The sequence below is a fragment of the Pteronotus mesoamericanus genome, unplaced genomic scaffold (assembly GCF_021234165.1).
Source record: "Pteronotus mesoamericanus isolate MK-2021 breed Mesoamerican mustached bat unplaced genomic scaffold, CSHL_Meso_final contig_20, whole genome shotgun sequence".
Classification (NCBI taxonomy): domain Eukaryota; kingdom Metazoa; phylum Chordata; class Mammalia; order Chiroptera; family Mormoopidae; genus Pteronotus; species Pteronotus mesoamericanus.
Genome location: NW_026555085.1, coordinates 68,850,995 through 69,139,352, shown reverse-complemented (window position 1 = coordinate 69,139,352; position 288,358 = coordinate 68,850,995). Strand labels below are relative to the sequence as shown.

Here is a 288,358-nt window from a genome sequence, read left to right as displayed (position 1 = left end):
ACCAAAGGGGAAGAGCTGAGGGAGGGAAGGTGGGAGGGGGCAAGGGAAAGAGGTGGGGGGAAGGCAGAGACAAATGTATTTAAAAAGTAAATAAATTAATTTAAAAAATAAATAAATAAATAAATAAATAAAAGCTCATACTGATATCGTTTGCATTAGGCAACAATGGATTTTTTTAAATCAAAGAACAAATATTCAGCAATAGCAGACAAGATAAACTGTGAAATATTCAAGCAAGAGACTACCACACACAAATGAAAATAAATGAATACTGCCACAACAACAAGCAATAACAAGGATGAGTTTTAAAACAAGTTTGAGTAATGGAAATCAAACACAAAGAATATTCAGTATGACACTGTTTGTAACATATTGAGAAATAGTCAAAACCAAACTTTATTTTCTTTGGATGTACACAAGTACATAAGCAATAAAACCATAAAAGAAGACCAAACACTGATTAAGGATACAAAGACAGTGGGCTTTAACTGGATTATGATTTGGGCAGGGAGGAGGAGCGGTGTACTCCCAATGCTATATTTCTATACCAGGGCGAAGGTCATGGAAGTGTTTGCTTTATAATTATGTTTTGTACAGTATATTTGTCTTAGTAGTTTTCTGACTATCAGTTATATTTCTCAACTTTTAAGGCAGGAAAAGAAAGAAAACAAATTGCATTATTTTCCATTTGAAAATCCCTTGTGCTCCCGGTTGTCAAGAGGACAACTTCCACAGTCCCTACGTTGGCACAGAAGCCCCTCCTAGTCTTGTTCCATCCATTTCAGCCCCATTCCATCCCATGCACACCACTTTCCAACAACACTGACCCCCTTAACAGTACCTGAGCCTATGTATCACGGTCCTCCTCAATTCCATGGCTGCCTTGAATGACATTTCTCTGTTCTTCACCTGGGAAACTGCTCTCCTCCTTTAATACTTTGTTCTATGTCATCTCTTCATTGAAGCCTTTCTCAAAACCTCTAGGCGGAGTTGATGGTTGGGTTTCGTTTCTCCCATACCATTAAACAAATAACAGTGCTGAAATAGTTCTTAATGTGCCTATTGCAACATTCCTCTTCAGAATTCTGTTTACCTTGCTAATCTGAGCACTCCCAGAGGGCCAGGCCTTCTTACTCGTCAATGCATTCCTCCATAACGCCAGTTTTCACACCTTTCACACCTCCAGGAGCCCTCACCACATTGCCTATTAGCTTTATCTCCTTTAAAAAACTGTTTCACAGGAGGTCATAAGATTTTTGTGAGAATTAAAGTGAGGTAATATAAAGAATCCAGCGCAGTATTTAGCAGAACATTTTAGCTTCACATTTACATTTGTAAGACTTTTTTAAACAGCATTGACTCAGACATGTGCTAGAGGGTGCTAATTCACCACCATAATAGGCTATTGTGCTCTGTGGGCTGTTAATACTTGTTCATTCATCTAAGCAGGAACCAAAGGGAGAATCAGATGTTTGGTAATTAAAATATCATCCATCTTTGTTCAATAAAATAAGTTAATATAGTTCAAACATTTAAGTCTATAACTTACTCAAAAGTATTTTGGTAAAAAAAACAATCCAACAGCCAGACTGATGGCATCGTTTATTTATTTTCCTGTTTGTTTATACCCCAACCTAGGGTTGGTCCAACTGGAAATGGAAAAGTCAAACAAAGTAGGTGATGTTGACCTTGGCCATACCCTCACATGCCCTCAAGTGAAGAGATGCCAAGCAAGGCGTTTCCTCAACTTAGAACAGGAGGGATGGACAAGCCCATCCTCTCTGTCCCCTTCAACTACAGCATTCTATAATATACAATACTAGTTCTAGAAAAGGACAGTCATGATCTCAAAAGATATAAACTCTCAAGCAACAAGTGAAAAAATTCAGTCAAAACTGAAAAACAAAGAATTTAAAAAATCTGCCCTAGCTGGTGTGGCTCAGTTGATGGAGGGCCCATCTTGTGAATCAAAGGGTCCCCAATTTGATTCCCAGTCTAGGGCACATGCGTGGGTTGAGGGCCAGGTCCCCAGTAGGAGGCTGGCGAGAAGCAACCACACACTGATGTTTCTCTCCCTTTCTCCCTCCCTTCTCCTCTCCAAAAATAAATAAATAAAATATTTTTTTTAAAAAAAGAATTTTTAAATTTTAAAATCTGCCAAAACAGAAAAAAACCCCTGAGGATCCCTTCTTTTCCTTCCATGTAGTGCTGGGATTTAAAATGCAATGTGACTCTCTGACACGCGCATTAATTCTCCACAATGCTAATTATTATTGCCTTCTTTAGGAGACAATAATAATCTCCTTTAGGAGAGGTTGATAAGGTAGGCTCATTTTATATAAAGTGTCAGCCGGCCAATTGAAAGCATTGTAGTTTTACAATGACTTCATTCATTTCAACTACCTGAGAAACCACAAACATTTATGACTAAGGGCAAAGTCCAGAGAACAACACTATTTTAAGAGATAGAAATAAAGAAATTAGTAAATAATTTGTTTTTATGTTTATGAAGATTTTCTACAATGAAACATCCAAAGTTCGGGTTCTAGTTTCAAAGATGAAACTAGAAACAGAAAGCAGAAGTCTGACTTTGCACTGATGGTATGACTTCTGCTCTCTGTAAGCCATGCTGCAGGATTCTAAACTGTGACAAAAAGTTGCAGTAACTTCTAAAATATGAATATACCCTTTAATCTATCTTATTTTTAGAAATCTACTTTGACGAAAGTTTTTTCTTGCTCTTTTCAGTTTTGTAGAATTAAAGGGAGAATGTTATAGTGAGACGCAGTTTCTATAAAATTATGCTTGTAAATTAATAGTTTAAACTATTATAATATAGCATGCTGAAAGTTCCAAGCAATTAAAAACAAACATTAAAACATTGTTTTATTTTGAGCTTCATGCAAAAGCCCTTGATAATAATAGCTGGCTGTGTGTTTCTGGTCTCATTTCTTAACCTCTCTGGGCCTAGCTTCCTAATTTATAAGATGAAGATATAGATAGTATCCTCCTTACAGAATCATGTGCCGATGTGTGCAAAGTTCTTAAAATCTATGAGCCTCAGTAAGATGGCTATTATTATCATTGCTCATGAGTATGCTTTAATATAATAATGGTATAAATATGGACTGAGCAATATTTTCATGAACTTCAGCATACTCTATAAAATAAGCCTAGCACCTACATAGTGGGCTCCCTATATCCTAGTTTTACATCAAAACCTATCTGACAGAATTATCAAATATACTTTCATTCTCTATTTCTTCCTCCAGCATCCTAATTTTTTTTAAAAAAAGAAATGCCCTCTCTTCAGCAGTGAAATCACAAAGGTCCTCTCATCATCTATAAGGATCTTAACACTAAGCAACACAGACGCTCTGTTTAGAAGTGGAGAAAACATGCAGTAACTTATATGTGATACTCCCCTTGCCAGAGTCTTTTTCAGAAAGCCTGGTGACCTCTGAGGTGCCAAGGTGTGACTCTCCATGTGTGTAGGTGTGGCTGCAAAGCCAGCTGAATAAGCAGCGCTCCCAGCCTCCCAGTCTGCTCACCCACATGCCCTGCACCCACACCACACTGCCCTGTTTTCTCTAGGGAGTCTGGTGAGTCCTTGCTTGTTGGATTGTACAACGTCATGAACTACAGGGCATTCTCACGGGCAACTGCTGAAGCTTAGCAACAATCTGGTGATGACTTGTGGTTTGAGCATCCCACACAAATGGAATGTTATTTTAAGTTCTGCAGTGGCACCTGGGCTTTCTACCCCAGTATAACAGCTGTATAGCAACTGCAGGTGTAGCTTGTTTACATTTGTCTTTCTGATGTGCCCTGTCTAAGGGGTTGAATTTTAGGTCTACCACAGCCCAGAGGTGACAATGTTGAAACAGCTCCAGGATCTAGCTGGAGCATCTCTCAGGGCCAAAGTTCACAGCTATGTGGGAGGTTAGTGATGTTAGCTCATTGTAAGACCTGGATCTTTATACGTAAGATTTCTTGGGGACCACAGTCTCCTGTGCTCTACTTATTTATTGTCAATTGTCAAGTATTTTTTGAACATCACGTTTCTGCAGGCACTGTGTAAGAACCAAACATGAGGAGAGATCCAAAATAACCTGGAAATTATTTATAAAACATTATGTATTTATTCTTACATATTTAAACTTCAGCCACCTTTCAACTAGTCTCCATTTGATGCAATACACCCACCAAGACTTTTTTTTTCCACTGCTCAAAACAGTTTTTGAATTCATTGATCTTGATGCCTTGTAGTGCCTCTGCCGTTTTTTGTTTCACCTTCTCCACATCCGCAAAACATTTCCCTTTGAGGACTTTCTAACGCAGAGAAACAGAAAAAGAGTCACATGGGGCAACATCAGGTGAACAGGGAGGATGGAGCATGGGGGTCATTATGTTTGAAGGAAAAACCTGCTGAACACAGCGAGGTGTGGTCAGGAGTGCTCATACATCACCCATCATGCACTGGGCAAACGGGTTGAAAGAGCCTTCAAAAAAAATTCCCCAAAGCCGAACACATCCTCTCACAGTGACACCACTTGGTGCACTGCTACAAGGGAGTTCCTAGAACACTCACCTAACGGGGGAAGCCTGTACTACAAGAGGCCTGCCCTCCAGAAGATAATGCCGGTTTTGGGGGGTTCCCCTCGTATACGTAATGAGCAGGAGACTCACTCTCTACCCTTGAGTGGTGTAGTCTGTTGGAGAAGACAGCTGCAGCAGTGATTTTCATGATCTCTTTATGTCGCCTAAGTGTGAGCTACCCAAGCACAGCGTTTGTTAATAGCTATGTATTTATTTTTAAAGTGCAGAAACTTTACTCTTTTATCAAGGAATAAAGAAGGGTGAGCTCATGCTCTAACAGCACCTCCTCAAGAGTGATGTTTTAATACGCGATTACAACTTATATTTCAGCTTTGATTTTTAAAAAGTTCTGTGAAATCACGTTTCAAAGGAATCACATTTTCCTTTCTTCAGTTTTTATGTCAAGAACAGATACAATATGCACAGTACTCTAAGACATCCTCCTCAGAACTCTCAGTGACATAGATCCATTCTTCTGTCTGTGAAACAGTTCCTTAGTGGGTGAGGTGAAGGAGTGAAGGGATCAAGGTTATCTGTTATGAGGAGCAAATAAAGGGGATTTTCTTTCTTTTACCAGTTAGCTGCCTCTTATCCTGGACAAAAGCGGTAAACAGCAAAGGCTGGGAAGTGGAAGGCAGGGAAAACTGGCTAGATGTTTCCCTCATAGAGAAAAGGGGAAGAGCTGTTGTTATTATTTCCTTGGGGGAAGAAAAGGAAGGCGCCTAAACTACTGAAAACATGTTCAGAAAATAATTCCTTAAATATATACTAACATCACTTTTCATTGTTTTATTTGGAAAGTTCCGGCTGCCTGAAATGTTTTTAGAAGCTATTGCTGGAAGAAATTTTACTTTAAATCAAAGCTTCAAAGACCCATCCCAAGTCCTGAGTGTTGTCTTTGGGACTCACCAATCAAATCATGTGATCTTTTCATGACAAAGACTTCCCAGTAAGTAATTTATAGGGACATGCAGAAAGAGCGGCATTTTTACTCCACTCATTTAGAAGTTACTCCACCTGCCTGAGTTCATAAAAATGCTCCTACGAATGGCACCGTTTTCAAAAAGTTAAATGGAGAGGATAAGGGGGGATATCCCCTGCACTTCACTGTCTACCTTTCCAGGCTTGTTTTCTACCACCCCCCCAATACACACCCTAGCCTCCTGCCACGCCAGTCTAGGTGAGGGCCCTATGGAAGCAGACAGGCTGACAATAGAGATGGCAGGAAGACTTGCCCAACTTCCTACATTTATTAAGGGAAATTCTGGGCAACTGGGACAGACATGGTAGGCAACCACGTTCTTCTATAGTAAGTGGGACACAGAGACACACACATCCCGAAGGTCCCTAGGTTTATCATCTTTGGACCAATACTCCCACAAAATATACATTCCTTTGGTTATGTTTTACTGTGGGTTAAGCCATAAATATTCCGTCTTTAGATTTAGTAAAGAAGTTGGTTATCTCTTGCTTAGATTATGAAAATAGCCTCCTAATCTCTGCCCTGCCCTCTATGCTGAAGCTGAAACTGTCCTTCTAAAATGAAAATCTGATTATTTACAAATCCTGCAGGAGGCAGGTTGGGGAGCTGGCTGAAAAAGTGGAGGGATTAAGCAAAAATAAATAAATAGATAGATAGATAGACAGATAGATAAATAAAAATAAAATCCTCAAAACTCATAGACACAGACAGCAATATGGTGATTACCAGAGGGAAGGGGGAGGGATGGAAGTTAGGAGAGGGTAAAGAGGAGGTAAATCGCGATGGAAGGAGACTTGGCTTTGGGTGGTGAACACACAATACAGTACACAAATGATGTATTATTATGGAATTGTACACCTGAAACCTATATACTTTTATTAACCAATTTCACTGCAGTAAATTCAATGAAAAAAAGAAAAAGAAAAAATAGAATGAAAATCCTTCCATGGCTTCCCACTGCTTGCGGTGATCTTCAACTAAAGGGAAACCATCGCCTACAGTGAATGTATGGAAAATGGGGGCATATTAGCACCACCTCGATTTTTCAAACACACACACATACACACACACGCACACGTACACGCACGCACTCACATGAGGATGTGCCATCATCACCTCCCTTCACCCAAGTTCTTCGTGCCGCCCATCCACCTACCTCACCTGGTGAAAAGTGCTGCCATTCTGGCTCAGTAATGGGTGACTGTTGTGCTCCTCAGTTATGCTGAGGCACAGAAAAGGCACTCACTACAGAATAAATCCAAATTCCTTAGCATGCCATACAAGGTCCTGCACAAAATCCTCCTGCTTTTCCGGTCTCATCTCCAACCATTTCCCATTCTATACCCTTGAGCCAGCCACATCAGTCTGGGTGAATTCTTGAACAAGAACTGTTTTTCCATACTTTTTTTTTTTATGCTATTCCATTTACCCAGAATGCATTTTTCCTCTTACACAGCCAGTGCTTTTCCATTTAGCCCCTAAGAAGACACCAATAATTTTATCTCTGGCCAGATCCATGTGTGGATTCCAGGCGTGCGGATCTCCTCTTGGATGTTCAGAAAACGCACAAGGTCTGGAACCCACCTCCCCATACTTGTTCCTCCTAACGGCCTGCCACACCTAACTGCAACTCCATTCTTTGAGCAGACTTCCCACCTCAAAATCCAAGTCTTTGCTACAACCTGTGAGGACATGTATGACCAAATATTGCTCCCCACCATTTTTTTCTTACCCATCTGCTCCAATGACACTGGCCTCCTATTCCTGAAATATATGAAACACATATTGACTTCAAGGCCTTCCTAATGGCTGTACTCTCTGCCTGCAATATTCTTCTTCTCCAAATATCCCTGTGGATTCACACTCTCACTTCTTTCAAGTGTCTGTTCACTTATCATCCCACCTGAAAGTACTTTTTATAGAATAGCAGCAGCTCAAAAGCCCTTCCCCCTGTTTTTTTCTCCATAGTACTTATCACTACTTGACACAGTGTATTTTTGTTCCTGTTTTCCCCCTCGCAAATCAGAATGTAAACGTAAAGACCAGGTTTTATTTTGTGATTGTTCTCTGCCAAATCTCCAGTTCCTAAAACAGTATTTGCCACATAGTAGGTGCTCAGTACAGGTGTTACTGTCATTCTTTTTTTATTTGTCAACCTACCTGAAACAAGGCTTGGGGCTTCCACTTAAACACATTAGGTTTGGTATAAGAACTTTATTTCTGTTCCTTCCAGAAGCCCCATTAAATTGACAGTAAGAGGATTTCAAAACCAAAGAGAATGGGAGTGGGGACATGGGGGCATCAGCAGAGCCGACCCTCACCACCCTAGTTAAATCACACCCTCCCCTCTCAGTCTGCTCATCCTGCCTTTCCTCCCTATAGCACCTACTATCGATCGATTATATAACTTACTTATAGATTGTGCTAATTTGTCAAACCTATTCCTAGAATGTCAGTGCCAAGAAGGCAGGATCTTAATTTTATTCACTAATGCAGTATTCTAGGCACCAGAAAAGTGCCTAGCTCTTAGTAGGGGCTCAAACAATATTTGGAAAATGAATGAATGGGCTATCGAACAAGACTATAGAATCTGAGAGAAGATGGGTGAATGGAAACTAAATAGGAGGCTGAAATCCAAACCGGCAAGAGAATGGGGCTGTAGTTGACAGAAAAAAGCCTGCTGGCTCTGTAGGTACCTCTGAAAGTGCAAATGCACCTGAGTGGAAAATGGAACCACAGCAGGCAGAGTGCACTTGGATTACAGCAGATAACTCCCTATAGAGACAGAGAAGAGGGATTCTGGTTTAAAGACATGGCACAGCTGAATGCAGACACTGTCCTTACTCAGAGGATATGTGTCTACTCACCAGCGATCTCTAGCCCCCCTTTCTCCACTTGACTTGGAGAACACAAGCAATTAGGCCTGTTAATCAACTCCTCCCTCCAGCATCCCTCTGCTGAACTAACTACAAAGAAGATTGGAGTTTCTCTCTGCTTAAAATTGCTTTGTCTGAGTGAAAGCTCTGTAACAGACTCTTCAACATCAGATTTGCACTAATCTGAGGACAAGCTACTTCCAACCTAGAATTGTTGGCCAAGTGAAGGAAAGAATAAAGATATATTCAGAAATGAAAGGAGGCAAAATATTTACTACCCATGGAATCTCAGGCAGACTATGTTCCACCAAAATGAAGCACTGATGAAGAAAAATGAAAGCATGGGATTCACGGAACACCTTTACACAGAAAAGAGGCACAGAGAACCCTCGAAATGAGGGAGGAGATCTGAGGGCAACCAACATGCAAGGAGGACTGGCCCTAAGAACAAAAAGAACTGTCAGTTACATAGGTGTGATTGAACTAACAGTGAGGAGATTTACACTTAAATTGGAAAGTTTGGGAATAAAATGAGATTGCTTGACAACTAAGCAAATGCAAAAAAAGAAAAATCAGTAAAAGGAAGTCAAAGTTGTATATGAAAGGAAGATAGTACTCTACATGGCTAACCTGTGAGTCTATATTTACATAGTTATAACATAAATACTGACTACTAACTTAACCAAAAATTATGATAGCTCTCTTAGAAGACTGAGGATGAATGCAGCAGGTATGAAGAGGGGGAGATGGATATAAAAGCTAATCCTCTTCCTCATGGGTAACAAGTTTTAGACCTTATCATAAACATGGACATAAGAAATATAACAGATATTTAGAAATTGGTTATTTATGGGAAGCTCAAATCAAGAGTGAGGTGCTACCAGACTGAAGGGGTCCATTTTCCTGCACACTTCAAAGCCCAACAACACACACACAGGAGCTTGCAGCCAAGCAAGTTAAGGATTTATTAAGGATGGCACCATGCCAGGAGTCACAGGTAGCTCATCCTCAAAGACCTGGCTCCCGGACGGCTTGCAGGGAATGGATTATATAAGGAAAAACAAAAACAAAAACACACATTAATCACGGTGATTAAGGGTTGTGGTCCCTATTGATTGGCTGGAGCTAGGGTATGGGGTAACTGATCATTGCATTTGGTCCTGATATCAGCCATGGAGTTGTTCTGTCCAATTCCACAAGGATTTGTCCTGTGGGATCGTTCCACTTTCCTGGGTCCAGAGCTAAAAGCACAGTTGAGGCCAAGATACTATGTTTAACTTTGTCTCAGTAGTAAATAGACTGAGGACCTTTTCCTTAAAACTATTGGATGCTGACCACAACATCGTTGTCCTGAGGGCTATGGTTAAACAAGGGAGAAGGCGGTGGGTGAGTCTGGTGCCAGGTGAGGCTGGTTTGAATCAAAGGAAAACATAAATAAAGATAAGAGGCCAGGCGAAAGATAATAAGGTTTCTACAAGGTTACAAAGAGAGTGGGCAGATTTTTAAAGATACAAGCCTGCTAGTATGATTTTTCAATCATGTATATTTATAACTGATACAAAAAATAGCTAAGAAAAATAACAGAAAAGTTAAAATGCAACTTTGACTTCTACTCTTCACATTGTAATGTCTTAACAGCATTTGGAGTTAGCTATTAAAATAAATGACCTATGAGTCCCCATAAGGCTATCAGGCTATCAGCTGACTTCTTAAAAGAAACCTTGCAGGCAAGAAGGGGCTGGAAAGAAGTATTCAAAGTTATGAATGGCAAGGACCTACAACCTAGATTACTCTATTCAGCAAAACTATCATTTAGAATGGAAGGGCAGAGAAAGTGCTTCCCAGAGAAGGTAAAATTAAAGGAGTTCATCACCACCAAGCCCTTATTTTATGAAATGTTGAAGGGGCTTACCTAAGAAAAAGATCAAACCTATGAACAGTAAAATGACAACAAACTGACAACTATCAACAACTGAACCTAAAAAACAAAAATAAAAACTAAGCAAACAACTAGAATAGGAACAGAATCACAGATGTGGAGATCACATGGAGGGTTATCAGTGGGGAGGGGTTGGGGGGAGAGTAGGAGAAAAGGTACACAGAATAAGAAGCATAAATGTTAAGTACAAGATAGACAGGGGGAGGTTAAGAACAGTATAGGAAATGGAGAAGCCAAAGAACTTATATGTACAACCCATGGACATGAGCTAAGGCGGGGGTAATGCTGGAGGGAGGGGGGTGCAGGCCGGAGGGGGATAAGGGGAGGAAAAAGAATGGGACAACTGTAATAACATAAACAATAAAATATACTTGAAAATAAAAAAAATTAAATGAATGACCCAGAATTAAACATTTAGGCCATGTTGTGAAATGCATGCTTTCTCTTGTCATTTCCTGAAAACTTGCCACTACTTCATTCACTGATGTTATATAGCATAAGGCAGGTATCTAGCTGAAATAGGTTTGTAAATATTGTCTTTGCCAATAAGCTAAACAAAGCAGAAACTGACCTCTTTTCAACCTGAACATAAAGAGGAGAGAATCAAGTCAATGGGCTTTGCCAACAGAAATGAAACAAGACAGGGATATACACAGGAGGGGGCGGGGAGAGAGGATTGCACCTTTGCTCAAGCCTCAGTTTCCTACCTAAGCAGATTTTGGAGGTTCGATCAGATCACCTCAAGTTTGTTCTGAAGCACTCAACTTCAAGTTAGACCTTCACACATCTCCCTAACCCCATTTATTTCTTGAATTAATCTCTGACACAGATGACTATATCCTCTAGTTTTCCTACAAGTCTTAGTTTACATCTGTTGTTTGCTGCTCTTGTATTACTTTTTATTAATTATTGTACTATTTATGATTATTAACCTACTTTTGCCCACACTGTACATTTCATAACGTGCATTCTCTTAAAAATTTGGAGAAATTTGATTTCTTTGTGGGTGGTTTATGAACCATGAAGAATCCTTTAAAAACAAATTAAAAATATAAACTTTTCTTTTAAAAAATGTATTAACTGTGTGCATATTGTTAAAATTATTTTTAATAACCTTAGAACATTGTTACTCTTAAAAAATTAGGACAGATATTGTGGAAGAATTAATTTAATATTCTAGGCAATGCAATAAATTTTAATTATTAGAAGTCACAGAAAAAGGTCTCCCTTCTGACTTTATTACCAATTATGACAAGGATCTCAAGAAAATGTTCTCTCAGGAGATAACAGGTCTTATCCATCATCACAGCTGTTAATTACTTAATTAGTTACCAAAAGGGGAATATGTCCCTTCCATGGCACAGACAAGCTCTGTATGCTAATGATTCCAAAATTTTCTTTAAGGCTAGGACAAAAAGTCCTGCCAGTCCCCTGAACTACAGCTCACATATTATCCCATTAACTTGAAACACTCCTTTCATAGTGAGCAGCACTGACACAGATTCCATAATTGATTACTGGGTAACAAGGGAGATTTAACATTGCTTGGTTTTCTGAAAGACACAAAGAGTTTCTTAGTTTTCATCAAATATGCACTAGCCCTGATACAAAACATGTCTCTGTATGAAGAGCAGGGATTTGTTTCAGCATTATTATTATTATCATTTTTTTTCACTCAACCACTGCCCATGGAAATTTCTTTTTAAGTGAAGTAGATATGAGGTCCACTAGATGGAAAAAAATTAATTAATTTGGTTTTAAAGATACATGATTACCATATTTAAAAAACACTCTGAAAATAAATAAATAAACTCTTTAAAATTACTTTGAAACTGATTTATCATCTGTCCCTAAACAAATGAAAACAAGAGGAAAGCAGGATTTGGCACTTGCTAACACTTTTCATCTCTATTAGTTAAGTATGTCTCAGTGTTTGGATCTGAGATCAGGTTTGCTTGGTAGCCTCAAAGGGCAATTTTCCCTTCTTTTTCAAAATTTGCTTTTGATCATTTCAGACAATTCACCTTTTTGAATGAGAAAGAGTAGAAGAGAGGAATGTCGAATGGGGTTAAGTAAACGGAGAATCTGTCACATAAAGCAATTTTAAATCCCAGTAACAGCATCCATGCAGGACAAACGGAAGCATTCTTCTTTTGAAAACATTATTCTTTTAAACAGTGTGTAATGACATCCTCCCTAGAGACTTTTTCCATGAAAGAAAAGAAAATACTTCCCCAGAAGTCATGTTCTAGATTCCAAGTATAATGAGTGAAGCACAGTTAAAAGTCAAACTTGTGTTTTATTTATGTAAGAAGATTCAGAATGAGAACTGCAAGAGGCCCTAATAAAAGTTTCTCCGCGGCCTTGTTTTCTGTTACATGCTGCTATTTCCACAAACAAAAAGGGAAGTAAAAGGGAAATATCGCCATTATGACTTCAGACCTACAAATCAGTGAACGTGTCTTTACTGTAAAATTGGAGCCAAACATGTTTTCAAGGGAGAAATATAGAAGACTCAAATGTGCTGAATATAAGATAATTTACTCTTCAGTTACTCTGAAGTATATAATTTTCGTACACTGAAGTGTAAACCATGGAATACGTTTCCAGTACTCTGTGCTGCTGTTAACCTCCAGAGGCTTTGAGTGCAAATAAATGAGAACATTTTATGTTTTTAAAACCATGGCATTGTGCAAATATCAGAAGTTGGCTTTTGTTTTAAATATTTAAATTGTTTAAACAATTAAAGGGAAGTAAGCAGAGAAATTCTTTCAATTCAAACACTATTTTATAAATTTAATTAATGCATGCCCAAATAAACATTTCTCTTCAAAGATTTCAAAATTGCTGCATATGTACTGAATATAATGGAATAAAGAAGAAAGTCACTGTTGAAAGTCACAATTATAATGTTTATTTAACAAAATAAATTTAAAGAAAATTTTCTATTAAAAAACATAAGAATCATACCCAAATTTTAGCTTCCCCATTTTCTTTGGTACTGAAGTCAACATTCAGGGTATAACATATTTTATTCTGAAGTTTAGTCATTGGGTCTTCAACAGTTTTCCATATAAATAGGAAATCAAGTTACCTGTAATTGTCTTCTTTGTTGAATAACCAATGGATGCATAAAAGTAAAATTAGTTATGTCTGTACAGAGACTGACATCACCAAGCAAATAGTCATTCATAGATACATGTGTTCTACTGGAAATATATTTTACGTTTTTGCTGATTTTCTGCCATCACTTTACTATGTTACCTGAATAGTAATCCACTATGTAGGTGTTATTCGCTTAACTAATAAACTACTCTCCCAGGAAGTTGACACCACCATACCTGACTTAGCAATATGTATTTCTCAGAATTGTGTTTCACTCTTTTTATAAAATAGAATCTGAAGACTGCTAATAGCATTAAATTAATATTAATAAAAATCCAATTCTACATCTTTTTTGTTTCTTAAATATTACTTAAAACCGGACTTTTTGTTTCTTCTAAGAGTAGTATTATATGGAGTGCTAAATTAGTCAAGCCAAACACTTCAGAAACACCTTGTGACAACCAAGCTACTTCTACTCCTTTGACATATTCTTTGCCTGTTCCAATTCTGATTTCTCCAAGACCTTGCCTTCTTGTATGAAAATATCTTCCCCTTAATTTGTTAAAACGAATCTGAGCAGGAGAAATCCAGTAACAAACTAAGGTGATAATTATTTTTTTTGCATAGATTTGTGACCACAAATGATCAAGCAATTGACAGCATCAGTGCTAACACTGTGATTGGGAACAAGAGGAGTACAACCATAATAAAATACAGCTATCTATCAGAAGGACTGCATAAAGACATCTTTGGCTATGTAGGCTCTGGGCCCTCTGGAAATAAGTCAGTTGCATTGCTAACATGACAAAGAATATAGCAATGTTCAGAATCAGGAACAGTCTGGTGTAAGAAGCAGACAGTGACGGAGCTTTGCTGTGAGTAGTTGTTGCCATCCGCACCTGTCCAAACCGGCCTTTCATCAAGCCGTTATTTTTGTGTTTCTCATATGTTACATCTGCAAAATCTAAAAGGTCTTTCATTTCTTCATCTTCATCTATGGGCTGTTCTTTCTGTGCCAAAATCTGAGCTTTCTGTCGGATCTTTTTTTCGTTGACTTCAATCTGTGCAAAAATATCAGGGACAGCATCCACAAACTTATAGCGTTTGCCTGCCCTTCGGTTTTTCTTTGACTTGCTTTGCTGCTGCTGCTGCTGCTGCTGTGATATGGCAAAAATCCTGTCGATGGCTTCCTCAGTTTGTCTCTTGTCTGAAAACCTCAGCAGGCGCTCAGCAGTCTTCCTGAAGCTCGCTGTGTTCCGCACACGGGACAGGATCTGCTTCTCCAGCAGTTGGAACACTGGCTTAAAATGCTGCAGGTTGTGCTCCACAATAGCAGCATAATCCTTAACCTCAGGGACAACGATGCTCCTGATGGCTGAACTCCGGTCAAACAGAATTTTCTGATGATCTGCAATGACCTGTGCAAAGGCATACTGTCCTGTGGCCTCACCTGTCCAAAGGTAAACGGCATAGGCATGCTCTCTGGTGGCTATGAACACATCCAGTTGCTGAGGGTCTCCATGGATGCTGAAGCTCTGAACATCCACAGATGGACCTATGAAGAGGTAAGCTGCCCTGGTGATGGGACTTCGGAGGTGCATGGTGACATTCACATAGTTTGTTCCATTGTAGGGATAGCCCCGAGGGTATGTCACTGAAGCAAAAGTTGCTTTTTCACTGTAGCCAGTATCATCCATCCAGTACATTTTATAGAGACCATCTCGCTGCCTGATGAAAGCCCCATGGACCCCATCGACCACTGTCTCCTCAAAAGGGAAGTCCACATTGTGGAAGAAGCTTGTTGCCGTCTCCAAGGGGCTGTCCTCTCCCAGATGTATTTCATCCACGAGGAGGAGAAGCTGTGGATGTAGGAGGATGAGATTCCTCTGAACATTCTTCAGGTTAAGCTGGGGGTTATAAGCTCCCACACCTTCTCCCCGGATGAAAACCATTCCGTTTTTCTCCACGGCTGCAACCACTCTCCCTTGACAGCTCGCTGCCAGGTCATGCTTATATTTAGACCATTTTGATGAACAGTCTTCTGTGACCTGACCCTCCCAGGGATAAAAGCAGCTCTTTGATACAGCTGGGGAAAACATCAAGACGTTGTTGAAAAAGGTATACTTTGGCCCGTAGAGAGCCTCAGTAATGAAAGGAACACCATTGGGAGCAAAAGTAAATGAGTTTTGATCCGGGTGTTCATGTCCTGCATTAAAATTTCTCCATCCTTTGATCCAATCTTTGTATTTGTTTCTGTGGACAATGTCATATATTGCACGTCCCCCAAGTTTCCCCGACTTGAAGGAAAGAAAAGATTTGTTGATTTCCACAGGCAGTGCACTTCCGTAAGTCACAACACCCCAGTCTTCAAAATAATGCAATGTCGGAGTGCCAAAATCTGGAGGAGGAACAGATTTCAAGCTGGCATCATACCTGAAATAATTAATTTTTAAAATTAACTGGTTTTCTGGTGGAAGTGAAAATAACACAAGAGCACCGTGATGCCACATGGTAATGCAGCTGGAGGAAACAATACACAAATGCTACCCAAGCACAGGCAGTGCAGACTGTATCTGGGACTATCTGAGAACACCCACGGATGATCAGATTGCGCAGGGGAACTAACACTCAATGGTGAAAGGGAGAGGAGAATCTATAACCTGTGATCCTTCGATCGGAGCCTGAAATAATTACTGCTGCTAATCACTATATGAACCTTTTTCACTTAATGATGTCAGTTATTCAAATGACTGGGGCTCACAGATCATAGAATTAAGCCCTTCATCCAAATCTCCAGCTTGAAGGGCTCTTTCTTCTGGAGAACCCTGTGTTTGGATCTAGAATTTAACAAGCCTTGAGTTGTAATGAAATACAGTTCTATAGCTCTGGTTGGTGTGGCTTAGCGGATTGAGTGCTGGCCTGTGAACCAAAGGGTCGTCAATTCGATTCCCAGTCAGGGTACATGCCTGAGCCAGGTGCCCAGACGGGGATGTACAAGAGGCAACCACACACTGATGTTTCTCTCCTTCTCTTTCTCCCTCCTTCTCCTCAAAAAAAAAAAAATAAATAAATAAAATCTTAGAAAAGAAATATTGTTCTACAATAAATGGTATTATTAAAATTTGGCAGAGTACTTTTGACCCTCTAAAATTAATTTAAATAGAGTTGAACTTTACATATTAGATAAAATTTACTGTGAACACCAAGTCTAAGAAAAAAATGGATGAAATTCAGAAACCTGTTAATACTGGAGGATTTCTAAAGGGCTTCCACTGCCTAGCCCAGATCTAAAGGCTTTGTTTTAATCTGCAGATGAATGTTATGCACTTTGGACAATAAATGGCACCTTATTTTTATTTAGAATAAATGTTTTTTATCAAAGTAATAAAAAATTAACATAAAACTTCCAAGTGATTCAGAACACAGGTTTTTGATTCAGAAAGGCCACAAGAATAATAATAAACATGACTGTTTGCTTTTGATGATTTGAAGTAATGTCCTTGACAGGTTCATATAATTTCCTTCTCAAGGGAAGAAAGGCAGACCTGTATTATTAGGTCTTAGATACTTTTTTCTAAAGTGAATCAAATACCTATGATAGAGTTAATCGTAGTGGTGTCTGAATGTGGCCATCTCATCAGTTGTTCTAGAGTCTCAGTTTCAGAACATCAGAAAACATGTCTCTACTTAGGTCTAGTATAATAATGATGGCTTCAGTTTGTGATTTAACAAATCCAGATATAAGCTGAATTTTCCATCCTTCTCTCAGTTTTTGGTCAGTCTGCATATCCCTATAAGGCAGATTTTAAGCCAACTTAGGCTTACCATTAATCTGACTCCTATAGTCAGCTTTGTAGGACCTTTTTGGTTGCTTATTTATGGGTAAGTGAAAACACAAGTAAATAACTACTTTATACCCCTAAAAGGAGTCAAGAATGGTTGCATATTAATATATTTTGTTCACCTGTGAATATAACTTTTAAAAATGCTGGTTAAACTATAGACAGTTACCTCTTTTCTACTGTTATTTTCCTCTTCACTGCTTAAATTTTTAAAATATCATGAAGAGAAACAATTAAACCACAGAAGATTACTTTGGAATTGAATGCAAATGTCAAAAGCTTGAAAAGACATCAGGGATTAATTACTAACTACTTTCTTGTAATTTTTATTTTAATTTATTGGATGCCAACGATATATTTGGCAGTACTTTAAAAAGGAGACTGGCTTCTCTTTCTGGGCTTAAAAGATTAAGGCAAAAAAAATTACATGGTTCTTTTACTATCAAAGTGAAACTGTCAAATACTTTCAAATACTTTTGAAAATTTAGTAACAGCGTTGTTATTAGAAGATTATAATGCTCCATTTACCAAAACAAAATATTTTACTACCTTTCTTTGGTGTGATTTTCAGAATAACCCAGTCTAAAGTTTGTAGTTTTCTCTTTATACAGTTTCAAAAATGATGTAAATCAAAATATGCACATTTATGAAATAGTGTGAGCCTAGGACAGCTCTAATATTTTAAAAAACCCTGCAAACTGTAATTAGATTTAAATATAAGGAAACGTTTCTAACAGTTTCAAACACTGTGATATGAATTGAAGTTGCAAGTAGTTAGTTTTTGGTTTCTTTTTTTAAGGCAAAAAACTAGCACTTTGTAACCCTGGGTACAATTTCTTTTGCAAGCCAGTGCAGCATGTCATACCAGAGAAATTCCGTGTGAAGCGTACACCAGCGCTGCCCTTTGGATGGTGTCCCTGGGCCTTCCACCACACGGTTCTTTCTGATCTGGTCAGCCAGCCAGTTACCACTGCCATTACGCATGACAAATTTATCCAGGAACACTAATTGGCTTTCGGGACCATAAAACCAGTTGTAATTTGAATCTGCAATGGCCACAGTTCTTTGAAACCCTGGGGAAAGAAGTTCGACAGAACTAAGATGAGTTTAAAATTGCATACTCTCAGAAATGTCTAAACAATGATTTTCAATCATACTTGCAAATTAGAATCAATTTTGTATTTTGGATAAAAACAACAAACAAAACCACAATGCCCATACTCCTCCCCAGAACAATTAATCAGAATCCTTCTGAAGGTCTTCCACAAACCTTGTGTGCAAGTTTGTATTTATGTGGCATCTTGTGATTGGTGATGAAAATGCCACAGTGACTTGCGACATACGCTGCCCACCTTTCTCGTTTTCCCATGTCCATGCTATGTGCATTACATTTGTATAGATACATCCGCTATCCTCTTGTGCATGGTGAGTTCCTGAACCCCAAATGAGCACGAACTCTCCTACCAACTCAACCCACTCAACCTATGCCGAGATAATAACGTAAATGCTTTACTTTGGCCTCCAATAAACTGGAAGTTATAAGGTTTGGGGGAGAAACTGAGTGTCTACAGGAAGAAAACTTAACAATTCCCACAGAAGAGTCTGCCAGTATGTATTGCTGGAAGTTAAAGAAAAGAGGGAGAGATCATACTGAAATGGGTCAGAAAAATAAAAGCAGGTAAGGCAGGATAAGCTCCAGGCATTCTTGAAAAAGAATGGGAGAAAACTCTGTGTCCAACAGGACTAATCGCTATTAGAATAGCCACTGTAGAGAAAAGAGAAATGCTGTTGCAACAGACTGACTTAACAGATTCCCTTCTAAATGTGACCATGACCGTATTTCCATCATTCACAGCTAATGTTTTTGCTTGTAGCAGTCTCGTAAATGCTCTTCTAAATAAACCTTATAAAATGTGATTTTCTGAATCTCCTACCAATCTGTGTGTTCCCTAAAAGCAGATGATATGTTTTATTCCACTTTGAATCACCTGCCCGGCTCATAGTGTTCAAGAAAAGTTTGTTGAATTAATTGACAAATATTTGAACCCTATTCTTAGAGGTGTTCACACTGTCTTTTCCAGCTTAAGAAATAGCCATACACACAGCTCGCAGCACACTCCAGCCGTTCTGTGCTTGGCTGTGTTAGATCTCAGCTAAATCACAACACTGAGATCATTAAAAATGCCTCACTATAGATGGCCTTTGGTTATCAAGATAAACTACAAAACAGGTTTCTCCTGTTTGTCTAATAAGCAATAAAACAAATAGAGTGTCTAAACTACATCTTAATATGGTTCTTTTGTTCTGTAGTATTTTTTTTGAAAACTAGTCCAATAATGGAGATTCTAGCCAATCCATGTGTAGACAACAGCAAAAAGATTTAAATACTAAATTCTTTAAGTCTAGAATCATCATCTAAATGTTGCATTTCACTAGGAGGGGAAAGAACCCACCCTGATGAAAAAATACCTCCTTAACTTTTTCTAACATCTTAGTCCTGTTTCGAAGTAAGGAGAGTTACAAGGCTCTCCTAGAAGTAAATAAGTTCTTAAATCATACATAACTTTTCTTGGAGCCAGTTCTCTTAGAAGACTAAGCTATACAGCAACAAGTGATGAGGTTGATAGAGATTCATTTTTTTTGGTTATATTTCTATATTTTATACTATTTACCTCAATAAAATATTTAAAGATAATACTAAAGCTACAACTTAAATATGTAGGTGTAATCTTTCATTTTTGAATCACATCTGTATAGTTTGGAAGAAAAATATTATAAAGTAAAAACGAAAATAGGATCAATCAGGGATCACACATAAAAGAAAATTAACATGTAATCATAAAATACTTATATTCTGTTTAGATTCAAGAAAATGAATTTGTATATGTATGCAAGTTTTATACATACAAAAATAAGTTTCTGTGGAGGCTGTAAATTATATTTGATCCGTTATACTCCAAGCTTTATAATACCTAAATCACAAATCTTTTACGTTAACTCCCAAGATGTTCTGGCTATATAACTCTTACATTGAATTCCACTTTGCTTTTTAAAAAATCCTTTTAATCACAATATAGCTCAAACCCCACATTCCTCTAGCTCACTTTCATAATCTGAATAAATGACAATAGTTAACATTGACCCACTTGTGATTCCTCACCATACCTGGCAGGATGGTTCTATACATAAATGCAAAGTGTTGCTTAAGCCACGGATGGCCAAAGTGGTTGATGTCAAAGTGCCTCTGAACGAGAAACATATACTGGAAGAGTGATCTAGTGGTGTAGCTGCCATATGCAACCCCTTCATAGAGCGAGCCGTCGGTCACCTCTCGGAGCAAGACCAGAGACTTCTCCATGATGGTCAGAACTTGTTTGGTCCATAAGTAGGCTTCTTGAAGATACCCTGAAGGATGAAAACGTGGAAACAATGACAAGGGCTGTAACAAAGCATAAATAAAAATATGACCAAAAATAATCCCTCTCAGTTATCTGACTAGTTTATATTACAAACTGCATTTTGTAAAACTCTCACATCAAAGTTATAAAGAACATCCTGCTAGTCCAGGTTTGTGATGGGTATATGACGTAAGTTAGGGAGTTCTTGAATACAGGCCATTTATTAATTAAATGAAGATAAACCTTTAAATGAGTATCCATCATTTTCCAGTCTTTAATAAACTGAAACTATATCACATCTAAGATCACAAATTGCATATAACTTTATGTTTGCAGGAAAAGATCTGTATACTGAGACTTTTAATTCAATTTTTCTGAGAACTACTTGACACTATATATATTTTACTAACTGATTTCTTTTTAATTTTAAGTGTTTTTGTTGTTCCATTTATTTTTTTTTCTTTAAAATTTCTATTCTCTTTATTCCCCTCCACCCTACACTGCCGCACCCCCGAGCATCTCCCCCACTTAGTTCATGTCCATGCGTTGTACATGTAAGTTCTTTGGCTTCTCCATTTCCAGTACTATTCTTAACCTCTCTGTGCCTATTTTGTGCCTACTATTTATGCTACTTATTCCCTGTACCTTTCCCCCCATTCTTCCCCCTCCCCCTCCCCTCTCTTTTACTGTTCATAGGTTTTGATCTTCTTTTTCTTAGATAAGTCCCTTTAACATTTCATATAATAAGGGCTTGGTGATGATGAATTCCTTTAATTTTACCTTCTCTGGGAAGCACTTTCTCTGCCCTTCCGTTCTAAATGATAGCTTTGCTGGGTAGAGTAATCTTGGATGTAGGTCCTTGTCTTTAATGACTTTGAATACTTCTTGCCAGCCCCTTCTTGCCTGCAACATTTCTATTGAGAAATCAGCTGATAGTCTTCTGGGAACTCTTTGTAGGTAACTGTCTCATTTTCTCTTGCTGCTTTTAAGATTCTCTACTTATCTTTAATCTTGAGTAATGTAATTATGATGTCCCTTGGTGTGTGCTTCCTTGGGTCCCACTTCTTTGGGACTCTCTGAGCTTCCTGGATCTCCTGCAAGTCTATTTCCTTGGCCAGATTGCGGAAGTTCTCCTTCATTATTTTTTCAAATAAGTTTTCAGTTTCTTGCTCTTCCTCTTCTCCTTCTGGCACCCTTATGATTCTAATGTTGGATACGTTAAAGTTGTCCCAGAGGTTCCTAAGCCTCTCGTCTCATTGTTTTGAATTCTTGTTTCTTCATTCTGTTCTGGTTGAATGTTTATCTCTTCCTTCTGCTCCCAGTCATTGATTTGAGTCCCGATTTTCTTCCATTTCCCTGTATATTTTTCTTTATTTCACTTTGCATAGCCTTTGTTTTTTCCTCTATTTTGTGACCATACTTAACCAATTCAGTGAGCATCCACATTACCAGTGTTTTGAACTGTGAATCTGATAGGCTGGCTATCTCGTCATTGCTTAGTTCTATTTTGGGAGCTTTGATCTGTTCTTTCATTTGGGCCATATTTCTTCGTCTCAGCACGCGTGTTCGGTTGGGACGGGTGGAGCCTTAGGTAATCACCAGGGCAGGGCAACCCAGGTCTTTGAGTTGTGAAGCTGTATGTAGGGGAGGGGTCTGAGAGGGAACAATGCCGCTTGCTCGGCTCTTGGAGGCTTTCAGTCACTTTCCCCACTACCCACAAGCAAATCTGGCCCTTCTAATGCTGATTCTCAGGTGGGTGAGAATCTACGTTCCAAGACCTCTAGATCTCTCCAACGGACTCTCCTGTGAGGCTGTGCGTTTCTTCTTCCGTCACCACCCTCACAAGTTTTTACCTCCAGAGGTTTTGAGACTTTCTTTTCCCGCACTGGAACCCTGGATTGCACGGTCTTTCTCACTCCACAGCTGTTCCTCTGGTTTATCCTCAAGCAAATGTGGGACTACCCGGTCTGGCAGCCACTGCCTCACCCACCTGGTCTACTAGCCACCGCCACCTTGCTACGTGCTTCTAGGCCCTGGCTGCCTACCTCAGCCCCTCCTACCAGTCTGGATGGATGCTTCTTTAGCTCCTTGGTTGTCAGACTTCCATACAGTTCGATTTTCTGGCAGTTCTGGTTGATTTTTGTTTTTAAATTTGTTGTCCTTCTTTTGGTTGTGCTAGAAGGCAAAGTGTCTACCTGCGCCTCCATCTTGGCCAGAAGTTGAAAATATTTTTTGAAGTTTATTACTTTACAAAACCTTCACCATTATTTTATAGGATTTGTAATAAGCTAAAAATACTATAAAGACTCATTGGACAGTCTTCAATTTGTTCTATCATTAGAAAACAATTTCTCATTTTTTGTGTGTGCTTCTGGACTCCTTACGATTTGAAAAGGCAGCACAATGGAGTGAAGAGACAATTGGAATAGCAATTTAAGGGCAAGAGAAAAAAAATCAGCTGGAAGTCCAGAATCTGTCGTAAATGAGCTACATAATTTTGTTCTAGCATTTTTTGAACCTGCCACCTTCTTCCATCTCCCCAACTGAAAATTAAAAGTCTCAAAACTGCTTAAAAATCCTTACAACTCAGAAATGCCGGCTTTCTATAATTCTTGTGAGACTAGCATTTAAGTAACAATAACAAGTGCTCACATTTTTATAACATTTGTAATTTACACAGCACTGAACATAATCTTACTTAATCCTTTTAACAACTCAGTTATGCATTATTACCCCCAAATTACTGAAAGGCTGACTTGTTCAAGACCTCTGGCACATGACTAAAAATGAATAGAACTTTGACCTGAACCCAGGTCTTCAAATTCAAGGTTTGTTTTGTTTTCTTGCATTTAAAACATGCAATCCCTGAGGATAAAATTAAGCTCATTGCCTCCTAACTTGGGTGGAGTCTTCTGGTTCACACCTACATGTGTGTGTGTGTGTGTGTGTGTGTGTGTGTGTGTGTGTGTGAGAGAGAGAGAGAGAGAGAGAGACCATCAGTGCTGAACACTCCATCATGGTCCACTGGGTCTGCTGGGTGTGGGGCTGCCAGAGGCTCAGGTACCACAGTTCCCAGCCTAAATCCAGGGTCTCAGGCTAAGTCCCTCTCTCATCTCATGAGGCAACACCGTTTTCAGGCTAATCTGGGCAGAGGTGACTGCTAACTGTACCCTGGATCTGTCTCCCGTCCAGCTCCACACCTGACAGGCCAGTCTTTCGTACACTTTTCAGTTTCTGTTCTCTAATCATTTAGATTTAAAATTCCAATCGTCTTCATCTTTTCCCTCTCTTTAGTCTCCATCTGCAACCAGACACCATGGCAACTGATGCCTAAAATCAGGCCTGTTACTCACTGCTCCCTGGATATCACATTACCTGATTTTCTATAATTTTTCCTTATAACAACCTTGTTCAGGAGATATAAGGCAATGTCCACAAAGATACTTCGTAAACTTCAAATCTGTCATATGGCGTACCAGTGTTGCTATTGATGTTATTTTTCTACCATCCACATACCTTTTCTAGAATGTTCTTCATATTTCCACTTAATATATTCTAGCCATCCTTCAAGGTTCCATGAACCTTATCAAACTTACCTAAAGAACATTGTTCTTTTGAATTCAAATTTAATACACTTGATTGATATATAACCATAACTCCATGATACCTCTTTATTTCATTCCCTGGTGCCATTATAATTATTGGGTAATCATTTAAACATTTCACATCTCTCTTCTTTCCAAATTATTTGTAAACTACTTACATGTGATCCTGTGGTCTCTGTGCATCAAGCCTTAGCAGAACAGACAGAAAATTCTAACTCTCCCACTTGTGAGGTTTTATGTGAGTCCAGTCAGAACTACAGGTGTGCTCTAAGCTACCTCAGTCAGTACCTATTGTATAAAGCTGATCTAAAGAACCAAGAATATTGAGAGAGCTAGGCCAAAGTAGCTCCTAAAGTTGGAGTGATAATGCCAAAAAAAGTGAAGACTCTGAGCCTAAATATTAACTGAGATGTGCAGAAACAGAGATTTCACCCCTTATTCTACTCAGTCTTCTTATAAGTGTGTGCGTGCTGCTTATGCAGGGGCTCTGGAGGAGTGTATCCCAGGCCAACCGATAACTTTAATCAGAAAATAAATGCATATGACAATGCCTGCCAGGGAAGCACAAATTTTGCTCCAGTCTGAATCAGTCACAGACCTTGACATTAAATTTTGTTTTTGTGAGAGCAGGGGACAAAGGAAGCTCAGATGAAAATTCACCCTGAGGATACAAAATACATATCCAGAAATGAGTTGCATTTCTATACACCAATAAAGAACTATCACAAAGGGAAACTAAGAAAACAATGCATTCACATTTGCTTTAAAAAAAAAACAAAACCCTAGGGATAAATTTAACCAAGGATGTAAAAGACCTGTGCTCAGAAAATTATAAGACACTGAAGAGAGAAATTGAAGAATATAAAAAAGCATTTACTGTGTTTGTGGACAGGAGGAATTAGCATCATTAAAATGTTCATGCTACAGGACCTAGAGATTACTCAGCTAAGTGAAATAAGCCAGTCAGTGGAAGACAAATATTACATGATTTCACTTATATGTGGAAACTAATGAACAAAATAAATTGACGAACTAAATAGGAACAGGGGCATAGATACATGGAACAGACTGACAGCTGTCAAAGGGGAGGGGAGAGGGGGAACTCGATGAAAGGTGAACGGATCAGCCAAAGAACATGCACGCATTTCACATGGAGATGGACAATAGTGTGGTGATGGCCTGAGGACGGGGCACTGAACAGAGGCTGGCAAAGGGGGGGAAAGTGGAGACAACTATAATAGCATAAACAATGACAATTTTAAAAAGTTTAAAAACTTAAAAATAAAAAGTCTATACTACCCAAAGCAATCTATAGATTCAATACAGTTCCTACCAATGACTATTTCACAGAGCTTTAACAAATATCCCAAAAATGTATGTGGAACCACCAAAGACCCCAAATAGACACAGCAATCTTGAGAAAGAAGAACAAAGTTGGAGGAATCACACTACCCGATATCAAACTATTCTATAACCATAGTATAATAATCAAAACAGCATGGTACTGTCATAAAAATAGACATATAAATTAATGGAACAGAATAAAGAGCCCAGAAATATACCCACATCTTTATTGCCAATTCATATTTGACAGAGAAGGCAAAAATTTAAAATAGGGTAAAGACAGTTTATTCTTCCTTGGTGTTGGGAAAACTGGACAGCTATGTGCAAGAAAATGAAACTATACCACTTTCTTACCCTCTGCACAAAAGTGAACTCAAAATGCATTAAAGACTTAAATGTTAAACTTGAAACCATAATAATCCTAGAAGAAAACATAAGCAGTAAAATCTTGGACATTTCTTGTAGCAATATTTTTCTAATATATCTCCCCAGGGAAGGGAAACAAAAGGAAAAATAAACAAATGAGACTACATCAAACTAAAAAGTTTTTGAATAGCAAAGAAACCATCAACAAAATAAAAAGGCAACCCACTGAATGGGAGAACGTATCCGCCAATAATATTTCTGATAAAGGGTTAATATCCAACATTTATAAGGAACATATAAAGCTTATCACTAAAAAAATAAACAATCCAATTAAAAAATGGGCAAAGACTTGAATGAACACATCTCCAAAGAGAACATACAGATGGCCAATAGACATATGAAAAGATATTCAATGTCACTAATCATCAGAGAAATGCAAATTAAAACCACAATGAGATGTTACCTCATGCATGTCAGAATAAATCAACAAACACCAAGTATCTGCAAGGATGTGGAGAAAAAGGAACCTTTTTGCATTGTTGGTGAAAATACAGATTGGTGCAGCCACTGTGGAAAACAATATGGTGTTAACTCTAAAAATGGGACTGCCTTTTGACCCAGCAATTCCACTTCTGGGAATATATCCGAAGAAACCCAAAATGAAACACTAATTTCAAAGAATATATGTACCCCTATGTTCATTGCAGCATTATTTACAACAGCCAAGATTTGGAAGCAGCCTGGGTGTATAACAGTGGATGAGTGTATAAAAAAGCTGTGGTATGTTTACACAATGGAAAACTACTTGGCTATAAAAAGGAATGAAATCTTACCCTTTGCAACAGCGTGGATGGACCTGGAGAACATTATGCTAAGTGAAACAAGCCAATCAAAGAAAGACAAGTACCATATTAATTTCATTCATGTGTGGAATATGATGAATCAAAAAAACAAACAAAATAGAAACAGTCTCATAGAGAACAGGCTGACAACTGTCAGGGGAGGAGAGAGGAATAAAAAAAGTTAAGGGATTAAAAAAATCCTCATAGACACAGGCAATAACATGGTGATTACCAGAGGGAAAGGGAGATGGGGGAGACAGAAGAGAGTTAAGGGGAATAAATGGTGATGGAAGGAGACTTGACTTTGGGTGGTGAACACACAGTACAAAATACAGACGATGCATTACAGAAGTGCACACCTGAAACCTTTCTAATTTTTATTAACCAATGTAACCCAAATATACTCAATAAAAAACAAAGTTCACCCTCTTAACTAAACAGCTTTCCTGATTACTATAAATTAAATTTCTATTCCCAGAAAAGCAATCATGTATAGTGAAAAGAAAATGAACTTTGAATTTGACCAGAACAAAGTCCAAATCCCAGCTACCTTATATGGTTGATGTGAGAATTAGATGAAATATGGACAAGAATCAGCATATGATATATGCTCAACTGATGTTACTTTTCCTCTAAGATCTAATTAAAAGTGATGGTTGGCTAATGTGACAAGAGAGAAAGCTAGACTTGAGGCAAGTCTAATGCTGGATAATCTACAAAATGCTTATTTATTCTTATGAGGAATATAATCAAGAGTTAAATTCTTTTAGATTTGCCAGCTCCAAATATATATTTAATGTCTTCATAATTCACTGTGCTGCTTTTCTTAAATAGAATCTTATTTAGTAATCTATAGATTTCCACAGAACTTGCAATTAAGTCAGAACTGTAAGAACAGAGCAATTACGTTATATGTTAGATAAACATAGCTATACAGTCCACAAAAGTCACTTCCAAATTTGAATTAAATGAGCTACATTGGTTGTGTTAAGTCTTTAGAGAATAAAAGAGTACTGCAGTAATGATGCACATCTGTGCAAGGAATATTCACTTCAAATAATAAACCACCTATTTAGATTTTAAAATTCCATTGATCCAAACTGGCGGACTTCACTGTCAAAATCAATATTTACCAATGATCCTGTGCTCTAACAGTGTGGCTTGGGACAATCAAAAAGCCATAGTTAAATAACTTTCATGCTAATGTAACTAGCAGAAATGAGGAAAGTAATGTGTCTCGATTCTCTCAGAGATGCCCTTCATATTACTGCATCTCAGAGGCTTAGTTAGGATCAAGTATGAACATGTACTAAGACTAGTTACAAAAAGGCTTTGCTCACAACATGGCAACCACCACTCACGTCAGCCTGGACGTCCCTCTGCTGTGTCCACGTACCTTGGTTCATCAGAACTAGGCTTCCGGTGAGCAAAGCCATGCAGTTGGTGGGCTGATGATTGTGCAGGTATTGAAATCCCCATCCTCTCCTGTACGAGGTTTCATACATATATCCTGAAGCATTAGCAATCACTTCAAGAAACCTCTCCTGCTGGGTCTTGCTCAGGTAGTTGTACAAGAAGTCATAGGCAGTGGCGAAACCAACCAGGGAGTGAGCGAGCGGGACTTCATCCCAGGGAGCATCTTTCACCAACCTGTAAAGGAACATAAGCCAGGCAAATGAGTGCAACAGGGCTCCCAGCTGCCATCATATTTTTTAAGTGTCTATTACTCATAACTCAAGGATACAACTGAATATATGACCCAGGAGGTTTAATGACACAGAATCAGCTTCCCTCTATGTTAGACACAAGCATAAAGTTTATCTAATGTGAAAATTACAGACTTAACATTTCTCTCTCCCAGGCTTCTGGCAACATCAGGATGTTGAGAAGTTTTACTTTTGATTTTTCCTCTTGGTGAGAGGTAGCAGAATACATCCAAAGAGATCTGAAGCCCATAACATGTAGGAGCAAAGCAAAATTCTCTGGCATACCCATTTAACTAGTGCTCACCCTTGCCTTTTTAACCAGCATAAGAGACTCTGTTCCTGCAGCTGCCTTGCTAAAACCGTCAGATATGAATATCCCATCTTATTTCCCACAGGCTGGTCAAGGTGAAGGCAGCATGCACTGTGGTTTATGACCTCTCAGTCCGGACAGACCCCCTTGGTCAACACCACGATGGGGACAGTGGCTACGAACCTGATGTAAATGAGCAAAATGAACTGATTCTAACTATTTCTACATCTCATTCTTCTCAGAAAATAAACTGCACTGCTTTTCAGGTCCTTGAATATCTTTCGGAGAAGTTTAAAAGCTGATCTGTGAAGTATTAAACTGTCATTTTTCTGGGAAGCCAAATTTCTGCTTGACTTGCTACGTTATTCGGCAAGTATTTTAATAGTGTGTGGTCTGCATTAAACAGGAAGCTAAAAAGAATCTTTCACAATCACAATTCTATGGAATTATCCAGAAAACCCTCCCCATCTGTTCAGGACGTACTTGAGTAATCTCCAAGAGAAGAAAACAAATGAAGAGTGTGCTGTTCTTGTGGGAGGTAGAAGAAAGCTCTCAGGGATTAAACTAAAGCTTAACATTTCTATGCCATCAGTCCCTTTTGGCAATTTAATAAAGCCTTAGCCTCTTTCTCAGTGTTTTAAAATTCGTAAGCTAAAATACATAGGGCTACAAGGAAATCCATTACTTTGAAATGTATTAATACAGAGTTTTTTAAAAAGTGTGTTATGTGCAAGGGAGGACACACCACAAAACCAGAATTAGCTTCTGGAGGGCAGGCCCCTTGTACTACAGGCTTCCCCTGTTAGCCGAGTGTTCTAGGAACTCATCTGTAACAGTGCACCAACTGGCATTGTTGTGAGAGGCTGCATTCAGCTTCAATGAATTTTTTTTGAAGACTCAATGCATTTGCCCGTTTCATGATGGGGGATTTATGAGCACACCTGCCCACACCACATTGTGTTCATCAGTTTTTTCCCCCAAACAGCATGGCCCCCGTGCTCAACCCTCCCTACACCTGATCTGGCCCCAAGTGACTTTTATTTTGTTTCCCTGGGTGAAAAAAGTCCTCAAAGAGAAACATTTTGCCCATGTGGAAGAGGTGAATCCAAAAACAGCAGAAGCACTAAAAGGCATCAAAATTGATGAGTTGAAAACTTTTTGAACAGTGGAAAAAACATCTTGATCGGTGTATTACATCAAATGGAGAGTACTCTGAAGGTGACTGAAATTTAAGTATGTGAGCATAATATACAATTTTTTGTAAGTAAATTCCATTTTTGGGTCCCCCAGTACCTCTTTGTTAAATAACAAGATTTAGCAGCAGGGATAGTAACTACCATAATTTAAAAGCAGTGATGAGCACAACAATATTTTGAGATATCTATAATAACTGTAATGTGGTATGAAAATATCTGTGATTTCCATCCATGACAATGTTACAGGTTCTCCCAATATTACTCTAGTTGGTCATCTATATTCATGATTTGGAAGACATGATACATTTCAGTTAGACTTAGTAAAAATTAAAATGCACTATTTCCCCCATACAAACCCCACAGACCCAAAGTTAGAATACTTAAAATGCCTGAGAGACTACTTCTAGACTGTGTTCTTCTTTTAGGAGTTCATATTAAAGAACTAATCTTAATGAGGCCTTCTCTGGTCACCCTGTTAGAATTTTTCCATCGGCCCTGCCAACCAACAATCTCTCATTCCCCTTTGTCACTTTTTGGTCCTCTTAGCATAGATATATGTATATGTATATGTATATGTATATGTATATGTATAGGTATAGGTATAGGTATAGGTATATGTATACAGCATGTGTATGTATACCTTACTGGAACTTAAGTTCCACAACAGCAGGGTTTTTTCCCCTCTCTGTTATACTCACTGTTGAATCCCCAATCCCACAACAGTGCCTAGCACATAGTAGACGCTCAATAAATATTTTTGTTAAAAGAAAAAAATGAAGGAACAAGTTTTATAAAACTAGGCCACACTGTTGACAATAAATACGCAATCATTATGAAATCAGAAATCTGGAGGAATCCCTTAGTATTTCAGAATAATATCACTGTTTGGTTAGCTGTGCTGGTGATACAGACTGGTGCTAAAGTGACCAAGGTTGACGAGTTTCTTAACTCTTTGGTCATAGACAAAGCCGCCTTGCCAGTCAGCGAGCGTACGTCCTCGTTGTAAACAGACTGTGAAGAGTATGAATTAATTCCCTGCAGTATGAAGAGGAGAGGCACTTCATACTGCAGGCTCACTGCCAGGAGCTAAGGACACAGTCTCCACTGACTCACAGTGACTGGAGAGCCAGGCAGAGTTCAGGTCATTTGTTTCCCAGCTCTGTCTTTATACCGTGTCAGACTGCGTCTATAAATGACAGCATATGCACCTAGCCGTGATAAAGCTGGCATCAATGAACTATGACCATCTACCAAACCTTGACACATCTGATTAACCAATAAGCTTATTTTTATAGATAAAAGGACATTTAATATTATTCTTATTCTTCACGAAATATTATGCAATTTTCTGTGAAAATTTCTGAGCTCCACATGCAATTACTCCTTCCAAGCAATTTTCAATTCAATAAAATACTAGCACACTGATATAAAAATGGTTCATGGTAGCATTGGGTTCATCACTACTAAGTCATTATGAAATCTGGCCTGTATTAGCTGTATTTCTAAAAGGTTATCTAAATCCTTTATCAATAAAACCTTACCTGGCCTCAGATACAAACTGCAATAACGGAAGGAAGAGAGCATATTTTACTGTCATGGAAACCAAAGGAAACTTGCTTCTAGCTCATGGATGGCAGCAAGGAAACTGTCTTACGTAATGTGATTCTGACCAGTGGTTAATCAATTTACTGGAAAGGATGGTTAAGTGGGGAACCATTAAAAAATGAGATAAGTATTAATTTATGAATTTTGTTTTGGCTTAAAATACCTACATGTACCCAGATTCACCATTATTTTGAAAGTGAGCTAAATGCCTTTCTTTGAATATAACTGGTTATCTAACTATTGGAGTTTCGTTGTTCCTTCCTGCAGAAAATACATCATCACAATTTCTAGTTTTGTTTTCTCTATAATATAGGAAGAAGTTACAAATACTCGTGAAAGACTGTAGAATCCTTCCAAGTTTTTATGTATTTTCCCCTAACCTTTTACAAATCTCATCCACACTGAATGATGACAGGAATATTTTACAGTCAGTCATTCCAAAGCATTGAGGTTGGTTTTTCAAACATTAATTCTTTTTATTTTTAAACACATCTTTATTCTATTTACATAATAGTATTAACATTGTATAATTACAGGTATTAGTGAAACAGGCATCAACTGGGTTAAGAACAAATACAACTGCTATTTGCTAAGCAGGTAACTCTACTGGTAGAAACAGAAATGAATGGACACAGCAGAGAATGTTCTGCCAGCCTGGACGCCTCCCAGCACTCTGTGAGAGTTGCTGCTAAAGGCCCATGAAGAATGGAGGTTAATTTCACTGGCAAGTCAATTAAGAGGAAGCTAGTAAGGAAAACTTTTACTGTATTCTTCTTCTTATGAGCTACACTATCTCCTCTTAGAAAGATGTTCTTAAAGTAAGGTCCATGGATCTCCAGGGTCTCCAAGACTCTTTTAGGGGATCCCCAAGTAAAAAATTTTTCATAATAATATAAAGATGTCATATGTCAACATATGCACTGATGGTGCAAACACACTAATGTCTAAAAATGCTGGCACCTTAGGAAAACTCCAGGCAGGGGGACCAAAGTGCTCTAGTAATCCTTATATGATTCTTTACTGCTGCCATGCACTCTAATAAAAAAAAAAAAGTTTCACTTAAAGTGGTACAACGATTAATTTTATAAAATCTTAGCCCTTTGAGTATATTTTTTCAATGTTCTGTATGATGAAATGGTAAATATGTAAAAAGCAAAATGGATACCAAGGTGCAGTAACTGTCACAAGGAAGAGAAACTATGCACTGAGTTGAGAGCTGAACTGACTGCTTTTTTTCATGAAACATCATTTTTATTTGAGAAAAATGACCAATTAACAAATTATAGTCATCTAGACTTGGGTATTTAAGAGGAATTTTTTTTTTAAATGAACAAGGAAGCTTTTCAGCTCAAGGAAAACTGAAAGTTTTGGTTGCCAATGACAAAATTTAAGCTTTCAAATAAAAATAAGTATTTTGGAAAACTTATACCCCTACCATGATCCTAAGAGCTTCCTAATATATCATATAGTTATATAAAAGCAACGTACTTTTAAATAACTCATGGGTCAAAGAAGAAATCATAAGCACAATTATAAATTATTGCAAATGATAATGAAAACACATGTCTAAATTTGTGGAATACAGCTAACGCAATCCTTGGAGGAAATTTTATGGTACTACAAGTCTTACATCACAAAATAAAAAGGTATAAAATTAATGATCTAAGCTTCCAGCTTAAGAAGTTAAAAAAGGAAAAGCAAATTAGATCTAGTGTTAATAGTACAAAACAAATAATACAGGTAAGACAAAAATATATGTAATACAAAACAGATAATGAGAGAAAATCAACAAAAGCAAAACTGGATCTCTGAAAAGACAAATAATAACTGAATCCAGGTATTGAGTATATAAGTAACATCAACTGCATAATCTTTAATTTCTATGCATTAGAAATTTTTCAAATTAAAAAGTTCAGAAAAGTGACAATTTATAAATGTTGACTCTGACAGTAACTGATCAGTTATAATGCTATGTATTTTTATATATTTATCTTCTAAACTTCAATGTAAATTTCCTAATATGCCACACTAAAAATATGCCATCTAGTTCAAACATAACATGATACATAAATAGTAAGTAACTACTCTAGGACCGAGAATAAAGATCTAAAGATTGTGACATCAAGAGTTTCCCAAGGAAAAGGTTTAGCCAAATTGTTGTCAAACTTAGTGTTTTGAACTCCCTACCCCACCCCTCACAATACAGCCAGAGAGTGGACAACCAGCTGTTTAGAACCTGTGGAAGGCAGAATAATCCACTCAAGATGTCTATATCCCGATTCCCAGAATCTATGACTATATTGCCTTCCATGGCAAAAGGAACTTTGCAGAGGTGATTAGAAGAAGGACTTTGTAGTGAGGGATTGTCCCAGATTACCTGGGTAAACCCAATTTCATCACAGGGGTCCTTAAAAGCAAAGAACCTTTCCTGGCTGTGGTCAAAGGGAAATGGAACCAAAGTGGAAAAATCAGAGGTGCAGCATTGCTTTCTTGGGAGATGGATGAAGGGAGACAATAGCAAAGGAATGTTTGCGGCCTCTCAAAGCTAGAAAAAGTCAAGGAAATAAACTCTGCCCTAGAGCTTTCAGAAAGTAATGCAATCCTACTAACACCTTAATTTTAGTCCAGTGAGAGAGCACATTAAACTTCTAAGTTACAGAAACAATAGGAAACATACAATACTCACTCTAATATTTGAGTAGGCAGTCAATGACTACCAGAAATTTAAGGAAATCCCATAATAGAAGAGGTCTGAATGAACAAAATGATAAATGCGGCAAATTAACAAAATGATACAATTAAATCATTCAGGTAGGAAAAAATTTCAAAACAAAAAGGAACTCCTGAAAATGAAAAATAAAATAACAGAAAGACAAACTCAATAGTAGGGCTGTAGGAAAGCTGAGGAAATATCAAGAAAGCAGGAAAATAAGACCAAAAGAAAATGAAAGGATCGGCCCCAGAGATTGACATCTGAAAAGAAGAGAACCCCCCAAAACAAACAAGAAATAGGAAAAACAAAGGGGAAAACATCAATTGTTTTGATGTTATATCAAAACAATTTCCCAGAACTACAGGGCATAAGTTTCCAAACTGAAATAGTCCATCAAGTTCATAGGACACGAATGGTAACAGGCTCATCCCAAACCAAAACACATGATCCCACAATTTCATAACACTGGTGACACAGAAAAGACCCTGAAAGCTTCAGAAAGAAAAATCAGAATTCATTCCAAGTATCATGAATCAAAGCAGGATCACATATCTCAATAGCACACTAGAAACTAGAAGACCACAAAACAATACCTCCAAAAACTCGAAAAGACAATTTCCAGACTATAATTCCATACCCAGACAAGCTTCCATTTAAGCACTAGAGCAGAATGAACACACGCAGGCATTCGAGGTTGCAAAAATTTATTCTCTTCAGTACTTCCTCTGGAAACCAGTGGAGAATTTCTTCACCAAAATTAGGACATATGCCGAAAAAGAACACACATGAGATCATAACCAGAGGATCCAACACCAGATGGGGCTGGAGAGTAAGTCCGCAGCTGTACAGAGATCTAGATCACAGCAAGCCAAGAGGCCCTGGCAGTTACTTCTTTAAGATGACTTGTTACGAATAATGTCTTAAAAACAATGTCTTGTATAAAATGATCGAGTGAAGATTTACCTGAGAGTGACTGGTAATTAGTAATAAATGCATATGAAACTAAGCAAATAAAACAAGAAAGCTGTGCCCTGAAAGGTCAAAGTTTTGATTCCCGGTCAGGGCACATGCCTCGGTTGAGGTTTCGGTTCCTAGCTAGGGTGTTTGCAAAGGACAACCCATCGATGTTTCTCTCATATTCATATTTCTCTCACATTCCTGTTTCTCTCCTCTCTCTTCCTCCCTTTCTCTCTAAAATAAGTGAGCTTGTCCTTGGGAGAGAAGGAAGGAAGGAAGGAAGGAAGGAAGGAAGGAAGGAAGGAAGGAAGGAAGGAAGGAAGGAAGGAAGGAAGGAAGGAAGGAAGGAAGGAAGGAAGGAAGGAAGGGATTAACAATCTCAGAGAAAACAAAAAGTGTGTGCAAACTGAAAAGTGATCATTAAATACATGATATGGTTCAGTTGTCAATAGTTTTTGCTTTTTCAAATATGCACACACAATATTCATCTAGTTAAAATTACAACATTTCGATGGAGAGACAAGAGTATACATGTGTTGGTGGTGGATGGTATGTATGAGAGACAGATGAGTGATACATCTATAAGCCCAAGAACGTCAAGGGCTGCCTACAACCACCCAAAGTTAGGACAATGACATGGGACTATCATGGGACAGTTTCTCCTAGGAGCCTCCAGAAAGACCCAATCCTGCTAAGCCTCCATTTTTGACTTCTAGCCTCCAGAACTGTGAGAGAAGTAATTTGTTTTAAGCCACCCAGTCTGTGGTCCTGTGTTACGGCTGTCCTCGCCATGGACACACGGACCTTACAGAATCGGACCTGCCGTCACTGTCGCCGTGTACCCACCATCTTCCTGCTCTGCTCGGACCATCACTCTCACCTATTTCAAAGAGCAATCCTCTTGTATTCTGACGCACAACGTGGAAAAGGGCGAAGAATTCCATGCAATATAAAGTTTAAAAAGTGAGAGGCACTTCAACAGTGGCAAAAACTGTACTCAAATTGCTAAATCTTGGCATCTTAATGGTAGGAAAATATAAAAACCAAAATGAGGTGGATCTTGAGGTGCTAAGGATACGTGAAATGACATTTTACGCTCCCTTTCAGTTTCCTTGGTAAAGTTAGTATTTACTCAAGATGTCCACTTTCTAATGCTTTATCAATTTTTTTTCTTTTACAATATAACTTTAAAAGGTTTTATTGAAGTTGCCTTTTTAACACAGTGAATTAACTGTGGCTGATTTTACACTGAGCACCAATAGGAAATAACATACTGAAGAATTTATTCCACTCGGCCCTGGAAACCTGCAATGCAGTCATTAATCATAGACTTGCACTGTTTCCTAATGAAAAAAAGATGCTTCCTAATATATTTGAGGAATAAGTACTCTAAACACTAGAAATATGGAATAAAGCGGCCACCTCAAAGAATAAAGCGGTCCGCCCTCTGGAGATATTCAAGAACAGACATATATTAAGAAGTCATTCTCTGAAAACAAGTCGTGTTTATCAGAATGTTAGGCAGAGTTTCCAAACTATAAACTACAAGCTATTAATAAATTATGAAAGTAACATAATGGGTTATGACCAGTATATTTTTAGTATAATTTAACAGAGTGGAATAGAATAGAAAATAGTAGACTACAAAGCATGATTTAAATGCAAGGGCTCATTTGTTCAATTTTTACTATTTATACATGTGGAGTTCAAGTTATGTATACACTGGGATGTCAACTTTAATTCTTACTGTCACAGTGAAAAGTAGTTTGAAAACCAGTCTTAGAAGGTAAAGGTGACACCAAACAAGCAGCTCCTCAAATGCCTCTGGCCGGCAGAGGACCCGGGCCCAGGTTCTGTGTGTGGAACTGGGCTGAGTCCCGGGCTTCCCAGAGAACTTTCCGGCAAAGGATCTGGGGCCAGCACTGAGGGAAAGTCCCACTGTGAGATCATCAGGAAGGAACCCAGACACCAAAGAAGTTCAAAATGCTCCAAGTAGAGGGCAGAAGGTGTTGTATGATGAAGGGCAGATATGAAACACCAAATGCGTCTCGGCAGCCAATGCAGGAACAAAAGAATAATTCATCACTGTGTGGAAAAACAACAATAAAACATCTCTCATCCCCCAAAACAATTCTGCTGGGCTTTGAGGCCATTTCTACTCCAGAGGGATAATGAAATGCCTATGAACAGCACCTTACACCAATACTCTTTATTTTATTTCATGTCCTGGGGATACAGTTTCAAAGAGTACTTCTTTAAAAAGTATTTGGCAATACAGTAGAAAAAAGTCAGTTTAGGATTGTTCTTTGTGAATCATAAAAAATTTGGAGATGTGCTATCTCATACGTTGCCATAAAAGAGAATTAATGAATAAATTAAATTTAAATTAAATTATGAGCCACACTTGTGGTCCATCTTCAACATGTCATGGTCATTAAACAGTTTCCCAAATTTCAGATCTAGAGTTATTTGTCATATTAAAAATAAAAACTGACCCCGTCCCAAGAGACAGGCCATGGCAGAAAGGCAAAGAGTAAAAGATTCAAACTGGCTCCAGTAATACTTTAAAATCTTTCCCAAGTTAACAAACTCTCCAAAGAAGGGAAAATAGTAAACTCCATGTGGTTTTTCATAGTATGGCTAAAAGTTTAGGGAGAGAAGATAAAGGTTTCGTATTATGTGTAAATTTATTCTTATCACTTCCTTCCCCAAATTTTGTATCATGGTGAATTCACTGGAAAGGAATCACAGAAACTAAACTAATCACATGAACTAAAATTGCTCACTAAATTGTGACAAACCCAAATCACTATCTGTGCTTCATCAAGAATTTTTTTTTTTCCTAACTTCAGAAAAAACAGCACTACTCACTCAAGCTGATGCTTTCCTCTTGAAGAGCCACCACGCAATGTTTCATTTTGGTTTCACCTCCAGAAAATGATTTCAGGACACCCATGTGGCTGGAACCTTGCTTTTTCTTATGCTCCTGGCTGTTATTCATTCATGTATAGTGGGAGGCCCACTTTAATTAAATTTCACCTTCTTTGAATTTTCCTCCTACTTTTTTTTATCATTGACAGAAACTGTTTGTTGTACATGAAAGCATATTTCACACTGAATTAAATCTCTTTTTTTCTGGTGGCAACTTTTTTTAAGTAGTGTTTTTAATATACCACTGGCAAACAGGAAATAGCTAAAAATAATGCTTGAGAGATGTGAACTTGATATCTCTTCTTCCGTCCACAAGCACTTCAAACTCAGTAAACCCAAAGCCAAACACTTTATTAGCCTCCCCCCACAGCTCCAAGTTTTACAATCTAACTGAAAGATCCCATCATCCTCTTCGTATCCCATAAAGTTATTTCTCTGTTCTCCTTGTCCTCAAATACAATTGTATACAAGTATACGTGTATACAAGCCTTATACATGCTAACTCTTAAACCTTTCTGGAAACCATTACTTCCATTCTCAGAGTCCCTAGTCCAGGCTTTCGTCTGGATAAACACAAAAGGACTAGCTGGTCTTCCTGGCTTGACCTCTGCAATCTACTCTCCACATGTGGTCAGAGATTCTTCCTTCCTAAAACACAAATCTGTCACATGAAGAAACCAGCAGCCATTTTATATCTCCTGATGGGAGCACAGCCACCACCCTTGCTTGTATCGAAGTGATCAAAACGGAGTTGGAGCGAGCCTTGGCATCCAGGGATCAGTTTGCAGGAAATACCAAGGGTGGAGGGACGCACAGAGCTACGCCTTGACTGTATGCGCAGCAACATCCAGACTGTGGGATGCCGCTCAGGTCTTCAAAGGGCCCCAGGTCCTTCCATAGATAATTGTAACAAAAGTAAAGGGGCAGAGGGAAAACTGCTGATAAAAGCAACTTTTAAAGGACAATTTTTAAAAATAAGCGAGACTAAACTTGTGCCTAGGGATGCACCCTTGAGTGAACTATAAAGAAACTCGGGGACATGATGAGTACAGAAGTCAGGGTGGTCTTTGTGGGGACAGAGGGAGCTGTGACTGGAATGGGGCCCACGAAGGGGCTTCTCTGGGTGGCTGGCAAGTTCTTTTTTTTGATCTGTGCTGCGGTTACCACGGCACTTGCGTTAGTTGCTTTATTAAGCTACACATGTCTGTATGGTGTTCTATTTTATTTTGCAATGAAAGGTTAAAAAATATCCTGTCACGCACAAATCTGATTGTGTCACTGCCCTGTGAAAATCCTGCACTGGCCTCACAGTGCTTTTAAGGAAAAGTTCAAGTGCCCTCACATGGTGGGCAAGGCCTTGCAGCATCTGGTTCCCCACTCAAAGCTTGCTCGTCTCCTCCCTCCACTAAATTTTCAGTTCCTCAAAAGCACTCTGCTTTCTTTTTATTTAACTTTTTTAATATAATGGCTTTATTGATATATTATTTACACACCACACAACAATAGAGCCATTTAAAATGTATGATTCAATAGTTTTTAGTATTTTCACAGACAAGGGCGACCATCACCACCGTCAACTTGAGGACATATTCATCACCTCAGGCAGAAACCCAATACCCTTTAGTTATAACCTGTCTAGGCTGCAATTCCTAACCTGCTGGGCCCTAAACTGCCACTAATCTGCATTCTGTCCCCAAAGATGTCCCTATTCGGAACATTTCATATAAATGGAGCCATATAATATGTGGACTTTCGCTCTCTTGGCTTTTAGTCCCATTTTGCTTTAAGTCATACATTGTACTTCGATAACTTTATTATCACTGCCTTTTCTCCTTACATGGCTTATGCTCTCCCTGAATCAGGGACACTCAGCATACTCTCAATTAGTATTTGTGAATTTTTGAACCAATTTCTGGTTTTTTCTCCTCATACCAAGATAAGTAGTCTGCCATGGTTCTCTAAAAAGGGTCACATTGCTTCACTCCCACATAATGGAGAAGTCTGTTCTCTTTCTCTCTCCCCACCAGTACGGATAACATGTTGTAACAGATACGGCACATGTATGGCACGTGCTGTAACATGGTACAAACTCAGATCTTCTGCCCTGAATCTTTACTATACTAATCTCCGTCTGCTCCTATCTCTATTTCATCCAATTTCCAGGAAAGCTCCCTACCAGCCCTCTTGCTTCCTGGTTAAAAAAAAAAAAAAAATGTAAGCAGCTACATTGCCAAATGGGCACTGTGGTACTAGCAAAGGGATGGATTCAGTCTCTGAACATCAGTCACTTCTGCTTGGAACATTCAAACATGCCCTCTTCCCCCTTCACTTGTCTGACTTCTGAATGTCCCTCAGACCCAGAAGCAAAGCCTTCCCCCATGCTTCAATTTGGGTGAAGTCTTCCCACTACACACTGTGCTTTCCCCTATCACAACATTAACATCTGCATTCACAGTGTCTATTAGTTTATATCTTCCAGAGGTCATCAAATTAAGGCAAGAGGTTTAACTTTTCCTCAAATTTTTGTGTGCCCAGTATCTAGCATAATGCCTAAAACAGAATAAGTACACAATAAAGTTACATAAAATGGGTATGTGCATACATTATTATAAATTAAAATTGCCTTTGGTGGCATTAGTTTATAAGAACACAAAATATGAACAAAGTAATAGTTAAAGCTGACATATTATGCCAGGTACTGCTTTCATGAACTCTTTTAATCCTCTAAACAACACTATGAGGTAAATATTATAAGTGAGCCATGGAGAAGTCAAGTAACATGCTCCAAGTCATATAGCTCATAAAAGGGATTAGAAGACAGGCAGTCTGGCTCCACAATTCTAGCCCTTAATTCCAATGAAGAAACCACCTTCCACCACTTAATGTCACTAACATTCATTTCAAAGATTGAAACAGGTCACTCTAAACTAAAAAAACAAAACAAAAAAACCCCAAACCAATTATTGGGTTTATCTGGTAGGAAACATTCTTGGATATCATATATACGTTTAGATGCTAGATGACAAAATTCAAGGGATAGGGAGGAGAAAATATCAAGTGTTAGAGAAGCACTTCAAAGGGCAACTAATCCAAGACTCTCTGGTAAACTAGGCACCAAGTTGTCAAATTGTGACATACCTCCTACCAACCTCCAAGTAGGCCAAAGATACAATACCTCTGTGATTACAGGCAGGCAACAGGCAGGTCTTTGGAGAAGAAGTGAGGCCAGGCAAATAGCACCAACAATATACAAGGCACCAAATCAGATTCAAAGTTGTATACAGATCCAGAATTTCTGCTCTTGGGAAGCTTAAATTCTCAATCAAAATAAGATAATTTATTCAATCACTCACTACATCTTATTAGTGCCTTTGTGGGCAATATAACATATTTGGCTCTCAGGACTCAATGGCAAAAATGCAATGATAGTGCTACCCTCAATAAGCTTATGTGTCAGTGGAGGAGGCAACAAATAAACCAAGAATTGGAGGACAGGAGAAGCATCCTCTAAGAGTTTTGCATGGGTTCCTTAACATATCTCAATCACATTGGCAAAGGTATGAGTAGAAGCTGTTTTGATGTTTCACCAAAAAAATTACTTATGAGACACGATGTATGAGTGGTCTTGTAGTTATGATGAAGCTGCCAATAACCAGTTGCCCAGAGCGGTGGTAATTTCTGTTATATTGCATCTCTCAACCAACAAAGAACATCGAGGTAATACTCCTTTATTAATTGTTTGTCCTTGAGGGGCATACTTGTGATGGACAACACCTTCCCAATCAAAAAACACAGTTAACATGGTTTGATCTTGCTGCAACTTTGCTGCGCCTTCTTCAGCCGTGGAGAACCAGACAACTTCCATTGGGACAACTGGGCCTTCGCTTCTGGATCATAGCCATAGACCCACCATTCATCTCCGGTTATGACCTTCTTGAGGAAACCTGGTTCATTGGTAGCAGTTTGAATCAAATCATTAGTAACTGCAGCACGATGTTTCTTCTGCTCTGGTAGCAGAAGTGTGGAGTAAATTTTGTCAAGATGCATTTCATGCTGAGATCTTGGGTCAAAATCTCAGACATGGTAGTTTTTAGAATTCCCAGATCAGCTTCTAGTTCTCACACTGTCAGTCACCTATCCTTGTTGATTGCAGCCTGTACATGTTCAACATTCTCAGGTGTTCTGCTTGTTGCAGACTTTCCAGAACATGGATCACTTTCAACAGATTCTCAACCGTCTTTGAAGTGTTTGTGCCACACTTTTTTTGCACCACACTCACTGCAGTCCCCAAAAGCCTTCTGAATCAACCAAATAGTTTCTGTGGAGGAATGTTCAAGCTTAACACAAAATTTGATGCCGATTCATTGATCTCCTCACTAGTCATTTGGAATGTGACGACCGCACAGTACACATGCTCACTCAATGGGTCTATTGCATCCACTGACTAGTACAGTGAAGTTGTCATTGTTCACACATGCACATTTCCGTCCACTGTCCTTGGTTGCTAGGTTCAAACCATTCTCATTATATTAACAATGGCTGGACTTTTTCTGGAAAGACCTCATACATGTAGCACTTGCCAGCTAACATTTTCCCTCAATATAAGGGGCAAGGAATGCACAAAATTTAAATAAACATCATTACCAGCAAGTTTTTATTAAGAAAAATTTAAGAGCCAAATTTAAAGACTATGTTGAACTTAATATATCCATGTCTTTGCATATATGGGGCATTGATTTAGAACCCCACCAAAAGGAGGAAAATTCCCCTGGCGTTAGGCACGGCCCCCTCAGGCAACCCTGAAAGCCCACATTGTATTTTAAAAGGCAACATGTGGCACTGCAAGGGCAGGAAGCAGGAGAGAGCAAGTCACCCATCACAGAGACACACTGAAGGTCAGACCAATCCTGAACCTTAGAGTCAAACAACAAGCAGATCCACGAAGGAAATTAACTTTGGATTTCTTTTTAATTGTGTTATTATTATCCCCTCTTAAACAGTATCTTCAATTAGTTGTTAGAAAGAAGCCTTATTAAAACTACTTTATCCTCACTTGCATTTGAAATAGATGGAGCACAATTTGCCTGATTATGTATTGAACAGTCACACTGAGATGCTCAGTTAATCTGCACAGCTGACTTCACCTCTCCCTTAGCAACTCTTGGAACACATGCTTCCTCCTGCCACAGGTCACCTGACCTCGATCTTTGCCCCATGTCTTCACTTGGAATGATGCTGACAATAACCTGCTTTTTGAAAGAGGGACACTCCAATGACGAGTTCCTAAAACATGTGTTTCTATAACTTTTAAAGAATCTGATCATCATTAAAAGCCTCACAGTCATCAGTTTTAGCCTTTTATTTCCAAGGGGATAACTGTCTTTAGATCACACAATGAAAGGAACAGAGGAAACAAGAGGCAGAAAGAGAGAGGAGGAAGAGTAAAAGGATGGAAAAACATGATTGAGAACAAGCCAAGAGAGCGGGGGGGCTAGACTTTCTGAGAGACCAGCATTTGTTTCCTTGAATGCAATGGATTCCAAGTGCATTCCGGGATCAGCCTCCCATTTTCACTACTCTAAGGTCAGGAGAGGAAACCCTGATTCATGATACTGTAGTTCCACATGTTGGGGGCCCAGCTACATCCTCCCCCGCTTTGATTCCCAGCCTTAGTGTGCAAATTAGAAAAGTAAAAAGCCTGCAAAACCAGTCGCAGGGAACTACATTTGGAGCCCAGCAGGGCATGCTGAGCAAGACAGGCACACTCATCACTTTGGAATGTGCAGAAATGAAACTGATGGGTTCATTTCAATGTGCCAGGGGCTGTCCTTCTTTTCCTCTGTTGTCTTTAGCATTTTATTTTATTTTGCAAATACATCTTCAGATGTCACTCTCTAGAAACTTGTAGTTCACAGGTAAGGATTTAATACACAGTCTGTTGCAAATAAAAATATAATTACTTCTCTGTCCTAAAGTTCCACTTCCTTTGTTTCCCTCACCAGTTCTGGTTTCCTTAGCTGACTGGCTGCAATGCAAGAGTGAAGTAATTTCTTTCCTCTGTGATTTATTTTCTGACGATAAGTAAGCAAAAATGCCATAAAGAAAGGGGGAAAGAATGATTTACAATGAATATTTCTCAAACACACAACACCAGAGTGACCAGGTAGGTAAAGTACTGTGTATTGAGAAGCTTAACAAGAATAAAGCTACATGTCCATGTGTATTTCAGTGTAGTAACAGTAAACTTTTTACTAAAACTATGTGCCAGGCACATAATGCTCAGGCTTTACACTCATTATCTTATTTAATCCTTGGAACAATTATTGCTACATAGGAAGAATCATCCACATTCTATAGATGAAGAAACTGAGGTTTAAAGAAGTTAAGGAACCTGCCAAACGATGCCTGGCTAATAAAGTGGCAGTCAAAAGGCAAATGCACCTTTCCCTCCAAAGGCCACTAGGCTAGACCTGTTCCCCACGATCGACAATGCTTACACAAAACTCCCCAAAGCCTATAGATTGGAAGTGCATACCCGATGACTATACACTATCAACTAGAGCTTGAACAAAAAGTCCTTCCTGTTACAATCCTATCTCCAATCTCCTTTAAATGCATTCATCTCTTCATATTATTAAGTAAAATACAGTCAACTTAACTGCCGTTTTAAGTGATTCAGGATCTGCAGGGTTTTCCAATAATTGTTTGGGTTTCTTGTTTGCTTTCAGCTGTAGAAGATTAATTACTGTAAGAACTTGCTGAGGACTGTAATGCCAAGCTCACCACAACTCATCTATCAAGAACTAGGCTGAGATATACAATGTATACGGAGGCTGCCTGATAGATATGCAGTCATTTCATTTCTCTACATATACAAAATCCTACTGAAAGATTAGGCTAGACTCGGGAGGAAATCGTGGCTTGTGGTTTAACAGTATACTCTTCTCCAGCTCATTTTAGGGAACTTTAGTTTGGAGATCCTCCATCCAGGGATGGTACAGTATTCATTAATTCATTCGACAGAAATAAACCTGATGATGAAGGTACACATGAGCAAAAAAGACACAGCCCCACCCTCAGTCTAGTCTGGTGTAAAGACAACAGTACTGTACGACTCATCACGTATCGCACAAGGATATTTCTGAGACTCCTGTGAAGGTTCTTCATGAAAACCCCAGGAGAAATTTCTGTCTGATCCTTGGGTCCAAAAAAGCATTTCCACAGAGTAATTGATCAGTTTTTAATCCCAAGGGCACTATATACTGAAAACTAACTGAGCCTACTTTCTCTGCCGCTAAAAATCTCAAGCCCACCTGCAGCCCACTCATGGTATATAAGATAAATTTCAGCAACTATCTCATTCTTAGTCCAACCGATTGCCCTAATCTTTTTCTCCCCTCTTTTCTTTCCCAGTTACTTCTAATTTGAATCTTGTATTTTATGTTTCCTTACTCATCTAAGGGAAAAGCACAGTTGAAAAAAGTATAAATACATACATACATACATAAATGTTATAAAAATTTTAGGACAGTAGAATAATATGTGCTAACTCCAAAAACTCATCATAGAAACTGACTTTATGGACATTGCTTTTAAATCTCCACCAAGAACTGCTTTTATTTTTTCGCTACCTTAAAATTCAAGGCCTTGAGGGGGGGAAAATGAGATTTTTAATTATTTAGAGTTCAATTGTGCTCTTTTTCTTAACTATGTCAGAACTGAATGCACAAAGCAACCATTTATAAATGAGAATATCCCCACATGCCAACTGGCATACACAGGGCTTCTTCTAGTGACTAGGTGATATTATATAAAAAATGAATTCATTTTAAGTGCAATAAAATGCATTTTCTATTGTTATTTGCCCTAGGTTGATGATCCTAGCTTGTTAAGCAGACTTAAAATGGTAGCATATTAAATTCTAGCCACACTTTTACCTAACACAAAGACAACTACAGCCCAAATCTCATTCAGAAGAAAAGATCTATAGAGGAAAAAAGGCTTAATTCAGAAGTCAAAGACATTATTCGTTGTGCAAAAATAACTTGCCATTATATATACACGTTAAGATATCTTTTTTAAAATTTGATTTTTAGAACTAAGAGCAAGCTTAAATTACTGTATTTTGCCGTGCGTAATGTGCACCCACGTTTTTGGCCCAAACATTCAGGAAAAAAAGTCTTTTAAGTTTTTAATTCATTTTCTTATATTTGTATTTAGATACTTGTTTTTTGTATTATAAAAGAATTTTAGCACTTATTTTTGAACATATTATGGTACAAGAGATTTTATCTAACAAACAATTACAAAACACAAGAACAAATACAAGATATTTCAGGTACTACCCATGTATAATCCACATCCTTATTTTTCCCTCAAAAACTTGGTCAAAAAAAGTGTGCATTATAAACAGCAAAATACTGTGCTTTTATTGTTATGAAGACTATGAGCATCAGCAGAAGGGAGAACAAAGGAGAGAGAGCTCCTGCTACAGGATGTGCATATCTCTGCAAAGGCAGGCACAGCACAGAGTCTCCTCTTTCTGTGGTGGCAAATCACCACCACATCATTGTCAGTCTAACAGGTTTCCTTTCAACTTCATGGTACATTATACCAGATGGGCACATGATGAGATTAGTAGAATTACAGAACATTTTCCATTTTACTTTTCTTTTACAAGGCCCCAAGATTCATAAATAAGTGAATCTACAGATGCGATCTTTCAGATCTTTATTTACAAAATACAGAAATGAAATGGACCACATTAATAATGTTATTCATGCTTATCTCAGATACGGGTTTTTCTAATACCACTCAAAAGATACCACGTTATTGTGTCTTTCCCCTAAGCCCTCTTTGCTGGAGTTACCATCAGATTCTTAGATGCACAAAGAAAGGCCCATGGGAGTATTGCTGAAAGTTTTATTTATTTATTCATTTTATAAGAGATTTTATTATTACCGTGGCTGGTGTGGCTCAGGAGTGCAAGCCTGTGGAACAAAGGGCCACCAGTTCGATTCCCAGTCAGGGCACATGCCTAGTTTGTGGGCTGGATCCCCAGTAGGGGATGCTTGAGAGGCAACCACACATTGATGTTTCCCTCTCTCCCTCACTTCCCCTCTCTAAAAGTAAATAAATAAAATCTTTAAAAGTATATATATATATATATATTTATTTATTTATTTATTTATTTATTTACTTTAGAAAGGAAGGGAGAAAGTGAGGTAGAGAAACATCAGTGTGTGAGAGACAATCAACTGGTTGCGATGTCCTTAGCTGGGGATCTGTCCCACAACCCAGGCATGTGTCCTGCCTGGGAATCAAACCAGTGACCTTTTGGTTCGCAGGCCAGCACTCAGTCCACTGAGCCACAGCAGCCAGGGCATCATCGCTGAAAGGTTTAATGGAACAAAGCCAAAAGGAAAATTTTATGAGTTTTGAGAGCAATCTGAACAAAAATGAGTAAAATCTCCAAATAAATCCCAAATAAATACTATTTCTGTAGAGCCTACATATACCAAATTATAAACTAAACAGGGTCTAGTGCTAAGTGAGTAACAGCAACAATAATTATTATTGTGATGTTCTTATTTATTGGAGGCTTACTAGGTGACAGAAATTGTGCCAAGTACTTTACATTATCTCATTTAGTCTTAATAACCCTATGAAGCGGATACTGCTGTTATTGTCACTGTATACATCAGACCACTAAGACTCAGACAAATTAAGTAAACTAGTCCAAAGTAACACAGCTGAAGATTGGGGAGCTGGGATTCCAATCCAGGCAGCATGACTCCAGAACATGTACTGCACTGGAGTGCAGCATGATACAGACCTTTTAAGTACATCATGAATGTACTCATTTCTGAGAACAGGATATAGCTCTAGCTTCGGTTTCATCCATTACCCCATTTTTAGCCAACGTTTAGCCAATGTTTGCACCCATTACCCCAGGTGCAAATTACAAAGTCATTGGGCTATTTCTTCATCTTTGAATCCCCAGACCCCAATACAGTACATGACACACTGATGTTCAATAAATATTTGTCGATTAAGTCAATGAACACAATTTAGTTACTGGCTTTCTAAAGAGTGGGAATGTTCTTCAATGAAAAAGGCAAATGCATTCAGTCTGATGAAGCTACTCTAAAAAGTTTTTTTATTCCAAAATATTAATTATTGATTATTTATCTTTTGTAAATAAGAGCTAGTCTCTTTTCCCTCTGAAACCAAATGTAGGTGAACTATCCTAAGACAATGAGCACCTCTGGAATATACTTCCTTGTGCATAGTGGGGACATACGATTTAGTTGATTTAAACAGAGATAGTTAAACTATAATAACATTTAACAGTATTTTAAGCTGTCACAAAGTGATTATGTTCTACTACAAATTTAAATGAAAATTTAAGGGTCTAGGGATTAGATGTGATAGCTTTTAGAAAGTTAAAATTTCCATAAAATCATTAAAAAGCACAGCCTGGTAATAGTACTTGCCAAGACAAAGTGTTCCAGTAGCTCAAATTTTTATGCTAGGATCACTTCTGGAGCTAAAAACTATATGTAAAGATAAATTCTCAATTTCTGGCCTTCAGCTTTTAGGAGGGCAAGCAAAAGAAGTTGATTGTTCAGACTGGCTCTTAGATTATTGGATAATGGCAGAGTTATACCTATTTTTATCAATACTAACATGAATAAAGTGCTAGTCCTCCAGTAAATTTCTACACATTTCCAATAACCAGTAAATCTAAGCCTGAAGAAACTATGTAAAAATTGTCATTTTTATTGGAAATCACTTATTCTCCTTTTGTAATAGGAGTATAATCCTCTCTAATAACAGTATTCATTCAAACTGATATTTATGTGCCCGAATGTCTAATATTATAATAAACAAAACTACACTAGTTGTGCAATTCTCTAAATATTATTTTATTTGTGCTAAGAAAAAACCTCCGCTAAAAAAAAATGCTACTTCACAGTCATCTACTATTTTATGAGGTCAAATATAGATGGCTTTGTACAGTAACTATCTCTCTGGAACATTTCACCAGTATCTTAATCTGTCAAATTTCACTATGTATCTAAAAAAAGTGTGTGTGTGTTGGGGGGAGGGGGAGCTTTAAAAGAAAAAGTGCCCTTGTAAAACAAAGGATTTCCTAGGTTTGTGTTTTTTTTTAATTTATTGACTTGAGAGAGAGAGAAACATCAGTTTGTTGTCCCACTTATTTATGCATTCATTGGTTGACTCTTGTATGTTCCCTGACCCAGGATAAACCCACAACCTTGGTGTATGGGAACGACTCTTTAACCAACTGAGCTAGTGAGCCAGGGCCAACAAGGGTTTTTTTCCTAAATAAATATATATGCTTGTCATTTTTAACTACACAATGTCAAGTAATTATAACATGATAATATAATCTTATAGTTCAAATATCAAATACACTTTCATACACCTTTTTTTTTCTTTGCTGGTGTCACCAGAATAAGATCAGTAAATGAGTACCAAAGTCAGAAACTATTGTATACATGGCTTGGAAATGAAACAAAATTTTAAAAAAGGTTCTTTCAATCACAAATATTGTAAAATCTTCAAAATGATTATTATACATACTTCGGAAGTCTTAAAAATCAGTTCTGATATGGATTTAATGCCAATTCTTCCATAATCTTTTTCATTAAGAAATTCTAGAAAATCCTTCAAACTCTATGGCAAACAACAGCCTTTACCATATTGCCAGAAATTTAGGAAGAATTAAATTTCTTCACCCTGTAAGAAAAACTCAGGAAGCCTGCAAACTACTATTCCTCACGCCTATGAAAAGCAAGATTTAACTCATGGGAGATGTAACTCATCACAGCATTAAATACATTCACTGATTTTCCTAAGCATTTAACAATGAATTCTCTCTAGCCCTATGACAAGTAGCAGTTTATATAATTTTAAAAGGATATTTCACATAGTTTGTAAACTTTTTAGCGCAACTGAACCATGAATAGGTATTAAAACATAGTTTAAGTAAGAATACCCACTGAATCTCTAAATTAATCAATTTATCCATATCTTTTTGGAAGTAGACACATTAACTATAAATAAATATAGTTAAACTAATCAAAAAGAGACATGAAGTTTGTCCTCAAATCTGGATTTCTGAACATAAAGTATTACATAATAAGAATTCCTCACACAATTATTCTACAACACTGGTTTTCCTACAGGTTTGGATAATTTGCTGGTAATTGAATAAGATCTTGTTTATAAGCTGCAAGTTAATCCCATCACAGTTACTTTTAGCTCCTAATTATCATAAAAATAAATGTTATCACACAAATAAATTTTAATTGGCTGAAATTTCTTGCTGAATAAAGGTTTTAACCATTTGGCAGGGGCGAGGGGGGCGTCAATCAGAACCTAAGGACAGATGACAGTAATATAAACGTATATTGTGTACTTTTTTAAACAAGATGGAGAAAATTCTCAACAATCAAAATGTTACTGTTTATAGTTGGTCCGAAGGCTGTGGGTTATTGTTAAGCTGTTTAGTCAATTAAACAAATTATTTTTTCTTTGGTTAGGTCGTATCTAAATATTTTCCTTCTAACTTTAAACATGGAAGTTACTAGATCTTTTGGAACTACAGACCTTTGAGAAGCCACTGGTAACACAAATAACAAGTAACTCCTCCCTGCGCGCGCCCCGCGCGCGCGCGCGCACGCACACACACGCACACACACACAAGTATGTGAAACTCTGGCCTCTTGAGATTTTCATTTGACTATAAATTCATTTCTTTAAATTGCAGAATTAATACAGTAAGAATAAAAAGACAAAAATCTACCAACTAGGCTGAGCTGCCATCCTCTCCATGTAGTCTTTGGCCATGTCTCGGGCTTCAATGTTCTCAGGATACAGCACACAGAACATTGCCAAAGCACCCAAGTTATTGCCATATATTTCATTCCAGCGGGCGCTGTAGTCCTTGGGATCCCAGGGAGGCAGGTACTCCAAGGGGCTGGACAGCATGGTATGCACGGCTTCTGTGAGCCGGGAAGCAATGTGCGCATGCGAGCTGGTGGCCCTGAGCTGGAGCTCTGCCACCTCCGCCCTGGAAAAGTACAGCATTGGGTGGCTGTCATAGTTGGCATTGGTGAAGGGAATCATGACTTCTGGGTTCTCGTCACTGACGTAGGCTGACACAAAGCAGAATAAAGATATGAAAAACACACTGGGAGCCCCCCGTGTGTGAGTCCTCATCGTGGCATCAGATCTCCAAACCTCCAAGGCAGCCAAACCATCTTCGAAAGATACTACAGGAGGAAAAAAAAGAAAAGAAAAACGTTAATCAAGGAAACATTTCAAAGTAGAAAGCTGGTAGGTAGTCACCCACTTACTAGGTATCCAGCCACGTAATATGAAAAATAGAGGCACTTATTGAGGAACATACAAGGTACAAGAAACACTGTACATAGGACAATGACGCTTCAGTCCCCTTCAAGGTAGGCACCTTGGGACCTCACACAGTTCTCCCAATCGCCATCAGCTGCCCTGTTATATTTTCCTGAATCTCATCGATGGCCTGAAATCTCTTCCCTTTCAAAGGTGATTTTAGTTTTCAGAAAAGCCAGAAATCACAGGGCACCGAATCTGGGCTATAGTGGGGCTGAGTCACCTGGGTGATTTGATGTTTTGCCAAAAAACCCTGCATGAGATGTGATGCACAGTGGGTGTGTTGTCCTGATGAAGCTGCCAATCACCAGTTGCCCACAGCTGCAGCCTTCTGAAAATTGTGAATAGCTTCTGCAGAGGAATGCTCAGGCATAACGCAAAATTTGATGCAGCTTCATTGCTCTACTCATTCAATCATTTTGAACGTGATGGCCACACAAGTTCCTATGCTCACTCAACAGCATCTACCACCTCCACCGACTAGTACAGTGAAGTCATCATTGTTCATGCATGCGCATTCCAGCCCACTCTCCATGGCTGACAGGCTACATCCATGTCACACAAACTGTTATTATATTAACAATGGTTAGACTTCTTCCAGACAGGCCTCACATTGAAAAATAAAGCATATGAATTTATATTTTTTCTTTTTAAACCATGCATATGTTTGATTTTTAAAAAATTTATTGGGGTGACATTGGTTAAAATTATATAGGTTTCAGGTATACAATTCTGTAGTACATCATCTGTATACTGTATTGTGTTTTTACCACCCCAAGTCAAGTCTCCTTCTATCACCATTTATACGACCTTTTACCTTCTTATACCTCCCCCAACCCACAACAAAATTTAAACTAGAAAGAAACTTACTGAACATAATAATTTAAAATGAATTAATTAGGCATGATACATCAGGCATGTACTTATTGTGGAAAACAGAACTTTGGACTTGGGGACACAGTATAATATTAGGTTGGCCAAAGAGTTCATATGGTTTTTTCCGTAAAATAAAAGACAGGTAGTTTCATTTTCACCAATAACTTTATTGATTTGGATATTTTGAGTATGTCAGCTATCTCCCACATGGTATACACTGATTGTTCTCAATTAATGCCTTGATCTGATTGCTAGCAATTTCAACCGGTCTACCTGACTGTGGAGCATCCATCATCCAGCAAGAATTCTCCAGCACAAAACTTCACAAACCACATTTGACACATACGATCACTCATAGCACCTTCTCCATACACTGATCAAAATCTTATTTTGCGCTTCAGTTTGTGTCTTTCACCTTTCTTGAAATAATAAAACATAATATGCCAAAAATGTTGCATATTTTCTTCCATCTTCAATATTAAAATGGCTACACAAAAATTCACCAATTTTGACCAGTTTTTTCCAATGCGCATTGATAATGACAGCCATTACAACACAATCCAACAAAATTGTTTCAAATGAAGTTAAAGACAACTAAGCGCTACTAGAGCCATCTTATGGAAAAAAGAGAATTTTTTGTTCAACCCAATACTTGCATGAGTAGGCATTCTTCTCATATTTATCAAACAAAGAGTTTAGATTTTATGGTTATTTTTTTAGCCACTAATATGAAAACCACAATAACCAAAAGCTGGTGGTGAAATGTGGTCTGGGAATCTGAATGGACATTAGGGAAAAATAGAAAATCCTGTCTTTCTTAACATAGCTGCTTTCACTCTAATCTCCCTGCTTCCTAACATTCTAAATTTTGAACTGGGGATTAGGATCAATACACCTCTAAGAATGTAAGCAGACAAAATATTACGAGTAAGGCTTAATATCCTTTTTGTGCCAGCAAAAGGTGGGGACAGAGAAGACAAAACCAGAGTAAATATCGGCCAGGCCCGGGCATTCCCTAGTCAGACATCAGCAAGCCCGCAGGGAAAGACCAGACACGGGCTTGCTGGGACTAGAAACGGACATGCCTTCATTCAGGAAATAAAATCCCAGAATTAAAAGGCTAAAATAACACGTGCGCATTTCCCCCTTATTATTTGAAACTACTGTCTACTTTTTCATTGTGCATATGGGATTTTGGTGTCATTCAGTCAGTCAGACATTTAAACCAAGCTCACATATTTTCTTAACTACTTAACTTTCTTAAAAGTCTTTTTTTCAGTGGCAGCTTTGCTCACAGGTTAAAAGAACGTCTTTCAAATGTAGGAACATTAAAAAAAAGAAGAAAAAAAAGAAACCCTCAGCCTAGTCGTCTATGTCTCACATCTGGGATAAAGCATGCATAAAACCCCTAGAGGAAAGTAAAGGAATTCTTAAAATTCTTCAGAGGGGAAAGGTTATAGAAAGCAGACCAGAAAAAGACAGCTTTTATGTAAATAATGAACAGTAGTTTTCAATTATTAAAGGGAGAAACTGATGGAGAAAAATCAACCTCCCCAGCTGAACACAAACTATTTTTCTAAGGAAAAACTGCCTCATCACATTCAGAAAAAAGAAAACTAAGGATTTAACATACATTAGAGATCAATCCACATTCTCAGCTTGATGAATCTCCAAGAGAGAGGCAATGTGGCATCGCTTGTGGATACCACTATTAATTCTAGTATTCTTTATATTTCTCAACGTGTTTTAGACTATACATACAGTATAAGAAGTCAATGGAAGTGGTTTTGCAAAGCATTTTAGATTTACTTCAAGAGTAGAATTGGTGGTGAATAAAAAAGATCAATATAGCCATGCTAAATAAAATATATAAAATAGAAATAACTCTTGGACTCTGCCTATATTATGTCTAGCACCCCAAGCTTCAAGGCAGCTGGCTGGATCCTTCAAGGTCAGAGACCTGGCCAAAAGAAATAACCCTTCATGGTTGTGTCTGAGAAGGGGTGTGGTCTCTGGCAACACAAAGATGTGGCTGGAAGTGAAGTAATGCTCAGTCCTCACTGCACCCCTCCACCAATCCCAGGTTTATTTCTTGCTTTTTCCAGAGAATAATTGTGCTAAGAATTTTTTTTGAAGCCAGTATGTATTAAATTCCCCAAAGCCTATGATTGAATGCAGCCATCAATACAATTAACACTGTGGGGGGGGTTGGTACCCAGAGTGAGGATGGGCTGGAAGTTTCTCCTTTAATTGACCCCACATGCATAGAATTAAAGATCTCTCCACTGCTTTTTTTGAACTGATTTTTAGAGAGAGACAGAAACATCAATTTGTTGTTCCACTTATTTATGCATTCATTGGTTGATACTTGGGGATCAAACCTGCAACCTTGGCATATCAGGGTGACCTTCTAATGTTTAGAGGGTCTAACGGTTAGAACCTAACCTACTGAGTTACCTGGCCAGGGCCTGGTTTTTGAATGTGCAGCACACATTCTAGGTGGGTAGGGGGTGGCTTGGGTTATGGATAAGAAACTATTTGAAGATTAGAAATTCTCTATTTCAGATTCTGTACAAACATTCCCTCAAGGTGTTTAAGGCTTATTTGTTTTATTCTTTTCTCTTTCCTTATACATAACATTCTCCTACCTAGATACAGAGTCACTGAGAAAGTCAGGGTTGCTCCACAGAGTCCCTCACAATTCGGACTCACACTATGAGCCCAGCCACTTCTGCCACATTGCTTCCCGTTAGGTAGGACGTGCCCGAGTATATTTAAACAAGAAGAGTTGCTCCTGAAGCACAGAACCTCATTAAGATGTTGTTTTGGGAATGATGCCATCTCAATATGCCAACTGTTACTGAAGGTTCCCTAGTTATTACTTGAAATTCATGTGAGGGTGTCAGGGCAGCAGGGCTGTGAGTTACCGCACATATAAAACAGTAATTCTTGTTGGAACACCATGTGGGCTAGCACAGAACCCACAGAAATTCTGCATAACTATCAGCAAAGACTGCCTGGGGAGAAAAACCCACAGCCTTCACGGAGGCACAAATTGTGGGTTGCCTCCCTTATATCACACTCCACGTGCCCAGCCCCCAGTGCTCTCCCAGCTTCTAAGGCCTTTGTCGGTCCACCCAAAGAGTGACTTTTCCCTGTATCTGGCCTTATTACCTTGGGTTGTTTTGGCTGTTTATGTGCCAGGCCTCACAGAAGGCAGGACCGTAGCTTTCTCTTTGCATCACAGGGCTCAGTACTGTGCCTGACACAGAAAAGACGGCTCATAAACTCTGGCTGAACTGAACTAACTCCTGGGCTTAGGAGCTGACAGAGTAGATATCATCGCTAAAGTGAGTAAGGAGAAACTTTATTCCTTCTTATTTGAAGTCAATGCCAAGCTTAGAATTTTTCAGAAAAAGCATCTGCTAGGAAACTAATGGAGGGAAACACTCACAAGGCCTAGAAACTCCTTAGCCTAAAAAGTATTTAGTAGCTTTCCCAAAAAGAGAGAAAGAAAGAAAGAAACTAAACTTAACTAAAGTCTAACCCAAACTTACTTTAGGCCAATAACCCACAGGGAAACCTAATTCCCATCTACCATCTTAAGTCTGTCTAGAAAATTCCACCAAAAGCCCCTATTTCCAGTCTTTGGGTTTCCCTTTTAACCTCTCCCCTGGCATTCTGTGGACCCGCTCTGTACAGAGGAGAGCTAAAATTAAATGAAAGGAGCTTTTCTCAACATAATTTTAGGTGAACCACAGAGGGACAGGTGTTACGCTACATACTTACTTCAATAAAATTAGGAAAAACTATAACTAGCACAACAAACCTGAGATTTCAACAGATACATTAAGTTCCTGTTTCAATACATTTAAGTTTAAAAGTTTGTTTGTTTGTTTTTAAGTAAATGGATAAGGCAAAATTTGTTGAAGGTGGTGCCTGAATGACTAAACTTTGGGAGGTGCTAAGAATGCCAAGTGAAATAATGGCCCTTAAAGGTTAATGAGTTTAACAGAACGGCCAACTCTCCCTACCATGAAACACATACACACACACCCCTTGGACAAATCATTCTGTTCTTTCAGATGTCTGTGGATGATCTCTCAAGCCATTTTCTACCTTGTTCATTGTATTGCAGATCCAGCAGAGCCAACTCACTTAAGTCTTTACGTTGTGCTTGGCCCAGCTCAAAAGCATGGCATTTTCAATATGGGAAATCACAGGCCACCCTCCACAGCTGATTCTAATAATGCAGTTTACCCTAAGTCAAGAAACATCCTGAGAGACTTTGTTAGGCCTCATTTCCCCTAAAAGTCTTTTCTCTTCCACTATAATATGCTGGCATTCCTAATCCAGGTTTCTTTTCCATTCTTTTGTCTCCTTCTACACAGCTCAGAGAGCAAAACATTCTCCAATTTACAACGAATTAATGACTACAATATAGTCCTTAAGAATTAACCTGTCACCACCAGACAATTCAGATAGCAGTTTGACCATCTCTCTGTCTGCATGCCCTACGCGTATCCGCAGCAGTCCTAGTCTGGCATTTTGCTTAGGCCAAGCCAAAGGATACAAAAAGTATTTAACAAGGTGTCCAAATTCTAAGCACCTTAAGCAGGTCCTCATACAACAACAGTAAGCCTGAAATTATTTTGCTTTAGCTCTGGTTCCAACTGTCCACTGCAGCTATTTCGATTCCTGACACACAGAGAAATTTTGTGTGAAATGCTTTCCACATATTTGACCTTTTACTTACAATAAGTTAACGTGGCAAAACAGTATTGAGAGTTACTGTTACTCTAACAGAATAAACTTAAGAGGCAGAACTAGAACTCAAATTTCTTAAATGCTAAGCCAAGGTTCTTTTCTGTAACCAAATTTTTAACAATTTAACAACATTTCTGCCATCGTTCCACAAGGAGAGCACAGAAAGAGTATGAAAGTGAAAAAGACTGAAAACTAGATTAAGTCCATCAAGTTTCCAAAATGAAGTGGGTTCCCCAGTGGTCTGGGATTGTTTAAAAATGACACGCATGGTGGTACAAAAGTTCTTTCAACTCCTCTGGCTTTACAAAATATAAAAAGGATTAAAAAATAATTTAAAAAATTTTAAAACATAAAATGTATAAGAATGGAAGAGAGAAATCACCCTGTAAAAAGTAAAACAAATCCCAAATTAAGATGGATTAAAAGCCCTTCTATAATATGTGCCAAGTCTAAGGAGGACGGCACTAGGACTAACATAATATGTGTCATACGGGGCAGACATGAATATATAATTGCAGCTGCCCTGTCTACTAGTTTTGATCAACTGACTTCTGGCCCCAAAGCCTCCATTCTCTCATTCATAAAATGGCCCCAACTTCATGGAGAGATTAAATACTATGTAATGCACTTATCAAAGAACCTGATATGAAGTAAGAGCTCAATAAATATTTGTAATTTTTAAAAAGAAGTTTTAGACATGTACAATTATATTATCCTACCCATAAAATATTTTATATGAAAGAAACTGACTATTATAGCAAAAAAGTGAGAACCACAGATGTCAACTGACGAGGGCAGGATCATACCACCTGATAGAGATAGCTGAAACTCCAACCAATGCTCTTGACTCTTCAACACACCAATTGCAGTAAGCTCAACACTCAGTAGGAAAGAAAGCATATAACCTTTGAGAATTTCAAGAATTTGTTGGGGATTTTGCCCCCAAAGAGAACAACAACAAAATGAACTATTATCTGAGTTTGATTACTTCCCAAGGCCAGTAATTCTTGACGTACAAAAGGTGACACTTCTTACTGTATTCTTTCAAAAGAAAGGCCAAGTGATAGAATAAGGACTGGGAAACACTAACTATCTCTGGCTGGGGAGCTGTTTCCTAGTAACAAATTTCTATTACGAAAGGGGTACCTGAGTACTCATGGGACATCTGCTGCCCTTGTCAGCACTGATGTGCTAACCTCAGTCCACAGTCTGGGCTAGGCTCAGTCAATGTCATCAGTATCCCAGCTGATCAGGAGATGCTCTCCAATGTTAATAAAACTAAAACTCTCCTCCCCCAACATGAAGGAAACCAGAATGTCTGCATTCATTTATAAGGAATACAACAATTAAGCACACTGGGAATGATTTCTGGCTTCACCAAAAAACTACACAGGAAGTAAAATTATTAGATAAGTGTCCAGTGAACGAAGAGTCAGAACACAAGCAATGGGAGGGGCCCGAGGCTTAGGGTGACTCAGCCAGTCAAGATCACCGCCATAACTGCACTTGAAAGGGGGCTCTATTGTCAGCATCTGGGATGTCATTAAAAACAAAATTTTAAAAATTGAATTGTAATGACATTTAGGAAAGAAGAGCAAAATGTACGTTCCCCCACCGCTCCTGCCACCACCCCCACCAGGCCCACACTCGCCCAAGAGATACCGTTCCAGTTTGCCCAACCGAATGGATGGGCCCAGTAGTTAGTTACATGATTAGGAGAGTCAAATACCTCCCAAACTAAGACTGGATAAACAATAAAGGCCTAAAACGATCCAGCAGACCAGACAACTGAAGGCTGCTGACGTCATACCCTCTCCCCTGCAAAATATGTAGACACTGCTCAAGTTAGCATCTACGACTCTTCCTTATCCGTGCTTCCATTAAAACCCAAGTTCCCTCCCTCTTTAGGCCTCCATTCTGGTTTTTGGCAAACTCTGGTGGCCTGAGTGCGCTCATATATCCTAACAGAGCTGCACATTTCCTTCTCTGATCTAATCTAGGATTTAACTTTCAGAGAAACCCTATTTCTAAATACCTGAGAAACATCTTACCATGGCCTCACTGTTTCCACATATTTTAATTTGCAGAATGTATACATTTTAAAAAGTTCTCCTTACTTTTCTATTTCCATTTTATTAAATGTATATTTAGAATATTTTTTTGAAAAATAATTTTTCTTAAATAGCAAAATAAACCTTATGTGTTCTTGGTAAATTTCTGTAGTGAAATAAATCTAACATTATTCTTAAAAATGTCAAATCCTAAGAAAACATATGGTTTGGGTACTATACAATCATTCCCTAAAATTATACTCCCTGATGTGTAAAGTCTGCAGACTCAGCCAAAAAAGAAAATTTTAAAAACCAAGGGCTCTTAATCAAAATGAAAGTTCCTTTTACTGAGGGCTTATTGTTTCCTTATTTAAGGGTGAAATGAAATATATCTCCCTAAAAAGTCATTTCCAAACAAAAATCCACAATATGAAATTATACCATATGGAACCCCCAAGAATTTACACAAACTACTGAGGGAGTAATTATAACCCTGAACCCACACAGCAAAACCACACTGTGTATAATAATGGTGTTCACAACCTCCACACTCAACACTGGAGAAACTTCAGGTTAGGTTTGTAAGTTAAGTGAAGCTCTGTGCAGGCCAAGAACTTTCCTATGTTGTCCCCAGGAAAGTTTCTCTGCATACCACATTTTCTCATGATATATCTGACGCTCACTTCTTTTCTACATCAACAATGACAGTTGTGCAACTTCCTTTTATGAAAACAATAATTAATCTAAATTATGTTTAAAATGGCTATACATATTTTCTGGTGTCAAGTCTGAAGGTTCCATCTTCCATTCACCAGAGACTACTTGAATGAGTAATTTAGTGACTATCTAACTGAAGGCATTAATTTAGTAGTAGAGTTTTTGCCTGCTGAACATTATTACAAAACTAAGAACCACTAAGATCCAGCCTTTGAGAAAGTGGTTGTCTTATGAGATGTAGAAAGAAGTTAATTAAATTTGCATCATTTTAATGGAGCAAAGAGAAAGCAGGGTAGAGGTGGGGGGTCTGCAAAGCCACCGAAGCAACTGCTTGGAGCGCTTAACTTGGTTTTAAAAAGGCTAAACGAGAGAGTAAAATGGTTAGACTTTCTGAGTTATGCTGTAACTAAATTCTAGTTTATCTAGCAGTTTAACAGTTGGACATCTGATTGGTACTTCTTTATTACACTTTTAATTAATTTTCTTAATGACTGTGTTGGAATACAATATCTTAAAATATTTTCATAATTTTTTATTCTGATATTACTTTCAGAATAATGTTGAGTATAAATGTTGAGTGTATTTCTTTTCGGTATTCTGAATCTTTTAAAAAGTAGTACTTTATACATATGTATTGTTTTCCAATGTACTGTTTTCCAGAATTGGAATATCAAATCCCTATCCATGTTGGGGGGTCAGAATTCCTTATATATATTAATGAATTCAGGTATGTCCTGAGCAGCTGTTAAATCCAGGAAATGTGCACGGCAAGTAAACAAGAAAAAACTATGTTCTGCCCTAAATACTATAGGATTAAAAAAAAAAAAAAATCTAAGAAACTGGTGTTTCTGAGCCTTTTTTTTTAACTGCAGTATTTATATTACTCTGTTTGCCATTAAAGTTAAATAGGAATTTCTTAGTCCAAAGCAATTTATTTAAATTACTGTGCCCAACTCCAAATGAAAATTAACAATCTTTGTTTTCAAATTTTTTCTGAACAGTAAATAAGCAAAGGTTTTCTGGAAGGGTCTGAGAAACCACCCATAGCTTTCTCAGCAATAGCTTTAAGCATGAAAACACTCTTTTCTGGCACTACTGGCTAAAAAAAATAAAGCAGAGAAAAGAAGATGAACAGAGATAATGAAGCCAATAGCTAAATATAACAATATACAGTTTCAAATAACATTAAACTAACCCATGAAATGCTCATGAAAACTAAAGCAAAAATTCTCTCCCTGCGGTAAAGTCATGAGGGGAGACCAACAGGGTAGCCAAGAGGACTGCCACGGGCGGTGGACGGGCTTTTTGCACCACTGTATGGCTTCAGACAAGCCAACCATCTAAACCTAGTCCCTCATTTAAAGTGAAGATAAAAATGGCATTTCTCTCATAGACTGGTTGGGAGATTAAATGAGATAACGCCTATAAAACACTTCCCACTTTCTGGTTAAGGGTCCCTTCAAAATACTAGTTAACTATCATTCACCTCAGAACATGGTTAGTAGGTGAGGGCACAAGCGGGAGCCAGACTTCCCCAGGGTTTGAATCCCTGCATCACCACATTCTTAGCTATGCTCGTTTTCTCCTCTGTAAAATGGACGAAATAATAATATCTTCCTCACAGGGTTTCTGTGATCTTAAATTAGCTAATGCACTTCAAGCAATAAAAGGGTGCCAAGGATTTACAAGGTGTTCAATAAAGGCTTGCAGAAGCATCATCACCATGTTAAGGAGAAGACCAACATCATTCCAACCCAGAGGAAGTGTGCCATATGCCAGGAGGAAGTGCTCATAAAAACTAGATACAGCATATTGTATATTCATAACCTTGGGGACCCTCAAGACACTAAAAATAGCAAATAATTTGACCAATACAAAGTATCTGATGCCAAGAGGTTTTCCATCTTCCTGCTCAACTGCACATCACTTTCAAGGTACATATTCCAAGTAACTGAACACAACCAAGAAGAAAAAAAGTCTTTGAATTTAGTCTACCTCTTCATCAACAAAATTATATAGAGATAAAGCTTACTGACATACCATACTAACATATACATACAGACGTACACATACTTACACAGACAGACATTCTCCCTCTCTCCCTCACTCTCCCCGCCCCCACGCTTGTTCCTCCCTCCCTTCCTTCCTGAGCTGGGGTATCAGTCTTCTCCTGCCTATGGACTGGAACTTACACCACGACTTCTCAGACTCCACAGTCACATGAGGTAACTCCTCTACCATAACATCAGCTTTCAGGCTACATAACCTCTTTTCTACCTCTTTCCTGATTCCAGTTAGTACACACATCCTTCTGCTCTTCTAGACCAGTACCAGGAAACTTCTTTGGGATGAGTCATGACATCAATTATAGGTTTTTAGGCAAAGTACCACAAAATATGTTTAACCTCTTGTATGTAATCTACTCTGGTTCACTCATTTATAAAGTTAGCTAGAACTGTGCATATTTTGGGTATGTCCCTATCCCATCTCCTCCAGAATCAGGTCCTTTAAGTTTACCCCTAATAATAATGACTCTACGAAGCACTAATACCATGTTCAAGGCCCTACCATACTATGCAGAAAAGAATTAACTCGGCAAGCCTGTTGCTCAAACACCACACTTTCTAAGAAAGGCCTGTCTTCAGTGCTGGCCCTAGTCTAGCTCAGGGTAGACAAGCTTGGAGCCCTTGTAATATTCTGCCTGGTAAGAGATTTTTGTATGCCTGAGGCCTTGAGCCATGTGGCACCAGTGTGATCAGAGAGTTTATACTAAATGTGATTTATGATAAACTGCTGGCTTTGCTCTGGGAGGCTACAGTCTGTCTACTTGACTGAATCCCAATAAAAGCCCTGGACACCAAGGCTGGGGTGAGCTCTCCTGGCTGGCAACACTTGGCACATGTGGTCGCATATTGTTGCTGGAAGTGTAACCCCACTAGGGAGGAACACATGGAAGCCTGTGCTTGGTTTCTCTAGGACTTTGCTTGGCCTATGCACCTTTTCCCTTTGCTGATTTTCATCTGTGTCCTTTGGCTGTATTAAACCCCGACTGTAACAGCTTTATGTGAGTCCTTCTAGTGACTCACTGAGCCCAAAAGTGGTCTTGGGGATACCAATCTTCATTTTTAGTCTGATCATCTAAATTCCTGTTAGAATTATGAGTCTTGCCATAACACTTCATCCCATTAGAATAAAAAATGTTGTGATACTTTTCACCAAATCCTTCTCTTTACTCAACTTTTGTTATTGTTTTCTGACTTACACCCAGAAAAAGGATGTTACTACTGGAACACAGTACACAGCCGAATATACTGGACTTACAAATAGCTTAAGAGCTTTAGATATCGTCTAAAAATGAAATACACAGATGTCAGGCAAAAAGGCTTTAAAGAATTTCATGGGAAAGTAATTTGCTGGCATTAAACCTATATTTCCAGTGTATTTAATTTGAAATAAAAACTTCATTTATTGGATGGGTACAGATGGAGTGATACTTTTAGCACTATATGTAAAGCTCTTTTTTATTTCTTACTTCTATTCAAGCATTCTTCCATTTTTCAATCTTCAGATACTGACCAATGATAATTTGTTTTGTGGCCTTTCACATACTCAAACATTTCTGTATATACTTTTTTGTCATTTTTGTCTCACAAATCATAGTTTGTTAGCATCAAAATCTGAGTAGTTTCCAAATGTCCTCTTATGAATCATAACCAAATCCCGGAATACCACAGATTTGGTTTGTAAGACAATGACACAGATGTGATTAACCGAAAGATGCAGGCACTGCCTTCTCAGACTTCCTCATTTCAGTCACTGGCAACAAATCCTGCCAGCACTTCAGGCCCAAATCTCCCCTCCATTCCTTCCCCCTTCCGCATCCATATCCAAACCATCAGCAAAATCTGTTGACTCCATCCTCAAAATATAGCCATTATCCAGCCACTTTTGCCACCCCCGTAACGGCCTAAGCCACACCATGTCTTGCCTGAATTGCTGCAAAAGCCTCCAAACTAGGCTCTCAGCCTCACCCTCGCCTCCCACTGGCCATTCTCAACACCAGGGCCAGAGCCATCCTGTCCAATCATAATTCAGATTATGTCGCCGCTCTGCTTAAAACCCTGCGATGGCTCCACATCACTTTCAGAGTAAGAATCAAAGTGCTGACAATAGCTCTCAAGGCTCTACATGGTCTACAAGGCCCTGCTGCTTCTCTGCCTTCACATCCTACAACTCTACCCTGTCTTTCCCAGTTCTCACCATGTGGTCTTGTTGCTATTCCTTTTTTTTTTTTTTAAAGATATTATTTATTTATTTTTAGAGAGAGGAAAGGAGGGAGAAGATCAGGAGAGAAACATCAATGTGTGGTTGCCTCTTGTACATCCCCACCTGGGGACCTGGCCTGAAACCCAGGCATGTGCCCTGACTGGGTATCAAAATGGTGACCTTTCAGTTCACAGGCCGGCTGGCACTCAGTCCACTGAGCCACCCTAGCCAGGGCTACTCGTTGCTATTCTTGTACACGTCAGGAGTCCTCCCTCTTCAGGGCCTGTGTGCTTGTCCCCACAGGGATCCACGGGGCTTGCTCCCTCACCCCCTTTAAGTATTTGCTCAAATGACACTTTCTCAGTGAGGCTGTCCACGACGATCTTATTTAAATTACGCCCTTACGATACACAACCACCACCATTCCCTAACTCCCTCCTTGAGTTAGTTGAGTTCTCTGCCCATGCAACCCTTACAGATCTCTTCCGCCTGTGATTCTACTGCATGCATTTAATTGTTCTCACAAAGATTCATGCTCAGTTATTTCTCCAACCAAGTTTTATAGCTCCCTGAGGCTGGAAACTATGTTATTTCTTGTTTTTTCTTCATTGTACTTATAACCTTCTAATCTATTATATAATTTACCCACTTTTATGCATCTGGTTCTGCCATCTAGACTGTAAACTCCATGAGGGATTTAGCTTTCTGTCATATCCCTAACACCTAGAAGGGTGCCTGACACTTAATAAACCCTCAGAGTTTATTTATTAAATAGATTAATTAATGTGTCAAGATGTAAACTTTTAAAAGCTCAGAGATAACCATTCATAAAATTACATAGCTGTAAAATACAATTACATAAATAGAAGCAATAAGAATCTTTGGGTACCAAGACAAGCCATTTGGAGGTACAATGTACTACAGCGCTTATAGATGCTTCACTCCACTCTACCTTTATCTTCACATGACATTCTTCCTGTGTGTGTCCGAATGAGCTGTCCTTGGCTCTTCTATCTCCTGTCTGCCTTAGATCCGAACCATTCCCAGAATAGCCACAGCAATGGACGTTTCACAGCAGGCCTTGCGATGCTGCTGTGCTCCCTGCCTCCTGGAAGGATCTATTTTTTGCCTTTTTTCTTTCCAGTATGGCACTCTCTGTGACTTCTTCCGTTTGGTATTGGAGATAAGAGTATTAAGGTTCAGGGACATTGTACTTACACTGGTGAAGTTCAGTCCTCTATAACTTTGGGTGATATATCACTGTCCCAAATTACAGGATAAAGGAAGAACTGAATGCTTTCGGAAAGGGGCAAAAATCTAATGTATCAATGGTGAGGATTTTACTGAGGAAGGGAAGGAAGAGAGAATGTCATTAAGTGAACTTCCACATTTTTCTAAGTTCTCCTTGACCTGGCAGCCACTCCATTTTGCTGCTCACTCCTCTTCCTGTGCATTTGCCCTCCTTACAGTGTTTTTCCCCCCTCCCTTTTTGGCATGAAATGCTCTGAGACCCAGTTCATTCACCCCTCCTAGCTGAGTATTCTCTGCCCATGCAACCCTTACAGATCTCTTCAGCCTGTGATTCTACTGCATGCATTTAATTGTTCTCACAAAGATTCATGCTCAGTTATTTCTCCAACCAAGTTTTATAGCTCCCTGAGGCTGGAAACTATGTTATATTTATTTTGTGTGCCTCCCTTCTTCACCTCCACCCAGATATCCCCTCAAACACAACCTGGCAAATACTTGCTGAATGACTAAATCCTTTCAGTATTTCTATCGCTAAAGTATAACATTCCTTCATCTGACTCTCCAGGTTCAAAAGTACATTGGAAAAAGTTATATATCAAAGTATTCATTGCCAAGTAACACAGATTTATCTTTTCTAAAACTTGCAATCACTGAACCCAACTTCAGTGGCTTCACCAACGAGAAAAAAGGTGTAAGCACACAAAGAGGGATCTGTTATGTAACCGCCTAATGCTGCTAGCTCAGTTCAACTTTTTTAGGCACAGGATTTATCATTTTATGGCAATTTAGTAGAATAAATATTGCCACACATTTCTTCCTTAAGAAAGAGGCACTGGAAGTGGTCCAACTTAACCTAAAACTTGCAACATGAAATGTAAAAAGGAGAGGGAAAATTGAATTTTAAAAGTTCCCAAGTTCCCACAGTACTCAAATCCATTTATTAATTTGAATTTTATATAGAATTTTATGCAAGTCCCAAAAGTCTAAAAATTTAAATATGCCTGGCTAGGTAGCTCAGTTGGTTAGAGCACCATCTCAATACACCAAGGCTGCAGGATCAATCCCTAGTCAGGGCACATATACGAATCAACCAATGACTGCATAAACAAGTGAAACAACAAATTATTGTTTCTCTTTCTCTCCCTCTCCCACTCACCCCTTCCTTTCTCTCTAAAAATCAATAAATTTTTAAAAAATTAACAGTGAAAATCTTAGAACCCTCTCATAGCACATGGATAACTAATCTGAACAATATTGGTTTCTTTAGGAAAAAAGGTGGATCTTAAAATTTCACACCCGTGTTTAGGAAAGGTAAACTGAACTACTGCACAAAAGCAACAGACGGATTCTTATTTCACTCTCCAGTTATCCTGGGTTCTCATTAGAACCAACATAGTCTAACTTGTTGATGATTTTACAGTAAAGAAAGAGAAAGAAAAGAAGTTAACCTCATAAGGGGCCAGCAAAAGACACGCTTACCTAAGATAACTCTGCAGCTCTTTTAGTACTCCCAAGAATCAGTTTTCTTTGAGAAAGGTAATTGTGAAAAGCATTTCAAAACCGCTTTACAACTACGGGCTGTAAAACTAAGTTGAAACACTTGATTCCAACCGCCTAAGACAGTGTCTTTGTTGGGCTTAATTCTTTAGCAACCCCCCGCCCCGCCCCAGACCACTGACCCAATACCGGCTGAGAGTGTATTTGCAAACACTTTCTGCTCATCAAAATGAACCCTCATTTAAGATCATTACATCTTAAATACTGCCTAATTTTAATATTGAGAAAAACAGAACCACTGGCCTGAAACCACAGTATCGATTCTATAGGAGGTTCTATCTTCCTAAACAAAAATGAAATGAATCTACATCCTCAACAGGCTAGAGCTTGCCTAGATAGGCACATATAAACAATGCAATTGGTAAACAAAGCACACATTGTTTCTATAAATACCATTACTATTTTTAACCATAAATACTTCTACAAGAAATCTAGTGTATGAGAGAAGACTCTTTCTGATAGGCTCAACCTGTGTATTTTGACTCCTGCCTGATGAACGCCCGGGACGTCCATGCGGTCGCTGGTGCCGGTCTAGTTCTACTGGAAAATGCGGAGCAGAGAAATGTAAAACTCATTACTGAAAATCCAAATGGAACACTGTAGTCTGGTGCCAAAACCTTTTTTTCAAGATTTTCTAGAATAAAAAAGAAATGTGAAGTGACCTATTTGAGGGAAAAACAGATGGACCATAGAGGACTTTCATCTACTGTAATGTGTACCTAAATGGAAAGTTAAAGGAATCTTATATATGATCAATATTTAACCAGTTAGACACTACTTTGTACTAACAAATAAAAATGCTAAGTAGAAACTATAAAGGCAACTTGTATTTCAGACACTAAAACAGACCATTTCTTCTACATTCACAACACAGTTGATCCTTGTGCAATGGACACCAACCCCCAGCTCTGCATATAGCTGTTGAAAATCTGCACAGAGCTGTTGATTCTACAAAAACTTAACTACTGATAGCCAACTGTTGACTAGGAAGCCTTACTGAAAATATAAACAGTTGATTAATACATATTTTGCATGTAAATTATATGCTGTATTCTTACAATAAAGCAAGCTAGAGGAAAATGTTATCTTAAAAATCATAAAACAGCTACATTTACGGGCCGTATTTATTGAAAAAAATCTGCATATACGTGGACCCACGCAACTCAAACCTGTGTTGTTAAGAGTCAATCATAATTAAATAATCTTTAATTTCTATGATTTTCTACTCCAGATGAACGGAAGTCATAAAGTTGGACTTCAGAAGACAAATGCTAATATTCCCTCAAGACAACCTCCCTTAAACCTTTCTAAACAGAGACCTCAAAGGCCTCCATCAGAAATCTATTCTAGAGGTTAAAAATTCCAAAGAACTTCCCTGTATTTAGCATAAATCCCTCTTGATGCTAGCTATAAGTCTACTTCCTCTCCTTTTCCTTCAGGGAAGATGGAAAACAGCTGTTCAACATCCCCTTTCAGGCGACTTTTTCTTTCCTGCCGGGCCCATTCCCCCCATGGGAGAAGGGTAAACACTGCAGGTGACTCCGAAATCCAGCTGGCCCAGGCCTGATTATCCACGGGGCTGGCGAGCCTGGACCCACTTGTGCCCCCTGGAATGACATCACTGAACTGCCAAGTCCCCAGGAAAAGTTCTTTACCAGAATTTGTGAAATTCTAGAAACACACTGCTTGCACTCTGTCCTCAGATACAGTCAAACAACAAACATAGCCCAGCTTCGAGAAGTTTTCATTCAGAGCTGTAAGGAAGGTAAGCAGCATTGTCCCGTAGCCCAGCCATCCTGGTCTTTACTGCTGCTCTACTCAGTGTGCCAGGATGTTGAGTGCACATTGGCATGAAACATGTTTAAACTACTTACAGTGATTTTTATCATGCAGTTCTTGAGCTTCTTGTCACTGACACAACTTTCTGGATGTAAGCTAACTTTAGAAATGCAATAACTCAATACTGCAGTCTAAAGGACTACTCTAAATGAAAGTGTCAATTTGTAGTCCATGATTTCTTTAAATGAACTATCTCTACTAGATTCACAGCATAATCTGCAGATCACATTTTACACCAGAATTTATATAAGTAACCTAATGTTGTTACCTTCCACTCCGGGAAGCTAACAATTCTCATTTTTCTTGCAATTGCCCTTAGACTCCAACAGTAAAGTCAGTATATTGCCTGCCTACTTCATCAATAAAAATATTATAGACCCACAAGCTTGGTGAGCCGATTTCCTTTACAAATCTCTTTTAAGAGTTATGAAATGCTGACTCAACTTTGTTGTGGTATCACATCTGCATGTATTAAATGCCTGTCACTTAGTAGCTAAGTTTAACACAAAAGTCTTGATTTAATCAACAGACACACATTTACAACTCTACGGCATGTGGGTGCAACAAATATTTCAGATTTAAATGGCAGCCTTTTTAACGGACTGTGAACCTATTCAATCTCTTCGAAAAGTGCCTGCACATTAATTAAACACACACAAGGAGTTTTGTTATTATTGTCCTCCTATTTTTCACATTAACTGGGGAGGAAAGAGGCATTATTAATTATATCAGTAATACCAGAAAAATTTGGGGGCATGCAGACACACTCAGTTGCAAACTTACTGACCATGTCTAGGAAAAGCAGGTGGACACAAATAACCATAAATCAACAATGAATGTGTCACATATGCACATCTGAGACTTAACTGCATATGTCTCTTGTTACATGTTTAAAAACAGGGCTGTACTTACCTAATAGTTGTAACTACTCCCAAACATGCAATGCTAAATTAGGTCATGCTTATTATCCGTGTGTTTATAGCTTCTAAATGTTACTGAAGAGGCAAATTCTGTACTTTTAGAAATTGTTTACTAACCTTTGATGACAACACTAACCAAACTCATGTTTATGGAATATTCCAAAAGAGTTGAAACAAACAGAAATCCAGTGGTAATCTTTAAGCACGTTGAAATTCATAGTGTTATTCTGAATTAAGGACTGAACACACTACTGCATTCAAGAAACAAACACATGACCTCAACAATCTTCTCTCCTCTTTCCAAATCCGTCTTCTTCCTTGTCATCTCCAACCATGTCTCTGAACACTCTGCCTCCTGCAGGTTTATACTCTTCTGGGCATTTGAAAGAGGATCTGGAATCTACACCCTTAACAGGCTGGAGCTTGCCTAGATACGCAGGAGTAAGCAACACACTTGGTAAAGCACCCAAAGACCTGAGGCCAGATAATGAGAACTGAGTGATAAGCAGAGGGCCCTGCATAAACTAAAAGAGGCCCCACAATGGAATCCTTGCAAAGCCTGAGAAGAAATACAGAAGAGAGGAAGAGAAGGGAGCAGTGGGAGGAGGTCTGTGACAGTTTACAGAATCCTGAGCAGCACAGGAGCATTCCAGGGAGCTGACAATTCATGGACAGCAGTGAGTATCAGAAGGGATAATAACCTAGATCTCCAGGAAAATAAAATAAAATGCAAGAGTCTTTAATAATAGAAAGTTGGAGTTCATAAAGGAGAAAAGCACAATTAAACGTGCAGTTTAGTTTAATCCCACATGTAAGATGAACCACTAACTACATGCAGGATTATAAATAGGTTGCTTATTTTCACAGCATTTCCATTTCCCCACCCCTAAAAAAGAGAAGTCACTTGCTCTACATCATCCACTAAGCTAAAATATGAAAATATTAGATTTGAAAAAAATTGAAAAGGACTAGGCAACCTTAAAATGCAAGTATTCACATAGCTGTATGATCTATAGGGACTTTTCCTGTCCTTCAATTGTATAAACACGTATAAATTTGTAAAGAGCTTATTAACCCCGATGGCCCCTTTTGAATCCATCCATAGTGCTGCGCATTTCTCTTTCTAGTTTGATTCTTTTCTGCAACACTTCTCCACCATCAGCTAACAAAGTCACTGTTCTATACATAACTACAGGTTGCGAAACACTAAATTTAGATGGGTCAGAACTTGGGACTGCATTTATTTACTAACATATATAAAAAGGTTTCCTTTAAAAAAAAAAAAAGTAATTATTCAATGAAAAGTGTCCACTTAATGAAAAGTTTAATTTTTTAAAAGGGAATTCTCTACTCGAATTGGGCGTTGGAGTTGGTAAGACTTTTTGAAATTCATCCATTTCTAATTTTTGCTATGGCCAAATGGGTCAGTGCGTCAGGATTCTGCAGTTTTAATCTCTACTTCCCATTCTGCCTCTAATTCACCATACAAATTTCATGGGAAAATAATTTCTCTTTTTGGTACTCTGGGTTTATACACTTTCCAAATTCCCATTTTAGGCACTGATTCTAGGTTTAGAGAATTTTATTGTGTCATCTAAATATCTGCTGGCAACTTGGTGACCCCCAAAGAGTTTTATTCTACAGATCACTATAGGGGAAGAGAAAGTAATGAGAAAACCCTACGGCATGAGTGATAAGAACTGCCCTGCCCGCTGCTTAGACGCTTTCAGAAGGGTGCTGGTCACTGGATCTCACCAGGTGCCTTGCCCCCTCTTTCAGAATGGCAAAGATCCAGCCCCTCTGAGTAAACAGAAGTACCACATCCACTATGATGATGATGTTACCTCCACCACAGGTCAGATCTCCTCAAAGGCCTGTCACACACACACACATCACAGGATAATGACAATAGTTCCCTTTTTATTACGGTGGTGAAAAAGAATAAGAATGTTTACTATACGTATTTAGGACTCAAACATGCCAGTGGTTAAATACCATTCAATATATGCTGCAACTACAAAACGTTAATCTTTCTTTAGCAATTCCGTTACTCCTTTTGGAAACAAAGATTACTGATATATTAAAACCCAAATTTAAATACTTTATCTTCCCTTATTCCTCTCCAGTCATTTGTTGAAATCAGAATACTGAAAGGGAATCCTATAATGGCTTTCATACAACACAATGTGATCCAAGGCAGTAGAAATAAATACCAAAATAATCTATCACAAATAACATTAAGAAATATATATATATTATTGTTTAATTGCAGAATGCACTTTCACCTATGATTTTAAAATACTTCCAGAGATTACAACATCTTTATAATGAAGCATTGGGAAAGAGAGGGAACATCTGTGAAGTTAAGAACCTCGCCTCATGGAAAACCACCAGGTCCTCTCAAGCAGCACTGTCAGATACCAAACACAAAGGACCACAAATCTCACTGAAGACCTGTATAAACTAAATTGTAGGCTAATTTTGTAAGCACAAATGTAGATGCACATACAAATGTTAAGTGATTATGATAGTCCTGACCTCATGCGGCCAACCTAGCTGACTTCTTAGGCGTAGTTTCCCACAACCAGGCCCCTAACCCCAGAGGTAGGAACTTTAAACAATGTCTCCCCAGTGGATCTGGAAAGGTCCCAAAAATCCCCTCAGTAGCAAACTGTGTTATCAACAGTGTGTTCTGTTGCAAATCTTTGTCCAAGCTGTTGAGGGGGTTTTTGAGAATTCCCTGTTATTTGGTGACTGTACTATCAATTTCTTTTAACCTAAATGTAAAAATGTACTTTGCAGGTCAGTTTTTATTTAATTAACTAAAATGATGACACCGATCTGACATATGCCAATCAATGAAAAATGATGCTTCCCAAGCTCTCAAAGTCTCAAATGTTTACTTAGGTTTTCTCCCTGTCTACATTAGTATCTCCAAGAGACCTAGCGCATTTCCTCCTGTACCTCTATATGGCCAGCACTGCCTTGTACTTTTTGCTGAACCCACACAGATCGGTTCATAAATAGCGGAGGTATCAAATTAAATCCTTTCTCCATTTTACTAGAACACATTTTTACCTACACACTTCATAAAAGGACTTATATCAGTTTTGTGACTTTAAAAGAAAATAGTAGCACACAATAGGCAAATACTCATTGATAATCCTGTATTTTATTTCTTCCTTGCAAATTACATTGTTGTGCTCAGATTTTAGTAGTACTGTCTGAATATTCTAACAAAATATTGCACATACTTCATTTCACAGGTTATCAATTACTGAGAAATCCAAAAACCTGAGAAAAAGGTAAATTACTAGATGATTAAATCCTATAATGTGAAAAATACTTTTAAAAAACCCTATTGTTAAACTATTTCTAAGTGAGAACATCCATTCTCAAATTTAATGTAACATTAACTAAACCATGACTTTCTATACCATAACTAATGAAAATAATTTTTAATAATTTTATTGCACGAAGGTCCCTTCAAACTGTGTCATTTCCTGACCTAAGGAACTGCAGGTAAATAAGGTGCACTCCCTTCCTTTTAAGCAATGGATTCGGTTTCAATCTTTCATGCCAGCAGGCCTAAGCAGAGGCTGCTGCCTCGATCAAGTGAGCAATGAAAATGAGCGAGTTCTCTGGTCACAAACTTAGCTCGGATTCCAGCCGCAACAGATCCTGAGCCCATGTGGCATTGCTTATAGAGCTTCCCAGCCTGTGAGTCAAGCGTCCCCCAACCACGAGCAGAAGGATGCCAGAGCCCCGCAGGCCGTCCGGAAAATCGCGGCTAAGCTAGACCCAACACATCGAAAGCGATCTCCGGGTCCTTACGGTGCGCCGGGCTCTGCACTGGGCGCTCAAGAGGTGGAAAGGGACAAGCGGCTGTCCCTTAGGCTGCCTGCCCGCCTGCACCGCTCCGGCTTCACGCCTAGCGCACCCTCCAGGCACCCCGCCGAGTCCGGCCCCGAGACGCAGCCCACGGCGCTCGGCACCCGGCTGGGGACGTGGCTCTCCGCCTCCCGCCCGCCCAAGACTCAGAAAGAAAGTTGTGCCGCGAGGAATCCAGAGCAGCGCCCGCTGCACGGCCCTGTACGCCCCCTCGCGCGCCCCTCTGCTCACCGCTCCCTGCCGCGACTTCGCCCTCTCGGGCGTCGCCCCACCAGCCTCGGCCCAGGCTCCAGAGCCACTTCCCGGCCCCCCTCAACTCCAGGGCGCCCGGCGCCCTCGGAGCCAAGTCCTCAGCTCGCCCGCCGCGCCATCGGTGCCGGTGGGCGCCGCGCCGCGGGATGCGCCGCTGCAGCCTCGGGTGGCGCTACTTCGAGCCGGTCGGGCGCGGGAGGGTGGAGGGTGGGGTGTGGGCCAAGCCGGAGGAGGGCGGGACGCGGCGGGCGCAGAGGCTCAGCCGGAGGGAGGAGGAAACCGCAACGTCACCAGAGCCCTCGGAGACGAGGATGGGGAGGGGGAAACGGGGACCCCTTCCCCCTGCGGGACCCCGACCTCCGGCCTGCCCGGCTTTCCCCTCCTTCCTCCCCTCCCCGAACTCGTGGCTCGCGAACTACGCCCGGCCTTCCCCTCCACTCCGGCCACGACTCCACGCACGCCTGCCTTGCCAGGCCTCTGGCTCTAACTTGGCTCTTAATAGTTTCTAATGACCCAGACGTTTTGGGTTCGACTCGGGAATCGCTCCCAAACGAAAGATACTTTTGGAGGCCCAGGGGGAGGGGCTGATGCTTCCATCGAGCTCGGAGAAAGAAATCGAGGAAAACTTGGAGAACCTTTCTGAGGGGAGGGAGAGGGGGAGGCTGTTGCCTACTCCACTCGCCTTTTCCAAAATAGTTAACTCCTCCTTTTCTCCCGCATTCGGTTTTACTCTGTTCTCAGAGAAAAAGCAGAAAATCACATACTTAGAGGTACTTCTTGCCGTAACTGTACTAACAACAAATTAAATTGAAACCACAGAACCCTGCAAACTGAATGGATTTTAATCATCAAAAGAAAGGGGCCAGGAACAGAGCATTTAATACCTGCTGCTCACAAGAGGAAATTCCATTTATCTTATCTCCTAGGCCTGTGTGGGTGAGTGGGGGGACAGGAGAGTGGAGCACTTGTCCATCTGAGTTCTGCAACCTTAGTAGTCACATCCCCCTTGGAGAAGTTCCTGCACCTCTTCTGAAAGCAGCCACCGCACCAACATGGCTCCGGGGAAGTGTCCGATATGAACAGGCCATCACCTCAAGGGTAACTTAGCTTCTCTGCGTTAGCATGTAATTAACCTACTAGAGCTAGACAGCACAGGAATGACAGATGTTTACCCATTCCTTAGAATTGGAGATGTTTCACCTGAGAGCAGTGCTTTTTTTCCCCGTTTGCTTCAAAGTGCTTTGAGTTGTAAAGAGCCACCTCCACCCATGCCCCCTGCCCTCAGAGGTTCTCCAGACCTACAGAGGAGTTTCCTTAGGCCACATTAGAAAAAAATGTGGACGCCTGCTGCTAGGCTTCTCTCACCCAGAAAATGCATTTGAAGAGATTCCTTACAAACAGGTCAAGAGGAAGTGGTTTTGTTAAATTCTTGCGAAGTTTACTCAGGTAAACCACTGATTTGCATAGATTTCCAGATGTTTTAGAGGTGGCCTGTGGAGGAGATGAGAAAGGGCTTGAGAATTTAGAACTAGCTTTGAATTCTGGTTTAAATCCTTATTTTGCAATTTACTACTGGGGGCCTTGGAAAACTAACTTCAAAGCCTCAGTTTTCTCATCTGTAATGGAGAGGAATAATACCTCCTTAGGACAGTTATAGAGAGGATGCAATAAAAATAGCTTATACGTCAGAGTTACTTGATACCAGTTACTATGCTAAGGGATTTACATGTAATAATTCAAATACTGGAGATGATTAATTGTGAAAATGTTTAGCTGTAGTATGTAACCCATGTGTTCATTTCCATTTATCTTCTCAAATTTGGAAGAGACCTTAGAAAAAGCATCTGTTTTGATTTATTTAACCTCTCAACAAGTAATCATCTAGCTCAGTGATTCTTCAACCTAGAACATCATATCAGCAGGGGAGCTTTGATAAAATACTTTTTAATAGAGGCCCCACACCAAACCAATAAATCAGAATCTCTAGGGCTAGAGTTTAAGCGTCAACGTTTTAAACTCTTCTTCCCATGTAACCATAATGTACCAGCAGTATGTTGAGAACTTTTCAAAGGAGGCAGTGGTACCACTGGCATTTGCTGCTTTATCCCCAGTTTTACCTTCCATTGACCTGGAAATCTGCTACTGAGTAATATCCACCTCTAGAAAAGTGTCCCCCATACAGTAGGCCTCAAAGATCTGCAATTCTACCCTATGGAGTCTTCCAGGATGCAACTAGCCTTGATTCCAAGGGAAAGTGCTTCAGTTTGCGTGGGTATCTACCAACTCCATCAGATTGTTCTCATCCTTTCTGAAAGCCTTTAGAAGGTGGTTTATTTTGCCATCATCTCTCTGAAAATCTGATCCCAAGAATTGAATTCAGGGTTTTATCCAAATAACACACAGTAAAAAAATATTTAATTGCTTTGTTCTAATTCCTGTACTTCCCCTAGTAAATCCTGGGAATTTTTATGGCAGTAATATTACCCTATTGACTCCTATATTACAATTTACTAAAATTCTCAAGCAGTAAAGTCTTTTTCACAATTGTTGCAAAACACACCTTCTCAACCTACACTTATTACAATTTGTGTTCAGCGCCTAACGTGCTCCTCTATTAAATTCTATTAGGCTAAGTCAGGCCTCATTGACATGTTGGATGTCAGTGATGTAACCAAATAATTCTTCCTCTCACTTTCATGTCTTTTGTAAGTTTGATCTGTATGCTATGTTGTCCCTTAAGTTCTCCTTCTAAGGTGCTTTCCATGCCAACTGAAACTTAATTAACATATTGTTGATGAATAACCACATCAAATGGGGATCCATGAGTTAGGGTCCTATTTGCATTCTTTGTCACAGAGCAGCAATCTAATGTGCATAGCTGCATGGTGTAATGGAGGAAACTTGTAAGGGTGGGAAATTGTAACCCACCCCATCATTCTTTTGACATTGTTTCTGTAAATGCTGACTCTGACTAATACACAGCTTTTAGATGAGCAGCATGTTTTGTATAGGAATCCTAAGAACTACCTTCAGAAGATACAGGCTCCAACCTTCAGGCATCCCAGTTCCAGAGGATTTGCTGACCTTCAACTGTGGAGCCAGGATGAGGTAAAACCAGGAGGATGTGAATCCAGATTGACTAAACCAGGATGACTAAACCAGGATGACACACAGCAGACCACCACTTGCCTTATCAGAATGGACTGTGTTCGTCTGCATGTAGAGAACTTTTTTCCAACCCCCTCCCTTGATCTTTGTTCTGTTTCCCTCTCCCTCCTTATTAAAAACCTCTACCTCCACTGAGATGTGGAGATGGGCTTTGAGATGTGAGTCCCCCATCTTCCAGGTTGCCGGCACCTGAAAATAAACTATTTTCCTTTACCTCAGCACCTGCTTCTTGAGTATTGGCTTTCATAGGGGCAGGCAGCCGGACCAGTTTTCAGTTACAATGGCATCTTTGTGGAAATTAGAAGAAGGTACACCACCCTTACTCTGGCTGAAGGATTGACCTCTTCCTCCCAGATGGAATCCTAAACAGCAAATGTGCTTTGTCTACCCAATGGGTTTGCTTTGCTAGTGTTGCAACATTGTCAAAAAAAGGAAATGACTACTTAGTGAATTCTCATTAACTTCTGAATTTCTTCTTACTTTTCTAAATGGCCAGATAGTGATTAAATTATAGGTTTATTAATTTTGCTCAGGATCTGTGAAAAGCCTCTTGTCTTGGTTTCAAGAATTAAGCTGCTCTTTTTTGTAAACTTATTTGTCCATATACAGTCTTTTAGAGGTCATAGTCTTTGGTGCTGATTCTTGGTAAAAGCCCTAAATATATAAACTCTCCTTGCTGTGGTGTAATATTTTTAGGCAAGAGAATTTAAACTTCAGGGATCTAGGATAGTTTCTTACAAGTTCTTCACTTAGTTTTTAATTAACTCCTGCAAAGTTCATGTTTTTCTTTCAGTTAAATGGTTATTTTTTCATGATAGAGAAGGGAAGAAAAAAAAGGGAATTAGTACTGGTTTGTCATTTGCTTATTCAAGTAGGGTTGTCCTTTCTCTGTTCTTCTTGCCTGAACAAAAAAACAAAAAAGTATATATTTTTTTTTCTGGTGTCCTTAGTTTATTCTTGGCTCTTGTCTAACAGACCCCAATCTTACAGGGATATTACAAGTAAAAGGCTTCTGTTCTCTTGTTTAGTTATAAGTTATTAAATTAAACTCAGATTTGCCCTTTAGGTTTTACTAGCCAGCCAGCTGGTCCATGACTATACAGCTACTTCAATCCTTGAAATGCTTTTTTTTCCTTCCCTCAGGCCAAATTAGTCTTATTTGTTAAAAAAACAAAAAAAAAAAAAAAAAAAAAAAAAACCAAACACCTTTACCCTATATCTGAAAGATTCATCCTTGAGTCACTGAAGAAGATGTAATCATTTTGGTTTACTCAAGCCCCATTGCCCTGACTTGTACTTAGTGATAATCTCTTTTGGCTTCCCCCTCCATTTGTGGGTATTCTACTCTGGCCAGATATCTACCAAGGCTTCCTCTTCAGAACCCCTTACTAAGGGCTGCTGCCTTCCCCGACTTTTTCAGAGATGACTTGCTTTTCTCCATAACCCAGGCTGTTCTGCTGCTGTTGCTTCATCTCCAGATGACTCAAGCTTCCTGAACCTAGTTTAAATCCCATTAGGAAGTCAAACCTGTTTAAATCCCGTAAGGAAGTCAACCTAGTTAAAATCCCATAAGGAAGTCAAACCTTATGGGATTTTATGCTAACATATTCAAGAGGCGATAAGGAGTTGCTCCAACAATATTCTGTAGTGGTAATTCTAACCCCTGGCTGCTTGTTAGCGACACCCGGGGAGTACATAAAACACCGGTGTTTCAGAAATTCTGATTTAATTCTTTCTAGGAGGAGCTCCAAACATCCCGTATGCTTTTAGATACCCGGTGGTTCCAGTGTGCAGCCAGTGGAAACCAATATTCCAAAGCAGCGGTTCCTGAAATTTGCTGGCCATTAGGTCCATCTGGGAAGAGCTTTTAGAACTTCTGATGCACAGGCTATGGCCTATACCAATCAGTAATGACTGGAGTGTGGGAAGCCCTGTCACTCCAATGCACGGGAAGTTTGGGAACCACTGTTCTACAGAAGGGTTACTGAGCAGGCGCTTGAGCCAAATGATGGATTAGGTTCAGACAATGTCTTTACTTGCCACGTTTGTACCAATTCAATAATTATATAAAATATTGTGAAGATTGGTTTTCATTTATGACAGTTCATCGTTATATTTATTTCTATACTTTTGTTAGATATGCAGTTTGGGGAAATAATACTTGATTTCAGTATTGTGTGGACTAGTTAAGTTGCTTTAAGATTGTAGTTAATGTTTCACTTCATGTTTCTGCTGTTCAAAAATTATATAAATAATGAATTTCAATAGAACATTTAACAGCCCGTCTATTCAGACTTCTTCTGCTGATGAGATTAACAATATCAAGCAAAGAAAACCTTGGCTGTTTTGCATTTATAGTATTTTTAGATGAGGAGTAATTGATAGTTTGCTGATATTAAACCTAAATTTGTAATCCAATGACATTTTCTATATCTTTTTCTAACCCAATAGCAAGGAATACAGACTGTTTTTTTTCTTCTGTCTTTTTTTTTATGATTAAAAAAAATAGTGCCATGTTTAGATAGCCATTTTTGCTCTTTGTGGCCAAATGGAAAACATGGGTGATATTTAAAATTGCTAAAACAACAAAATTTAAAAGCCTGATTACAGTCTAACAGAAACACAGCATTCCTTAGAAGCACTTACCATCTGTACAAAAAAGTAGAAGGAAACTTGGAATAATTATAAGCCAACCCTTTTACAAAGAAACCAAGGTTAACAGAGGTGGTAATAGTTACCAGTTCCTGCTGCTAATTACTGGAAGAGGTGAGAAAGGAAGTCATCTCCTAGTTCCTAGCCAAACTTTCTTTTTCCCACTTCTCCACCTGCATCATTGGCTAAGAAAGTGCAAGTGACTTCTTCTTTAGCAGTTCTCATATTTACATGAACTGTGGCAATTTATAAAAAAATATAAAGATGCATTCTTTCCACAAACAAAATGTCAAAGCATATGGAGAAGTAAGCTTTATTTTTTGAGGAAATCAAATGCCTACTCAAAATGTGAATGGGATGGTACCTTCCATTTGTCATTGTTAAACTTGATGGTATATGTTACGTATAATTTTTCACTGGCATGTGGACAGAGTAAGCTCATTATCACATATGTCCAGTTGCTACCTAACCAATCTCCTGTCCTTACAGTGAAATCTTCAATAAATTTTACCCATTTTGAGTCATTTATTCTCATTATAACTGGGATTTTTAAGGCATTCAAAAGTCTTTAACAAATTTGCATATTTTTATTGCATGAATCAATTTTTTTAAGTTTCCAGCTGTTATAAAAGAAGGATAATGCTAGATAGCAGTGTTTCTGTTCATGGTGGGCAGATCAATATTACAGTGTGAAGGTCAGACACATACATGCATATATACTCATAGATACATATAAAACTGTGTGTGTATATATGTATATACACATATACAACAAATAGCAAATATTATGAAGCAGACATAGAATATAGAATACAACATTCTTACATTGTACTATAATGGAAAGTCACTTAAAGTGAATCTGCCTGAATTAAACTAATGTTGTTGGGGAAAAATGAACAGGTTATGACTGGAAATTGAGAGTGCTGTGGTCTGGAACATACCCCAGAAGAGTTTTTGTATCCTATAAACTTGGAAACTCAACAATAACATCCTAAGAGATGGTGCTTCACAAGTCGACGGATGTCATTTTATGAGAAAAGTGAGCTACATCAACACTTAGAACCCTAGATGAGCTGAGATCAACAGATGCTTGAAAAGAAGAGGACGTATTATAAAATTCTGATTTGTAACAATATTGCAGAACTCCCAGCTGTTTCCACTTAACCACATAACCTGTTATATATACTGTATTGAAATGAAATTTCCAAATCACAGAGTTTCCATTTTGAGTATAAAAAATAGTTTTAACTTTGATATGTCCTTAATCTGTAAGATGCCATTCTCTGAAAGACAAGAGGCTTCTGAACTTCATGAATATTTTTTTATTTTATTGTTGTTCAGTTACAATTGTCCCACTTTTCCCCATTAAACTTCATGAATATTAAGACAATATTTTATATATAAGAAATAAGAGATATGACTATAGTGGCCGAGCTAAGATTACAAACAGGAAGAAAGATATATTTAAATTCGATCATGATGGTTGACAACGACTTCTGAAAGTCATAAAATTCTTGTCATTGTTAAATTGCATTTTATTATTAAGAAAATAAGTAAAATATACTGTCCATTTTCAGGAGGGAATTGGTGAAATACCATTCTAAACATATTTTTTTTGTTGTTTTATTGAAAGCACTGTCAGAATTTATATATTTTCTGAATTCAGAAACATATGACAAAGCCTTTCTTGCCAGCTTTACCAGGAACTGACAACAGAACGTGTTTGTGTCTTCTTTCCCCAATACGCAGAATAGCTCTAATTAAGGACAAATCAGAAAATGCAGGTTATTTTTAGTCTCCATCTTTGTAAGTGATTTTGTTTCTTCAACACTGAGATAACAAATGATATCTCAGTTGCTCCAGATTGACAATTAATGGAGTGCCAGATTCTGTATCATGCGTGGATGACTGAAGGGTCAGATTGTATAGGGAAGCAATATTTTTCATGATACCTTCTCCTTTAGAAAGTATGCTCTGCTTTATATATCATCATAAAGTTTTTGTGTTAAATTTTTGTTACTTGGTGTTTCTACTGCTCAGAAGTATAATCAAGTCTCATTCATTATTGACCTCCAAGTACATGGTTGAAGTACGATGCATGAAAAACAGCGTACAAACAGGTGCCTGAATTCTTCTACAACCTCTTTCATTTAGTGCGCCATTGACAGTCAGTGCACAGTAAGGCAAGGCTTTTTAGGACCTGATATCTTACCTGCCTCTTCTGCTCGATGGCATTGGTGAGGAGAAACATGAGCCAGGTCTGGCCCAGAGAGATTGGGTGCCTCCAAGTGTAGGTCTCTGATAGTTTATCTTGGTGTCCTTAAGACTTAGTATTATGCTCCTCCCTCCCCGCTTTTTAATGCCTCTAGACACAGTTTTGAAAGGACAAAAAAAGTGGGATTTGTGGGGAAAGGAAGTTGTGAAAGAAGGACGTCGTCATATATACAGACTTATAGGAAGTGTTCCCTATTTAATTTACCGAGAAATCATAAGAATTGTTACAAAGCTAATAATTTATTGCTGACAATTCTCTTAAGGTAGCTTTTCTTCAAACCTTTCTTTTTTAAATTAAAAATACAGATAGATGGTAGGGAGGTAGCTAGATAGATAATAGATGATAAAGATATAAAAAATATATATATATAAAGTAAAGCCTGGAACCAATGTTTATATTTTTACTTTAGTATACTTTATTTAAGAAATAAAGACATTCTTTGATCAACTAAATAAATTTCAAGACCCACTAATTGTTTGATTGCAACTTCCAGCTTAAAAATGTTGCATGGGGTTCTCGAGTATGTGTAGAGGGATGTTTTTCATGTTTATGGTCAAAGTTTCAGAGTATAGACCTCTAAAAAATGTGAAACTGAAAGTGGCTTCTGAGCTCCTTCTAACCTGCACAAATCTGACTGTTAAACACATAAAAAAAAATGCCTGGATGCCTTAACTAAACAGGAAGCTGCCTAAAACTTGCTCATACTGGCAGAAGAAGGAAACAGAAGTAAATAGAGAAGGTTTAAAGTGACACACTTGCTACTTATAAGATTTTCCCAGTAGCTACATTGATCTCCTGACAGGAATATTATGTGTTTATGAGGCACACCAAGAAAACTTTACAGTTGTTAGAGGGCACCAGGGGTTCCCAACAGCCTAGGAGTCATCAGCTCATCAGTGAGAAGACCCACATGGATGGTCAGTTCCTGCCACTGGGAAGGATATGTCCAAGGACTGCACAGCCCAGACCACACCCATCATAATTTCTTACTACCTCATCTCAGGTTTTTAATAACTAAAGAGTAGCCCTTTCTCTCAGCAAAGCTATAGCTTCTAAAAACTCCTCCATTTATAAATAATTGTGTGGTAGTATACATACCAGCAGAGGTTACAGTCTGCTATTACAGATGGTGCTAATACTGTGATCTCTAAATATGTCATCTATTGATTGTTGCTTTTATTTCTTTTCACAGGGTGAAAACCTCTATAGTCAGAGAGAATCAACAGTAGCAAAAGACACCTATAAATGATGAGGGGAAGAGGGCCATGATCAGAAATTCTTGTTGCATTGGATACAGGGCTTTGGAGCCAGGCCAAGAAGATTTGCCTGCCTTCGGCCAGCAGCAAGGATTCAACTAGACAGTAAAGGACTAAAATTAGAAAGCATTTTGTGACCTAGTCTTAAGAAACCTTAAAACCAGATTTATTCACATATTCTTATTTGCCTGGGGCATTTTAATTTATTGGTGACTTGGGTTAATTACTCTGTATAAATTCTGCACTTGACAGCTCAACTTAAACCTAAAGAATCCAGAAGGATATATATCAAAGTGCAAAGACATCAGGCATTTCTCTGCATCTTCACCGACTTTGGCACACACATATACAAATGGATTTTCATACATTTTGGAGCATGTCTGTACATGGATCTCAATAGGCTTGGAATCACCCAGGAAAGTAGGTCCCTAGAATGCACCATGCCGAGCAGCAAATATTCTTATTGGTGACGGTAGTAGGGAGGATTCTAGAAATATTTCAGATGCTACTAATAACACTATTTTCTTAAAATTCTCAAGTAGTTTATTAAAGGACAAGGGAGAAGGCAAAATATCTTTGGCTTAAAAAATAGTCTTATATAAGCAAGGCTCTGCTGATGCCACATTAAAAAAACAACTTGTTTTTATGGCTAAAGGGCAGGAACCAGGGAATAGCTCACCACCCATGAACACTTGATCCTTCTGAAGAACAAACTAGTACTGGAAAAGAAAGAAGGAATGTTGTTTTGTGGATGCCAAAGCAAACCAAGATGTAGTAAACATTGACGGGGGATATTATTAATGAATTTCAAATGTTCTCACTTCTCAATTAGCTCTAAGTGGTTATTTTTTAAGCCACGCTTCGAAAAGCTACTAAGATCTTACTAAAATCACAGCTATGTATGGTGCCAAAACAGATAATTAATATGAGATGGTGAAGAGGGGAGGCATCGACTTAAGGCCCAAATATGGCTCTTTAGTAATGAATTTTGGAAGCGCTAGCTACACAGAAAAAACCTGGTGAGCGGAGGCTGCAGCAGAGTCTGTGCGTAGTGAGTTCTTCTGTGCCTCAGACTTGTAGAAACTCTGAAACAAATTCAGTGTGGCTACTGCAGCCAAACATGGGCAGCATGTGGCAGAGAAGCTAGTACTGGATGGGGACCCAGAGATGTGGGATTTAGGGGCATCTTGGATGTGTCACCAACTCAGGTAAACTAAATGTCATTTCATCCATCTGGGTGCTGGTATCCTCACTAGATTCTTCGAACTCCAGAATTTTATGATTCAAAGTTTCTAAGCTATGGGACAGATGCTTTCTAGATCAGGACTGTCCAGAAGAAATATAATATAAGCCACATATGTAATTTAAAATGTTTATCAGCTACATTAAATACATAAAAAGAAACAGGTAAAATAATGATTTATAATATTTTTATATAACCTAATATGTCCATAGATTCATTTCAACATGTCTGAAATCTTGAGTAATCACACACACTTCAAGTGCTCAATAGCCACATTTAACTAAAGGCTCCTGTCTAGCCTATTGGACAGCACAGGTCTACAAGGTAGTGTAAAGTTCTCAGGATTGGAGAAGGAGCTACATTACTCTTTAATGCTCTGAACCAGGGTTGCAAAGCCTGGCTATTCACCAAAATTACTGGAGGGACTTTAAAAAAATATTTCTGAGACTATTCCATTCCTTAGCCATGGGTCACATCTTACAAAATCTCACTAGATAAGCCTGGCATGCAGCCAGTTCACATGGGCAGGGCAGTGTTTGAAAACCTCTTCACTGACCTAACTGAGGTTCCCTGATAGTCAGAGGTGGGTGGAACAAGGGAAACAGCATCATGTATTTAGCAATCTCTCCAGAGATTCTCCAGAGAGTTAGCAAGAGGACTGTCTTCTATCTGCTATGTGGGCTGGGAGGTTTCAACACTAATCCTGATAGCATAGGGTGCTTTCAGTTATTGAAGGCAATCTAACTTTTTCAAGTTAAAATGTATTAAAGAACAATGAACCAGGACATGTCTAGTCAGTGACTTGATGGAGCTGCAGATGTAGTTACAAATCTATGTTTGAATCCATTTAACATTTGTGTACACTGGTTGCCCTCAGCCTAGGACTAATTCTCACTTTCAGATGTGTTCAATTAAATGGTGACAGAATGGTTGAGAGAACTTATCAAAATGAAGAGTCTCTCCCTGGCTGGCACAGTTCAATGGATTGAGTGCCGACCTGAGAACCAAAGGGTCTCTGGTTTGATTCCCAGTCAGGGCACATATCTGGGTTGTGGGCCAGGTCCCCAGTAGGAGCATGTGAGAGGTAACCACACATTGACATTTCTTTCCCTCTCTGTCTCCTTCCCTTTCCCTCTCTCTAAAAGTCTTTTATTTTTTTTTTTAAAATAAAGACTCTCATAATACTTTAATATTTCTGACATGAAAAAGTGGGTAAATGTATTAGAAGTCTGTCTTCTAGACTTCTAAAACCGTTTAAGCATGGACCAAGGAGGCTACCAGGGAATGCTGAGAAAACAGGTAAATTGAAATTAGGTTGAATTAACCCTACCTAATGTTATGTCAAAGAGGAAGGAAAGGAGTGTCAAATGTAGATGAAGATATCTGTGGCCTAACTGAAGAAATGGTTTAAAAGTACCAGGCAAAAACATTAGGTAAGACCCACATGGTGCCATAGGAGAAACCCCACAAAGATCAATGATTAGACAGCTATCCACAAACAAAAATAGCTCTGGAAGAACTCTGCAGCCCACTCAATAAACTTGAGCAAAACAGTGGAACTAAAAAATGGAGAATACCCACATACGAAGAGAATGATGACGCTTCATTTTGCTTGCGTCATCCCATCCCTCAGCTGGCAAGAGGGAACTTCCCAGCTAGAAAGAGTTCCCTTCTGGAAAGGAAAAGCTTACTCAGCCTTTTTGGACACCATACAAAGATTCTGCTTTGGTTTCACCCTCCCCGGACCAGTAGAGCTGAGATATACAGAAATAGTTAGTAACGAGGGGAAGAAGTGGCCTGATATGCAGTCTTTGCCACTGAACAAAGTAATGACAAACATAGCTACCAGAGACCCCTGCAGATTTCACCAGCTTTCACCACGCAGGTATTCCCTTTCATTGATGCCAGCTTCCTGAATCCCTTCCCATTCCCTCCCCTCTGCTGGCTTCTAGCCACTGGACCTGGGAGCTCTGCTGAGGACTCCAACAGCCCTTACAGCCACCGTGAGACCCCCCTCAGTACTCTAGAGTTGCTGATGCTGTGGACCTAAGCAGTCTGAACCAAAGAGGCACCATGGCTCCCCAACCTGGTGTTGCCATGTGCTCTCACACTTGGTGCCGTGCACCACTTGACCTGGGGTCACAGCATGTTCCAGGGTGCCCCCACCACAGGTGAAAGTCTCCTTAAAACAAAGTCAGTCCATGAAGTTTAGAAGAGGTGACTGTTACTTCAAATTCACAGACAGCTCTACAAGGCTACAGTGATCACAAAGAATGAGGGCAACATGAATGTTGTAAACCTTTAGTATCTGATCCCAAAGAAATGGAGAAAAAGGAATTGCATGATGAGCAATTCAAAATAATTATTCTAAAGATGCTCAGAGAGCTAGCAAAGAACACAGATAAACAATTTAACAAGATCAGGAAAACAATACAAGAATAAAATGATGAGTTCAACAAAGAGATAGAAAATTAAAAAGGACCAAACAGATATTTTGGAGCTAAAAAATGCAATTACTGAACTGAAGAACTGAATAGAGAACTTCAACAGCAAATTTGACCAAGAAGAAGAGGAAGTCAGTGATGTAGAAGACAAGATCACTCAAAATTATTCAGTCACTGGAGAAAAAAATAGAATAAAAAGGAATGAAAAAGTCTATGGACAGCATTACAGAGCACAACGTTCACATTATTAGAGTTCCAGAGAAGAAGAGAGGGAGAGAGGGATAGAAGACTTATTTAAAGAAATAATGGATGAGAATTTTCTAAATCTGGGTAGAGGTTTGGATACGCAAGTTCATGAAGATAATAGATTGCCCCAAAATTTTTAATCCAAAGTTATTTTCTCCAAGACACATTATAATAAAACTACCTAAAATCAAAGGGAAAGAAAATGTTTTAAGGAGCAAGAGAAAAATAATTTTTTTCATATAAAGAAACCCCTCTAAAACTATTAGGAGATTTCTCAGCAAAAACCTTTCAGGTCAGGAGAGAAATAGGTGATGCATTCAAAATGCTGAAAGAAAGATACTGCCAGTCAAGAATACTTCACCCAGCAAAGTTATCCCTCAGAAACAAAGGCAAGATAAAAACTTTCCCTAACAAAAAAAGCGAGGAAGTTCATCACCGATGACAAGAAATGCTGAAAGGTATGGATATACAATATAAAAAGAGGTAAAAAGTAACATCGGAAACATAAAAGTAGGAATAGAATTATTATATGCAATTGAAGATAATTACTTATAAATGTAAAATAGATTTTTATGAGACTTACATATTTTTATATGTAAATCTTATGGTAACTACAAAGCAAAAACTTACAGTAGATGCACAAACAATAAGGAGAAGAGAATCCAAATATATCAATTTGAAAAATCATCAATTAACAAAGGAAGTCATCAAGAGAGGAAGAAATAAAGAAGGAAATGACAAAACAGTAGAAAACAATAAGATGTTAGTAACAGTTCACCTGCCAATAAATACTTTAAATGTAAATGGATTGAATTCTCCAATAAAAATACATTCAGATGCTAGATGGATTAAAAAAAATAATCCTCAACTATCTGCTGCCTACAAGAGACTCACTTCAGCTTTAAGAATGCATAGGCTTAAAGTTAAGGGATGTAAAAACATATTCTACTTTAAACCAAGAAAGCAATGGTAGCTGTACTTACATCAGAAAAAAAATAAGTTTTAAGCTAAAAATGGTAACAAGAGACAAAGAACACTATTATATAACGGTACAAGGGTCAATTTTTGAAGAAAACATAACAATTGTAAATACATATGCACCAAAAAAAATTACCCTCCCCGAGGTGGAAAGTGTTTCTCGATCTTCTTCCCATTCTGAGAGAGTTCTAACTGAAGTTTTTGTGAGGTCTTCTTGTATATTTAGTCCCTGAGCTTCCTTGTTCCCTTATGATACAAACCCTCTATCTATTCTTTCTTAAAATAACCCACCTCTTTTGAGATAGCATCAGGGGGGAAACTGTTTCTTGTAAATGAAAAGGGCCTTACTTGAGAACAATGTCTGATCCCCAGGACAGTTGTAATATCTACTTGAGGTTATGTTGTCTAAGACCCAAGCAGCACACCATACACAACAGACTTTCAACAAGTATTACTTACAAGTTTCCAACCTCCTTAAAATTAAATAGCCAGAGTCAACGTTTACTTAATAATCCCCAGTCCTCACCTCACATCTGAATGACAAATTTAAGAAAGGAGATTCTCTCTATTCTTGTGTAGTACACAGTAAATATTTTCTTTATTTTCTTTAAAAGAAAAACTATATGTAAGGAAATATTTCCTCTAAATATTTCTGCATATTAAGTGTACATTTGGAAGTGTATATTGGAAGCTATCTGAAATCTAAATTCTAGAAAGCAATGCTACCTCACTTTTTAGAAGTAGATAACCCTTATGATTCAGAATCTGAAGGCTGCTTACATCTACTCCAAAACCATTTCTACAAATCTCAGTGCATAGTCTATGATTACATTTAGATTGACACTAAGATTTTATTAAACTTCAAATAAAAATTATCAAATATTTATATTGGCCATTAAAATCACAAAAAGCAGCCATCTATATAGACAAGCTGTCATTTAAAAAAATTATAAAATAAGCCCCTCTGAGTCCCTTTAGGTTCTGTTTGTAAGTGTCCAATAACTGGAGACAGACCTATGTTCAAGTAATGGCTATACAATTTATTTGCCCTGTAACCTCAGACAAATTGCTTAGCCTCCTCAAACCTCAGTTTTCTGGGAATGCTAATGCCCATCTTGTGAGGTTATGAGCATGAAACATGAAGAATATAATGTGTTAGACACAATTACAAGCAGAGTAAATGCTCAAAGGTAGCTACTATGATTATTGAAACAAAGTCTATTGAAAGACCTTACTGATAAACATTTATGAGATTTTCTGAAAATTAGGAAGGCCCTTATGAAAAAGGCCCTTATTCCCTATAACTATCCATAACATAACAGATTTATTTGGAATACTACAAAGGAGAACATTTCTAAATTTTCCACTCAATATTACCTAACACTCACATACTCACACACACATGCTTGATGCTATTTTACCACCACCCTTCATAGCTTTTTCATTTCTCCAGAGGAAAAATAGAACACAAAATTCCTTCTCTAAACCACAAATTAGATGTCATCATCAATTCATTTGGAAAAATATCCATCAGTGTTTATATACAGAGACCCACACGCATATACACTTCCATGTGCCCACATAGATACAAACACACTTACTTGCATGTATATTTGAAGTATAAATTAGTAAAAACCCTGATTTTAGTATTCAGCTAACATAAAAGAATGAGTTGGTAGGGGAGCTCAAGCACTTATGATGACTACAAGACTCATGCCTCTGTTTTACTCTTAACTGTCCCTGATGGATTTGTCTGACAAACACATTCCATATACCCACAAGTCATCCTGGCAAAGAAAAACAAGAGAGAAATAGAGCAGCAGCAGGGAAGAAGGGAGGAAGGGAAAAGGGAAGGGAAACAGAATGAGGAAAGGAAGGCAGAAGGGAAGATTCCACCGGCAGGGCACATGTGTAGATTGGGTTGGCAAGCAGATCAATTTTGGGAAGCCAATTTTTTGCCCACTCAGAGTTTGCCCAGACTTGCCCTCAGGCTATGTTGTAAACCAAGCAGTGATTTCTCTGCCAGGCATATTATTGGAATAAGTGGAGTCCCAGACCTGACTAATGTTTTCTTCTTGGCCTTCTTACTTCATTAACATAAACATCTGAGGCTGCGGCAGTTTGAGGTGTGCTCCTCAAAGCATCCCAAAGTTTCTACTTTTTATTTTTCATTTCCTTGATATTTACTACCCAGTTCAAGAGCTACTGACCTCCGCTCTACCCAACACTAACCCTGTGGATTTTAAATCCTTTTGCCTTTCAGAACCACCATTCCAAGCACACCATGCAGAATCCAGAATTTAGGATTAATGACCCATGCCAATTCAACACCATATGGAGAGATTTCCTGAGGCAGATACTTCCTCATTTGAGGCAGCCCTATGTCTTGGGAACTCTTGTGATTGAAATAGGCAGAAATAGTCATGACTGGCCATTTTAGTTGAATTGATCTTTAGACATAATAACAGGACAAATGAAGGTCTGAAACAATCGGTTTGCCAAGGAAGCTACATGTAGATAGATACTAGTTGATTTGCTCAAAGAAACATCCAATAAGGTACCACCGCGTATTGATACTGATTCCAAGAAGGCATAAACATCTAAAATCATAAAATGTCACCATTCATTAGACATCTAATTTGAGCCTTCATTTTACATATTTTTAGGTGGAATTGAGGTCTGGAGATTTTAACTTTTCCCAGGTGATGGGCAGGGACTGAAATAAGCTTTGGTTATAATTCAATGGAAACTAAGGGCAAGCAAGGAGGTTATGTACAATAACTAAAGTTTTAATGATCAGACTTAAAGTTTTCATAAACTAAAAAGTAGCACTCTGGATAGGAGAACTGCAGTCAGTAGAAAGGTGTCTAATAAAATGTAAACACAATTAACTGTCCAAGTTCTACCTGAGTTGGGACGAACATTCCTTAAGACCTTTGTCTCCATTCATAGCTCACTAGGGAGCTTTCTGATTACAAACCTCAAATTCCTTAATGCCTTGAGATTACAATTGGAGTACACTGGATGGCACAGAAGACTATTCTAATTAGCAAAGACTAATCATTTGAATTAAATTGATAAACTAGAATTTCTAAAATATATACTTGAGGACTCTGGATTCATGAAACATAATCCAAGATGGTCATTAATTCTTATTCTTTTTTTCCTGTGGAACATTATTAAAAATTTTAGTATACATGTAGTTATTTTATGATGAGATAAAAATAATGAAGTTATTAATAAACACCACTATAGCAGAATGTAATAGAATGTAGTAGTGTAATATTTAGTTAATAAGAATATAATATTATAATCAGCTATTAAAATGGTTGCTAAGAATTTAAATGTTAATAGGTTACTGCCCTGGCCTGGTTGCTCAGTTTGTTAGAGTGCTGTCCCCATATTTCAAGTTTGTGGGTTCAATCCCTGGTCAGGGCACATATAAGAATCAACAAATGAATGTATAAAGAAGTGGAAAAACAAATTGATGCTTCTCTTTCTCTCTTAAAAGAAAAGTTAATAGGTTACCAACTTATTAACACTTACCTTAAAATAAAAAGTAAAAGTTTTAATGTGAAACAAAGTATCAGATTTACTTTTTATCTTCTACCATACTCAAAACAGACCTTTTGTTTTCTCTGATAGGCACCAGCAAAGGTTATTCTTCTGCTGCCAGGAGATCTGGATATGGCATAGTCAAACCGAGATCAGATGACTGTTCTGTTAAAATAAGTGTTCTGAGACTGTGGATTCATGTGACTGGGAATTCACCAAGGGGAAAACATTCACACAACTTCTATAGGAAAGTTATTAATGGTGTTCACTATGTGGAACAAAAGAGAAAGGTAGCAAACGATCAAATTTGTGCTTAATAACAACAAATGTTCTACTAAATACGATGTAAAAACAAACTATAAAATCAATAATATTAACCAATTTGAGTAGTTTTTGACAAATGAACAAAAATTCCTTTCTAGGACTGTAAATTCTCTGTCAAGTAATATAATGCGGAAGAGACTGGAGTGTTTCATGAAACAGAAGAACTTTTAGGACTCATTTTTTTCTGAAAGGAAGATATGCCAAGGAAATCTTTATACAATGAAATAGTCTATCTTCATCATGTCTAAAATCAAGGAAAATACCCAAGTATTGCCCTAGGGCTTTTTTCCTTACTTGGAGGCAGATTATATAGCAGTTTACATGTTTAGTCAAAATATATGTGTGGAACACAAGTCCTTTTTGAGAATACCATCACAACAGTGAAGGCATACCCGTTATTTAGAGAGCCATATACATTGTTGTTTAAGAAAGATCTTAAATATCAAAATCACCAATTGAACACAATGCAATGCCTGACTGAATTCTTTGCTCCCTCAAAGAACAAATAATTGTGTAGTGGATTTTTATATGATAATGGGCTAATGAGGGTCCTATTTAACCTTTAATATAAACTGAATAGAAGTTCAAGACCCCGAAAGTTCTAAATTTTATTTCAGGTTGACTTAACCAGGGTTCTCTGCAATAAGCTTTTGTGAGGTGACAAGGAAAGATGTAAGTTCCTTTGTCAGAATAAAGAGTTTTGATGTAAGTATGCTTATTTAAATAAAGTTTATTGCTATAGGAGTTTGCAAAGTAGATGGTTTCCACTCTGTGAGTAAGTAGGTAGGTAGGTCCTGGAATAATGTAGATTGATATGACATTGACATTCTTACAATTTCTCAACCATATCCTCGAACAGTTTTAATTAAGGCATTTGAAATGGCCTGATTATTTTCAATTTTCTTATTATCCTATTCTTTTATGATATATAAATCACTTTGAAATAGAGAAAAAAGTAAAATATAAAATTTGAAAATGAAACTTAGATTAGGGCTACTTAGTCTCTTAAAGGTACAAAGTCAGAATCCTAAGAATTGCAAAAGGGAGAAATACACTTAGGTAATCGTTGAAAATATTTGATGTATGTAAACATGAAACAGAATTAATATATAATCCACTCTTTTTAAAACAATAAATAGTTGTGGAGTTTCTAATTATGGCCAAGTAAAGAGACTGACAAATTTTCTCTCCAAAAAGCAATGGTAGACCTGGATAAAATTGATAAAAACAATCATTTCAGCAATTCTGAAAATTAACCAAAGGCATACAGCAATCCAAAAAGTGTTTAGGCTTGAAAAAGTGCTGAACTTTGAGCAAAATTAATAAGAATCTTAAGAAAAATAAGATTTTAAAAATATTTTAAAATAAAACAACTGTTCAGAACCAAAAAAAAAAAGGTTAATGAGAATCTGTGACATTCTGGTGTTCTGGCAGAGAGCAGTTCCCCCTACCTCACACTTCCCCCTTCTCCTGCCAGCCTCTTGCTCCAGCCCATATGGACAGAGGATTTGTAGAGACCAAGCAGGCCATGACCACTGGCAATTTCTCTGTCATAGTAAGTATGAGCTCACTCAAATTGGAGTGGTGGAAAACAACCTCTCCCAGCAGCACTTTTTTTGTGGGAGTGATGATCTTTTAAGTAGGTAAACAGGGAAAGCCAACAGTACTACTAGCCTGGGGCTATGGTCATGGTTAAGGCGTATTCCTGGCTGTATATATGTGGAGACCAGAGAGAGCTAGAGCTGGCCACCCATTCCTGGCCAACTCTGGAGCTGTGTGCATGCACAAAGGAGGTAAGAAGAGGCCCAGTGGAAAGTAAAAGGTAGAGCTTGAGCAGACTTGAAAACAGTTTGAACTTTGAATGAGCTCCCTTACCCACAGAGAGATTTACTGGCAGACAACAGAAACCTTAACCGGCTCAAGGTGTTGAACACAACCTATGTGCAACCTCTAGACCATATGGGCTTAGGAAGCGGGGCTTAGGAAGCCAGGCTTAGAAATAAAAACAGCTGTGTGAGTATGTGTAGATGTACTATATATAGACGCACACATATGCATATATACTGATATACAGATATACATGTATATATACCTGCTTAGTTTAAGTAGATATATAGACATACATGTGATATATAATATATATGTATATCCATATATATCCATATATACATACGTAAATCTGCATCTATATATGTGTTTTTAACTGAACAGAGATTGAGCACATACAAGTGGCAGGGGAGAAAAGTTTTGCAAGTTTAGCCCAGGCAAGTAACTAAACAAACAAAAATTAGCAACAACAATAGCCTTCAGAAGTAAAAAAATAAAAAAATCAGACTCCAAACTCATTACAATATTGTCCATATGTCCTGTTTTAACAAAATAATTATAAAATGTGCAAAGAAACAAGAATATGTTACCCATATTGAGGAAATAAAACAGTCGGTACAAATAATCCTTAGTTGTCTCCAAAGTTGGATTTTGCAGACAAAAAAATACAGAGCACTTTTAAAGAAATTTTACTGAATTCAATGGGGTGACATTGATTAATAAAATTATACAGGTTTCAAATGTACAATTCAATTATATGCCCTGTCACCATTTATCCCTCCTGTACCCTCATTTACCTCCTCCCATGTCCCTTTCATCCTGGTAATCACTGTATTGTTGTCTGTATCTATGAGTTTTTGTCAAAGCACTTATTTTTCAAAGCAGCTATTTATTTCAAAGAACTAAAGTAAACCATATTTAGGAATTAAAGGAAAATATGACCTTAATGAATCAATAAATAGAAATTTTTAGTAAGGTGATACAAACTGGAAAAAAACCAAATGCATATTTTCAGTTTGAAAACTGAGATGAAAATTCCCTAGAATGGCTCAATAGCAGATTCAAGATGGCAGAAGAAAAGAATCAGTGAATATTAAGGCAGACCTAGCTGAAGAACAGACAACAGCAAGTGTGCCCAATATCCATATAATGGAGTTTCACAAAGAGAGGAGAATAAGAAGAGTATTGAAAAAAAAGTGAAAAAATAAAAACTGGAAATTTATCAGACTTGATTAAAAACATTAATCTGCATATTTAGGAAGCTCAATAAACCCCAGATAGATAAACCTGCTGCATGAAATCTCCTCCCTTGCTCTTTGTGACTGTGTACTCTCATGGTTCACTTAAACCTCCCTGACTATTCCTCCCTTGTATATTTTTCTTTCTCAATCCTTTTCTTCTCAGTGAGTACATTTAAAAATCTCATGCACCTCTTATCTTTCTATACTACATACTCTCACATAGAAATTCTATCCATTTTCACAGACAATCAGTAAAGAAACTTTCAAATTTTATAACATGGCTTCTCTATTGCCATTGCCTGATTAAAGACCTCTTTTTTCATATTTATTTTATTGACCTCACAAGTGCAAAATAGAGATTCTTTTGCTGTTCTACATTTCTGAAATACCATTAACACTAAGGGTAGGCAACTGGCAACCTGAGACCTACCTCAGCTGCCTTTGACTTTCCTTCTCCCCTAACTTCACTCAGTGCTAAGTTCTCCCAATTTTACTGACAATTTTTTCCTTCCTATTCATGCCCTCTGCTACTTCCCTAGTTCGGAATTTCATTATTTTCTCACCAAAGATTTATCTGACAACAATAACTGGCTTTCATGACCCTCTTCTCTTCTCTCTTTAACCCATCCAAAACATGATAGATTAATATTCCTAAATTATACGTCTGATGATTTCACTCCCTGTTAAAACAACAACAAAATTGAGCCATAGTTTCCCGTGGCTCAAAAAAATAAAACCTGAATTTGTTAGCAGAACATTCCTTTCTAAAGTGTATTTATCACTTCCCTTCACCAATGCCAAATTCCAGTTGTGAAAAAAAAATTGTAGAATTTTTTTTTTAATTCAACTGAAATAAACCATAAAGTTTAAAGAAAGAGAAAGGAAACATGGGGAAAAGGGTTATGACTTGTGGGCGGGTACATTTCCTGACAACTTGTAAATGTTCTAAGATTTAACATTATGTAAGTTCTTGGAAGCGTAGAGTGGCCACATCAGCTCCAGCAGATGAAAAGTTCAGGACGCGTGGCCATGGAATATGGTGAACAGATGCACAGGGCTGGAATGGAGGACCCACCCTGGACTTTTTCAACCATTTACAGACAAGAAGACGAACTAATTCATCTACTGAACAGGAGCATGTTACTAGTAAATGGATACAGATGAACAGAGCTTCTAGCACAGGGCACGTGAGATAAATATAACCAAGATTAGAGCAACTATTTCTGGAATATTCAGTTTTCCTGTTTGGAATCATATAGAAACTTACACTCCCAGATTGACCTGGGCAAGGATATTTGGGCAAGCCCTCAGAGGTCCAGAGGCCCTTGAAAATAGGAAGCTGAAAAATCTTGATTAACTGGCATGCAGCTGCTTTTATAAATATCCTGCTGCCTATACAGTGCTTTGCTAGACAACTGAAAAAGCTTTCTATCGCTCTACAGCTTTGTGAATGGAATAAGCTATCTGAATTTTGCAAATTAGGTAACAAAAACTCTGCAAATGCTGGTTAGGTATGGACCAAATTGTTTAGCTATGTCTTTTAATCTCTGTACTTATAATAAAAGTAATCTTTGGTTTATTCTATGATTTACAATGAACTCTGAATTCATACGACCTGAACTTAAAATGTTTTAATATAAAAGCATGCATGTTAATTAAAGATAAATGGAGCTAAAAAAAAAAGATGGTTAATCAGGACACCAAACAGAGATATGAAGAATAACAAAACTGCTGTTACACAAAAGAACAAATAAAGTTTATTATGTGTGGTTGTGAACTAACGAAGTTTATTATGTGAGATTGTTGTTATTTCTCTTACCTGACTGAATCAATGTATGTGTATCCCCTGTTTTCCAAAAGTTCTCATTATACCATTTTGCTTTTACAAAAGATGGACATTAGTATGGTAATGGTTTTTTTCATAAAAGCAAATCTGCACATTTTATTCATTTACTGAGAATGGGTACAACCTCAGCCTTCCCTAAAAGTGAAATGGAGTAATGCAAACTTTCACGGAGTGAGAATACTCTTTGTTTTATGCTATTTTGTCTTATGAAAATTTTCATAAGAACACTACTTTTGGATAGTGGGGAAAAACCTATAGTTGTAAAATTACTGTTGCAGTTGCCGAAGGTGTAATCTTTATAGTTTTAGTAAATTACACAATGTTTCCCCAAAACTGCCATGGGTGTTATTGAATGCAAGAATAAAAAGTCTAAATAAATCAGAGCAGACTTAACTTATATTCAATGTCCTCAGAGCCATTTCAAAAAAAAAAACCAAACAAATCACACAGGACATTTTTGCTACTAATAGTAGTTGAGAAGTATGTAAAAACAATTTACTATGATACATCTGAAATCTCATACTTCATCAAAACATAATTTTTCTAAATCTTCAGTCTCTATTTGACCTCAAGACTCTATGTAATCATTAGTAATACCAATGTTTTTCATTTTATCCAGATTAATTCTGCAATTAGGGCTTTCTAATTTTAAATGATGAATAATGATACTATTGCAAAATTTAGCTAAAGTAAATGCTGCACAAAGCCACTTTTCTTCTCCATGTTTCTGCATATATATGAGGTAGCATGGAAGTGAGGAGCAAGGTTTCTGGGGTCAGATTATTTAAATTTATGTACCAGCTCAACCTTATCAACAGTGTGATATTGAACACATTTATTGTCTGTGCCTCGGTTTCCTTATCTGTAAAATAAGGCTACTGACAGTATTTACAACTCAGGATTATTGCACTGAAAAGGTGAAAGGTAAGCATGGGTGTTATCAGTAAATCACTATCACTAGCTATTCTCATTATAGTAATAAATATTATATATATATATCTATCATAGTCATTAATATTTGTACAACAAAGACTATAAACTCAGCCTAAAATGCATGCATAGTCATATATTTTGAGGACAATATAGTTGTACTAATATAACTTGATAATATTTTTTCTCTAAAACATGAAAGCACATAAAGCAGCTTACATGTCACTCAGGTAGGTGGCAATATAGTATTAGTTTTAAAATAATGTTTCTTTATTGATTCTAGAGAGTGGGGAAGGGAGAGAGAGAGAGAGGGAGAGAAAAATCGATGCAAGAGAAACATCAATTGACTGCCTCTTGCATGCATCCTGACCAGGAATTGAACCTTCTGTCTTTCGGTTTGAATGACAATGACCAATCAACTGAACCACAATAGCCAGGGCAAAATAACCCTTCTTTATTTTTAACACGACTTTTAGAAACTAACCATTTAGATGAGCAAGACTTTGCCTAAAATTAACTCTATGACATTATTTACAATAGCATCTTGTAAGCTTGTGTATTATTCTCCCATTCAACAGTTTAGATTGTCTAGGTCATCACAAACCCTTTCAACAGGAATGTATTTTCTGTTAATGTACTGCAAGATACATATTTTTAGATTTTTCTCCTATAAAAAAGTGATTTGCTTATTATTAAGTATAACCAAAATAAAATTATTTCTGGATTCCAAAGGAGTTGCCATCTCAATACAAATGTACGGCAGGGACATTCATATAATGGCCATAATTCTCAGAGAGATGTTTATGGTTGATTGAGTGCACATAGAAGAGAAAAAACAATACTGTCAGCAAAAAGAGATTTACTTTCTGAGTACAGTTTGTGAAATTCAATGTATAAACTGAGAGAGCAACAGAATGTGGAATTGTTTGTGAATAACTTCAAATGGAAAATGAAGTAGAACGCTTTATCTTTTGGAACATGATTTGTGTGTAATTCTGCTGGAAGTTAGCAAAGTAGCAGTAGCGTGACTGGCAGTGGTGGTAGTTCTCAAGCTTGTTTAATCCCGCCTGATCTCAGAAGGGAAGCTTATGGTACTTCTATGGAGTCTGCCGTTGGTGTTTTGTAGATATCTCTCATAAGATGAAAGGAATGCTCTTTTATTCTTAGTTTGCCGAAAGATATATTTTAATCACAAACAAATGATGACTTTAATCAACTGCTTTTCTAGTAAGATGATCATTTAACTTTTTACCTTTATTCTGTCAATGTGGTAAATTCTACTAATTGATTTTCTGATGCCAAACTAACATTGCATAATTATTACAAACTCAACTTATTTGTGACATAATACCATTTGTACATATTGTTTAGAGAGCTGACATTAAGAATTTCAGTATTTATGTTCACGATTGAGGTTGCCCAGAAACTTGTCCCTGTTTATGTTTTGATATGAAGGTTATGCTGGCCTCAAAAATTAAGTTGGATAGTATTCTCTGTTTTTCTGTCTTCTGAAAAGGCATAACAATATTTATCCCTTAAACATTTGCTAGAGTTAAAAAGTGAAATTATCTCTACTTGTAGTGGAAGGTTTTAAAATAAAAATTCAACTATGTTTAGTTGTTATGAGATATTCATAATTTGTTTTTTTCACATTCAGATTTCAGCAGGTTGAATTTTTGTATTATTTTTATTGCTAAGCTTATATAAAATAGTTTAAACATAAAACATTGATTTATTAGAAATGTAACTATTATCAAAATCGATGGTGGATGAAAGCTTCGTGTTTAAGGGTAGTTCTTTCTATTTCTTGGTTATTAAGAGTTTACCATTCAAAATGAATTGCTTTGGAGCATAATTTTCAAAGCATAATTGTGGTACTAAAAAGACTGAGAATGCACTTTGTTTTGAGTTAAAATGAAAAAATAGATCCAGTGGCATACCTACTATACCTGACACCTGAAAGGGACACTTTTTAATACCTTTTCTTCTGTATGACATAAGTGTTTTCAGTAATGATCATGAAATGAAACAAAAAACAATTTTTATGTCCAGAAAAAAAATGCAGTGACAATTTTCATTATTTAATTTTTGCATACAGAATAATGCTAGTAAAATTAGTAAAGTGCAAAAAAAAAAAAAAACCCACAAAGTTTTAAAACTTTTTAAGTACATTGATCTGTTTTTAGAAAAATATTTATATCTACATACTGATTTGCCATGGTGATGAATAATCCCATTGCAGTTTCTGGCTTTGAGCCTTCACTTCTACAAATTTGTGAAGGGCTTTGTGAAACTGATCTTCTCATATTCATGGTCGATAGAATCAGGATTACAGAGACATGTCTATCTTCACTCACAGTTGATTGAAGGACACTTTACTTATTTTCATTTCAAATGTTTCTTTTACATGAAAAAACAGATACATAAATAGGAAATCTTTAAAATAACAATAAGTGTATAAGGAATTCATAAAAATCCCATATAACTGTAAATTCCAGAAATTGCAATACCATCCATGTCTTTGTTTTTTTGCAATCAGTTCTAATCAGCTTTCAAATGTTTCTGCAGTTGAAACTTTTTCACTAAAATACCTTCATCAGAAAATTCATCATAAATTTCTATTATATTTGGTAAAATTCTTCAAAGTTTGTGATGGTTGTAAATGATTTGAACTTGCTTCAGGCTTGGTTCATATCTCCAAACCCTGTAGAAGTATGGAATCCTGTGTTTCAACGTAAATTCAAAATAAATGATTATAGCACAGTGATAGTGAAAATGAAGAAACAGACTGTAGCTGCCTATTCTTGAAATAAACATGTGTAGCTGAGTCCAGTGCAAGGGAGTGAGAGTTACTTCCATGTAGAATGCAATGTTTATTAAATAATAAGGTAATTAAAAACATGGTAATTTTTAGCTTACATATAGTACATTATTAAATTCCAGTAACTTAAACAGTGGTTTAAAACTTACACAAACAAAAAGATTTTTTTTTCAGAGACAAGTAGTGTCACTGGTATTGTTTAGATAATAAAAACAGACTAGCATTTATTATTATTTCATTTCTTTTCTTTAAAAGTTTCTACACACAGAGCTCTCTCTTATTGCCTATCCTAAGGATGGGCCACTCCTACCAGCGGTACACCCCTGGCTGGATGAGAAAAATAATGAAGGAAGCTGAAAAGAAAATTAATTTCCTTTTAACAGCAAGTCAAATAGTCTTCTGGAATCAAATGATTCCAAATAATTATAAAAATAATGTGGTTCATTGATCTATTTCTGGAAATAGTCATAAAAAATACAAATTACATTCCCTTCTGCTTCCTCACTAGGCTTGTTTAAATTATTATACTGTGCCTCATTTTCGCTTATCTGCCTTCAATGGCAGTGAGTAATACAACTTACTCTAATATAATGGAGTGGATAACGAACTGATATAACAAGATTAAAATTTTGGTAAAGCGAACAAACCTCTGAAGTACCATTTGAGGAATTTCCTGGCTGTATCTAACACTATTAGAGCCCTATCACAAATTAAAGGGAGGTAAAAGCACTCTGCTCAATAGATGCACATCCTCCTGGACTTAGAAAGGAAATAGCTGAGAGATTTAATTAAAGTCTAAGTGAATCATAATGTGAATTTCAATAGACTGTAGCAATGTTAAGTTTCTGGTTCACAGCTTAGAAAATAACTTAAGATACGGTAACATTCCAACATCCTAAGAATGTAGTATTGCATAAATTGTAGTAAGTAAAATAACTGGAAAAAACAGCATTAAATCTTTTTTGCAGAGTTTATACTAACCAAAATGACTACACCTTATAAGATTTTTATAAGGTGTTTTCTATGCCTCATTGACAACTTTGGTTAGAAGAACCAAACTGTGTCTGTCTTAATAGTCACAAAATAAATAGAAGAATTACCCATGCAGTTCTTCCTGTTTAGTTCTGTTGGACTGATGTTCCCTCCTGCTGTAGCAATTGAGGATGTTTGTATTCTTGACTCCTCCACAGGGAAGCAGGAAAGAATCTGAACTCTGATGACTTGCTCTACTTCTGGCTTTGACGTGCTGCTCTGGCCCCTGTGGTGGAAGTGAGAGTGCAGAGGACAGACCTGAACTTGTACTAAAAGCAGTGAAAGTGGCAATCAAGAGTCTGATGTTTAGCAGTTGCGCCTCTAAATTTACTCAAGGAAGAACACGCTTTCTGGAGCAACACACACAATGGTTTCAACTGCCCTCAAAATTAGGCAGATAAAATAGACAACAGAAACAAGACATTTAAAAAAAATACGTAAAATAACCAATGAGGTAGGAAGCATAAACCAGTACTGGGTCTACAGACAACAAATAGAAATATTTACCAGGAGCATTTTGAAATCAAGTATTTTGAGAATGCTTTCAAGATTTTAACTCCAAATTCCATGTAATCCCTTGGACGCCACTTACGGTTCTCCTAGCAAATCATGTGCCCAAGTACCTGACAAGAAAATCCATCTTCCTTGAACTCCACATTTCTGAAACCCCAACATCATGAGATAGTTCAGGGTTGGTTATGTCCTCCCCAGGTGACCTTTGGGAGCTCAAAAATTTCTTCTAAATCTCTCTTACTAATTTTTCACTCTGTGATGGAAGAGGAAAAAATTGATGGAGTATTTATTTTAATCTACTAGGAAATAAAGTCTTTGTCTCACCTCTTTCTGTACTAAGGGCCAACAGCTTACTCTTTGCGATGCGCTGTGTAGTTAACTAACTGAGAAACACAGGGCGTGTTCAGGAGAAGGATGACACTGTACAAGCTGGAGATAACTTCCTGACTTTTCTTTCCTTTCCTTACCACCTGCAATGCAAACCCCTTTAGAATCTCCCCATCTCCCCAAAGGGGAAACCCACCTGTTTTCCCTGGAGTTATGTAGAAGGACTCTTATTTGAAGATCACACAAATGACCCCTGCATCAAAGCGAACCTTTCGTAAATGTGAAACTTCATGAAAATCTAATTGCTTGACTAATTATGTTTCAAAATCTACTTAGGGTTATATTTTGATTTAGGCTTGTCCTTCTTTATAGAATATTCCACCAGAATGAATTCAGGAAAATATTATTTCTTTTTCTCATCTCTCTAGGAATTTTTCTGCTTCATTTTGCTCTTATGCACTCTTCCCCCCCTCCCCAGTTTAGATTTTGATACATTGCACTTTTCTTTCCATTAAATCTTCAACCTAGTTCAGGCTCTGTAGTTCAGCACCAAGTCTCAGGAAGCCCTCAATATCTTTACATTTGACAAATGAAGAGAGAACCTAGCGTTTTGTTTTTTTTTTTTGGCTAGGCACGAGACAATGAGTATGACTATAGTCGGTTAGGATTTGGCCGCCTCCACATCAGCCAAAAGATACCCGTGGAGCCACAGCACTGGATGAAAGTACATAGCAATGAAGACAGATTGTCAAACAGTGTTATAGTGGCATCATTTAAATATTATCAACAAAATCTAAAGAGATAAACTGGCATGAAGAGCACAGTAACTGCCAAAAGATTTTACACTTTTGGTGTAAGCAGCCCCTAAAATATTTCAAACATAGAAGTTTTTCTTTTAAAGTAAGAACTGAAGGGAACTCTTAGCTCAGATTTTCCTTTCTTCTCTACAGAGGCTCTTACTCCTCAGGCTTCCCGCCTTCATCTCCTCTCAGTTTCTCAGTTCTTCCAGGATGAAGCTTCTCTCCAGGTTACAGTGGTGCCGGGCCAGGAAAATATATGTATGTGTGCTGTGGGCCAGACAGCAAGTTATAAATGGGTTGTGCATTTGAGACAGCAGACGGTAGTAAAACAGAGAGTAGTGGTCTTAACGTGGTCTTTTATAGTGCCAAAAGAAATCACACAACATGCTTCAGAGCACCACAGTGAGACAAAGAGAAATTGTGTAAATACCTGAACTTTACAGACCATCTACCTACCCCAGTTGCAACTCAGGGCATTAGATTCTATGAAAAATGATGAGAGGTACAAGAAATTCAGGGATGAAGACAGTGTAGAAGGTACAAATAAATCAATTTATATAATTACTCTAATAAAACAAAGGAGTTAACGCATATGTATACAATTAAACCTGTCTCTAGGACTAAGGAGCTGATAGGACTTTGGAAATGATATATTACAGCAGTCCTCATCCAGGAAAACACACCACAGCATGTGATGGACATTCTCAAAAACACGCTTGGCCTCGGCCCAGGCTTGCTAGAACAATGTCTGAGAGGGAGGCCTTGAGAGTGTGCAAAATTCATGGAACCCGCAGTCTCATGCTTCTGGGGCTTCCTTTTGCAGAAAATTTATCCCTTCCCCGTGACTTGGGGCTTTGAGAGCTTTCCTGTCTGAAGTATTTCTCTGATGCCACCAAACATGATCCTGGGTTGGCAAACACCTGGCCCCAGCCCTCCAGGTGACCGGTCACCCTGGGTGGACCAGTTAAACTCTGCTACTTCCAAAAATACAAAGACTGGAATAGGTGGTGTGTGTCCCTACTTGGTTTCCAACTGTCAAGCAAAGGGGTCATAAGTACTTATTTTTAGTACCTCACAGTGCAAATATTAAATGGGATAAAAATAGAGAAAACTGAGAAGGAGACAAGTAGCTGAGTGCACACAATTGCCGACTCTTCATTACCCTCAATTTAGGCCAGACAGACATGAACTGCATGTATCCTAAGAAGAATGAGACCCTTCCCCTGTAAATCTCCACCCACTGATAGGGATGGATAAGGAGCGCAGTGAACATCTCTGCAATGAAAGGACATAGATTATCAGCCTGTTCTTTCCTTGAGCTAACTCAAGCTGACCGAGGTACAGATGAGCGGGGGGGGGGGGGGGCGCAGTGTGAGGTGGAAAGACGGACGTGTAGAGGAAAGGGTGATGGGCCTCAGGGCCGCTTGGAATTCTCTATTATTAGTGTCCAAACGGCTGTGCTCTCTTTGTAATACATACATGTATAACTATATCATCATCATCAAGAACATAATCATAATCATCAATCCTCAGGAAAATCTTGTGAAGTTTCCGAAGCTACATAACCTGCAACCACCCTGTTCTTCCAACTCAACCATGATTTCCCTGTTCCTTTGGCTGATGAAGAAGTGAAACTCACAGAGTCAGTCCAAACAGATATTAAGGAATGAAGGTGGGATTACAAACTGAGTTTGACTCCCAAATTCATGTTCTTGCCACTAATCCAAACTTCCAAATCCCATCAGTTTGTCCATTCTTAGCTATTAAAGCAGACTAGGGAGAATAGGCCAAATATCTTTACTTCCCTGATTGTGTCTGTTGTTGCATATACCTTAGAGCCAGGCCAAAAACTAAGGAAAATCTGGCAAGATTATTAAATAAGATATAAATAAAGTCACATCAAAATTATAGTGGAATTAGCAGGGAAGATCAACAACAGACATGGTTTTGGGACCTGTGTTTCCTGTGTATAAGAATAAAAAAAAAATCCCTTTGAGGGTTGAAGGTGAGGAGTGGGAAAGGAACCTACTGACTGTTAAATTCATATAGTAGGGTCACTTCTACTGGAGATACCCAGGACCACCATGAAGGAAAAAACTGGGTCTTAGAACAAATTAAGCCTAAAACAATGCTGGAGGCAAAAATGACAAAACTGAAGCTGTTTTTCTTCAGACACAACATGAAAAGGCAGGGTTTCTTGGAAGACACAATCATGCTGGCAAAAACAGAAGGCAGTAGGAAAAGAGGAAGACCAGATATGAAATGGACTGACTCCATAAAAGAAGCCATAGGCAGGAGTCTACAGGAGCTGAGCAGGGCTGTTGAGGACAGGACAGTGTGGACAGCACTGATTCCCAGGGTCGCCAGGAGTCAGAGCCAATTCAATGGTATGTTAACACAGACACAGGAACCGTTCCCTGGAATGAATCAGTATTAAACTGAGATGTGAAGGTAGAGTAAGATTTAGCTATATGGAAATATGGGGACTGAACTTCAAATGCAAAGGCCCGTGGACAGGACAGAGAAGGACATGTTCAAGAAGTTAATAGTTTACCAACATGTCTGAGTGAAGGTGAAGGAGAAAGAATCAAAAGTTGAAGCTGTGAAGGTGGCACCATGTCAAGCTGAGTCTTGTAGGCCATGTTAAAGATGCTATGTGGAGTGTAAGGGCCTTAAGAAGTACTGTAGGATTTTAAGTAAAACAAGGATAGGATCAGATTCCCTGTTTTCTTCCCCTATTTTCTTTCACAGGCATTTACCCTAATAAATCCCTTGTACTCTTGGAGAATCTATACTAACAGAGACTCACAGAAGTTTTAAGAAAAGTAGACGAGTTAAAGTATCTGGACAGAGTATTTTTTAAAAAGGATGCTCAATCAATTCTACACGTATCTGCTAAATATCTTCTATTCATTCATTAGTTTTAGGATCAGGAAGTCACCTTGAGTACAACTAAGTACGAAGCTTCCTGGGCTAGTTATTATTTCAGTTCATTCAGCACCGTGTTCCATTGCATTGCTATGAGAATAACTACCTCAGGACTTGAAGGGATATGCTTTACCAAAAAAAAGTACTTTAAAAATCCTACTGATCAAGTAGAGCAGGATTCACTAATTAAAAGCTGAGAAAGAAGCAGTTTCCCAATTAGACTGTCCATATATTGTCAGACACATATTTCTGAAAGTATAATCTTGAAATTATTAATTGTGACTTAATTAAAAGAATTATAGTATTTTCTATCAGGACATTCATTATTAGTGCTACTTTTACTACTGGGACATTAGACTGTAATTGTATTTCTTTGCTGTTGCATACTATTACATTCCTTGCAAATAAGATATATTCTAGATAATAGAGCATTTAGGCAGATGGTTAAATCACTAAATGGTTAAACCACTGATTTTAAATCATATAGATTATTATTAATTAATTATTAGCTTAGAGTAAAGTTTCTAGTTATGAGTCACAGGCCAATCCTGCATAATTAGGATTAGTAGCAAAGTCTTTATAACAAGATCCATGAACTTGCTCATGAACCTAACTCAGAAGCTTTGGTCTTCTATTGTCCTACTGTCTTCTATTTGTCCTTCTGTTTTCCAGCCTCAGTTTAAATTCTGTTTAGGATAAATTTAAAAGATTTATAAAGATAAAGAATTTATTGAGATAAACTTTAAGCACTGATTTTCCACCTTAGGTGCAAATTAAGTTTACCTGGGAATTTTAGGACAAAATGTAGTGACTCCAGGCCCACTAAAGGGATATCAAAGTATTAATGGGGCAAAGTGGGGAGCAGCAGGCTTCTGAGTTTTTTAAAACACCAGATATAATTCTGATGTGAAACTAGCATTATGAGCCATGGCTTTGGAAGCCATCAATTACCTAATTTAATGCAGTATAACATCACACTTTAGAGTCTGGGTTCTAGAGATAAACAACCTGGGATCAATTCCAGCTCTGCCCCTTTACTAGCTTCATGAACATCAGTAAATTGCTTAATCTCTCTGTATCTCATTTATTCAAAACCCAATGTATACTTGTTGAGTACCAGGCTGTGTTCTAGACATATAACAGTGAACAAAACAGGTGGAAATTCCTGCCCTTGTGACATTTTCACTCTAGAGTAAGGGCACCAACAAAATGGCAATATAATAAATACCTGTGTGTATAGTATGACAACATGGGGGAAAAGCTGTGGGAGGTGGGGGATTGAGAGAATATGTACATATTGGAACTTCCATCCACTCTCATAGACTTGCTGTGAAGATTTAAGACAGTTTATGTGTGATGTGCCTGGAATAGTAGCTGGCACATAAAGTTCAGTAAGTGCTCTTTGTCATTCTCTTATTTTACCAATAAGGAAACTGATAATCAAATAGGTGGAAGAATCTTTCCAAGTACATCTAAGAGAGGAGGAAAATCAGGTTCATGGCTACCCCTAACTGATTCCCATCAACTCTCTCCTAGAAGAATTTCAATAAGAGGCTGGAAGACAAATGCTAAAACAATGGGACTAGAACCTGCCTCTTGATACAGATTCCTATACCTAAATGTAGCTCTTGCTGGTGCCTTACAGCAGAAGCAAATATTGCTAAGTGCAACTTGTATTTGACATCCTGAGGTCATGGATAAGATAGAGGGCTAAAGGAACTTACCTTGCCTATAGCTTGGGCCAACTCCTCAAGCATCTTTATAGTAAAATAGTCATATGAGGAGCTGTTGATTGGTCTCCATTTACATTAGAATAGGTAAACAATGGCTAAAGAAAAATGTAAAAGAATACTATAGAGTGCATTTTTGACACAATTTAATATATAATTAAAAGTAATACTTATCCCTGGCTGGTGTGGCTCAGTGGATTGAGTGCTGCCGGTGAACCAAAGTGCTGCCATTGGTTCGATTACCAGTCAAGGAACACATACCTGGGTTGTGGGCCAGGTCCCCAGTGTGGGGCGCATGAGAGGCAACTACATATTGATGTTTCTCTCTCTCTTTCTCCCTCCCTTCCCCTGCCTAAAAAATAAATAAATAAGCCCTTTTTAAAAAAGTAGTAATTAAAATTCCCTCTAAATAAAATAGCACTGTCTTGTGAATAAAGAAAATATGATAATTTCCTGAAGTATATTTAGGCCAGAGTAGTATTTTAAAACATTTTTAGAGTAAATGGAACTTAGAAAACTTATAGGAGACCAGAAATCAGGAAAGGAATTAATTGTAGACATTTTTTGAGAAACTTTTATTGGAATAGATTATCTGAATCGAAGTCCTATGAGATGTCCAAACAATCCTTCTAACCCTTTATTTGAATGCCTAATATTTGTTTGGGTTATAAGATAAATATGAAAGTCAAGGCCCATATAATGCGAGTGGGAGAAAACTTGTTCCCATGACCCTCAAGACTAAAAACAATTAAATTTGACACTGAGTAAAGAAAAAAGCAGCAACCGATTTAAACATGTTGAAAATCATTCTAGAATCTATGTTAAAAACATAATTTGCTCTGTCAGAGTCATGCTTTTTGATAACACAGCAAAATCTTCTTTCATCCTTATCATGAAAGCATATGGAGCGGAAAAGAAAAAGATAAACCGGTAAATCTTGGTATAGCGTAAGAGATTAAATTGACAGAAAAAAATGAGGGAAAGGAAATAATTAAGGCAGTGGCTGAGAGTCTTGAAAACAAAGATAAGTGAAATGATGTAAACATTGAGAAAATTGTTCCATGCCTAGGAGGGCTTAAGTTTATGTATAACAGACTTCTCTATGAATTTTCTCTCTGGTTCAAGATATGAGTTAGTATAAGTTAGTCCAACTCTGCATGCAATTAATTTATAAAAATTTTGCATGTGAAGCATTTAAAATACTCATATTAACAACAAGTGTGGGTGAGCATGTGGAGAAAAGTAAACCGTTATGCACTGTTGAGTGGGATTGCAAATTGGTGCAGCCACTATGGAAAACATGATGGAAGTTTCCACAAAATTAAAAGTATCAAAAATAACAGTAGAACTGCTATATGACCCAGTAATTCCACCTCTGGGTATTTATCTGAAGAAATCCAAAACATTAATTTGAAAAATTGTATGTGCTCCTATGTTCATTGTAACATTATTTATAATAGCCAAGATATAAAAGCAGCCTAAGTGTTCATTGATAGAAAAATGGATGAAGATGCGATATATACACACACACATACAATGGAATATTACTTGGCCATAAAAAGAATAAAATCTTGTCATTTGTGACAAAATGAAAGGACCTCTGGGGTATTATGTTAAATGAAATAAGTCATAAAGAGACAAATAACATATGATTTCAAAACAAAATAAATGAACAAACAAAATAGAAACAAACTCATAGATACAGAGAATAAATTGATAGTCTCCAGATGTGAGAGGGTTTGGGGTATGGGTGAAAATGGTGAAATGGATTAAGAAGTCAAATTTCCAGTTAGAATCATGAGAATGTAAAATACAGCATAGGGAATATAGTCAATAATATTGTAATAACTATGTGTAGTGTCAGATGGGTATTAGTCTCATCATGATGATCACTTTCTAAGGTATAGAAATATCTAATTATAACAGGGGACACAACTGCCAAGAAATGGGGGAGGGGTTTGAGCTATGCATGTGTGTATCACCCTGGCAACTGGGAATACATGCAGGAATTAAACTATTTTTAAAAAAGAAGGGTGCTAGAGCTAAGGAGGTGGTTGGATGGAGGGACATTCCCTCCCATCCACTTCTGGTGGGGGAGAGTTATGGAGGCAGTCTTTAAATAGCAAGGCATACTTTTCAACCTCCTCTCCTGGCTGGTCAGACACGGGGGTCTCAGGCTCCCAGGCCAGTAAGAGACTCTGTGGTCTGGGGAGGTTTCTGGAACCCCTCCCCAGCACTTCAGTGTCTGCCTGGAGCACAGCAAGTACAAAAAGGGAGAAGGGGAGGAAGCCAAGGCCAACGAATGCTGGGTGCCTCTAGGCTGGGGCAAACCCCATGCTCCCCCCACCCCCCACCGGCATGAGAAGCTGGGCCTGGCAACTGTCGGCCTGCTGCCTGTTAAGTGCTTTGGTGTGGGCCCTGGCAGCAGAGCTGCTATAACTGGTACGGTGTTCCTGCTGTCAGCCTGGGCTCTGCACATCTGGGAAATAGAGGAAAGGCCTCAAACCCATCATGACTGGAGGCATGTTTCAGCCACCTGTGTCTTTCCCAAGGATGGTACTTTAAGAGAAAAAGGGAATTCCAGGCATAGCCTAGAGCCAACCTGGCCTAGCAGAGGGTGGTAGGGTTTGTTTTTCGGATTGTGCCTTATTTGCCAGGGAATGGGTTTGGGGGCAGAAACCAGCTGTCTTTATTTCAAATTACATGCTTAAATAAACGATTCTGTTTTCTTTTCCACCAAACTCTGTCTTTGGAGTCTTGCCTTATAGGCAGGGGGCAGTGAGCCTCCCTCCCCAGTCCCCATGACTGGGCTTGGTAACATAATCACTATGTTGTACACCTGAAACTGATATAATATTGTATGTCAACTTTAATTAAAATTTTAAAATCCTGAAGAAGAGAGGCTCGCATTTATGGGTGTTAGAAAGCCAGTCATTATTACTAACCAACAAAAACATAAATTCTAATCCAATTTACTAAATGCTCCATAAAGCTATTTACAAAGCAATGTGATGTCCTGTCCTGTTTTATTGCTTTTACAGCATTTGTCACAATCCAAAACCATATCCTTTTAACATACATGTTTGTTTCCATATTGTCTCTTTCACCCATCAGAAAATAAGCTTCCTGAGGACAAGGACATAGGGCTAGTTCACTGCTGTATCCCTAGCATCTAAAATAGTCAGTGAAATACAGAAGTAAAGAGTGAGATAAGAAAAGCTCAGATACTAATTGATTCCAGAAGGTTGTGCTGACAATTTCATGTTTGTAAATTTTTGCCTATAACAACAGAAGATTGGCAACAATCCAAATGTCTACCAATAGAGGACTATTAAATAAATCATGCATATAATAGAATAAAATGCACCTATATTAAAGGATGAATAAGATCAGAGTGTATTTCTAAAATCAGGTGAAAAAAGCAAGTTGCAGAACATGTGCTTTGATCATCTGCCTTCCTGCCTGTGGTCCTTTATACATGCTGCCTTCTGTCTGGAATGTGGAATGCTCTTGTCCAGACTTTTGGTCTCTCTCAATTAGCAACACCCAGAGAATGTTCCCCAACTCACTATTTAATATATCGTCTATACACCTTTACTCATTAATCTCTTGTTTTGCTTTATATTTCTGCAGGGTAATTATCTCCATCTCAAATTACAATATTTACTTATATATTTTAATGGTTGGTCTTTCCTACAAAAAAGAAAACACCATGAGGGTACGGACCTTGACAATATTATTTACAGTTGCCTTCCCAGGACCTAGAACTGTGGCTGGAGTAAGACAGAATTAAGATATGATATATAGAAAGAGACAGAACTGAGTTTCCAAATCAGGTATGGTTGGATTGTAGAGTGTATCAACTCCAGTATGCTACTCCTTATTTTAAAAATCTTCTATGTTAGCTAATCATAAAAAAAAGCAATTAAAACCACAATGAGGTATCACTTCAAACCTGTCAGAATGGCTATCATCAAAAAAATCAACAAATAACTTGTTGGCAAGGAGGTGGAAAAAGGGAACCCTTGTGCACTGTTGGTGAGAATGCAGATTGGCACAATTCCACATTTGGGAAGAAACCCAAAACACTGATTTGAAAGAATATATGTACCCCTATATTCATTGCAGTTATTTACAATAGATATGAAAGACACCCACGTAACCACGAGTAGATGAATGGGTAAAAAGGGCAGTGGAATAGTCTATATATACAATAGAATATTACTCAGCTATAAAATAGACTGAAATCTTATGATTTGCAACAGCATGAATATTATGCTAAGTGAAATGTCAGCCACAAAAAAATCCCAAAAAACAAATACCGTACAATTTTACTCATATGTGGAATTTAAACAACAAAATAAATGAACAAACAAAATATTTAGAAACAGACTCATAGATACAGAGAACAGACTGATGGTTGCCAGAAAGGAGGGCGCTTGGTAGGGCTGGGTACAAAAGGTGAAGGGATTAAGTATAGGTTGGTAGTTACAAAACAGTCATTGGGATATAGAGTACAGCATAGAAAATATAATCAATAATGTTGTAATAATTATGTATTATGCCCCGTTGAAATATTGGGGATTACTTTGTAAAGTATATGGTTGTCTAACCACTATACTGCACACCTGAAACTAATACAAAAATAATATTGAGTATAACCTGTATTTGAAAAATAAAATGTAAATTTAAAAGCAAAATAAAATCTTTTGCATTAAGGTCTTAGTGTTCTCAGGCTGAAAGGAACTTTAGAGATCATCTAGCCCAAACCTTGACTTCACAGAAGAAATAATGGAGATGAGAGTAAGGTAATGTGTAGATGTGCAGGGAACATAAGGTTTAGCTATGACAAGACATTTTTTACTTTCTCAGCTTTGACATACGTAATGTATTACTTACTGAGAAAAAAAATTACATAATACATTTTGAAAAATGCCAGTAAGATGGTAACCAGTTAAATAATTCAGGCACAAGCATTGTGAGAGTTGGGAGGAAGATAAATCACAGTGAGCACAACTACTGGTCAGGGGAAGTTTCCTGAAGGAGGACATAGCTGGCCCTTACAAGATGGAAGGGTTTTGACAGAAAGATGAAGCACACAGCTGGTGCCCTCAAGGTTCACTCTCTAAGGGGAGAGAAAGATCCATCAGCAAGCAATTATAGGACAGAGTCTTAACTTCTGTAATTTACCCCAAAGCAAAGTGCTGTGAAGACACAGAGGAAGTGTATTAGTCTGCTTGGGCTGCCCTAACAATGTACCACAGACTGTATGGTTTAACAAACAGAGAAGTGTATTTTCTCTGTTCTGGAGCTTAGGAAGCACAGGATCAGGGTGCCAGCCAACTGGGTTCCTGGTGAGAACTCTTTTCCTGAAGTGCAGTGAGTCAACTTCTTGCTGTGTCCTCACATGGCAGAAAGAGAGACAAACTCTCTGGTGTCTCTTCTTTTAAGGGCTCCACTTTCATGACTCACATAATTACCTCCCAAAGGTCCCGTCTCCAAATATCATCACATTAGGGGTTAGGGTTTCAACATAAGAATTTTGGGAATGCAAACTTTCAGTGCATAGCAGGAAGAAAAGTGTTAACTCGGCCTACAGTTGCAGAGTAGTGTATTGCAGAGGACGTGACTCCTGAGCGTGGTCTCAAAGCAGGTGTAGGATGTCACCGGTGGAAGAACACTGAGAGCACAGCTTTTGGAGATAACTGCAGGTGGGGGAACACAGGACGGGGGATGGTGAGCATTTCAGCACAGGGAGACTAAGGAGTGCCTCCACAAGAGAAAACTAAGTTGAGACCAGATAATAGAAAGTCCCTGAGCATGGTGCTAAGATTAAACTTTCTTTATATGGGCAGTAGAAAGTTGGTAAAATTGTGTTATAATAAAGTTTGTTGTTTGGATTAATAGTAATACAAGTTTAATATTTGAAAATTGAATTTTAAAATATTTTAATGTTGAAATAATTCATAATTACAAAAAGAATAGTACAATGAACTCCTATATATTCTTCACCCAGATTTAACAATCAAACTATTTTGCCACATTTGCTTCATTATTCTCTTTGTATAACATATATATTATTTAGACATATGGCAATAGATATATGGATATAGATGTTCACATGTTCATAAATACACACACATACACAAATACATGCACACATATATACTTACATGTACTTACATACATATTTTTTTCTTGAACTGAGAGTAATTTCTTTACCCCTTAATCTTTCGGTGTATATTTTCCAAGAATAATGACCTTCTCTTTTATAACCATGTTATCAAATTCAGGAAATTTTAATGTTGATATAATACTTTCATCTATTCCAATTTTGTTAACTGTCCTAATAATGATCTTTGTAGTATGCCAATTTTTATCTTGTGTAGGACTGAATCTAGGATCATGTGTTGCATTTCATTTTCTTGCCTACTTAGTGTCTTTTAATTGGGAGGTTCTTCAACCTTTCTTTACTTTTCATGACATTGACATCTTTTTTAAAAAATGAGGATTTTTAAAGCAAATGTTATGTTTAAAATATTTTATTGAAAAATGAATAGAGTTGGTGAGAAAGAGATGGATGGGCAAGAGAGAGCATAAAATAAAGGACAGAGAGGAGACATGGGGGACAAAACCAGCTGAGGTAACAAAGGCCTGGGATGGGAAAGGAGGGCACCCATGTGAGCGATTCGACAGCATTTAGTGCAATTACATGTGAAAAGTAAAGACAGTGAAAGTTTGATTCTAGCTTGGGCCATTTAATGGATGATGAAAGGATCATAAGTAATAGATTTTGTCTTTTGTTTGACTCTAGGTTGAAGGAGGATAATCAGTTTTGCTTTTGAATGTTAAGTGGACCTGTGTATTATGCAGCTGGAAATGAGACAGGGAGCTCAGGTGAGGTGTCTAAGATAGAGGATTACTTAAAGAAAAATGAACCCATCTTCTGTTTTTCTATCTCCTGGCTGAGCCCTGAGCACAGCAGACGACAAAGATTGTAGACTGACAACCGTCTCCGAGTAGCCTAAGAAAAAGGCCAGGGGTGGTCAAATTTCCTTTGGGAAGATGAGTGCTGGGAGGACTGGAGATTTCCCAGGAGAACTGAGGAATCCTTGAGTCAGAAAACTAGAGCAGCTCTTCGCCTGCTGCTGAGAATCAGTCAAACAGGAATTAATAGGGTGCCAGAAGCACACAGCTCTTTGTACCTCAATCCCCCATCCAGAAGTTCCAAATCCAAAAAACTCTGAAAGTATTTTTGTATCTCATTTGGCAGCAAAATCTGACCTGAAATGATCCGGAGGCTTTTGAGAGTGTTTATTTATCCCACTCACTGTGGATTTTCATACATTTCACTGCACGACTCTTAATGTGTTTGATAACAAGGGCTTCCTCAGAACTCACTGGGGAGAGTAATTAATTCAGGATATATCTGTCCCATCTGTCTCCTTGCTGAAATCCAAAAAATTCTGAGTTTTGAGTTCATGGGACTGTAAAGAGTTCACATAAGGAAATATGGAAGTGTATTTTAAAAGTGGGGGTGAATACTTTGTAACCTAGACTGGGGCCTTAAAACAAACAGTTCACCCTTGAAAATGTGAGTGGAGCTCACAGAAGACTCCCCAGGCGTTGTCACCTGATACCTGCAACTGCTGATAGGGCCTTCATTTCACCTGTTTTGACTCATGCTCTTCATTTCAGCCTCTCTGGTTCTTTGTCTGATTCTGCCCATCAGCAAACACTGCAGGGCTAGCTCACCATTTATTTCAAAGCCCTCAACTTTTCTTCAAGATATGATTTTTGCTATTTGATCTCTGGCACTCCTGAACCATGACTTCCTCTAAGAAAAGGTCTTACCGGACTCCCCCATCAGCCCTGCTCCACCCTCACTGTGCTGTGCCATGTGGGAATTATCACCAGCGCCTGTCCCCTGCTGTCTTACTTAACACTGTGGGAAGTGGGGTGTTTGTACAAAATGGAATCAGACCAGCTAGCCATTCAACCATCCACTTGATCACTTGTTGGACCATTCATTCACTCAAGAAATATATACTGAATGTCTACAAAGTGCCAGATGCTGTTCTAGGTACTGTACTTGAAGTACAGTACCTAGACATATTTGATGTCACTTAATTTAAAATCTATCAGAGGAAACCTATTAAATAGTTAGCTACAATTGTAGTAAATACTACAAAGGAGGAGGCAGAGTATGGTGAAAGTGTATAAGGGTGGGGAAGGGGCCTAACTTGGCAGAGAGGCTCAAGAAAGTCTTCTCTGGGGAAGAGATTTTTGAGTTGATAAAAATGAGTAGGAGGTAGCCAGGGAGTCCAGAGAAAAGGGAGAGGAGGGCGGGGAGGGTGGAGATGGGGAGGATGGAGGTAGGGAGAATTGCAGGCAAAGCAAACTGCATAAAAAGGACCCAAGGCAGGAAAGAACTTGGCTAAAATGTGGAAGTGATAAACATAACTATGGCTAGAGAGCAGAGAGAGAGAGCCTGGGGTGAGGTAAGAGAAGCTGAAATTTATCCTAGGAAATAATCAGCCATTGAAGAGTTTTAAGTAAAGATGTTACCTAAGCAAATACTACTTATCAGATCAATTGGGTTGTGGAGTGGGAATGGAACCGGAAGAGCAAAAGTAAATGCATGAAGAATTAAATAAAAGAGTTCTTCCTCCTGAAGACACACAGACATCTGATAAAAGAGTCTATGTGCCCTCACATAGACACAGAAACATACTAAATGAGCATGACCCTGAGCAGGACTGGGTGTCCCTGCTCCTGAAACACTGGGTTACACAACCTAGCTCCACGTGGGTAATGCCATGGCTTCCAGGAAGGACCTGCCATCTCTAGGAAGGAAAAGAATGAAAGAATCAAGACTCTTTTCCAGGTGGATTCTCAGGACTGCCTTTCACCTCCAAGGGAGAAGCCTACCCCAGAAAATGTTGCCTGCTTGCTCTCTTTCTTTCTTCTCACACATACACCCACTCCACAACCTTTCAGACTGATTGCTTCAGTAGTCCAACCACCATTCTACAATCAAAGAATGCTCTGTCTCTTAGGACTTTCTTCTCTCTCTATTTTTTTTGTTTGTTTGTTTGAGAAGTATCTGAATTAAAAATAATCACTGTTGGGATGATTTCATCTTTAAATTTTTTGTTCATAATTGTTCAGCATTTAAACTCTGAAGATGGTCATGAAATTTGCATTAAGAATTATAATCATGTGTTATCATATATAAATGACTTCACTCAGAGCAGAATTTACTCTGGCTTACTTCCATACTCTAAGGCTTTTATGCTGCCTGCTGGCATAAGGAACACTGCTGGAATTCATTCTGGAACAGAACTTTCCTGAACCGAAACTCTATACTAAAAAGCAGTGAAGAAAACTTGTTACCATTCATTTATTTTGGACTTAGATTCAAAGGGTGGGAGGAATGGAGGAAGGACAATAGTTCTTTGACACTAGCAATAGTAAGTTAGTAGAAGGCCAAACTCCTTTCATTAGAGTTAGTAGCCTCAGACAGAATAGTCAGGAAAACAACTATGCAATGTAGATCATTAGCAGGAGGGGAAAGGTAAGATAAATATATGTTGTGATGCATATTAAGCCAATGCTAAATATTACACATGATCCTTCTGAATTCTAAAAATTCCCAGCTCTTCACTACTGTAAAAATTTACGAAAAAGAGTGATAAAATTATATATTCAGAAGTTAAAGAAGCTTGTACATTTGAAGTTGGGCTTTTTCTTTCATTTTTATGTTTGTATGAAAATAATATTGAAATACAAAAGAAAATGAGTACTGCTAAGGACTAATCGCAACAGTCACCTAAAATGTATGGCATGAAACTTAACTATTCAAACATAATTCTATTTTTTCCAGTTGTTCCTCTAATTGTGACTTTGGGTTCCAAAGGACTACAACAAACCCTGAAAGTACAAATTTAGTAGTTTAGTACTGAATAAATCCTCTCTCTGGAAAATGTAAAGGTCTGCCTTCTCTTTACTCTCTTAATACTGTACACATCTTTCTAATAAAAATTTATACTCTTTTCTGGGCTAAGATTTATGAATAACTGCCACATTTAAAAAATGGTTTGAACAAAAACAAATTATTAGTAGACTGGCAGTTTATTAAAATTCCACAATTATATTTTCATCTAATATTCCACAGTATCCTTGCCCATTGCCAAAACATTAGCAGTCTCAGAAAACAGCAAAGTGTGTTAAGTAACTTTCTTATAAACCATACTGCTTTTACTTTCTCAACTTCAATTCACAGTATACTGTAGAATTATCCTTTTCAACATTAGTAATTGTTAAAGGTGTGCTCTGAAATTTTATCTTGGACCTCTTCAGTGAGAAAAAAATTGTGTGAAGAGTTTTGCTCAAGTGTTGGAGATCCTATTTGGTACAAGTTGAGTGAGAGAACTCTCCCTCATTTCTATCTCTATCTTTGTCTCAGTCTCTATCTCTATACCTTTATCTATACCTAATCTATAACTAGATTTATATATTTTTGGATTACGTCCCATCTACTTACAATGTCCTATGACTCATTGAGGAGAAAGGAAGCAACCCACCTACATTCTAAAGTAACTTACCCACACGCTTCTGGGGCTGCATTATCTAAAGACTTAACACTGAAGAAAAGCCTCCAGAAGATTAAACCAGTTAAGATTTTCTGTTCGTTTCCTCTCCCTAAAAATCCTTGATGGTCCAACCAATATACATTATAAATCCATCCAGAACTTGAATTACTGTATAGTTGTAATTACAGTCAGAACTCTGTGTTTACCTCCACTGACCTCTCTACTACTCACAAATGTGACACACATTTCTTTTGCTTTTTTCTTCCTTACTCTGTTTGCCATTAAAGCCAGGAATTCAAATATGAGGACAATCTGAAGGGCAGACTCTACAAACTGACCAAACTTGGCTTATACTCTAAAAATTTTGGCCCTGGATAGCCTAATATATTTTAGTCATAATAGTTGTAAGATTTATAAGCTCAAATTCTATGAAAATCAAAACAAGGAATAATTTTTCTTTAATTCAAATAGCCTTTCAAGATGAAAGAGTTTACCTACATTTCTAGTTTACTTGCCTTTGGGGCATTTTGTTCCCTAATAGCTTCCTGAACTCATAAGTTTACAGATAACTTTTAATTGGCTCCAATTATTCTTAAAACCAGTAAATGGAGAAACTGCTTTTTGTCCCTCAACATTCAGTCCTCTCTTCTTCTCCTCGAATTTTAGGTGAGCACAAATCCACATTAGCTAGAGACTAATTCCTCTCATCCTCTTTTGTAGATCAAGTTTTGCTATTGGCATGTGAATAGACATGACTATGGAATTCTTAGGTCACTTAAGCAAAGTGTTTGCCTTTACTTCTTTTCCCATATTTATTACTTAACAATATTCAATAATTATTATCTACTTTATACAAATTGATACCATCCTGGGAATAAAAAAGCTAGTAAGAATTGTCCTCATGTTCAATTGTTTCTAAACTACAAGGGATAAGTGAAATAAATTCACAAACAACTCAAAACAAGGTAAAACAAAACAAGTAATGATAATAGATGTACAAACAATGCCTAAAGATAAAAAAAAAAGATACTGCATATAGGTTGAGCTATCCAAAAATATTTTATTCAGGAGTTAAATGATTGAGAAGGGTGTTTAAATAAAGAAACAGAGTAGGGATGAATGGCTCCTCTTCTCCCCATCCACCTCTCAAAATGCAGAAAAAGTCAAATGCTTCCTCTGAGTTTCAAGCCTGGAACTGTTAGCTAACAGTATTGCATGAACACTAAGTATCAGAAAATGTGTTAAATGCTTTACATGTTAGTTTAGCTTTCTCTAGCAGCTATATCAAATGACCACAAACTTAGTAGTATAAAACAACACAAATTTAATATCTTAGGTTCTGGAGATCAGAAGTCCAAAATGGATCTCGGTGGGCTGAACTCAAGGAATCAGCAGGGCTGCAAACCTTACTGGAGCCTCCAGGGAAAAATGCATTGTCTTGCCCTTTCCAGCTTCTTTAAAAGCAAGCAATGCTGGTGCAGTTCTTCACATTGCATCACCCTGACCTCTTCTGTCTCCCTATTCCTCTTTCAAAGTCTCTTATGATTACACTGGACCCACTCAATAGTCCAGGAAAATCTCCCTATCTCAAAGTCAGCTGATTAGCAACCTTAATTCCATCCTCATGTTAGGCAGATGATATATTAAATGGTAAGGATGTAGATTGCTTCTCTCTTCTCAGAGTGAGTTAGAATTATTTCCATGTTGGACTTCAGGAAGTTCCTGATAACAAACCTTTGTTTTCAAGACTTCTTTCTTAAGATAGAACAGTAAAAACTAATGAAATATTTATTTGTTAGAGCTCTTTTATCCTTGAGTTCATTCATCAGCAAATGAACTCTTTGAACCTCAAGTCTGAGAAGCTGGAAATGCTAAGTTAGAAATATCAGCAATAGTAGATGGTATTATTTCTTATACCTGTCCCACATTTAATAAATGCTTTCATTGAGGGCAGTTCTCATATAAGTGATATGTTCTGTTTAGATTACTATATTAAAGCCCCCATGGCTGTTTAACTTAGCCTTTCATAAGTAATTTTTTCCTTAATACCTTTATAAGGTAATGGCCTGTTTTCTCTGTGGTACGGCATTTTAGTTTTGGCAAGCTCCCTTTTTTCTACCATGTGAAGAAAATATGTCTAGAACAGCATTGTCCAATAGATCTTTCTGCCATGGTGAAATGTTGTAAGCTGTCCAGTACATTAGCCACTAGCCAGATGTTGCTACTGAGCACTTGAAATGAAGTTAGTTAATGTGGTGGATGAGCTGAAATTTTCATTGTATTTATTTTAATGAATTTAAATTTAAATAGTCACGTGTAGCTATACTGGACAGTGCAGATCTAGAATGCACATTAAAAATAGCTGGAGCAGTAGACAAGTATAATTACTATGTCTTCACACCCCATCCCTTTCTCAAGCTATTCAACTCTTATTCATTCCTCCCTGAAACTTTCAGATCACTCTGACCCATATAGATATCTTTCTTCTCTGAACTCTTATTAAAAACTTAATTGCTTTACAATGGAAGTTAGTGTATGATTATATCCTGTACAATAGTTTTAGTGTGTTTTAGCATAAAAAATACAAAAACACTACCAGCTTCTATTCATTGAAAGCTTATAGTACTAAACACTTCACAAATCTTATTTCATCTTCTTAATAGTCATGTATAGTGTGTATTATAATCTCCATTTTACCTATGGCAAAATTATGGCTCAGAGGGTTGATGTGACTTGCTCAGGTAAAACAGGTAATGAGTAGCAGAGCTCAAACTTGAAATCAGGTCTATAATTCCAGTCTACACTGGCAGGGATCCTGTTGGGAGTACCAGGGTCATAGGAGATTCTCTGGCCTGATTTGATTATTGGAAGCCATCATAACAAACCTAAACCTGCTTGAAGAAACTATTTTGTAACAATTATAGCCTAGTGGAAATGAAATATCATAATTCAATACAGATTATTAGTATTTCATTTATAGTAAAAGATCATTCCAAAGTTCTTCCATCATAAACTAGACATATCACTTTCTTAAAGACCAATTGCTCCATCTAGTGAAAACCAATGGGAATACTCTACCCATTAAGAATTTAAGACTTCCAGTAGGAACTGTACCTTCCTCAGGGGATCTCTTGGAAATTAGTGGAAATGTATTTTGATTATTTAAAAAGAATGGGGGTTTTATTGGCTTTCATTAGGTGCAGCCAGGAATGCTAGTTGTCATACATGAAGTTCTCAACAAAAATTTCCCCACTTCTGAGAGGGGAATCCCACTTGTATTTGTTTATCTGAGCTTGGAATTTAACATAATTTTACATATAAAAGCAAAATGTTTGCTCTGTTTTACTATTTAATTAATTTTCCAGGAAGGAAATAATGGCATTTCATCTAATTTCATCAGTTGTAAAATATAGTATCATTTAAATATCACCAAGAAAGGGGGGAAAAAAAGAAAAAACATTGCCAATTAAACTGACACAATGCATTCTTATATATAATTGTTATTTTATCTTTAAAGAGTTCTTGTACACTTATTTAGACATAAATCAAATATCACATAGGACATATATAAAAGAAAAAACAAAAGCAAAGTAAATTAAGGTATTTCCAAAATTTCTTCATATACACAAAATTTTCTGAAACAGCTTTTGACTTAGGGTTGCCAACATCATGTCTTTTTCAAACAGTATTACTCTCTCTGCTGCCAACCATGATAATTTTCATGATACTATGTTACTTAAAACAGTGCTCAACTCTGGTGTCTAGGATTTTCTTCAAAGCCACTGACACCAATTATGTAAGTTTTGATGTTGATACTTTCTTGAGCCTTCAAACAATATTGATGGAAAGTTTGCAGACAATAACCAGTATTTATATCCTCCTTTCAGATAGTCAGTCCAGAAATGAAATCAGTAACAATAACTAAGTTTGCACATGCTTAGGCAATGACAATAACAACCATGTCAGGACTGACACTTGGCTGACAGCTCTTATAAGACAGGCTAATTTCAGAAATGTGAAAATGTATTTCTTACAAGGGAACAAATACAGGGCTAAGGCAATCAAGGGAAACTTTTTCTTGTTCTTTTCTAAAACTTGACTGAAATTTGGTCACTAATTCAGAAAATCTCATCATCAGGAGTAATTAATGCTAGTCATGGTATTTGAACCACAAGTAAAAGTGACCTGTAGGTCTCCATCCATGATGATTATACCAAAAAGTATAACTTTCTAAATACTTTGTCATTTATAGTATAGGCATGTTACTACCTTTACATATTAAAAGATACTATTATAAATTGTTTTTCTTTTTTATATCAGAGCCAAGTCATTATATTGATTTTTCTATTTATATGCATAGGTAGGCTATATTATCTTTGAATTTCATTTCATGAAAGACTGTTTTAGAAAATATGTTATAAAAGGGCGACATTTGGTCTGAAAGGGTTTAGAAAATACTGAATTTAGGAATCATGAATAAATGTTTTTCCTGTAAACAGAAAGCAAATCCTTGGGGGAATATTCCTAACAAATATTAATATGTTTGTGGATAGGGGAACAGGGGAGGAGGCAAAAAAATTGTGTATCAATTTACCATTAAGAGATAGTTTTATTCTCTTGTTTTGAGAAAGTGACTTCGCATTTTGTACATGTGAAGAGCATGAACTCTTAAGTAAAACTACCTGGACTCAAATCATGGTTCTACCATTCTTTATGTCATTTTGAGTTAATGACTTGGTCTTTCTTTGTCTCATTTCCCTAGTGAGTAAAATAAAGATGACAAGAGTATTACCTCACAGAGCTTTTAGAACTAATTGGTACAATACATGAGATGGTGTTTACAACAGTGGCTGGTATGTCAGAAGCAGTAAATATATGAAAGCTAACATTGGTTATAACTGTTTTTTATATATATATATATATATATATATATATATATATATATATTTCTGCCAAAATACCTGAACTTCTGCTAAACTCCTTACTACCTGAGAAATTATTCTCAGTAAATTTATGATTTATGGTGGAAAATAACTCCACAATTTTGTGAATGTTTTATCACAAACCCATATTAGAAATGATGAGACTATTTTCTGGTAATGATGTTTATTGCCAATTGCCACAGAAATGTTCTGTATTATACAAATATGTCCCCACAGTCCAAAGTACAAAAAGGTAATATATGAAGTGTAACAAAATACATTCCTCCATCAAATAAAATGTGTTGCCAGTTCAGACACATTAGTGGTTTTTATAAGGTCATTTAAGGTTTATTTTATTCAAATCAACAAATATCATTAAGGATCTACCAAAATCTCAGTTCCAGGCGATGCAGAGTAAGCATAAAAGAAAAAGCACTGTCCTCCTATTTCATGGGAAGATCCTGGGATGCTGGAATGATGACACCGTATGTGAAACACTAGAGTCACTAAGAGGAAGAGTATTAAATTGCATGGTACAACTCATAAGAGTTGCAGGAAGTCAAAGGAAGATCAATAAATTGTAGGATGGTTAAGAAAAGTTGTGCAGGAGAAGAGAGGGGGAATGTAGTAGCTATTATATGTATGACCTGGTTAAGTTATTTAAACTCTCAGCGTTACTGTTTTGTCCTTTACACAATTTGAAAATTTAATGCGTGTAAAATGCCAAGCACATTCTAAAGCAAGATAGGTTTGTGGTGGAGTCTTAGAGAATGGTATCTGCTTAAAGAATGTTTCAGATAGCAGGATAACCCATGTCATATAAAAGACACACATATTCCTTTTAAGATTTCAAGTTTAAAAAGGTAAGGAAAAACTTCCACAAATAATGACCTTACTATTAGAACAATTTTGTGTGGCAAATAATCGTATTTATCCTCCTGTGTGCTAAAATAAATCCTTGAGCACATGAGACTTGATGCAGGTTAAAATCCTACAGAGTTCCTTCTTATAAGCAAAACTTTTTTCTTTAAACACAGAAATGGCATAGAATATACATATCTGCTTTCCCCTCTAAATCCTTGCTTCTCACTGGTTTTTCCCTTATTTAAAAGTGATCATAACCTAGGCTCACCATTATCTATAACAAAGAGTTATAATCATTTCTCTGCTGTGATTTTCAGATAATTAAAATTATTAAAAAAATACAATTTCTTCATTTTCTATATAAAGTCAAGCAAATATTACCTATCACCACTTTTCCAATAATAGAAACACAATAAGAGAAGGGAGGATTCCTCCAAAGTGTCTCAACACTATCCAGGGAAATTATACTTACCAGAGTCCTGATAACATTTACATGTACCATCTTTCATTGGAGTTTTTCCTAACATCAGTTAGAGCACTAATTTTCCCAGTAAGCAGAAGCAGAGAAAATAAGAGGATAATATTATGAGGACAACATAATGGTGACTTTGACAAATAAAGCTGGATGTTCAAGGACGGGTCAAAGCCTGGCACTGTCTTCTACATAAAAATAGAAGGCATATTAGAGTAATAAAGGTTTCCACTTCAGGCCAAACTAAATTATTCCAATTCCAAGGCTGAGGATAATTTCATGGCAATTAGAAAGAAGTGGGCCTTGTGGAAAATACCATTATTCATTCTTTTTCATACAGAAGTAATTTCAGCTGTGCATCACAGGATGTATATCCATTTTTTACATAGAAATGAAATTATGGCCTGTAATCATTACTTTAGCTTATTCAGAAAGGAGAGAATTGGGAATACAGTGTTGGTAGTTTGAGGCTTGGCTATGTAAACTCACCTAAATATGTTGATCTTTTCAGAGTTTGTCATACTGTGTGACCACACAAATGTAAATTATTTGTAAAACAAAATTGTTTTTCCTGTTCTTTTAATGCTTTCAGTCTTTGATGCACATGTACAAATTTATTTTGACTAGGACTTTCTTCCTGCACATGGTAGGGCAGTCCTCCAGTTTCCTGGTGGCAGACAGGGAAGAAATCTCTATGCCTCTTCTGCAAGCACCAAGGTACAGTCAGGAGAAACCGTATTCTACTCATTTGTTCTTTTATTTAACATTCTAATAATCTATGCAACACTGCAAGGCAGTATGCTAGGCACAAAGCAAAGAGTGGTAAACAAAAACATGACCTCGTATTCCTGGAGTTCATGGTTTTCTCAAATGTCTTTTACGGTTTTGGTATTTATTTTGTGTTCTGAGAATTGCATAAGTAGATTCTGGTCTTGATAACCAAAAAGAAACTCAAAATATGATAAATCAAGTGGTTAGGCAGGACCTCAGAGGAAGCAACGGGCAAGACTGAAGTAGCAATTGGCTGCTACTAGGGAAAACTTGAAGCACATAGAGATGCAACACAAACTATCTACCCAAGGACTACCCATTTCCTGTTGCTTCTGTAACAAATTACCACAAACCTAATAACTTAAACTTACACAAATTAATTATCCTACAGTGTTGGAGGTTAAGCATCATATAATCAAGGCGCTAGCAGGACTGCATTCCTTTGCAGGCTCTTTGGGAGAATGTTTCTTTACTTTTCCAACTTTTAGAGGCTGCTGAATCCTGGTTCCTTCCTCCACCTTCAAAGCCTGCAGCGTAGCCTTTTCAAATCTCTCTCTCTTTTGTTTCTCTTTCTCATATCTTCTTTGGTCATCACCTCTTCTCAGACTGACACTCTTGTTTCCTTTTCATAAGGAGCCCTATAATTACAGAGGACCCATACAAATAATCCAGGATAATCACCCATCTCCAGATCCTTAAACTAATCATATCTGCAAAGTCTCTTTAGCAGGTAAGAAACATATGGGTTTTGAAGATTCAGAGTTGGTCATTTCTGAGGGCCTTTATTCAGCCTACAAAGCAGAGAGAAAAAAGGCAAAGGAAATAGAAAAAAAAGGTTTGACTTTTTTGCACTTCAAGTCAAGTATGTTGGCATTTTGCAAGTTTGTTTTCTACTTCGACCATTTTGGTTATCCATTTTAACTGGCTTTTCTTCATTAAAATGGTGGCAGCCTCTGCTCTCCCCACCACACTGGTATCTCTCCGAGGCCTTGTAACTCTTAACACCAGTTTTCTTCACAAGTGAACAATTAAAAATAAAGCCCAAGACACTGACATAACTCATAAATTAACTCTATGAGCTGACTGTCACAAATACACACTGCATTACAGCCAAACTTTCCTATCTCCTTGCAGAACTAAATTCTGTAACAAATTAACAATTTATAGAGCTGGAAATAGATTTTCTACTTTCTACCCTGAGGGGCCATTGAGCAAGATTCAGCAAATGGATCCTGGCTTAATACCTGCAGACATTACGTAGCACAAGCTCTTCTTCGATGCAGATTATAAATTTAAGGTTTAGCGAGGAATACTATGCGTCACTTAAGTGGTAAAAAAGCCACTGAGTAGCTGGTGCCCCCAGTAAGGTTATAGGCTACGCTTATTTCATGCCATTTCTACTTGTGAAAAGAGAAACAATTTGCAATTCATCTTAGTTTAAAAAATACAGAAAAGATTTTTGCTTCAGGACATTATGGACTAACAGGGAATAGATTAACTTTCCTGCCTTAAAAAAAAAAATACTGAAAACCAGAAAAACATGTTTTCATACAAAGTATGCAGTCTAGCAGTGTGACCGCTACCATTACCCCAATTTACAAGCTGGAGGCACTTTCCAGATGCACTCTCGGTAGGGCCCTCAGTTCTTTCGGCCTCTGAGTCCAATCTGCATTTATTTATATGTCAAATTATTGCTCCACCGGATAAAATTCATAGAAGTAAAACTGTAAAAACACGCCCTAACGCCAGACGACGGCAGAGCCAAACCAGTAGCACAGAAGTCTCGCGTTGAGGTGAGCTCTACAGCCGTGACGTTACCCTCACGGAGACACTCGCGAGACCGGCGGGTGGGTGGTGCCAGCGGTCCCTTTACAGCTAGCGCGGCTTCTGTGAGGAAAACAGACGTTAATAAACCTTCGGTTGGTCTGGCTGCTACCAACATGAGCGGCCTGGATGGGGTCGAGAGGACCCTTCTCCTCCAGGCCTGCAGCTCCACTACTCCTGACCAGGCCCCAGGAGACCCCGACCCACACCCGAGCCTGAAGCTCCGCGATGACACCAAGGCGTCACAGGTGATGGCGGAGACGGGTGAGGGAGGCTTGGAGGTGGTCGTACTCCCACAGCCCCAGCTTTCAGAGGACGGCGGACCCTTCCACGATCCCGCGGGCTGTGCCCATAGTCCCCAGATCCGAGTCGGTGGGGATCGCGGTGACGGAGTGGCTGAAGCGGGGCTAGACGAGGCTCCGCCTCCCTCCAGAGGCCTGGGAGCCGAGTCTGTGTCCATGGCAACGGACGGCGGCTTTAACAATGGCTGTCAGCTTGGTGAGCTGCGCGGCCCAGGCGCGGAGAAGGCCTTAGAAACTTGTGGCGCAGAGAGGTCGGGGTCCGAGGTGGTGGCAGAGGCTGAGGCCGAAGAAGTGAACACTGAAGTGAACACCATCTTCTCAGTAGCAGTGGATAATGAGGTGATGGAAAAGGAAGGAGTGAAGGAAGAGAAAGTAGTGGAGCAGGAGATGGAGGTAGAGAAGACAGTAGGTGAAGAAATAAAAATGGCGGAGGAAAACGGAATGGTAGAGGAGGTGAAGGAGGAGGCAGGGCCCCAGCCCCTGAATGTGAATCTCCGCATGAACCCCCTGGAGGCCATCCAGCTGGAACTGGACACTGTGAATGCTCAGGCTGACAGGGCCTTTCAACAACTGGAACATAAGTTTGGACGGATGCGTCGACACTACCTGGAGCGGAGGAACTACATCATTCAGAATATCCCGGGCTTCTGGGTCACTGCCTTTCGGAACCATCCCCAGCTGTCCCCCATGATTAGGGGCCAAGATGCAGAGATGTTAAGATACATAACCAATTTGGAAGTGAAGGAATTCAGACACCCGAGAACTGGCTGCAAGTTCAAGTTCTTCTTTCGAAGAAACCCCTACTTCAGAAACAAGCTTATTGTCAAGGAGTATGAAGTCAGAGCCTCTGGCCGAGTGGTGTCTCTTTCCACTCCAATCATATGGCGTAGGGGCTATGAACCCCAGTCCTTCATTCGCAGGAACCAAGACGTTGTCTGCAGTTTCTTTACCTGGTTTTCAGACCACAGCGTTCCAGAGTCTGATAGGATTGCCGAGATTATCAAAGAGGATCTGTGGCCAAATCCACTGCAATATTACCTGCTTCGTGAAGGAGCCCGTAGAGCCAGACGTCGCCCAATAAGGGAGCCAGTGGAGATCCCTAGACCCTTTGGGTTCCAGTCTGGTTAAACTTTTCCTTGGGACTACCCCTGCAGAAATCCCCTAAGACCTCTTGCTGGACCTGTGCTTGGGCAACAGAAATGGGTATGCCTTCTACTTTTTTGTTTTCCTGACATTTCCACAACATTTTTTTCTCTGGACGTTTAGTTCTCTCAGTCTCAAAGCTGAGACCTTCATGGCCGTGCTTCTCACTCTGCACAGCCTGGCTTCTCCACTTCTATACAACCTTCATGCTGTTCTGCCTTAGTGTAACATGCTGCATGACCATGAATTTACTAATAAGCCAAGTAAATGATGCTCTAAATAGCACCGCCTTTATCTGCACTGCTTGGACCCTGTTTGTTTCCAGGACCGCTGGTCTGGCTCTTACCACTTGGAATTGTAGCTTTTTCTAGGAGTGCATTCTACCCTTATGCTCTGCAGTGCAGGCATATAGCCTGTGGACATTTGCAGGACATTAATGATATATCAAGGGAGAGCAGCAGTGGGCCACTTGGTCTTTGTGACTTATGTGACTTCATTGCTCCCCTTGCACCTCTGCTCACCACCTATTGTTGCCTGCTTCTGGCTGTGCCCACCCCTCTTAGCTGCTGCCTACTGGATGAACATCTTTCCCAGATCATTGTCAGCCAGATATTTGGTAAACCAGAATCCCCAGAACTGGTGGTGCACCCGTTTCCTTCTAGCAAAAGATTCCTTTCCCGCCCGTTCATTCCTCTACCCAAAAGACATCTCAAATCCTCACCCCTTCTTTGCTGGACCCCTATCATCTAGGAACCCTACTGTCAGGCAAACGGTTGAGGTGACAGGTTAGACCTTGTCCTCATGACAAGAGTAAGGATGGTGTTCAGGCTTTCTCAACCTCAACTAGTGAATTCACACAAAACATAGCTACCCGTTTGTACCTCCTTTTCTTATCCTGTACATGATTGTCAAGATAACAGTACACTTTCTGTGTGTCACTTATCTCAAAATAAAAATAAAAATAAAGATGGCTTAGAAACATCTGCAAAAGCAGACCTTTTAGTTTAATTTAGCTCTCTCCATGATTTCCAGGGACAGCTTGTCTTGTAAAGTAGAGTGCCAGAACTCTTTATTTCCCTCTGCTTTCTTCCCCACCCCCCAACACCTGGAAGATTTAAGGGAGACAGATCTAGATTTAAGGGAGACAGATCTAGATGGAATTGGAAGTGTTATCTAGTTCATAATGGGTACAAGAACTAAAGAGACTGTGATGGGTGCCCTAGGCAGGGGATACTGAACAAAAGACCAGGCAAAAATAAGCCAGGTAAAAATCAGGCCTAAAATTAAGACTGGCTGACAGAGTGTTAAAGAAAAGTTTTGTGTTGTTTTTTCTTTCCCCCTATGTTAGTGGTGATGAGAGGAGAAATACTTTTTCTTAGAATACTTTTTCCATGGTAGAATTGAAGGAGAATGGAGTGTTAAATTGTTGCCTAGGGAAGAGTTCTTTAAAGAAAAAAACAACTTTAGATGCTTTCTCTCTTGTTTTCATTTGATTTAATTTATGTAGAAGATAAATATTGTGGCCTTCATCTAACTAGTATTTAGTAAAATCCTGTTATTTTCTGTGTTTCTGCTTACTGGGAAAATTAAGCTGTATAGGCTTTCTTTTCTTTCATTTTGCACCATTTAGTAAAATAACAGTCTTACTTTCCAGTACGACATAGAGACTTAAATCAATACTCATAATGGTTTTCAACTTTTTTCTGTGAAAACAGCATTTTTAGAAATAGAAATAACTTGAACATGTCAGATTCTCAAGACTTTGGAAATTGTTATCTTCATGTTAAAATAACCTGCAAAAAATAGTGGCTTGTCTTGATAATTGCCCTGGTAACAACTTAGTAATTGTTGTCTCTTTTCCTAAATAGCTTAAATACTTGGGAGATTGCTCTTGTCAATTTGGAAGTGTACCACTGGCATATTTATCTTTCTATGTATGCATGATGGTAAAATAAAACCATGTTTTTCTGTGAAAGGTCTTATTTTTCACCCTGCTAACAAACATGCTTGAAATTATTCAAGGTAACAGACTATGGAGTTTAATAAAGTTCTTAAATGGATACAATGGCATTTTCTCAAAAGCAGAATAAAATAGGGCACACTACCTTATCTTGCAAGGTAGGAAGTGATGTTGCTTTTGTTTGCTTTAAAATGTCCACGATTGGAACTGCTTACTCACTATGTCTACTTTTTTCCCTTACAGTTTGTGCAGCACTCCCCACCCCCCTTCACTTTCTGTTTAGATAATAGTCTCATGTCATTCAGGCTTTTTAGTCACTTGTGCATTTAATAAGCACACATTCAGAGAATTCTTACCTTCAGTGATATACTCTTCTATCCCGTAATTTTTCAGCTGTAAAAACTTGTTTTGTTCTTCAAACCTCACAACCTTCTATTTCTGTCAAATCTTTTAAGACCTGTCATAAATAATGCTTCTGCTTTATAGTTTTTCTCTTCCCTTTAGGGAAGATGGAGTTTTTTATTTTTATTTTTTTTAATGTACTTGGTGTACTTTGGAGGATTTTCTGTTCTAGAAAATAACACAGTAATTCATTATATTGAATTCCATGAATATTTACTAAGGCATTCTGTCAGGCCCCAGGAAGATAACAAGTAGAAGAAGATAAAGTGCATTCCATTTATTGTTAAAGAACTGGAGAAAGACTGATAGGCAAACAAATAATTAACGCATAGTGATACAGTAAAATAAAATAGAAAGATTTATCCACATGTTTTTTTACTGTCCCTTTCTAGTTGGAAGGTTTGTGGAGGCAGGGATTGGGGGAGGGTATGATAAGCAAACAAGTAATTGACACAGTAATGCAGTAAAAGAACACAAAGACATATTCACATGTTTTTCACTATCCCTTTCTAGATTGAAAGTTTTGTGAAAGCAGAGAGGGTGGAGGGTGTTTTTGCCTCCTTCACTTCATCTAGCTTAATGTTTTTTTTTCACATAGCTATTATGAGATAAATAGTGAACAACGAAATGAACAACTCAAATGGAGAAAGAAAATAACTTAGTGCCCAGGAAGACTTTTGATGAGGTAATGAAGAAAATGGCTTTCAAAGCATTAGTAAAATTATGTAAAAACTTTTGCAAAGCCTTTATTAAATAAAAGCAAGTTTCTTGTTTAAGTAGTTAGAAAAAGTCCAGATGCTGTAACAATTAACCTTTCACTTGCCATCTTAACAGATTGTTAACTTCGGATCAACTCTTTATGTGCTTCGTTTTTGTACATCTTAAGGTGACTTAAACCGGAGATTGAAGGCTGTTGGACTCTAAACATGTGCTGTCCAGTATAGTAGCCACTAGCCATCCTTGGCTATTGAGCACTTGAAATGTGGGTAGTTCAAATTGAGATCTGCTCTAAGTATAAAGGACACACTGGATTTTAAAGACTTGGTATAGAAAAAGAATTTAAAATATCTTAATTTTTTATGCTGATTGCATATTTAATATTTTTTGATATATTGGGTTAAATATGCATTACTAATTAGTTTCTCATACCCATTTTTTAAATGTGGCTACTGGTAAATTTTAAATTACATTGGACAGCATGGGTCTAGACTTCTTGATGAATATCTCAAAGCATCTAAAAATATCTAAAAATTAAACATTACATTCTCCCTATGATATTTTTTGTGACTTTAGGACAAGAGTTATCTAGCTTAAATTCAAGATGTGTAAAGTATAGCTAAAGGCCAGTGGGTAAAAAGGGTAAAATGAAATGCTTTTAATCAACTTGTTTTCAACTACCTAAGATATACTTACTATTCAGTACTTTGTAAGACATACTGTGTAAAACTATTTTTCTGGATATAAGCTAGATCTCAGTGCCAAATTGGCACTGATGGTTAATAAGTCTCCAGCAACAGGACCCATAGCTTCATATTTTTCTAGAGTAAAATGTTCTGTACTTTTTGGCTTACAGGTGTACATGAAATTCAGAAAATAAAGTAATTTTAGTCATTAAATATACCACTTTGTATATATTACATGGGCTACAAGTTTCAGCAATTAGCCAGCAATAGGAAAAAAATCTGAATCTAGTATTGCATCAAGTCAATTCAGTGCTCACCGCTTGAAGAAGCGTTAATTTTTGAAAATTAATGTAGTAATTGGTGTAACCTTGCAGCAATTATTATTTTGTATACTATATTAAGCACTCTATGGGATAGTAAAGATTGTCCTGGTCCTTGAACTCAGTATCTTATTGAGAGGATATAATTCCTTAAATGCTTTCCATAGCAAATCACATACTCAAACCAGTCACGTGCACAAGAAAACAGGATTATGTGGTTAAGAGGAGTGGTCAGATGATCAGGACCATCCCCTCAGGGCCAACTTCTTTCTCCCTGTTAATATATAATTGAAGTGGTAGATGGTATAGAAATAACAAATATAATCTTTATCCATTCATTAGTATGGAAGGCAATTCACTTGTAAGCAGTATTTTCTCCATGTTTGATTAAAATGCTTTGTTTCAGTTCTAGAGGGCCACTGTGATCCATTGCCTTTGACCTCAGAGGTTCTCTAGACCCACAGAAAAATTTCCACCAGACCGCATTAGGAAAACTGAACCAAACTTTTTTGGCTTCACTTTCTCAGGATTTGCATTGAATGTAGTTTCTTTAAGAAAAGGCCAGGAAGAAATGATTCTATTAAAAATGAAGAGTGTCATTTAAGCTGTTAACTTTTATAAATACTCAGATGTCTTACTAGTGTCCTGAAGAGAGAGGGAAGACACACTAGCTTTATGCTGGGATCAAATCACAGTTTTAGAATCTTCCTCCAAGTACATTAGCCAAAATAAATACCTTCTCTGAGCCTCAGTTTCCTTGTCCATAATGCAAGGATGGTGATACCTGTATTATAAGCTAATATTCTCCCATGTTGTATTTGGAGAATGTATTATAAGGTTGTAGAGAGGTTAACAGTAACAAACATATGGGAGCTTACTATGTGCCAGGCACTGTGCTAAAAGATTCCAAATAAAAATATCGTTAATAAATGTTAGAGTTCAAAAATGCCTAGCACAATGCCTGGCATATAATATGTAGTCGGTATTAATTACCATTTACCTTTCTTTCAGTTTTAATTTCTCATTTAATTTACATTTAGACAAGCAGTCATTTAGCCTAGTATTTCTCAAACCTGACTGCCCATTATAAATAACAGGGAGCTTTGAAAAAAATCCTGATGCCTAAGCTCTATCCTGGGCCAATTAAGTTAGACCCTAAGGTGCAGATAGGTTTGGAGTCATGGATAATCTTTCCTTGGACTCCTCAAATGAGGGAGCACCCACTCCTTTCCACTTTTGTTACATATACTCAGAAATCTACCACCTTATAACACCCAGTTATGGCAAAGTGGTTTGTAGTAAGCTCCCAGCACATATGCTCCATATTAAAACTCCTGTAGTTTTACAGAATGGAATTAGCCTGAATGCACAAAAGAGATTTCTTAAGTATTCTACGCCTCACCTCTCAACCCCCATCACCAGTAACAACCTGGTCATGATTCCTGGTAGTTTACATGACCAAGAGAGTCTTAGGAAGCAAGCTGACCACCAGTTCACCCAAGGAGGGGTGGTTCAGAGTCACTTGAAAGGAATGTTCTTGGTTAGTTAAGTGGGCCCATTAAGTTGTTTACTGCTTTGAATTATACAACTCGTAACAAGCCTATAGCTCATGGCCACAAGCCACCTGCGTTAGCAGGTGCCTCTTGGCCGAATATATCACACCTCCCTCACCTTTCCGCAAGAAAATTTAGTCTTGCTGTCCCACAGAGTCTGCTTCTGTCCATAAGTTCTGCTAAACTTGTTTAATTCTGGAGTTGTGTGGTCTCTCAACCCCATCTTAAGTTTTACGACCGTAAGTTTTCTGAACTGGTAGATGCCTGACAAAAGAGTACAAACTATATAATTGGTAAATGTGAAGTAGCAGGGGAAACTTACCTTTGATGACAGAAATCCAGAGTGGTTGCCTGAGGGTTCAGGAAAGTAACTGGGAAGAAGTAGGAGTGAGCTTTAAGGTTGATAGTAGTGTTCCATATCTTGATTTGGGTGATGATAACACAGATGTATTCATTTGCCCAAACTTGTCAAATTGTACACTTAAAATCCATTCATTATGTATAGTGTATGTAAAGTATAACAAATAAATAAATAATAACCTCAATAATAGATGATTTTAAAATATTGTTGGGAATTCAAAAACTGGAACTCCATTTGCCCTTCCCCAGTGTTTTGCCTTCTGTCCTGTGCTTAAATACAAATTGCTGACTCCACTTGCAAGACCTTATTTGCAACTTTTTCTTAGTGTTGTATAATTTCATTTATAATCCCAGTCTTGGAATTACTTTTCAACCTTTTCTCTCTCAATTTCAGGCCACTGAAGAAACTAAGCCTGCTCAGGACAGTACGTCCTGAAATAGTGCTGACATAGTAATACTCTCCCTGTGGCACTCTCAAGAATCTCCCTGAGCTGCTCTTTTCATTTCTGGACATTCATATGCCTACGAGATGCTTCTCTGACCTTCCTTATTTGTGCCCTTCTTTCTGACTCTTCAGCCCCAACCTACTCCTTTCCATTACCTTAAAGCAGTGTATCACAGAGGATGGTCCCCCCACCAGAAGCATCACCAGAATCTTGTTAGAAATACAAATTCTAGAACTCCATTTCTTACCTGCTAAATTAGAAACTGCGTAGCAATTGTTTTAACCAGCATTTCAGGTGATTCTGAGACATGGTAAGGTTTGGGAACCTAAACTCGATTGCTGCTCATGCTTCATCTCTAGTTGATTGTTTCCTTAATTTACGTTTTATTATAAAAGCAAAACAAGATATTGACCTATATTCCTAATCACAGCTAGATTCCCTGCCCAATAGAGTCACAATTTGAGCCTCAGATAGCCAATTCTGTTTCAAGTACATACCTGTCTCAATAATTTCAGCAGATTCTTAGGAGTATCAGGAAATGTTCTCATTGTACATTTGTAATCCTACAGTTTTTGTATCACTATCCCCACTTAAAAGACAGGAAAATAGAGGCTCAACAATAGAGGAAATTGGAATGTATTAACCTAGATGTAAATAACAAGCTACATTCAATTAGGCTTTCTCGTTTCAAGCTAGGGTACATTCTACTATATTGCAGCAGCCTGTGATTTTGGCACAAAAACATGTAAAATCCTGATTAAGTATGAATATCATGGCTTTAACTGAAAGTTATTCCTAATCCATTCATGAATGGCTTTAAAAAGGGATCTATTTATTTATCTTTGTGTGTTTATTTCCTTATGTTAAATAATAGAGTCTCCAAACCCTATATGGTTCTAAAAATGCTGTTTTGGCTATTTACTGCCTAAATTAAATTGCTTGGTTTTATTTTCCCTCAGAAGAACAAAATGGGTCACTGTAATTAAAATATTTTACTATCCTTCTCGAATTTGGCTGCTGAGATGTAAAGAACATTTGATATCACTAAGAAATGTAGAGAATGTATATTTGTTGTATATTCGTATTACTTAGACAATACTTAATTCTTATCCTTTTCACTAAGACCTGACTTATTTTAGAACTCTACAATTAGGAGTTCTGTTAAGATGGGTCTAAGAGCTGGTGGGTACATGGTTGTCCAGGTTCTGTTGCAGTCAGCCATTTTAAGTAATGGCCAAAACTCGAGTTTACTCTTGGGTAAGTTTTGATGAATCATCTTTGATTAGCTATTAAAAGCATTGATTTTACAAAACTAATTTTTTTCTTAAGTTATTTTATGAAGACTTTAAAGTAATATGCAAAATAAAATGTGGTAAAACTTTTTTTGTTTCAGCATTAAACCTTTCCCTTCGTATGAACTAGAAATGCTATATGTCTAGAATTATTAGAAGTAACTTGAACATAGTGAACAAATACTAAGTCCTAATGTTTCATACCTTCCTCACATTATTAAAATGGTATCTTGGTCCAATTCAACTCTCCTTTATTTCACTTACTGCTCCATTCTTTACAGGTATTTTTCATCATTGAACCTCTATACACTTAGTTTCATAATAGAATTTGACATTGATTTTTATACTGCCTGCACTATAGTGTATTTAATGTAGGTAAATCTTAGTAAAAAAAGCAACAACAAAATACAACAAATTACCAAGTTAGCTTTTATTTATTGAAAGCCCATTGTGAGAAACACTTTACATATATCTTATTTCATCTTCACAACAGTCCTGTAAATTAAGTTTTATTATATTCATTTTGTATATGAGGAAATTGTGGCTCAGCGAAGTGACCTGCTCATATTGAATAGCTATTAAGTGGCAAAACTGAGACTTATATAGCTAGATCTGTCTGATTCCAATGTATGTGTCTTTAGTCACTGTTTTAGTCATAGTTCTCCAGAAAAATAGATTTATGAGAAATTGACTCTTGCGATATGGAGGCTGAGAAGTCCCATAATCTTCTGTGTGCAAGCTGGAGACCCAAGAAAGCTGGTGACCTGAGGCCTGAGAACGGGGAACTGATGGTATAAAAACCAGTCTAAGGGCAGTAGAGGGTGATCCAGCTGAAGTACTTAGGCGGGAAGCAAAACGGGAAAATTCCTCCTTCTATTTTTTTCTATTTTGTTCTATTCAGTCTCTCAAAGGATTGAATGATGCTCATGCACATTGGGAGGGCAATCTACTTTCTCGAGTCCAACAATTTAAATGCTAATTACAAAAAAACCCCAAAAGACACATCCAGAAATATTTAATTTGGACACACTTTGGCCCAGTCAAATTGACACATAAAATTAACTATCACGCTCAGCATACAAAGGTACAAAGTCATTCAGGTTAGGAACCTTGTCTCTGATTTTCCTTATGATTTAGGAAAGCAAGGGTATATGATTTTTTTTTTTTTTTTTTTGCCTAAACACTGTATCACAGGGAGCTGTCATAACCAAATAAGCTTGTCAGAGGAAATTTTGTTAAGTGATACCCTAAATGTAATAAATATTATAATTCATTTTAATAATATATATACCACCAAATATATGTTTAAAACTCATGCCACAGTTCTTTTAATGAATTTATAGTCTAAAATTGCCATAAACTCTTCAGAGCAGTTCAAACTTCAAAGGCAAACTCAAGATCATCATTTAAAAGACCACTTCCTCCCTCTAGTAACCAAGAATGGGAATCCTGTATTTATAAAAATCCTGTATTTAAAAAACACCAAAAAACAAAAAAACAGGAAATGGATTCTCAATGTGTATATGTGTACCAAATACAACCTGGGAGAATATTAGCTTGTAATACAGGTATTATCATCCTTGCATTATGGACAAGGAAACAGGCTCAGAGAAGGGCCACCTTGATCCATTTTCTTTGACCTCAGAGGTTTCCCAGACACACAGAAAAGATATTTATTTTGGCTATTTGGAGGAAGATTCTAAAACAGACTTGATCCCAATATAAAGCTAGTGTGTTTTCCCTGTCTTTTCAGGCCACAGGTAAGACATCTCAGTATTTATAAAAATTAGCAGCTTAAGTGACCCTTTTCATTTTTAATAGAACTGTTTCTTCCTGGCCTGTTCTTAAGGAAATTACATTAAATGCAAATCCTGAGGAAGTAGAGCCAAAAAGTAAACATACAGTTTTCCTAATGTGATCTGATGGAAGATTAAGATTATAACCTGAGGATAAGCAACATATAATATACATAATTTTAGAAAGTAGCATACCTTGAGATTAAACTTCTTCTAGTAATGCTTAAAGGCTAAATTTGCAGATTTACATGTGTCTGAGTCACCCCTAAGTAAGGAAAATACAATATTTTGCTACTTATATTAGTTAAAAGTGAAGAGGAAATATTCAATTGCTTCATAGGCATTGGTCAAAGTATATAAACTTTAAAATTTGTAAGGAAAATCGAAATTATCTTTCATTATGTCTTCTTAGGACGAGAGAAGTTTCCCTTTCAGTTGGTCCTATTTAAATGATCGCACAAAACAGTAACACTTCACTTTTCTTAAAAATTAAACTTTACCTCAATTATCTGGAAATAGCCATGAATTTGTATATTAAAGAAGGAAGGCCTGTGAATTGCTGAATCCACTTTATACGTGAGAAGCTCTATGAGCTGACTTGAATAGACAATAACTAACCTTTCTTACCTTTTAAGCAAATATTTTAACTGACAACAGCTTAGGTGCCTTGGAAATTAACTCAGAGCCTTAGACATCCACATTAACATAATTCGTACATGCTTGAGTTTGATCTGCATCTATTCGTGTAAGCCAAACCTTTTCCAGGCTGAGGAAACTAAAAACATTTTATAACACAGACAATGGAATACCCTTGACTGACCAGCATCACAAAGGAGCAGTTACTTCTCGCGCGATATTATGACAGGAGCGCCCTGTCGTCACCGGTTGCCATAGCAGCGTCCTCCCTAGTGTGGAAAAGAGGGGTGGCGCGAGGGGCGGAGCGCCGCCTCTGCAGAGGACGCGCACAGCCCTCATTCTGCAGGTCTGACTTCTACCAAAATGAGCAGCCTGGATGAGGGCAACAATCTTTCTGTCGCTAACACCCGCGACCTCGCCACTCCTGACCATGACCCGGGATATCCCGACATAAACCAGTGCCAGAGCGAGGCAACAGAGGCGACCCAGGGGATGGCGCACACAGGTGAGCGCAATTTGGAGTCCTCTGCGGAGGGAGGCGCGTCCCAGGCCCCCTCGGCCTGCGGCCCGGTGCTCCGCATTCGAGTGGCTGGGAGTCGTGGCCGTGCAGCAACTACCGCAGGCCAGAAAGACGCTCCGCCTCCCACGGAGGGCCTGGAAGCAGCCTCCGTCTCCCCCTCGGGGGCATCCGACAATAGCCAGGAAAATGGCTGTCAGCGTAGAGAGTCGAGCGGCCCTGCTGGGGAGAAAGCTCTAGAAGCCTGTGGCGCAGAGGGGCTGGGGTCTCAGATGATGCCTGGGGCGAAGGCCAAGGAGGTGATGACAAAGAAGTGCGCCATTTCAGGGACGGCGGAAAAGGAGGGAACAGCAGAGGAGGTGGCGGAGGAAAAGAAGGGGATCCAGAAGGAGAAAAAGGTGATGGGAGGAGTGAAAGAGGAGACGCGGGCCAGGGCCCCGAAGAGCAATAACTGCATGGACTCTCTGGAGGCCATCGATCAGGAGCTGTCAAATGTAAATGCCCAGGCAGACAGGGCCTTCCTTCAGCTAGAGCGCAAGTTTGGCCGGATGCGAAGGCTCCACATGCAGCGCAGAAGTTTCATTATCCAGAATATCCCAGGTTTCTGGGTCACTGCCTTCCGGAACCACCCTCAGCTGTCACCTATGATCAGTGGACAAGATGAAGACATGATGAGGTACATGATCAATTTGGAGGTGGAGGAGCTTACACACCCCAGGGCAGGCTGCAAATTCAAGTTCATCTTTCAGAGCAATCCCTACTTCCGAAATGAAGGGCTAGTCAAGGAATATGAGCGCAGATCCTCTGGCCGTGTGGTGTCTCTTGCCACTCCAATTCGCTGGCACCGGGGCCAAGATCCCCAGTCTCATATCCACAGGAACCGAGAAGGAAACACTATCCCCAGTTTCTTCAACTGGTTCTCCGACCACAGCCTCCTAGAATTCGACAGGATTGCTGAGATTATCAAAGCAGAACTCTGGCCTAATCCCCTACAGTATTACTTGATGGGTGAAGGGCCCCACCGAGGAATTCGGGATGCAGCAAGGCAGCCGGTGGAGAGCCCGAGGTCCTTCAGGTTCCAGTCTGGCTAACTCCCGACCTGTGAAAATCTCCTGCACTAGTTTCCTTACCACCTCCTCTTGGATTCTATGCTTAGCCAACAGCATGAAGTCTTCCATCTGCTTTCTCTTCACACTGGATTATTTTGTTCTTTGATTCTTCTAAATCTTCAGTCAGTTGCAAGATTGTCGCTTCTGTGTCTATGCTCTTCTTCCTTTGGGCCTTCATGCTGTTCTGCAAAGTGTTGCGTTCCAAGTGCATGGCTTTTCACTGCTGCTGTGCCACGCACATGATGCCGTAGATATGCACTGACTCCCTTTGCATGCCTTGGGCCCTGTCTGTGACGATGGTCTTTTCCCAGGTTTTTAAGCGGTTATCTACCACAAACAAACTTGATGTATATCTTGCAAATAACTAGCAGGGCTTCACACTTAAAACTGGCTGTGCTCCTGATACCTTGTGCTCTATGGCAAGATCTTTTATTTTCTCCACTGGAAGATGAAGCTGATCTGGATGATGCCAGCCATCAACCCTAAACTGAACATTCCAGGCTACCACCAGCTGCCTTCTTGGGCCTATGCCATTTAGCCTGCTGGTTATTTGCCAGAATAAGAAGGTGGCTGGTGAGTGGCTTCTAGGCCTGAATGAGATAACAGATGAGAGGTACACAGTGTCATGTTGATCTTCTTATGCCTTTGGTCACTGCGTTGTGACCAGGTACTGGTGAGTGTGAAAGCCTGTGCTGTGGGCCACCCAAACCTGTTACCAGTCTTTTGGCTGAGCCTTGGCTGGATACCACTGCCTGCCTCCTCAGGAACTATCTGTGGGCTTAAGCACCCAGGCAGCAAACCACGCCCCCGCCTCCCCAAAGTTACCTGAAAAACCCAGTTGGCTGTCAGGAAGACTGGGCAGGCTATGTGACAGTCCCCAAAGCAAGGCTGGAACGGAGGTCCCAAAAGCCTTTCGGAGTCCTAGCCAATAATTCACCCTTAATCTAGACAGCTGTGTTAAACATCCTCTCCCTAACTCTTCCTGTATCTGTTCTGAAGGTGACAAAGTTGCCAGGGTGCAGGCACCTAGGAAGATGTATTTCCATCTCCCTGTCCCTGTCCCTCTTCTCCCCTCCCTCTGAAGCAGTTACAGTTCAGAAACAAAACTGGCAGAGCAGCTTTTTGGTGTAATTTGCCCTCCCCTTCATTGTGTCCAGAGGGAGAACGCTACTGTGTAATAGATTACCCAGGCCTCATTGCCTTCTTCTTCTCATGCCTCCACCCCACATCCTTTAGCAAGGTCTAAATGTTTCAGAGGAAGACCTCTGGGTAAATTAATCATGGGTAGTGTTCTTTTAGGCCAACTTTTGACAACCCTACCCTTTCCTCCTATCCATTTACCAAAACTGTGTTTTGTGAGCTTTGGTTTAAGAAGCTCGAAGCCAGAAGGGTCGGCTTTACAGTGATCGGTTCGAGAGAGAATCACAGCAGGTTGTGATCTAAAGCGACCAAAAGTTAGACTCTACTTCTCTAAAGATGGAACTTCTTTTTTTGGGGGGGTGGGTGGGGGAGGTCTTGAACCACTTACATCCCAACAGCATTTTGTGGGTCACTCCTGTCTTCTGTACTATTTTATTATAGCCCTGATGTCCCAAGGCCTCCCTCCTACTGCCTGGTCCTTGGCTCTCAGTCCTCAGCTTCCCCATTCCTTCCCCTACTTCTGTCCTAACAAAAGAGGGAGCAGGCTGCTATCTTCATTGTGGCAGATGTCGAGCCTTCCTTCTTGGGGTAAGGAGATATGTGGATGGAGTCAGTCTGGATTTTCAGACCAAGTTCCAGTACGTGGGACGTCAGGGCTGCCTTACTTACGGAGGGGTATGGTGGTGCTGATGACATTTACCAATTCTCCTTTCTTTTTGGAGGCTTTGCTGTAAGTTCCCCAGGGCTTATGAAGTCTGGGCACAGAGCATAGAGGAGGGTGCTCTAGGCTGGAGGAACTGAAAGCCTGGAAACAGCAGTGAGCTTGCTGTGGAGTGAAGACTGGAACCCTGCAACTCAGGGGGAGGAGGGGAGGCCCCCAGGCTCTTCCCACGGTGGGTGAGAAAATCTGGTTGATGGTTCAAGTGGCTAATGTTTAAAGAGGATGCTTGTAAGGGGTTTCCCCCAATTTTTCCTATGTCTTTGAATTCACCAGATTTTTATACACAAACATGCAGGTCTAGATGTTTTCTATTATTCTAGGAGTATCCTTTTATATCTGGAAGATTGATGGTATATGCTTCTTAGTTCACTGTGAGTAAAATCCTATTCATTCCTTTCACCATTTTTGCTTGCTGGCAAAATTGACATTTATAGGCCTGCTTTTGCTTGTAATTGAGAATGGGTACTAAAAATCAAACTTGATCCCTGTGTCGTATGAAGACTTCTGTGAATATTATTAATGTATCAGCTTGTTCTGGTCTCTCTTCATATATAACCCTATCCTTAGAAATATAATTTGAGTAATGTGATCTATGAAGAGTGAAATTTTGCAAATGTCACTGTCTTGTGAAAGTAATCTCAAGAAGAAAAACATAACTGTCTTGATATTTCTTGCCCTAGAAGTAATGTGGTACTTGATACTTTGTTCCTAACCTGTGTAAGTATGTGTAATTTCTCTGTCACTCTAAACGAGGACCCTTAGTACTTTTGTCTTCTCCTATGTGCTTGAAGGAAAAATAAAATCTGTCACTCTGATGTAGTTCTTGTTTTCACCAAAATAAAAATTAATAAAATTCTATGTTGTCTAGGTTATTATAAGGTTGAGAAAATGCTAAAGTTATTAAATGGTCACAGTAAGCATCGTCCTGAAGGTTAAAAAAGGCACAGCCACCAAACCTAAGATTTTTTTGGCTTGGAAAATGGTAAAACTGCAGCTGCATACTCATGAATGAAAAAAATATATATATTTATATTTATATAAACAAATATATATACATTAATATTTATATATATAAAAATATATATATATTTTTCTTTACAACCAGTGAAGTTTTTGGTGGAAATTGAAACATCATATGTTGATTTGTTCCTTACTGTTTTTCTTGGAAAACTGTTCTTCGTGTCACATTCTTGTTTACTATATTTATCTTAACCATATCCCCCTTCCCTACCTTGGTCTCCTTCTTAATGAGCGTAAGATAGACTTTTGGAAGAATTAACCATTATGTACTCTGTAAGTGCTACCTAAATTCTTCTACAACAGTGTGGTACTTTACAGAGAACAAAAATACTGATTGAAATATAATGTCTAGAAACAGGGAATTTCAGGCATCAGAGCATTTTGCTAATCAGCAGCTGTTAAGTGAAGGTTTGGGAGATGACGGCTGTGTTCTCTAGTAGAGAGCACTTTGGATGCTATAAGATCTGCAAATGACAAAGTATTTTTAACCATCTAAACAAAAATTTGACAAATGGCCCAAAATACTGATACAAGTTAGAGAAAAATCTATAGTTAAACTGTCTTGCTGACTCTTGGGGAAGGTCTTTCTTGCAAGTTTTACTTGCTGACGTGTAATTTTTCTCGGCCTGGAGAACTTGAAGTATTAAAGAGCTAAATTTTCTTTTGCAAGTTCTATACCCATCTTAATCCTAAATTCCCTTTACGGTGTTCATCTTACTTTTTTAATTCAGTGATTGAGTGCTGCATTGTCAGTCACCTGTTTCAAGCATTATCTCTTTTATCCTGTTCTGCACATAATTAAAAAAATGTCATTTTGTTGCCCTTGGCTTATCAGCTTCAGTCTAACCATTAATATTTATTTTTCTGTTATGCTGGTGCCATTCATTTGTTGGAGATCAACATCTGTTTCATTTGTTCTGTTTAGTCTGATAATACTACACTCAAATATGCATTATCTAGGCTGTACTTACTAACCAGTTGATTTACTCCTATAGCCCTGTTTTATTTCTTTGCATTGTACCTTTTTGTTTTTCTTTCTCAATTTTAGACACAATTTTATTCTTTATGCAGAACTCCAAAACAGTTAAGAGTTTCTCTCATCTTCCTGTCCTGAAGCAGCACATATTATTTTGGTCTGCTGAGGCCATATTGCCCTGTGAGAAGTAGTGACATACTTCATAATTTCCCTGGTCCTGACATACCAATCTTTTACCATTTCTAGGCATTCAGCTCAGACACCAACAGGCCAGACCACCCACAAAAGGCTTCTCTGACCTTCCTCAGTTCTCCCTCCCCACTGCTCTTGCTGCTGCTTCTGCTTCATCTCCAGCTGAATAAAGTTCCCTTAAATCAGTTTTCATTATTAAAAACAAACCCAAATTACCTATACTCTTAATTATTTCAGTTCCCTGCCCTATGGAGTCACAATTTGAACCTTGGATATCTGATTTTGCTTCAGATACACATTCCCTTGGTAATCTCACGATGTATCAGGCACTTTCCACGTGTGTTCTCCCATTAACTTCATAATCCTGACATAAGTTTTACTACCTCCATTTAAATAGTAGTGAAAATAGAGGTTCAGAAAGTTAAAGTAAACTGCCCAAGATGCAAGTCTCACAGTTAAATTTTCAGGCTGTCTTTTATATCACACAACTGTACTAAAAAATGGCATAAAAACAAAACCCTATTGATGTACATATGCAGTCCTCAGATGGTGGTTCTTAACCCATTCATGAATGGTTTTTGAAAGAGGTACTGTTTATCACTTATTTTAATTAATACAGGATTCCATACTAAATTAAAACACTCCTGAGTTTACATATGTATCTTGATATGTAAAGTCAGCATATCAAGCATGTAAACTTGCTGCATAAATGAATGAAATCAGCAGTTTGTTCTTTTCAATGAAAGTATTGGATTGGCCAAAAAGTCCTTATGGTTTTTTCCCCAAAATACAGACACATTTTTAATTTTTACTAATAACTATATTGATTTGGGCATTTTGAGTATGTTGACTATCTTCCACATGGTATAATGTTGATTGTTTTCATTTAATGTCTTGATTTGATCAACTTCAAATGGTCCACCCAACTGTGAAGCATGATTCAGCAAGGAACCTCCAGCACGAAACTTTGCAAACCACTTTTGACAAGTTCGATCAGTCACAGCACTTTCCCCAAACACTGCACAAATCTTTTTGGGGTTTTCAATTGAATTTTTACCTTTCTTGAAACAATAAAGCATAATGTGCTGAAAATGTTGCGTATTTTCTTCCATCTTCAATATTAAAATGGCTACACAAAAATTCATCACTTTTGACAAGTTTTTAAAAAAAAAATGAATGCTGATGTGATAGCTGTCACAATACAATCAACCATTTCAAATGAAGTTAAAGGTAACTAAGCGCTACTAGACTCATCTTAATGGAAAAAAACAAATGAACTTTTTGGCCAATCCAATAAATGCACCAAAAGGAGTTTAAATATTATGAAGTATAGCTGCTAAGAAGTATAAAGAAATGTTGATATCTATTAAATTTAGAGACCAAATATTTGTTAATTCAACATGGTGATTTCTTTTAACTGGCACTTAGGAATGTATTCCTTCTCTAATTTATTAAACTTTGTTAAACTTTATTAAAGGTTTGATCTTTACCAAGAAAGTAGAAAAGCCGAAGTACCAAGAAAGTAAAAGATTTTTGTTTTTCTTTTTAATGAGTGAGAACTGGTGCTTGGCACAAGAACCTGATTGTCAAGCATTCTGTGCTGTTGTAATTGTCTTTTTAAGTAATGACCCAAAATTCTCTGTAGGCCCAGATATCTCATCTTCCCCTAAGTTTACTTGGACTAGTTTTTATTTCCCTTCTCCATGTTGGTTTCCTCAGCACAAGAGGGAAATCTGCTAAGTATTCAAGGTGAACATTTGAACCTGACTGTGAAGAGTAGACCAGCCTTTAGCACATCTCTTCCAAGAAGAGCAGGCTTTGTTATACACTGTAGGACTTCTGTGACTGTTGGTTCTTTATTTTACTCTTCCAGCTAAGTTCTATGTTAATAGGTATTTGTTTTTAATATTTTTTATAAAATTTTAAATTACTTTAGGACAGTCTGTGTCTTCATTTCTAATTTCTTACTTGCCCTAGCATGGTGTGATTATTAAATTGAAGTGTGATTTCAGACAGAATTTGCCCCAGTCTAGATCCAATGTTGGAAGACTTTACCAATCAACAAAGCATGATTTTTGGGATCAAATTTGGGTTCATGTACAGGCTCTGTTTCTTAGTAACCACACAACTTGGAGGGATCATAGATATGGTTGCTGTAGGGGGTAAATAAGGCACATAAAGTAGCCTGGTAAGGAGTCAGCACTCGTTATTATATTTTTACCATGTTTCTGAGGATGATTCTAGAGACAACAAGAATTTACCTTTTTGAATTCATCCTGCGTTGACTGGACCATGCCCAAGGATTTTTAAGGGCAGCAACTGCTCCACACTGGGTGTGTATTCTCTCGAATATATCCCAGTCTTGCACTAATCTGGAAGCCAACTCTATGATAACCTTGTTATCAAGAGCCTGAGAAGAAGTAAGGAAAAGCTGCTGCATCATCACATTAAAAAAATAAAAAAGATTCATGTCAGTTATATCCAAGGATATAGTTTGACATTCCATTTTATGCTGGTTTGTTATATAAAATAATCACATAGTTTTATTTTTTGCATTCAGACAAGTTCACTAAAAGTATGTGTATAAATATACACATCATATATGCTTTAAATATGCATATAAAGTTACTGTGGGGTGTGGATTGGGGAGGAAATAATACTTGATTTCAATTTAGAGTTTAACAAACTCAGTAGTTGGGTTTTAAGCTGTAATTCTAGGTTCAGTTGAAGTTTCTGCTACCTCAATATTCTAAACACCAAATTCTGACAAATTGTTTGATGGTTGTGCCATTCAGGTGTTTCCTCTGCTGATGAGATCAACAGTGGCCAGCAAAGAAAATCTCAGCTCCTTTGACAATCATTTTTAGGTATCTTTTAAAGGGATGGTGAATGTTTGCCTGTATTCTAAGATTGATTACACTTAAGTCTTCTGCCTATTTGCACAACTTCTGCTTTATCATTCATTACTTTATTTAGAACATAGAGCTTTCTTCTCTAAGATTCTCTTTTTAATTTTTACAGTGCCATTTTTGGATGATTTTAAATCTTCTTGTCCAATTGGAAACACTGGCACTTTTAGAAGTGAAATAAACATTTTAATTACGGTCCAACAGAGAAACAGCATTCATTATTGTCCCTGACTGTCCCTTAGAAAGTTGGAAGGAAACTTGGAAATAAACTCTAACCTCCTCTTCAACAGGGTGGGTAAAACTGAGGTCACATTAGGTGGTTAACTTGTTCAGATTCTTTAGATAGACACTAGTAAAAATAGGATTAGAATTTCTTATTTAAGTGTATTTTTTCTTCGCTACGTAGTGGCCCATAAAGTGCAATTAACTTCTTGTTTGGGGGTTCTCATTTTTCATATTAACAACAGTAGTTTATAAGCATTTAAAGATGCATTGTTCTTTGCCATTTACAAAATAAACACGTGTAAGGAAAAATAGCTTTATTTTTTAAAAGAAATCAAATGTGTAGTCAAAGTATACATGAGACAGCATCTGTCATTTAGCCTTAAGCTTGACTGTGTGTGCTCATCATCACATTCCATTGAGATTTTGGAAATCAAGTTCAAACACATTATTCTTATTGGATATCAAAGAAAGCTACTGACTTTTGAGAAAATAATTTCAATATCTGTTTACCAACCCTGAGATACTCATCCCCACCATAGATTTGGGATTATTTTTGAGCATTTAAAATTTTTAACAAAATATTTATCTTTTCATTGTATTCATCAATATACTAAGTTCTCTGCTACAGACCAAATAAAATAATGATAGTGATCATTGTGTTTTCTGTTATTGTTCAAGATGAACACAGTGAAATTACAACATAAAGAGTAGCTAGGATTTATATTGTAAACATTATCTGCCTCCAAACATCTTGCAACAAATAGCTACTAACATGACTATGAGTAGCACATAGAACATAATAATCCTGGATGGTATTTATAAAGATAAATCCCTTTAAAGCAGTTTTTTCAATTTTTTTTTCAATACCACCCACCCCACCCAAGGAGAAAAATTTAACTCAAATTTAATATATTGAGCTTTAAATTATATTTTTTCTTAATGAGAAGTATTAATACCATGGAATTAAGATTTTATTGGGTAATGTTGAGCTTTGGAGGGCTAGAATCCATTGCACTATTATTTTTTTCACCCTAAGAACCATTTTCTTTTCCTTTTTGAGAATGCATGCTTTAAGGGGAATGAAAATGAGTTAAACAGCTTTTAACATTATTAGGGCGGACCCTAATTAGTAACATTGGAGACTGAAATAGTTGGCTTCTAGTATCACCTTTCTCCCATATGGGCTGTGAGGTATGAGAAAAAATCACATCCGTATTCCTTGCTTTGGAAAACAAAAGACTAGCATAAAACCTGATACCCTGGAAAAATCATTTAATCTCACTGGACTCAGTGTTCTTGGGCGTATAAAAGGGGTCAATGCTCATCTATATCCCTGGACCAAATAAACTAATCTCTGGCGGTTATGGTCAAGCCAGTGGCTCTCAAACTTTAGTGTGAATCATACTATTATTATTAAACACAGATTATTGGGCCCCATTTCCAGAGATCCTCATTCTGTAGGTCTGGGGTATGGTCTGCAAATTTGCATTTCTATCAGGTTCTCAGGTGATGCTATGATAGTGGTTTGGGACCACACTTTGAGAGCCACTGGCCTAGGCTTAGTGTAAGAGAGAGAGAGAGAGAGAGAGAGAGTGAGTGTGTGTGTGTGTGTGTGTGCCCCCAAGTGAATTCTAATCTCAGAACTCTTGGTGCACAAAATATATAGCAAGGTTCTTTTCAGTTCTAAGATACTGAGATCTTGATATAATAAGAGTTATTGGGCATATCTAGAGAAAGAGGACCTATGGAAAAAACATCAAGTTCTTTGTCAATTTTCATTAAGAATTTGTTCCAATAAAGAATGATACAGTATTTTTTTAAAAAAATTAACATTTTTACAGTACATTTGCTGCATATATGGTTCTTCATTTTTCAGTAAAGATCAAGTTATTTGGTTGCCAGTGATTCACCATTTGCTAAGACCAGTGGAGGCTTTGGATAGTAGCCAGCTGTTTTTGAATTGCTTGAGGAGAACCTTGTAAATTTGTAGTCCAGGGGTAATTCTGGAAAACAAAACAAAAAACACAACAAATTGACCACTGTGCCTTTCAGATCTTTCCTCTGCTGATGAGCTCAACAGTGGCCCCTTCCTTCAAGTTAGCAGGCCCATTTTTTTAAAAGGAAAATCATTTGTAAAAGGAAGACATATATTCAGATTATCTTTCTTTAATGTTATGTGTGTAAGCATGGAACAAAACAAAACAAAAAAAAGAAATAAATAAACCATTTGCTTGAAACCAATGAGAATGAGATACTTCAATGAATAGGATGTATTGACATATACCGGATTCGTATACGGTCATAGAGGAAGGACCTTTTGCAAGGTCATACATTTGTTAGGGTCGCTGTCATCATCATCAGGTAAATATCTTGCTTTTTCTTTCACATCCTGCCTGTGAGGGAGGAAATGCAGCCTGATATTGTCATCCCCAATTTAAGAAAGAAGAATCTGAGGTTTAAAAAACTTCAGACTTTCACTTCTAAATTGGAGCTGAGACAATTTATAAACATCAGAGTGAAGTCACTGCAGAGCTGAAGAGACAACCAGGATCTGAGAACACACAATTCCTGGGAAACAAGCAGAAATGTGAGCCTGCATTCTGCCACAGCTTTTCCCCTTAGACACTGAATCTGTCTGGGGGTGGGGACAGTTACTAGCACAGAAAAACCAGTAGAGCATTTGTCATCTTTAAGGGCTGCAGAGAAAAATTGAGGGAGTGTAAAGGAAGGGGTGAAGAAGTGGACTTTGCTGGTTTTCTCCTCAAGCCCTTTCCCAAATTCTAAGGAGATCTTCAGGAAACTAAGGCAAGCAGGAGCATACATCTCTGTAAAGCAGAGTGGATTTTTCAGCAGCTTCTTGGTACTGAAAAACGGGGAGTAATTGACTTCTGAGAGAGGAGGGGGCCCAGGTGAATATCTCAGACTTTCAGTTACGTATTTCTGAAAACAGAATTTATTATTTTGAAGTGATTATTTTTCATGTTAATGGATTTATTTTTCCTTAATGTCTACTTTGTTTCATATCAATACAGTGAGCTCTAACTTTCTTTTGATTAATGTTATCACGGTATCTCTTTCCATCCTTGACATTCAAACTTTCAGTGTCCCTATGTTCCAAAGATATCTCTTATGAACAGTCCATAGTTGGGTTTTATTTCATTCAGGATTTTAATTGAAGTATTTAGCCACCTACTTATAATGTAATTACTCAGATTTATTTTTAAGTTTATTTTTAATTTTTTTTATTGTTCAAGTACATTTGTCTCCATTTTCCCACCACCACTTTCCCTTGTAATTACTCAGATTTAAATCTACCATTTTACTGGATGCTCTCCATTTGTATTGCTTATCCTTTTTAAAAAAAAAAATATTTTATTTATTTATTTTTAGAGAGAGGGGAAGGGAGGAAGAAAGAGAGGAAGAGAAACATGGATCAGTTGCCTTTTGCATGCCCCCAAAGGGGGCCGGGCCCACAACCCAGGCGCGCTCCCCGACCGGGAAGTGGACTGGTGACCTTTTGGTCAGTGCAACAATGCCCCACCCACTGAGCCACACCAGTCAGGGCTGTCTCGCTTATTCTTAACATTCTTTCCCCTCTTTTTTAATTTTAAAGTTATTTTACATAATTAGCACTATATGTATATCAGTACAAGTCTTTTGATTACAACATGCATTTTTGACATCACTATTTATCATACTCTTATCCTTTATACAATATAATACAAGCAATTTCAACACTTTAACTCCAGCTGTCTCCCTTTGGGATTTATATGCCATTATGGTCATGTTTTTAAATTCTCCATTTAAACTCCATAGGATGTAATTTTTTAATTGTTTCCAAGAGGAAGTATTCATTTTAATCCATTTACATGTCTATCTTTTTGTTACTGTATATTCTTTCTTGTATCTCTGATCTTCCAACAGGGATCATTCTTACTTTTGCTTAAAGAACAATACTCGTTAGTATTTACTTAGTCTAGGTCTTCTAGAGGTACATTTCCTCCATTTTTGCCAATGTGGAAGTCTTTGACTTATTTTCCTGTGTACTAATTCATTTTTCAACTGTGTCTAATTGCCTGTTAAACCCATCCATTAAGTTCTTAACATTTCAATTTTAAAATTTCCATTCTTTTTATAGTTTTGTCTCTACCATATTTCTCATTGCTGTACTTGACCACAGTAAACTTGGTTATCTATGTTAATATAGTCTCATATCCTTGTGTACCTGGCTATTTTTCATTATATGCTGAAACTTATATTGGTTTTAGAAATAATCTGAGTTCCAGAGTATTATTCCTTAAGAGACTATTCATTGGTTTTTACAAGGTGCCTTGGGGCATTACCAGTCTAGACTTTTCTGAATCCCATTTTAGGGATTCATCTGATTTAAAGCTGAGTTTCAGTCTCACACTCTTAACTTCTAACTCATACTCCTCCACACAGACTGAGAGTCCACCAGGCCCATCCTCCTTTGGCAGGCTCAACCCTCTACCTTCTACCCCTGTAGGTGCATAAAGCTACTAAAAGATCTCACTCCCTTTCTTTGGTGTTCTCTCTTGAATCAGAAAATGCTCAAGGGGAAAAGGAGCACCCAAAGTCAGCCCCCTTACTTGGTCTTCTGAGCTTAGCTTCTTGTCCCGGCAGTTTTTCCCTACCTTTATCCTATGACTCCAAACAGATTAAAAAAAAAAAAATCTCCCACCTTTTGTCACTGGCTCCAGGAGACAGGAAAGTCCTAATTACCAAGAATGCCTTATCTAGATGTTTCCCAGAAAAATGAATGCCATGGAAATTTTTCCTTTTTTAAAGACAAGAATTCTAGTAATTAAGGTCATTATTGTCCAGTAACAGGTAAAGACATAAATATTTTCCTCCTTACCTGCTATTGCTTCAATACTTGGAATTGCAATAGTGCTGTAAGTACTGATTCTCTTACAGGACCATGTATAAACTAAGGAGTCTTCTGTATTTTCCAGTCCCGAAGTGGAGTCAATAAAAAAAGAGCCCCATTTATTAGAAAATGAATACAGAGGCCTTGCCTTCTGTCCCTGAAACAAGAAAATAGAACAATGAAAACTGATCAATCTCATGGTATGTTTTTTTCCCACTAAGTAAATCAAAATAGAAAATCTGAAGGCATTTTAGTTGTTTCCCTTAACCAAACTATATACCATATAAAAAGTAAAAGCTTAGAATTCCTTAAAAGTACCCTCCCCCTGGCTTTGCTGGGAACTCCTCATTCATCTCTGGTATCAGGCCAGGGATGCCATCCACGACGTTTTTCTTGACCTCCCACACTCCGGTTGGATGAGGTCTCTACTCCACTTTCCTACACCCTGAGTTTATCCCTCATATTACTTCTCATACTGTCTCACAACTATCATACTATTTACCTTTCATCCTTGACAGATGATTAACTACATAAGGCTAAGAACTTCCTTATGTATTAGTGTATACCTAAGGCTTAGTGCCTAGGATAGAGCAGGCGCACGAAAATTGCAGACTAAATTAAAGACCCATTAAAAAAATACTTCAGTGTTTTATAAATATGGCATAAAATTAAGAATTGAAAGAAAATCCTATCCCATTCATATAATCTGGATTATAAAGAACCATGTCATTCTTTTGTGATAAAAATTTCATTTTGGAGCTCACAGGTCCCAAAGATGCCTCTAGATTCACAATTCTTTGTGTGGAACTCACATTGGGAAGCAATATGAGAATGTATGTTTGTAGGTTATGATATATGGAAATCATTCATTAAGAGCCTATTTGGATTCACCAAAGATATTTAAGATCAGTATAGAATATGAATATCCATATTCCTGTGTGTACATTTAAGGTGTATTTCAATATAATTTTTTAATATCTAAATAGCAACTTATAGGATAAATTTTACTTAATTAATTATCTTTTCTAAAATAACAAGCCTGAGAAGGCATGACTCACATTACACATGTAGACAATGGTCTGCAAACAAGTGATATAATCTAGGCTCCCCCCTATTCCTATAAAGAGAGAAAAACAGACCTATCGACCCTTTCTGGTCAATGTTATATGGATGATATTACAGTCTAAATAGCTGTGTTCCTCCAGAATTCAAAGGTTGAAAGCTTAATGTCCAAGGTGATATTAGGAGGCCTTTGGGTCATGAGGGTGGAGCTCTCATGAATGGGGTAGTCCTTACAAAAGAGACTCTAGGGAGCTAGCTCCCCCCTTCAGGCATGTGAGGGTACAGTGAGAAGAGGGCTGTCTATGAGGAAGCAGGTCCTCCCTGGGCACTGAGCTGACCAGCCCCATAATCTTGGACTTCCTAGACTTCAGAACTGTGGGAAATAAATATTTGTTATTTATAAGCCAGCCAATATATGGTATCACAGAAGCCCAAACAGATTAATAGATGTAATCTTTGTTCATTCTGATGTTGGGGTTTTTAATTACTTTGTCTCAAATATAAATATACCATTAATCAAAAGAAATCATGCCATTTTCTAAATCTTTATCCAAGGACTTGCTTATTGATTTTAGAGAGAGGGGAAGAGAGGGAGAGAAACATCCATGTGAGAGAGAGAGATCAATTGGTTGCCTCACATATCACTCCAACCAGGGACCACATGTGTCCTGACTGAGGTCCGAACCCGCAACCTAGGCTTGTGACCTGACTGAGAATTGAACCCCCGACTTTTCGGGTTATGAGATAATGCTCCAATCAATTGATAATGAATGTAGATATTCATTATCATAATGAGATAATGCTCCACTCAACTGAGCCACATTGGTCAGGGCTCATGCCATTTTCTGAACATCAACAAGCACTCGTATCTTTGTTTAGGACTTCACCAAGTTCCCATCTTCTCTCTTCTCTCTCTAGTCTTTCTCCTGTAGACATTCACTTGTGTCCCAATTTTCCTAAGAATATGGTATACGTCAATTGAAAATGTACCTGCCCTTCAACGTTTACCTCACATTCTGCATTCTTTATGAAGTTTTCCCTAATTCTCCTCAATAAAGTATCCACCAGGCCCCATTTAACATATTTTTATAATTTGTACCCTCTCCAGACAGTTATGCTTTATTTGCATACTCAAGTTCCCTCCCCCTTTATCCTCAGACTATAACACATTCTGTAAAAAGGAAGTGTGTATGACTCAACGGTAAATCCCCGATATTCTTCGCAGACAGGCTTGGACAAATTAAAAACTCAGCATGCATACATGTTCAACAAGAGCGTAGTGTTGAATGGCTATCTAATGAGTGGCCTTACTGCAATATCTCTGACAATACAATAAGCTCTTACTTATGTCAGGTACTTAGGATAAAAATTTTGAGTATTCTGAAATACGTGGAGTTTAACAGGAAGAAACATTATTTCTTTCAAATTTTATCTTGGGAACTCCAATCTTTAAGCTCTTGACTCACCATTTCCGGTCTAGGAGCCAACTATTAATTCTTTGATATGTTTGTAACTAATTAACAAGAAAAAAGAGGTCCGGGAGAGAAGGGTGGGGCTACTGTGTACACCCTGTACATATTGCTGGAGGAACCTTTCCCGCTCACTGTTCATTTTCTTATCATTGTACCTACATTCCCAAATCATTTTGAAGAAACCAAATCTCTGTTTAGTGAAAACCTTTTCCAAAGTCCCTCAGGTTTGCCGGAAGGTTGTTTTAAAGCTCTTTCTTAACTCAAATAGTCCAAAGAACTTCCAATATCACATTGAAGACTAAATGCTACTCAAAGGAAACCTCTTAGAAACCTGACTCCTTTATTCTAACATTTTCTTGGGTGTGCTTATGGTTTTTTTTCTTTTATAATGGACTCTATTTCAGAACAGCTTTAGGTTTACAGATAAATAGAGCAAAAAGTACAGAAAATTCTTATATGTTCCCCTCCTGCCTGCCTCCCCACTGCCTCTCCCATTATTAACATCTTGCGTTAATTGTTATGGTACATTAGTTACAACTGGTTAACCAATATTGATACATTATTATTGACAAAAATCTGTAGTTCACATCAGAGTTCACACTTTAGGCTGTGTAGTTCTATGAATTTTTGACAAATACATAACGTCATATATTCTCCATTACAGTATCACGCAGAATAGTTTTACCACCATAAAAATCCTGTGCTCCATTTATTCATTCTTCTCCCCTCAAACCCACGGCACTCACTGGTCTTTTTATTCTCTATATTTTTTGCCTTTTCCAGACTGCCATATGGTTGGAATCAGACAGCATGTAGCCTTTTCAGATTGGCTTCTTTCACTTAGTAACATGCACTTAAGGTTCTTCTATGTCTTTTAGTGACTTGATAGCTTATTTCTATTTATTGATATTTTTTGATACGATATTTGTTCTTTGGACTTGAGGTTTTCCTTCTTTATAATCATTCCACTGGGATGAATTTAGAAATATCCATTTTATTTTCTGATCTTCTTTTCTGCTTCTTAACACTATTTTCCCTTTCTAGATTTATGACATCTTTTATTCTTTACCTCAAGTCTTCACCTAGGTTCCTTCAGGGGGCTCAGGAGTTACTCTAAAGGGGCTATCAATTTAATTAAGTTAGACCCATGAAGAGCACAAGAGCTTCAGTGGCCAAGAAGAGAAAGGGTGTAACTACAGTGAGTTAGGATCTGGCAGCCTCAGCACTAACCAACATCATCCATGGTGCCACAGTGGTGGATGGAAGCAGAGGGCAGGGAAGACAGAGCTGCGTTACCTTGGCATCATTTAAAAATTATCAGCAAGATCAACTACAGAGCTGTGACAACAAGACCGCAATAACTGCTGACAGATTTAGTCTCCTGGCACAAACAAACACTTTCTAAGATAAGAAAGGAAAGTGCTAAGAGGAACCCTTACCTCATATTTCCCCTTCTTCTCTTGGGGCTCCGATTCCTCAGGCTTCCAGTCTCTGTCCCCTCTGAGCTCTTCCAGGATGAGAACTGTCTCCCAGTTACTATAGTGACGGGCTGGGAAAATATCTGAATGCATGCTGTCACCAAAGTAAACAACCTGTAGGTCAGACAGAAAATTCTGTTTGAGGCATTAGAATTGTGAAAAAGAGTGGTGGATATTTCACTGAAGACAGAAGAAAATTCCTCTATGAGTTGTATAAGTATCTTAAACTTCCTTGAGTAACTTTATAGGTGACTGTCAACTTGCCTCATTTGGTTTGCAGTATGCCGGGTTTATTTTAAGAAGTTATACAATGTATATGCAGATAGAAAAAAAAGGCAGAAAATAAGTGATTTTGGTCAATTTTTTTCCTCAAGAAGTGAGAGTCCATATGTGTACAGTTAAACCTGCCCCTAGAATTGAAGGACTGGTGAGATTTAGAGATGACTGTTACAGTGGGTTAGATTAGCAAGAGTGCATGCCACAACCACTTTCCCAAAGTTTCTGCGTTCCCTCTCGTTCTGCTGAAACAGAATTTCTGAGAGTGGGGTTGGACGATGGACTCTGAGGTGCTCCCCTGGTATTCTGGGACTACGATATCCACTGATCTGGTCTACACCCCTTTTACAGGCGAGAAAACGAAGTAAAGGGAATATGAATTAGAACCTCCAAGTCAAGGTGCACTGTCCACTAAACCCCTCAGGAATTCCCAGGGTGCTGTGGCAACACGGGTTCCAATGGAACAGGGCTGTTACCCACTGATCTCTCCTGCTCACAGGGCTCCTGGCAAACATTTTTTAGATGAGAGGTCCTGCTGCTAAAAATGCACCGATGTCTAACGTCAGCCATGTGACCAGGATGATGTCAAAAGGAAGTGTGTCTTTAGGTGGGTCTGCATTGTAATTTCAGTTATTGCTTATTCTACATATAAAACTTTTTTTAGGGATTATTACTAGGATATCATTCCTTAGGTATCCCACACACTAATCTGCTGTATCCCGTAAACCAGTGGCCCCTTGCTTGGAATTTCTGCTCTTATCTGTTACCGAAAAAGACCTAGTCTGCATCAACAAAGGAAAGGCTTATTTAACCAGAAGAGGTAACAGAATAGATTGGTATATAAGCAGAGGCAGATTATTTTTCCCCACAGATAACTAAGCTAAATGCACTCACAATCATGGTTTTAATTTATAACAGTTTATGTCTACAAGTGGGCTTCAGGGACTCTGCCTCTGTGAGAAAATACCTTGGGTTCAGGTTTGCCAATCATTTTCTTCAGAAGTTCATAAAGGTGGACAGCGTTCCCTTGGGAGTACCAGCCAGGTTTATCCAGAAATGGCAGTGCTTCCTGCTCCTCGTCATTCTCTGAAAATACAGTTTGACAATCAAATACTTTTTAGTCAAGTGACAGCAGCCAGCTGGGCAGACCACACTCAGGCACGGCTGCAGGACCTGCATAAGGTGGAACCCCGTGGGGGCGGCCATTAGCATTCAGTGAGCCCCTACTATTACAAGCACCTCATAAAAACAGAAATAAATAATGTCTGTGTGTGCAAAATTCTAACAAAAATCTGTGGAAGGGAAGAATTATAGATATAGAACACGTATAAACTGGAAGAAAATACAAAAGGCCTGCAGATAAAACTTTGAGTACTTAGTTATGTATTTAAGTTTGTGAAGAGAGAAAAATATTAACATTTTTTTTTCTGGTTTAATACAAAGAGTATTATTTGAATTCCTCATAACAGACTTTTTCTTAATAGCTAGGATTTTTCCTAGACCAGGGTTTCTTAACCTTGACAGTACTGAGATGTGGGAGCAGATAATTCCTTGTGGGTGGCAGTGAGGTGCTGTCCTGTGCATTGCAGGCTGTTTAGCAGCCTCCTTGGCCTCTTCCCACTGGAGGCCTGCAGCACCCTGCTGTGACAACCAAAAGCGTCCCCAAACGTTGCCAAGTTTGCCCTGAGGAACAAAAGTTTCACAGATTAAAAACCACCCCCCTGGACTATGTCATGAGCATATATGCATATTCTAATATCTTCAGTTTAAAAAAAATAACATATGCTCTTGACCTTACATTGTCTTTCAGCTAAAACCTCAATTCTCTGACTGTCCTCACAGCTAAAATTCCAGAAAGAGTTGTCTCCACTCATTGGTTCCACTGTCTTTAATCAACCCTTCAAGACACCGCCATGTGGTCTCTCTACCACTGCCCTCCGGGACACCGGCGACCTCCGCCTTGCACACTCCGGTGGACTTTTCAGTAGCACCTCCTCTAAGGACCTCTCACCTCTTTTCTCCTTGGCTTCTGAACATTGAATCTCCTGTTCCCCCTACGATAATCGGTCTGCTCCTAGACTGCACTGTTGCTTCTTTATCCTTAATGCCAGAGCGTGTCAAAATTTGGTCTGGGTCTTTTGCTTATCTACATTCTCTCTATATGTGATCTCATATAAGCCCATGGCTTTATATACTTCTCCATGAGCTGATGCCTCCCCAATTTATATCCTGAGCCTATGCTTGTTCTCTTGGACTTCAGGCTCATTTATATAACTTCTCAATTGATAGCTCCAGTTAGACAACTCCTAGGCATATCAAATTTAACAGGACAAAAAATGAGTTCTTATGAGTTATAATCCCCCACCCACCCAAACTCTTCTTCCATATTCTTCCCCATGGCTGTAACTGGGGTCACCATGCACCCCCCTGCTCAGCTGAGAAAAAAAGAAAAATGAACAACCTGGAAGTCATTTTCGATTACTCCTTTCTTTTTGTCTGCTGCTTCTAAAGCATCGCCAAGTCCTGTGTCTTTTACCTCCATAATGTATCTTAAATATACAGGGTGGTTTATAGTTGTTTATATGGAAATAATTAATAAATAATAATACAGTTTACAATGACAAACTCTGTGTTTTGCATATCACAACTGTAAACCTACTTTGCCCCTGGACACGCTTCTCTTCATCTCCAGGACGGCTGCCTCAGGGCAAACAACCGCAGTTTCCCACTTGGGACACTGCAATTGTCGGGTCTTCCCCTCTTTCTACCCCTCCCCACATCCAATCCATTCCCCACCTAGCAGCCAAAGGTGTCCCTGCATCGTCCTTTTACCTCAAGTGCATAGCTTCAGACGGCTCATGGAATAAAACCCACACTGTTTCCCATAGTGTATGAGGCTGCCTGTCTCCCTAACTTCACCCCTCTCTCCCCATGACCAGGTGCCAGAATCACAGGCATCTTCTCTGTCACCGGAACTCACCAAAACTACTCCCACCCTGGGCCTTTGCATTAGCTTGTCCCACTGCTAGGAACATCCATCCTCGGCTCTTCTCATTACTCATCCTTCAGGTCCCTCCTTGCAAGTCGCCTTTTGGACAGGCCTGCCTTGGCCAGGCACCCAAGGTGGCCTCATCAGGCGGTTACTTCCTTCGCAACACGTATCAAGACCTTGTGGGTTTCCTGACTTGCTTTTGTGTTCTTTTATGCATCTGACTGGTGCACTGAGGATCCCTCAGTGTCTGACACCTACTGCTCTGAAGCTGAATTTGAATTTCACTGTGTGCTCCTCAGTGACTAGAGAACTGAGCTACTGTCAACTGTCTTACACTGAATAGTGTTTTTAAATATTTTATTTACTTTTAGAGACAGAGGAAGGGAGGAAGAAAGAGAGGGAGAGAAACAGCAATGTGTGAGAGATACATGGATCAGTTGCCTCTTGCATGCCCTGAACCAGGGACCTGTCCCACAACCCAGGCAGGTGCCCTGACCAGGAATCGAACCGGTGACCTTTTGGTTCCCAGGCCAGTAGTCAGTCCACTGAGTCACCCCAGCCATGGCTGAATAGTGCTTTTAAATAGCACAAAGGAGTTCAAAGTAAAAAATACTGCATCAATATATTTTAGTTTTTCCTTTTGTTTATAAAATGGTAATATGCTTAACACATTGTTTTACATTTGTTTTTCACTTAATATACCTTGTAGATATCCCATCAGTATACACAAAACCTCTTCATTATTTTTTGTAACTGCATTGTATTTCATTATGTGTATAATCCATAATTTATTAAGCCAGTCCCCTACTGGTGATCATTTAGGTAGATTTCAATTTTTTGTTACTATGGTGTTGCTACTATATACAATTAAAAAAATTTTTAATTACAGTTTACTTTTAATATTATTTTGTACTGGTTTCAGGTCTACAGTACAGTGGTTACGAAGTGTTCCTTGATATTTCCAGTACCCACCAGGCACCATACATACTCACTTCAATATTATTGACTATATTCCCTAAGCTCTACTTACATCCCTGTGACTGGTTTTATAACTGGCAATTTGTGCTTTCTTAATCCCTTCACCTTTTTCACCCTCCCCACCATTCTCATCTGAAAAATTCGTTCACTCTTTCATCCCAGCTCTCCATCAGCCTCTTCTACATGTGTGACAACTCTAACCGCCCTTCCTTGAAGCCTGTGCTTGTCCCCCCAGAGGGAGGACTGCATCATTTTTTATAATCCGCACGTATTCTGTGGCACCTCTGTCCTAGAAAATGACCGATTCTGACCTATCAAAACAAATTCACCCCTAAAATATTTACTGAAGCATTTATTTAGGCCCTAAAAACTAAGATAAAGTCCATGCCCTTCATTTTTAAAGTCAAACAAATAATTATGACACCACGTGGTACAGTAAAATTTAATATGAATATAGGTTTATTATCTTTTTTCTCTCCCATGAGGGGAAAAAAAGACATAGTGTCTCTTTTATGCCCCTGTTGCATCTAACACAGTACTTTGCACGTGGTTGTTAGCCAACAGATTTTATTGAATAAATGAATGGACAAATCTTAAATATAAGAAGAAAAAAACCAAAACATAACTTACCCAGTCTCCGGAAAGGTCTTTGACTTGGTAAATGGGAGAAGAAACCAGGCTTCAAAGCATTTGTAATCACAATGTCAAAAAGATCTGCAAAATCATTCCTGAAAAGCAACACATTTTTCATAGACTTATTTTAAGGAATTAGAAATGGTCTATATAACACAGAACTTAACCTTCGCCTATCTACTTGACCACACCATCATGTCTTATCTTTAGATTAACTTTTTACATGCTTTCTATACATTTTAAGGTAAATCTTACACTGGAAAATAAAAGGTGATTTAGCACTAGTATTCCTGAACAACACCTTGATATAAACATAAGAAAAGAACAAGCCCATTAACTCCAGGTGCTAAACTTTCTCATGATGGTTAAAAGTCACAGTAAGTGAATTCAGTAGTTTCTAACAGCTAGAAATATTCAAAGCTATGTCTTCAGAGAATGTTCAAAAATGTGAAGAAGATACTTTATTTTGAAAATCAGTGTAGTCTTATAATGTGGTAATTTTTAGATAACAACATTAATCGTTTTCAATCTGTATTTAATTTAATACTATATCTAGGATTATTTGGGATGGCAAAGGAAGGTTAGTCCTGATTCCCGAGGGACTTACTATTATTGCATTGGAGAGACAATATTTATCCAACATTCCCAAATATGTTTACAAATCAAAACTGTACTAGACAGAAATTAAATAGGAAGAAAAAAATTTTGGTCATCTGTGCTAATGAAAAGGAGATGAAGTCTCCAGAGTGTTCGGGAGCATGGTTCCACTACCAGGAGGGGAGGGGTCTCTCAGAGACACTTTCCAAGGCATCCAGGACTCCAGCCCAAACTCACTTTAAGGGACCCAAGCCCATCTATGATCCAGAAGGCAGACCATCCACTCACAAACTGTGAGGATACCACAGACCTACCTAAACCCACATGTGCTTAGGGACATGGAACTGGAGGCTAGAGAGGTCAGCCAGAGAGAGGTCTGAAGTATTCAGCAGAAGTATATTCAGCAGAAGTATTATTGTTGCATTTTTAAGGTGATGAAACCAAGGCTCAGGCAGGTTACAGAACCCACCCGATATCACACAAAGTTGCAAGGCAGGGCTTGAACCATATCTGTCTCATTTTCAAGTCTATGCTTTTGCACCGCCTCAGTTTTCACGGATGTCAGTCCCGTCCCTGTCTGTGCTAAATGACGGACATGTGGCTCCAGGCTGAAAAGATTACAGACGGGTCGTACTCTGGTTATCCACCAGGGAGTATGGCCTAGGACTCTGTTCCTCAGTAACCATCCCAAGCTAAGAAACCAAATGCATGGAAGACGGATGAAGGGCATGTGTGCCAGCTACCCTTCAGAAAATCTAAACCCAGATCATCAGCAAGCTATGAGCACACTGAACCCAGTAACACCGCTTTGCTAAAAGGTACTTGGGGGATGTTGTAGATGTTGAGTGATGTTAGAAGAAACAACCGTTTGCCACTCAGCATTGTTTAATAAGGTCATGATGAAGCATTTTTAAAAAGCAGTGGTCTGATTTGCCATTGGTCTTTCATAAAACCACGAAAACAGAATGTCTCATCACTTACCCAATGATATGTTTGCAGAGAAGTCTACAGTAATCACTATGAGAGCTGGTGATTAACAAAAGAATTTTTCCAGCATTCTTTAGCTGTTGAAGCCACTTTTTTACAGATTCAGGACAACTGTGTAAATACCTGCTTGGATCTCTTTTTATTTCTGGAAAATATATTCCACAGTTTTCTGAAAAATAAAAATATCAGAGATTTTTCTTTTTTTTCTTTTTTAATTTTTTTGACTCAACATTTTCTTATACAAGTCAATCTCTTTCAAAACTATAGATTAAAAAAACTAGCAGCACTGCTTCTTAAGAATACTTCTGTTCTTTACTTAAAAACATAGTGATGACTGAAAATGTCAGTTGAGAATACTTTTGGCTACTTCATAAGAACCGATAAACTGTTAAAACATAACAAACAATATAATCAACAATCTCAAGTCAGAAAACCTTATTATATTTGAAATATCGATTGATAAATATTGTAATCATTCAACATATATTTTCTGAATACAGATAATAAACGAAGAAATATGCTGATAATGCACCACAAACATGTCTTTGGCATGAAGCAGCCAAGAAGGGAGCTGGGTTCCTCAGAGTCAGAGTAGTGTTGTTTCAGATGGAACTCAGACTAGAAAAGCTAATCTGTTACAGCCGCTGAGAGGTGCTGAGGTGTCAAATGGAAAAACAAGCCAGAAAAGGCCAGGAGGCCCTGCAGTTGACAATGAAAGCTGAAGAACCTGAATCACTGAGCTGGGGCTGCTGACTCTGCCCCTTTGGGTGTTTAGAGAGGCTAAGGGTTCAGGCTTAGCTCCAAGGCAGACAGTGGCAATATCTCCAAAGTCCAGGTTAGATGCACGTCCTTGGTATCCTCAGAGTGGTCAGTACTTAGCAAACAATTGCAGACATGGTTGAAATGCTACTAAATTCACAAAGCATTTTACAGATACTGTTCTCTGGGTATGAGAGCACTACTAAACAGAGAGAACCCAAGTTCTCACTTTCTTAAACTGCTAGGATAAGAACACATGCGTAAACAAAGTAAGGTGTGAATGAGCTTGTATTGAATGATAAACTGCAATACATATAGGCTACCCCTGGAACTCTGTATGGTGTCATGCACTTGAAATAACAGAAATGAAAGTTACATTTCAAGAATATCAGGACAGGAAAGAAGAGTCTCTAAGTGAAAAAATAAACAAAAACAAAACAAAACAAAAATAAAATGAAACAAAACCAGATACGGCAGCAAACACTGTTGTCTCCCTGTCCAAATCCACTGCCGCCCCCCCATCCCGCCCATCTCTTGGAAAGTACTGTGATTTTGAGGCTTTATTCTCCTCTGAGGGGCTGGGTGCTCAGGAAGAGCATGGGTATCTAATAGTCTAAGCTCTCCTGGTGATTCCTTCCCCTGCCAGTAAGTCATTTAGGACAGTGTAGGAGACCCAGGCAAGGCCAATGAGATTCAGAGAACACTGTCTTTGGTGCCCTGTATACCGCTGGTAAGAAAACCTCTACATAGGAGAACATGTCCCTTCTTCTATTCTGGACTTTGCTATGACTATATGCTCTATGCTGAACGGCTACAGCTATCTTCAACACAGAGCACAAGTTTGACACACCAGGGATGGCCTAGCGGAAAACGGAAAGGAACCTGGGTCCCTAATGACATCACTGGGCCTCTAACTAAGACGTTGACTTCACCAGGGTTGGAAGTGCCCCCCGAATTCTGGAATTTTTCTGGCCATGTGAAATAACTCACTTTAAGAATAGCATAAACATTAAGGATATCAATTACTTGCAACCTAGACCATCTCTCTTCGGAAAATAATACATTGCAAGAATCAATCACAACGAGACTGAAAAAAATAAAACCCCAAACAAACAGACTGTATTACACTATGGGAATAATACCCAGACATCAGGAGACCAAGAACAAAAACAGTTTGTGCTTTCTTTATACTCTGACCTATGGGACACTTGTGTGTAGATCTCTAGGATCTCTCCATAGCCCTGGAGCTACGTAATGTAAATACTATGTAATTTTTTAAAAGCTTTTTAATCTCAAAAGCTTTAAAAAAATAAAAAACATCATTTTTCAGGGAAAAGACGGCATTAGTTCTTTAAGGTAGAGCTAATTTAAGAAAGAGAAAAATAAAACAAGTAATTAAGAATAGAATAGTTTAATGACTATCAAAGTTATGGCAGAGACTGTGTCTCAGAATTCATTATACCTAAAAGAGTTTTATGTGAATTTATTTTGGCCAGAAAAACAAAGATTTTGTAGCAGTAGGATCTTTATGGGCTATAAAAATTTATAGTATATAATGCTGAAAGCATTTATATACTTAAACTGTGTTTAGAAACAACTGCTGAGAAAGACCGTCTTTTCCTTAGCTATACATGTGTGTCTAGTGCCATCTAGTGATCAAAATATAAATTACTATTAAAACACTACTGTCCCATTTTCAAATGGATTTAAAAAAAACAATGTTCCCTTAAATGCTGTATTTTAAAAGTCTTGCCTAGATTAATTTTATTAGTATCCCTTAATAAGCCTAATGCAAAAGTGTGAAAACATAATAGTTTAGTTGAGAAAATTACTCTGAGGTAATTAATTCAAATTAAAAAAAGACAAATCCTGTACAAATAGATACCTAATGATAAATTATGGGTTGCTGCTACTATAAAAGATCACTGACTGTTGCTGGGGAAGATATTTTCATCCCCTTGTAACCTCAGATCATTAAAGTAATAGGAGACATAATTACACAAATACACACTCATCTTTTTTAAAAAATTAATCTTTACAGGAAGGTATGTTCATTGATTTTAGAGAGGGAGGAAGGAGGAGAGACAGGGGGTGGGGAGAGAGAGAGAGGCAGAGATAGAAAGAAACATGGACTGGTTGCTCCCATACGCCCCAGCCAAGGAGCAAACCGCAGCCCAGGCATATGCCCTGACCAGCAATCGAATCTGCAGCCTCTTTGGTGTATGGGATGATGCTCTGCCCCGCCCAGCCAGGGCCATGCTCATCATTTTTAAAATTTCTTTTTTTTGAGATATAGTTGACATATAAATACATTTAAGGTGGTTATGTAACACCTCTATCACATTACATAATATAATCTATTTTGTGATGGGAACAATTAAGATCTAGTGTCTTGGCAAGCTTTAAGTTTATAATACACTGTTGTAGTCTATAATAATATAGTCTATAATACGACTGTAGTCTATAATGTAGTCTATAATGAGTATTATAGACTACAACAGCGTATTTTTATTGAAATAAATCAAGCACTTGAACCAATAGAAGAGTTAGGTTAAATATACTACATCTAATTACAGTTGTCAATTAAATTATCTCTCCAAAGAGACTGTAAAGTTCTAAAGGGAGGGCATATATCTTTCTGCTTGGCACAGAGTAGGCATTCAATGAATACCTAAATTAGTGCAGGGAAGACAGTAAATACAAATGTTTATTTATATTCAAAGTAATACAGTTTGTAACATATATCCTAACTATGAGTGATAAAAACATTGCCCTATCACAGTCATCCTGTCTAAAATACCTTCCACTTTTCTATCCCTACAGTCTTCCACCCAAGATGGAGACTAAGGTAGATATACTTTGCCTTCTTGCACAACCAAAAGGGCAACAAATTTAAAAACAAAAAATAAGCAGAACTGCCAGAAAATTGAACTGTATAGAAGTCCAACAACTAAGTAGCTAAAGAAGAAACAATCATCCAGACCGGTCGGAGGGGCGGAGATGGGCAGCTGGGGCAGAGAGGACATGCGGTGGGGGGAGAACCGGGCAGGAGAGGCGGTGGCTGGAGGACCAGGTGGTCCCACATCTGTGTGAGGATAAACCAGAGGAACAGCTGGGGAATTAGAAAGACTGCCCAACCCAGGGTTCCAGTGCAGGAAAAGAAAGCCTCAAAACCTCTAGCTGTAAAAACCTGTAGGGGTTGTGGTGGCAGGGGAGGCTCCCAGTCTCACAGGAGTCTGTTGGAGAGACCCATGGGGTCCTAGAATGCACTCAAACCCACTCATCTGACAGTCAGCACCAGAAGGGCCCAACTGTCTTGTGGGTAGAGGGGGAAGTGACTGAAAGCCCCTGAGAGCTGAGCAAACGGCATTATTCCCTCTTGGACCCTTCCCCTACATACAACGTCATAATACAGAGACCTGGGTTGCCCACCCTGGCAAATGCCTCATGCTCTGCCCCTCCCAATGTAACAGGCACGATAAGACAAATATGGCTCAAATGAAAAACAAATCAAAGCTCCAAAAAATAGAACTAAGTGATGAACAGCCAGCCAGCCTATCAGGTGCACAGTTCAAAAACAATGGTAATCTGGATGCTCACTGAATTGATTGAGTATGGTTGCAAAATGTAGGAAAAAACAAAAGCTACGCAAAGTGAAATAAAGAAAAATATACAGGGAAATGGAAGAAAACCGGGACTCAGATCAACAATGGGGAGCAGAAGGAAGAGATAAACATTCAACCAAAACAGAATGAAGAAACAAGAATTCCAAAAAAATGAGGAGAGGCTTAAGAACCTCTGGGACAATTTTAAATGATCCAACATCGGAATCACAGGGGTGCCAGAAGGAGAAGAAGAAGAGCAAGAAATTGAAAACTTATTTGAAAAAATAATGAAGGAGAACCTCCGCAATCTGGCCAAGGAAATACACTTCCAGGAGATCCAGGAAGCTCAGAGAGTCCCAAAGAAGTGGGACCCAAGGAAGCACACACCAAGGGACATCATAATTACATTACTCAAGATTAAAGATAATTAGAGAATCTTAAAAGCAGCAAGAGAAAATGAGACAGTTACCTACAAAGAGTTCCCATAAGACTATCAGCTGATTTCTCAATAGAAATGTTGCAGGCAAGAAGGGGCTGGCAAAAAGTATTCAAAGTCATTAAAGACAAAGACTTACATCTAAGATTACTCTACCCAGCAAATCTATCATTTAGAATGGAAGGGCAGAGAAACTGCTTCCCAGGTAAGCTCAAGTTAAAGGAGTTCATCATCACCAAGCCCTTATTATATGAAATGTTAAAGGGACTTATTTAAGAAAAAGATCAAAAACTATGAAAAATAAAATGAAAAACAAACACCACTATCAACAACTGAACCTAAAGAACAAAAACAAAAACAAACTAAGCGAACAACTAGAACAGGATCAGAATCACAGAAATGGAGATTAGAGGGGAGGGGGAGGGGGAAGAATGGGGGAAAGGTACAGGGAATAAGCAGCGTAAATAGCCTGTACAAAATAGACAGCGGGAGGTTAAGAATAGTATAGGAAATGGAGAAGCCAAAGAACTTGTATGTATGACCCATGGCCATGAATTTAGGCTGGGAGGAATGCTGGGTGGAGGGGTGGTGCAGGGTGGAGGGGAATAAAGGGCAGGAAAAAAAATGGGACAACTGTAATAACATAATCAATAAAATATATTAAAAAAAGAAAAAAACATGTTTATATTAAATAGATTAACATAATTATATCATGATACAATTATGATAGATTAACATTGACTGCACAGACAGGGAATTTAGACCCAAGGTAGAAAGAAAGGAATGGTCTTGCTTGTTGGCTCACAAAATAGTCTGTGTCTTCAGTTAACCTCAAAGGAACTCTATTTCACTGCCACTTTATGTAACTCATTCTCCTGGCCTTTCCACCCCCTCTAATATCCTTAGATGCTGGTATTTTCTGCACCCAGATGGGATTAAATGTAAACTTTTTCAAAATTACTGATTTGAGAGAGTGAGAGAGGGAGAGAGACAGACAGACAGACATCGACTTTTCTTCCACAGAACCCTGTATCTTTGGCATACAGGAACAACACTCCAATTAACGGAGCTACCTGGCCAGGGCTAAAAGTAAAATTTTTAAAGCTAATTCTAAAGAATAAAAGTTTAGCTCTCCTATTGAAAAACTGGTTAATATGTAGTGGCCTGCATGTATCAAACATGACTCAGGATTTAGGGACCTCTTGTGGTAAAAAACAATAAGTACAACTTGACTATTAAAAATACTTTTAATTTTAACAGACAATTGTGTCATATCACTTTTTATCATCATAGAGTAAGTAAGCATTTTTTATTGTTAACTATTATCAGTAAGTAATACTGATAACAAGTTAAGTAAGTAACTTGTAAGTAATAAGTAAGATAATAAGTAAGTTAACAAGAAAAAATACTGATGACTAGAGTTTTCAAAGCTGTTGTCCAAGGGGATTTCAGTTGCTGGATGCTAACACCTCCACCATCGGCCTCCAATTAAGGTCTGTGGTTGTTTCCATGGAAGAACAGGATTCAGCAGTGACTGAAACACTTACAACCTTTCCAAGTCACAGAAGAGCATGCCAGTGAACAGCTAAAATGTTTAGCTATGAACGAAATATATTTGCTGTAAGGAACGACAATTAATTTTATGAAATATAGACATAGACAATTTTTGGGGGGAAGGCAAGAGATACTGAAATATTTTTTGAAGGACAAAAGAGAAAAACAGATTACAAATGTTCTGAATTTCTTTTGTTTACTTATAGAGGGCAACAGAAATTTAATATTTAAACTGAAATTTAGTATTAAAACAAATATTTCCTATTATAATCCTTGTATGGTTTGTTTCTATCTAATATATTTAAAAATAAAGAAATCTAGAATATCTAAGTTGAGTAAAGTGAAAGAAAAAATGATGTATCAAGATTGGACAAAACAAAGGCTTTTTGCTTAAGGTAGCAAGTTAATGGAGAAGTAACAATGTCTATTTACTTCTTTGGCCTTAAAGTCCCTCAAGGATGCCTTCTATCCTTTTGGAATTGGGAGGATGCGTTCACATGGGCGATTTATTTCCTGCTTTTGGGGGATAAAGGACAGTCGCAGTATTCTTGCACTGGGTATTTCTCATATAACTTTAATTTAAAATAATCAATATATCAAAATGACGTATTTTTGGTCAGTCCATCCTGGACCCCATCACCTCCAAATAACACATAATGCAAAAGTTTCTATTATATATACATTTACAGAATCTGAATACATATATAGCTTATATCAACATAAATCTTTTGAACAGCCTAAAGAAAAGTTAATGGAAAGAAAAATTAACAAATATTTAAAACAAGTTCTACATATTTCTGACTTTCACTTACTTCAAACGTGAGCTACTTAGAAAATAAGACAATATTACTGAAATACACAGTAATTACAACAGAAAAAAAAATTTTTTTTGAAAGATTTACCCCCACCCTCCATTAAACCTAACTCAAAAGCTTTTGAGATTTCTTTAAAAATTAGTCTTCAAAAATACATGTATTTTAAAGATTATATTTTATCACAGGCGTTGACTGTTTCCTTAGTTACTTTAGCTGAAATAATTTCAGTGTCTTCAGAAATACTCTCTCTTACTAATGAACCCAAAAATATTCAGAACAATGACTAACTTAGAGGAAATAAACTGCAGACAACAGATCATTGGCACAAAGCACTACTTATCCAGTGTCTGGTCTCACAGTGTATTATTATATACACAGAAAGGCTTTATATAGCTATCAGGTGTGTACCATATCTACGCTGAGGACACACACACACAACCTAGTGAAGCAGGTATTTTTAAGGTCATTATTCTATTTTTCACCACACTTTTCCACCCAAATCTGTACTGCGTCAGTTGTATACTCTACATTCTTTTGTAACGTACCACACCTGTACAGTTACCCCAAGTTAAATTTAAAAAGAAAAGGGGAAAAAATACTAAAGTTTTAAATTAGATTTTAAGTCAGATCATTGTTTTGGCAGAGGTATTAATTTTGTAATATAAAATTTGAAATTATAGACTTAATAAAAGAGGAAAGTGTTAATTTCTTTTGGATATAAAAAACACAGATATATAGGATCTACATGTAATGCCCTGCAACATAAGGAAGAATAATGCCCTGAACCAGAATTCTCTTTTTTAAAGATTTTTACTTATTTATTTTTAGAGAGAGGGGAATGGAGAGATAAAGAGGAGAGAAACATAACTGTGTGGTTGCCTCTCACATCCCCCTCACTGGGGACCTGGCCTGCAACCCAGGCATGTGCCCTGACCGGGAATTGAACCAGCCATCCTTTGGTTTGCTGGCACTCAATCCACTCAGCCACACCAGCCAGGACCTGAACCAGAATTCTTAACCTAAAGTACATACTTAGGCTTCAGTGGGTGAATGAAACCCCAACGTTGCTCGCAACATTTTGTTTATCAACATATGCGCATGTGTCTGGGGAAGCAGAGCCTATAGTTTTCATTAGATTCCAGGGACTAGGGTGACTCCCAAGGGGTTAGGAACCATAGATTTAGATCTTTCAGATTAGGGCAGTCTGATTAAGAAAGCATTTCCATATGCTCCCTTCTCACTGTCAAAAACAATCTTATAAATATGTCTTAGAAAAAAAGAGATTTTTTCTGTAATAGGTGACATAGAACTTTTATATTACTAAATAATAATTCTACCCTGTACATGTATACATGTATCCTAAGTCAGATAAATTTATATTTATTTAGAATGGCTAAAGAGTAGCTGCTCATGTTAATCTGTAGATTAAGAATTGCCCAATATACAACTTAAAAACATGTATAATGCATTACAAATATTCTTAATATTGAAACTACATTGAAAACAACATTTAATGAGGTTAAATTAGTGCTGTTCTCATTAAACATGATACATTTTTACTATAGAAAATTCATTGTATTAGGTTTCTTTAATGCTGTATAACAAACCAACTCAAGCATAGTGGTTTCAAACAATATATATGAAGTTTGTTCAGAAAAAGTCCAGCTATTGTTAACGACACAAATCGTTTGCAGGACATTGATGTAACCTGGCAGCGAAGGAGAGTGGACTGGAATGCACACGAGGAAACAATGACAACTTCACTGTACTAGTCAGTTGGGGTGGTAGACACCATTGAGTGAGCACGTGTACTGTGTGGTTGTCTCATTCAAACTCTGAATGACTGAGCGAGTGGAGCAATGAATCTGCATCAAACTTTGTATTAAGTTTGAACGTTCCTCCGCAGAAACTATATGGATGATTTAGAAGGCTGCAGCTATGGGCAGCTAGTGATTGGCAACTTCATGACAACAATGTGCCCACTCATGCATCATGTCTCATGCAGAGTTTTTCTGAGAAACACCAAATCACCCAGGTGACTCAGCCCCCCTACACCCCAGATTTGGCACCCTGCGACTTCTGGCTTTTCCCAAAACTAAAACACCTTTGAAAGGGAAGAGATTTCAGACTGTCCACGACATTCAGGAAAATACAATGGGGCAGCGGACGGCGACTGGGAGAACTGTGTGATGCCCCGAGGCACCTACTTTGAAGGAGACTGAGGTGTCATTGTCCTACATACAATGTTTCTTGTGTCTTGGATTTTCTTCAATAAATATCTCTAATTTTCATATTACATGGCTGGATGCCTTCTGGACAGACCTTGTATGATCATATCTCATGGCTCTGAGGGTTGACCGAGTTAAGCTGGGCAGTTCTCACTTGGGGTGTGCCAGGTAGATGTCACTGGGTTTGGAATCATCTAAGTGCTTCTTTTTTCACTCTCTGGCACCTGGGCTGGGATGCTGGAACAGCAGGGACTGCTGAAGCTCCTCTCCACTTAGCTAGATGAGGCTTCCCCATGGCATGCTGGTCTCAGGGTAGCTGGACTTCTTAAATGGACTTGAGCTTCCCCTGGCGCAAGTGCTCCAAGTCACTAAGATGACAGCTGCAAGGACTCTTATGACTTAGCCTTAGATGCCACGTAGCGTCATTTCTGCTCCATTTTACTGATTATGTGGGGTTACTTCATGTTGGAAAAAAACAGGAGAGTATAAATTCTGAGGGGCATAATTCATTAGGGGCTATATTTTCACAATAGCTATCAAACATTACTAATATTTTGGTGTGATTCTTTCAGTATGTTTTCTAGTCAAATGTGAGTAAATGGGAATTGTAAACACACCACATATTTTTTTTACCTGCATTTTTGTTCAGCATCATATTTGAGCAATTTCCAAACATTTTAATGGTTTTAATATCAAATTTTATACATTATTTATAATTCTTTACTTGTAATAATAACTGACATTATTTTGAGTGCTTGTTTTTGCCAAACATGATTCAAAGACCTTTACAAGTATTAATGTATTTAATCATTATAACTAGCTCGTGAGACAGGTCCTATAGTGTTCCCATTTTGCAGATAAGTAAACAATGAGAGAGAGGCTAAGGGACTTGCCAGAAATCACAAAACTGGAATATGGCAAAGCCAGGATTTGACTGTAGCCAGACTGCTCTCTCCAGTGACATGGCATTTGGGCACATGCAGCTTCAAGCTACCATAAATCCTTACTTTTTTTCTTGCGTATGGTACACTATTCCATTGTATCATAGTTCAGGGGCTATGGGGTCGATTGGTATTTTGGGAGTTGGAAATTTGAACAAATCAAATCAAGTTTCTGCAGAGGAAGAAGTAACTATTGTCTAATTAGCATTCTGTCTAATTATAGGCACAGCATCTAGAACTGGAAGGGACCTTAGAAAATGTCTACTTCAAAAGTGTCCTGTTAAAGATAAATTAAGAGAGCACAGATTTTGCTCAAAACTACATTAGGTAACAAACTTTATGTCAAATGCTTTAAATGGCACACCTATTTTGCTCTGTAATTACTGAATAATGTGCTTTTGTTCAGAGTTTCTGTAGACACTCTCTGCAGTCAACGAGCTGACGTTATCTATGCTACTATCTGATAGTGGGATAGGAAAACCCCCCAAAATAAATGTCTTACGTTAAGGAATAAATATTATCCCTCCCTAGAATGCACTGTCCTCTTTCTGCTGCTTAGGAACGTTTGCAACTCGTCACAAGGTCATGCTCTCTGTGGAGCCCTCCCAAAGCCCTCATGCAGTCAGTCACGCCACGTCTGGACTTCAATGACAACATTCATCACACTTCACAGTAATGAACACTTGCAGTGAGTGTGTTTATGTATTTTTCTTTCACTGGAGACTGTGAGATCTTTTTAGGAAAGGAACTATCTTTACATTCATATTTACATTTCTGATGTCAGGCAAACAGTCAAGAATTAATAATTGTAGGGGTGGGTGGGGTGTGTGTGTGTGTGTGTGTGTGTGTGTGTGTGTGTGTGTGTGTGACAGCAAAGAGCTACCAGATTAGAATTACCAAGTGATCATAAAGACAGAGGTTGGCAAATCACTGCCACCAGCTAAGGAAGATTTTACTTATACATTAAATGGTTATCTAAGTGTATATACATATAAAGGCTATAACCCTTATAATTATTCTTTTAAGAAAAAGCTTGGCTATTTCTGATATAAATACAGTACTTCAAATTATGGGACAGTAACAATAACAAATGGTTATAACTCTGCATTAGAAAGTGCCAACGAATAATTAATGAAACCATGAATCTCAGAGACTTTGAAGGTTATGAAGGCTCAGCAGAATAAATATTAGAAAACCATTTGTGATAAAGCTGCCTCCTGAAAGACAATACAAACACCTTCGTGTACTTATCCATCACCGTGGATCCCAGGCAGGGTGGACTTGGCCCTCAGTCACTCTCTGGCCTGGGCCCTCCCACCAGTCTATTCCACTGAGCCAGAAGAAGGCTCTCTTCCCTCTGCCATTTTGCTAGAACAAATCTAAATCTGCCTTTGACATTGCCATTATGGCTCTGGTACACTTTATTTTCAGACTCTGAATTTAGTGTGTTCAGGCTCATTTCGTCTGTTTGTTAACAGAGTAATAGTGGGGGCCACAGTAAGACACTGCAAGCCCAGGGCTGAAAGCTAACAGCTGCTAGTATTTTCCCTGTTAATGTCAGAGGAAATAGAAAGATCCAAGAAATGCACATGATGACACGATGGCATCATCCAAAGGACCAAGGGAGTTTGTTGCTTGGGATGAATAGAAGCACTGTAACCACAGAACCAGCTCAAAATGGTCCTATCCTGTATGACAAGGTGCTGAGTTGTTTTTTGGAGGTAACAGACTCAGATGACAGGTCATGCAGTGGACGCCTGTGCTGAGGAGAGAACTTTGGCCTCCAGCTGCACCCAGAAAAAAGTTCCCCTGACTCCAGCCACAGATACGGAGGACTGGGACATAACTGGAACTTGAACACCGGAGCCTGTGCAGAAGCCAAGGGTTCGCTGTCCAGGAAGATCTGGTGTTGATGCCCCTTTACTGTAAACGGCCAAGGTCCAAGGTCCTCCAATTAAAACTTGCCCCACCAGCACTTCCCCCTAACCCCTTAAAAACTTTTGGCCTGGTCCAGTGATCAAGACGGATCTCAGGCACCACTAGGTCTCCCATGTTCTCGGTTGGCGCTTTCTCAATCAACAAACCTTTTCCAACTGGAGTTTTGGCCTTTCAAAGCATCAGGCGCATGAACTTTGGTTCAGTAAAAGCATTATTGCCTAAATGCAGTTTTACAAATTAGCTGCTAAGAAACAGGGCTGTTTTTCTTGGTACAGCAAATTAAAGATGCCTCCGGGTAAAACCTGGGACAAGTTTTAGGGGCTAGCTTCAAAGAAATAAACTAAGTTTCATCTCAAATAGTTTTGAAGACTATTTGCCAGGCAAAAAACCATCTTGGAAGGTTTTGTTTTCACCAGAGCCGAAGTAGGCCCACTGATTATCCGGACTTGAAACCTCCCGCCTCCTCCAAAAGAAAGAAACTGGAAAAAATTAGGAGAACTAAAATGGGATAGCTTGGGGCAAAACAGGCTCAGTGATGTGCCAATGCTATTCCTTAAAAAAAAAAAAAGTTATAGTGGATTTCTCTAGCTTTGTGGCACAGAGATCAGAAACAATAACAGGAACAAAGGAGTTATAAGCTAGACATTAGGGTTCATTTACTAGAAATGTTTTAAGGAAATCTGCCTCCCACTGAGGACTTAAGCGCTCAATTAATGATTCTTCAACAAACAAAAAACTGAAACAGAACTTCCATTCTGTTTCTTCAACCTGGTTTTTCTTTCAGAGTATGTACCCTAGCAGAATGCCAAGACACTATCTGGTATACATATACTACGCTAAATTCAGTTCCTAAATGAACATAAATACCTAAAATTGATCAGTGACGGGAACCTGGTCCACATTCTACAACAATCTCTTTTACAAGGTAGAGAGAAAGCCTGGGGCACAGCTACTGGAACCCTGGTCCCCAACACAACCTGCAGACTCTGTTGGGAGTGGGCAGGGTCTTGGAAAGCAGTAGGAACATGGGCAGGTAGAGTGCCACGGTGGCTGATGCTGGGTATGGCTGGCTCCAGGGAATATTCTCCTCTAGGCAGTCCTTTTTACTTCCTCAGTCTCTCTTTTTAATTCTTTGGTCTGATTCCTTTCTTTCTTTCGTTGACCTCCTTCACTTTACCCCCTTCCAATTTAACTTAATATAACAAGTTTCTCTCTCTTGGGTATTTTTCTGAAATAACAAAACATACAGTCATATCAAGATGACAGTCATAGGTATTTTTTAAACACTAAAATATGAAATGTTCTGCCACATTAACATGAAAAATCTTAAAATAATGTTAAGAATTGTCTGTATACATATAATTAAAGGTTTTGAAAGATATTTTTTCTGCTTTCTCTCCTTAGGACACATTAATTAAGTCTACAATAAAAAACAAAACGTTTACTTCTATAACTGTAGACTCCATTAATGTAAATGGGAAATGTAGGTAGAGAAGTAATTTTTTTCTGATTAGTCCCTAAAACACACAATCCACTTACTGAGCACCTTCGCGGGCCCAGGCACGATGTAGGCCCTCAGGATACCAAGATGACACGTGGTTCTTTCCTGCAAGACAGCCTCAGTGCTGAGGGAACAACTGAAACTGAAATGCGATTGGAAGTGTGCTGGGCCGGGCAGATGACCAACATGCCCGGGCTGCTGGGGAAGCAAAAGACTACCTCATCTCAAACAGGTGAAGCGAGGATTCAGGAGAAGGTGATCTCTGGATTGGGCCTTTGTCAGGGAGAGACATTTCAACGGGCGATGGATGGGAGGAAGAGCTACCCAGCAAAGAAAATAGCAGAAGAAAAAGTACAGACTGTGAACTTTGGGAGAGGTCTAAGGCTGAGCCCACAAGAACCCTGCATGGGAAGTGAAGGTTGTTGTTCTTACGGTCTAGACAACAGGACATGTTTGTTTCTCTTGCAATGCCTTTGCTCAGAATGTTTGTGGTTCAGCCCATCCCGTTATCAACCTGAAGCCGTCACCTCAAAACCACACTTCTCTGCTTTTCTAAATTCTACCCTGCATTTAGGGGACAGCTTAATGGTCACTCTTTCTAGTTTTCTCTCTTATTTGAATATGTGAACTACTGTGTTCTAGTGCATATACCTCAACTCTTAGTCATAGATTTTTCTATATAATTTATTAATTACATAATAGATTTTTATCTTTCAGTTAAGCTCCATAAAGCAATTTTCTTTGTGCCTTTATAGTGGCTGGCACTGTACCGATTAGATTTTAGGCACACAGAATACATTCAGTAAAGGTAATATCACTTAAATTTCTTTTAAGGAGGTTAAATATACTCACTTGAAAGCTTCGCATAGAGTACTAAGTGGTTTAACAAATAATTTTTTCTGTAGTCAAAGGTTGTTTTTTTTTTTTAAAGATTTTATTTATTTATTTTAGAGAAAGGGGAAGGGAGGGAGAAAGAGAGGGAGAGAAACATCAGTTAGTTACCTCTTCACGACTAAACCTGGGACTGGTCTGCAATCCAGGCATGTGCCCTGACAGGAATGGAACCCTCAACCTTTTGCTGAGCACAATGCTGTCCAGCCAACCGAGCCACACAGGTCAGGGCTACTTATCCTAAGTTTTAATTAAATGGAACCTCAAGGCTAAAGGTATTAAGAGCAGTAGTGTAAATCTGAATGCTGGTGAATATTTGATGTATATCTTCAATCTTTCAGAATAAAGCACAATAAGTCTGCTATAAGCAAAACACAGTGTTCGTTATTAACACAGAGATCCTACAATTTCCCAAGGGACCTGAATGCAACAACACCGTAGTAATCAAACTACTTACTGATGAAAAATTATATTTTGACTTTCTTTTGACCTAGGGAAATAAATCTGTTAAAAAAAGCATATGACATAAGCAATTAGATTATTTCTTTTTGAAAGGAAAGGAGCTGTCAACATAAACCCAGAGGACCCAGAGGCTGGGAATTACTCAATAACCAAGGAAACATTAAAAATTCAATTTAAATGAGCCAAATATTTTACTCACTGTGTTTGGCAAATGTTAGCCATAAACATTAAATGAGCTATGTGTACTCAATGGAGAAAAATGTGAATGAAAAGGAAATTGCGCTAGACCTCATGGATGACCAATAGCTGTCCAACTTATCTGAAAGCTGTGACAAAGGAAATGTTTTTCCTTCCAGATAAAAACTCCATTTAAAACTTCAAAAGGAGTTTAATCTAAATGTCGCATGCCAGCAAATTAAATCATTATAGAGCAGAGGAGGAGGGAAGGAGAAAGGAATTCATGATTTGCAGATGACTTCATTAAGTAATGGCTACTGCTGTTAAGGAGTGGGGCTATTCCTTCCCTATTGAAAAATCTTCAAAGGACAGAGCAGTTCTGTGTGGAGCAGATATACATATATAAGCACAGTATAGGAAGTGGTCCTATGTCTTCCTGGGTGGTTCTGTATCCAAATTGGACAGTTCTGATTCAAGACTCAGTTGTGCAATTTACTTGGGTAAGTGCCTTAGCCATTCAGACACTTCATTGGCTTATCTGTGAAATAATTATAATTCTAGAACCCACCCCCTAAAGTTGTTGTGTGGGTTAAACACATTGATGTGTGTGAAACACTTAACACAGTGCTTGAAACCTAGTAAACACTCTGTTGGCTACTCTGTCTCAAGTACAGGCAGTTAATCAAGTGTGAAAAGCTATGGGCTACATTGCATCCTGGAATTACCCAGCATGGGTCCAAAATACAAGATATCCCTTATGGAAGTGGCACTTACCTTTAAAACATATTTTGAAAAAACCCCAAGTCTACCCAGGAAGAACAAAATAAAGAACAAACATAAAGAACAGGGTAGTTCCTCTTTTTGTCACTTCCAGAACAAAACAAAGGCCTAGCTGGCCCACTGCTCCATTATATATCATTTTTTAAATATTCAATATTGTTGTGTATTAGTTTCAGGTGTACAGTGGTTAGATGACCATATACTTAACAAAGTATTCCCCCAGTACTTTCAGTATCCACCTGACACCACACATAGTTACTACAACATTATTGGCTGTACATGTCCCCATGGCTATTCTGTAACTATCAATTTGTACTTCTTAATCCCTTCACCTTTTCACCCAGTTCCTCATCCTCTTTCCCTCTGGCAACCATCAGTCTGTTCTCTGTATTTATGAGCCTGTTTCTATTTAGATAGCTTGTTAATTTTGTTCTTTAGATTCATTCCATATATAAGTGAAATCATATGGTATTTGTTTTTCTGTGACTGACTTATTCCATTTAGCATAATACCCTCTAGGTCCATCCATGCTGTTGCAAATGGTTAAGATTTCATTCTTTTTTACGGGTGAGTAATATTCCATTGTTTATATGTACCACACCTTCTTTATCCACTTGTCTGCTGATGGGCACTTGGGTTGCTGCCATATCTTGACTATTGTAAATAGTGCTGCAGTGAACACAGATGTGCATATATTCTTTCTTTGGGTTTCTCAAAAAATATACCCAGAGGTAGAACCAATGAGTCATAAGGCAGTTCCATTTAAAAATTTTTGAGAAACCTCCATCTGTTTTTGATAGTGGCTGCACCAATCTGCAATCCCACCAATAGTGCATGAAGGGTTCCCTTTTCTCCACAGCCTTGTCAACACTGGATTGTGGATTTATTGAAAATAGCCACTCTGACAGGTATGAGGTGGTATCCCATTGTAGTCTTAATTTGCATCTCTCTGATGATTAGTGACATTGAGCATCTTTTCATGTCTACTGGCCATCTGTATGTCTTCTTGGAGAAGTGTCCATCAGATCCTCTGCCAATTTTTTAATTGGATTGTTTGTGTGTGTTGAATTGTATGAGTTCGTTATAAATTTTGGGTATTACCCCCTTATTGGATATATCATTGGCAAATAACTTCTTCCATTAAATAGGTTGTCTTTTCATTTTTGTTGATGGTTTCCTTGCTGTGCAAAAACTTTTGGTTTGATATGGTTCCGTTTGTTTATTTTTTCTTTTGCTTCCCTTGCCCAAGGAGATATATCAGAAAAAGAGATATATCTAAAAGAAATGTCTGGATTTTATTGCCTCTGTTTTCTTCTAGGATTTTTATGGTACTGGGTCTTACATTTAAATCTTTAATCCATTTTGACTTTATCCTTGTGCATGGTGTAAAGAGGTGGTCTAGTTTCATTTTTCTGCACGTATCTGTCCAGTTTTCCCAATAACATTTATTGAATAGACTCTTGATCCCACTGTATGTTCTTACCTACTTTGTCAAATATTAACTGACCATAAAGGCTATATATTTTTTCTTTTTTTGAGAATGGAAATTATGTTTTATTTCCTTATCATATTCCATTTCACATTGTTTTATTTTTAAAAATATTTTATTTATTTTTAGACAGAAGGGAAGAGAGGGAGAAAGAGAGGGAGAGAAGCATCAATGTGTGGTTGCCTCTCATGCGCACCCCCCATTGGGGACCTGACCTGCAACCCAGGCATGTGCTCTGGTTGGGAATCGAACTGGCAACCCTTTAGTTTGCAGGCTGGCGCTCAATGCACTGAGCTACACCCAGCCAGGGCAAGGCTATGTTTCTTAAAGAGCATTGGGAAGAAAACCATGGGGACCAAAAAACCCATCTCACCATGCAGATATGAAAATGAGGTCCAGCGAGGGTTACCTTGCAAATCATCACACAATGAATAAAAAAGCATGAGGGAATACAAATCCTGGTCTCCTGATCCTTTATTCCATATTTCTTACTGTCTACTTCTATTAACCTTAGTAGTAAAGTACCTTTACTAAGGTATTTTAAAGCCTTTTTGTAAAGAAGTGTGAATGTAAATAGCAAAAAAAAAACAACCCCAAAACACCACCCAAAAAACAAAAAACAAAACTTCAGTGTACTCTACAAATATAACATCAGAACCAAGATAGAAACACACAAATAGATGGTTTATTCCTAAAGAAACATGCAGAGTCACTGGATGGCTTTTTTTTTTTTTTTTCAGTTTATTCCATATACCCAAGGCACTGCTTTGGGAAACTAAATCCAGCAGCCCTTCCCCTCTGTACCTGGGTGGAGTCTGTGGGCTCCAAGAGAGCGGCTCCTCACCCAATGACTTTCAACCTGCCAGGTGCCAAGGAATTTATCTTCCCAGAGTAAAATGTCGTTTTAAAATTGTCTTGTACTTACGCAAGTAATACATGAAAACATTACCCTTTTCCAAAATTCAAACACATCAGAAAAGCCTAAAGACTTCTCTGAATACTATTCCCAAATCCTGGTCCCTTCTTTTTTGTCTACACTTTAGGGTATCAATTGTTGTCATTTTGGTAAATCTTTCCAGATAAGTTCTTATAGATGTACAAACACACATATATATTTCACATTTTGGTTTAGACCTTTCCAATAAGTTTTTATGGACTTCCACATAGGCATACAGATTTTACAATACAATTATTTTGCAGTTTACTTTGTTCACTCAACAACATGATCTAGAGATCTAGCTATGTACTTACAGATGCTTTCAATTGATAACTGAGCATCTACATTTCATACATAAATAGTTCTAGTCTATGACGACATGGGAATGAAAAAAAGCAAATTTCCTGACCTTACAGAGCTTACATTCTAGAGACATTTCATTCTTTTAATCATGGCACAGTAATCCAGCATATGTATATACCACAGATGACTATGCCAGTCCTTTAATGAGTGTTTTTACCCTTATAAACTGTGGGTAAACAGCATTGTGTATGATTCCTTCTGTACATCTAAGTATTTCTGTAGAACTCATACATGCAGTCAAGACTGCCGGGTCATTGCATGTGCACATTTCAAATTTTAGACACTGCGTTTCCTTCCAGAATGATATAACAATTTCAGTAGCACATATGTGCATAACCCTTACTTCACACTCTCACTAGAACATACTATCAGAGTTAATTTTTGCCAATCCAGCAGGTAAAAAATGGGCATCTTGTATTTCCCTGGCTACTAATAGAGTATCCTTATCTTTATGAGTCACCACCTTTCATTCCTGTTGCATTTCTATAATATGCAAGGTTGGGAATGAAACACTCACCAAAAAAAAAAAAAAAAAAAAAAAAATGTTTGTTGGATTCAACTGAGTGAATTGAGATCTATTTATGTCAAACCACTTTATTATAAAAATTCATCAAACACACTTTGAGAGCACTTGGCAAATTCCAGTGTTATTAGCTCCTCAAGTATTTCTTACCCCACCAAAAGCCTTCTGGCTCACAGCAGTGCACCATTCTCTCTTATGTAACTGCTTTCCCGCAGGACCAAACTGCCAATTATATTGCCAAAAGTGAACCGGGTCAAAGGCCACTGTCTTCAAGGTGTTTTTTGGATGCGTCTGTGGAAAGTTGGAGGTGGGTACATTTGACCGATCACTCTGTGTGTGTGACAGAGTGCAAAAGTGTGTGTGCAGAGGTGCCTGTGGTCTAAAAGCGCTAAGCCAGCCTCTCCTGGCTTTTTCCAAAAGTTAAGTTATGATTATCATTGTAGATATTAAGTAGTTCTCCCCACTCCGTCCTAGAATATCAAGTATTGGTGAGAATATTGAAAATAGAAACTATGTGGAACACTCCTTTACTTTGGGAAACTGCTCGCCATTAACCTTCGAAACTGAATAGACGCACTTATCCTATAATGTAGCAATTCTACTTCCATGTTCTAAGAGGAATGTAAATAGGAACACAAAATACATGTAACTAATGCTCAAGAAATGTTACTTGTAACAGTCCTCAATTTAAATTTACCTAAATGTCTATCAATTGTAGAATGGATAAACTGTGGTATAGCCATAAAGAATGGGGCAAAAGTAGGTTTACAGTTGTTTGTATGGAAAATAATACAATAATTAATAAGTAATAACATATGGAAAAACTATGTTTCATGTACTCATAATCATAAACATACTTTTGTCCCACCCTGCACAGTGGTGTACTGTCCAGCAATGTAAATAAGTGAATTACTGTTATGTTCAATAAGAGGAAGAAATTATACAAACAAAATGTTGAGGGAAAAAAGCCTGACTGAAGACTACACTTACAACGGAATTCCACTTATATCAAGTTGAAAATCAGACAAGATTCATCTATGGTTTTAGATGTCCCTCCAGGGAAAGGTATTGGCTGGAAGGGACCATGAAGAAGGCTTCCGGGGGATGGGCAATGTTTTTTCAGCTGGTAATATGTTGATATCTAACAGTATTTAACAATAGTAATTATAAAGAACTGATACAATATTTTCATGGCCATGAAATAAATCAAGTGCTAACTCAGATTAAAGTCACATCAAAAGAGACTCTATGTAACATCATTTAAGACTGTTCATACAGAAAAGCAAGCATTCGGTAATTTATTTTGTTCAAATTTGCATTAAGTAACATTTTAGATTAACTTCACTATTTCCTCTCTTAGCATAGTGTTTTTCTAATATACTCTATGGCAGATAGTTGTCTATTAACCTTAATTATGAGTATTGCTTAAGAAGTCAAAAGCCCTGTTAGAATGAAAGAAAGTTTCTTATGAAATAGCAACCCCACTCTTTCGGAGGGGGCATTGCTATTACTCTCAGTAACATTTGTTACCATTGACCTTCCCTCACTTCTTGAGATTTTTTCCAGTCAAGGAACTGTTAGGTAATTAAGAAATGTCACTCTTTCTCATTTTTTCAGAGCTTATGAATTTACTTAAGAGCAGTAATAAAAACAGCTGTCATTGTTTTAATATTTTAACATTTATCTGCAGTGCATTATGAGTTTATAAAACACAGTTCCCCTTTTCCCAGACTATAATCTTAGAATTCCATTCTTAGTCTAATGGAAACATGATGTGACTGGATTTTGTCTGGTTCTGTAAATATCACTCAATCCTGATTTAAAGTGTCACTGAACTTTGGAGGCTTCAAATAACAGATTTGTATCTATAAAAGAAAATAGCTCTTTGTTTTCGGAATTAAAGAAATAAACCTCTTGCCAATAATACATTTTCTAAAGGTTCAGATACTTAAAGGTAGAATCAAGGACATACGGGTTCACTATCTTCTCATGTTCCCCAAAAAGAATATGGTGGATTAATCTCAGTGAATTTTATTTTTTAGGGCTGATTTAAGATCTCACAGCTTTAAATTTAAGTAGGTCAAAATTTAGAAGGAACTTCATTCTGCTAACATTTATTTATTCCAAATATCCGAAGCATTAAAAAGAGGTTCTCAAAAAACACTTTTTTCTCACCCTGGCTGGGTGGCTCAGCTTGTTGGGAGCATTGTCCCATACACCGAAAGGTTGTGGGTTCAGTCTCCATTTGGGGGGCACAGAGGAAGCAACCAATTGATGTCTCTCTCTCTCCCCCCACCCTGCCCTTCTTTCTCTAAAATCAAAAAACATATCCTCGGGTGAGGATTAAAAAATGTTTTTTTCTTCAAAAGAATGACCGAGTGTGCACAGCCAATGCTGAGAGATGATACGCAAGAGGAACCTCCATCACAATGGAGGATTTCTGCACTGCCCTGATCTGTACTACCTAATACAGTGGGTGGCCAATAGCCACAGGTAGCTATTTAAATTGAAATGAACTAAAATTAAATAAAATTTAGAAGTCAGTTCCTAGCCACATTTCAAGTGCTTGGCAGCCACATGTGGCTAGTGACTACCGCACTGCACAGCACAGATACAGAACATCTCACCATTAACAAAGTTCTATTGGTCAGCACTCCTCTCGGTTAACGTCAGCACACGAATCTTAAATTACCAGCCGTGGCTGCATAAAGCTACAGTGTGGGATTTGGATCAAAATAACAAGCAAACATGATGCAGTCCAGAAATAGGGCATTTAAAAAAGCAGAAGTAATAATTATAACCCTGAAACCACGCCAAGGCTGCAGTGTGGGCTACTAGGGGGAACACTGCCCAGAATCAGCGGTGCAGGCTCTGCACCTGTGTGTCAGCTCTGTCCTTGTCCTCAATGGTCAGAGTGTGGTCATATATCGCTTTCCTTACTTCATGGGTGGGATGGGTGGCAAACAAGCCTAAATGATGGGAGGGTTTGGAGTGTGGTTAAGCACACATTGTTTATATTGTTATTTTTATGTTAAACAACACCTTTGGTATCATCAGTAACCTTGACTATGGCAAATGCTCAGCTTGTTGAGGTGCTCAGGCTGTAAAGCATCCTTGAGGTGATTCCATAAGTCACAGGTCATGTTAGGGAAGCCTGACTGTACAATCACTAAGAAACTGTCATCACTTATGAGATTACAGAATGCCACTTTCTATATAATAAAGTGATCCTGGGTTCAGTTTCTGTCATGTACCAAGTTCATATAATAGTTTTATATACAGTGCTATAGGCATAGAATAAACCATACTGTTCGCTGCAATAAGAATGTGGGGATAATATCTAATGACAATTGACCCCTGAATTTCACAAGTTTGAACTGTACAGGTCCACTTATGTGTGGATTTTTTCCAACAAATACTGTAAATGTATTTATCTTCCTTATGATTTTCTTAATAACATTTTCTTTTCTCTAGCTTACTTATTGTAAGAGTACAGTATATAATACATAGAAAATATGTTTTAATCGACTGTTATATTATCAGCAAGGCTCCTGGTTAACAGGAGGCTATTAACAGTTAAGTTTTTGGGGAGCCAAAAAGTTATATGCAGATTTTTGACTGCACGGGGTGTTAGCACCCCTAATCTCTACATCATTCAACAGTCAACTGTATACACTTAAGTGTCATGGCTAAAGCCAGAAAGGTAAGAGTGTCATAGATGAACTAGTTCTAGTTACCTATGTTAAACTTTTTTATCCTCTAATATATTGTCCCTCCAAGGTTTTGCCACTCTGAAGGATCTTCCCACCTTTCATTCCTAATCTGCACACACCCAGCTTCATTACCTGTGGGTCAGGGCTGTGATTCACCCTACAGCTGTAAAGGGGTGCTGCCACTGGACCTCCTTACTTTTTTCTATTCCTCCTGAGAACACAGAAACCAAATAGGGAAACTTCTGGACCTTAGGAGAAAGCCCATGTATGCTGTAAACACAGCTGTACTTCTGACTAGGCAGGGGAGAAGGCAGTGCATGTGGATTTCCTCATTCAGAAAGTAAACCTGGTCTCTCATGTGACTTATGCCAACAAGGTGAAGAACTGTTATGTGATCCCCCTTGGCCTCTTTAGTTGGAAACCGGAAGTGCTCCAAGCTAGTAAGAGAAGAGGTGATATATGATCGACGAGGATAATAAACATCATTGTCAGAATTAATTTGGGGAGAGACTCCATGAATAGACTTTTAAAACTTAGAAAATTATATATTACTACTTGATGATACATCCTTCTAGATAAAATAACCATTAGTGATAAAAGTGCTTCTAGTTATTTGGCTATGTTTTTTGGTTGTCTGTTTTTTAAGATTTAATTTTGGAATAATTTAAGCTTTCCAAAAAAATTACAAAGACAGTATAGACAGATACATTACACTGTTTCCCCTATGATTAACATCTTAAAATAGTACGTTTGTCACAATTAATAAACCAATATTGATACATTGTTATTAAAGTCCACACTTAATTCATACTCCCTTAGTTTTGACCTAATGTTATGTTTTCTGTTTCAGGATTCCTCTAGGATACCATATTATGTTTACTGGCCATATCTCCTTAGGTTCCTCTTGGCTACAACAGTTTCTCAGCTTTTCTTGTTTTTGATGGTTTTGACAGTTTCCAGGAGTTTTGGTCAGGTACTCTGTAAATGTCGCTCAATTGAGATTTATCTGATGGTTTTTTTTTTTTTTTTCTCATGGTGAAACCCTGGTTATGGGTTTTTAGGAGAGAGACCACAAGGTTGGGTGCCATTCTTAACATTATATCAAGAGTACACACTATCAACATGACTCACCACAGTCGATGTTGACCTAAACTACCTGGCTGAGGCACTACTTGTCAGGTTTCTGCACTGTGAAGTTCCCCCTTTCCATACTACAGTCACTGGAAGCAAGTCCCGGTTCATAGCCCACAACTAAAGAGGCAGAAGTTATGCTCCACCTCTTTGAAGGCAAAGTGTCTGCATAAATTATTTGGAATTCTTCTGCATTGGAAAGTAGTCTCTTCTCCCCATTTATTTATTTGTTCAATCATTTATTTATAATAGAATGGCTCATTGATATTTGTTTTATACTTTGGGTTATAATCCAATATTACTTTATTTATTTTGTTGTCTAATTATTCTAGCTTTGGCCATTGGGAGCTCTGTTATTTGATTCCTGTGTCCCTTTAATATACCCCTGTTTTTTTTTTTTTTTTTTTTTAGCTACTCTATCCAAAGCCAGGAGATGCTACAGGCTGATTTTTGTATACTGCCGGCCCTACTCCTGGAGTCAGACATTTCTCCAGAGAGCTTTCCCTGGTTCATTTAATTGAAGAAAGGTATCAGGAACCAAGCTGGTTACCACTTTTGTTTTTAAAGGTGCTTTCATACACATACTTCTCTCATTTCCACAACCTCTCTGACAGATGGGTAAACTAAGGTTCAGGGTAGTTAAGGTATTTGCTCAAGATCAAGGATAATGATGGCAGTGTTGGGAAAAATTCAGCCTTCTGATGATAATTCAGTGTCCTTTCTACTATCTGATGTCTTATGTATGAGACTAAGCATTAAAAATCAGATTACCAACTTGTAAGAAAAAGAAAAAAACAGGCATTTCCAGAAGATAGTCTTTTTGGGGAGGAGGGGTGAAATTTAACAGGGACATCTGACAGACTCTCCTATCTATCTAGAAGACACAACTGAAGATTTTATCTTTAATTCTATTACAAGAGTGGTTTTCAACTGTGGGTGATTTCATTCTATAACCTTCCCAACTGTGGGGCATTCGGCTAAGTCTGGAGATATTTTTGTTGGGGAAAGGGTGTGCTGTTACTGACATCTAGTGGATGGAGGCCAAAGATACTGCTAGATAGACATCCTATAATGTAGAGAACAGTTCTAATGAAGAATCATCCAGTTCAAAATGACAATAGTGCTCACATTGAGAGATCCTATAGCCAAAGGAGTTAGCACTGAAGAATTCATCCAATTTTACGCTCTTTCCATTCTTGCTGAGTTACTTTCCTATTGGTGGTTGTGAGGGACAATCATACAAGATTCTATGACCTCAAGAATTAGCCTATTAGAAGAAAACGTCTCCCATGTTGGTTAAGAAATGTGGCTCAAATCCAATAAAAGAGACTCCCCTGGTTGTTCAGTGGGGATCAAAAGAGTGCAGGGGCACTCTTTAAAATGAGTTGCCTGCATTATGCATGGAATGATCAGAGCGAAGATGAGCACAGTGACACGTAATTAGCCACTGGCCATGCTGTGCTGCCTGTCATCTTTTGGTTTAGGAACAAGTTGTGCAGAACAGTAAGGTAGCTTGGAAAATTTGCCCATGAATTGGTGAACTTTACTAAGTAGATGGCTGTTACCCAGAAACTGTTCACTGCTCAGTGACCTCAATTTGGAAAGAAAGGGAGTGACTGAATCTGTGTTTGCTGATGTAGTCAATAACCACCAAGCAGTGTGACAGAAGAAAGAACCCTCTTGTTACCAGGATCTCTCCTGGAAGCTTTAGAAAAAGCTTGCTCACTGCTAGTACTAACAAGTTGATGCAGGAGATTTTCTGAGCAAAGCTAAATTGCCATTGCTCTCTATAAAAAAAATGCAGAGCACTTGCGGGGGCAGTACAGCTTGGGGGTGATCCTATTTGGGGAGCTCCTGACGATGAGGACATGTGTACGTAAAAGTACTCAGTGTATTATAATGCCTGGTACACAGCAAGTGCTTGCCAATGGTAGCAACAATAAGGAACAAATATTCACTTAGTGTTTATATGTGTTAGGCCCTATGTCAAGTGCTTTACATATTATATCACTGAATCCTCATAACTAGCTTATGAGATAAGTGCCATTTCAGGTTTATTTTCATATGTAAAATTTTAATAATTGTGTCAGTCAGTAGTAGAACTGGTATTTGCTAAACTTGGGTACTTTCATCTCCGTATTATATTGTCTGTATTGTCCATTAAGCCCATCTCGGCCACTAAAATTACTATTAGCCACTACATGTGGCTGTGTGTTCTTAAGACTAGAGTGGCAAAGGTGAGAATTGGCGAAGGTCAAGAATGTTGACAGTCATTCTACCGATTTTTTCCCCAAGAACTTAATTCTGCTTAGCTTTTCAAATCAGTCAAGATGGTAATCAGAGAGTTAGAAGGGAATAAAGGCCTTTTTGTGCGTGTTGAGAGAAGTTATGTTTTCTATGGACCTCAGGAAGGGGAACGATGTCTACAAACTGTGGTTTAGGAAAAACCTGGTATCTGCATCGTTAACCAGGCAAAGCAGATCAATGCCCAGATGCCCCTGAAGATTCATGCCTCTTCAGGTCCTACATTGGAAAGAGAAGGACAAAGGTGAGGAGGATGGCAGGCAGGTGAAAAGTGGGGAAAGGAGGCAGAGGCGGACAGGAGGCTGCAGGATGTCCTGCCCTTTATGAAACAGAAGACACTCAGCGTCCCATGACCCCCTGGCTCTGAGGCCATGGCTCTAAGGAATACATACAGCGCGAGAAGACTGAGGACGACCCACTAGAGACCAGGTTGTTCGCAAACAAAAGGAAAAAGAGCTGATCAGGTGCTCTTTTCTATCAGACAGGACTCTGGAGAGAACATGGCTGCTTGATTTGAGGACACTCCCACCACCAGGGTAGGAGAGGGATAAAAAGGGAAGAATGAAGAAGGGTGGTTGGCTCACAGTAAGCCCTGTGTGTTTGTTCAAAGCAGCAAACACAAAGCTGCACAAGTAGCAGAAGGAAAAGTGGAAAGACTGAGCCAGCACTCCTGACACTGCAGAATTCACAGGCAGTAAACACGTTCTATTCTGAAAGCCAGCAACACTGGTGAAGTCCTCCTAAAATGTCACAGCGGACAGGGATAAATGCATTTTGTTTGGTGTAATGAAGTTACTCCTCATGTTTCCCTGACCTTAAGTTTCTACATATTGACATTTAACAAAATGTAATGTATCTGTCAAATTTTATATAGTTTTGTATTATTTGAGAGAATAACATTAAAATATTTTAAGTAGTTTTCTAAATAAGTAATTTGCACAATTTCTTTGTGCTAGTGAAATAAATGCCTAATTGAAAAGAGAAAACTGTGTTTTCTGAATCAAACTAATTGCCAATCATGCATGATTTGATTTATAGTTTGGGGAAAATATTTAGGAAATATTTAGGTAGTAGGAAGTTTAACAGGCTTAAATGTTGATTACCTGAACTGTCTCACTTTTCTTTGTTGCTGTCATTAGACCAATAAAAAAATAATTTAAAAAATTGACCTACATTTTGGAAATAGCAAATGTGATTTGGAAAATATAATCAATCTATTAGTTTAAATATAATTCCTGGAAGTTGTTGCTGATGACTCAAGGTCTAAGCCATCAAGGAACTCAGATGCTTATGGGATATATGATTGGCAAGGAAAGGAAAACTGTCCTTTTGCAATACAATCTGACTTCTGGAGATGGCATGAAGTCAGGAGATTAGAGGGACAAACAAAGGTTAAGTTTATCCCTTTAACACCCCCACACTACCAAGCACAATCTTACAGCTGGTGCTCAAACAAATAATGGGTGAATTAATAGAAAGATAAATGGAGAAGTGACCAAAATGCTTGTTATCAAATATGAGGAGAGAGTAGGAAATCTCTCCTTATCTCTACCTTCCCATTCCAAAATTATGGTTCAAAACAACTCTTGTCAGTTTCTCCTAAAGTCAGTGCTAGAAAAGAACCTCTTTTGTTTTCATTCCCCATTCATGATGCCACAGTCTGCTCTGTGCATATCAAATTTGCTTAATCACCAGCTATTCTTGATCTAAATCTACTGACACTTTCGATTGTAGTCAACGAATACATATAACTGATTAACAACAGGGTCTACTGTTTCCTAAAGACATGCCTTCTTCCACCAGAAGTGGTGTTCTGGAAGACATTTTGGTGGACATATCTCTAATCCTTGATTATGTACATCTGGAAAAGAAAGCTGGGAAATATCAAAGTAATAATTTAAAGTGCTGTCATATCTAAAGGCAGAATATTTGGATTATTGCTGTAATAAACTATTCTTAAAAATGAGTATGTCCAAGCTGACCTAGTATATTATCACTACCTCTCTAATAGAAAAAAGTGTTAATTTAATAAAGATTTAAGTAATAGAAATATACAGGAAATAAAATAGTACTTCCAAAATTTTTAATATTTCAGACAACCAATATTCCCCTCAGCTATGTGATTTTTATAGCAAAATTTTGGTATAAAATCTTGGGATAAGGTAAGCCATTTTATAAGCAGTAGATACATGATTTCACTTACTAACATACATCTGAATCCCGCATTGACTCCGCTCTGGTCTATACAAATTTACTATCTTGATATTTCGGCAAACAAGGTAACTAAAAATTTCCACTAATGACATAAAACGTCATGTAGCACAGGCTGACCCTAGGCTGGAAAGCACAACACTCCATGCTACCAGGTGTAAGAGCAGGACACAGAAAGTTTAGAAGGGGTGGTGAGCAGAAATGACGGAAGTGAGATGACTTCAGGCTTGAAGAATTACAGTACGTCATCTAGAGTTGGGTCTGGGGTGAGATACTGCCACAGTATCCATTCATGGCTTTTCCGCTATTGACACATTTTAAAAAATGCTTGACTGTAAGTAATATGTGTACATGGTAAAAATGTTACTACAGTAGCACAGCTGGCTTATAATGGAAACCAATAGGTTCTAGCCCTCTTCATATATACCCATACATACCCCTCTTCAGTACTGCTCTAAGAGCCTACCATCTTTAGCCATTTGTTCATAATTCTTCTGATAATTTACATTCACAACTCTAAATAATACTTACAGTTCTCAGCTTGTAAGCTTTAAACAAAATCTACTGACTTCTCGCTGAGAAATGAAGATTTATTTGTCATTAACCTTTATTATTCTTTTCCTCCCTCTTTATAATTTTCTTTTACTGATCACTTTTTACTTTAAATAATGCACTTCAAGCTCTATTTGTTGCTCTGTCAATTTTTAACTCCTACAACATAAAGTTGGCTATTAGTGACTCACTCCTTCTCAACTCTCCAAATTCCTTCTACGTCCTAACTTCTGGCTGCTGTCTTATTTATTTATTTTTCAAATTATCAACTATGTTTTGTTTATAAGTTGTTTCTAAAAATTAAAGGCAAATAATCTGTGTTTACTGTATGGTGACATATAAATATTATTCATAGCAGAAATAAGTAATGTATTAGAATTACATTTCTATTTCTAGAGGTCCATTTTTATCAACTGTCATTCAAAGGAGCAGCATGTTACTAGAATAAAGGTCAAATGGATTTTTTCTTAGTTTTTGTAATTGCTCAAAATCATGCCACATTTTGTTGCAATGTGATTGGACTATAACATCACTGTGCAACTTTTTATCTGGAATTTCGAATTGCCTTTACCTTTCTATTGTTCATCAAATAATTACATTTTTATAGCAAATGTTATGTTTGGGTCTAACCTGTAAAAATAATAAAAATAAACTTTTGAAAATACTATTTTGTTTTTAAGTACTTAAAGATAACCTTTGCTTATGTGCCCGTTAGCACAGAGATGAGATGCATGCCATGTATATTAATGAGCTCCACTTATTTGGTACTTCCAGTTTATAAAACACTGCTTAAGCATATTTTATTATTTTATGATCTCAATCCATGAAGTAGGCATTATCTTCTCCATTTCATAAATACAGAGATTTAAGAGTAGAGACTAATCAAGATTAAGCTTCAAGATTTAGCCAACATCAGACAAGTAAATTTTAAGTTCCAGATTTGAAACCAGGTTTTCGTTTTTCAAAGGCCAGTGTTCTTTGCTTCCACTGCAGCTGCCTAACACATGGGCTCATTCTGCTTTTTGTTTAGAAGTAAAACATCATGATTTTTTGATTTAGAGGTTTTGTTATCAATTACAGCACTCCTATGGAAAGCAACACAGTACTTTCGCTCCTTATTTATTATTTGATTCTATGGGGAAGGACTTCTGTAAATAAACAATGGAGAAGCTGGCAGAACTAAGAGAAAAACACAAATAAACCAAAAGGCCATTACACAAAGAGCTGCAACAAAAACAAATGGAATAGTCAAGGAAGTGCAAAGATTCATAAGCTTTCTCAAGTAACATATGAAGAGTCTGTAAAGCACAGGGGTTATTATGTACAGCTTTAATAATGTTCCGTTCATATAAAAGGAAACATGATTCTAATACTCTGATGAACTAAGAATATCTCACACAAATAATGTCATAGGAACAACTCTGGGGATTGACTCTGAAAGGTCAAAGTTAACCAGAGACCATGCAGGAAGAGAACTGGGGTTTGGAGAAGAGGCCACGTGAGGAACCAGCAGAAGTCAAGCCTAGAGAAGCAGGCTCACCTTAAGTCGTATGAACCCAAAGAAGCAGATTTCACCTTAACATCAAGAGGAATTCTTAACAGAAAATGTGCCCTCAGAAACAGATGCAAAATATTAGTGTTTGGACCAGACGGAGTCTAGCTAGTTGAGGCTTTATACTCTCAACACAGGTATATGAGGCCAAATCTAAATCTTCAATTTCAAAATTATGGATTTCATGCTTAACTTTTATACTGCACACAAATAAATATTCTTTAATATTCTTTTGGCTTTGATTTTTGATTCTACATCAAAAGGAAACAGTTCAGGAAAAAAATTTTAAAACAACAACTCAAATATTAATAGAAACATGGAATCCAATTTGACAAAGAAGAAATGTCCATTTCAAGTCTTTTATTTGTATATGCTTAGATGAAGGGGCCAACTTTTTTTCTTTTAAAATGATTGGGGAAATCAGTATAACTCTCTAAAGCAGAAATGTATTTCATAAGAATATTTGATTATATGCAAAAAGGGAATCGTATTGTACCTTTTCATCAATAACTGTATCAGCTGATACTTATTGAGAGCTCACTACATGTTAGTCACTGTGTTTAACACATTATACACATTATCACACTCACAACAGTATGACTCTATCCCATTTTTAAATATGAGGAAATGAAGATTTACAGGGGTTAATTAACTTACCAAAGTCACACAGTTAAGTCCAAACTCACATTCATCTCTTAAATATCACTCATTACCAAGCTAATTAAGTGCACTGAAAACCCACATGATAAATTCCTATCATGATATTAAGATATTAATGATTATCAATTTTTATCTGAATAAAGGGCAAAGAAAAAATTAATTAGATACATTTTATAAGCCCAAATATTCATGTCTGTTGATAAGCTGTACCTCACTTTTATGTGTTTAAAAAAACCCCAAAACTAAAAAGAACAATCAACATGGCTCACAAGTGGCAAAACTGATCTGAATTTGTCTCTGACAATGTTTCCTGCTCCCTTGCTGTTGAGGATGTTAACAGATAAGGAGAACCTGACAGCCTGAAGGTTCAAGGAATACAAAAACAAATACAAATATGGGGTGGGCAAAATTAGGTTTACAGTTGTGAGTTTGTGAAACACAGGGTTTCTTATATTATTATTTATTAATTATTGTATTATTCTCCATACAAACAACTGTAAACCTACTTTGCCCATCCTGTGTGTGTATATATTCTGTGTATAAATATACACACTTCAGGAGTTATATCTGAAATTTTAGATGTTGATCTTAGAAACTTATATAACCTACATTATTACACAACCATGTGCAGACAGTTTAGATGACTTTTAGCAACAGAAATATTTTCATTACAGGCAACTTAGACAGACCTTTTCCCTGCTGCAGTTCATCCCATGTGCTTGGTGGTACCGTGCACAGTGAAATAATCAAGATGTGGTTATTCTTATGTATAATCAATCAAATACATAAAAATCTTTTTGAGTTAGACAGTGATCACTGAAGGCTATCAAGGAAGTATAAATCTGCCATTAAATATTTACGAAGCATCTACTATGTAGAAATTACTTGCACTTTTAACACCTTTTTCTTTCCTTTGAGTCTCCTCTCCCCTTCCCCTTCCACAGAGCAATGGGAGCAATCACCGCAAGCACAGCGGGGTTCTTTGTTGACTAATGGTTAACATTTGTTCAAGACCTCAGATGTTCTTCCCTGTTTTGTATCTTCAAGCAATGGTTTCAGGAGTTTGGGTCAAAGGTATAAATTCTTCCTAAACTACAGAAGGAAGGGGAGGAATTGTTTATTTTCTTTCCTTTTTTAATTTAAGATACTGGCTTTCAGAGTTGAATAATGTTACATGGGTAGACATTATTACATTTTTAAAGACTGGTTTCCCCTGCTATGAGCATTTAACTCAGGAATTCAGAGTCTCAGGTCTTGGCCTTAGTTCTGACATTAACTTGTTATGTATCAATAATTTGGAGGAAGTCACTCGGAGGCCTTGGGGCCTCAGTTTCCTCCTTTAAAATGAAGAGCTGGTATTAGATAATTTCTCAAGTCCCTCCCAGCTCTGGAACTCTAGGATTTCCTTGTATTGATCTTCAAAATAAATAGGGTAACTACTAACGAGGATCATGCAGAAGCCCCACACAGAAGCCATCCCAACAAAACCCTCAGAGTGAGTCTCTGGCACCTTCTCCAATTACTGGAATCCAGCAGACCTGTCACTTGCTCCTGAGCAAAGTGATTCTTTCCAGCCGTTTTATACACCGCAAGATCCTGGCAGTTCAGCTGTCAGGAATCCAGAGACCACTACATTTTTGGCAGTTTCGCAGGTCTAAAGTCCTTCCTGTTTGATTTTATTCAAGACCCAATAAAGCAAAGGGTTGTGCAAAAGTAGAAGCTTTCTGCGCTGGGTGTTTATCCCCACAACCACTGTAATTTTTATTCCTCTTGACTTAAATTTAGCTGTGTAAAACAAGCAACTAGAATGATGTGGGGGGGTACATTTTGTTTTCTCAAGATACAATGCCACTAACTCCTTTATCTCACCTACTGCCTCCCACCCTTCTCACGCCTCATCTAAATTTCCCCCTCTTTCTATGTCCACTGACAAAAAAATTTCTCTTTCAAATAAAAAACATCAAAAATTACTTCCTTGCGTTATTTGGCAATAACCTCACTTTTCAAGGGGGAAAAAAAAACACCTCAGTATTTCACATAATAGTAAAAGATAAAAATAAAAAGACAAACTCAAAGAATACTGTTTTGCCTCAGGGAATGCTGGCTTTCCCTTGAAGAAAATTTGCTTAATAGGAAGAGAAGAAAATAAACATATACTGACTAGATACTACATGCCTGGAACTTTACATACCTCATCACATGTAATATCCACTACAACCTTGGTGATAGATATTACTATACCTGTTACTGCCGAAAAAAGCCCTGAGGTTGATTAAGAGGGATGAAATTATTTGCCCATATTTAAACAGAGCCCACACAGTTTCCATTATATCATGCTGTTCACATTGTTCTGCTACTATTAAAACCATTAAAGGAAACACATATTTCATTTCTTGATTTAAATCAGTTTTTAAGTCTCCTTATTTCAACAAAAGTGCTTCAGCAATTCAACAGAGAAAGGAAAAAATAAATATTCTCAAAATGCAATTGCATACATATAGCATAGTGTACAATCAAATAATTATGTACTTCCTTTGAGTGGATGCTAATAAGCACTTAGCATTTAACTAAACAAATGCTACCTACCATTACTCCATTACTTCACTCGTCTAGCCTTCTGCATATGAATGGATTTTTGTATCCATCACCTATTAAGGATACAGTTCTATTAAAATCATTTTCTTCACCCTCATAACATTTTTCCATAGCCAACTATAAATATTTACTCTCACTTGACAAGCAAGAGCCCTTTCAAAAGAGTGAAAAACAGTCTGCATAGCTGGTTTAAACTTTTGAACTTTATTTCATCCAAAAGAACTATAGAGAATTCGGCAGTTTTATAAGCACAACCGAATGTCATACAACATTCATTCATTTGTTTGCATGTTCATTCATGTGTTCTCCTTAATGTAAAAAGAATTTGAATTACTTGCACAAAATGCTTAGAAGATAGAGGTATATACAGAAAAAAAAACAACACAAGCAGAGAAAATCAGAGTAAAATGTCAATCCTAGGGAGGAAAAAAGTAAAATGTAAACATACAGCAGTACTGGGACTATTTGTATGGGACCAATTGAACTTGGAGCTAACTGGCACTGAAAATCAGGAAAAAATATATATACCCAATCAATCACACAATTCTAATGGTCTATGAGAGAAGAAAGTTCTAGTTAATTGATTGAGATAAAGCTTTTACCACAATTTATACCTAAAAACATTTCTCAAGAGTGAAACTAAAAAAAAAAGCGCAAAGTTCAAGAAGAAAAGGTATTCCTGAACATACCATTTCAACCAGATACAACACATCTTTGGGAAAATCCATTGTAATGATGAGTAAATTGAAAGGTGAAAACTTTGCTATAAGTTGGTAATATGCAAAGTTACAATTTCTAGCATTTTTAACATCTGTTTTAATACAATAAACACCTAATGAGTGACTCAATGTTAATGTTTTCTTTATCCATTGCAATATAAACTTAGACTTTATTATTTAAAATTATGAAGAGTTTAATTATAAACAAATAAAAACAAAACATAAAGAAAAACAATTATTAGCTATGAAATGGGCTTTATGACCTTAAATCAGAAATTGCACATGACTTGTTAAAGAAATTATTGTAAGAAATATGTGTATATATAAGCACAAAACCCATAAATCTATACATTGGTGAAATATTATACAGTAAGCATTCCTGTAACTACTGACCAGGTCAAGAAGTAGAACTTCTCCAGGATACCAGAAGACTGCCAACCCACCGTCCAAAGGTAACGACCTCCCTAACATTTATGGTACTTGTAGCCTTTCATTTCTGGTTTTATCACTTAATTATACTCTAGCTTACCACACTCTAAATTTTATATGAGTCACAGAGTATGTATTTCTTGTGTCTGGCTTTTTTTCTTTCATTATATTTTCAAGATTCTGTCATATTGTTGATACAGCTATAAATTGTTCATTTTCATTGAAGAATAGAATTCCACTGTGTGATCCATAACTTACCAACTGCACTTTTGATGGACATTTGGGTTGTCTCTAATGTAGAACTATTGTGAATGCCCCTAATAACATTCTGTATGGTACATATTTCAGCATGGAATGGCTAAGTCATAGAAAATGCTCATTTTCAACCGGACAGGATAATACTTTACAAATTTCAAAACCAGCTCAACCAATTTACACTCCTACCAGTGGTTTGGAAGGTTCATGTTGGTATCACCAGACTCTAATTCCAACCACTCCAATGAATATATAGTCACAACTCAATGAGATTTTAATTAGCATTTTTCTGGGTATTAATCAGCATAAGCACATTTTTTACATTAATAGTTACATTTCCTTGTTTGTGAATGACCTCTCAAGACGTTCGCTCATTTTTCTATTGGGCTGATGTCTTTACTGATTTATAGAACTTCTTTATACTTTGGATATAAGTCCTTTTTACAGTTGTATGTGTTCCAAATATAGCCTCCTATTCCATAGTTTGCCTTTTCGCTCTCTTAATGATGCCTTCTTTTAAATGAAAAGAGACATTTAATTTTAATATCTGCCAAACTTATCAATTTCTTTTTCTTAAGATTAGTACTCTTTGTAATCTATTTAAGAAACCTTTCCTTACTTAAGGCCATGAACATATTTTCTCATTTTCCTGAATGCTTTTTCTTTCTTTGCCTTTGACATTTATGTCTATAATCTATGTGAAATTAATTTTTGTGTATGCTGTGGAATGGGAATCAAGTATTACAATTTTCTCTCTGGACACTCAGCTGCCAGGGCACCATTATAAAAGGCAGTCCTTTTCCCATTGTTCTGCTGTACCTACTCTGTCATCAAGGGTTTGTCTCTATGTGCATGAATCTGTTTCTAGGACCTCTGATGCACTGGTTTATCTGTCTGCTCTTGCATTAAAACCAGTTTTAGTTATTGTGACATTACAGTAACTCCTAATGTCTTGTAGAAGAAGAGTGTCTTGGCTCTTCACTGAATTTTGTTATTTCCATAAAATTTTAGCATCATCTTTAGTTCTATTTTTTAAAAAAACTGTTAAAATTTTGATTGAAATGGCACTAAATTCATATGATTGGTTTGAAGACCTCTTTACAATATCAAGTCTTCCAATCCATGAATATGATACAGTTCTCCAAATATTTAGGTATTTATTTTCTTTCCATAATATTTCATAGTTTTCCACATGAAAAACTTGCATATTTATCCCTAGGTATTTGATATTCTGTGATGTTACTGCAAATTGTATTTAAAAAAAAATTTAATTTCTGATTGTGCTGAGATCTGCATATACAATTGATTTTTGTATAATAAATAAAACTGGTGATAGCAAGAGCATAAACTTTTGGATATATCCCATAATGAGATTCAAGAGGTTCTCTTCTATTCCTGCTTTCCTAAGATTTTTTGAAATTACTAACGAATGCTGAGTTTTACTAACTGAGTTTTTCGGAATCTACTGACCTCATGACTCTTCTCCTTTACTCTGCTAATATCATGAATGAAATTATTCTAATGTTTAGCCAATATTGTACATGGGGCAGGCAGTGACTTTTAAATATTTTTATACATTCTGAGTTTGCTAATGTTTTTATGATTCTTTTATATCTATACCACATTATATTCTTTTAAATAGTAATTTAAGTACCTAGTATTTATGATATTTATCTGCTATTTCTAAAGTTATTACTATTTTTTAATTATTATGGCAGTTTTCAGACATATAAATGCTCAGTGAATGATCAGGATGAAGGCAGAGAGGACAGGATGATAAACTGCTACGCACATTACTCAACTTCTACTATTATCAGTCTTTTCACCTATATAGCTCTCCTGCACCTCTGTTGGAGTATCTTAAATTCAAGCATTTTGCATTTGGGAATGATCTTCATACGTAACTAGAAAATTTATACGGTTAAGGAGAAGAAAGCTCATGAATATAATTTTAACTCATTTCATAATGAAACAGATGGAAGCCATTTATAGTATTTAGAGAGTGGTGAGTTTCAATCACAGAAATAATAAAGTAGATCTTACAGTGGCGTCTGTCTTTGGATATATTCTATCCAGTTTCCCCCATAAAGTTTACAATGCCCTTGAATAAAAACACAGATAATTGAAAAGTATGTCATGAATGTTAAAAACACAAGGGGAACAGCAAAGGAATATAATTTCAGGCTGAACTTAATTATTTGTATTGAGAATTTTTTGGAAATGAAAAGTTCATGTAATAAAAGACAATTTTATGGTCTTACGCATGAACTCATTCTGTGAGACACTACTTAGTATTGATATTGCAGCTACTCTACCTATTTTATTTGATCAGAAATGACACTATAAATGAGAACTTCATACTTCAGTTGCTGTGCTCTAGACATTTTCTAATCACACATGGGTCCCAGTATTCAATTCAGTAAGAAAAGGTACTGTACTAAAATTACATCTTAAGTTCTCATTAACTTTCTAAAATCATGTGGAGTTAGGAAAAGATGTTTTGAAAAGGTTAAATGTGAAAAACACAGAAAATACCAAAAGCAGTTTGTACTCTTGTGTTGGTTTACTACCCTGTTACTATGGAAATGGGGGATGACCTTTGCTAGTACTTAATCCCTTCACAGACAGTTTTTGTTCATAAACTTTCTTTTTAATATATCAATATTTTGAAACAAAATTGAAAAGAAGTGTGGAAAAAAGTTCACTAAGGTTTTGAATTAAAAATATTAGTTGAAGAAAATCTGTGTATTATACTGACAGGTTTCGCTGTTCTGTTTTTATTTTGTACGTCATTGAAGTGAAAAGCCCTAAAAAGCATTGACAATTTACACAATTCAGAGAATCTACCACTTATAAGTTGACAGGGAGGGGAAAAAGTATTAGAGCCACTGAAGCAAACCAGAAAGGTAGCCGATGGAGGCTGACGGGGATTTCTTTATGATGTAAATGGTTCATGCACTTCTACCATTCCTACCAGCTGTGATCCTTAACAAACTGAGAATAGTTAATGGGAGTGGGGGTTACTCTGCAGAATATGTACATTCTCTCATGCAAACACATTTTAAAATATGTCTTGCAATGTATTTTTTATTGAATTTACTGGGGTAACATTGGTTAATAAGATTATATAGGTTTCAAGTGAACATTCCTATGACGTATGATCTGCATGTCGCATTGTGTGTTTACCACCCAAAGTCAAAGCATCTTCCAGCACCATATCTTTGACCCCCTTTACCCTTTACTACCCCCAGCTCTTCTTTCTGGTGACCACCATACTGTTGTCTGTGTCTATAAGGTTTTGAACAAACAAGAAAAGCAAACAAAACCTCATGTAGTGTATTTAAAAAAAAACTTTATCATAAAAATTATCTGTGCACAAGCACGCGCGCACACACATGAGTTAACTAGGAAATTACCATTTTCAATTCCATTCCAGGGAAAGCAGCAGGTGAAAGATGAAAGTTTACAGACAGAAAGGTAGGAATGGTGCTCCCAGTGAAAATGATAGGAATAAAAAGTGCATCCAGTGGAAGATAGGAATTGTTTCAATTACTTCTTGCCAGATTATACATTCTAAGGATGGGGTGGTAAAGAGCAGCATCTGATATTCTAAACCTAGACTTTCCAATCTAAGAAAAAAAGTATGTGCCTCATTTTACCAAAACGTAAGTAGCTCTTTTCGGTACACCCAGCTAGACAATCCCCCTCTTTTTCTAGAAACTGAGTATATGTTTTTCCTTTGGCTGTTTGTAAGCCATGTACTCAGTTGACTGCCAATGGTGTCCTTATATTTTAAGCTTTTGTGGGTTAGAATGTCATTATATAGACTTTTTTCCTGCATACTCCATGTATGACAATGGTGATGATGAGAACATTACATACTATGTCTCCAAAGATCATGTCAGGATATGTAATAAGTGAATGATATTAAAAGTCAAGATCTTGATTACTCTCTACTTCTGAGTCAGCTGTGGCAACCTCCATTCTCCATCTCAATGTCTTCAAATTTCCTTTTTCTAAAAGTTTACTATACATGAGAGCTAACATACCTTTGCTACTCTATGTCCAATAATACCACTCCCAAAGCATATTACTAAACAGCTACAAAAGTTGTCCGTCACAATGTTGATCCTAAGCCCTCAATACACAGCAAAATAAATCACTAACATATAAAGGTAAGTATCCTTATTTTAAAAAAGTCAAAATAACCACAAAGGTATAATCCTGATTTAAATAACTGCTTTAAATCTTCAATAATTTCAGTTGTTTTGATTATATATTTTAAGATTATCAAACTTGAAGCCAACACATATCCGCTCTAGAATGTGTTCTGCTAGTACACCACATAACTTTGCTATGTGAATTAAATCATGGTTGTAATTTCTCTGTTATAATAAATTCTTCCTCCAAAGGACATACTGCTTTTCTATTATTGTAATGACATATATATTTTGAAAAAGAAATTTCAAGAACACTAAAATGTATAAAAAACATTATTAAATGTTTGATAAATTTATTAACACTATGGTAAACCTGAAAAAGATAAGCTTTATCTTATCGCTTATATCCATATTATACCTGTGCTATAATGATGCTTAGTATGGATCTAAGAGGATTTTAATGTATATAATTTTCCTATAATAAGTAGTTTTAAGAAAATATCCAGGGAAGAATGAATAAAAATCTTCTGTTAACTTCCAAAGCTTAGAGATAAAATTGATGACCAGGAAAAAAAATTTTGATGACCAGGAGAAAAAAAAATTTGTGTTACATATTACTTTAGTTAAAAAAGGTAAAAACTAAAAACAATAGAATATTTTAGAATACAGCATAATAAATTAGTTTTCCTATGACATATCTGAGCAATATTGATTAGTTAATATATAGAGGCAGAAATTATGGGGAAGTTGTAAAAAATAGCACAGATGAGAAAGAGTAAATGCCCTTCTTTCACGAAGCCTACTACACTTAAATCTATAAAATTCTTGTTTTTCCTCAAGGAAGTATAAATTCTGCAAATGCTTATTCATTAGAGAGCTCCTACCCAACTCTAACCAGAAAACTAATTTTATATTTCACCACAAACACTGCGTAGGTATTTTCTAACAATTCATATAACCTGCAAAGGAGTATCTATTTCGTAGAAAAAGTTTAGGCAGAATATGGAGTAGCTGAAAAGTCAACAAACAAGTTCTGAAAAATCAACAGGCTTCTGGTCTGGATGAAGAAGGACATGGAAGACCTTCAATCCTGCCGAAAGCTCTTCAAATCCCTGGATAAACCTCAACAACACACGTTTCTTTAAAACCGCCAAACTGTGAACATACCGCTCTCCCCCGGCCACCGCCAAAAAAGAAAAACCAAGAAGGAACTGAAGAGGAAGAGGCTGCTTTCATTATCTTGGCCCAGTCACCAAGCTTTGAGTAGCAACCTCTCCAGAGATGGGCAGTGTGTCAGGCAAGAAGATGCCAGACAGACCGTGGTTTTATCTGTGGGCTCACATATTGGTGTTAAACTTGGAGGGGCACCCAATGCAAAGATAATCCTCTCTGTTGGTTATAGGACATGTGTGCGAGCTTCTCTGGGGCAGAACACTGCAGGAAAAGGGTCTGCCACAATCAAAGCACGGGTGATGTCAGCTACAATTTTAAAAAGCTGCCATAAGCTAAGTGTGGGATAGTGTGTCAATCTGAAACAGCTGAGGTCACTGGACAAAAGGGGTCTTTGCACTCGTTCCCAAGGTTGTCCACAGGTCTCTGCCAGGCACAGTAAGTTCTGTGACTTTAAGTGAAACAAAGTATGACACAACCAATTTTACCACAGGCTAATTGATGTAAACAAGAGTTAAGTTCCACCCTGGCTAGGAAATTCACTTGGTTAGAGCGCTGTGTTGATACACTAAGGCTGTGGGTTTGCTCCCCAACCGGGGCACAAACAAGAAGCAACCAATGAATGCATAAATGAGTGGAGCAACACAATTGATGTTTCTCTCACACTCCCCCTTCCTTTCTCTCTCTCTAAAATCAATCAATAAAAAAAAATCACAAGAACTTTATTAAAAAAAAAACAAGAATAAAGTTCCTATAGCATCTTATCAACTTTATAAAGAAATGATGTTGAAAAAAACAATGTTATTCAAGGACCTGCTGTGCTCATAACAAGACTGGGGGCAGGATGGGAGACCTGATCGAGTCCCCACTGGCAGCGCAGGTGTGCAGGACACAACAGGGGGCTGTGGGGAGTGAGACAGAAAGAAAGCCTTGCCAACTTCCTGGGACTCCTGTGTTCTTTAAAAAAAGACCTTAAGCCAATGAAGGGGAGACAATAAACTCTCTGGGCCAGCAGTCCCCAACCTTTTTGGCACCAGGGACTGGTTTCATGAATGTAATTTTTCCAGGAACTGGGATGATTTTGGAATGATTCAAGGGCATTACATTCACGCTTACCTCCCACTGTGGGCCTGGTTCCTAATAAGCACAACCGGTACTGGCCCATGGCCTGGGAGCTGGGGACCTCTGCTGCAGGCAATCGGGCTCCAAGGAGGTGATCAGCAGTAATGGGAAGGGGAAAGGTGTCTGTAGGAGCCAGGTACAAAGTCACACCTAATTCCTCAGACTGCGCGCTAATGAAACAAGAGGCTTAAGCAGCTAGAGGATGGGCAACAAGTGTCCACAGGGTAGCGGAAAGGACAAACTATGGTTGGGGAAACTCTGTTTCCTTGGGAAGGACCTAATAACTTTGTACTTAAGACCAGATACCAATGTGATAGAGGTTTCTTATTGCTGGGAGAAGGGTGGGAAACACCTGCCCAAGGTCCAAGGCAAATAAACGCAGGGAGGAGAGGCAGGAATGCCAAAAAAAATCTCTAAGATCCAGGTGTGCATGGTGTTCCCAAAAATAAAGCTGAGCAAGAACAACAGAGAACAACACCCTGCCTCCACCCCTGACCATAGCCTCACACAGCATGCTAAACAGCAGCAGTCTTCTCCTGCGGAAACAGCAGGAGCGTGGACATACACTCTGTCTGGGATGCAGATGTGCAGGCACAGCTGGAAGCTGAGGTGGCGCCATAATACTGACGAAATCTCTCCGGCACAGCAGCCCTATGTACTGGGTGATGGCAGCCCACTGCTAGAGGAACTGAAGTCTGTGGTCAACTGAACGTAGCAAAACCCCAATCCAGCTCAGCTCCTGAACAGACTGATTCAACCCCACATACTTTCCAACAGAAGAGCCAATCCCATTTAGAAGTGTAAGTACTGCCTTAGTGTCTAATGTTCACACAGCATCTAGCATTCAATCAAAAATTACAAGACTCATATATGAAATAAACAACAATGCTGCAGGCATCCCACTGCTAAGAAACAAAGCAATCAAGAGGACCAGATTAAAATATGATCCAGGGGGTTGGAACGATAAGGTAGGGACTTAAAAATAACTAGGATCAAAGTATTAAGATGTGAACAACATGAATGAGTAGATGGGAAGTTTCAGTAGAGATGGAAACTATGGACATGTTAGAAATTTAAAAAAATATCAAAGATAGAATTTCTTTGGTGGGCTTATCAGCTTCTGACTCACCTAAGGAAATATCAATGAACATGAAAAAAGGTCAATAAAATTTACTCAAACTGAAACACAAGAGAAAAATACTTTAGAGGGAGAGGAAACCGTGCATTCAGAAGTAGCAGAAAATTATCAAATGGTCTAAAATACTTGTAACTGGAGTCCTACAAAATGGAGAGAGAGACAATGAGGCAGAAGAAATATTTGAAGACATATTACCAAGAATTTTCCAAACAGTAATGAAAGATATAAAATACCGATCCAAGAAACTCAGAGATAAATAATCAATATTTAATATATATTCAAACTGTTAGAAAGAAACATAAAGAGAAAATCATGAAGGCAGCTGGAGAAAATATATGTAATACAAAATAACTGCTCTTCTAAAATTAACCTATTGTGTCAGAAATAACATCACTGGTTTCCTAGGGTGGGAAAGTTCATATCTGAAGGACTGATCCCAAAGGAAAAAAAAGAAACTTTCTGGAAATGTTCTATACCCTGGTTCAGGTTGCAGTTATACAAGTTTATACATATATTAAAACTCATCAAACTATACACAAAATATGCACTTTTTATTGTGTATAAATTATACCTCAATAAAGTTAAAATTCTAAAGTCTTTCAGTTAAACTGATTCATTAATGTTTTGAGCAATGAACAGATAATCCTGCTCATGGAAATATTCTGTATCCCTTATAAATGATTATGGTAATCATTCAACAATGTAATCATTAGGAGATCAAAACAGTTTATTACAAAACCCAACATTTTTTGATGTATCTTTACAACTACAAGACACCTACAGTATTCTAATGTGGCCTATGTAGAGGATATAGGCAACAATATTAGTAATCCAGTTAGACTGAATTAACCTTATGTTACTAGAAGGTTGCAAAGTAGGTGATAGAACTGGTGACTGAATCCTTTAAAACTGAGTATAACAAAAGCAAAAGACAAATCAAAAAAGTTATGAGAGCTAGAAGCAGTCCAAATTTTATCTGGGTAAAAATTCAAGATGGCTTTCATTAAAAACAAGAACAAAAACAAACAAAAAAACCTTACTGAAAATCGTAAGGGAAGAAGCCAGAAATCTCTAGTCTGTCTACTCTCCACACCAGTTGTTATTTTTATCATGAAAGCAAGCAAGAAAAGGGAATACTTTATTCACGGGACATTTACACTCTAAATTTTATAATTGGTGGTGAAAAATATATTCAATCTAGTCATGGGCATAATCTGAGCTCAATATTTCATTGAACATGCATATCATGTTTTGTCTCAGGAAAGATGGATAAAATTAACACTGGAGGAGCCCTAATGCTGGTCAAAACAGTCTGTCTGTAATGTTTCTTATAGAAGAATTCAAAAAAAGTGTATTCTCCCCTGTTCTAAGCAGGGGAGTTTACTTTGATTGGAGGATGGACTTAGATACTTGCTTCCGAAAAACAGAACATGAAATGGAGAAAAACAGTAACTTTATAGGAGAGAAGCCTGGTAAATGCTATGTTGTTTAGGTAACCAAGGTTAACATCACCAGTGCCATTACACTGACAGCGTGTGTCCTTGATATGATGTGATGAGAATACTTCTTCACCTCTATGAGAGTTTCTCTCCAAACCCACAACCCCAGTCTAGTCATGGGAAAAACATCAGACAACCCAAACGGAGGGACATTTTGCCAAACACTTGGCTAGTACTCCTCAAGACTGTCAAGGTCATGGGAATGAGGAAAGACTGACAAAAGTCACAAACCAGAGGAGACTAACAATAAGGCGTGATGACTAAAGGCAATGTGGTATCCTGGACGGAATCCTGGAACAGAGAAATGGTATTACTTGAAAAACTGGTGGAATGCAGATCAAGTCTAGAGTTTAATTCATAGTAATGTACCAATGTTGGTTTCTCAGTTTTGACAAATGTTAACATGGCAATGGAAGATATTAATATTAGAGGAAATGGGATGAGGGGTATGCAGGATCTCTCCATATTATCTTTGTCACTTATTTGTAAATCTAGGCACTATTGCCCCCCTCCCCCAAATTTATAAAACCAACAAAAAAAATAAATAAACAAACAAAAATCCCAAAAGTAATACATCTAGCAAAAGAGATGACCAAGTGGGTCCCCTGATCTGTGTCTGGTTGTGAGGAGCACACTTGCCCTCACGCGTCCTTCCTGTCGTGCTTGGATGGAAACTTCCATGTGAATGAAGCTTACTGTTCAGACTGACTATCCTCTCAGACCATACCACTAGAATATTCTTTTCTGTTGTCCAAAATCACACAGGTGGAAGAAACCTTCTATGTTTCCATTACCTCTCCCCATCATCTAACCACCACTCAAGGTGCAGGCAAGTGTTTTAGTTTCAGGTTGTTAAAAGGCAAATGTACCAATATATTCCTATTTTTAATCACATTTTTAAAGTTTCAATTGTGTAGACCTTTAAAACAGTTTTGACAGCCCTGATGTGTGTTCCTAGTGAGTGGTAATGAGCACCTTCTAAAACAGACACACAGTTTTTCACTCAGATGGACACTAATAGGTGCTGCGGTTTTGACACTTACGTGGTGTTTTTAGTTATTTTTAATATATTGTGTTTAATTTATATACATGATGAACCAATGAAAAAAAGATAGAAAGCATAAGGACCACAAGTTTTGAACCTTAGCAAACTAATGAAGTATGTAAAAATGACAAGTTCTACATGTCTACCCCAAAATAATCACATTTGTGAATTGTATTCATCTGGTCAAATGTCTTATATCACAAATCAAGATATCTCTGATATTTCAGAAAAAGTGTTAAAAGGAATAATATAAATATGATTTTATTCTAAGTGGTTATCTACAGCATTAATAAGAGATTGTAGAAAAATGTTTGCAAGAAGAACCGTGAAACATTTCTTTCCTAGCTCATCATTTAGAAACCAAACAGGAACAAAAGATTTTCCTAAAGGTCAAAATGCAAGAATTCTAAACATCCAGACATGAAAATAGTTTTGACTATTTTTGATGCCTTAACACATAAATATAATAAACATTTAAAATTTTCTCAACAAATATTTTTTCTCATATAACTAAACAATATATTACCTATTATGTAGAGAAAATTTAAAAATTTTTTTATAAAGTATATTTATAAATAATATAATGATATTAAATATTATAATATTGAATAATATATTGATCTAATAGAATTTTTAACTTAAAATACATCACATACCATATAAAATGTCAAAATGATTTGCAAAATTTCTATGAGGAAATCATGGAATCATATTACTTAGGAAAAGGTTCACAAATTTACAAAAGGTTAAGGAATGTTCAATTAGTTTACAATCACCTTGACTTACAGATGGAAAAAAAACTGAAGCCCAACATTTGTTTTCATTCATACAGGGTTTGGATGAAAGTGATGGTGTTTGGGCAAGAACCTAGCCCTCTTCTACACAATCCTTCCACAACAAAACTTCTTTCAGATACTGCTGCCTTTGTTTGGCTGGCTATCCATCAACAAAATCCTTAGCACTAAGCAAAGTAAGTCTGAAAACCCTCATACTTGGATTTCTCTGTATGTAAAAACTGGATTTAAAGTCAACTTTTTAAGCACATCTTGAATATCAAAACACAAGACTTAGAAATTACACATTCACACATACTATTGTTTCAACACAGCCCCACTGTTCTTACCATGAGAATAAAGTTCTAGAATAGTCTTTAAAACAGGAGAATAGAAAACAGCAGAGAAAAGCAGAGGGTACAGAGGATCTGCAAGGGAAAAACTCAGCCAAATCAAACATGGGATAAACTGTCTTCCTGCTTTTCTTTCTGTCACTGTCCTATTCCACGTCTCCCCAAAAAGCTAGTTCTTAAGTCATATGATATTATAATTTAAACAAGTATTTTGTAAGTACAGGCCTGAAACCTGAATATTATTATGATAATAATCTTCTTCACCACCACTAACTCTTGCACGGCATAACTTGTTTTAGAAAGTTATTCCAAATTTCTGATAACTAGACTATAAGTGACCTTTTGGAACAATGTCTATTTGTAATTCCTAGTCTCAAGCTCCTTTAACAAACTATTGTTCTTCTCAGCCAGAGCAAAAAAAACCCCACAAAAAACAAAAGACGAAAAACAAAAAAGAAAACACCCACACATATTTATTTGATTTTATGACTTTTACTCTTGTAAAATAATACTCTTGGCAAATAAGTAACAAAAAAATCAAATAATTAAAACATTAAAATATGCAAAAACCATAACAATGGTGACAGGTTAACAGTTCATTCATACATTTATAAATTGGTTCAATAATCACTTACGGAACACCTACTATGGGTCAACCATTGTGCTGAAGATAAAAGAAAAAGATGAATGTTCACTACTCTTAAGGATTATATAGGCCAGTAAAGAGAGGCAGACCTAAGAACCAAGATCAAAGAAGAGTGGTAGGGTAATAACAGGTTAAACAGAGGCCACAGAGGATGAAGCGCAGGGTTAATCACAGAATTAAGAGGGACAGAATGGGTGTCGGGAAAATCCTCACAGAGGGGTGACCCTTGATCTGGAGTTTGAAAGGTAAGCTGGCCTTGGTAGATGAGGAAGGAATGCTTAGGGGGTGGGGATGCGGTGTAACATTTTCCAAGCTAGTCAACTAAGACACCACATACTATGAAGTTCACTGCAAAACAGCAAGCAAGCTGTCCGCTAAGGCTGGAGTTTGGGAAAGTGAGGCTCAGCAAAAGCCAGGGCTTGGCTATTGCTAAGAAATATGACTCTATCCACAAATAGTTCTTATTTGCTTCTGAACATAGATCCTTTTCAGATATTAAAGGTAACTTATAAACTCAACGGCTAAAATTTATTGCTCACTTTACAAATCAGGCACTTTACATACATTTCTCCTGTAACATTATATTCTCAAGAACTCTGGAAAGAGGAATGATTTAATTGTTCCTGGACATAAACCCTTTTCAGATTTTAAGAATAACAATAACAACAAAATAACTACAGTGTATTTATTATTTACTATGAATCAGACACTATACATGCATTTCTTATTTAATTTTATATTTACAACAATTGCAGGAATAGAAATTTTTTTCTATCAGATTATGGCAGCTAGGTAATTAGCTCCCAAGCACACCAATTAAGCAGCAGGATAGACTTCAAACTCAGTTTAACTTAAGCCTGTCCTCTAGGAATCCCCTCTTTGAATTAAAAAAAAAAAAAAAGTACATTCATATACACCATTATTTTCTTCTTCTCATTCAGACCACACCCCATTCACGGGTGGAGGCATGAGATAATCTCTGATTCCACATCCTCCTCTAGCTTCACTCTCTTTCTCCACTTCAAGCAAAACCAAGAAGAGTTGTCTACACCAGCCATACCCACTTCCTCATTTCCAGCTTTCCTTTCCAACTAGTCTTCTCGCTGAGGAGACGAGCAATCTGTAATGGACGATGTCAGCTACAGCCTCCATATTGCTATTCCAAAGAACAAGTCACTGTCCTCATATGACCTGGCAGCTCATTGGTGATTATTTTTTTTCCCTAGTTCCAGGACACCACTCTCCCCTATTTTTTTTATTGTTTTCCTGTTTTTTCTTTATCTTATCTGACCTTCACAGCTCCTCCTTTGCCAGAAGGAACCCTAAATGTTGGCGTTATCCCTTTCTCAGCCCTCAGAGTTTCCTCCCTTCATTGGAGTTCAATATCATGTATACACTGATTTTTCAAGAAATATTTTATTTATTTACTTTTAGAGAGAGGGTAAGGGAGGGAGAAAGAGAGAGAGAAAAACATCGCTGTGAGAGAGAAACACTGATCAGTTGCCTCTTGTACGTGCCCCAACTGGGGACAAAACCCCCAATCTAGGCTTGTGCCCTGGCAGGGAATTGAACCAGCAATCTTACACTTTGGGGGATAATGCCCAACCAATCAAGCCACACTGGTCAGAGCAAGAGGTTTTTATATAAAACCCAACTATCTCTATAACTGTCTACTCAACATTCCCTCTAGGATAGTAAATGGCTATCTCAAACTTAACAGAACTTAATAGAACTCTTCATTCCTCTTGTTTGACCCATTTTAAAAAATTTCTCCAAGAAAATAATAAAACACAGAGCAGGTACTATGGGCTTCCTCAAAACTAAAGAGGTCGTGCATTACTATATATATTTGATCAATATGCAATATGAATAGCTAAAAACTTCACAACTCTGGTTTAGAGATGTATTTTCTTACCATATTTTTTCATAGAGGATTTAGGATGCCTATGGTATGATATTTGGTAATTACTTTGCTTATTGGAACTTACAAAAGTAGAACTTTAATAAGCAGTGGATACATAAACTTGAACTGGATATTGTAACATTTTTATTTTTTTAATGTTGAGGAAATTGACTTTCTGTTGACAGTGGAGGACTCTGCAATCTGAACTAAGAGAATTACTAGAAAAAAAATGGACAAAGTTCAAAATCTGTATGCTTAAAAGCACTGGTGAGCTAAAACGTCAATGAAGAGTTAGTTAAGGGGACAAGGTGAGGAAGACCAAAATCCAGAGAGGTAAACCCTGAAACCTGGGGCCTCTTTCTGGAATTAGGAGCAATGCCAATTCTAAAAGAGGTAAAAGAGCTTCCTCAAGAAGCTTAAGACATAAAAAATAACAAAATAGATAGCTGGAGACTAAACACCCTCCATGACTCGTGCGGTGACTCAAAGAGCGACACTACAGGAGTAAGTGTGAACAGTACAGTTCTCAATGGTCTGACACACAACTTCAGATCATCTCATTCTTTAAAAAATGAATTAAAGATGGTCTAGGTTGCCAGCGCTCCAGCTGTGTGCCAGATGCAAAGATGTTAAATTCTCTTTGAAGAAAGTTAACATTATGCCAGGATTCAAAATTTTTCTGTAACTGTTAAAAAAGTAGAATAGCTGATATCAATAAAAATATAAGTACACAAAGAGGCAATATAATATGAAAACAAAAGAAAACCAAACACACCAAGAGGGCAAAACAGTGACAGAACCTGATGCACAGGGTTTCCTATTGCACAGTGAGACGGACGTGAAACTGTAGTTTTTAACTATGCATTATAAATGCAAAGGGTTGCAAGTTAAAAATTAAGATCCCCCCCCCACCAGGGGACTATAAAATATAAAAGGAACTAAATGGAATTCTAGATCTAAAAAAATACAATAATCAAAATTAAGAGTTTAAAAGGATAGAATTAAAAACAGATTAGACACAGCTAAAGAAAAAATCAGAAAAACGTTTAGAAGTCACATTAGAAGAAAACAGACAACAAGAGAAAATATTGAAAAAAAGGTGAGAGTTATAAAGGACCAGTAAATATGTCTTCTAAAATATCTGTAAGTGAAATTCCAGAACAGGAGAGGAAAAAAAGGACAGAAACAATATTTTTAGACATACTGGCTCAGAATTTTTCAAAAATCAATACATGGTATTAGACATACATTTGAGAAACCCTGCAAATCCCAAAGGGGATTAAGAAAAAAAGGAAATTACACAAAGAAACATTATAATAAAAGGCTAAAAACCAAAGACAGACATTTTTCACAGTAATCTGAACAGATTACATTTTAAAGAACAATTAGACTGACAACTGGCCTCTCAACATAAAGTAAAAAGTAGAAGGTAATACAAGAAATAACCATTAACCTAGACTTTTATCCCTACAGAAAATATCTTTTAAGAGTAAAGAAAGGTGAAATAAAAACATTTTTAGAAAACAAACACCAGATACACGGAGTAATTTTTTTTACATTTCAGTTGAGCTAAATAGTCATATATATTGATTTCAACTTGGGGTCTATGCAAAGTGATTTCTCAACAATGGTCACAGGTTTTGTCTTTTCTAAGAAAGCTCCACTTTTCAAGACATTGTGGACAAGTATTGTTTAAAAAGAATTCAAATCAATTTAGAAACTGATGGGAGGTTAGAGGGGTTAAGAAGAAATGAAGAGCAACACACACCAACTTAAAAAATGTCTGAATTTCATCAAGTAAAATATGTGCAATATTTCACTGTTGCCATTATTTATTTTTCTTGCCTTAAAAATTATTCCATGTGAACTAATTTTATATGCTTTTAGAGGACATCACTTTTACATCTGATGCATTTTATTACACATACACAAATAATCGGTGATAAAAGCCTATAAAAGATGCTTCTAAGGCAGCTGAATGCTCTGAATGGTCTAAGTGTGATTTAATTTTTTTGAAGGCAAGGAGTATTTTTTAACCATCCTTTTAACTCCTATAGCATGCCTAGCATACAACCTCGCACACAGTAGGTGCCCCCAAATAACTTCATAAACAAAATTCTGAAAGACAAAAGATACAAGATACTTCATCAGCTCAATTCCAAATGAGAATAATTTTTTCTCATTTCAAAGTTGGTAAATAAAATTATTCTCATTTCAAGGTTAGAACTAGTATATTGAAGAATTTCAGTCCTTTCAACTTTAAATAAAAACCACTCTGATGAAACTGACTTCAGGAAAACCATTTTCATTTTTTACATATATTTCAGTAACTACTAGATATAAGATGAAAGGGAAATTCCTTTGGAAATTTAGAAATACCTCATGGATTTAGATTATAACTGAATTACTTTCCAAATATATTACTGACCTGGTTTTAAGAGTGCTTTCTATTTATCAGCATGTAGAAAAGGCTACCAGTGTTGTGTGCACTCCAGGGAGCATGAAGAAAATACAGGACATAGTTATGGCACAAAGATTCAGTAAGTCAGTAAATTAATTTTTTACTATTTAGAAAGTCAGAAATTTAGTTATGATGGTGAAAAAATAGCCAATAATTAGGACATTTTATAATTCATCATTTATTTTGGCTTAGGGTAAACAAAAGAATGGGTAGAAAAATCAATAATCATATATGTATAAATTGTTGAGTCTGGGTAATTAGGAAAAAGGATGTGAATAAAAGAGAAAAATAGGAATGGTGAATTAATACAAAGTCTCTTTTTTCTCTTTAAAGAAAAGGTTATGTTTTTCTGGTTTCAATAAGGATAAACACACAGCCGAGTCAATGTTAAAAAGAAGAGAATAAAAATCAATAAAGGGTTAAAAAAGCACATATAATTGTCTATTTTTAAAAATATCAGTGATCTTTAAAAATTTAAAAATTTCACTAGTCTTCTGTGTAACTCTCTAACATTGCTAGTTAGTAGGTAGATACAAAGTAATTTTCTTCCTAAAATGCACACATTTAGATTTATTAGCTGAAACTACTGAAGGATTTGTTTTTTGAGCCATCCCAATGCAAGTGTTCTTGCCAAGGTGTCATTCCATTCTTGCATTAACAAACGGAATCAAATAAGTGGAATTCCCCACCCCCCATTCATGTCTCAAAAAGTCACTGACTGCTGGAAAACAACAGAAATTTATTTTCTTCTGGAAATGAATCAGAAGGCAGATCATCATTTGGTAGCCAGCATATGATTCAGCAGAGCTTTGTACAAAAAAAGTATAAAGTTGAAAAACGACCCCAAAAGGGCTCTGGAAGTAGTGGACTTTTTCCTCTTCCTGGAATCACTACCGGCAGCATCTATGAACTTCTGACTGTGTGTAACTGAAGAACCCACCACGATGACAGAGTAGTGACTTCGAAAGAGCAGACAACAAGCACTTAGGGACCAGCAAATACAGGTAGGAGAAATGCTAATGTGTAACAATAGGTTTATATAGCCAATGATGTGATTAAATGAAAAATAGGGCATGAACATTGATTGTGACTATGTAAACAATTTCTCAGAAGAGATAAAATGTTTTTACAAAAAATGATACTTTTTTCTGTGTCTCATGAGATTGTGTTTGTAGTTTTTTGTCTTCCCTAAGTAATGGTTAAATAAAAAGCAAATCATTTTTAAACTCAATATTTTTCTGGATTTGAAGAGATGTCAGAATAGATGACTTAAACAGGAGGAAAGCATCCACGTAGATGCACAAAACACAGAAACAAATGTTTGAAATTTCACGTATCTACAAATGGTCATCTTTAAAGTACTCCCAGATCTGAGCTCACTTTTATAATACTAATGTCTCCCAACAACGAGAGACAATTGCTACTGATAATTACAGAGTTATTATGTAGTAAAAACTGTAGTAGAGCAATTTGTCCTTATTCCAGCCACTAAACTGGAAAGTTCTTGGAAGTTTAGAGGAATCGCCTTCTTTTGAGCTCAAGTTGCCAATATGCGATGCTTTTACTCTCTAAAAAGGGAACATTTCAAATAGAAGATGGGAAGAAAAGACTGGAAAGAAAGTACCAAAAAAATGAATTGAAATCTATGTTTTTCATTTCTCTAAATGTTCTTATAACACATATAGGGCCTTTTGTTTTTATACTTTAACAATGTTGTACATCTGTTAGTAGTAAAAAAGGATGGACTAATCAAGAGCTCCAAGGCTTTCAGAAGGAGCCTCAATAAGTAACTCAGGTTAGCCACTGGTCTTTATTAATGTTTATGATTTTCTTCTCAAAGCCTCTGAACTTAACTGTGCTTTCATCTTTCCACCAATTTTCAATGTGTCACCATTCTGTTTGATTTGTTTTGTTAAAAAATGGACCCAAATCTGGAGAGGATGGGGAGATACCCTGTCTTGTGGATTCATATGATTTTCTGTTCTGGTCTACTGAAAAAGAGTAATGTACAAAAAAGCAGTTTTACATATACTTGATCTCCCTTTGGACTCAAGTCTCTTCAACAATTCATGTTAATTATTTTTCAAATTTAAAAAATGGTTTCATTTTTAGGCTTCAACACTGGTGTTTGGCAGACAGCTTCTTCAACATAGTTTCAACTCTTTGAACCCATCCCCGTAGTGCATTTCCCACTGTCTGAGCTTCCAAGTTAGCAGTGGCCAAAGGACTGAAACAAGAGTGGAAGCCCATAAAAGTTATTTGTCTAGGGTTCCACTAAACAGGTTACAGTAACAATTCTCTGGTCCCACATAATTCGACATTTTTATAGAAACTTAGAGCCCTGCAAAAAACTTAAGAGGTTGTGGGGCAGGGGGAGGGAAGGACCCTCATTCTTACACCGAGGTAATCAATAAAACAGGAGATTGAAGGGAAAGAGGCAAAATACCTGGGACAGAACATATCTGGGATACATACAAGTTTTGTTTGGTTTTCCCCATTCCTTCCCCAAATAATCCAGGTAACTGCAGTCCCAGGTGAATCTCCTCCTTTTCCTGTCTTGTTTGTTTAGAGGGGAAGTAATGTTACGGAGTGTACTTAGGCACAGAGAAAACCAAACACTATAGAAGCTGTGATGAGGAACGATGCAGCAAGCCTTCTTTCCAGGGAGTAAACGGTTCCTCCATGGACCAGGGGCTAGTGGCATAAACTGGAGCCCCGAGGGGAACACAAAGCATTTGTCCAGAGTTCTGTTGTGCTGAGAAGTGGGGTGGGGGTAGGGACAGGACTTGAAGCATCTGATCTTGTCATCTGATCTTCATGATCTCATCCTTATTATCTTGATACATTTTTCAAATGTGATCTTATTAAAACTATATTGAAATTTAAAAGCAAATATTATGAAAGTGTCATATGAATATCTTCAGTGTCATCCACCTGACTAATCCTCCCTGTTTCTACTTTATCTTTAAAGGCAATTCTAAATTACCGATGCTTACAGGAAAGTTTCCTTCTGTCCTCCTCACCCATTCCCATGAAAAAATATTAAGTTCCCTTCTCTTACTTCATCTATATCTGCTTTATGACACATTCCTTTCTACCTTGCAGTATACATAGTGGTCCTGGAACAGATTACATTAAGCTAATGATAGGACTTCGGGATTGAAAAGGAGAGATCATGTAATACTTCTTTTCAAACTTTAAACATCAAAGCTCATTAATTTTGTTGGAAAAATTGTAAAGACAGGGACCGAGGGGGACACTACAGAGAATGAATGTTAAACAAAAAACAAGAGACAAATGGAAAACATCATTCTTTATTTTACTTATTCCTCCCCAAAAGGAAAGATGATCAGGAACAAGTGGTCACTAATATTATTTTTAAAAATTAAACAAATATTATCCTTAACATAACTTCAAGATTTTTATGTGACGGCATAATAAGAGTGTATTGGCCACTATGATATTTCATTACAGGAGATAGTTTATTATTGAATTGGAGCTTATTCTCAACCCTCATTGCCTTTAGGTAGCTGCTTATATTCTTGAATATTCTTCCAGTTTTTTAAAAATACTTACTTATCCACCCCCATTCCTGTTTACACAAAAGACAGCATAAAATGTATACACAGCTCAGTATCCTGCTTTTACAAAAACTTACCCATCTTGGAAATCTTTCCATTTCAGTATATGCTGAGCTTCCTTCCTTCTCCCTTCCCTTCTCTCCCCCACCCCCTTTTGATTAAGGAGAAGCATATTATTTTTCTGTGTGGATGCACTGTAGCTTATTTGACCAGTCCTTTCTAGATGAACAAATGCCTTGTGCCCAATCCTCTCCTTTTATAATCCGTGTTGTAAGGGACACCTTCATCCCTGTATTCTTTCATTGATGGGCAGCATACTGATAGGTAAATAGAGATGTAATTTTGACTGATTCAAAGTCATTTTAAATTGTTTGCTTTAGGCTTATAAAGGACATGTTCAAATTTCTTAAACTGGCTTAATATATTATTTAATTACAAAATATGGTCTTGAGCAAATTTTGATTTATAATGGTCCTTCAGGTGACCCAGCAAGGGTCACTGACTTTCAGAAGAGAAGCTTGTGCTGATGGGTGACAACAGCCCTAAAATAAAAACTAATCCTATAAAGTGCTAAGTAAATTGATTTTTCATAATAAGCAAGATTGTCATCTTTCTCGGATTATCCAAGATCACTGGAGTAGTGTGAAGAAGTTAGTAAAGTATAGCCATGTTAAATACTTGTGCCCTTAAATAATTCAGGTGGAGAAATATTTCAATGCAATATTTACTCAGTTGGACACATATAAAGTCTATAAATTCTCTGTCAAAATGAAGTTCTGTTCTAACAGCCTCATTTCAAATTAGCACAAGGAGTAAAACCAAAACAGATAGAAAAACAATGTGGTTGTAATTTAAAAAAAAAAAATCCTCAACGATGTTTTCTATTTTTATCTCATAAGGAAATATTGTATTTTCTCAAAACAATTATTTTTCCTCATGTATAAGATATTACAGCCAAATCAAGAAATGTGATGATTTTTCTACTAAGAAGTATCTCTTATTATTAATCCTGAGGCCCACAGGAACATTGCTTTATTTTTAGTTTGATGAGTGAAATAAAACAGAAAAAATAAGATATTAGTATTTAATTCCATCATTGAAAATAGTCAAATACTTCTCAGGGAGGACCTCTCTGTTTCATAATTAAATTAACTGTAAGTTTACCAAATAAACACCATTAAGAGTGTACTTTCAAATCGTTGTATTACCTCACTGTCCTAGCCTTCTTTAAAAATAAAAGCAAATACAAATTTTTTTTAAAGCAAATATAAAATTTTGTGTATTTTTTAAAAAAATCAACATTTTGCTGGGACGCTGAAAAGAAGGTTGACATAAAAATTCCAAAACATGGGTAAGAGCACCTGTAGCAAGAAGTACATGTTTGGGTGAATCTGTTGTCAGAGTTCAGAAAAGTAAACAACTAATGCCTTGTTTACTTTTGAATTGATCAAAAAAGCATGTCTTCCCCTGAGAGGAAAACTGGGTTACCATGGACAATGTTATGATACAGGAAAGGAAAGAGATCAAGGCCTCAGTGACAACTTCTAACTTAGCCCAAAACATCACTTCAGATATTTTCCTGTTTTCCTAAAATATTTACCACTTATTTTAAAATGTCATATACAGGGTCCAGCAGAAGTAATGCCACTGAGTGTGGCTGGTAGGATACGTGAATATCTCACAGGAGATGGATGGCAATATGAACACTTCACCTAAAATGTCATATGTTATGCTTGAGTGTGACATTGTTATGATACAGAATTACATGCTTATGGTTTTGTAATAAAAGACTTGGTATAGACTATCAGCTCTTAAAAAAGGGGCATTATTTGTGCAGGACACTGTATTTTAAATGTTAGCATTACCACTAGGTAACCAAAAATAAAAATAGACTGTTATATTCATTGTATTCCAAGGCAGAAAAATACATTATAAACAAATGTTGATCTGAGGCCCACAACTTGACATCTTTTTGGTCAATCACTTCAACTAGCACACAACCAAAATAAACTCAGAAATATTCCCTGTAGACATGCACTGTACATACTAGTTTAAAAGATGCACCCTACATTTTCTGAGTGCAACACATATAACTTTACGCTGGAATGGTACCTGGATGCTGGCATTTATTAAGACCCCTTAGTCACCCTGAAGGTAATTTTGCCAGAGTGCATTTCTGTGAATCTTATCTTCTGTAAAATCCCATAGACAAGGTAAAGAAACAATTCTCTCAAGGTCAAACCTTTGCTTACCCAGGATCAACAGCCCTAAAATGACAGCCACTATTGCAATTGTAAAAAATGTAAGAAAGGAAAATTACTAAAACAATAAAAAACACTGTGTATTAGTTTGAATTACATGAAACTGCTGATAATTGACTATTTTCAATAAATGGAAGTGGTAGTTTGAGTAGTTCAAATTAATATATTCCTGAAGCCTGACCAAAAACAGAGGTGTTGATGACCAAGAGTTGATTCAAGAAGATTTAAAAATCGGAACGAGTTTTACAACTTAACATTTAAATAAAGAAATAGTGTATTATCTTTTTGTTTCATTTTGAAATTTAATTGAACACTACAAAACTGTGTTGAAAGATAAAGTGAATGTACTCATCTGACAACAGATACCAGGTCTCTAAAAGAGCTAAATTCACCCTCAAGGGGTTTGGGAAACTTTAGAGCTGATGTGCATGGATATCCTGTGTAAGTCTATAATTTAAAAATATACTGACCTTTTATATGTCTTATGAAAATATAACATATCTTACAAATTAAAGCAGAAATCACACAAGGTTATAATTTTTCCAAGTTTTTGAGAGACAATTCTTAATTCCGATTAACTTGGCTATTCAAATATGAAATTTTTATGTGTGTGCACATGTGTACACATACATATAGATTTAAACATCAGATACATTTTGCTAAATGGTATGTATTAGGCTACTTTGAGTCAGTAAGATTTTACTTCTTTTCCAAAAGCAATGTAATTCAGCCATCTAGTGGCAAGGTATAAAGCTATCATTTCTCTGTATTTTATTATACAATAAAAATAAGACTAGCCCTACGGAGGGGGATTATAGGTTGTTTAAATTTACTGGTCCTTTTCTCTGGTGAGCTCACAGAGCTTAATCAAGAACTCAGAAGCATTTTCTTTGTGGACCTTTAAAAAAGCAATGTCTAAATATTAACATGGCCAGGCATTAATTTTTAAGTTACTTTTATTACAGTTTAATGAGCCACATAATCATAAAATATTCTATCAAAAATTCTATTACCTTAACAAATAAGTAAATTTGGCCCTGAACTTGCCAACTTAAGCCTATAGAAAACAGTCTTGTGGGACTGGTACTATCTATACAGTAAGTCACAGAAAAAAGTGGACGAAGTGCTCTCATAAGGCATGGTGGGAGCAGAGATAGAGGAACGCTTAAACCTGATGACAGTTTTCTGGAGATGTTGTTTAAGCTAAATTTTGTAGGATACAATTCACCACACGGGTGGGCACGGGGATTAAGACATTGATCAATGTGTGTTAAGACAAACGAAGAAGAAAATGATGCGTTAAGAGAATGTCAACTAATTTGCCATGGTTACAACAAAGTTTACATGTGAAGATGGGGAGAAACGGTTAGAGAAGAGTAGGAAATGTGAGTAGAGTATTTAAAAAAGCTGTGACATTAGCCTTCTCTTCGCCTTCTGTACTGTGTTCTCTCTCGTGTCTTCAATGACCGCCTACAGATGGGTTCCTTCGAAATCCATGACCTCCATACCAGATCTCTCTGAAGTGCTATACTCATCATGTGAAATAAATAACTGGAACAGATAATTCCAACTCTACATGTTCAAAGATACAACCATCATCTTTGAAAGACCTGCTCTTTTGCTTGTACCCCAAAGTGGAGTCACAAACCTTCAAGTGACTAAGCTCAAAACCTCAAAGCCATTCCTTCACTCCCACTCCCCCAATCGAATGGAATATAAGATTCTGTAGATTGCACCTCCTTAGCATATTTGTAAACACCTAGCCTCTCTATTCCCCCTGAGGCTCCTGAGTTTACTCCCATATCATCTTATATCAGGATGATTACAAAAGTCTCCTGATTCCTAAGTCCCTGTATCTAGTAAGTTTCCAATAGGGTGTTGGAAATATGGGTCTGGAGAAGAGACAAGCGATCTTAGGTAGAAACCGGATAAGGGAGAAACTGGCCTGTAAATTAAATAGGGAATAAAGATGTGACCATCCAAGTCGCCCCTGCAGAACAAAGGAAAGAAGCAAACATGGGCCCTTTAGGAGTCCCAGCACTCACGGGATGAGCAAAGCGGAAGAAAGAAACAAAGGAATAAGACAAAAAAGTCTGAAATGATAAGGAGACAAGGGACAGAGGTAGTGAGAAAGCCAAAAGAAAAGTGAGTTTTGAGAAAGAGTGATTTATAAAATTAGGTATTTAGAAGAATGATAATGTGACTACTGAAAATAGATGACTGGACCTAGCAGTTGGAGTTTCTGACTGACTTTATTAATAACAGGTGCCAAGAATAGCATTAGAGTTGTAAAAGGAAACAGAAAAATGTGGAGAAATTATCCAAGTGTAGCTGTGAGAGAGAAAAAGAGGAGAAGATAAGGAGTTAAAGGGCTGTAGGAAGGTTTCTTTTTTCACTTTATAGCATTCAAAGTCTTTGTTGAGGGGTTTACATAGACGTGGTAAGGATAGGATGGAGAATAAATGTCAGAATGAAAGTCTCACGTGAGATAGAGGGAGACAAATTCAGCATACAGGAGCTGGACTGCTTTGGAGCAAGGCACCTCCATCTCTGACACGGGAGCAGTATGCATAAACGACATCATAAATGGAATTAAAGGTAGAGGAGACAGAAATGGAAAATGTTGTCATCTAATGTTTTCTCTTATTTTTGAAACAAGAGGCAAAGGGATCTATCTCATGGTGCAGAGACCAAGATGAAAGAGAGGGAAATGAAGTATTAATAAAAGAAGTTGACTAGTCGACTGTTGTGTGCTACTTTGTGGTGTTAAAACTCCAATCACTAATAGATGAAAAAGATTCAAATAGCTCCTACATTTTCCAATCACATATTCTCATTTCAAATTCTGAATCTTCAAAGTAGTTTAACATTTGCATTTCAGAAGTCAACTGTACTGAAAGTATAATGAAAATGAACACAGTGCTTCCTTTTATAGTAGACTATGAAATACAAACCTCACAAACTCCGTCTCCTTCAAAATTTCCATTTCTCTTTCTCCTTTGTAAGGAGTGGTGTACAAGAATCAACTAGGTCACTGTAACCCTGCATCTTAGTCAAAGAAGTAGCTTAGTAAAATAAAAGAGGTGTTTTTAATAAAGTTGGCATCAATTACTCCCCAAATAACATGTCCTTCTAAAGCTTTAGAAGCCAAAATAAACACCTTGGTGCTCCAGAAACAAAAGAATATCTGATGAGACAAAATGATCAGTTTATAAATGTCTCAATAATAAAAAAAAAAAGCTGTTATTATTTACAGGCTCTAGTGAAGTATTTTCTTGCTGCTTTTTAAAATTTAAAGTTTTATTTAAAGCTGGTATTTCTTACAGAAAAACTAAAATGGACAGATTTTTATTCCCATTATCAATGGGAGGTAGAAATAAAAAACTAATGGTTTCCAACACACTATCTATAAACCTAACCCTGTATTTAACAACCCAACATCACAATTTTTCAATGTGCACTGTTATCTTGATAACTTTATGAATTTAAAAGCATACCAAGAGACCACATAAAATTATTTAAATTTAATAGTCCCATATCAGTAACCTTAAATAACAAAGAGCATGCTTAATTATTTCAAGTGAGTAAATGAGTGAATGAATGGAATAAAATTTTGCTCTACAAATTCCTTTTAACCACAAGGTAATTTGGAGGGCATAAACCAAAAACAATATAAATTGAAAACATTTATTTTTTTCTTCCTGTGTAATTGCCAAGAAAAATATGTACAGTAAAAATGTATTTGCATATAGGAATGGGATTTAAGATGGCTGATATGCCCATGGAGGGCAAACTGTTCTGATATGAGCATCCTTAGCAATGCAGACAGAGGGGGAGAGAAGGGTGATGATTCAGTCCCTGAAGGCAGTGGGCAGGTGGGCAAGATGAATGTACAGAGGCAAAACAGAGAGCTGAGCAGCTGATACAGATTGCAATTCTAACTTATGAACAAATTCTAACTTACGAACAAATTCAAAAAGTTATATAAATCCAGAGATGTCAAGATTTCAACTGACATTTTTAAGTGTCATAAAATGTTGTAAAATGCAATCTTTTTCACTAATATATCATAAAAATCATACAATCTGAAATTGTTTACAAAACTTAAATGCCAGTCAAACGTTAATATTTAAATATGAACACTGTGTACATTACATATAATTTTAAGTGATATTCCCAAACTCATTACATATGATGTTTACTATAAACATGTATAAAACTCCAAGACTCTCCAGCTTCCTTATATTCAGATATTACATTAACTGATAAGAATATATGACAGGGAGCAACAGTACCAAGCAACATCATATAAAAGTAAGCTTACCAAATATTGCTAAACTAATGCTCCCATCTCTAGAAATTAGAAAAGCATTTAAAATATTACTCTTATCTACCTACCTCACTCCATCTACAGTGCATCATTCTAGTCCAGAACACCATTTTCTTAACTGATCTCCTAGTGACCATTGATTCCCTTTAAAAGCTTACTTTAAAAGAGTAATCTTTTAAAAACACACTTCGAATTAGGTCACTTCTGTAAATAGCCTTTAAACCCGGCCTCTCATTGCCCTTGTAAAAGACCAGACCAGGGCCTACAAAACCATAGGACCTCACCTGTAAGTCTCATCTTTCATGGCCCACAAATCTGTTTTCAGGTCTTCAACAACAGTATGGCTTAATTCTCAAAGGGAGCTATCACAGAGAATAAAGGTAAAATACTTTATCAACACATTTACCGGTACCTCCCTGTGAGGGGGAATACTGAACTTTAGATAAAAGCGGTCAATCAAACCTGATTCTTTGTGTTTTTCAAATTTCTTTTCAATTTCCTCATCTTTCAAGAAAGGAGACTGGCCAAAAAGACCTCCAACAATCTTCACGCTCTCTGATTCTTTAATTCTTTCACAACTTATTTTACATGGAGATTCCTGATTCAACAGTTCTACCCCAACCTCTACACTGCTTTGGTGTACCAACATTAAGTTCAACTATGTCTTTCCTTTTTTAATTCAGTGTCTGCACTAGGCAATGGGGCACTTTTGGAAAATAACTATTTCTCCAATTTTAAGTCTACCTGCCCTTTTTGACAGCTGTCCCTTGGTTCACCTTTGTTCAAAGCAACATTGCTATATACTTTCCCATTCAAATACCACTGTGTGGAAAGCTCCATCTCAGACTTAACTTATTTGTCCTACTAGAGTAATGTTTGAATAGGTCTGTGTTCTGTTAATACTGGCAAGGAAATAATTTAAAGGATTATCACCCTAAAAATGCAGAGTCAGTCTAGTAAAGAAACACACTGTCTATTTGATTTCCTGTCATCCACAGTGGGAAGAAGCTTAAGTTAGTATGTAGAAATGGCTTATTCTGCTCTAAAATTCTACAATTATGAAAACAGAGTCTTAAGCTACTAATTATGAAAAAGTTCTTATTTTAACATTTAGAACTCACTGAGTAATTTAAATTGTGTTGAAATTGCTAATAATATCACATACACCTTCAAATTCTGAACCAAGTGTGCAATTACCCCAAAATGTCCTGCCAGACAAAATATATTTTGAGAACTTTGTTGGTTTACTGTCCACCTGTGTTTATTCATGGATTATGTACCTGTCTTATAATAAAGAAAGAAAAATTTAAGAAACACAGGAATTAGGCTAAAAATCTAAATGTCTGGGAGAGTTCAAGCAGCAGAGTCAATTTCCATGATTAAATTTTAGTGTGTTCTACTGATAAACACACTCCTTAAAAAAAAAACCAAACAACTTATAAATCAGTGTTATGTAGTATTTATTATTGAAAATATTTCTTTGACTGGATTCTTATTTTCCCTGTCATGCTTTCATTTTGATATACATATAGAAATGACTGCCTATAAAGTTAATGACTCAAAATATGTTAAGAAATAAATCAGTACGCTTATGCATATCTTAATATTAAATATTATTTTACTCATTTGCTTCTCGAGAAAAACAAAAAAATTATCGAATAATAATGATTTTGTTATATAAACCATCCAAATTTCAGCCATTTATTCCTTAACAAAAAATTGGTGCTGAAAAAATACATATAATAAATTCTGCTACCATTATTACTTCTATTAATATGTCCATATTTTGAGAGTATAATGCAAATTGATATTCACAATGATAGTCCTAAGGCAATGTAAGATTCAGCAGTATTAGCTAAACTTGAGGATGGTAGTTGTTTATCACTGTATTCTAATGCTCAGAAAAGCAGGCAATCTTTGGAGAGCATGTATGATAAACTGGAACGGAAAAAATTCTTTTCTCTTTTGCTTTTTGTCTTTTTATATGATATATTTTGGAATAGATTATACTTGTACATGTTACAACATTCAAAGGGTAAAGACTAGCATACAATAAAAAACCAGTCTCCTTCCCACCCCATCCCTCACCCCCCTACCAGGCAACTGCCTCCCAAAAGGCAACTGTTTCTTACTATCTTACATAAGCTGTATGAGATGTTCTGTGCTACATATACAATTATGAGTATGTTACATAAGTGCTGTTTACCATACATTCTATTCTACACACATTTTTCCCACTAAATATATTTGGAGGGCCTGCCATATTAGTCTATAACAAGGTACCTCCAACTTTTATTTTAATCCTCAGCTGAGGATATATTCATTGTTTCTGGGGGAAGGGGGGAAAGGGAGGAGGGAAGGAAGGGAGGAGAGAGACAGAGACATCAATGTGACAGAAACATTGATTGGTTGCCTCAGATCGATGTGCCCCACTGGGGACAAAACTGGCAACCTAGGTATGTGCCCTGACTGGGAATCAAACCTGTGACCTTTTGGGTGTAAGGGATGATACTCCAGCCAAATGAGCCACAATGGCTAGGGCAAGGTGCCTCCAATTTCTGAATGATTCCTTAATGTTCCATTGTACATATGTATGAAAATGTACTTAGTCCTTATTTAAAAAGTTTCCTCCTTTTGCTATTATAGACAATGGTGTAAAGAATAACCCTGTATATAAATTACCTGCACACATGCAATTATATCTGTAGGATAAATTCTTAGAGATAGAGTTCTTGTGAAAAGGCCATGTATATTTAAAATTTTTAAAGTTTGCATTAATTTACACTTCCTGCAGCAGTTTCTATTTGCAATTTCTCATTATGAATGAAGAGTGTACATTTTTGCCTAAGTTTAAAGCTGTTTATAATTCCTTTTCTGTTAACTGTTTATTTCCTTTGCCCACTATTCAACTGAGTTATTTTGTTTGTAATACTTTTTTTAAAGAAACTCTTCTATACAGTAAGACTATTTGTACCTTGTCTATTATATGAATTGGAAATTTTTCTGCCATTTTATCATTTGTCTTTCACTTTGCTGGCATTTTTCCTTACATGCAGAATGTTTTTAATGTTCTCCCACGCATACATTTTTTTCTTTTATGGTTTCTGGGTTTGGGATCATACTTAGAAAGGCTTTCTGACTCCAGGGTTAAACAAATAGCTATTTCTCTCACATTTGCTAATGGCAATTTTGTCTATTCTTTTTTTTTTTTTTTTTTTTTTTAATGCTCAGATCTTTGATCTCTGTGGAATTTATTTTGGTGTTAGATGTGTGTTCACAAGTTTATTTTTTTCAAATGAATATCCACTGATCAAACACCATTAATTGAGTAATCCATTTTGCACTGATTTGAAAAACTATCTTTATCATATATTAAACTTAGCAGTGCCTTTGGTTCTGTTTCTGGCCTTTCTATTCAGTTTAATGCTATCATTTTAAAACATTATAGATCAGAAAGACTGTATAGTCCACTGAAGCTTAAGAAATACGTTGTGTCATAATTACAGGAAAAACTGTAAGAAACAGATAAAAAAAATTTCTCCTCATCTTAAGTCTTGTTAATTCACCCACCTTTCCCCACATGCTTGGAACATACTTCTTTCTTTTTTTAGGAGAAAGTTTCCAAGTAGCCAGTTGAGAATTTTCCTTGGTTTAACCCAAAAGGATTTCCTTCCCCCATCTTGAGTGAAGCAACTCCAATTCGTTAGTTATGCCATGGAGCTTCAAAGAAATTCTTTCTTCCCCCTTTTATTTCAAGCTGGCACATCAAAGTATGATCAAGTCCACTTAACAAGCTATCCAGAATGACAGGTTGATGCCACATACTTAACAGATACACAGCCAACGTTTTTCTGCAGCCTGGATAACTTTTTATTTATTTGCTTGATTCCCTTTTAACTATATCCTGGACTCAAATCTCTGGATATCTACATTCATTCACTCAGAACATTTTAACATCATACTCTAGGTGAATCCTGTTGTCTCAGATCATGTTCTAAACACCTGACAACTAACACATTTTAACAGAAATCCAATAACTTTCAACGAAGTTGTGCATAGAATGATCAGTGCTATCAGTCTAAGATCTGTTTTAAGGAGCCTCATTTTTGAACTCTGTGTCAACAGAGGTTTCATTCTCCTATCATGCACATTTGTGGCTGGGATATGGTGAACCAGCTCAAAGTCATCAGGGACTAAGCATGGACTTACCGCTCTGGCTTACTTCCTGTTATCATACTCCATCCCCTTAAAGATTATATTATTGTTGTGAAGTCCAAGAAATAGTTATCCCAAAGTCTTTTTGGAAAAGGCCATTTACTAGCTTATTGCAAATCAAGGCTAATTTAACTACATCCAGATATTTGAATTCTATATTTAAAATCTTATATTTAAAGTAATACAGAAAAGTAGGAAAAACAAGTTTAAGAAACATTTAGTAACTCAGTGAATAAAAGCTGGTGCTCTCCTTTACATTTTAGTATTGTAATAAGGATAAATGTACTTTTTCTTATTTTCTGTTATAAAGAAACTCCAATTATATAAAGCCACAGAAATCCAAATACTCAAATGCAGGATGGCCATTACCAGTAATACTATGCTCCAGATATCCTAATTATAAGAAAATCAAATGACCATATCAATTTATGTGAAAAATCATAATGCAAAAGCTCTAATCTCTATTTTTTTCAAAGGTTGTAAAAAGGCTTAAGGCATTCCTAATAGAGAAATCAGATCACAATGAAACACTACCACAAATTCAGCCATGTTGTGGTTAATGACACTTAATAATAACGTTTCTTGATTTTATTATAATAAAATGAATTACTACAGTTAATTTTTGAGTGACTTATTTCCTAGATTTATCCATAAAATAATCACTTGCTCTAATATATATATTTTTATGTATGCAAATATGAGGTTTGTCCAAAAAAGTCCAACCATTGTGAATATAAAGAGAATGGTCTACATGATATCAGTGTAACCTGGCAGCCAAGGAGACTGGGTTGGAGGAGCATGTGTGAACAATGATGACTTTCCTGTACTAGTCCGTGGGGGCAGTGGACTTTGTTGAGTGAGCATGTGTACTGTGTGGCTGTTGCATTTAAAATGACCGAGCAAGTACAGCAATGAATCTGCATCAAATTTTGTATTAAGCTTGAACATTCTTCCATGGAAACTATTCAGAAGATTCAGAGGGCTGCAGCTATGGGCAACTGGTGATCACCAGCTTCATCACAACAACACACCCACTCATGCATCACATTTGACAAAGCACCAAATCTCCCAGGTGATTCATCCCCACTACAGACCAGACTTGGTGCCCTGCAACTTTTGGCTTTTCCCCAAAACTAAAATCACCTTTGAAAAGGAAGAAATTTCAGACCATCGATGAGAGTCAGGAAAATACAACAGGGAAGCTGATGACAATTGGGAGAACTGTGTGAGGTCCCAAGGTGCCTACTTTGAAGGGCACTGAGGCATCACTGTCCTATGTACAAAGATTCTTTTATCTTGTATCTTCTTCAATAAGTGCCTCTATTTCTCATATTTCATGGCTGCATACCCTCTGGACAGACCTTGTATGTGGTGCTGCAAAATGCTGACTAATAGCTTTAAAAAATGTCATACTCCTGTTCCTTAACTGTGGAAAAAGGATAGCTGTGACTTGGCAGTTTTTACAAAAAAAAAAAACTGTAAGTAATAAAACATTTATTCTGAACAAAACATTAAAAAAAAGTAGAAAAATGCAGCACTAATCCTTCTAATGTTATCTATATTGGTGACAATTCCTTCAAATATTATCCATGCTAGAGTCAAATTTAATATGAGTAAAGTATCAGGTGTTTTCATATTACTTCTACATATTACTCAAAATAACAAAATCTTATCTCAAGGAATTTCACAGTAATATCAAAATGTGTATGATAGAACCATAGCCTTTTCCAAGTAAGATATAAACCCGAAAGTCTACGCTATTATCATCAACTTTTCCCACCATAAAACAGAGAACAGTTAATGCATGTGTTTGGGAGTATCTGCTTGATTTCCACAGACTCCAAGTGACACTTGTAAATGAACTGAAATGTGGAACAATGGCCTTTAGAACAAGAAAATGTCTCTTTGAGCTGGGAAATACAGAAGCCTGCATCTGCAGTCTGAAGAAGATAGTTAACAAGTAATGAAAAGTAACAAGAAAAGCAGCATTAAATTACATTCTTTGACGTGGGAAGGACACTATAAACTCATTCCACTTATTCCTTCCTGTTACCTATGAGCCCCTGCCACAACCCTCTCTGAGTTATTATTCTACGATGTCCCGGCCTCTAAAGACTTTTCTTACTCCAAGCATGAAACTTAGAAGTCCATCAGATACTATAAATAAAGGACCTCATTTTCCTGTACATATTTATTTTCAGATTCCAACAAATTTCCACAAAATCGCAGAAGCATGTTACAAGCTGATTTAATATAACATAGCATTGATGACATATAAAATAATATGAAATCTGAGACTAGGCAGGATATGCTTTTAGTAGCCAAATTAGGTTGCATGTGGTTTTGGTTTTTATGTTACTAAAAGTAAATATTTTTGATTCAATGCAACCTCTACCACTTTTTTCCTAAGTATATGTCCGGGTAACAAGCTATGTTTTTGTCTTGTTTGTTTGTTTGTTTTAGGTTTTATAAAAAAGCAAAATCCTGTCTAATAAAACAGAGTTTGTGGTATTCTTGCCTTTAAAAATTAAATTACTAAAATTGGTCCCACAAATTCTTAAAAACAAAATGGAACACCTGTGAACTGTACTAAAATTAGTTTCATATTTTAGAAAGGGTATCCATTTAGCCCCCCACAAAAGTTTTATACATACAAAAGTAATGAGAATACTATCCAGCATCAATCCCATTAATGTCATGGACTGCAAATAAGCTATGAAAAAAAAATAACAGGTAACAAATTTTTGGGAGGGTTTTCATCCAAGTAACTGCCAAATTCCCCTGAAAAGGGGATTTCTCTATATTTTCTGGACTAGAAGCATCTCCCATTTATAGTAGTTTTCTCAGAAAATCACTTACTGAATAAGTCAGGACCCTGAACCAGGTTTTCCAGTGATTAGATGCCGATCATAACCCTCAACTGGGAACAGTCTCCTGTTGGAAACCCTGACAAAAAGTATGAGTGTTAATTATTACTGTGTGAGGAAGTAAATTTTACTTGAACTCAAGGGCTGACTAAAAGTCGCATTAATGAAGATGTCGAACTTTGGAAATAAAGCTAGAATTGAAAATTCTATAAAAAGAATGATCATCTATCTTTATCAGAGAAAGGAAAATCAAAGAGAAGGATTTAGTAAAATATTCTGTACCATCATTCAGAGAAGTGCCAGGTCTCTTCTTGAATATACAAAGGCTTGGAGTCCAGCTGAATGTTGGGGAAAAAAATAACACATAACTCAATGGGTTTCAATGAGTTATTTTTAAAATTTCTTGGCTGGATGACAACAACATACGATGTATTTATAGGACACCATCTATCTTCAATACATACAGCTAATGAAAATCAATATGCAAAAGATGTAAGGAATGTGAAAAAATCAAAGTAACAACAAAAGACAACCCAAGAAACAATGCATAAAGATACAAAAACAGGCATTTGAATATAGAAATGCATAAAGATACATAAAGGCTTTCAAAGTAAACATAAATGGCCAATAAACATATGAAAATATGTTCACCCTCACTAGAAATCAGAAATATACAAATAAAAATCTAATGAGACAGTATTTAACAACTATTGATTGCCACATTTTAAAACTTAGATGATATCAAGTGGTTGTAACTCTTAGGGTCTGGTAGTAAAATATAAAATGGCTTAAGCAAACATTTTGGCGTTAGCCAGGACAACAGAAATATGTATACTTAATAGTATACTCCTAGGTATACTTCTAGAAAAATTCTGTGCTGGGTAGTTAGGAAACATGTACAAAAATGTTTAAAGCAGCATCATTTTTAACAGCAAACAAATAAAACTAAGCTAACTGTCCATTGGCAGATAAACAAATTCTGATATGCTCATACCATGGAAAAGATAGCAGTAAAAAAATGAACAATAGCCACATAAATCAATATGGGTAAATCTCACAAACATAATGTTGCATCAAAAAAGCAAGTTGCAGAAACACACATTCCTTTTAAATAAAACTGAATAAATTTAACTTAAAATGGAATAAATGGAATCAAATTGAATTTTAAATAAAATTTAATTCCTTTTAAATAAAATTGAAAAACATGCAACAAGAAGTTATTATGGGATATACATGTCTGTGTTTTGGGGGAGCAGAAGGTGGAAGGATATATTTTCTGTGAAGATGGAACAGACACAAAATTCATCAGAGTTATCTAAATAGGGACACAGGTAAGTGTTTATATGGAGTCAGGGAAGAACACATAGGGGTTTCAGAAAGTAGGGGTAATGTAGGTTTCTTAACCTGGGTAGCAGACACATATGTGTTCTCTGTATTAATATTCTTTGCTTTTCATAGAAAATTATATATATATATATATATTTATATATGTATTCCTGATTTTAATTACTGAAAAAAGGGGTCCCAGCTGTTGGAAACTGTGGAAAGCAATGATGTAAGGCAGAACTGGAGTTGGGCATGATGTGGCACTCCTACCCTGGGAAAGTGTATTAACATTTCGGCTACAATTTATAAGGGATGGAACATTAGCTGATTGATTTAAGTAACAATCTCGTAAATTAAACAGGAGTATTTAAAAAAAGCTGGTAGCTTTTGTAAGTTCTTTATAAATTTTGGATATTAACTCCTTTTCGAATATGTTCTCCCATTCTGTGGGTTGTCTTTCTATTTTATTGATGTTTTCCTTTGCTGTGCAAAAGCTTTTTAGTTTGACGTAGTCCCATTTGCTTATTTTTTCTTTTGCTTCCCTTGCCTGGGGAGATATATATGATAAGATATTGCTATGAGCAATGTCTGATATTTTGCTATTTTTTTCCTATAATTTTTATGGTTTCAGGTCTCACACTTAAGTCTTTAGTCCATTTTGAATTTATTCTTGTGTGCAGTGTAAGAAGATGGTCTAGTTTCATTTTTCTGCCCATACCTGTCCAATTTTCCCAACCACATATACTGAATAAACTACCTTTAGCCCATTGTATGTGCTCGTTTTCCCTGTTGAATATTAATTGACTACATAGGTGAAACAAACAACCCAATTAAAAAATAGGTAAAGGACCTGAATAGATAGTTTTCCAAAGGGAAGATATAGATGGACAATAGACATATGAAAAGATGCTCAAGATGTTCAACATCACTAATTATCAAATAAATGCTAATAAAAACCACAATGAGATATCATCTCACACCTGTCAGAATGTCTATCATCAATAAATCAACAAACGGCAATTTTGCTGGTGAGGATGTGGAGAAAGGGGAATCCTTTTGCACTGTTAGTGGGAATGCAGATTGGTTGCAGCCACTGTGGAAAGCAGAATGGAGGTACCTGAAAAAATTAAAAATGGATCTACTTTTTGACTCAGCTATCCCACTTCTGAGAATATATCCAAAAGAACCCAGAACACTAATTTGAAAGCACATAAGCATCCCTGTGTTCATTGGAGCATCATTTACAACTGCCAAGATATGGAAGTAGCCCGAGTGTCCATCAGCAGATGAATGTATAAAACATCTATGGGACATTTGCACAATGGAATACTACCCGGCTGTAAAAAGAAGGAAGTTTTACCCTTTGTGACAGTATGGATGGACTCAGAGAACATTATGCTAAGTGAAATAAACCAGTTAGAGAGAGACAAATATCGCGTGACTTCACTCATATGTGGAATCTAATGAACAAACTGAACTAACAAGGAAAAGAGAGACAGACTCAGAGAGAGAGAAGGCTGATGGGGGGGGGGGTTGTGTGTGTGTGTGTGTGTGTGTGTGTGTGTGTGTGTGAGATGGGGGAGGGGTTGAGATGGAGGGATTAAACAAAAAGGAAAAAGGACTCATAGACAACAGGATGGTGACTGTTGAGGGAAGGAGGGTATAAAGGGACTAAATAGTTATGGAAGAAAATACAATAAAAAAAATTTAAAAAAAACCTGATAACATGCTTTTGTGGAAAATGCTAATATAGGTTTTGATCCCAGTATCCAAACTCTCCGCTCTGCCACCTACTGGCTAACTGAACCCTGTACAACTCCTTAATCTCTAGCACTTCAGTTCTCTTACATAATGTAAGAGTGATAATATCTGTCACAAAAGGTTCCTGTGGGTCAATTGAGAAAAGCAAAGTCCCTGACACACAGAAGATATTCAATAAATGCAAGTCCAATCTGGAGACAAAGTTGAATCAGATCTAATTAGAGTGATAATCACAGAAAGATATGTAAGAAATGACCCACAGAAGACTCAAGTGCCTTATTAGGGCATCAGAGACAGACAACTTAACTTTTATACAAATGGACCTTACCTTGAAAAAATATAAACTAACATTTACCAATGTGAGAAATCAAGCTTTATGAGGGAAATCAACCAAAACCAGCGCTACAGACAAAAATGGGAAATATCCAAATAACTTATTTTTTTAACATCATAGTTGTAATCAACGGCAGTTCTCTACCATTTTTAACTCATTCTAAATATAAAATTCTGTATAAATATGAATATCCAAAAATGGTATTCTAAATGTATCTTATTAATATAAATTATTGCTGCTCTTTGCAAAATCAAGCATAGATTCTAATGCCACTTCATATCAACTCCACTAAGAAATTCTGTCTAAATACTAAACACAAGTAATGAAACTGCTATGAATTCAAAATTAAGAAGTCACATTATGTCAATGAAATTTTATATTGGGACACAATTTACTATACACACAATACTGAACTTAATTAAATTTGGAAAGAAAAAGATTCTTTGATAAGCATGCTGGTTCTAGTTAAAAAAAAAGGATAATACTAAATTTAAAATGTATTTTAAGGTTTTTGGTGCATAATCACAATACTCGAGTTCTTTATGTTATACTTAACAACTCAGAAATGATTTTTCCATTTGAAAGGCAGGAGTGAACTAAAGAGGAATTAAGATGGATCTTTAGCTCAAAGTTATTTTTTTAAAATATATTTTATTGATTATGCTGTCAGTTTTCCCAGTTTTTTCCCCTTTGCTTCTCCTCTTCCCAAGTACCCTCTATCCCGCCAGTAATCATCCATTTTAGTTCATGTCCATGGGTTGTGCATATAGATTCCTTGGCTTCTCCATTTCCTATACTATTCTTAACCTCCCCCTGCCTATTCTTTACCTACAAATAATGCTGCTTAATCCCTGCACCTTTCCCCCCCATTCTCCCACTTCCTCCACCCAGTTGATAATCCTCCAAATGATCTCCATATCAATGATTCTATCCTGTTCTGGTTGTTCTGGTTATTTGCTTAGCTTGTGTTTTTAGATTTAGTTGTTGATAGTTCTGAATTTGTTGGCATTTTAATGTTCTTAGTTTTGATCTTCTTTTTCTTAAATAAGTCCCTTTAACATCTTGTGTAATAATGGCTTGGTGATGAACTCCTTTAGCTTTACTTTGTCTAGGAAGCACTTTATCTGCCCTTCCATTCTAAATGATAGCTTTGCTGGATAGAGTAATCTAGATTGTAGGTCCTTGTTTTTCATCACTTTGATTACTTTTTTTGCCAGTCCCTTCTAGCCTGCAAAGTTTCTTTTGAGAAATCAGCTGATAGTCTTATGGGGACTCCTTTGTAGGTAACTATCTGCTTTTTTCTGGCTGCTTTTAATATTTTTTTAATCTTTAATCTTTGGCATTTTAATTATGATGTGTATTGCCATGTTCTTCTTTGGGTTCAACTTGTTTAAGACTCTCTCTGCTTCCTGGACTTGTATATCTATTTCTTTTGCCAAATTAGGAACGTTTTCTTTCACTACTTTTTCAAATAAGTTTTCAATTTCTTGCTCTTTCTCTTCTCTTTCTGGCATCCCTATGATTTGGATGTTGGTACATTTGGAGACATCTCAGAGGCTCTTTATACTATCCTTGTTTTTTTGAATTCTTTTTTCTTCTTGCTGTTCTGGTTGAATGCTTATTTCTTCTTTATGTTCCTAATCATTGATTTGAATCCCAGCTTCCTCCCCTCCATGCTGGTTCCCTGTAGATTTTTTTAATTTCACTTTGTGTAACCTTCATTTCTTCCTTTACATTGTTGCCATACTCAATGAGTTCTTCAAGCATCCTGATTACCAATGTTTTTAACTCTGCATTTGATAGGTTGGTTATCTCCATTTCATTTAGTTCTTTTTCTGGGGTTTTGTTCTGTTCTTTCATTTGGGCCATATATCTTTGTCTCCTCAATTTGGCAGCCTCCCTGTGTTTGTTTCTATGTATTAGGTAGAGGTGCTTTGTATCCCTGACTTAGTAGCGTGGCCTATTATAGAAAAAGCACCCATAAATTGTGTGGGATGGAGCCTTAGGTAATTGCCAGGGTAGGGCAACCGGCTGAAGCCCCATTTTGTGGCTCTGTGTAGGGGAGGGTTCAGAGAGGGACAATGCTGCTGCCTGGCTTCTGGAGGTCTGCCCATCACTTCTCCTGTTTCCAGTCATTTCACCCACTTCCCATATATGACTGGCACCCTTTCTGCTGTTTGCCAGGTGGTGAATCCTAGAGTGGGTAGGTTTGTACGTTCTAAGTCCATGCAGGCCCTTTAATGGGAATCTCCTGAAAATCTGGCAGGTTTTTTCTGCTGCTCCAACCCCTACTGGTTTTTATAGCCAGAAGTTATGGGGATTTATCTACCCAGTGCTGGAATCCTGGGCTGTGTGGTCTGGCCTGGGGCTGGGATGGCTTACTCCCAAGGCATCCCTCCCAATTTTTATCCACCATACATGAATGTGGGACTGTCCATTCTGCTGCCACCATTGCCGCCTCTCTGTGCCACACTGCATCCCCGCTACTCCGCCCCTCCTACCTGTCTGGATGGATGTGACTTCTTTAAATCCTTGGTTGCCAGACTTCCATGCAGCTTGAGTTTCTGATGGTTCTGGGTGTTGTTTGTTTTGAGATCTAGTTGTAATTTTCTCTATGGTTGTGCAAGGAGCGAAGTGTGTTTACCTTCTCACCCATCCTGACCAGAAGTCCTCAAAGCTGAGTTACTTTTAACATATTAAATCTAAAGAAATATTAGCATTGGAAGAGGCAGGTCAAAGGTTACCTAGGATATATTATAAAATAAATCAAATTATAAATTATTCATAAAGGCATGCTATCTTTTTAAAAAAACCATCAAACTCTGAAGTTGAAAATCATACATTAAGGTTTCCCCATTTAGGGGATCAAATGCTAGGGAGACTAAGATCCAGCATTATTTAAACAGAAAACTCTGGGGTGCATTTTAATTGTTAATATGAGTAAGTTAACAGCTGCATGAGCATCGCTCCTGAGAGTGAGTTTCTTGGTGATCTGCATTGCCACCTGCAAGGACTGTGCTTTGTATCCACTAGATCTTCATACCTCATAGGTAGGTGGCAGTTGTGGAGTTGTTCTGAAGCATGACAGTAAACTATCATGCTTAGAGATTCAAACAAAAATTGTCACCCCTAGGACATCCCCAATTAACACTTTATGTAACATCTCCTAACTCAGCAGAGAGTGATTGCATGTGAAAGCTGAACTTGTAAATAGTGTAGGAATTTGTTTAAATGGCTGAGAACCTGCTGGGTGGCCAAGATCCTTAAAGATTTTAGGCCAAGGAGACAAGAAGCTCTGTATTTTTAACTGGGCAAGTTACTATGGAAGGACAATGATGCCATTAAGCACCTGGTAGATAAAACTATGAATTCTTTAAGTAATGTAGTGGTTTATGTGTACTAGAAAATAGAATATAAAGCCCTTGTTCAAAATTTTTAAATGACTCTCAGTCTTTCTTGACCTGGCCTTGAGTGTCAGGAGTTTTCATAAACACCTGTTTTTGTGCATGAATTTCTCCTTTCAAACCTTCAGCAGGTATCTTACCACTAAACCACATTAGACTATTTACACAAACAGATCATTTTTAGCTGCTGGGCTCTAATAGCACCCACGAATGTTCTTTTAACACTTTTTCAAGGGGAATGAGGTATAGCTAGGTGGTGGAAGCTGTGGGTCTCCAAGTGCCCTAATTAAACTTCTGGGCACTTTTCCCATTTCCACTGCTAAAAGCCTGAAGGATCAGAAGAACAGGAAAATCAGTTTCCTGCTGGGGTGAGGAGATGAACACATTAGCTTGGTGGTGTTTTCCCTCAATGGGCTCTCTTACCAACAACTCTTCACTTCAGAAATTTTACTTGATCAAACATTAGGAAATGAGACATTCCTAACAGAGAAACTACTTTTCTCATCTGAAGAATGAAATGATTCATCTAAGTGACCTTTAATGTCCCTTACAGCTCTGAGTCTATAAAAGAACAATAATATTCTGAATCAAGAATTTTTGTACCTTACTGGAGAATGTTGCACTTAAAAAAAAAACTTTATAAGCAAACTAAAAAGACAAATGACAAACTGGGAAAAATATGTGTAAACCCTATCACAGAAAAGAGGTTCATGTTCCTAAGATACAGAATGTATAAGAAAAGTGGATTAGAAATATGATCTGAACTCAATGAGAAGATGCTCTACCACATGCTTAGCAAGAAGAATGAAATTATGGCTAGATAACAATTCCAATTTTTACCTCAAAAATGGGCAAAAATCTAACAACATATCCAATTGGGAAGACTACAGCAGAACACTGGCACATAATACTGGTGGAAATGCAAAATAATACAATGCTTATGGAGGAGAATTTAATGATACATAACAAAATTATATATGCATTTATCTTGAACTCAGGATTCCCGGTTTTAAGAATCTCTCCCAAAGACATTCAGGCAAAAATAAATATACACACAAAATTATTCACTGTAGTAGCTTAAGAGAGGAAATAACAGAGACAATCAACAACAGAGAAAAATGCTGAAAAAAACATGGTATACTGATGCAATGGAGTACCATGTAGCTGTACAATAAATGTGGACCATCCTATATAATGATCCCCAAGATCAATGGTTACATAAAAAGAAGCAGAACTAAGTGTGTATACTGTGATGACATTTAGCTAAGAAATTGGAAGTGATATGAATGAATATATATTTTTAAATATATAACCTATTTTTAAATTATAGAATAAACCTAAACAATTGTTTTTGAAAATGTTATTTTTAGAAGGAGGTAAAATACAGGGTGGATAGGGCAGTAGCAGAAGCCAGGTTTCTCTGACTGTCCCCTGGAGCTGGCTTGTACTGATCCTTGGGGGACGTTCAGGTGCTTTGTGAGCCGGCCATCTTGACCTTGGTAGCTTGAAACTGGCTGCGGTGGGGGTTCACAGGCATGTGCTGTAACTATGCTCTCTACTCCTATGTAAGACAAGTTTTCTGTAATAAAGTTAGGAACCATGTCAACAAAACAACACAATTTATGTAGCTAATGTTAATAAGCTGGTGCTAGAACACTAATATCAGGCCAAGACATTCCAGCTTAGGGATCTATCACAACCACCTGAAGGACTTCTTCAAAATGCAGTATGAACCACCGCTGGCTTAACCTCAAAGACTGAAGGAATTCTGTCATATCCTTCGGGACTAGTGCATGTAGGGAGAACAGTTGAGAACCACTGTTTAAACCTTCTAAGGGCTATACATTGTTCGTCTAGTTTTTATCTGCTTGCCGGACACATAAATAGTACTTAAGTAATAGTTGGTGAATTAATGAATGACCCTGGGACATGAAAATAAATAGGCAAGCTTAATAGCAGCTAAATGTTAGGTGTGCAAAAAACATCGTTCATATTTGATATTAAAAATCACTTAGGTTGCTGAGTTTACAGAGCAGGCTCTCTGTTTTTAAGTGGAATGGGTTTTTTATCTTAAAGCCACAGACTTAGTCACTTCAAACAGCTACAAGTAAACTCCCAGGATAAAAATAGTTTTAAATACACAATTGGGCGGGGTGTGGCTAAAAAATATTCTGATTCTACAATCTGTTTTGGACAAGACATTGCTTCTTATGTGACTAACAAAGCAAACAAGAAGTCAGATTCCCTGCGCTGAAATAAGTACACTATTTGCAAAAAGGGTTGAACATCCGAAGCTCATTCAACAAAGACACCACATTTTCCAAAGTTAAAGGGGACTATAGAATGACAAACACCCACATATATTTACATATCCCTAAAAGAAGGCATATGATCACCTGGTATGGATTTTGTCTCTAAGTACTAAGTGGAGCCAAGCCCACTGTCTGACCACAGGGAAGAGCAGAATACCTCAAGCACAAGAATAAACTTAAAAGCTGTGAGGAGCTTAAAAACCTCCTTTTCATTGTGTTGATGAAAAAACAGACACCTACAGAGGTTAAGGTAAAATGCCCTGAAAATAGTTACACAGCCACAGGTGAACAAGGAGTCGATGCAGGTGCACAATGCTAGGTATGAAGAGCTGAGAATAATCTCCTGAACTTTTGCAGGAATGGTGCTTAGAGGGTGTCAATCTCAATCATAAGGAAATAAGCGTATGTATAACCCTGCAGACACACAAAAATACTATAATATGTACTTCCAATAGCACCTTTCAAAACAAATTCTTCAGCCTAGCATTCAAGAGCATCCACAATGTTACCTCGCTGACTTTTCAAGATCTCGTCCAAATGAGCCACAAGCAGAGGAAAGGCAGCTGCTTTCTCTCACTTATCTTCTGTGGCCTCTTACAGATGCAGCAGAGTACAAATAATCGTCACAAAAGTTGCCATAGATAATTTCCAAATGATAAAAGGTGATTGGAATATCAACTTTCCAATTCTCCTCTTAATCTGAACTGATATACAGCCACATTTCATGTGTACCAATGAGTATTACAGAGACACATATGATAATATAGGTTTTTAACATAGTAATCAACAAAAGGTTTAAAAGTGACCAGAGAAAGGGAGGCAGTGAGATGAGTTACCATTTACATCTCTACAAGGTGCTATACAGGCTTTGTTTAAAACACATACAGAAAATTATATGCAGGGAAGGATAAAGGGAATAAACTAAGAACAAGCCTTTATTCTGTCCACTGGTCAAATGTTCAATTATTTCTATTGCTGACCAATCCTGAATCCCTATCACTTTACTTCTATAGAGATTAAAAAAAAAATGTCTAGGTGTATCTATGTCTATGCATGAAATGCTCCTTCTCACCTACTTCACCTGTACAGTTGATCTGATTTAGCTCCAATCAGATGAAATTAAATACGATACAAAATTTAGCCTCTCACTTTTCTATCTTTATTAGAGTCTTCAGGATCCCTAAAACAGATTTTAAGAGTCCCCTAGTTGTTAAAGAGAATACTAATTATTTAAAATGACAATGATAATGTTTACTGTCATCTCTCCAAAAAACCCCACAAAAAACCAAAAACTACAAACAAAAACAAAACAAAACTATTTCTAATTGGGTTGCTTTAAGATCTCTGACAGAAATTAAAATGTAATTTTAATGATATTTTTATAAAGCTGAAAACAAAGATTGAAGAATTTTTTTTTCCTTTTGAAGTGAATACAGCAACCTTATTTAAGTAGACATGATAAGACATTATCAATTAAGGGTTTTTGCAATCTCTACTGTAAGTCTAAAGTAAGATCCAAAATGAAGCAACTTAATCTGAAGTCATTCTCTGAACATACTGCTGTGAATAAACTAAATCCTTCAGGGTAATTATATTGCTAATTCGACTATCAAATTTATGGATGTCTTGCCCCTGTCTGAAAAATTTAAAATATTTAATATGTAAAACTTGAACTATTCATGCTATCATATTTAAAATTTCTCTTAAAAACTTCTGAAGACTTACACTAAAATCCTGAAATACAAAATAGCATACCTACATTTTCAACACTATGTTACTCTCAAGCCTAAAAATAAGTAAGAATTGGGGTAAGCTATTTTCATAAAAATTTAGGAACATTAATGGACACACTGATGGCTTTATGCAATAACTGAAGAATTTAGGTGCTGGTTTAAATCCACACTCCCCTCCAAAAGACTTCTTCCCTTATTATATACTACCAACTATTTTCAACCAAATAACACAAGAATGTGCTTTTCAAAAATATAAAGGGGATAGTATCATCCCATCATGAACAAACCTAAACATCTGAGTAATAACTTCTAAAATAAAATCACAGAAAAGATGGTGTATAGTTAAAACTATTAATATATATTTAAGACAAAGAGTTTATTTTTCAATAAGAAAACAGGGAAAAAAGAGAGCCCAACCTGATCTTGTATGTCTGCCCAATAGAACTTTCCACCATAATTAGTGCTTTCCACCTCTGGGGGTGGAGCTGGAGCTCAGGGTGATCTCATGTAGTAGGAGGAAAACAGTATAAATACTGCCCAACAGCTCTGGAGGGAGCATCTTCTGCATTGTCCACGTGGGAGCAGGAGGGCTCAGGAAGCAGCCAAGAGGCCATCTCCAGGAAACTCCAGCGCTCAGGTAAGTCTATAACTCAATGCTCACAGGTGGTCTTCCACGTCAGCTTGTTTGGAAACAAGCTGCCATTAATTAACTACTTGGATTTTGTGATTAAAAAAAAAGTCTTTCCACTAAAACACACTCAGAAAGTTTAATTTGTTTTAGATTCTATAAAAGAGAGTCCTAATGAACCAGATTTGCTAAAAGATGCCCTAATCTAAATTTCAGTGTTATTTTGAAACTACTGGATATTTCTATGTCAAAGAGCCTAAATTATTTAATAGAGACATTCAATTACTGGGTTTTGTTTTTTTTTTTTTACTTCATTTTTACTTGGTCACTTAAATGTGGTTTCCCAAAACATATATTCATGTAATTAAAAATAACTCATTAATTAGAAAGTGTATTCAAAATACATAGGATAAGATAAAAAAGTAAGTGTATAAGGAATTCATTTGCACAACATTAGAAAAATAAAATAGGTCAATAACAAAGTTGAATAAAATTATTTTTTTCTGTTTTTCAGAATCCATCTGCGAACATGCCAGAAATAGCCCTTTTGCTGCTAATGTCCTTGAACTTGGTTCATGGAGCGTTTTATGCTGAGAGATACCAAACACCTACGGGTGTAAAAGGCCCACTACCCAACACCAAGACACAGTTCTTCATTCCCTATGCCATAAAGAGTAAAGGTAAACTGAACTGTATATATTGCTCAATTAACTAGTTGTTGCTTTCTACAATCTTAATGATCTCTTTAACAAAATGTTATTGACTTTGTTGGTGTTAAACTATTTTCAAACTCTGGAATTAGCCCAAAATGAATAATGGGAAAAGGTAGGCCTATTCAAGAACGTTAATATTCTTTGCATAATAAGAATAGTAGAAAAATACACCTGAACTCTTTTATCTGTAGAAATTTTTCCCCTCAAATGATGTTTTTGCATAAACTACTTATAATCTAGAAATACTAATCTAATCTAAATTAATCAAGGTGAAAATGGTTAAACTAAAATAACTGACAACTGCACAAAAAATGTAGGAGGTTTATATTTATGAAGCCTTAAACATATTTAATTTTAAAATCTACTCTACCAATGCAAATATATAAACAAAAGGGGTCATAATAATCAAATAAAATATGCTGCTCTCAGAAATTTACAGTGATTCTCATAATTTCTTATACATTTTTGTATAGTTTAGTAGTATGCGACCAAGTAAGTTATTCATCTTCTTTGTGCCTTAGTTTCCTTTTTTGTAAAAGGAGAAGAAGCTATTTCAAAGGGCCATTATAATGTATAAATGAGTTAATATCTGTAATGTGCTTAAGTGTTGGCTATTACTATCCCTCCTTCCCCCCTCCCTCTGCCACAGTACAGGTGACGTGGAATTAGATTTTTTTAAATTTCTTCAACCTATTCTTCTTCTGTTCAGCTTTCTCAGCTCCCATTAAGGGTACTGAGAAAACTTGAAGTAAAGTGCTAACAGATCCTTAAAGAGCAGTAATTGGGGTTCATATTTGCTAATTCCATTTAATACAATAACATCCGACAGACCCTACCTATAAAGCAGCCACTGAATTGAACAGAATAATCTGAACTGACTGTAGGATTCAAATTTTCTTTCCATAGTATTTTTTTATTTCAGTTATATATTTTACCTGGTAAATAAAGCTAAGGATATTTGCCATTCATTTTAAAAATTATGCTTTTGGAGACAACAATTTTGAGCAAATTAAACTTAAAAGGGTTGTCTTTTTAAGAATAAAGTTGAAATTTAAAATATTTCATGAAAGGTAGCTTAGTGTTTAAAAACCAAGGCACAAATGCACAACAGATACTGCTGAATGTCTCAAACTAAAAATAAGAAAAAGAGGTAAGTTAGGAAAGTAAGAATAAAAGATCAGGAAGCCTGCTACTTGAAGCAACAAATGGCATTTTCAAATGGTAAGACAAGCAGCCCTGGGTTATACTCTCTCTGATTGCAAATTCAGTCTTTTTTAGTTCACTAAGATCATAAGAAACAGTCTTAAATTAAAAATAAAATGCACTACTTTTAGGAGGTTAAAAATATTTTTATCTTCCCACCTTAATTTACCGCATCACCTTGGCTATTTTTGCAGAATAAAAATATCTCTACTTGATCATACAAGGTAGAAACTCAAATATATTATCATCCCACTGGCAGGCACTGTACACTGAATGAAGACAAAAGCCCATAATTTATACAAATAAGACATTAAGTTGATAACAGAGATACACAGTGCACGTCTGCTCAGCTCAGGCGAAGGGAGAAATCGGCCCCAACACACTACATTATGCTGCAGAGGACTGCACAGCTGGTGGGCATGCGAATGCCACATTCTGACATAACCGACCACTCCTTCGGTTTGTGGGCACTTAAGAAACGTCTCTACTGGGTAATTGTTTTCCATTGAGGATGGTACCATCCAAATCTTGAATGTATTCAAATGGCCAGTTATAACACAAAGAGGGGCTGTCCTCGAAGGACACAGCAGAAGTCACATTCTTGTGACGAGGTGCAGGACACATTATTGCATTTATGTGCACATTTTATGTGTATTGTAGCACATTCCAAGTGGTAGACATCACCCTGTCCTTACCGCTCTGGTCTTGAATTGTGTCTCATGTAGTCATTTTCAATAAGACATGTCTATTTTCCATTTTAACAGTTAAACAGATTTTCAAAAAGACTAAGACTTTTTTTTTAGTTTGAATATAATCTAAATAATATTCTGAAGCAAACCCTAACCTAACATAGTTTGCATTTTTTAAAATGTGCTATTTTATTCCAAACTATTAAGAAATCCTTTATTCATTTATTCTATTTGCAATGTATCTACAGCTATTTATAGAGCAATATCATATATATTTATGCTAAAATCAATCTCAAGATCTGTGTTAACTTATGGAAATCTTTTCCACAGGCTGACTTTTCTCATAGACCTTTTTTTTCTGATATCCCTTTCTGAAAACCCAAGGGTATATAAATCTCCATATACTTAAATGTTTGAAAAATAAAATGTAACTCTAATTAGTACAAAATGTAAAGATATCCAAGTCCAAAATGATTTTCCTGTTTCAGCATATCTATCTTCATGATTTTGCTCTGTATTGTATATTCCATTTGTCACCATATGTTTTTCAAATATCAGGAATATCTCTTCTCAAGAGAATAATATTACTGTTGGCTGACTACTTCTTACATACCAGTTAATATGAAATATTTTAAAAACACAATGTGATAATAATAAAGGGAACTATACCCAGCAAAATGTTTTCAAAGGCAATTTGTAATTTCAACTTCTAATTCAATTTATAATTTCAATTCATTTAATTTCCAAGTTAGTATTCACTTTGATTTTTAAAGCCAATAAAGGTTTAATTAAAGAGTTTAATTATTCATTTTTGTATAAAAAAGATGTGGCTCAAAAGTCATAGCTATAAGGCACTCTCAGGGTTTTGACCAAACTACCCAACTACTATGACATCTACTAAATCTACAGTTACCATGACCCATGTTCCAATAGTAGAAGGATCTACATAGTATATGGAGGCATTCTAATTACGTTTCTGAAAATTTATTAAATGGAAAAATTATTTTAATGTAAATTATGCAACCAGATACTTAAAATCATATGTGATTTTACTACCATCTTCTCTAGCTGTTAAAGAATTTCTCTGAGAACATTTTCGGTAGACGCTTGTGATAATTACTGCCTGAAGATTCTTTGAGGGGTAATACTTTCCTAATGATGTATCCTAATGCCAGCAATGCTCTGTTCTATCCCACCTCTGAGTGGCTAAAACAGACCTTGGTACACTCGTAAAGCACTCACTGCACACACACTTCTTATTCCCTTTGTGACTGAGCCTCTTGCAGGATGCATCCTTTGCTCCCCCTGCACTTGAGGCTCAATAGCACTTTTCACATCACAAGCAATGAATAAGTGATTCTTGAGTTTATATTTATTATATTAGTAGAAGTAATTAGCTCAAATAAACTCAAGCTCTATGAAAGCAACAATGTTTATTTGCATTTATCAAGAAAAACTTGAGGCAAGCACTTTCATATTATTTTATGTACCTCTCCCATTACGACTAATTTTTTAATTCTCTGTTTGAATTTTAAGTCAATAATGGAGAATGTAAGAGTTCACAGTGCGTACTGAAGTTAAAAAAAAAATCAACCTAAATCTGAACTGTGTTCAGCAGGGCCATAGCCAATGTAAATTAGAATTAAGGACATTTCTCATTTATGTCTTATAGAATAGCTTTTGTAAAGGAATATTGCTACAGTTCTTAAATATTTTCCCATTTATTCTGTGCTTATCTTTTTCTTCCTTTTCTGTAAGATACCTTTTTTCTCCTTTCTCCCTAGGTAGATGATTTTCCCAAAATAAATGTAATATATTTGCTTCCACTGCACTCTTTCTCTAGATGAATTCTTCAATCCCAGCTTATTTTCATGGATGATGAGCATGTAATGAAAGTATTACGGTGGCCGTCATCTTGTGAAACCGTATTTTCTAGCAATGTTTTTTAAAACAGTAAAAAACATGTTGTCTGAAACCATTTAAGACTGGTCTGCCAAAATGGACAGATAGACGCTGCAACACTGCAATGTTCTGACCTGATTTATATTTCAAGAAGCAATAATTACCCTTAACGTTACTAAAGATCCCCCTCTCTGGGCGTGTGTTTTGGACATGTCTTTTAGGTATACCAGTAAGAGGAGAGCAAGGTATTCCCGGCCCACCAGGCCCCGCTGGCCCTCGAGGGCACCCAGGTCCCTCTGGACCACCAGGAAAACCAGGCTATGGAAGTCCTGGACCCCAAGGAGAGCCAGGGCTGCCGGGCCCACCGGGACCATCAGGCACCGGGAAGCCAGGCTTGCCAGGACTGCCAGGAAAACCAGGGGAGAGAGGACCATATGGACCAAAAGGAGACATTGGACCCGCTGGTTTACCAGGACCACGGGGCCCACCAGGACCACCTGGAATTCCCGGCCCAGCTGGAATTTCTGTTTCAGGAAAACCTGGACAACAGGGACCCCCGGGAGCCCCTGGGCCCAGAGGCTTTCCTGGAGAAAAGGGCGTACCAGGAGTCCCTGGTGTGAACGGACAGAAAGGGGAACCTGGATATGGTGCTCCCGGCCGCCCGGGTGAGAGGGGCCTTCCGGGTCCTCAGGGTCCCATGGGACCACCTGGCCCTCCTGGAATGGGAAAAAGAGGTGAAAATGGATTTCCAGGACAGCCAGGTATCAAAGGTGACAGGGGCTTTCCAGGAGAAAGGGGACCAGCTGGCCCACCAGGCCCCCAAGGTCCTCCTGGGGAACGAGGACCAGAAGGCGCTGGGAAGCCAGGAGCAATTGGAGCCCCAGGCCAGCCAGGGGCTCCAGGAACCAAAGGTCACCCTGGGGCTCCAGGAGTAGCTGGGCCCCCAGGGCCTCCTGGCTTTGGGAAACCAGGCATGCCAGGCCTGAAGGGACAAAGAGGACCTGCTGGCCTTCCAGGGGCTCCAGGTGCCAAAGGGGAACAAGGCCCAGCAGGCCGTCCTGGGGAACCAGGTCTGACTGGACCCCCTGGAAATATGGGACCCCAAGGACCAAAGGGCATCCCAGGCAACCATGGAGTCCCAGGCCCTAAAGGTGAGGCGGGGCCAGTCGGGCCTGCAGGACAGCCTGGTGCTAAGGGAGAAAGGGGTTCCTCTGGTTTGGATGGAAAACCAGGGTACCCGGGAGAACCAGGTCTCAATGGTCCTAAGGGACACCCAGGGTTACCAGGTCCAAAAGGTGACCGTGGAGTGGAAGGACCTCCTGGTCTCCCAGGCCCTGCAGGCCCAGCAGGAGTTAAGGGAATGCCTGGACACAATGGTGAGGCAGGTCCAAGAGGTGCCCCTGGGATACCAGGTACCAGAGGCCCCATTGGGCCACCAGGCATTCCAGGATTCCCTGGACCTAAAGGGGATCCAGGAACCCCAGGTCTTCCGGGCCCAGCTGGCATAGCAACTAAGGGCCTCAATGGACCCACTGGGCCACCAGGGCCCCCGGGTCCGAGAGGCCACGCTGGAGAGCCTGGCCTTCCAGGGCCCCCAGGCCCCCCAGGTCCCCCGGGCCAAGGAGTCCTTCCAGACAGCTCTATAAAGGCAGGCCAAAGGCCTCTTGTTAGTGCCAACCTGGGTGTAACGGGAATGCCAGTGTCTGCTTTCACTGTTATTCTCTCCAAAGCTTACCCAGCTATAGGTACTCCCATCCCCTTTGATAAGATTTTGTATAACAGGCAACAGCATTATGACCCAAGAACTGGAATCTTTACCTGCAGGATACCTGGAATATACTATTTCTCCTACCATGTGCATGTCAAAGGGACCCATGTGTGGGTAGGTCTGTATAAGAATGGCACCCCTGTAATGTACACATACGATGAATATGCCAAGGGCTACCTGGATCAGGCTTCGGGCAGTGCCATTATCGATCTCGCAGAAAATGACCAGGTGTGGCTCCAACTGCCCAACGCTGAGTCCAATGGCCTGTACTCCTCTGAGTATGTCCACTCCTCTTTCTCAGGATTCTTAGTGGCTCCAATGTGAGCACGTTCCCACAAAGCTAATATAAATCTGCTTGAAAAGGCATCGCCCAACTTCACCCCACCCCACAAAATGCATATGGAGGTAGGCTGAAAAAGATATCGCTCATTTTAACTTTCCAAAATACAGATTTGAGCTTTCAGACCAACTTTCCCTCTGAAAAAGGGAGCAGCAATGCTAAGAAAATATGTGAAGACCTTCTCAAATTCCTAATCAGCAGTCCTAAGACTCTTTACTATTTTCTGTGAAGTCCTTCAGTATTTAAAGATTTCACCATAAAACTCCTACTAAGCTAAAATATAAAAGGATCACAAAAACCCCTGATCTCTGATGCTATGTTCTGTTAAATTTGACTTCAGAATCTCAGCATTTGCCTGGTCTCTAACGATTATCAGAACTTCTAGGAAACATTAAGGAGGTATCATATCTTTATAAAACTTAAATACTTGAATATTCAAATTTAAAAGACATTGTATACCATAGGATTTTTCAGATGGTGCATTACGCAAGGCTTATATGGCCACTTGCATCAATATCTATTCAAATATAGAGGTGCATATAGACTTTTTACAACTCTCATAAAAAATAAAAATATTATGTTAAAATTAACCTGAAATACAACCAAGGTGCTTTAGTCATGAACCTTTTCAAACTTTTCTGTGATTGCAGAAAAGCTTTCTATATATCCTTCACAACTTGGAAGTAGGTGCCTTACTTATTGTGTGTATGTAACACAAGTGTGATTAAGTTGATTTAATTCCTTTGAGTTTTATGTCATATCACTTTGTGGGTTTACAGTATGTACCTGTGCCTCCCATTCCAGTGAAATAATAACTAATGTCAAGGGTTTCAAAATTTGCCTAGAAATGAAAAGACATTATTTATTTATGCTCTGTACTGTATTTTTATATTGCTGTTTAAAATGTATAAGCTGTGCCTCACTTATTAAAGCACGAAATGTTTTTTCCTACTTATTTTCAATGCAATAAAACAACATCAAATAGATTTTTATGTGAAATTTATTTGACAGTAACAATTTGCAGTTCTCAACCATTCTTTTAAGGCTTTTCATTTTACAAAGCTAATAAAAAGTAGAACAATAACGTGGTGGGTGGCTTTACAGTTGGCATGGAAACACGTGCCTCTCCATTGGAGATGCGCATTCCCACACACCCAGGCGCTCAGTGTGGCCTGTGAAAAGGCACCTTCCTAACATGTGACCTAGGAGCCAGGGTGAAGGGCTGGTGGCTGGGAGAGAATATCACTGCACCCCACAGCAGAGATTTTCTTCTGGGAGTGAAAGGAGCAGGTGGCGGAGGCGTATGTAATTTGAATGAATATTCTTCAGTGGCTATTTGCTACCTTGATATGTGTTTTAGTCATAATATTTAGGATCATTTTGTCGGTTTAAATTACATTGAAAGGATGGCAAGCAATTTTTAAGTCAGTTAAAAAGCAACATTTTGCTAAGCTGAAAAATACTGCTCCTGAGCATCTACTAGCCCACTGGCTGAATCAGGATTGTCTCTGGTTGAGGTCACTGGGGTAACATCCTACAAAGGCATCTTTTATTCCTTAGAGGTAATCTGTGTAACCCAAGAAACCTGTGACTAGAACCATGAAACTCTAGGCTCGGGTTGGTGATATCTCTGTCCCCATTGTAGGTCAGCCAGTCCTGTCTTTTAAGCAAAAAGAATAGAATTTCCACTTTTTCCAATTGTCTATGTCACCGACCGCTATTCCTGAGCTAGGAAAGAGCAAAACCAGAACTCCAGTTCTGGGGAACAGACAAAATGACCCTATGGACCGGTAGACAAAAGACGGCCCCGCTCAGAACATGTGCAATTGTGGCCATGAAGCAGACGAACAAAAGAATCTCTTAAAATGTAAATGGTACCAACTTTATAGTGATATTTAGGATCAAATTAAGTTCCAGTTAAGGAATGTAGTAGATATATACATAATGGCTACATAGTTCACCAAACACACAGTACTTAACAAACATCTATTAGAAAATCTTTACGTTACTCACCTTTAAAAGCTGACATTCTATAATTGTGTTGTATGCCAGCAACTATATCCTTCCAAAAATCAAATGTTTTCTGACCGTTGTGATGCTAAAAAGTAAAATAAATTTCCAAATGTAACACACGCAATAATTCTGTGTTTAAGCATAATAGAAAATACTTGGCAAATAATAAAAATATTACCATATTCTAAAATAGGGACTCATGTTTTAGAAAACTTAATGGGTTAATAAAATTCTCATTTTTCTAAACGTGATTTTAAAAAGAATTATCTTCCATGAAAATCACTACTACAAAGATTATATATATACACGACTAAATATTAACATAGCTAATATAACTCACATAAAATAAAAAACTTCACTCGTTAGAAGTATAAAAATTACAGAATATTTTAAACATGAGTAAATTTACAATGTTATAGCCTCTGAAATATCAGAATGTGTTACTCTGTGTACTATGGTATCCATGGGGCCAAGGGGCCTGAAACCTTAAAAATCTGAAAAGCTGGTTACTTTAGAATTCAGTGCATTTACCTGAATTTTAATATAAAAGAGTAGTAAGTATCTATAGAAGGCATGAAGGAGGTTCCAAATCCAGAATGTAAACCATTTTTCCTCAGATTTGTTTTTCTTTTTTTTAACCAGAAAGGAAATAAACATTACATTAAAACACACAACCCTACAACTCTTTGGTTCCTTGGAAATATTAAACAGTGTTTCCATCTAAACAAAGACCAACTACTATATATTTGTATGAATTATAAAAATTCTGAAATACTTAAAGACTGATAAATTTGCTAGTATTCACTATAAAATGAGAAGCTGACTCTCTCATGTCAATAATAATTTCTACAAACTATTGCTCCACTGAAACTTTAATAAACACACGACTGTAATTCTGAGTAAAAAATAAATCATTACCTATGTTTTATTATAAACATGATTATTGTGACTTTAAAAGATAACATGCAGAAAGGAAAGTGATTCTGATGTAAAACCAGTTTATGTTTATACATCTTAAATTCTAAGTATAAACTGACATAACTAGAAATATAATTTGGATACACAGTACAAAAGAAGTGTATATGCATTAAACTCTGCTTAAAATGGTGAATTTAAAAATTTCATCTCATTTTTCAGTTTTACATTATTTAGAATGCTTAAAGACATGTAGAATTTCTTAATTACCTTTACTTTTTAATATTCTGCTAATAAAGCAAAGAAAATATTTTTACCAGATGGAAGCTTTCTTTTGCTTTAAAAAAGTATGCATTTATTCAACTATCATCAATCAATAATTTTGCATATTTTCTCTTTGTAGTTTTTTCCTACGACAATTCTACAAGTTGAAAGCAAGATCAAACCCTCTATTCCTTTGTTTTATTTAAAAGCAGTGAACTTCTATTCCATAACTGGACTATACTTTCTGAAGAGGCAAACAGAGATTTAGGCACATGGCTTCTGACCTATCTTTCAAAATGTGAAATCCAAAGTGGATGTGTGTGTTGAGTCATGGAAAACCAAGGCAAGGACCAGGCACCAAAGTTTTTTGCTGGGAGTGGGACCAACTGCAGAGTTAAAGCCACATTGTAGACTTGAAGATAAAGTCATTATTGTACGAATGTTCAGATGTACGGATAATTTTTATGAGATAATTTTATAATGTGAGTGAAACTGGTGACAGATGCAGGGGAGTAAGATCTCAAATGCGCAGAATAACAGTTTAGCAGCTTCTTTTATGCATTTGAAATTAAGGAGGAAACAAGGAAGGTTATGTGGAGGTGGGAGAAAGCAAGGTGGGGACTGGATTACAGGATAGTTTACAGACTGCTGGCTCTCTTGAGGGCAGTTGCAGTTTATTTCAAAGGTATGTTATCCTAGAGGCACAGAAACAAATAGGGCTTGCTTAAGGCAAAGATAAATCTTTTATTAAAGACATGCGCCTGTGGCACATCGACCCACCGTAAGTTGCCTAGTGAAGATTTTACATAGATGCCAAGTTCTGTATTTTTTTCTAGACTTTTGCACCCTCTGCTGGAGAATATGTGTATTATCCTTGAGGGGAAAAAATGGTCACTGCTTATTTAATTTTCCAAAACATTTTGGCCAAATTCTGTTTTTCTTCCTCAGTCCCCTTTGAAACCACAAAGAAGAAACAGTACGATCCCAATTCAAAAGACACATATAGTTAAGCCCTCTGATTTATGACTAAATGTGTATATCACAGTTTTCTAAAAAAATGTTTAAAAAGTTTTCACCTTTGTTAAAGAATCCACCACTCTGGCACATAGAAGAGCTCCTGGCAGGTCAAAGTAGTTATCGTAAATATAGTATTTTCCTAAAGAAAGAACAAAAATTTAAACTGGGAACAAATTAATGCCTCATTCATGTGGCACACCCAGAAACCTGGCTGAAGGGCTGGTTGGTACAGTTAATTTAAAGGAGCATCCACTCCGGCTCACAATGGCTCCCTTACAGGCTATCATCATCTTTCGAAGGTTCAAGCTACGAGGGTGCTTCAAGAAAGTTAGAAGATGACATGCCTAAGTTAATCGTTTTATCCAAAACTATGTAAGTTCTATTTTTAAACCAAAAAGAGGCTATATCCCAAATATAAAATGGATTATGAAAAAGCCAGAGTTTATGCTATTAATGTCACTGAATTTCAAAAGAAAGAGTGTAACGCTGGACTTCAATGAAGTGCTCCATTCAAGAGCCTCTGTTATATCGCTGCCTGACCACTGGGCACCTGCAATGAAAACAGTTCCCTCGCCAACTCAGTTAAGAGCAGATAACCTTCAAGGCCATCCGCAGACCATCCTGGGTCAATTCAGCACCAGAGGGAAGCTGCTGACTTTTATTGGAGAATGGGAGGAATAGTGAGTAAACAACTGGGTCAGATTAGGTGAATGTTCTTTCTGTAGCTGGGAAATGCTTTAGTCTTTAAATACTCTGTTTCTGAATGGGATGTCAGAAAGATAGTTGTGTCCCTAGCTTTTCTGAGTTATTTATAACTGCCTACATGTAGACAGACAACAGTTCTCTACCCTCACTTGAGTAAAAGGCTATCTACCCATTTAACTTCTGCTAGTTATTTTGAGCGGAGATGTGTGAAAGCGTTCTATATCTAACCCTGATGTGAAGTCTCGGGGTTTCCTAACTTACTTTATCAAGAGCACTCATACTTCCTGACATTTTAATCTCTACAAAAACAAAACAAAACTCTCAGAAGACAGCAAATGTAACAAAGGAAACACAATCATGGCAAGGAATAGTTTCAACTATTCTCAGTTCATTACATTCTCTAAAGGAGAAGAGAGACATTTCAAAACTGTAATGTATGGGAAACTGGCAAAAAAAAAAAATAGAAAAAATAAAAAAACAGTGATAACTTTTAATAAAGCCTGTTTATAACAATATTTTAATTATTCCCTATTATGTTACGCATATCCATGTCTGTATATAATTTTTGAAAACTATATTCATGTGTACACATGGTAAAACTCCTTAAAGACTAGAAAAAATGTGTAAAATCATTTAAAATAAAGAAAAAGATGAAGGGAAAAGATACTAGATCCGGCAGTAAGGAGGGAAATTCCAGAAAACAGGAGCGGTAGGTGATATGAATGTAGGGAGGAATGGGGGATGGAGAAATAAAAATAAGAATTGAGCCTATAACAAACAGATAAAAATACAGCTGACTAAGGAAGGTATTATTCCTAAATGCTGGTCTTTCCCCTGCAGAACAAGTGCTAGAAAAAGGAGTATCAACAAAATCTTAATTAAAACAGAACCAAATGCCAAAGAGAAATCAAACACATGTGGAAGAAAAATATATCCTATTCCTATAAAACCCAGTAGGATGCAAGAGAGGCCTTCTTCACGTCCTCATGGAGCAGGTTCGGAGTCCAAAGTAAAAGGGAGGGAATGGGCAGTGCTGCCCATGTGAGCCATACCTGAGCGGAAAGCCATTCCAGTGTCGGCCATGAAGTACTTCCACTCCTTCCTGCCATACTCCTTGGCCAGCTCCTCAGGAGACATCATCTTTGTGCCGTGGCTTGCCCTGGTTTGGGGAGATGAGGCACACTGCTCAGCAATGGCGCCCCGAACACCCCTTCCTCCAGCCTTGCTATTGTGGATCCCCCCTAAAATTAATAAAAGTTTTCCTTGTTTCTATTTTCAATGGGATAACTTCCCCATTTAGGAATCAATAAAGCATTTCCCTTGATAGCTCTAGCTCTTCCTCCATTTCATCCACCAACTACCAAGTGATCAGGAGCAGTTCATTCTGAGGACCACATTCTGGTCATTGCTCTGGACCTATAAGGCAGAAGCTATAATCTCTCTGGATGTGATACGACAGCACCCTTTCCTAAGAAGCTGTTGTGTAACTATGAAGTTTAACCTAACTGGAAGAATTAAAAAACAACTGTGTGGATTGGGTCTGGGAGCAAGAGAGGAAGAGCAGCAGGTAGGAGAGTCAGCACGTGAGCTGTGCCAGATCTGCAGGAGAGGTGGGAGACACCTGGGGGTGGCCAGCTTGTGGGCACAGGAGACTGTGAAGCTAGGTGAGCAACCTGCCCATTCAATGACACGCTATAGCTAAAAACACAAAGGATGACAGAGAGATGAATGTGACAAATCTTAGAACAGCAAGACAAGGGTGTAGCTACTTCCTGCGTTCAAAACACTGAGCTTGTATCAGTTGATCCTGATTAAGGACTCTTGGCCTATAGAGAAACAGCTGATATTTTATGTCGTTTATGAGCCATGCTCATGCTAGAGAGCTTCATTATTCTTCTCCTGATGTTACAGAGTGGTAGCAAAGCAAATGAAGGAAAAAAGAAATGAAATAAAAAGGGCAAATGAGGAAAATCACAAACACTCTCCCTTTTATAAAGAGGTTAATGTCCTAGAAAGTGGTATGTAGAGACGGAGGAACCCTGAGTGGGAAATATGATCAGACAAGGAAGCTACCTTGTTTGATGAAAGCAGGCATCAAGGAGATAATAAGTTAGTAAATTTTGGAGAAACTGTACATTACCTAGGCCTGGAATGGAGAGGGTCACTTTGCAGGAGGGGTGTTGGGAGAAGGGGAGACAGAGAGACACAATAATGAAAGAAAGAAGCAAAACTGTGGAATGCTTTCCATTCTTTAACCCAGGATTTAAGATAGACAAGTACCTTATAATAATATGACAGCAGAGTTAAAGGTCATGGTCAAAGCTGCACTGTGTATGGAGGAGTATGTACATGCATGCACACACTCTATTTCTTCTTGCCCAGGGAAAAACAAGCAAATGAATAACAAAGTAATCAGAAGTAGGGGCACACCAACAGCTGTAGTTAGGTACAGCTTAGGGGAAGGTCTGGGAAAGAGCATGAGTTTGTATTGTGTCACAAAAAACAATGTATCAAAAGGGAGAGTATGTGTAAGAAGAACTTGCTCTGATCATCTTCTCCTTGGGCAATTAGTATAAATAATAAATTACACAGTTCTGCCCGCAGTGTTTATTTGCCTGTACTATCAGTTTTAGGGGAAAAATAGATGCTCTCTCTGTGATGCTCCCTGTAAGATTCAGAGCAGCAGCAGTAGCAGCTGCTTCTCAGTTGCTTGCCCTACTCTGACCAGCACTCAAAGTGCTGGACTCACCCTGAGAGGAGGGAAGGAGAGGGAGTCAGCACTGAGCGCGGGAGAGATTGATGACGATTCGATGTCCAACTTCCAGAAGGAGCTGGGACACAACATGAGTCCTGCATGATGGGGGCAAATTTGGATAAATGCAGAAAGAGAGGTGTGCACAGACCCCCAACCCTTTTCCAACACCCATTCTCCCCTTCTACCTCAATAAAAAGAATTCTGACTTTCTTCCAGGTGTCTGCATACCCACCTAACACAATATAATTCCAAGGCTCTTTTGCAGTAGGGGTGGTCAATGACACAAAGCAAGTTATTAACATTCCATTGCATTTCCTGCAAATAGGTCTCATGAGCTGAATTTAAAGAAATTAGATGTTTAAGTCTGATGCTTATGATTTGTATTTAAATGTTTAAAGGATTCGGAGGGAGGGAGGGAGGGGCCTGGGAAAGTGGTGGGGGGTAGGCAGAGACAAATGTATTTGAAAAAATAAATTAAAAAAAGTTTACAGGATTCAAAGACATGTAGGCACACAGAGAGTCTATCATCTGATAGATTGAAATAATAATCTTATTTAACTATACCTTAAAAATGAAATGCTATACAGTAATAAAGGATCTTGAAAAGAGTGAAGTTTTGACTTCACAACTAAATTTTATTACCTGAGAACGGTGCCGTTATCCGCAAGTTTGATGAAGTTTCCGTCTTCCAGATCCAATGCCAAGCCCTTGCAACTAAAACAGAAATGTTTGGTTACCCATCAATTCATGTATTTACCTAATTCAAGAAATAATTTATATTTTCAAAAAGTCACAACGTGAAAAAGGCATTCTCCCACCCAGGTGAATGATATGTTAATCAAACAGAATATCCAAGAATTCTAAAATTAAATACCGCCCGGAACAAAAACATAAAAAAAAACTGTTATGTGAGCAAACAAAGGACAGCATATTTCTTTTCTAAAATCCTTAAGCTTCTAAAAAGAGAAATAAAAAACTCAAAGAGGACCAAAATGAACATCATTGCATGTCTCTGTTAAAAAGTGAAAATGTTTTCCATTGAGCAGCATACACACTCACATTCTGCAAGTTGTTAGCTGGAGTTCTTTTCTTACTCATTAAAATTTGCCTCAATTTAGGTCAGGTTATAAAACTAGCCTTCTGGGTAAGATATATTATAGAAAAAAACTAAAAAGGAAGGCAAATATTAAGTTTTAGGTTCTTCACTATAAAAGGCCTGTGGGATTTGGGAAGAAAAATGGGTACAGATTAATTATTATAAATAAGAAAAGCAAGAGGTTTAATGGTCACCAAATACCAGGAGAATTAAACAAAAAATGACAGAGTACTTTAGAAATGTTATTTACTTTGGTCCACAGTAAAACTTTCAGAGTCAGCAGTTTCATACAGTAAAATGTTTGTTGCTTCCTTTTACAAATGGGATAAATCAAAAACTACTAACCAAACACTATGGAGGAATGCATAACAGATGAACATTGTTGCTCTAGAATTATTTCTGCATGTATTTTTCATGTATTGTAGTATTACTATTAATTTTCAACTGAACAATTTAAAGTGGTTTAATAGGATTTTTGTTTGGTTTTGTTGTTTAAATAAAAAAGAGAGACAAAGGAAGCCTTGGGAAGTTGAGAATCTTAACCCAGGAAGGAAATACGCAGTAAGAGTCTTAGACAAAAGAATGCCTATCCAAATTACAAAAAATGTCCTAATTCAAATACTTATTCAAAACATGATGACTGTTCCTCTTCTCCTATAGTCCTGTATTTGAAGAGCGATAAAACAAAACTTTTTAAAAGATATAAATTTTAGAGAGTTCTTATACTCTCTAAAACACTTAGTAATGACACATTTAACCATGTGAAAATATCCAAGGTAGACACATAGCCTCTGAGTTTGTTTTCATGTTTAATTAAGAAGTCTAAACTTAAAGTAGAAAGGAATTTTTTTTTAAACCTTTGCCCATGGTTATATTGATTTTTGAGAGAAAGGAGGGGAGGAGGGGAGGGAGGGAGGAAGGGTGAGAGGGGAGGAGGAAGGAAAGGTAAGAGGGAGGGTAAGGGGAGAGAGAAAGAGAGAGACACACACATCAATGGGAGAAAGAAATATGGATCCATCAGTTTTCTCTGAACATGTCCCCACCGGGGATCAAACCCACAACTTTTGGCATAGAGGATGATGCTCCACCCAAGCCATCCAGCCAGAGCTAGAAAGGACTTTAAATCATTAAACATAAAGCTTTTAATAGAGAAGGTATTTTGTCCTTTGACTCAATTGCACATTTCCCTTTCTGCCTCCATAGAAGAGGTAGCATTAAAATTTTATCAGCAACAATGAAAAACCAGAATGAACGTGCAAACCTTAAAAACAAGAACCTACCAGAAATCCCAGTCCTCTGGAGTCACAGTGAGCAATTCCTTGTCATATCCTTTTTCTTTGACCAGGAACTGTGCAAAGCTATTATAAATGAGCTACATATAAGGGGGGGAAAAGAGAGATTAAGTATAAAATTCACTATTCATACTTAATTTCACAGACCTGAAGACCTAATGGAATTAGTCATGGGGCAGGTAGGGGGCGGACAAAATCTGTAATTATACAGCTTTTCAGTTCAATCCTTTTCACAAGCAATTTAACCACCCCTGTGAGCCCCAGGTACCTGTAGCGCCTTTTTTAATTCTCTAAAATTATACCCTCATCAGTATACAATTATACAACCAAAGGCAATCACTCATCTTACTCCTGAATTCTAATAGATTGGGGACCATCAAGACTTGGCAAAGCTTTGTAAACTTACTTAACACGTGACCAAGATGATAAACATATTGACCACTTTATCATTACATATATCCTTGATCTGTCTTTGCTAGAAAGATCCCACCTCAGGTGATAAATGTCATTAAGATATCGGGACCCACAAAATGGGGGCAGCCCTTGCGGCCCAGCCTGTTGGGAAACCCCCTGTCTGGTTTCAGGAACAGCAGCCCCGCCGACAGGCGAGAGGGCCCCAAGGCGGGAAACAATCAAGGCAGCCTTTGGAAAACTGTCCACTGAGGAGATGAAACCTGTCCCCCTGGCAGGGGCACAGCCCCTGCCTCCCTCATATCACCCTGCTTGGTCCTGTGACGGTTGGTAGTCAATCACGGGTAAGACCCCTCGATGGAAGGGACAACCTAAGCCAGACACAGCTGGAATGGGCAGCAGGGCAAAAACTTGGGGGACATGGAAAAGGCAAAAAGACCTGCACCCCTTGGCTCTGTTTGGACATGGCTGGGGTCCTCATTCTATTTGAAAGAAGTCTCCTTGTCTCTTGGTGGCTCCCTCCCCCGACCTGCCTCAGGCTCGAAATAATACTGGAGACAATTCTAAACTGGATCTGGAAGTTCCCAGGGGAAATCAGGCCTAGGAGTAAATTCTTTAAAGCATGCTTTGTTTCTCCCTCAAAAGCTATGATAGCCAGCTCATGCTGGGAAGGAAATTTACATTATTCACAGACCGTGACCCTAAACCGTTTGGAGCTTTCATGTTTACGCTCTCTTGTTTACTAGTCTCCTCTTGGACCCATGTAAATCGGTGTGTTCCTGACATTTGTTTTCTTCAAAACATCATCTATTCTCTGTAAACATTAACATACTGATTTAATAAGACATTCCTGTTACCTGGCCCCACTGATAACCTTTTCAGTAAAAACCTTTAGACAAAGGGGCTCAGGGCCTTCTCCACTAGAGAGAAGAGCCATGTCCCCTCTCCTGGCAAACAGAGAAGTGTTTGCAACGACTCGTGTTTATTCTCCGCATCCGTGACAGCCACGAGGTGGGCTCTGTGGGATTCAGAGTCTGGTGTCCCACCCCAGCTGGGCCCCCGTGGAACAGGGACCCTCAGATCCAGAGGTGCCACATGCCACATCCCTTAGACACCAGCCCAGGTCACAAATGTGATGCTAAATCAGCCTGCACTTATGGAGAACACCTGTCAAGGAAACCTAGCATACACCAATCCCAATCCTCCACCTCAGGTTTAGCTCACCTTACCCTAGGAAATAAGACCTGCCAGTCTTCTAAGGAAATCCCTGACCTCCTAGCCAATCATGTTTTCTTTTAGCGTCGCCTCTTCTAATGTTCCGTAAAACTCACTCTTGCCCAAAATCCTCCTGGGAGTGGTCCACTGCTGGTCAGACACTGTACTCCCCCAATTCATGGATTATTTTCTCATGAATATGGGACATCACACTGGTTACTTGTTTCAGTTTTGTCATTTGACACAAAGGAGTATCAAAGAGAAATACACATAGACACCAGGCAGGGGATCCTAAGGAGGAACGATGCAGAAAACATCTCTTATTTTTCCACCTTTAGAAAAAGGACAACGGAAGAGAAGCAAGCACAGAGATTAATGCTTTGCTGATTTGTTGACAGATCTAATTTTTCAACAACAACACAATCCCATCTTTTTGAGTGAAATATGTTGTTTGTATATAGCTGGCTGATTATTTAAATAACTGTGTGTACCAAATAAAAAGTAGGCAAAAGGTCGATGAAGGCCTACATCAGCTCCACCCCATTCTCCTTCAGAGAGTGTTCTTAGGCCTGTATCACATGCACTTGAACCTGAGGCAGAACCATAGTCTTGGGTCAGATTTAACAGTGTCTAAGAGGGCACAGTGAGCAACCTGACCCTTCTGCAGATGTTAACCCAAGACAGGTTCAGATAGCATGGGATGGCACAAGGGGGAAGCAGGTATAGACACAGCAAAAGGAGTGGGAGAAGGCCTCCCTGATGTAGTGATGTTTACGCTGACATCTGCAAGAGCAGCACTTAGCTGGGTGAATTCGGGGCGGGGTGGGGGGTGGCGCCTAGGGTATGACTGTGAGGAGGTGAGTGTGGAGAAGCAAAGGCTCCTCGTTAAATCCATGTCGTAAGGCTAATAAAAGTATTAAGGCACTCCCATTCAATGCAAAGGACTTTGATCCAAGTCAATTGCTACAAACTCACATTACATCAACACTATGTATCAGCAGTTCACAACAGTGTTGGTGATTCAGAACTACATGTGATGGTTCTTAAAATCACCCAGAAATTGCAATCTTGGACAGTGTGAAGCCCAGATGGGGTCCCTATAGGATCACTGAAGCTCAGAGATGTCTTAAGACTACTGATTTATGTTATATAGATTTTTATCCAGTCATTTAAAAAATCAATCAAAATGTCCTGAGTTATTCTGGAGTACAACATACTAGGGAAATAAAAAACACACCCACAGTCCTGCCTGCAAGAAACCAGTGTCACGAGATTAACAGATATAAAGCGCTTAGAGCTGTGCCTGGCATACAAATAAATACAATTTAAGTATTGCTATTATTATTGGTCATGTGCTGGTTTTAAAAAAGGGCCCCGACTTGTAGCCTTTGCCCATTTTCCTGGTATAAATACTCCCACCCTGGCCAGTTTCAAGCTACCAATGCTTACTGCACACTACTAGACCTGCCTCTGATCAAGGCACTTTATTCAGTTTTGGACAACTGGAGTTTCTCACCCCTTTGGCTACTGATTAAGACATGGGCCTATGATTCCAACGGAATCGGGTTCCCTCTTAAGACAAAGGAGCCCTTTCTAGAAGGGCTGCCAACAGGGCCGTCCACAGCTGTGTTTCTTTCCTCTCAGAGGAGACACTTCTGTAACAGGAGAGAATGGGGTCAATGTGCAAGGAGAAGCAGAGGACACTGATACTGAGAAAAGGAGGGGCCTCCATGCCTTTGAAAGCCCTACCCTAGTCCCAAGGCCTCAGTTCTTGGAGCTTTTCCTTAAATGATGCTGATTCTCCCGAGAAGCCTGCGTGGCAAAGGACCTCCACGACCAGTCTCCTTCCTGGCTGAGGCTTAGCTATCAGACTCCCTCACAGTCTCACCTGACTAATAATAGTGCGCATGCTATAGCTGTTGGAAATTGGCGTCCTATCGGCCATACGCAGAGCCCAAATTACGTTTGGTTCCTAACTCAAGATGCCCGGTAAAATGATAAAATACCTAGCTAAATTTGATTTTCAGATAAACAACAAATAATTTTTCGACATAAGCACATCCCATGCAATATTTGGAACATATGCATACTAAAAATGTTTTTGTTATTTGAAATTCAAATTTAACTGGGTATCTTATATTTTTCTTTGCCAAAATACTGCTCTTTAAAAATGAGCTAACATTTAAAAATTGAAAGACTTCTTGTACAAGTTTAGATTTCTAACTTAAAAGAATGAAGCCTGGCAAGACTGAGGCTTCACTCCTGGCAAATGCCGGCAGGAGCCGCGCATGGCTGCACTTGCAGAACGGCACACTCTCTCCTGGCTGCCACAGGCCCCGCTCTCCCACTCACACATTGAGGCCTGGCTCCGTACACTTCTGAGTCTGCAGCCACAGGCGGGCACAGGTGTCACTTCTAGGATGCCTTTCCTGAGCCCCCAGAGGAGGGGACACACCCAGTTCCATATCTGTACAACACCCTGTACTGGCGTCAGTCCCTTCAGGCCTCCCCCCTGAGCGTTGCCGAGCACAGAAAGCCTGGCGGTGGGGTCAGAAACCTGCAAGCCAGGTCACCTTTGTAGTTGACCCTAGAGAAGCTCCTTGTCCTTTTTGTGCCTGTTTTCCTCACCATGAAACAGCAATTGCGATGATAACATCTAATCCCATGGCTGTTGTAAGAATCACATCAATTTATCGAAACAGAATGCTTTTAGAATAGTCGCTCTAAGTGTCATATTTAGTTGTTAAAATACTTATTATCTATCTATCCATTCCACAATTATTTATTGGACCCAATATTTGCCAGGCACACAGAACATACAATAAACTGCCAGATATACCCTTGTCAAGGAGTCATGGCTCTAGGCGCTAGTGGAAGATTCCAAGAAGTAAACAGGGAAATACAATACTGTGTGTAAGTGCTATGAGAAATTAAGGGTTTCATGGAAAACTGGAGGTGGGATAGAGGAGGAGGGGTAAACTTCCGGGGGCTGGGAAAGGCCTCGCAACGGGAATGCTATTTAAGATGAGACCTGACATAGGAGAAGTTAGTGTAACGAAGGGAGGACGGGGCAGGCACAGATAACAAAGAGCCAGCTGCAAAGTCCAGGTGATACTGCCCTCACCACCCAGGATCCGAACTAACCTTTCAGCAACTCAGTCCATTCCAAGGCCACTTGAAGGCCTGTGTGTTATCTCTGTATGCCCAACTAGATTAAGGTGCTCAGTGCACTGAAGGCACTTAATAAAAGATTTCTAAACTAAACAGGATCCAAAGCACACCAGATCACTGTTTTCAACCTTTAAGCATCACATATATTGAGGCTTGTAGTAAAGAATTCTTGTCTTCAAGGATCTTGTATTCTGAAATCTTACGCTCACACGCATAAATTTGGCTCTAACAGTGGTTTTTAACAATACTTCTTCCAAATGCAGGTGACTACAGAGGAGATGCAGAAAAAGTGAACCAGGAGGCGATTTTAAAGGCACAGAGGGAAGAAAAATAGGAACCAAAGACCTAGAGTAGTGGCCAAAGGATCAAGAAGGAAAAGCCTTCTAAACTCTCAAGAAGAAACACCTGTACAACAGGAAAGCAGAAAAGAGCAAGAACAGTACACTTATTTTTTTAGCATCTGCGCATAGAAAACATGAGTGATTCAGACACTTTTTTGATATTTGAGTGGCTACCTGAACTGATGCTGATAGGAGCACTGACCTTACCATAATGAGGAGATTGGGGCTGTCTATACCAATGGCCTAGAGTTCTATTCATAAATGGTGAGGCTTCAAAGCAGTTTGGGTGGTAACCATATAAGAAAATCCAGTACTTGTACCTGCCAGGCACTGATACATCTATTACCTGTCTAATCCTTGTAACAACCTTTTGAAGCAAATCCAATTATTAGCCCCACTTTACAGATGGGAAAACTGAGAATAGACACAGGTTAGGTAATTTGTCCAAGGTCAGAGCACTACCAACCCAGCAGCTGGTGCTCCAAGATAGGCAGACTGGCTGTGGATTCTTCACTTTGACCACTCTGCTCATAATCATCTTTTCTGTTGGGAGCCATATATCTTTGACCAAAAAAAAAAAAAAAAAAAAAAAAGCTAATTTTTCACAATGTTTTCTTGTGAAACCAAAGCAATGGAGGGAGGGGGGAGAACAATTCATTTCAGGGTACCGGTGTGGAATCACACATACTCCACTTTCCCTTCCCTTCCAAAGCACAGGGAGGACGCAAACTTTGCAAGTTGTTGTTAGGATTAAACTTATTCAAGGTGCATGGAGAAAAGGTTATTTTCTTCTTTTGGTAAAGGGCAAAACTAGGGCCAAGGTTATCTTAAACGAGTTTTCAACTAGTGTTCCTTCTAATTCACCACACAATCTTTCCCTGCCTTAGCTGTTTAAAAACTGACAGGTGGGTGTGTGTCTTGTAATAAAAACGATGCTGCCAAGGAAAACACAAGCCCTTAACCTGGTGGCTGCAGTGGTGCGCTGCTTCTGCCCAAAATGACTTGCAAAGAAGTTCCAAGGCCTGGGATCTGCAAAGGACCCCTCTAGCTCCGCCCTTCCTGTGTCTTAAGAACCATTTCCCCAGCCCGATATTGAATAATTTGTCCTGCCTTCCGCTCTTTTTCTGCGTAACCCTCTCTCAAACTTGACATTTCGGCCGGGCTCAGTAAGTCCGTGCCCAGCGCACGGGAGGGGACCCAGGGATGTACACTGCCGCCCCGCCTCCCGGTGGGAGGCCGAGTTCTGCACTAAGACACGGCGGCTGCAGGCCCCGGCAGTGCTCGCCGCTGCCTAAGCCGGGAGGAAACGCCAGCCCTAGCAGCTAAGGCTGCAATCTGTGCATGCCGGACATACCGCGCCACTCACCGGGGCGCTCTCGGGCAGGTTGTAGCGACAAAGAGTGTGGTCCAGATCGAAGCCGACCACGTCGCAGTCGGCCAGGGAGAAGTGCTGAGCCATTGCTGCGCTGGGAGCACCGGCAAGCGCCTACACGCGGGGAGAGAGTGAAGAGTAACCCGGCCAGACGCTGCGGGACAGGACCCGGCAGGACGCGGCAGGGAGGGGCGGGGCGGGGCGGACTGCGTCCACCCCCGGGGCGCGGCGTGGCAGGCTTTCGCGCTTCCCGCGCCCCGGAGCACCGCCCCTGGACACGCTTCTCCCCGCCCCTCGTGTCTCAGGCCTTCCCGGTCTCATTCCGGGCCAGGTCGTGCTCCTTTACCTGCTCATTCAGCTATCCTACTCCTGACCCTGGAATTCCTTAAAGCGACCTGAAGCTGTACCACTGCTGCGGGAATTGAGAGGGCGGCTAAACACTGCTGGCACGTAGCTCTTGCCAGGAAATTAACCGGGGCTCCCCTTCGTTTTGAAGGCGCAAGGGAAACGAGGAAATTGTAAAGTTAGACCTGACCCTGTAACATAAAAATATGGAGACAATTTCAAATGTATCCACTAGTTTTCCTCTGACCATATTAGCCTAGGATTTGAAAGATTTTTTTCGCCCACGAGATCTCTGACTATGGGTTGAATAAAAAACTTTGTATTCCATAGTAAGTTCCTAAGCATACTCATAAGTAGTAAAAGGGATACCTTTCACGTTTCACCCATAAAGAGCCTTAAAAAATGACATTGATTAAGGAAATCATTATTGGTCTTGTTATTTGATTGTCTTATTCTTTATGGTAATGAGGAGTATTTCTGTGAAAGGACAGCAGAAACTTCTCGGAACGTACAGCAGGAGAGAGAACGTTATGTAAGCAGGTTTTAAGGTTTTAATCAGTTGAGCGACAATCTTCTCAACTCTCTGGGACTTTGTATAACTAGTATTTTATATGCATAGGGGGAAAGTTAATCCATTACATACAATGAATGCTTAGGGCATTTAATTCTCTCTGAGAACCCCTGGATATGAAGGGCTAGGACTTAAGATCATTTAAAAGAGAAAATACAATTCTTATTAAAAAGAAAACATAAATCTACTATCATTGTATTGCTTCTGTTTTAAATTTAAAGGAACTCTTTGTTCAATGGAAAAAATCAATAGTCATGATATAATAAAAATATAATTGATTGAGAATTATGTTTAACTCTTAGAAATACTAACCCTTGTGAGGCTCATAGACCAAATAAGGGATTTAGTGCAATAAATAGTTCAATCTGGTAGGACACATTATACCTAGTAGACTCATCCGAATAAATTCATAGCTTGTTCTATTATAACTCTTAAAAGCACCAAACAAATCTCTTTGGAACAGGAATAGGAAAGAATCAACAAAATTGAGCTGCTCCCTCATAAGAGCCCGACGACTGTATCTTTAATGTTTGTGAATAACAAGAGAAAATGCTACATTATTTCATAGCTAGCTCCTATTTCCCATTCATCCATCTGTTGGCCATAGCATTGACCTTAGCAGTCCTCTTGGCCCTCTGTGGTAGAGTGCCTGCCAAGGTCAAATTTCCAGGTAGACTTCACACTGAAGGCCAGGAGTCTCCTTGAGGATATATTGTTTTATTATTGAAATAAGCACTTTAGGGATTTCTCTTAGTAATGTAAATATACAACTGTTGGGAAATGTCCCATCTGATTTCAGGGACTGTAGCCTCACCGACAGGCGAGAGGGCCCCAAGGCTGGAAATAACCAGGGAGGCCTCGGGAAAACAGGCCCCTGAGGGGATGAAACCTGTCCTCCTGGTAGAGGCGCAGCCCCTGCCTCCCTCACATCACCTCGCTTGGTCCTGTGATGGCCGGTTAGTCAAAGACAGGTAAGATCTCTCAAGAAAAGGGACTACCTAAGCTAGACACGGCTGGTTTGGGCAGCAGACAAGGACTTGGGGGACAAGTAGAAAGGGCAAAAAAGCCTGCATGCCTCGTCTTGGTTTGGATGTGGCCGGAGTCCTCCTTCTATCTGAAAAAAGTTTCCTTATCTCTTGGTGTTTCTGCTCTGCCCACTGTTTTTCAGGCTTGAAAAGATACTAAAGGCAGGTACAACCCTAAACTGAATCAGGCGGTTCTTGGGGACAATCAGGCCTAGAAGTAAATTCCTCTAAGTGTTCTTTGTTCTTCCCTCAAAAGCTATGATAACAGGCTCTTACTGGGCAGGAGATTTACATTATTCATAGACCCTGGCCTGAGGCAGATCTCTTGTGTTCCTTCAATTGTTATGTATGATCTTCATGTGTTTTCTGTAAACATAGCCTTTTGACATTGATTGATGAGCTTTGTTGTACACCCCTGCACACGTGGTTCTCAATAAAAGCTTTTGGACACAAAAGCCTTTGGACACTGGGGCTCGGGGCCTTCTCCGCTAGAGGGAAGAGCCCTGTCCCCTCTCCTGGCAAACAGAGAAGTGTTTGCAACGACCCATGTTTATTCCCCACATTCGTGACAGCCCCAGGACGGGCTCTATGGGATTCAGAGCCCCACTCCCTCCTCAGCTGGCTCCGGACAGTAACCCTTAGATCCAGGAGTGTCCTGCTCTGCGTTCCCCGCAACATACAACTGCTTTTATTGCTAGAGGGGAGAGCACAAAGTGATTGTTTTTGAAGACTTATGTGGTCCTGGGATGGGAGTTGGTCAACAGACCTGGATGTGGTCATCAACAGTCGTATCTACTTGCTGTATAACAACTGTTAAATTTTTTATTCCTCATATCCAGAGAACCCTTGTGCTATACAGTCTATGACATTCATTCCTTGTAGGACAATTTAGCAAATAATAAGATTTCAATATCCTTAAATATCTTACTCCTCCTTGAGCTCCCTTCACCTTTCCTTTAATACTTTAAATCTCCATCTAACTCTTCTAGGAACATGTGAGATCCCCTCCCTTCCCCCAATCCCTACATAACTCTGGATTTAAATACAAACATTCACTTTCTGTCGTAAGGCTATTTTCAAATAAAGATATTTCACTTTTTCCTGTATATTTTATCGCATGTACTGATAAAGTACCACAGCTCTTCTATTATCCATCAGAAGTTCATTGTTCTATTCAGATACCAATTAATTTCTGTTTCTTTGAGTGATATATTGAATATTGAAACTTGTACTACTTAACACCCACCCCCCCCAAAAAAAAACGCAATCCTAACCAATCCAATTAAAAAATGGACAGAGGACCTGAATAGATGTTTCTCCAAAGAGGACAGATAGCCAATAGACATAAGAAAACATGCTCTACATCACTAATCACCAGGGAAATGCAAATTAAAAATGACAATGAGATATCACCTCACACCTGTCAGAATGGCTGTCATCAATAAATCAACAAACAACAAGTGCTGGTGAGGATGCAGAGAGAATGAACCCTCATGCACTGTTGGTGGGGATATAAATTGGTGCAGCCATTATAGAAAACAGTATGGAGATTTTTCACAAAATTAAAAATAGAGGTGCCATTCACCCAGCAATTCCACTTCTGGGTATTTATCCAAAGAAAACAAGGACACTAATTTGAAAAGTATATGTACGTTTATGTTCATTGTAGCATTACTTAACAATAGCCAACATAGGTGGTTATTGATAGATGAATGGATAAAGATGTGGTCTATATCTATATCTCACTATATCTACTGTATGAATTCACTTACATATGGAATCTAAAAAAACAAAACAGATGAATAAACAAAACAAAACAGAAACAGAGTCTTAGATATAGAGAACAAGCTGATGGTTGCCAAACGGGGGGGTGCAGAGAAATGTAGAGGAGGATGGAGCTACGTATTTCCTCCAAACCCATATGTTGAAGGCCTGAGCCCCTCATGTGACTATATTTGGAAAGAAGGAGTTTAAGGAGGTAAATATGGTTAAATGTGGGTGGAGCCCTGATTCTATATGACTAGAAGAGGTCTTGAAGAGGAAGAGACATCAGATATGCACATGTACACAGGAAAGGCCATGTGAGGGTACAGGGGGAAGGTGCAGTCTGAAAGCCAAGAAGAGAGGCTTTAGCAGACATCGATTTTACAGGCATTATGATCACAGGCTTCTAAACTTCAGAACTGTGAGAAAATAATTTTCTGCTGTTTAAGCCACCCAGTCTGGTATTCTGTTAAGGCAGTCTGAGCAGACTCATACAGTCAGTAAATAGATTTGACTGTAATCAATGTCATTGTAACAAATGTAGCAGATAATATTTGCCATTTGAAAGCTCCCCACATGGCCAAAACTGTGGCTTAAGTTATTTGTTGGTTTTTAATACTTTGGTACTTTTATTTGTACATAATATTAATGCCATGCTGTATAGTTTTAGGGTATTTTTGTTGTTGTTTTCCATGTACTGTTTCTTCTTATAGCTAGGAAGTTATGATATAATTTTAGAATGCTCAAAAATAAGAAGTAATGATATTTATTGCTGATTTTCTAGAATTGAATTTTATTGTTAAAACTGACCAGAATTTTAATAAACATAATACTATAATTTAGCAACTTTAGCCTTAGGTGTACCTTTTAGTTAATTTGTTATTTACCTAAATAATAATTTTGTGAATAGCTGGCTGAAGTTTTAGACTCTAAAATAACTCAGTAATACCTCAAATTTATAAAGAACCTACAAAACTCAACACCACCACCACAACAAAAAACAATTAAAAAATGGGCAAAGTACATGAATAGACACCTCTCCAAAGAGGACATACAGATGGACAATAGGTGCATGAAAAGATGCTCAATGTTACTAATCATCAGAGAAATGCAAATTAAAACCACAATGAAATATCACCTCACACCTGTCAGAATGGCTATCAATAAACCAAGAAACAAGTGTTGGTGAAGATGTGGAGAAAGGGGAACGCATTTGCACCATTGGTGGGAACACAGATTGGTGCAGCCACTGTGGAAAGCAGTATGGAGATACTTCAAAAAATTAAAAATGGATCTGCTTTACGACCTAGCCCTCTCATTTCTGGAAATATAACCAAAGGAACCCAAAACACAAATTCGAAAGAACCTAAGCACCCCTATGTTCATTGCAACATTATTTACAATCACCAAGATATGGAAGCTGCCCAAATCTCCATTAGTAGATGAGAAGATAAAACAACTATGGGACGTTTACACAATGGAATACTACTCGGCCGTAGAAAAGAAGAAAATTTTACACTTTTTGACAGTATGGATGGACCTGGAGAATATTATGCTACGTGAAATAAGCCAGTCAGAGAAAGACAAATACCATACCATTTGACTCATATGTGAAACTTAATGAACAAAGTGAACAAACAAAAAGAAGAGAGACAGACTCATAGATTGAGAGCAGGATAACAGCCAAGGGACGGTGGTGGGTGGGGAGGTTTGGGGGTGGAGGGATTGAGCAACAAGGAAAAAGGGCTCATGGACATGGACTAGTGTGGCGATTGTGGGGGGCGGGGTAGTATAAGGGGACTACACGGTAATGAAAAAAAGTGCAATAAAAAATTTAAAAAAATTACTCAGTAAATGTTCTTTTGTGGGTTGATAATGCCACACGTTAACACTTATATTGTAAATGTTATTTACGAAAGTGTTATTTTGGGGTGGGGAAAAACAGCCTGTTCATTTTTCAGTAGGTTAAAATGTGCTTTTTCTTTTCTTTCTTGTGAGTGTTTTTTTAAAGATTTTATTTATTTACTTTTAGAGAGAGGGGAAAGGAAGGAGAAAGAGGAGAAAAGCATCGATATGTGAGAGAGATATATTAATCAGTTGCCTCTCACACACCCTCAAATGGGGTCCTGGCCTGCAGCCCAAGCACACGCCCTGACTGGGAGTTGACCTGGTGACCTTTTGGTTAGCAGCCTGGCACTTAATGCACTAAGGCACACCAGCCAGGGCTAAAATGTGCTTTTTTTAAATTGTAATGTTCAACCTTTTATATAATCCAAGCCAAGATATGCATCTCCTCTGGACCATATAATTTGTTTAAGGGGAGATAATAAAATTTATTCAGAGATAGAAAAAAGATGAAATATACAAATGCCTAAAAATTAATCTCTACATCATTTAAATATTGAATACTAGCCATTTAGTTAAATAGAACCAAAAGCTGACTTGTAATACTGGTCTGTGGCCTTAAGATGGCAGTAGTTCTGCATTAGGAATATTTTTTATTTAATTTCTTTAGTAATCTTAAAATCCTTAAACTTCAAAAATAAAAAATACATTTTTTTCTTATTTCCATTTCTGTTCTTGCCACAAGTAAATATGCCTACTTAGAATTTTTCTGTGTGTGTGTGTGTGTGTGTGTGTGTGTGTGTTTATTTTTGATGGTGGAGAGGGAGCATATGATAGGAATCTTTTGGTAGGGAATTTCTTATTAAGATTGTGTCTGAATAAAGACCTAAATGTTTAAATTATGAAATGAATTCCTCTTGGAACTAAAGTTTGAAATGGCTGAATTGTGGCTCAGATGATCTCAAATGATGTTGTAATGATTGAAATTTAATTAAGCTTTGGAGTTAGGTTCAAACAATCAACTTTAATAGTATACGATGGGGAATCTTGATCTGACATCTGTTAAGTTGGAAATAAAATGTGGATAAACTCAAACTAAACTCATCTAGTTCCATTTTAAACTCACTATCACTTTCAGTGTTTGGTAGCTGTCCTTATGCGCCCCCAACCAGGGACCTGTAACACAAGTATAATCCCTAACTGGGAATTGAACCAATGAACTTTCGGTTTGCGGGATGATGCCCAAGCAACTGAGCCACACCAGCTAGGTTTCACAATCATCTTGTTAGTCACTTCACCATACTTCCCTTTGCTTTGGCCGTCCTTCTGGGAGTGTGGGAATTCTAAGCTGCAGAAGGGTTAACTTGCTGTCAAGGAGTCTGGGGAGAGACCTCTGAAGGTCCTTTGCTAATAGCATCCATACAACTGCTTTTCCTTGGCTAAGTCATTTCTGTCAGCCTTTGGTTGCCTCTGGCCACACCAGTCACGCTGTCAGCAACCATCCCTGCCGTGCAAACTCTGAAACTTCTCCAGTGACAGCATCATCAGGAAAATCTTCCGTTTTAATCCAAACCTTGAGACTAACCTGCACCTCTCTTGAGCAGTCCCAGGAAACCTACACAGGAAGCTTTCGGAAAAGGAGGGTATATGAGCATATCATGATGGGGAAAGGGAAGGTAGCTACTTTAGACTCTCTGAATCTAGACGAGACCACCGTTCCTTTCTAGTGACTACCCCATATTGTCATAGGACACTCTGCAAACTGCCTTCTCTCAGAATTCCGAATGGGAGCCAGAGCCCAGTTTTCTCTGCTTTTGGACCGCCAAGTTCATGTGGAGGGTCTTTTGCTTACCAGGCAGTGGATTTAACGATGCAATGGGAAAGGCTACAGGGGCTCTTTCTCAGGGACCCACACAAATGGCCAAAGAATGAAAAAAAATCTGTCACATAGTCAATGTCCAGAAGTTACCTGTGTCCTTAGGAAATCACTGGAAACTTTTTTGTTATGCTAACAGAATGCTCTTACATCAAAGTTCTTTCAGGTTTTGCTTCTTTTATGGTCCTTGTGCCACACCAGTGTGCACTGATACGTCCAGTTTTCATGTCTCTTTCCTTATCACTATTTGCAAATATGTATACTTACTCAAGCTTACTTTAATTTAGGTGCTGCATCTTTCTCAAGGATGCTTTATCCTAAAAGCAGAGCCTGAGACAAAGACTTGGCTGCAGGTGGTTTATTTTGAGGTGATCCCAGAAATCAGCGGGGAAGTAGGAGAGAGAGTAAAAAGCAGTAACAATACAGAAGGTACCATTAAGGTCACTGGTGTAGGCAACAGTGGATCAGTTCTGTGGGGATATTCCATGAAACACTGGGGACTCTCCCAGAATTGCCCACCAGAAGAAGAAAAGAACGACTATTTATCTGTTGACTCCAGTTCTCTCATAGTTGACAGTTACCCACACGCTGCTTTCAGGCTGTGCTTAAGCTGGAGCTCCTACCGCCTCGGAGAAGGCCCTCAGGCTCAAAGGAGAAAGGCCTTTCAGAACTGTATTGAGGTGGGACACAGTGTGAGCTCACGGGAAAATGACCAAGTGTGAGTTGAGGCTGAAATCAGAATTGGGCTAAGGGGCGTGTGATACAGGTTACCAGTGCTATCTGGTACAACGGCTCTTCTTCTAAAAGCTTGTTAGCTTCAGTGAAAGTAAGAACATATCTGGGGATGATGTCTCCATCTGTTGGTCATTCTGTTTTCAATCCATTGTTCATTCTGTATCCTCTTGCTCTTCCATCTGTGATCCACTCCGTGTATTCTCTGTCTAAATGCAAAGTGATAAAACTTGATGGAAACTACCACAGATGTTTCAGTCCACTGCTTTCCAAATTTGTTCACATCATGGTTCATGTGGAAAATGGTAATGTTTAGTTAGCATACTGGTGCATACAGAAGAAGCTAGCCTGCGAGGTGGGGCAGACTGGACTTACGGAGCTCTGAGACTCCTCTAAAGCTCACAGGGTAAAGCTGTTCAATATCTTAGCCCAGATATAACCAAGAATGGTCTGGATGCTCGATTGGTGGGAATACTAACAGATCTTTTTGTTAATGGTAATAAACTTTGGCTTCTTAGTTTGATTTAGCAAATGTTTATTGAGAACCTACCAGTGCTAAGCACTATGATAGACACCAGAATACAAAAGTAGACAAAATGGTACCTTCCCATGAGGGGCCTTCACTTCAGAGAGGGAGATGACAAAAATTCTGATAATTATGATATGGTACAGCAAGTCTGGCATGACATCTTCAATGTATGCTGTATGCCCTACCCAAAATGTTCTTTTCTCCTGTATCAGTCGGGATTCTCCACAGAAACAAAGCCAATAGGAAATATAGACAGACAGATAAATAGATAATAGATACAGATATAGATGTAGATATAGATATATAAATTTATTTTAGGAATTGCCTCATGCAATTATGGAGGCTGAGAAATCCTATAGTTTACCGTATCTCTGTAAGATGCAAAATGAAGAAAACTGGTGGGATAATTCAGTATGAATCTGAAGGCCCAAGAACCATGATCCCTGATGTCTGAGGGCAGATGCCCTAGGTTAAGCAGAGAGAGTGAATTTGTCTTTCCTCCATCTTTTTGTTCTATTCAGGTCCTCAATTGATTGGATGATGCCCAGTGGCATTGGTGAAGGTAATCTTCTTTACTTGGTCTACTGATTCAAATGCTAATCTCTTCCAGAAGTCCCTTGACAGGTACGCCCAGAAATAATGTTTTACCAGCTATCTGGACGCCCTGTGACCAGTCATGCTGGCACATAAAGTTAACCATAACACCCCCCTTCATTTCTTAATTTCTATTCCCATGCAAGCTATCTCCCCTATTACCTTTGGAAAAAGATTAAGTATTTCACGTAGCTGAAGGGAGCTGGAGATATCTTTTTTGGGGAGGCTGTTTCATTAATTATCTGTTTTTATGTCAGGCTTCTATACTAGCCGTAAGTTGTTTCAGACTAGGGACTGTGTCTTGCTCACATGCATATCTCAGTACCTAGCCCGAACTGGCACATAATGTTCATTGAATAAGTAAATTAGTAAATAAATGAATCAATTTCCATATCCCAATTTCTATCTTCATCCATTATGAAGTTTTTAATGGGTGCAAGGAAGCTTTTACTTGGAGGCAGGAGGCACCATATTTCACTGACACTGTGAATCCCTTGTTCTCACATTTCACAGACTTATAATAAGAGTTTTAACTACATGGAGCCACAGTTTGAGTCAGTGTTCTGACAACCATTAATTTTTAGTTCTGTCAAATACTAGTATAAGTGTATCAGCACTAATTCTTTATTTGACCTTTAGTAGACTCTTCGCTATCCACACCAAAAGTTCTCATGCAGACTGTATAAGTAATCAGGGTAAAAATGGCCTAAGTCAACATTTTGGGAACATAGGAATTAACTTAATCATCAACAGTTAGTTGCTAATAGTATATCATGTAGAAAAAATACTTATTTTGGAAACTTTGGTTTACATACTTTATGAGGTTCTCAGAATTCTCTTAGTTTCCATTATTAGATTCTGCCTATATTGATATAATACTGCCTACTAAACTCCCGTTATTATGATTGTTGACCCTTGAAAAGCAGTACTTATCTGCTGCAATTTATTCTTGCTCTTAAAGCTATATTTTTTTAAATGTCGTTTGGACATGTAAATGGTTCTTAATGGGAATGGTTGAATAAATGCTACTTATGGCTTACTATTGGAAATGTCAGTATATGCATAATTTATTATTATTGTTCTGGAAATTAGCCATGTAAGCAATATGAACAACATGTCCATTTTCTGCTTTTATTTTTCTTCTTTTTTATTTCCAAATATGAGATTACTTTATGGAGAGCCACAAGTACTACAGAATTTCTGGGTCCACACATGCCCTTCTCTGTCCTGTCTCTCTCTCTTTGCGAGGTGTATTTGTGCACACACTTACCCAATGCATTTGCATGTGGGTGGGGGACTTGTTAGTGAGTGGAGAAATAGCAAACACTGTTGAGACTCTTCCATATGTCAGGCATTGTGTTATGAACATTAAATAATGCCCTCAATCATCACAACACAGAAGTAAGTAAGAGCATACTTATTTTACACATGAAATTCAAATCCAGATCTGTATGAGAATAAATCAGCCACTTTGGCCTACTTTTAAAGCTCTATTTCATTTTTGTATTTGATTTTTTTCTTTAGACCAAAGATATTTATATATAGTACGTGTGTGTTGTGGAAAAAACAAAAAAGAAGCATATAGAACAAAAGTGAAAATTTCCTTTCACCATTACTCAACACATTATCATTTCTCTTCCTAGAAATAACTACCATCAGTTGAATGAATATCCTTATAAACCAATTCTAGCATAAAAAATGCATATATACACACATACATTCATGTATGTTTATATTCACATATATATTTATATATATATTTACCAACCTACTTCAGTACCCCCTCCTCATTTCCTACTCCTTGAAGATTTTAACTTCTACCTCGTTGTGATTTTTCATCTCTACTTCTTTATTAATTTTTAATAATTTCAATACCCTTATCTCTCAAGTCCTTTACCTTCTCTTCTACCATGATCTTGCCACTCAAGTTTTCAACTCCCAACAATTCTTCGCATTCACTGATATCTTCTATCCAATGATTCCCACCTACTTTCTTCTGTCCTTCACTGCCATTATTTTCTCACTTCTTTTTCCCCAGATGAATATTTGTGAAGAATTATTATAATAACTTAATTGATACGCCTTCAATTTCTATCTTACTTTTTCACCTCTTCACACTAAAAAAAAATTGCAACCCTGGTAGAAGTAGTTTTAAAAAACAATGATATTTTTTTCTTTTTTTAAAATGTATTTTATTAATTATGCTGTTACTGTTGTCCCATTTTTTTCCTCCCTTTTATTCCCCTCCACCCTGCACCTCCAGTCCCACCAGCATTCCCCCGACTAAATTCATATCCATGGGTTGTACATATAAGTTCTGTGGCTTCTCCATTTCCTACACTATTCTTAACCTCCCCCTGTCTATTTTGTACCTACCATTTATGCTTCTTATTCCCTGTACCTTTTTCCCCATTCTCCCCTGTCCCCTAGTCCTCTGATCTCCATTTCTGTGATTCTGTTCCTGTTCTAGTTGTTTGCTTAGTTTGTTTTTCTTTTTAGGTTCAGTTGTTGATAGTTGTGAGTTTGTTCATAGTTTCTGATCTTCATCTTTTTCTTAGATAAGTCCCTTTAACATTTCATATAATATGGGTTTGGTGATGATGAACTCCTTTAACTTTACCTTCTCTGGGAAGCACTTTATCTGCCTTTCCATTCTAAATGATAGCTTTGCTTGATAGAGTATTCTCAGATACAGGTCCTTGCCTTTCATGACTTTGAATACTTCTTGCCAGCCCTTTCTTGTCTGCAAGGTTTCCTTTGAGAAATCAGCTGATAGTCTTATGGGAACTCTTTTGTAGTTAACTGTCTCCTTTTCTCTTGCCTCTTTTAAGATTCTCTCCTTGTCTTTAATCTTGGGTAATGTAATTATGATGTGCCTTGGTGTCTACTTCCTTGGGCCCCACTTCTTTGGGACTCTCTGAGCTTTCTGGATCTCCTGGAAGTCTATTTTCTTCGCTAGATGGGGGAAGTTCTCCTTCATTATTTTTTCAAATAAGTTTTCAATTTCTTATTCTTCCTCCTTTCCTTCTGGCACCCTTGTGATGCGGATGTTGGAACATTTAAAGTTGTCCCAGAGGTTCCTAAGCCTCTCTTCATTTTCTTGAATTCTTGTTTCTTCATTCTGTTCTGGTTGAATGTTTATCTCTTTCGTCTCCAAATCATTGATTTGAGTCCCAGTTTCCTTCCCTTCAATGTTGGTTCCTTGTATATTTTTCTTTATTTCATCTTGCATAGTCTTCAGTTTTTCCTCCATTTTGTAACCATTCTCAACCAATTCTGTGAGCATCTTGGTTATCAGTGTTTTGAACTGTGCATCTTATAGGTTGGCTACAACTATATGTTTTTCTTTACCTATATCCATGCCCCTTGCAATAAGACTCTGCTACTTTTCTCATTAGGAATATTTCTCTATTCCGTGAATTGGATGTAGCCTTGGGACTTGCTTTGGCAAGAACACGCAGTAGAAGATATTTTGCCAGTTCTGGGCCTAAGTCACAAGAGGCCTTGAGAGATTGCACACTGTTCTTGGGAACTCTGCTACTGCAATGTGAACAAGGCTGGGCAACCCTGCTGCATGAGGAGACATTATCTCAGTCACTCCAGCTAGATTTGTGAACAACACCATTCAAAACTAGTGAGTCCCCAGTGACCTATGAGCTGACATCGTCATCAGTATAAGCCCAGCCATGATCAGCTAAGCTTGGTTCAAGTCAACAAGACTACTCAGTTTACCAGAGATTCCTGAACAATAATGAATATTGTGTCAAGCCTCTGAGTTTTGGGGTTAATTGTCAGGCAGCAAGAGCTAACAGATATAGAAGTTAAATTGAGTTCTTTTTATTTTTAGTATTTATACCTGAGCAGCTGATTCTGGATGAAGAAAATGCACACAATAATTGTACATGGAGTTCAGTAAGTACTTAGTGCTACTGGGCAGTCATACTTTATTGCCTCAGTGCATCTATTATACTGCTATTCTAGACAATTATTTGTGTTTTTCTTCTTGTCAAACTGCTACCACTTCCACCCTTAAGTGTTGACCAAGTTTCTGTTTTTCTGAAAAAAATACCCAGTTCTGACTAGCATGTTACTATAGAGCAATGGTTTGTATATTGTGGTCCCTAGGAGCGTATGGGAACATGTTTGAATCCCACCTGAGAACTAGTGAATCAGAAACTGTGACAGTCGGGTCCAGCAATCTGTATTTTAACAACACCTCTAGGTGATTCTGATGCACACTAAAATTTGAGAATTACTGTGTAGATTTTCTGTATTTATGCATAAGGTTAATCCACTTGTGCACTGTATGTCATCCTTTCAAAAATAGTGCTTTCTCCATTTTCTATAACATTTTTCATTTCTATCCAATCATTTTAATCATCATACAAACGTTATTTTTCCATCTTAAAACAACAACAAAAAAAATCTTTTTCTTCCTTTTGCAGCCACTGGATAGGAATAGCCGTCTATTTCATTGTTTGCAATTCCTCCTCTCCCATTCTCTCATAAGCATATAATGATAAAACTTTTCCTCCAACACCCCACCAAAATTTTGATTAAGTTCACCAGCGATGTTTATTTGTTGAATCCAAAGGTCAGCGTTCAGTCCTCATTTTATTATACCCACAAACATCTTTTGACACAGTTGATTGTTCCCTCCTTAAGTACTTTATTTTCTTAAGTAAATACTTTATTTTCTTAAGTACTTTATTTTCTTAAGTACTTTATTTTCTTAAGTAAATACTTTATATTCTTGGCTTACAAAAACACTTACTCCTTCTTCATTAGTCAAAACATGTGAAATAAGTAAAATAAAAGTGAAATTCAATATCATTGGAAAACAGAAAAATGAAGATTAAAACCTCAATGAGATACTATATTTTGTCATATTGGCAAAAAGTAATAGTCTGATAATACAAATTATGAGAGGATGTGGAGCAATGAGAACTCTCATGAATTGCTCATGGAAGTGTAGATTGATACAACCTTTTTGGTGGTATCTAGTGAAGGTGAAGGTGCGCATAACCTGTAATCCAGGAATTTCATGAGAGAAATGTGTACATTTGTGCCCATGGGACATATGCATGTAGCTTCATAGCATTGTTCCAAATGACACAGCTGGAAACAATGCCGAAGTTCCACCTCAGTGGAATAAACAGCTATGGTATATCCACACAAATTTATACCATGCAGCAGTGGAACCAAATGGACCTCTGATATATGTTACAAAACAAATGACTCTTAATGACATAATGTGAAGCCAAAGAGGCCAGACACAAGAGAGAAGTTACTGTACAACTCTCAAAATAAGCAAAATTAAGTGATAGTCTTAGGGATGGTTAATTAGAGTATTGAAACTATAAAGAACTGGGAAGAAGTTGAAGTCCATGAAAGTCAGGAAAGTGTTTGGCTCTAGCGGGTGATGAGAGTATAGTCTGGAAGGGTTCTGCTGTTCTGTCAGCGTGCTGGTGATACTCCGTTTCTCTATCTGAGAAGGGTTGCATGAGGGTTCATTTTACAACAATTATTTATGCTGTAAGTTTAAGTTGAATGCACTTTTCTGTATGTTCATTCTATTTCACAATTTTCAAAGTCTAACATAATAAGGTATTTACTTCACATGGGGTGTTGTGAGGATTAAAATACCTCACACAAATCCTGGCACTTAAACACTCCATCAACCAACATTGGTTTTTAGGATTTTGTGTGTCCATCCCAAATTCTTCAGAGTTTTCCCATATCTAATAACTGGACTCCAGGCTGGTTAGGCCAATTTTTTCAGGTCAGGGGGCCTTAGAAGTGGAGCAGGATGGTCCCCATAGAAGTGTCTTTCATGTTTGACCTTGGGAATGAACAATATGTTATCAAACAAGTCAAATGCCTCATCTAACAAATCCTGGGATGCCACACTCATAACTGCTAGAAGATATTGAGGGTATCAGGAGATATAACATGCTACTTCTGGGTCAAAACATTTTCCTCCAGTTTTCATTCTTCAGCGTACATGGTCTCATAGGACATGTCAATGTCCTGCTCTATGTAACTGCTGTAAGGACTGATCCGCTGTAAGGGTTGTACAAATGGAGGCATGTGGTCCTAGGCAGTGTTTGCATCAAGATCTATGACCTACCAAAGATGATTTGCCATTTCTCTGAAAGAAAAATGCACAGACTTTCTCTAGTGCCTGGAATATAGGAAATACAACAGGTTCTTAATGTTGTTTAGTAGGTTATTTCCTCATAATGCTGATGAGAAAAAAAAAACCCAATGGGATGGAAAGGCACTCTTTGTGTGAAGTTTGCATGTTCTCCCCGTGTCTGTGTGGGTTTTCTCTCGACTCTGGTTTTCTCCCACATGTCAAAGATGTGCATGTGAGGTGAGCTCACAAATACGTATTGTCCCAGTCTGAGTAAGTGTGGATGTGTGTGATGCACTCTGTGATGGAAGGGTATTCTGTCCAGGGTGGGTTCCTCTTGAGGCTTTGGACTCCCACAACCCTGAGCTAGAATAAGCAGCTTGTTGCTTGTTTTTCAGTAATCTTTCTTAAATGTATGTATACCTGACATTTGTTTCAATGTTTAATATTAGAAGTATTTTAGGTACTTATTTAGACCTTTGGTGATATTTTTGTGGCAAGAAATTTGTCATGGGATCTTAATTTTTGTGTATATCAATTATCCTGTGGTAAAATTGGTTTCATTTTATGGCATTTTGCTTCAAGTCACAAACATGGATTAAGTGGGGACTTAACTGTAGTCAAAGTGTTTATTCAATAAGTAAGGGAATGTGTAAATGAATATAGTGAGCAGGAAAGAAGGTAAGGGGTAATTAAAGTTTAAGTTAGAGGAGAGAGAGGCCATAATTTAGAGAAAGATCAAATGGGATCAGCAGTTTGAATTTACAAGGATCAAGTTAGAAATTTGAATGAGATAAGTGAGAATTCCTGAAATTTATTTATTTATTTAATTAAAAAAATTGTTGACACTATTATAGATATCCCCCATTTTCCTCCCCTTTTCTCCTCTCCACCTAGCCCACTCCACACCTCCACTCCATTGTTTCTGTGTCCATGGGCTATGCATATATGTATATATGTTTTTTGGCTAATCTCTTCCAGTCCCCCCAACCCCCACCCTCCCCTTTGAGATCTGTCAGTCTCTCAGTCTGTTCCATGTATCCATGCCTTTGGTTTTATGTTTTTTATTTTTATTTTTTTTAACTTATTTTTTCAAATACATTTGTCTCTGCCTACACCCTACCACTTTCCCTTGCTCCCTCCCTCCTTCCCTCCCTCAGCTCTTCCCCTTTGGTTTTGTCCATGAGTCCTTGCTATATGTTCCTTGACTTTCCCCTTCCCTTCCTTTTCTCCCGCCCCCCTCCGCCCCCCCTGCTCCCTCCTTCCCTCTTGTCTCTGTTGGTTTCTTTTCCTTTCAGTGTTGCTGGTCTTATTTTCCTTGCATCTTTGTATTGTTGGTTAGGTTCCAATTATAGGTGAGATCATATGGTATTTGTCTTTCGCCCCCTGGCTTATTTCGCTTAGCATAATGCTCTTGAGTTCCATCCATGCTGTTGTGAAGTTTAGTAGTTCTTTTTTTTCTTTCCACTGCGTAGTATTCCATTGTGTAAATGTACCATAATTTTTTGATCCAATCATATACTGATGGGCATTTAGGTTGCTTCCAACACTTGGCTATCGTAAATTGTGCTGCTATGAACATTGGGGTGCGTAGGTTTTTTTAAATTGGCCTTTTGGGATTCTTAGGGTATAGTCCCAGCAGGGGAATCACTGGATCAAAAGGCAGTTTCATTTTCCGCTTTTTGAGGAAATTCCACACTGCTTTCCACAATGGCCGCACCAGTCTGCATTCCCACCAACAGTGTACTAGTGTTCCCTTTTCTCCACAGCCTTGCAAGCACCTGTTGTTAGTGGATCTGTTTATAATGGCCATTCTGACCGGTGTGAGGTGGTACCTCATGGTGGTTTTGATCTGCATTTCTCTGATGGCTAGTGATGCTGAGCATCCTTTCAAATGTCTCTGGGCCGTCTGTATCTCTTCTTTGGAAAAGCATCTGCCCAGGTCCTTTGCCCATTTTTTGATTGGATCGTTTGTCTTCCTGGAGTGGAGTCGAGTGAGTTCTTTATATATCTTGGAGATCAAACCTCTATCTGATGTATCATTAGCGAATATATTTTTCCATACGTTTGGCTCCCTTTTCATTTTGCTGATGTTTTCTTTAGCCATGCAGAAGCTTCTTATTTTGATATTTTGTTTATTTTTTAAATTAGATTCCACATGAGTGAGATCAAGCCCTGAAGTTTAAAGACCACTGGCCGGAGGAGCACGTTGAAGTAAACAGGCATCTTTGTGAAAGGAAAGGCAGCCCTGGGCGCTCCAAGGTGGGGAGGACTGCAGGCCTAGGAGGCATTTTCAGTCACAGAGGAGCCCTGGGGGAAGTGCTCTTTCCACTGCCGCGTATGGAAGAGGGACTTCTCATCAGACGCCTTGGCAACTAATTTCTGTTCGGCCCACCCTATGTGACCTCAGGTAAATTACTTAAGACCTCTAAGCCTCAGTTTTCTATTTCATAGTAAAGGTAAATGACATCGCCAACATCACAGGTAAGAACACATAAAATAGAATGTACAATATGCCTCTATTTTATTAATGAGTTACTTTGTTAATCTACTGTGGTAAGGGCTTAAAACTTTTAGTTTTCATTCCTTTATATTTTGGAGAGTCAATCTGATAAGCAGATAATTTGGAATTATTCTTGGGTAGCTGAAGGTATGTTTATTAACTGGAAGATAAATTTTTCAAGAGAAGAGAGATGCACTATAGTCAAAATAATTTGTAATATTACCTTTCTACTTTCCTTGCTCTGATCAATATCTTTCTGTCTCTGGCAGACTCAGATTCAAATTGCTGGCAAAGTGAAAGACATTTTGTTGTTGTTGCCATTATTACTGTTATTTTACTTTAGAGAATCAGTGCACAGAATACCCATGTGCTAGAGGTATAAATACTGCCCGGGCCTGCATGTCATCAGCACAGCCAGCTCCCTGCGCCACATTAGGCAGAGAAAAACACACATGCGAGTAGATCTGAAGTGTGAAATGTGTGACCTTGGAGCGGTTAAGTTCACTTATATTTCTTCATTCTCAAAATAAATGCAACAGAGGTGTTAGACGTGTCAGAGACCAACCAAAGTCAGTTCGGCATGGTGTGTACCGGATATTTCATACCCTTTATTTCTTTATCATTGTTGTAGTTGTACAAAGACTAGAATGGACATAAAACAATAACACATTTTCATTTGTTAAAAAAAATGATAGCAAAAATCTAATGGTGGAATCATTTTTTAAAAACTAGAAAAAGACACAAAGTTGAAAATAAAATATGTGAAGTATATAATGAGGGGTGATACAGAATTCTTTAAAATAGAATAGAACAGAACAGATGGGCTTAGAATAATTTAGAGATAAGTAATTTTGACCTTTACTGTTTAAAATTTCTAAATTTGCATATGTAAATAAGACACATATATATCTATATATCTGTGCACTCATCTATGCATATGTATATGATACCTATCATATCATACTCTAAGGTAAAAATGAATAATTTTAGGAAAATCTTGCATTATTTGGTAATAGACATATAAAGTTTTGATGAGAGTTTTCCTAGCATAGTCAGATATACAAGACATTTAGGAGATGAAACTGTATGTATAGTGGCTCAACTTAATTTAAAATACCAAAAAGGAAGAGCACCCACAATTATGTTACAGTTAAGAAACTCTACTTTGCAGAAAGAATTTACAGAAAGGAGTCACTATTAAGGAATGTTAAGGAATTAATGTTAAGTGAAGAGTTGTTAAGTGCCAAAATTTTACATTTATTATCTCATTACGTTTTCATGTTCTAGAGTCTGCAGTGTCCCGCAGGTCTGGCCCCTCTAACGTTCATTCTCACCTTCTGCCACTGTCCTTGTTTAGTTCAATCCAGCCACAAAGGCCTTCTTTAGGCATCTAGGAAACGTGAGGTTTCCTCCTTTGTCACAACTTTGCACATGACATTACTTTATCATGAAAAATTTTTAATTTTTCTCAAATTTAATGTTGCACCATGTATATCTGATTGCTTACAAAAAAGACAACTGGTTAAGTTCATTTCATTTCATCAGTCATTGTTCTACCCACTATCCCATCTCACCTTCAAGTCTTCAATAAAGTCTCCCACTTCAAGTCTCAGCTTAAATTTCTCTTCCTCAGGAAGCCTCTGACTACGTTGAAGTCCCCTTTATGGCTTTCATTACAATTGGCATTACTAGATTTGTCTGTAATTATTAGTTAAAACTCTAGCTTTCATCCTAGACTGTGAACTCAAAGAGGGCAGAGACATTGTCTGGCTCAAGGTTTTATCTCCAGGACCAGACAAGGTGTCTGCTATACAGTACTTGATAAATAATTTGTTGACTGAGTAAGTCAATCACAAAATTATTACTATGAGGAAGTTCAAGATTCTAAATTTAAGCCATTTGCCAAGGTCACATAGCTGACAAAAGGAACTAATATCACTCTTGTATTTTTTCTTTTTATACCTTAATTTGGGATTGAGAGACACTCTTTTAAGTTAAATCAGAGCAAAAGACTGAGGGCAAAAAGAAGGAGAGCACAAAATAACTCTAAATGAAGGGAGTTAATTTCTCACCTGAATTTCAAGGTAGACTTTTGAGTCCTTACTAATAACAACAGTTGTGAAATAAAGGCTTTCCATGTTGTAAGAATCAGTTTGTGGAAGAAAGAAAAGTTATTATTATTTTTGTAATTTATAGCTGGAATTTAAATAATCACAAGCCCTGGCTGGTGTTGCTCAATTGGTTGGAACATCATCCCATTGACTGAAATGTTGTCGGTTTGATTCCTGATCAGGGCACATACCTGGGTGCAGGTTCAATTCCCAGTTGAGGCACATAGTAGAAGGTAGCCAAACACAATGATGTTTCTCTGTATTTCTCTCTTTCTAAAAGCAATAAAAAAAAGTCCTTGGGTAAGGATAAAAAAAGTTAATCACAACAAAATAGAAACTATTAACATTCATTGAGGGCTTACTTTGTGTCAAAATTTTTATAAGCATTTTACATCTATTAACTCATTTAATCTTTACAACAATCCATATGATGTAGATACTCTAATTATCCCCATTTTTCAAGGTGAGAAAATGGGGATAATGAGATTAAAAGTAAAAAAAGAAATTTATGTGCTCACAGTCCCATAGATAGTAAATAGTCATAGAAAAGCCAGAGCCTAGGGCACATAGCAGTCTATTCCATCCACAGTGGGAAATGCATAGATGATGACATAACAACTGGTTTCTCTCCCAAAAGGAGAGAAGAGGTCAACAAGCAGGTGGGCAGAAGAGAATCAGAGGGGCATTGGTGACGTGTATGACCCTTTTGCGTGATTGAAATGGGCCTGATCTCTGTTTCTCTTCTCTGGCTAAGCACTTATAAGGGAGGGGATGATTGGGAGACCTCAGTGCAAGGAGTGTTTCTTGCTTCCCAGGTTGTAGCCAGCAAGACTGTAATCTCCAAGAGAAGGCCTATGTAGCATGGCCTGGCAGGTAGGGAGCCATGGCAGAAAATAGGGCAGACTCTGATTCTCTTGTGCCCTGGAGAACATTTGGAAGTTTCCTATGCCCCTGAATAGGGCTCTAAAGTAGGATGGCTGAAGGCCATAGGTGAGAAGAGGCCTTGGGATGGGACAGGGACAGTTTAACCTCTTCAGTCTGACTCCTCTGCAGGGAAATTGTTTATTGAATATATTGAAATAACG

At 37.8% G+C, this 288,358-nt stretch overlaps 5 protein-coding genes across 6 annotated transcripts; 3 read left to right on the top strand and 2 right to left on the bottom strand.

The window, feature by feature from the left end:
- Positions 1–13,847: 13,847 nt before the first annotated feature.
- Positions 13,848–74,308, bottom strand: DSE (dermatan sulfate epimerase). Of its 2 annotated transcripts, XM_054569855.1 has the most exons (6): positions 74,126–74,308; positions 51,152–51,620; positions 28,295–28,548; positions 20,509–20,748; positions 18,209–18,416; positions 13,848–15,934 (listed from the first exon to the last, which is right to left on the bottom strand). In XM_054569855.1, the coding sequence occupies exons 2-6, from the start codon at positions 51,565–51,567 to the stop codon at positions 14,170–14,172; spliced, it is 2,883 nt and encodes a 960-aa protein (XP_054425830.1). In that variant the 5' UTR covers positions 51,568–51,620; positions 74,126–74,308; the 3' UTR covers positions 13,848–14,169. The 2 variants fall into 2 exon arrangements, with proteins under 2 accessions (XP_054425830.1, XP_054425831.1); XM_054569856.1 differs by lacking the exons at positions 18,209–18,416; positions 20,509–20,748; positions 51,152–51,620; positions 74,126–74,308 and having other exon boundaries at positions 28,295–28,377.
- Positions 74,309–127,746: 53,438 nt separating this feature from the next.
- On the top strand, positions 127,747–131,341 carry TSPYL1 (TSPY like 1). Its single transcript, XM_054569854.1, has one exon. The coding sequence runs from the start codon at positions 127,847–127,849 to the stop codon at positions 129,158–129,160; it is 1,314 nt and encodes a 437-aa protein (XP_054425829.1). The 5' UTR covers positions 127,747–127,846; the 3' UTR covers positions 129,161–131,341.
- Positions 131,342–139,645: 8,304 nt separating this feature from the next.
- TSPYL4 (TSPY like 4) lies at positions 139,646–142,446 on the top strand. The gene has a single exon (XM_054569853.1). It carries the CDS (start codon positions 139,707–139,709, stop codon positions 140,949–140,951), a length of 1,245 nt encoding a protein of 414 aa, XP_054425828.1. The 5' UTR covers positions 139,646–139,706; the 3' UTR covers positions 140,952–142,446.
- A 6,690-nt stretch (positions 142,447–149,136) lies between these two features.
- Positions 149,137–267,396, bottom strand: NT5DC1 (5'-nucleotidase domain containing 1). Its single transcript, XM_054569852.1, has 12 exons — positions 267,237–267,396; positions 260,721–260,812; positions 258,987–259,058; positions 256,642–256,748; positions 254,944–255,023; positions 252,689–252,773; positions 163,513–163,687; positions 161,932–162,029; positions 158,299–158,417; positions 157,017–157,169; positions 153,032–153,200; positions 149,137–150,155 (listed from the first exon to the last, which is right to left on the bottom strand). Exons 1-12 carry the CDS (start codon positions 267,327–267,329, stop codon positions 150,040–150,042), a joined length of 1,359 nt encoding a protein of 452 aa, XP_054425827.1. The 5' UTR covers positions 267,330–267,396; the 3' UTR covers positions 149,137–150,039.
- Positions 243,994–251,131, top strand: COL10A1 (collagen type X alpha 1 chain). The gene is made up of 3 exons (XM_054569851.1): positions 243,994–244,069; positions 244,575–244,740; positions 248,789–251,131. The coding sequence occupies exons 2-3, from the start codon at positions 244,590–244,592 to the stop codon at positions 250,657–250,659; spliced, it is 2,022 nt and encodes a 673-aa protein (XP_054425826.1). The 5' UTR covers positions 243,994–244,069; positions 244,575–244,589; the 3' UTR covers positions 250,660–251,131.
- Positions 267,397–288,358: the final 20,962 nt, after the last annotated feature.

Excerpts from the sequence above, each read along its gene's own strand:
- COL10A1 (XM_054569851.1), top strand. The coding sequence starts at position 244,590 with ATGCCAGAAATAGCCCTTTTGCTGCTAATGTCCTTGAACTTGGTTCAT. Across the intron at positions 244,741-248,788 it reads CTATGCCATAAAGAGTAAAG|GTATACCAGTAAGAGGAGAG; the intron begins GTAAACTGAACT and ends CATGTCTTTTAG.
- TSPYL4 (XM_054569853.1), top strand. The coding sequence starts at position 139,707 with ATGAGCAGCCTGGATGAGGGCAACAATCTTTCTGTCGCTAACACCCGC.
- DSE (XM_054569855.1), bottom strand. The coding sequence starts at position 51,567 with ATGAGGACTCACACACGGGGGGCTCCCAGTGTGTTTTTCATATCTTTA. Across the intron at positions 20,749-28,294 it reads CCTAGTTCTGATGAACCAAG|GGTATCTTCAAGAAGCCTAC; the intron begins GTACGTGGACAC and ends TTCATCCTTCAG. Across the intron at positions 18,417-20,508 it reads GTATAGAACCATCCTGCCAG|GGTTTCAAAGAACTGTGGCC; the intron begins GTATGGTGAGGA and ends TTCTTTCCCCAG.
- TSPYL1 (XM_054569854.1), top strand. The coding sequence starts at position 127,847 with ATGAGCGGCCTGGATGGGGTCGAGAGGACCCTTCTCCTCCAGGCCTGC.
- NT5DC1 (XM_054569852.1), bottom strand. The coding sequence starts at position 267,329 with ATGGCTCAGCACTTCTCCCTGGCCGACTGCGACGTGGTCGGCTTCGAT. Across the intron at positions 259,059-260,720 it reads CCAGAGGACTGGGATTTCTG|TTGCAAGGGCTTGGCATTGG; the intron begins GTAGGTTCTTGT and ends TTTCTGTTTTAG. Across the intron at positions 150,156-153,031 it reads AAGTATTGAAGCAATAGCAG|AATTACCCCTGGACTACAAA; the intron begins GTAAGGAGGAAA and ends TTTGTTTTCCAG.